At 38.8% G+C, this 207,890-nt stretch overlaps 9 protein-coding genes and 1 long non-coding RNA gene across 25 annotated transcripts in view; 7 read left to right on the forward strand and 3 right to left on the reverse strand.

The window, feature by feature from the left end:
- glb1l (galactosidase, beta 1-like) overlaps window positions 1-11,599 on the forward strand; it is a 13,418-nt gene extending 1,819 nt beyond the window's left edge. Inside the window, exons 3-16 of the mRNA XM_006636711.3 lie at window positions 39-189; window positions 800-860; window positions 1,054-1,148; window positions 1,737-1,917; window positions 2,465-2,523; window positions 2,740-2,861; window positions 4,333-4,373; window positions 4,769-4,887; window positions 5,969-6,043; window positions 6,175-6,264; window positions 6,833-6,946; window positions 7,543-7,674; window positions 9,775-10,002; window positions 10,471-11,599. Of these exons, the coding sequence (XP_006636774.2) occupies window positions 39-189; window positions 800-860; window positions 1,054-1,148; window positions 1,737-1,917; window positions 2,465-2,523; window positions 2,740-2,861; window positions 4,333-4,373; window positions 4,769-4,887; window positions 5,969-6,043; window positions 6,175-6,264; window positions 6,833-6,946; window positions 7,543-7,674; window positions 9,775-10,002; window positions 10,471-10,674 (1,672 nt within the window). The 3' untranslated portion in view covers window positions 10,675-11,599. The remainder of the gene's footprint in view (window positions 1-38; window positions 190-799; window positions 861-1,053; window positions 1,149-1,736; window positions 1,918-2,464; window positions 2,524-2,739; window positions 2,862-4,332; window positions 4,374-4,768; window positions 4,888-5,968; window positions 6,044-6,174; window positions 6,265-6,832; window positions 6,947-7,542; window positions 7,675-9,774; window positions 10,003-10,470) is intronic.
- Window positions 11,600-13,884: 2,285 nt separating this feature from the next.
- ankzf1 (ankyrin repeat and zinc finger peptidyl tRNA hydrolase 1) lies at window positions 13,885-32,111 on the reverse strand. 3 transcript variants are annotated; one of them, XM_015359250.2, is made up of 16 exons: window positions 32,042-32,111; window positions 30,803-30,952; window positions 29,937-30,049; window positions 28,346-28,448; window positions 26,903-27,114; window positions 26,192-26,301; window positions 25,103-25,256; window positions 23,242-23,464; window positions 22,319-22,420; window positions 20,831-20,995; window positions 19,157-19,300; window positions 18,215-18,494; window positions 16,996-17,107; window positions 16,382-16,549; window positions 15,691-15,761; window positions 13,885-14,695 (listed from the first exon to the last, which is right to left on the reverse strand). In XM_015359250.2, exons 2-16 carry the CDS (start codon window positions 30,927-30,929, stop codon window positions 14,569-14,571), a joined length of 2,211 nt encoding a protein of 736 aa, XP_015214736.1. In that variant the 5' UTR covers window positions 30,930-30,952; window positions 32,042-32,111; the 3' UTR covers window positions 13,885-14,568. The 3 variants fall into 3 exon arrangements, with proteins under 3 accessions (XP_015214736.1, XP_015214732.1, XP_015214733.1); XM_015359246.2 differs by having other exon boundaries at window positions 20,831-20,998; XM_015359247.2 differs by lacking the exon at window positions 32,042-32,111 and adding an exon at window positions 31,842-32,020 and having other exon boundaries at window positions 20,831-20,998.
- A 1,684-nt stretch (window positions 32,112-33,795) lies between these two features.
- Window positions 33,796-50,788, forward strand: atg9a (ATG9 autophagy related 9 homolog A (S. cerevisiae)). Of its 6 annotated transcripts, none has more exons than XM_015359219.2 (17): window positions 33,796-33,950; window positions 34,323-34,378; window positions 35,082-35,252; window positions 35,934-36,083; window positions 36,689-36,732; window positions 37,218-37,282; window positions 37,559-37,720; window positions 39,611-39,752; window positions 40,773-41,521; window positions 42,021-42,174; window positions 42,932-43,111; window positions 43,564-43,785; window positions 44,572-44,813; window positions 45,010-45,127; window positions 46,040-46,247; window positions 46,627-46,772; window positions 47,654-50,788. In XM_015359219.2, exons 4-17 carry the CDS (start codon window positions 35,981-35,983, stop codon window positions 47,660-47,662), a joined length of 2,544 nt encoding a protein of 847 aa, XP_015214705.1. In that variant the 5' UTR covers window positions 33,796-33,950; window positions 34,323-34,378; window positions 35,082-35,252; window positions 35,934-35,980; the 3' UTR covers window positions 47,663-50,788. The 6 variants fall into 6 exon arrangements, with proteins under 6 accessions (XP_015214705.1, XP_015214704.1, XP_006636776.1 ...); XM_015359218.2 differs by having other exon boundaries at window positions 33,796-33,932; XM_006636713.3 differs by having other exon boundaries at window positions 33,796-33,932; window positions 46,043-46,247.
- Window positions 50,789-50,905: 117 nt separating this feature from the next.
- On the reverse strand, window positions 50,906-53,741 carry LOC107078814 (uncharacterized). Its single transcript, XR_011191231.1, has 2 exons — window positions 53,685-53,741; window positions 50,906-51,533 (listed from the first exon to the last, which is right to left on the reverse strand). It is a non-coding gene; the product is annotated as an uncharacterized lncRNA (long non-coding RNA).
- Window positions 53,742-56,649: 2,908 nt separating this feature from the next.
- Window positions 56,650-60,664, forward strand: LOC138241966 (uncharacterized). Its single transcript, XM_069196317.1, has 2 exons — window positions 56,650-56,734; window positions 59,788-60,664. The coding sequence occupies exons 1-2, from the start codon at window positions 56,730-56,732 to the stop codon at window positions 60,482-60,484; spliced, it is 702 nt and encodes a 233-aa protein (XP_069052418.1). The 5' UTR covers window positions 56,650-56,729; the 3' UTR covers window positions 60,485-60,664.
- Window positions 60,665-62,637: 1,973 nt separating this feature from the next.
- LOC102696071 (hatching enzyme 1.2-like) lies at window positions 62,638-71,673 on the forward strand. 3 transcript variants are annotated; one of them, XM_015359223.2, is made up of 9 exons: window positions 62,639-62,743; window positions 64,202-64,253; window positions 64,920-64,985; window positions 65,207-65,359; window positions 65,920-66,037; window positions 66,967-67,145; window positions 67,895-67,976; window positions 70,015-70,139; window positions 71,504-71,673. In XM_015359223.2, exons 1-9 carry the CDS (start codon window positions 62,678-62,680, stop codon window positions 71,515-71,517), a joined length of 855 nt encoding a protein of 284 aa, XP_015214709.1. In that variant the 5' UTR covers window positions 62,639-62,677; the 3' UTR covers window positions 71,518-71,673. The 3 variants fall into 3 exon arrangements, with proteins under 3 accessions (XP_069052920.1, XP_015214711.2, XP_015214709.1); XM_069196819.1 differs by lacking the exon at window positions 71,504-71,673 and having other exon boundaries at window positions 62,638-62,743; window positions 70,015-70,156; XM_015359225.2 differs by lacking the exon at window positions 71,504-71,673 and having other exon boundaries at window positions 62,638-62,743; window positions 64,938-64,985; window positions 70,015-70,156.
- A 3,327-nt stretch (window positions 71,674-75,000) lies between these two features.
- On the forward strand, window positions 75,001-81,810 carry LOC102696271 (hatching enzyme 1.2-like). Its single transcript, XM_006636715.3, has 9 exons — window positions 75,001-75,088; window positions 75,442-75,487; window positions 76,576-76,641; window positions 77,313-77,465; window positions 79,806-79,923; window positions 80,134-80,312; window positions 80,412-80,493; window positions 81,205-81,329; window positions 81,652-81,810. The coding sequence occupies exons 1-9, from the start codon at window positions 75,023-75,025 to the stop codon at window positions 81,663-81,665; spliced, it is 849 nt and encodes a 282-aa protein (XP_006636778.2). The 5' UTR covers window positions 75,001-75,022; the 3' UTR covers window positions 81,666-81,810.
- Window positions 81,811-82,062: 252 nt separating this feature from the next.
- Window positions 82,063-154,055, reverse strand: pcnt (pericentrin). Of its 5 annotated transcripts, none has more exons than XM_015359216.2 (55): window positions 153,925-154,055; window positions 146,253-146,432; window positions 144,260-144,310; window positions 143,439-143,615; window positions 142,375-142,524; window positions 141,784-141,936; window positions 139,040-141,295; window positions 138,622-138,717; window positions 138,232-138,396; window positions 137,199-137,454; window positions 136,707-136,786; window positions 133,976-134,147; window positions 133,433-133,566; window positions 131,999-132,110; window positions 131,413-131,659; window positions 128,218-128,296; window positions 127,609-127,825; window positions 126,596-126,837; window positions 125,083-125,549; window positions 123,732-124,269; window positions 121,575-121,808; window positions 118,677-118,829; window positions 117,606-117,752; window positions 115,473-115,624; window positions 115,055-115,254; window positions 114,507-114,724; window positions 113,786-113,948; window positions 113,175-113,366; window positions 110,770-111,002; window positions 110,264-110,383; window positions 108,573-108,593; window positions 106,736-106,972; window positions 106,486-106,653; window positions 105,694-105,846; window positions 105,316-105,486; window positions 104,067-105,077; window positions 102,650-102,820; window positions 101,417-101,941; window positions 100,998-101,097; window positions 100,253-100,422; window positions 97,611-97,805; window positions 97,049-97,216; window positions 96,423-96,618; window positions 94,192-94,414; window positions 93,737-93,887; window positions 92,505-93,224; window positions 91,968-92,215; window positions 91,399-91,504; window positions 89,588-89,758; window positions 88,703-88,855; window positions 87,195-87,430; window positions 86,616-86,704; window positions 84,069-84,216; window positions 83,110-83,240; window positions 82,063-82,490 (listed from the first exon to the last, which is right to left on the reverse strand). In XM_015359216.2, exons 1-55 carry the CDS (start codon window positions 153,970-153,972, stop codon window positions 82,447-82,449), a joined length of 13,338 nt encoding a protein of 4,445 aa, XP_015214702.2. In that variant the 5' UTR covers window positions 153,973-154,055; the 3' UTR covers window positions 82,063-82,446. The 5 variants fall into 5 exon arrangements, with proteins under 5 accessions (XP_015214702.2, XP_015214700.2, XP_015214703.2 ...); XM_015359214.2 differs by having other exon boundaries at window positions 100,253-100,449; XM_015359217.2 differs by lacking the exon at window positions 141,784-141,936 and having other exon boundaries at window positions 100,253-100,449.
- Window positions 154,056-157,053: 2,998 nt separating this feature from the next.
- c12h21orf58 (chromosome 12 C21orf58 homolog) lies at window positions 157,054-170,112 on the forward strand. Its single transcript, XM_006636717.3, has 9 exons — window positions 157,054-157,414; window positions 161,135-161,195; window positions 161,924-161,997; window positions 163,618-163,776; window positions 165,207-165,321; window positions 166,575-166,732; window positions 167,553-167,794; window positions 168,345-168,391; window positions 169,472-170,112. Exons 1-8 carry the CDS (start codon window positions 157,358-157,360, stop codon window positions 168,388-168,390), a joined length of 912 nt encoding a protein of 303 aa, XP_006636780.3. The 5' UTR covers window positions 157,054-157,357; the 3' UTR covers window position 168,391; window positions 169,472-170,112.
- Window positions 170,113-174,151: 4,039 nt separating this feature from the next.
- Window positions 174,152-197,736, forward strand: senp2 (SUMO specific peptidase 2). 3 transcript variants are annotated; one of them, XM_015359312.2, is made up of 18 exons: window positions 174,152-174,663; window positions 175,316-175,371; window positions 175,859-175,974; window positions 181,395-181,479; window positions 182,521-182,599; window positions 183,173-183,332; window positions 183,668-183,774; window positions 187,564-187,601; window positions 187,823-187,880; window positions 189,545-189,626; window positions 189,780-189,866; window positions 191,258-191,410; window positions 191,608-191,739; window positions 194,102-194,305; window positions 195,075-195,154; window positions 195,412-195,496; window positions 195,585-195,680; window positions 195,777-197,736. In XM_015359312.2, the coding sequence occupies exons 1-18, from the start codon at window positions 174,494-174,496 to the stop codon at window positions 195,837-195,839; spliced, it is 1,851 nt and encodes a 616-aa protein (XP_015214798.1). In that variant the 5' UTR covers window positions 174,152-174,493; the 3' UTR covers window positions 195,840-197,736. The 3 variants fall into 3 exon arrangements, with proteins under 3 accessions (XP_015214798.1, XP_015214797.1, XP_015214799.1); XM_015359311.2 differs by having other exon boundaries at window positions 174,156-174,663; window positions 191,255-191,410; XM_015359313.2 differs by having other exon boundaries at window positions 174,163-174,648; window positions 191,255-191,410.
- Window positions 197,737-207,890: the final 10,154 nt, after the last annotated feature.

Genomic DNA, 207,890 nt, shown 5'->3' on the forward strand with positions numbered 1-207,890 from the left:
ATGATAATCGGATGGTTTGGTCTCCTGTGACATCACAGCTATGTGCCCTGGAATTACCACGAGTCTGTGCAGGGGACCTATGACTTCAATGGTGACCGGGATTTGGAGCATTTCCTGCACCTTGCGAACCAAACAGGCCTGCTGGTGATCCTGCGGCCAGGCCCATACATCTGTGCAGAATGGGAGATGGTGAGTTTCACTGGCAGGGCCTTCTCACTGCTGTGTGATAAACCAAAAACGGTTGTGTGTTGGGGTTAGGCTGAGGGACTGTTTGAGCAATTAGTACTCATTAAAAGTAACAAGGTTAAGCACTTAGATTATACAGTAAGAAAAACAGAAAATTCTTACCTTCCATTCATTTATGAGCCTTTAAAATGCACTAATGGGCTGTTGGAGGCCTACATTCTAATCTTTCTGATATGAAAAATGTGCAACGAAACCTGCTTAAACACACTAGTTTAAAGTGCAGATCACATTTATTATAGTTCTTGGTGTGTAGTTTATAGCTAGTTTATAGAGTTACAAGGTTCTCTTTTTTTGAATAGTGTTACATTACATATTTTAGTCACTTTTTCCCCATAGTTAATCCAGTAAAAAGTCATAGTTTACTAGCAGCGTCACAGACAAACCAAGCTAGTGGAAAACTGATATACAGTATATGTAATATTTTTTTTGATGAGTCAGTTTGTAAACATTCTTATCATGGTTTAGAATTTCATTGTCAGTCCTGGTCCAGGTGTACACTATTTACAAATTGACTATTTGTTGTTCCAGTAACCAATGTGCTTACTTTTCCCAGGGTGGCCTTCCTGCCTGGCTGCTCCATAAACCCAACATTATCTTGCGCTCCGCAGACCCAGGTATGACCTTAATGTGTGCTATCAGTTTCAGGGATTTTTTTCAATACTCATTTACAGAAAAGAAAGAAAAGCATATGGACATTATCATGCTCATTTAACTTCCTTTTGAGTAAAATATCTTTTGTAATAAATTAGACTTACAGACTTTTTCCAAAAGATGAGGAGATGCAGTCTCTCTTATTTCTTGTTCTAGATTACCTGCAGGCGGTAGACAGCTGGTTAGCAGTTCTTCTGCCTAAAATAAAGCCCTGGCTTTACAGCAATGGAGGAAACATCATCAGTGTCCAGGTACTACCGTCCTACTCTGAATGCTAATTGACTGTTAGAGCTGGTGTCACTTGCACTGTGAAATGAGATTCTGGAACAAGCTGGTTTATGCCTTTCTGGGAAACTTGGAGTAATACCCTCAGTTTTGAACCTTCAAAGTGTTCTTCAAGGGTGTGATTTCCATTTTAGACAGAGCCCATGTATTTTAAATTGTCAGCACAAATAATGCAGTTGTCTACCTTTACCATAACGCTTCTCTTCTTATGGTATAAATTAAGGTTCCTAAAACAACAAAAGATCTGTGACAAAGGTGTGAAAAAGGTCAAGCTGTTATTACTAAAACAGCTATGGGTCTGACCCTGCTTCATTTCTGTCAACTATTATTTTTTATCCATATACCACAAAATATTAAAAATGATCATTTAGTCTTACGCTGCCCGTTACTAAAAGAATACAAGCTCATGTTAAAATAATTTACAGTAACATGCTTTATCTTAATGGTAGTGTTAAGACTTAACTGGTTCAGCATTGTTAAAACAGTGTTTATGCATCTTTTAAATGAATTCAACTTAGAAAGTAATAATGGTTTGTACTGTATATATGGAAAAGGTGGAGAACGAATATGGAAGCTACTTCGCCTGCGATTACAACTATCTTCGTCACCTGAAAACGATATTCCAGTTCTTTCTGGAGGAAGACACTGTCCTTTTCACCACAGATGGCAACACCAACTTGGAGCTGACTTGTGGGACCCTGGAAGGCCTTTATGCTACTATCGATTTTGGGACAGGTAATAGAGACAGTCCTACAGTGCCACAATATAGCCACTTATTGAAAAGATTCATAAAGCACCACTATGTTGAGAGAATGACCTCATTAGTGTCGTTCAGCTTGTTTCTGAATATATTAGCTTTTCCCCCCATTTAGGTATTTTAATCCGCAAAATCTTTTGAATGAGAAAAGGTTTAAAATAACTTTTCTGTTGAACTTAGTTTAAAAATCTGGAGAATTTCTCATGAATTGCTAAATATAGTACTTGGCATGGCATACAGTTGTTATAAACAAGCCTTCACACATTAGAAATCTGCATAGATCTTGATCTACTACTCCTTGTAGCATAATTTGGTAAAAAAAGCTTCCAGATTGATTCTTATTTGCCAATACTGACAAGTTGGAGAGAAGGTTTTAAGCTTTTTTCAGAATGTTCTATCTGCCATTATAAACATTTTTATGTATTGGTTTTGCAATGCAGTGTCAGTATCCTGCATGATTCCATGCAGATATAGAAAGTTCAGCATGATTTTGCATGAGCTGATTCACAATGATTTCTACCTTAGACACCAACATTACCACAGCTTTCAAAAGACAAAGAAGATTTGAACCAAAGGGTCCTCTGGTGAGTGAACTGCGATCATAATTATTGTTACAAAACATCATCTAGACTGACTTTACATTTTTAACTTGAGTAACCTACTCGGTGTTAAAAATACTCAATTTTACAATTTTATTTTGCAGTCTCTTTGTAAACTCCAGGCAATGCTACTTTTTGAAGAAACAGCTATGCACAGAGGAGTTAGAAAGCTCTCACTGACGGAGGTGTGCTGTGTTGCAGGTCAACTCGGAGTTCTATACAGGCTGGCTAGATCACTGGGGGGACAGTCACGCCCAGGTGGACACACAGAAAGTCAGCCAGATGCTGGGGGACATGCTGGCCTTGGGAGCCAGTGTTAACATGTAAGATACATCTCGCATTGTCGGGGCAATGCCCTCACCCATCCATCAGCAGTTCACATGGCGCTTTGGCTTGATTCTTAACCCAAGTCATGTAGATTCCACTTGGGTTGTGTGTTGTCCTGTTGATTGAAACCTCCATTAATCTAATTAAACGATCTTAATTGTTCTTACTGTACATAACAGAAAATTCTGTCATTTCAAATTGGCATAATTTTTTAATTTTTTCTATTGGAGACTTGATTTTACTATTCACACAAAAAATGCTGTTATTAAAATGCAAAACATCCACGCACATCCCTCCCGCCTCATCACCCCCCACACAGACTGAAAATGTAAATTTCAGACAAAACGAGCAGGCATTGTTATCCTCACATTCAGTAATTGATTACATTAACTATCAAGAGTGTGTTACTGTCAAGAAACCGATTCCATTCTCCTGCACCGGTGTAGGGGTGCCGAGTAAGATCACACCTCCCCCAAAATAGATGCTATATCTTGGGAATGAAAGCAGCTCAGAAGCTACTTTCAACAGCACAAACTAGCACTAAAAAGTGAGATCAGTTTGGTTCTCCAGCACTTCTGTAGAGGGAGGTGAGGGATGTCACATCCTGAAAAAAGCAGCTATATCTCAGGAACGAAAGCAGCTCAGACACTATTGTTAATAGCACAAATCAACGTTAAAGGAGAACTAACGAATGAGACTAGTTTGATTCTTCGGCACATTGTAGGGGGGCTGAATGATGTCACATGATGTCAGGAACAAAAGCAGTACAAGTGCTACTTTCAGTGGCACAAACCAGCACAAATGAAGCAGTAATGAATGTTGTGGGTGTCATTGTTTGTGCTGTTTGTAGGGGGGCCAACTTCACAGAGCTGCCACGGTACTGTCAGTTTTTAAACTGTTGGATGACTACTCATCCTGGTCATGAGTAATGGTCTTGGGAATGTGAGTGTAAAAACATAAACGATTATTCAGTCCGTTACTGCATCATCCTTTATTAGAAATCTTTATTCCTGAAGGGTTGCAGTAAGCTGGAGCCTAAACTGATAGACAATGGGTGCAAGGCATGGTACACCTGAACATGATGCCAGTTCAATTTAGAGACACCAGTTCACCTAGCTAGCATTCATTTGGAAGGTGAAATTAAATTGGAGCAAACCCATATGATCACAGTTTATGCTTTAGAACAGACAAACTGTATTTTACTGAAATAGGTTTATTTATTTGTGACCTGCCAAACAGGATCTTTAAGCTTGAGAATCAGCCTTGATACTCCATTGTTGAGAATTGAGTATAGAAGACTTTGTCTACACACCTAAAGATAAGACTATCGACTCCGACTCTTTTAAAAATCTTTTCTAGAGCTTGTAGACACAACATTGAGAGTTAAAACAGCATGGCTTTTCAAAGATCAGGTCCATTTCCCCTTGTAGATATAGACGCATGACTTAATACAATTTCTCTTTGCAGGTATATGTTTGAGGGAGGAACAAACTTTGGTTACTGGAATGGCAAGTTCTCTTTTTTATGACTTCTTTAAATTAGTCACACCATGACATGCCATGTTTGTTTCTGATTTTGAAGAAACATCCTGCATAGCTTCTGTATATCAGATTCCAAATTAGTGTTCGAAGCTGTCAGGGGGTTTTCTTGATTGAATTTAAGATATTGTATTAATCTTTACTGAACAGTTTATGGAGAAAAGAGGGTTGTGGGCAGTTAAAAGAATAACTCAAATTGCTTTAAGTCCCAGAAAAGAAGAAAAATATTAATGAAATCAATGGAGATAAATCTAGCAATGCCTATCTTTTTTTATTTTTTTACTGTTGAAGAGGAAAAGTTTTGTAATACAGAATAAAGCGCAGGTTTGAGGATATGCACTGATTTTAAACCAATGCTGCTCTAGGTGCTGATCATGACAGCAGATTCAAGCCCGTGGTGACCAGCTATGACTATGATGCCCCGCTCTCTGAGGCTGGAGACCCAACTGACAAACTGCTGGCTATTAGGGATGTGATCAGTAGGGTAAAACTATGTTAAACATTGATCATTTGTATTTCAATACTTGAATGACATTCTAATGATGATGAGACATGTCAAATAAAAAGGGATAGCTTACTTAATATTTTAGTGTTTGGCATTAACTCACCTGGCTGAGGAAAGGACAGTCTTTGCTGTAAGGGTAGGACTCCCTTCATCCCCGAGAAATGAACCAGGGAGTCTGCTGCAAACATGAAGATAGGCTGGAGGGAGAGGTGTTAAAAAACATGTGTGAAGTTGTACAACAGGCAGGTGTTTAACCGCAAGACAGCAGAACTGAGCAATTACACTTTGAAGTCCTACCAGACTTTTGATTAGCACCTCCTTTTCAGTAGTTTGATAAAAAAAAAACAGCAGAATAAAGGAATCCCAAAACGCTAATGCTGATTTCTTTAGTGTGTGAGCTGTGCTTGATCACGTTAACCTGGTTAGGATATGCCAGGTTGGTATGTGATGTGCACTGTAGCTTGATACAGATGATTGAACACAAGTCAATGAACAGGTGACAGTCAAGTCACTGAATCCTAGATCAGTCGGGACTGGAATTCTGTGATGACCTGGAAAGCATAACCTGAGGTCAAGTGCACTGACAGAAAAGTAGAATAAGAACTGATAGTGAGTTTCCACTTGCTGAAGTTTGCTACAACTGGAAGGATGAGGATGGATTACACTCAGAACCCCCAAAAGAAGAATAAATATTGGCTATGAAGCGGCCGCAGTGGTTCCAGAGTTCCAGGGAGGGTTGACAACATCAGGAGAACTGAAAGAAAAAGAGCAGACATCATGGCAATTTCAGGGAGCTCGTTGTTTTCTGTAGAGAGGCTGAGGGTGAAGGGCTGTGTGTTAAAAAAGAGGAAACAAAACAGCTCCTGTCCTGGATGGAGATCACTGTGCGAAAACAGATTGGCAACAACAAGTGTAGAAGACACCAGTCTCTGATGAGACAGATTTATTGTCTAACAAGAATATTTATCTGTAAAAAGTACACTTTGGAAAGGATTTGAAAAACAGGAAACTGCATATCAATAATTATATCAACTGCATAATGACTCTCTTTTTTCCCCAGTTCCGTGAGGTACCTGAGGGACCCATGCCTCCTGCCACACCAAAGTATGCCTATGGATATATAACACTGAAAAAGGTTGGCATCATTTTTCAACATTGTTTAGTTCCAACACATCATTAGAATCAGAAATACATTCATTGTTAGTACACATTTATTTTGTTTTTTGCAGTACAGATGGCCAGTACTCTTGACCTCCTTTTTTTCAGGTTGGCAACATCACAGGACTGCTGGATACGCTGTGCCCACAGGGTCCCCTCCAGTCTCTGTACCCTTTGACCTTTGAGGCAATGAAACAGGTAAGAGTTGCCATGAGAACAGGAAGCTGAATTCCATCTATCCGACGAGGTAAGAATAAACACATCTTAGACAATGCCATATAGTTTAGTCTGGTCTATGGCGCCATAGGGTCCTATACCAGCAAAGCCTCTTACCAAGGTGAAGAATAATACAAATTATAATAATAATGGCTTAATATGCATTTAAGTGCAAAACCTGCAGCCACAGTATCTGTAGACTGACCTTCAGATGAGTATTTTGGCCCTCACAACCTAAAACTGATGGGACATTCTGAAAAACATAGAATGCTGTTTTAAACATAAAGACTAACATTACTGTGGACCATTTTGTTTTTTTTTTCTTATTGTATGTTCCATTTGTTTCTTAAATCAAAATAAGCCTGATTTTTCAGAGCTCCATAAAAACATCTTCGGTCAGTTTAAACTTGAACATACAAAATTAACATCCCAAAAGTTCTTCTAGACAAAAACGTGAAGTAAAAAAGGTGCAAGAATCTGTGTAGCTGGATTAATTGAGATTTTATATGTCCCTGCAGTGCTAACCTCACTTTGCATGATTGCTTTTCAGTATTATGGCTACATGCTTTACCAGACTAAGCTGCCCAGGACACTAGAACAAGCCACGCCACTGATCTCACCTCTGAATGGTGTTCACGACCGTGGATATGTGCTGGTCAATGGGGTAAGAGATCTGAGGAAAATACCCTGGTCCGCAACACTGCCACACAATCATGTCCCCATCAATACCTGAACAGCAGCCCTTCACCAACATAGAAAAAAATGTGAAAGAATCTTACTACAGATTGCAAAACAACAACAACCAAGGAACAGACACACTACACAATTTCCTGTTTTGAAATTTACATTACAGCATTTTGTTACTTCTGTGTAAAACTACAAGTGGCTTAATTGGTTAAAGTTTAAGATATAGAATACTTTCTAAGCTGTGTACCCTGAAGACCAGTGTTAAAATTCCCTGTACCAAAATGAGAATAAATATGGACCATCTCAGGTAGAATTAGTTGAAAAATCCCATTAAACAGAACTTCATGCATATGCATGTTTCCCATTATGTTTTCCATAAGGTTGTTTCTAAGTCGGTAGAGAACATAACACAGAGAACATATTTCCCACAGAAATATGCTCTTACAGCAAGACAATCTCTTAGCCAAAATATTACTAATCACTTGCTTTCAAGTGTAAGAAAATAATCACTCTCCTGTATGCTGTCTTTCTAAAGTTTGTCTGTTTCTCTGTTTTTCCCATCATGTGTTCCAGATGTTCCAGGGTGTGCTGGAAAGAGACACCACTCTGGTGTTAAATGTGACTGGAAAAGAAGGAGATCAGTTAGACATCCTGGTTGAGAACATGGGGAGGGTTAACTTCGGGAGTCACATTAACGACTTCAAGGCAAGAACAACCTCCGAACTGATGAAAAGAACTCAAGTTAAATAAATAAGTGTCATTGCTGGTTTGTTCTAGCTGTTGTTTATGGACAGAAGTACTTCTTAACTGAAGTCATATAGTAGTTTGTTTTATTTATTTATAATTCAGCTTTGGATCAGTCCTTTCTTTTCTTGAGAGCTGATCCATGGTTGTGAAGGGGTTTGCAGTTATTTACTAGTATTGCTCTGAATAAGCATAAAATGCAAGTTTTCATTGAATAATATTGAGACTGTGGGCAACTGAGTAGTTAGCGCTGCTGTTTCAGGGCTCCGTGGACCTGAATTTGATTCTAGCCTTTGGTATTTATATATCTAAAGTTTATCTGGGTTTTTGCTCCAGCTTCTTCCCATCTCCCAAAGACATCCTGGTCCAGAGTGACATAGAGGAGGTTTGTGGACATAACATTGGTGTGTTGCTCTTGTACAAAAGCAGACTTTCTTGAGAACCTCCTCAGTTGAGGAATCCTATATATGTATATATACTGATGGAAAAAGAAATACAACATTTTCTGGAATGAGAATACTGTATTTAAGGCTTATGTACTTTCACAAAAAGTTGTCAAATTGTTTTAAGCCCTCTGCTCCAATACAGCTTGTGCAGTGAGGCATTGCAACATGCCAATCACACGAAAGCTCGTTGGGTGCACTTTTACCCAACAAAGTCTGGGTGGAACAATGCCTGATCAGGTCACCTTTAAAAAGGCCTTAAGTCAAAGCTTAGGTCACTGCAAGAAAAAGGCCACACTCAAATGTCACCAGAAGCAAGGGAGAGGGCTATTGGCATGCTGCAGGCAGGCATGTCATGTGCCAGCGTTGCCAGACACTATGGAGTAAGTTGCTCCACTGTGTCCCGACTGCAGAGGTTTCAGTAGACCAGCAGGACAGATGACCATCCAAGATCTGGTCGCCCTTGAGTGACCACACTAGAGCAGGAGTGACACATCAGACTGGTCCATCTGAGAGATCATTTCAGATCTGCCTCCCGTACTGCTGCTGAAACTGCCAGCAGACACAATGCCCACATTAGTGACAGGACAGTGAGGCTCCATGCTGCTGGCCATAGAGTAAGGCGACCTCTCAGGGGCTCTCTGCTCACACCTCCTAGATGTCACACCCGACTAGCTTGGGCCAGACAGAAGCTGTGATGGACTCGTCAGCAGTGGCATCAGATCCTCTTCACGGATGAGTCACTCTTCAGCTGCAGACGGGAGGGCCAGAGTGTGGAGGAGGAGGTGTTGCGTTTCTTTTTTCCATCAGAGGTCCAAAGAAACTAAACCAATTACTTTTTTTAATAATAATAATTGCTTACACTTATATACAGTAGCGCTTTTCTGGACACTCCTCTCAAAGCGCTTTCACAGGTAATGGGAACTCCCCTCCACCACCACCAATGTGCAGCATCCACCTGGATGATGCAACGGCAGCCATAGTGTGCCAGAACACTCACCACACATCAGCTATCAGTGGGGAGGAGAGCAGAGTGATGAAGCCAATTCATAGATGGGGATTATTAGAAGGCCGTGATTGGTAAGGGCCAATGGGAAATTTGGCCAGGATGCCGGGGTTACACCCCTACTCTTTTAGAGAAACGCTCTGGGATTTTTAATGACCAACGAGAGTCCGGACCTCGGTTTTACATCTCATCCAAAGGACGGCGCCTGTTTACAGTATAGTGTCCCCGTCACTATACTGGGGCATTAGGACCCACATGGACCACGGGGTGAGCGCCCTCTGCTGGCCCCACTAACACCTCTTCCAGCAGCAACCTTAGTTTTTCCCAGGAGGTTTCCCATCCAGGTACTGACCAGGCTCAAACCTGCTTAGCTTCAGTGGGTTGCAACTTGTGAGTTGCAGGGTGATATGACTACTGGCCAATTATTTTTTTTAATTAACTATAATTAAATATTTTTTAAGTTAATTTTGCACTTAAAAATACTTCCTGCTGAGTTATGGGAGTCATAGGCATGGCTATGTATAAAGTTTTAGTGGTCACATCTTACAACTCACATCTTGCAAGAAATTTTATTTCTCAGTGACTGTTTTTTTTCTGCACTGTTCATATTAGGGCCTTGTGAGCAACCTCTATCTGGGAAGAGACGTTCTGTCTAACTGGTTGATCTACTCTCTTGACATTGACGGGGCTATAGCCTATGGTTGGCCACACTCCAAGCTGAAACACTCCAGGCACAAAGGCAGCAGGGAAGATTCCAAAGGACCCACCTTTTACATGGGCATCCTGGAGCCAACAGGCTTGGCCTGGGACACCTTTCTGAGGCTCAGAGGGTGGACTAAGGTAAGTGTCATGAAAGTCATGAAAAGTAAGCACTTAAGGTTTTCCTTCCTGTGATCTATTGCCAGCATGCCAATAAATCTCAGATTAATATTTAAAATCTAAACCAGTCTGTCATATGTGGGTCTGCCACAAATTAAAACTTTATTGCAAATACCTGTATGTGAGTAAGGTTTGAATGATGATGGGATTCATATTCACTTTGTACTCTTAGTTGTTTGTGCTAGAAATGGGTCACTTAAAATTTATTTTAATAGTTACTATTAAATATATTGTTTTAAGTAGTTGCAATGTAAGTAATACCATTCTAAAAATGATTTTTGTACCTTAAGTGAAATGTCATAAAAAGTCCATCTTTTACAAACTGAAGGTGAAAGTGTATTTTAAATACTTTATTTTAAAATGTCTCTCAATACAGCAGGTTTTCTAAAGACCCTGTCCACTAAACATTGTTTGGTTTGACTTTCTCAGGGACAGGTGTGGATTAATGGAGTAAACCTGGGTCGATATTGGCCCCAGAGAGGCCCTCAGCAAACTTTGTATGTTCCTGGACCACTTCTCAGTACCTCCCAGCCCAATAACATTACCATTCTGGAGCTGGAGCAGGCTCCTTCAGACACTCGAGTGCTTTTCATGGACAGGGCTCAGCTCAACAGAACTGTGGGGAGATTGTGACACTGTTGCCATGCAAATCAGACCAAGGAAAGCAAGATCACCACACAAGGTCCGTCTATCAGTGCCCTCAGGTTTCATTCCATACTACTGTCCGATGATGTCCACAGTTCTCTGTCTGTCTCAGTGTCCAGGAAAAGCCACTTTTGTTTACATATCAGGTGTACACACTTCTTATCTAAAGCTATGCAGTTCAATCATGGTGTAGTATGCTTTGGCAATCTGTTTCTGGTTTCTTTCACAGTCTAAAATATCACAGCTTAGTCTTCATATTCACAGTTAGAGTGTTGAGCTGCACCTCAACAGGCCACCTTAGACACTTAAAAAATTACTATCTGTCTTGACTCCGGTTTTTGTGGAATGCTTTTCGAGAATGTTGTTGCTTATATAGACTGACTTCAGACATACACATACATCAGCTCATTAGCGTGCATTTTCAGAGTTGCATTTCAACAGATATGTTCCAAGCATTATAGCCATTTAAAAATTGAATTTTTGTTGGAATTATTTGTAGAAAAATGTGCCTTTAAACCTTGCCTGCCTCAACTGCTAATTCACATCTTGTATGTTTTGAGAGTATTATTTCGTGCTGCGTGATTATTTGCATTAAAATGCTAGGTTTATTTTAACAATCTGGTAGCATTTAAAAGAATGCTGTAAATCATGTTAATTTTTTTATTGGCTTATAAAACAAATCTGTAGTTAGTGTAACAGAGGTCAATCAGACTTTCTCTGTACACCTAAAGCATAAAGTACTGTATATGAACCCTAAAAAAATTCTATATGACTTTGAAATGTGCGATCACTAAAATGAATCATGAATTGCCTAGTGTTACCATAATACTTTACAAGGAGGAAGTTGTTATTGTGGACAATATGTGAGGAAGGTAACTGATAAATAAAATAGTTGCAATTTAATGCTGTACAATTTTGTCTCACTCCATGATTCTGTAACATGTTGCAACAGAAAAAAATATATTCAGGGTAGGTTGGATGAAAAACAGGTGAAACTACATGAACAAAAAAAATAATGAAACTCATAATAGACCCACAAACATCACTCAAAGATTTACTAAGTCTTTCAGTCAGTACCTACAGCGGGAGTAAAGAAAACCACTTAGGATTGCTACCTTTGACTGCCTCTGAAAGTGAGGAAGAACTTAAGTCTAAATGGTAGGTGTAACCTACCAAAGGTTGGTGCAGATCAAGGAAAAGGACTAGTGTCACAAAAATATGTTCTGCCATAACAATTCTTTACTTGACATGCTGAATGTAAATTCAAACTTAATTCTTACAAGTAACAGCCCCCCCATAGACTTAAGCCAAGTGTTCATGGGCAAGTATCAACAGGGCTACAAGGTGGGTTACCTCATTTTTACAATTATTACTTGGCATTTGGCTCAGTCCAAGCAAAGGTTTAAAGCAGAAATAGAATAGGACTGGGTACAAATAGAGCATGATACAGCCTCAGAGCTAGGTATCTCCTTAGAAAGTTTGTATTATAGCAAGGCATGTCCTAAATCTTTAATTGAAACACCAATTGGTTCTTCTTTTAAAATATAAGAAAAAGCTGCAAAACAATTTTATCTTATGACACTTCACTATCTGTACATCAACCATTATTTAGATCACCAAGACTAACTATATTGTATACTATAATTAACTGTCAAGACCAATTAATTTAAATTAATACATTTAATTAATTTAAAATGTAATTAATTAAATTTAAATTACTCAAAACTTACAAGTTTACCGTCTAAAACCTTTCCGTTAAGTAAATTAAAACAAGAACTGGATAATTACAGCAATAAACTATTGCAGACTACTATACAAGTGAAGCCTGGAACATTTTACAACCTTCTTAACACATGGTCAGACACGTCTTTTGATAGGTTTGCATCTCAGTGGACAGCTGATCTCTGTTTGGGCAGAGGACATAGACTGGGATACTGTGTGGCATAATGTTAGTTATCCATTTAGCGCTATACACAACAAACTGCTTCAGTACAAAATTTTAAACAGACTCTATTATACCCCAGAGTAAACTGAAAAAGATTAAGTGGCATAATACAGGAATGTGTTCCAATGTAACACACATAAAGGATCACTATTGCACTTATTATGGTATTGTCAGCACATACAGTCATTCTGGACCTCCACAGTGGGGAAAGCTCTCAGGCGCCTAAATATCCAAATTCCACTTACTCCCATTACATGTATCCTTGGTGATTTATCAAAGGTTAAAGTAGCAATTCAATATAAAAATACTTTTTTGACTGTATTATTGCTAAAAAAATAATATTGCAAAAATGGGTGGACAGTACAGGACTGCTGACAGAATGATTTCTCAACATACAGTAAACACCCATGTGGCCTCTTCTATCTTTTCCATTTTGCACATATTCACATGTTTTGCTACCTGCATGCAAAACCCTATTACGTTTACATTATATGTCATCTGCCAGGTGTCTGCCCAGTCTTAACTTTTGTTCAATAAATGTAGTACAACACTCAACAATGATTTTGTGCATTCGGAGCGCCTTGTTTTGCAGGCAGATGCATAGTGTGCTAGGCAGGACTAGATGGGATGCCAGTCTTCCTCTGAACATAACACGTTGAAATCAGCTATTTTGTCATCTTCTAGTAACTAATTTTGATAATGCAGAATGAAAATGTGAAACCCTTCATGTATCAATTATGCAAAAGAACAGGTTGCTTGTTCTATAAATCACAGATTACTATAAAAATACCTAGCGGTAATGATGTTATAATAAGTCATTTTTGGGGAAGGAGAGGGGAATGTGCACCACAGGAAATCAGATTTCTGACTTTGAATTTTTTTTCATCATTTTTAATATTCATCTAGTATCTCTTAAATTCAAAGAGTCACACTTTTGAAAGCGGGGAAACATGGTGTGATGTTAGCTTTGCAGACTCTTACTGCTGGAACCCTGGGTTCAATTCCAGACCTACAGTAAGATGCTTTCTATGTGGATACGGTTTTTCATGACACCTTCTAGTAATGGAAACGCAGAACAGTGTAAACGTGTTTTATTGTCTAACTCAACTTCTTCACACAAATGTGACATTACTGATAATGAGCCAATAAACAATCTTTCCTTTTTATCACATTTGACATGTCTGATTTATTATTTCCAATGAAAAACTCGGCAGGTTTATCTTGAAACTTTTACTTCAAAGGAAACAAAAAAATAACTTCTGCAGAATCCTTTATTTTCAGTAAAATGTTTTAAAATGTTTAGAAGCTTTTTTAAATTATATTACAAGCATGCCTGTTTAAAACCAGACTCCCCTTTCGCACAATTGCGGGGGAGTTGGATTAAAACACTTGTGATAGATTGTGATAGATAGATTCACAAAAACATTCTGACAAGAATCGGGAGCTTCCAATAGACTTTTGCGGTAAAGAAGATCTTGCAGTGTGTTGGCCAATCACCTGTACATTCTAATTATGAGCTTGCAGCGTTATTGAGATTTAACTCAAACTTCCATTTGATGCTAATTAAAATAATTGCCAAATCTACACTGATGACTAGTGAACATAAAATGGGCATTGGAAAAAAAAATGGTTAGCAGCAAGACAAAATTGCTGATGGAAAAATAGATCAAAGTGGATTTCTTATAAGTTCTGCAAAAAATGTGCAGCATCAGGTTGTTCAGTGCTCATTTCTATTTGTAGTTAATGAGCTCAACCATGGAGATAATAGAGCTTCTTCCTGTCACCAGCGTTAGCTGCTGCTCAGTGATTTGAAGCTGGGTTTGGCCTACAGTGGTCCAGACTCCGTCAGGACTAAGTCTTGGAGATGTGAGCTGTCAGGACAAGCTTCTTGGCCTTGTCCTGGCTGGGGGGCTGGGGGGGGCTAGGCAGCTGCTGCATCAGGGCCTGGCAGTGGGAGCTCGGCTCCTCCGGTGCTCCTGCAGACAGCGTGTGGTGCAGAAGGAGAAGTCCAAGTATTCAAAAGGGATTTTTCCCTGGAGTGATTCCCCACATTGCCAACAGCGTCTGAAACACAGCGCCAAAGGTCTTCAACAACAATACAAGCTCCCCGTTGAGTCACACAGTATGTCAGCTTCTGAAAGTTCAGAAATTCTTCAGCTTAGGAGTTCACAGGTACCAAACTGCAGGACAGAGTAAACTGTTCAAAGAGCAGTAGTATACAGACACACAAGCACATTCATTTGGTTTTGTGTTTTGGACTTGGTATACATGTGAAATCAAAACCACTGTAACTAAAACTCCTTGACAGTTTTCAAACTTGGCCAACCAGTTATGTACTAGTACCACTAGTTTCATCATTGAATAGTAAACAAAAATGGAAAACACAACCACAAATACCAAGTTGAAAGGAAATGTTATCACTTCACATGCTTAATTTACAATAAATATGTATGTAAACCATGTTCCTTGTATTCTAGAATTTGTATCTCTACAAATCACAGTCATAGACATTGGACTGCTCTTTTATTAAAATATTCAGTTCTTAAATACACTATGTTTTTACAGTAAATAGCTGTAGTATGTTACTGCAGTATGGTGATTGTATTGTAATCATGTGAATTATCATGTCTATAACTAGCACACATATTTTAAGAAAGCAGGTAGGGTGAAGGCATAGCAGAGGCCTCAGCTACTAGAAAGAATTATAGTCTGAGTCCAAACAAAGAAAACTCCTCCTATCAAATATTCAATAAATACTAAACATGAAGAATAAAATCAGACACAGAAGGTTCCATTCCTGTTCCAGAAGAGCCCCATTCCAGCTAGTTTTTTAGGTAATAATTAAATAATCAATGAAAAAGCATTGCACAATTTAAAGATTTCGGAGTTTGTTTAGAACAAATATATGAATGATCTTCATCTTTCAAGAACCAGAGTTCCCAAACCTGAAAAAAATAAGTACTGTACTTGATTTATTAAATAACTCACCCATTTTCCTAATCTTTTTCTTCTCCATAGTTTTTATAGGATTGAGGATTGAGTATATAGCCCCACTGTACCTTGCATTAGAAACTGTGCCTCCACTTGTTGCCATCTGGTGTGCCAACCTTCTCTCTGCTGCCACAGCTCTCTGTGGAAGAATTAAAGAATTATTTAATTCTTTATTATTATTACAGGGTTCAGAGTCTGGCTATTAAACATTGTTTTTTAATGTGAATTTAAAATGGCTTCATAGTTTATACACTCTGCTCTGTTTTCAGATTTTCAAACTTCTTAAAGACTATAGTCACATTGGGGTGGGGATTTTACAATGCTAGTATTTTGATGTCGAAGTACTGTCCAATAAAATTAAAATTCAGAGGTCACTGAATATGACAGTATTATAAACTATACATAATTACATTTATTTTCTATTTATGAATAAAAGAGTCATTCTGAAAGTTTGAAAAGGCAATTTTCTACATAGGAAAAACTGATTCTTTCCAGAGATAAAAAAGACAGATATTATTTCTATTATTCTGCTGTGTATAAGACATTATGCCAGACAAATATGCTTTTCTAATAAACAATAGATCTCGATTAGTGGGTTAGCAACTGAAGAATTAACAATCTAGTCACTATATTTGGTATTAGTCATTTTCCCCTTCTCAAGTAAAGGACTAATCTGACTCCCCCCAGTGAGTGAGCACATTAAATTTCTGTTTTCTTGGAGAGATAAGTGAACACAGCAGCTCCACGACTCTGTCTTACCTTCTCTCGATCGCTGAGTGCCGCGTATCTCCTCTTCTCTTCCTCTTCCACTTCCTGTTTCTTCCTCTCCTCTCTCTGTTCCTTCTCCCGCTGCTTCTTTGCGGCTTTCTGTGCCCTTTTCTTCTCCATCTTTTTTGATTCAATCTCCGCCGTCAGTGGTCCTGGGACCTCATACACAGACACAATCAGTTTATTCCACAATCTCAAATCGCCTGTGTATCACAGCAATTATAACTGCCATCAAGCTTTCACAGCACATTTCCTTGAACCCTTTCATGTACTGTATATCACTATTAAGATCTAATCACAGATTACAGGTTAACTGAATTACTTGAGCAGGGCAATATCACCTTGGCTAATGCATGATACAATTTTTAACATTACAACTCTTGATTAGAATTCTATGATTTTAACTATATATTTGAAGCATTTTGTTTGCCTTTAATTTATCTCCTGGCATTGTCTGGAAGATATAAGCAATGTGTCAACATAAACACCCATGTCTTTTTCATACGTAGTTTGGTCTGGTGGAAAGTTAGCAACATAAAAGCTCAGGTACTTAAAGTTGTCTCGCAACACACAAAATGTTTACAGAAGTCATCCAAAAAGCCTACCTGTGCTTTGATATAATCGTATTTGTTAGGGTTCTCAGCCATGTACTTGCGAAATTCATTCCTGGTATCCTTCTCAGCAGCCACTGCGTACGGAGTCTGTCCTTTCTTGTCTCTAAGAACGATAAGAGAAACTCAAAACACAGCTTCTGCTAAGCACTTTTTTTAGGATAGATGAGTTTTTTTTAGATTTCTCTGCAACTTTATTTGTATATTTTACAATGTATTTATTACATATTTATCAAGATAATTATGAATGATTAATAATTTAAAAGGGAACTCCAATTTCTCAGACTAGTTTTTAATTTCGGTTACAAAATAAATTAATTTATGGTATTGCAACATTTTATAAATTCCAAATTAAGCACAAAATAGTGAACGTTTTTACAGTATGTGAAAGTATTGCATAGTTGCCATGTTGTCAAGTTTGAGATGTGAAGTGGCCCTTCCTACTCACTAGTCACTAAAATGACTAATGTAATGTGATGTAAAAGCAAATAATTAAGAGTAGTATACCAGACATTTTCACATCATGATCCGAGAGTTAACAAGTAATATTTGTCAGCAAAAACGGTCTCGAAATCGAGAGCAATATTTTTATTGGATTAAAAGAGATGTATTCACAAGCCTGCTTGTTTACCATGTAATAGGGACACTTCACCTAAGCAGAAGACTGGTTGCCTTGTTCTGAATCGCAGAATATGGCACTGCACATACCTGGAAATGTAATCTATTTTGTGATGTAAATTGGAGGTTTTACATGTTACTGTGTACATTTTACTTTCATTGTGGTTTGAAATGCACTCATCAATGCCAGTTCTTTCTAACCCCAAAATCTAAAAATAGCATTGTAGTTCCCCTTTAACTTTATTCAATTTTTTTAATAAACCAATGACTGCACATCAGTTTCAGCTAATAATTACTTAAAAGAACTGAAATTCTTACCACAGGACAATCAAATCACAATATACTGTATGTTGTTTAAAAATCCTACGGGCCTTCTTTCAAGACCATTACAGAATGACCATAAGAAATTAAACGTTAAACAATTGTACTGTATATTACTATTTAGTATTCATTAAGGAGGCTTAAAGAGGTGCTGTTAGCTCATTTTAATCCTAGACAGGAAAGAGTTAGACAAAATGGAAGTTATGATACTCTTGTTTCTCCTCATAGTTTTAGATGTCTTGTTCATCTGTGCAGATGACTCTGCTTTGTGTACCTGCATGCAGGGTCGCTACCAGCATCCAGCAGGAGCCGGATCACAGCTCTGTGCCCTGCTGCAGCTGCAACATGCAACAGGGTGAATCCTGCGGGGTCAATCTCACTATTCAGCAGGTCAGAGGTCACTGGAGCATGCGTCTCCACAGAAGGACAGGTCCCATCCTCCCTCCCTGGGCCCTGCGGCTGGAGGAGGCTCAGGAGGGTCTCCACATCTCCAGTCTTACAGGCAGTGTATAGGGAGTCCCGCAGGCCGTACTCCGGGTATTCTGCGCCCATGCCTGGAAAGGAGCAGATCAAACTGCGATGTCATTTAAGCACAGCACAGGAATCTTGCAGAGGTTTTCCCTTTCCTGTATGTCCTGTTTCTGTATACTTTTCATGGAACATTTTTGAATAGAATACACTTTGCTTCAATGATTACTCAACTGTCTAATAATACTTCACTGTGTATTGCAAGGAAATGTACTGGGGAAGAAAACTTGTATTATTCAATGTTCTGAGATTCACAGGTAAAACACTGTAAGCCAAAACCAGCACAACACAGAAAGTGAAGATGTGATGTTTACCAGACAGTTGATATGATAGAATGTTTTTCCAGCTTGTAGTTTGTTTATGACAAACTAAACAGAAATCTTTACAAAAATTACTTACTAACATATAATGGGATACTGTGAAATGTAAAAGTGAAACTAAAGGTGTTTGAAGAAGGCTCCACGGCCGAAACTTTGTGCTTTCTTTCTTCTCTTTTCAGCGTGGAATAAAGCTATTACTTGTTCCTTTGCAGCCTACACATGCTGACGCAGCTACCCACCTAAACTAAAAAATGAAAAGGAAGTTTATGTAATTAACAAACTGCTCTTCATTCACTAGGGAGAAATACCCTTACTACAAAACATGTCATAACAAAAGAAGAAAGAAAGCCATTCCCATTCCAGCTCACCCTGCTCTGGAGAATGAGCTTGAGCCTTCCTGTTCCTCCTGGGTTTCCGCTTTGCCACGGACCTCTCTGGTCCCTCCACGCCGTCTGCTGGCTCTGGGTTCTCGGAATACTCTCTCTGCTCAACTGACTCCCTAGACACCAAGTCTAAACACAGACAGCCATCAATCACAATTCAAAACTGCCTGCCTCTGACTGTAAAGTCACAGTTAAAAAAATCTGAAATAGAAAACAATTAGGAATCGAACCAAATGCCTGTTACAACCAGGAAACCTGTAGAATTAAAAAGGTGAAATATACAGCAAACCCCTTCAAGTAAAAGATGTACATGAGATAAATTCTGATTTTAATTCCATTTTTGTGTCACTTATCTCCTTCTACAGTATTGAGGGTTAGCAGAAGCAAACAAGTTGTGTAAATCTAATCCATTGAAACAAAATGTAATAATAATTACATTATTGCACCTGAAAGCAGTGATATAACTTGTCGAATCACACATGTTGAGAGTTTATATTTATTTTTGTTTAAATAGTTCTGACACTTTGCATTTCCAATCTTACACTGTAATGACCTCTGTAAGTAAATGGTAAATATGGCAACTCTGGTGTTTAGTTCATTTTAGGGGTCTCCTAGGGCAAAATTTAAAACTGCTTAAAATATCTCAATAATTGAGACTTATCGCAGGGTAAAAAAAAAAACAAGAGACAAACTGTCCAAAACTGTCACTAGCTGCACACTGTGGAACATACACAGTAACAAATACCAGATAAGAGTTTAGTTCTGCATCTATGTGACTCTCCCCTTTAATTCATTTTCTGTTTTTCTTCTATCCTAAGCCACCAATCAGGGTCCGAGCGAAGCCTTCCTTGTTTTGGAATTCCATTCCCTGGGCTCCCTCTGGGACCTCTGACTGGGACTGTGTTGTTGGATAGGTTCCATTCCCAGCAGATATCTCTGTCAGTCCTGTCCCACAGGCACCGGGGATTCTGGTTCCCTCCATACAGACCACCAGGAGAGGAGTTTCCTGCCCTGCCACTGTGGCTGAACCGCTCTGCTCTCTGAGGCCTACCAGACACAGCACGGTTACTGACCTGAGTGCCTCTCCCCTTACTTTTTCCTTTTCGCCTCCTTTTCCTCGGGAGCTCGGCACAGGACCCGATCACCGGTGGGCTCATCATTCTGAATGATGATTAAGCGCCCGGTCCATCAGAAACAGTGCCAGCTTTCCTATTTTCCAGGCTGTCTGGCCAGTTCTATTTACATTTAATCGCCTTTCTAATTCTTCACTTTCCCTCAGTTGATCCTGAGAGTTAATAACCCTCACACTCGGCTCTTTTCGGGCTTCTCCATATCTCTCCGGTCCCTTGCGCTTGGATTCTGCCCAATCTCACCCACGGCTGTGCCCTGTGTACAGCAGCATTGTAACAATACCACTCATAGCTTGTGGCATACAGAAATACAAAGCATGTTGAACTGGTCATCAACCATCAACCATGGTGAGTATGTCATCAACTTTACATTTGAAGTAAACAAGTGCGAAGTGTGTGGAGAAACTCATATCTGATTTACTCAAACTCTGCTTTAACAGCATGAGATAAGATAGCATGAGATACCTTTAATGCATAACCTCATTTTTCTTGTCACTTTTTGTAACTGTAAGATGTTGACCACCTGTACCTGTTGCTGCTGCAGCCTGCTTCTTCTTTTTCTTGTGCCTCTTCTTGCGTGGACAGATCTCGAACTCCTTCAGCTCCAGCGTGCTCAGGCTCAGCTCCACTGTCTCCAGCTCCACTGCAGGGCTCTCCTCTCCAGAGCAGTCCTTCTCCACCTCCTCCTCCACTGCTGCTGCCAGAGACAAAACACACCGCACCCCTGCTCAGATCTGACAGGTGCCCGACTCCCGCGCCATGGGCCAACAGACACAAGTGGGAGAAACTGTCCTTGGGAAAGCATACACACATACTGTCGTACATTAATCAATGGAATATTTCAAAACTAGCTAGCCTCGCTGTTAGTCTTATGCAATATATCCATCAGTTTTTGCTGGTTGCTTTACATTATCAGCCCTCTGTCACCAAAAGTAAAACAACTAACACAGTAATAACCTGATTGTTAAAAACCTGCAGATCCCAAGGTCCTATACATAATAACGTTCATGCATACTGACTAGTTTTTATTTAAACTTATAAGTGGCTCAAAGCTATGGAAGCCCGTTTCCTCCAGGGAGTAAAAAAAAACGCGCTATGGTATCTTAAATTTCCGACTTAGCAACTCAGAATTGTGACTTAGCAACTCAGAATTATACACGAACTAGGGTGGTAGCGGCGAGGGCACAAGCCCTAGAACCCGAATCCGTTACAATAACAAAAGGACAGACAAGGAAATATGGGCTATTTCGAAGTCGCAATTCTGAGTTGCTAAGTCGCAAATGTGAGATATAAAGTCGGAATTCTGAGTTGCCAAGTCGCAATTCTGAGTTGCCAAGTCGCAATTCTGAGATACCATAGCGCGTTTTTTTTTTACTCCCTGGCGGAAATGAGCTTCCATACAAAGCTTATTTCTGTGTATGAAATGCAATGCAATGAAAAAGCAAGAAAAGATTATCAGTGTACTTGGGGTTAATGAACAGTTTTCTGGAGACACAAAATTCACAGTACTAACAACTTCAGGGAAAACAGAAAAAAAGAAAATCCACAAGTCCAAATCACTGTCCTTGTAAAATGTTAATTCTGTAGTCAATACCAATAAATTCAAAGGAACAAGTAATAGGTTTATTAGTAATAGGTTTATAGGAAGTTTCATTTCACACCTCTCTGCACCCATTCTGACTTCACACCTCTTGATTGGCCTCTCTTTCTGTCCCCTGCTCCCGCCTCTCACTCCTCCTCCCTCCCAACCTTTGTTCAATTCAATTCAAGGTGCTTTATTAGCATGACCGATGGGTACATGTAGTTCTCCCACTACTTTACCTTTGCCTACTGCCCTGTCTCTCTCACACCTGAAGAAGGCTCCATGGCCAAAACATTGTGTTCTCTTTCTTCTTTTTTTCAGCATGGAATAAACCTACTACTTGTGCCTTTGCAGCCTACGCATGCTGACGCAGCTACCCACCTGAACTACTACCAATAAATTCAGCCCATCATGCTTTTAGGACCACTAACTCACCATTTATCTGCAGTACGGAAGTGGCTTTTTGTGATGGTTTCGATGCCTTCTTCCACACCTTCTTTGGAGAACTGATGATGTTGGCAATATCAGTGTCTTTTCCTGCAATGCAAAATCAATACTTATCCTCTTGGTGTAATGTCTTCTCCCATGGACACCACTAGAGGCCACCAAAAATACGGCCACAAAAAATTCTCATCTCTGTGGTTTTTTATCATGGTTCATCGACCCAAACCGAGACAAAAATACAAATTGTATTCATGGGATCAAACAAAGCTCATTATGAATAAGCAAGATTTAGCTTTACATACAATGTTTTATCATTAACACTATAATTTATTGACCACAGTATTAAAAACAAGTCTCTTTTTTATAAATTAGAAATGTCAATTTTTTTATTAGAATCACTGAATTTGGAAGAGTCAACTGATATTTTTCACATCTTGGTTTACACGATGTAAGCCAAGCGATCACACATCGGGAAAAACAAGACTCGCCCACCTTCAAACCCTCACCTTTGTCTTTTAACACATCGAATGGCGGTGCAGTGCCAATCAGAGGATAGGCCCACTAACACCACTAACAGTCACTGAGGGCCGAGAGAACCCAGGCTAATATCACCCTAAACTTGCTAGCGCCCGGGCAATCGTGTGTTGCCGCTTGGGGAATACATGTCATAATCAACTTAACTAGCTTCTCTTGGCAGAAGCGTTAGTGACTCTAGTGGCAGCTATGCAGGCATGGCGTTCCTTTGTCTAAGATACAGCTCCATGCGGAGAATTAAAGATAGCTTAAGCAATAGTGAGAGTGGTTACCATTCATGTCTCTTTTCCTTTCATAGCTAGCATTATATTGATCCACAGATCTCAGCTAAGATTATTTTATGCACCATTTTTTTAATTCTAATGCCAAACATTGTTTACCATAGACATGTAACGTGGAGAGGGCCTCATGTACCCTCTTGACCTCGCGGAAGGTGGGGCGACGGGTTGGAAAGGGCAGTGTGCGGATGCGCTGGTCGTTCCTCTCCAGCGGGGCTGGGCGCCCCCCAAAGAACATGGCCCGGTTATAGGAGGGGGCACGAAGGAATATGGCATTGGCATCACTAAGGTGATTCGCCCAGCTCTCCAGCAGATCCTGGATATCCTGCAACACAGCACATGGTACCTTCATCAATCCTGAGTACTCTACACCACTCTACACCAGTCCCATCTACAGGCTCTTCATGGGAGCCCTAATAACATGGTTAGTTAGAAAGAAATTGTTGCTGCTGATCAATAGGGACCAGGAAGGTACAGCCGCATCCACAAAAATATCCAAGAGAAAAAACACACATAAAAATAAATGAAAACAAACAAGCACGTGGCAAGTGCAATTCATTGTACATTCTGTACTAAATAACGTTCTGCCACTCGCCGAGATTAACATGCAGGCAAGTGATGAGGGTGGCAACATGACAATAGTACAAAGCAGTAGCTGCAGCCAAACACAGTAGTACTGAGGGCCAGAGTAAGCCAGGACCATCCTGCATTGCTTATTCTACATTAATATGAAACGGACAGTAGACAATGCTACAGATGTTGGTGCATGTACCATAATGCCCTTTTTATTCAATCAAGAGACCGAATTCTCTTCAGCAACATGTGTTAAAGTGCAAGTGTCTGTGACAGGTTTATTTTTTGATTAAAATCTTTTTTTCCTGCATTTTATTTGGATGCATTTTTTACAGACAAAACAATGCACTTTGATAATAATAAAGAAAGTCATGCTGGGAAGCTCTTATCAGTTCTTGTCAGTTACTTAAAGAATTAGGCTCTGTACAGTATGAACAATATAAACACCCAAAAATGAACACTGTGGAGTTTTTATAAGGATCTACTTAAAATTCTAATAAAAGATACAAATAGAACATTTAAGCCCTCATATCCTCTCCTATGTATTGATTACTCAAAACAAAAAACATTAACTTTTAACACCATGATAACTCCATGTGCTTTAATTTGCTAATTAGTGTGATGTCGTACAAATGCTAAATTTTATTTTGTTGATTAAGAACACTAAGTTATGTTGAATAAATAACAATTAGTATTATTACAACTATTACTTCAGCATTTTTAACACTGGCCACCACCAAAAAGAAACTAGTGATCTGAAAAATGAGTTTATAATGAAGCTTGACGAGACTCCTGAATCCTTCTCAAAGTGTGTATTTCAAAATTCACAAAAGTTTATATTTGCAGAAGAGGAAGAAAGGCAAGCGACCAAAACCATCAATCACAATAATATAGATGTTTATTAAAACAGCAACAGCTCTTCAAAAGCAGGAATGTGACATCTGCACTCCTCAGGCAAAAGAGAAATGTATGTCTCTCAGTCCAAATAAATTTGACTTATTTGTTCATTCATTTTCTTAACTGCATATAATGTCATAAGATATTGATTACCTAAACCTTTTCTAGCTTTAGAAAAACCCCAATTTAACGGAATCACTTTGAATAACAACATATTAATTATTCTATTATTAAGTAAAAAAATAAAAAACACAACTACAAATGAATAAATCCACCACATATACAATCAAAAGCAGATCCATTACATTATAATGTGGATTTTGCACACTAGTACTGAAAAGCTTCCCTTTGTTTACACTGTAAGATTGGAGCAAGTACATTTGAACAACAGGAGTGTCTGGCCTTGGCAAACAGCTTGAGACTGTTCAGCATAGAAACTGAATGGGAAAGTGGTTGAGTTTAGTAAGAAAGCAGACGGAGGAGATGGCCCTACCTTCAGCAGTGCGGCCTCATTGTACCTGCGCAGGGCTGCGCCAGCAGATTTGGGAGCATGGCTGCGGTTCTGGGAGTCTCTCAGGCCCTGTGCGGTACCACGCTTCGCACGAACTGTATACCGATGGAAGGTCTTGTGCTGCAGAATGTCCCTCCTGGAAAATCAGGAGAAAGAGGTCTGCGCAATTGTTTACGTGCCCCAGCTAACAGAACAGAACTGGAGATGAAAAGTATGTCAACAGGTGTCTCTACCGATGCAGCATAGAGACTATACATATTGTAGATGCCAATATCTCATCTATTAGAGGATTTTGCCTTTCTTTCCTAGCATTAGATCAATGATCTAATAAAACTCAGTTCAAACATCAGAACAAAGAACAGCACAGTATCACAATGAGATCCTTTCTTATTAAGACTGCTTCAACAACCTTTATTTCTATAGCTTTTCCATTTATAACAAAAGGTCCTCAGGTGTGTAATAATTTCACCCAAAGTTAATACATAGTTTTACAATGAAGAGTTATTCCACAGATGATAGGATACACTATACTGTAAAGAGGCGCCGTCCTTTGGATGAGACGTAAAACCGAGGTCCTGACTATCTGTGGTCATTAAAAATCTCAGCGAGTTTCTCTGAAAGAGTATTGCTGTAACTCCGGCATCCTGACCAAAATTCCCATTGGCCTTTACCAATCATGGCCTCCTAATAATTCCCATCTCTGAACTGGCTTCATCACTCTGCTCTCCTCCCCACTGATAGCTGGTGTGTGGTGAGCGTTCTGGCGCACTATGGCTGCCGTCGCATCATCCAGGTGGGGCTTCACATTGGTGGTTGCTGAGGGGAGTCCCCATTACCTGTAAAGCGCTTTGAGTGGAGTGTCCAGAAAAGCGCTATACAAGCGCTAAGCAATTTTTATTATTATTATTTGTTACATTATCTCTGGGTCAGACTCTTGTTTCTGGCTATGTGGTGGTGTAATTATGAATCTAGAAATAACTATGTAGCACCTGCTGAAATAAATGTGTCAACAATGAACAGTGTCAACACTTTCCTGTCATAAAAACTTTTTCAAAAAGGGAGTTGTTGTACCCTTGAAACACTGCTCCAGCAAAATGCCCTCCTCCAGCCATCAGGATGACCCACACAGCCTTTTTACTGAGCTTCTGTAGGGAGGCTGCCAGGTCATTTTCACTCTCCATCTGCAAGACAGCAGGAGAGTTTGACACAATTAAACTTTATCCAAAGGACAATATCATTTGGGACAGTACTGACAGCATTAACATCAAAGAATTCTTAACTCCCTCCTAAAACATACAATAATGCTGTAAAAACAGCTGGACTAGTTAAAAAATAAATTGAATCAGTCACAGTTGCCTAGTTATAAGCAAAAAGCATTAAACAGGGGGGTACAGAACCATAACATTAGACTATCATTTTTTGAGCATTCTGTCTTAATATCAACAGCACCTGGGGATCACATTATAAAGTACCTGCACTGCCAGGTGTTAAATCTGAATTTATAACTGAGAGAGAAGAACTTTAGAAGAACCTCATTTCACTCTGGGGCATGGATGCAAGAGTGGCCGCAGTGTGCCACAATGAAAAAATATTTTTTTGTATTTTTAAAATCATGGCTTTTACACTCAATATTTAAAACTGACACATCTGCCAGAAATGATCCAACCATACAGTCTGTAGACCCAGGCACCCTAAAGTGAGAGAATGTATGGAGAAAGTATAGATGCAGTATACGACAGTGTTTCTGCTCTCGACTGGCTTATCCTCTATCCTTGCTTGTACCTTCTTGCTGCACAGTATGCAGCGGTAGACAGACAGATACTGCCCCTTGGAGTTACTGAAGAGGACTCTGCAGGAAATGCGCCCAGTCGACACCTCGCTGTCAGGAGGACTGTCTGTCCCAGCTGAGCCACTGTCCCGATCACCACGGTAACCCCAGTCACTGTCAGAGCCTTCATCTTCAGAGTCTGACCCAGAGATACTGGACAGGTCACCTGACAGCAAACAGCAAGCACTGTTATTTCTCAAGCATTCAAAACAATAAAATCCTAGGAGCTAGTCTGATATCGCTTTGTTGGTAATGGAGGAGTCCTTCAGATACATCCCAATGCAGGTACTAGATCTAGTGAATAACAAATCCACCCCTGCAAAGTTGTTTTCAAGAGAATATTTTTAAAAGCATCTTTCTGATAAAGGTGCAGTTGACAGAGAAAAAACAGCAGAATTTCCCAACAGCAGACATCTCAAGTGTCAATAATCAATACTATTGATCAATAATCAATATTTCAGACCCATCAAGTAAGAGAAATAAAACATAATACCGAAACGTTTGTGAGGCAGACTGACCTGTAAATGAAAAAAATGTATTTTCTTTTCCTATCACATGGATCGGCATTAAGGTACAGTGTTAGCAAATCAAACAGGAACTTATGAAACAATTAAAAACAGAGGAAGAATAATCTAAGTGAAATACCCAATAATCCTTATCTATTGTGCTGTGCTTCCATGTAGAAAATATAATGCCTAAATCTAAAACAATGTTCATTAAGTATCAAATAAAACTTCTAAAGTCATTTTTACTTTAAAAAAATGGTAAATGCTCTATGTTGTCTGTAATATAAGACGTGGGTTACCTACCACAAACCTACTGGTTTTGAATCCAGTCGACCCTAATTACCTACAGGTAACTAGAGCCTTAACTGAACTAAAAAGTTGCTTAATTGGAATATCCGCAAGTTTGTTTTCTACTCCAAATTTTGGGATTTTATTTTATGCAACAGTTAAAAGGCAACATGTTTCGGAACTGAAATAAACCTATTGCTGAGTCCAAAAAGGGTACAATTGTGTAACTGAGAGTTCAGTTGAAACAAAAACCAGCGGGTGTGTAGGCTTTTAGGACCAGGATTGGGATCAGTAGAAATAAGAAACATTCTTTTAAAAAATCTAAAGAATACCAATTTACCTCTGACTACAGACAACCCACTGTAGCTGAAAGACTCATCAGCTTTCAGGCAGGTCATCTTTGCACTGCTACTTAAACTGCTCCAAACTCTGTGCCAAAACTATACTCATTATTCAGTTCATAAGAACATTTGATAATTTTATGGGGGGACTGTAAGCAACCCGACAGCATGACTGTTTCTGAGGTAGTGTGAAAACCTGTAACTACTTTCCTATAACACTTGGTACCCCTACCAATCTAGACTATGCAGCGCCATGAGGTACCTGCTCCAGTCCGGCTCTCAAACTCCTCTGCAGTGGTGGGCTGTGCCCCCAAAAGCCGCTGCCGCAGGTTAAACCGGTGCCAATCCAGTCTGTAATGTTCTGTCTGAGAGCAAAAGGAAACCAGCACACATCATTGTTTTCAGATTGTCTTAACCAAAGCACATTAAGCATGGGTCATCTCCAAGACTATAAATGCAGCTGAGAGTCACTTACAATAGGACAATAGACAATAGGACAATCAGATTACATCTTACGTTGAATTGATTACTGCCATTCCCCAATCACTGTGGTATCTAAATCCAAACTAAACAAATTTCAACTTCAGTACAGCCAGAATTCTGAACAAGCTGCTTCCAAGCAATCCTGTCCTGGAGTCTTTGCACTGGCTTCCTACCAGGTTTTGTGTCTACATAATAATCCCCATGCTCACCTACAGTATAAGGCTTTATGTGGCTTGGCACCTCAGTACCTCATTATCTTCCTACTCTCCACCTTGCAATTTTTGTTCAACTGATTCTGGTCCCCTGTTTGTCCCCCAGACTAGCTTATACTTTATGGGTGACAGGGCTTTCTCTTGTTATGCCCCAGATCTCTGGAATCCAGTCCCCAAGGATATCATATAATAATAATAGTACAAAATTAGTAGTTTGTCAGTTAAGAATGCATACAGACATTGCTTTCTCTGAAAGTGACATATTGTGTTTGTGAAGAGCAATCAGAAGAGAAATAAGTTATGTGAACCCCACCCTAGCTATCCTGAAGGGAATTTTCAAATATTTAAATGTAAATTTTAAATTAATAGACATACTGAAGACATACTAATTACAATTTTCTTTTTTTATTTACATTCAAGTCTAGGCTGTGTTTTCATTACCTATCACTGACTGGTGACTGCTTTCTATGATATGATTTGATATTATTTAAAGAAAAGTAGTGAGTGAATTATAAGTAAAAATAGCAATTTAAATAGGCCAGGATATATAGTTCAGTATATACTTGAGTATATAATAATTATTTTTTAAAAATGAGAGGAAAATTACAGATGTATTCAATTAACTCAGGTATTTGCCGAGGAAGAAACTGATAATGGGCCTCAGCCTAATGAACTAACATTAGTACAGAAGAGTTAAGTGTCACAGTCACTTAAAATAAAGAAATCTCTTAAGAGAAGGAATTCTCAATGGTATTCTAATGTGAGTCAAATGTGAAATTTCATGTTGTTAGATGACAGACCACCTTGTTTCAAAACTATTTCTAAAAATGAAATCATTTTTTAAGCAAACAAAGTACTTATCATCACACTTCTGAAACTGATTTAAAAGGATTTAAACTCATACATATTCATATAAAAACACCTACAAATAAAAAAGGGAGAAAGGAGAGGAGATTCACAAAAAAATACAAAGAAAGAGTATGCAGCCCTTTCTTTTACAGAAGACTCTCCATTTGTCAAACTTTGGGATTTTGGAGGCTTAACTGTTTCTTCTTTACTAAACTGTTTAGGTTGTCTACAGACTAGGGACTTTAGACTTGGACTTCTGAAATTGTAAATGAACTTAAAAAGCAGTCTTTCGAAGTCTAAGAGGCTCACCTGCTCTTCCCGGCTCTCAAAAGGGCACTGGCAGGCAGAGCAAAACATCCTGTCAGATACCTCGACGATAGTTACAGTCGGACCCTTACTGCTATCTGCTAAAAGTTTTTCATCTGGAAGAAGGAAAGAAGTCTCCATTAGTGACTTACCCACACTGTAGAAAGGTCTTATGCATAGGCAAAGCCCCCTCTTCGATCACCACCACTTCAGCACACATTTGGTCACCTTTAGCTCTTTTGTATATTACAGCAGGAGAACTGTAAGAGCTCCTAATGACTGATGATCGCGATGGAGTTACAGCAGTCTTGCATCAGAAAATTATTTGACACTGTCTAAAGACAGCTGTAAAAATGCTGTGAAAAACACTTACCCAAACTCTAGCATTAGCTCATTAATCAGTATGGGGTGGTAAAATACTACAGAGTATTTTTTAACTATATTTTGCTCTACCATGCAATGAACAATGGAAAACCTTCAATGTAAGCAAAAGAGATAAAACTGATTCATTCACAAGCAACTGGAGGCATAATTTACACTACATTATTTACAGTTTTTTTATAATCCTGTAATTGACATTTTTGCACAGCTAAAAGTTACAAGTAAAAAGGCAAACAAAGCAAAAGAAAGCACAATAGAGACATATACTGTATTGCATTCCATAAATAAATGTTTAAATTGGAAGGCAGCAAATCTCTCAGATAAAACTATATGAAGCTCTAATAACATTTTTGCTAACGCTTAAGCAATGGGTTGACTAGTGTCTTGGCTTTAAGGTGTGTTAACACATTTTATGATCACAGGGGGAAGTTTCTGGAAAAGAGGGTGAAAAGAGGCAGAATGAACGCAGTGCACACATTAAAATGTACCTGTATTAGGAGAGATGGCATTGGTAGGCATGGCAGGTCCTTGGGTGTCAGTGACCTCCTGCAGCCCCTCCAGCAAAGAAGGTTCTTGGTGGCAGTCAAACACTGAATGGGATTCTGGATGTGCCATGGCTGCCAACACGGTGGGATCACCTGCACCACACAAGATCTGACACTCAATAATCACTAAAGACACCTCCTCTGACTCAGTTCACTTCTAATGACTTCAATACAACCATATGGGTGAATGGATCAAACTACCCCGTGACGTGGTTGAACAGTTACAAACGAGAGGCCATTCGGTTCATTCTACATCGTTAATGATCTAGAACGATCTAATCGAGCCGCGCGTCTCATCCACACATTTCTTATAAGAAGCCAGGGTATCTGCAACAAAGAGGCTTTTGTGGTAATATATATATAAATTGAAGTTTAATTACCTAAAGTACCATGACATAATTTAATTTCTAAATTCAAAAGCTTGAACAGCTAAAATAAGAAACTTCTTAAAGACGCCTACTTAGTACTATCTTGTAAAAACTCGTTGTTTACCGCCTCCCAAGATAATGCTTACTCGACTACAACATTTGCTAAACACGGCTGTTGTCACACATTGTGTTTTAATGCAAATGATGTAATACCGGGTTTCTCAGTTCAAAGTTGGCTGTTGCGCTGTATGTAAAGTATGTAACGCAACACCAAACCGAAAGACTCATGAGCAAGTCAAATTTGATATGACTAAGCAACACCCAACTTTGTCTTTAAATGGAAGAAAAAGTACAATATATATATATATAACTGTGAACATGATAAATTCTCAAAATGTTTCGAAAAATTACTAGAAGCACCTCGGACTTTAAGTTTAAACTGATTTTTGCGCTGGTATCGTATTAACAAATTCTTATCTGTGTCAAAGTTCACTATTTAACACGTGTCGCAACAGCACAAGAAGCACCAGAACTTTGTTCTTGCCATATTCCCCCGCAAACATATAGTTTGGAAAATCGGGTATACAGAAATACAAATTGCAGGCTGTACCTACAAGTTAATACTGTAACAGTCCAGAAATGACAATATATTTTGCGTTTTCCCCGTCAGGCTATTTTCGTCTTTATAAGAAAGAATCAAATCGTACATCGATTATATTATACTACTTGTATATTTTCAACGATACGATTATATCAATTCAGAAACTCGTGCTATATAAGCATACCGTACTACCATTTCAAAAACACAACCTACCCGAGGAGGACTTGAATTACTGCATAGTACGGAAGCTGAAGAGGGACAATCAAAATAGATTTTACGACGATTATAGCGGCAGCACATTTCAGTGCATTTTCTGTCCCGTTCAAGCCTTGACTGAAAAGCTTTCTGTGTGGAGTTTGCATGTTATCGTGTCTTCATGTGTTTCGAATTCACCCACCTTCCAGAGACGTACTGACTAGGTTTGATAGTGATACTCTGTTCTATATTGGAATACTAGTAAAGGTTTCTTTTTTAATTACAATTCAACACTCAATAGGTCAGCCATACATAGCATCTACAGTATTACTTGGAAAATTCCATCTTATATAGAAAATTTAAACTTACAGTGTGCCCATTTAGAGCTACGAGTTTGTATTGAATTACTGTAAAATACTTAAATTACAGCACACCTGTAATGAATTTAATTTAATTGATTTGCGCCTCGCCTTGAATAAAATCAACCAGGCTAATTATTGAAATTATTTTACAATGCATGAAATCTTATCTTTTTAAATAGCAGAATAAATTATTGGTCATGAGATATCCGTTTACATTTTTATTTGGAATTAAGAATATTATTAAGAATAAAACAAACAAAGCTGGGACACCTATTTTTAAAAATTGAAGTAGATTTCACTTTCCAGTGAAATTTTAATTTTCCAGGTTGTTTTTTCCCCCCCGAAATCTATAGTGTATTGACAAAAATGATATAGGTCAGACTAAATCCTATAATAATAATAATAATAATAATAATAATAATAATAATAATAGCTTACACTTATATAGCGCTTTTCTGGACACTCCACTCAAAGCGCTTTACAGGTAATAATAATAATAATAATAATAATAGCTTACATTTATATAGCGCTTTTCTGGACACTCCACTCAAAGCGCTTTACAGGCAATGGGGACTCCCCTACACCACCACCAATGTGCAGCATCCACCTGGATGATGCAACGGCAGCCATAGTGCGCCAGAACGCTCACCACACATCAGCTATCAGTGGGGAGGAGAGCAGAGTAATTAAGCCAATTGATAGAGGGGGATTGTTAGGAGGCCATGATTGGTAAGGGCCAATGGGAAATTTGGCCAGGACGCCGGGGTACACCCCTACTCTTTTCGAGAAACACCCTGGGATTTTTAATGACCACAGAGAGTCAGGACCTCGGTTTTACGTCTCATCCGAAGGACGGCGCCTGTTTACAGTATAGTGTCCCCGTCACTATACAGGGGCATTAGGACCCACATGGACTGCAGGGTGAGCGCCCCCTGCTGGCCCCACTAACACCTCTTCCAGCAGCAACCTTAGTTTTTCCCAGGAGGTCTCCCATCCAGGTACTGACCAGTAATTTCATTATGAATTTCATGAAATTTTAACTACTGCACCGTATCAATGATTGACAAATTAAATAATAATGATGATAGATGGACAGGCAATTATGATTCATACTTTATGTATTGCCCGCGTTCAGAAGAAAAAAAACCCGGAAAGGTCCAAAATTATTTGGCAGCTTCGTATCGAGTGTATAAAGGACTCCAATGATTATGTTAATCGGTAACAATCTTTTCAGATTTCAGATTATGACTGGTATGCACATACATAAAGTACATACTCCTGGAGTCTCAGTTTGTAGAAGTGCACACTGCACGATTGTTATGAGACAGAAAAAAACGGAGGGGGATAGTCGACGACTGCTTCGGTCTAAATCGATTGGTTGTTGTTGTACTTTTTCTTAAAGAATCCGTCGTGGATTGGCTGTAGTGGCTGTCGATCACTACATTGACAGGTTCTGGATGTATAGTGAGAAATGAAACCAAAACTGCTTGTCTGTGACTTGCCAGAAACATATGAAAAGATACATTCTCTCAAATACAGGTTTAAAGGTAAGCGAAAATATAGAGGTAAGTACTTGTGAAGGACAACCTGCAAATTACCAACCGCACTGCCGTGTTTATGTAATGGTTTACGGATCTACATTACGTGTACATTCGATTTACCTATGACAGAAATGGATGTCAGTGACTTCACTGTAGGTTTTACATTAAACATAATTTTATCGATATAAGTGTATTGCTCATAACGACATGTAATACAGTTGCCAAGTAAATAATAGATGTGGTCGAATGGACAGGTTATGGTATTTACAATAACACGAACCAAATCATACTGCGATGCACAGCTCTCCAGACCAGTGTGACTTAGTGTGTAAATGATTTGAAGACATTAGATTATCTAAAGGAGATGTAATTCACAGTGTTGTTTTTATTCCACAGACGCAGTTTATGAGGCTAGGACTGGAATTTTAAACAGGTCGATTGAAATGCAAGAGGTAAGAGGTTGGAGTTGTGCTAGGAAAATCTTGTCGGAAAGGAAACTGGACCTTCGTTCGGAAGAAGAGAAAGGATACCGCACTCGTCTGCTTTTCTGTTTTCGTTTTGACGTGACATACAGTAGTGTTGACCCGATTGAGGGTGCTGTGTGTCCACTAATTACTCCAAACGCCTGTCCAAAAGGAGTGTCGCGACTTTGGAGTTTGGCGTCTTTGTTAAATTGATATTTTTAAGAGAGTTCGGCTAATATAATACACCAGGTAATGAGAAAGTGATGATTACAAAACGCAGACGGATTAAGGAGTGCGATCGTTGTGTGGGTGGTGTGCAAAGCAGGCCAATCCGATTCGGCAACCCTGCAGCAGAAACTAACTTAGTTGTTTACCATTGTGGGCTTTGGCTGGTGATAGAGGTATTCAGATAGAATCAGAAAACGGAAAGTATGTTCATGACGTTTGTCGTTTTATATGTTACGGTCTGAAATTTGTATTGGCGTTTAGTGCAAAGATCCATCTGTAGAAGTACCTGCGTAGATTCACCAGTCGATAGCATTGTTACAGCTCTGCACTAGTAGTAGAGACGCAATTTAGTCTTCCGAAAAGTCAGGGCTGTTCTCACCAGTTCGCGAGGAAAAGCTTGCGCTTGCTATCCTATAATGTATTTATCCAAGTTTTCCTTTTCACTTTTGTTCCCTATCTGCAGGGAGAATATTATACAGTTCTATACACAACAGACTTTTGGGGTTACCCGCCTCCTCACCACAAAAATGAATAGTACAGTATGTTTGCAAACCATTAATGTTTCAGTAAAATCTACAAGAATTAATACATTGTGCAGAAAAAATACATTATAAACCAAATACAAATCATGACGGTAAGAATAAAGATAATTTTAAGAAATCATCCTTGTTATACGAAGTGATATTCAGCATGATTAAAGGTTTATTTGTGTCTCCTCCATTTTACATGGTTCAACAAATCCAACTCCTCCCACAAATGTTTGGAACATAGAAGAGGCATTAGCACAAAGTGGTGACTAAAGACTAAAAGATCAAGGATATGTGATATGTGTGTAATAAGTCACCTCCTTGTTTTATACTTCTTTGGTTATAGTTTTAAACTATCACTTGGTTATCTCCTCATTTTGATGGAGGTCCCAGCCTCCTCATCCTACGACCACAGGATCAAATCTTACTATACTTAAATACTCAACAAACATCCTCAAACTTTGAATTGATTTTTTATTGGGTTGGTTATTTTCAGCATGACAAAGATTGAAAGCCCAGTCTCACAGAAGTTGAATCGTTTCAGTTATTTTCTTGTGGACCTAAATGAGTACATCATCACATGCTATACCAAAAACTAGGTGATTGATTCTTTGGCTTCAGAAGAGCTGGCAAAAATGAAATCATTTCTTTTTTGAAGCAAGCAAAGTACTTATCATTACACTTCTGAAACAGATTTAAAAGGGACTTTAGACTGGGACTTCTGAAATTGTAAATGAGCTTAAGATTGCATGCAGAGTTCTGTAGCTGTCCCTGTGTCTCCCACCCAGACGAGTAATGGCTCCAAATGAGGCATGGTGTGGAATGAGACAGTAACATGGCCCACTTTGACACCGAGTACCAGCGTCTGGAGGCGTCTTACAATGACTCGCCACCAGGGGAGGAGGACTTGCTGGTGCATGTCCCAGAGGGCAGCAAGTGTAAGCATCACCTCTTTTCATTCACTTTACCCTGGAGATTGTGTTTTCTTAATCCTTCAGTTTCCTTCCATTTAGCTACCCTGTAGGGCAAAACCTACGGGACTTTGGCACCCTTCCATCACTGGTTCCATTACCTGATTATTGTCACCTCTTTAAAATGTACATTCTTGAAGACACAATGGTGCCAAATTGTTGGAACCTGGGGAAGAAAGCTCAGCCTTTATACATATTTCATTATTGTTAATGTGCAGTGATATGTTTTACTGTTATCATTAGAGTTTTGTGTTTGCTAAAAAGGAATGTTGTGCTTTAAACAGTAAAACAACTGTAAATAACTGTGCTTCATGTAAAAGACCAAACCTAGCTTTAGCGAGAAGTACCATTATATTTAGTCAGTGTGAGTACTGTCCAATAAATCACATGGCAATCTGTGAAAAAAAATATCCTTCTCTTTCTAATGGTTTTAGCTGATAAAGATGGCTTATAAAAGTTAATTCATTTATTGGTCTAATGCGTCTTACTGAATATACAGAGCACACATTGTGCAACATTTTTTGTACTTGTTGATCCTGTTTAATGATGTATGCTTTTTTTCTCGCATGCAGCCCAGTGGCATCATATAGAAAACCTGGACCTCTTTTTTCAGAGAATATCCTTTTTGTGAAGCCCAGAATACACAGTTTACTCAGAACAGTGATCAGTTTTCCTATCTAGACTATTTTATTGTAGCACATGTATAGTCTGTTTGAGAGTTTTAATTCAGCAAAAGTGAATTGAAAGAAATAACAGACACATGCTGAAACTCCAACCAAAACTGTTTCAGTTTCTGTTTCACCACATCATACACAATGTGCACATTGCTGAGGATGTGTTGAGAAACTGGGGGTGTTTTCCTCCTCACTACTCAGTCAAGGCAGAGTCTTCAGTTTTTTTGCCTCTCAGAAGTTTTCACTTTCAAAATTAAGAAAATATATTTTATTTTGTAACAAAATCCTCACAAGCTGTTACTGGCATGGAAACAATATTTGAGGGTTTTTTTTCCAAATTTTACATCACATCAGAATATATTGCATGCTTCTTTTTTTGCACCGTTTATCATTTTACTGAACTATCCCCTTAACTTTGACATTCTACGTCTATAACCTGCACCAGAAAAATGGCTTCACATGTATGCTGCTTGGGGAGATCTTTGAGCTTGTGTAAGTAAATGTTAGATATTTTAGTATGCTTCAGATCTTCAAAATTCACAAATCATTTTTGTCTAAAGCCTTTATTTCCACTTTGATATTATTGATTGTTTTAGCAATGTTGTGCTGGTGATTGGAAGGCTCTAAAACACATTCTCTTATAAAAATACATTCTTCAAAATTAACATTGAACTATATGTTTTTCTTTGTCCAATTGATATTAACTATTTCAACAGGTTATACAACATCTATGATTATTAAATATAATTGTTAATTTCTGTCTCACAGGCAATTGGTATTTGTTGTCACCTTTACCGTGTTCCTGGCAAACTGCATTGATTATGACATTTTGTTTGCTAACAAAATGGTCAACCACACTCACCAGACACAGGAGACTTTTAAAGTCACACTTCCCGATGCATTTCTGCCTATGAATGTCTGCAGTTCCAGGTAAAACCAGCTTTATGCTTTAGAATGTCTCCTTTTGATGGTCTGTTCTAAAAGTAGATCATTTTTTAGGTAATATTACCCTTACAAATGGCTCCAAATGACTCCCTTTTGTTTCATATAATGTCATGACTTGTCAGGGACTATACAGTGCCTTGCGAAAGTATTCGGCCCCCTTGAACTTTTCAACCTTTTGCCACATTTCAGGCTTCAAACATAAAGATATAAATTTTTTATTTTATGTGAAGAATCACCAACAAGTGGGACACAATTGTGAAGTGGAACGAAATCTATTGGATTTTTGAAACTTTTTTAACTAATAAAAAAATGAAAAGTGGGGCGTGCAAAATTATTCGGCCCCTTTACTTTCAGTGCAGCAAACTCACTCCAGAAGTTCAGCGAGGATCTCTGAATGATCCAATGTTGTCCTAAATGACTGATGGTGATAAATAGAATCCACCTGTGTGTAATCAAGTCTCTGTATAAATGCACCTGCTCTGTGATAGTCTCAAGGTTCTGTTGAAAGCGCAGAGAGCATCATGAAGACCAAGGAACACACCAGGCAGGTCCGTAATACTGTTGTGGAGAAGTTTAAAGCCGGATTTGGATACAAAAAGATTTCCCAAGCTTCAAACATCCCAAGGAGCACTGTGCAAGCGATCATCTTGAAATGGAAGGAGTATCAGACCACTGCAAATCTACCAAGACCTGGCCGTCCCTCTAAACTTTCAGCTCAGACAAGGAGAAGACTGATCAGAGATGCAGCCAAGAGGCCCATGATCACTCTGGATGAACTGCAGAGAACTACAGCTGAGGTGGGAGAGTCTGTCCATAGGACAACAATCAGTCTTACACTGCACAAATCTGGCCTTTATGGAAGAGTGGCAAGAAGAAAGCCATTTCTCAAAGATATCCATAAAAAGTCTCGTCTAAAGTTTGCCACAAGCCACCTGGGAGACACCCCAAACATGTGGAAGAAGGTGCTCTGGTCAGATGAAACCAAAATCGAACTTTTTGGCCACAATGCAAAACGATATGTTTGGCGTAAAAGCAACACAGCTCATCACCCTCAACACACCATCCCCACTGTCAAACATGGTGGTGGCAGCATCATGGTTTGGGCCTGCTTTTCTTCAGCAGGGACAGGGAAGATGGTTAAAATTGAGGGGAAGATGGATGCAGCCAAATACAGGACCATTCTGGATGAAAACCTGTTGGAGTCTGCAAAAGACCTGAAACTGGGACAGAGATTTATCTTCCAACAAGACAATGATCCCAAACATACAGCAAAATCTACAAAGGAATGGTTCACAAATAAACGTATCCAGGTGTTTGAATGGCCAAGTCAAAGTCCAGACCTGAATCCAATCGAGAATCTGTGGAAAGAGCTGAAAACTGCTGTTCACAAACGCTCTCCATCCAACCTCACTGAACTCGAGCTGTTTTGCAAGGAAGAATGGGCAAGAATTTCAGTCTCTCGATGTGCAAAACTGATAGAGACATACCCCAAGCGACTTGCAGCTGTAATCGCAGCAAAAGGTGGCTCTACAAAGTATTAACGCAAGGGGGCCGAATAATTTTGCACGCCCCACTTTTCATTTTTTTATTAGTTAAAAAAGTTTCAAAAATCCAATAGATTTCGTTCCACTTCACAATTGTGTCCCACTTGTTGGTGATTCTTCACATAAAATAAAAAATTTATATCTTTATGTTTGAAGCCTGAAATGTGGCAAAAGGTTGAAAAGTTCAAGGGGGCCGAATACTTTCGCAAGGCACTGTATTTAGTGTCATTACTGTTTAAAATTTTATTGAAGTTAATCTTACTTCACAAAATCATTCTTTGTTTTCATTCATAAAAAGATTAAATAATCTTGTGTCTTATCTCTTTTCCAGGATCCGAAACAATGTTTTTGTCATCTTCATTTTGATAATAGCTGGAGTGTTTTGGCTCCATCGCCTGGTTAAATTCATCTACAATATCTGTTGCTATTGGGAAATCCGTTCTTTCTACGTCAATGCTTTGAGGATGTCCATGGTAGGGAATGTCCATTGTATTCCTCAAAAGTTTTTTAACTTACTGCAAATTAATTTCAGCTAAGTCAAAATCATGTTCCTGTCAATAAAACTGCCAGCATATGCTGGAGAGAAAGTAGTAGCATGCTATGACCCATCCCCATCTTACTAGTCTTCTTCTTCTTCTTCTTCTTCTTCTTCTTCAACAGTTATCTGTACATTTGAATTCTATACACTTCCAAGATTGAAAGATGACCTCTGATTTGGGCATCGGTTTACAAAATCTGAGGAACTCTTGAGCTGAATAAGAACTTGGAAATGTACAGTGTATCCTAACACTAGCCATAATTGCATAACATAACAGAACATCTGATCATGCATTCATAGGAATGTGCATGGAAATCACTAAATTATAAATTGAGCTAACTGAAACCAAATTCTTTTTTTTTAGGATTCTTTAAGGATTGCCCTGAAACTTTACAATTTTTTTGCGCACCCTGTCAAAAGTACCATACTCCTGTTTCTTGATTATAGTCCATGCTGAGTAGCTGTTGAAACCTAATTAAATGTGTGAAATTGATGTAAGAAGTGCATTAGGACTGTGCAAAGTTCAGGATTCTTCATCTGTCTACTGTGGATCGATGTCTACAGTGGATAAAAGTACTGTGGAGAACGTTTATTGCAAAATGGCAATATAAACTGAAACACAGATTTTGATTTTTCACAAGGAACATCTCAGTCCTTTTTACTTTGCATTTACAATGCCATCATGAGCCAGCAATCCACCAGTACAGATCTTCATGATATTAGATGTGCAGTATGGTCATCAGCACCCATAAATGTTTCATTCAGTGGCACTGTGACAAAATATATTTGCATTCTACTATCTGTTGTTACATCCAGAGCAAATAATGTACTACAAAGTTTGATGTCTTTAAAATGCGCCTGATCTTGGAGTATTATTAACTTAAAATTTGTTCATTTAATTTATCATTTTTTACAATAGAGAAATATGAATTAGCTCTGATCTTGACCCCCACAGGCTGACCTGCCCTACTTCACATGGCAGGAGGTACAGGCGAGGATCATCGAGATCCAGAAGGAGCACCAGATCTGCATCCACAAGAAGGAGCTGACTGAGTTGGACATCTACCACCGCATCCTGCGCTTCAAGAACTATATGGTCGCCATGGTCAACAAGTCCCTGCTGCCCATCCGATTTCGTGTGCCTGTCCTGGGTGACGCTGTCTTCTACACCCGGGGACTCAAGTACAACTTTGAGCTAATCTTTTTCTGGGGTCCAGGCTCTCTCTTCGAGAATGAGTGGAGTCTGAAGCCTGAGTACAAGCGAGGTGGCAATCGACTGGAGCTGGCAGATAAGCTGAGCAACCGGATCCTATGGATCGGTGTGGCAAACCTACTACTGTGCCCTGTCATCCTGATCTGGCAGATCCTCTATGCTTTCTTTAGCTACACTGAGGTCATCAAGAGGGAACCTGGCAGTCTAGGTGCCCGCTGCTGGTCCCTCTATGGGCGCTGCTACCTGCGCCATTTCAATGAGCTGGATCATGAGCTCATGTCCCGGCTCAGCAAGGGCTACAAGGCTTCCTCCAAGTACATGAACTGCTTTATGTCACCACTGCTCACTGTGGTGGCCAAGAATGTGGCCTTCTTTGCTGGATCTATCCTGGCTGTGCTCATTGCTCTCACCATCTATGATGAGGATGTGCTGGCTGTGGAGCACGTTCTGACCAGCATCACCCTACTGGGCGTCTGTGTCACCATCTGCAGGTGAGTTTTCCCAGCTGTCAGGAAAGTGAGTCTAAACTGAGGTTTAAAAAATTGAGTCTTAGAAATGTTTAAGGGACTATGGACTTTTTTACTCTGGGGGCAGCATAGTGTAGTGCCTATGGCTCGGTATTCATAACTAGAAGGTTTAAGTCCTTGGTGTAGACACTGATGTTGTATCCTTGAGTAAGATCATTTATCATACAAGCATTGCTAGTGGTATCCCAGTAAAGGACTAGCATCCAGTTGAAAACAGGGAAAATCTATTAAAAAAAGACCAGATGAGCATCTAGTCTTGAACATGAGCCTTCTTTCCAGTGATAATGCCTAAATGAAGAGCATGTAATTCTCTTGTGTAATCTTACTGAGTATGGAATACAGGTTTCAACAATAACCTTATTATGAAGAGAAATACTATTCTGAGTCTTCATAAGTTTACTTTTGAGTCTTTTATGAGTTAATTGCTGTTGTACCATAGTCCATTTCTACTGCTTAATTGCAGGTCCTTTATCCCAGACAAGCACATGGTGTTTTGCCCAGAACAGCTACTGAAGGTGATCTTAGCCCATATCCACTACATGCCTGACCACTGGCAGGGAAACGCCCATCGCTATGAGACTCGTGATGAGTTTGCACAGCTCTTCCAATACAAAGCTGTGAGTAAGAGAATGCAGGAAACTGTAGACTTTGTGTTTGGTTAACTTTGGAACCTTTAAGATAATTCAGAACTTTCAAGTGTACCGTGATGCACATTATAAGGTGTTTCCAGATCAAGATGAAATTGGTCTTACAAATCCTAATTTTATAGGCCAAAACATCTATTACTATAATTATATTTTATTTTCAGAAATCTACACCTTACCTCAAATGATTATTAAAAAAACTTGTAACTGGGGATAAGTTACTGAGGTTGAATTATTGTGGTCCTTCTAGTATTCCTGGGTTGAACTGAAAACCTTGCCTTCTCATCAAAAGCAGAGGATTCTAAAAGGATTGAACAGTCCCCTGCCTCTTTTTCCATATTTTTTCGTGAAGGATTCATAAGAACATAAGAAAGGTTACAAAGGAGAGGAGACCATTAGGCCCATATATCCTGTTTGGTAGTTATTAGTTAATTGACCCAGGGATCTGATCCAGCCATTTCTTGAAAATACAACCGTTAGGGTACTGCAAAGTTGATTGATTAAGCATTCTGTAATCTAGATCATTTACACAATTAAAACAAGCAGTGGCTCTAATACAGCCTGCAGTACTCCACTAATTACATCACCCAAATTTCAGTATTTACCCCTTACTTGTGACTACTCAGATATTAAATGTATAAAAATAAAATCAAACAAATTATTCTAATTATCTGTTTAATAACCACATTTTTAACATTTAATTTAATTAACTCTTTCATTTTCCTGTTAGGTGTTCATTCTGGAGGAGCTAGTGAGCCCAGTGATAACTCCTCTCATTCTGATCTTCTGTCTGCGCCGCAAATCCCTGGAGATCATCGACTTCTTCCGCAACTTCACGGTGGAGGTGGTAGGAGTGGGGGACACTTGTTCTTTCGCACAGATGGATGTCCGGCAGCACGGCCACCCGGCAGTAAGAGCTTTGGGCTTTGAAGGACGCTATGTTTGACCAGACTTTTCCGGTCCCAGACTGTTGGAGAGAAGTTGTTTTAGACATTACTGCTGGCTCATTTTGTCCGATTCATTTATCATTATGGTGTTGATATCTTTCATGTGTTTAAAACACAACATCAGACTATGGTCATACAGTACATGCTCCTAGGAATCCAGTGAAATTTACAAAGCATGCTTCATAGACTGTATTGGTTTTGCAGAAAACTATAACATTACAAATAGGCGTCAATGATGAAACCTTCATCTCTGTTTTCAAAGCTATCATTCTTCACTTAGTAGCATGTCATTATATTTTGATTTTTTACACTCCTTATTACATAAAGTTTATGTGTATACTGTATACAGTATTGGTATCATTATTTCATTGCAGTCTGTTATATCTTTGACTGTAACTTACGTGCTGTCCCATAGTGGATGTCCGCTGGGAAGACCGAGGCCTCAATCTACCAGCAGGCGGAGGATGGGAAAACAGAGCTGTCTCTCATGCATTTTGCCATCACCAACCCACACTGGCAGCCTCCTCGCGAGAGCACACACTTCATCAGCCAGCTCAAGGAGAGGGTGCAGCGCGAGGCAGCTAGCGCGCCACTGCCAGAGAACCACCTCTTCAGCTCAATCCAGTCGGAGTCTGAGGTACACAGGCTTACAGTCTTGCTGGCTGTCCTTTTATTTTAAGCTAGTTTGTCTATCACCACATTTGGAACTTATAGGGCAACTTCCCACAGTTACAATACAAGCGATTTATGGTGAAACATTTTTTACTTTGAAAAAGTTTTTTCAAAAGCCACATGTGCTTATGGCTTGAATTTCTTTGAAATGTTAAAAATGAGAGGATGACATTAGATCCATTTGCATCTTATTTGCACCTATTTCTACAGTACCTTACTAGTCCTAGGAACTCATCCAGATATTTCTTGAAGGATCCCAGGCAAATGGCTTAGACAACACTGCTGGGTCATTTGTTCCAGACATACATGACTCCCATAGAACGGGCTTTGTCAGTTCCTTTAAGATTCTTCTTTATGCAGTATTAAAAAAAATGTTTTTCCCTGTGTGCTACTTTGCAGTGCAGGTCCAATTTTCATACACAATATCTGCCCAGTGCATTGTGTAATCTTTACTTCCCTTGATTCCAATTTTACACTTTATATAGGATGCCCAACATTTTGTCAGACATTTCCAGCACTTCTCCGCATGATCTAAAGGAGAACGCTTCCAAGTGTGGTACTAATTTTGCATTTTTAAGTCATTATTAGGTTTAAATAACAGTACTACAAATAACATTTGTAGTGCAAGCATCCCACTACAAGCTGGGTTTGTTTCAGTGGTTAACATATTTCACATTAAGGTGTTCAGCAGAGAACCTCTGTGTTTACCCATGGTTTTCAAAAGACCACATTGCTCGTTTCTGTCTTACAGCCTCACAGTCTGATCGCTAACCTTCTGGTAGGACCCCCATCTCTGCTGTCGCTCCAGATGGGCCGGGAGGGTCCTGTGGCCAATCAAGTCTCAAGCACAGCTGGCAGTGACGTGGCCTCGGCCCTGCGCTCCCTCTCCCCTCTGAGCACCAGCCAGCATCTCCGGGGCAGCTACACCTCCACACGTCTGCCCCGCAGTGACCTGGCCCCTCTCACAGGGACCAGAGCCATGGTGGGCTCTGGGTAAGAGCACACGCCTGACCTCGGGCTCGTTTAACAAAACAGTCATGTGCAGAAGCAATAGTTACATTGAAAAAATGAGATTAATTCTTTTGGATCATGTACTATACTAAAAACCAACTAATACTAAAAGCATATCTTAAATCTAGAAATCCTGTAACATTCAGTAACACAGGTGTTTTCTATTCTGACAATAAAGAACTGATGCCCACACAGCCAGCTCTGGCAGCAGCGCGTGGGAGGGTCAGCTGACCAGCCTGGTCCTCTCTGAGTATGCCTCTACAGAGATGAGCATTCACGCACTCTACATGCATGAGGTATGGTCCTTCAATAGAAAAAAAAATTGACTCTTTTACCTGTGTTCCAACAATGCTTAAAATTGCAGAGCCCACAGATGGCCATTTCCATTGTTTGTGCTCATATAGTAGGTTGCACCATTTAGTGAAAGCATCATACAACAGTTGTATATAAAATTGTGATTTATTTCTTAAAGTACTAGACTTTTCTAGACCTCTGAAAAAGAAATCAATTGGCGGCTTAAATGTAACTATTTTAAGCTTGCACATACAATGTACAGTATACTGTGGAACATTACAGCAACAGTTCCAGAGGTAGGATGCACATGCACTGAGGGTGTAGCCTGTAGCTTCCTCTTTTGGGAGTGTATTGTGATAGAGCATTTTTGAATTTACAGGGTTAATGTGCTGGTGGTTGTCCCTAGTGTGACGATTACACCGAGTCCTAGACTGCTCCTTCTTAATGGAGCTATAATTAAAGAGTTATAATTAGTAGAGAGTTATAATTAATGAGTATTAATCATGTGGGACTGAGGCATGACATCTTGTTTGTGGGTCTAACTTCTGTTGTTAAAATTCTAGGGTTGGGTGAAGGATTGGATACTTTCTGTAGATTTTATTTTTAAAAAGTCCTGCTTTTTGCTAGGACAGCATGGTCTATGCCTTTTCTATGGTCGATGCTCCTGTTTAACTGGTCATTTTCTCCTGTTTTTTTCTTTTCCATGTGAGCTTCCACTCTTGATTATTTTTTCCTATGTATCCTATCCTTTTGTTCTCAAACAAGAAGAGATCTATTTTTTAAAAGTCCAAATGTTCTTTCCCAGTATAAAGAACTGAAAAGGATTCATTTTAGGGACAATGTTACTACTTGATGTTGTTCAGAATATTGCATATCTTGACATCTGAGACCTCCAATTGGTGTTGGTCTTTAAGCAGGTCCACAAGCAGCACTCCAGAGGGGAGGTGTCACGGCACACATGGCACCGGCAGGAGAGCGACGAGAGCAGCGAGAGTGTTCCCGATGAGGGTGAGGCACTGCCCACCCTGCCTCGCTCCAACACCTTTCCCTCTGCTGCCACACACCGACAGGAGGGGGCGCCGCTGCACCCCACTGGGCAACGCCGCTATGGCGGAAACACAGGTACAGGGCATCAGGAGGTAGTGGGACAAGAAAACGGGAAGGACGATTGTGTAAGAAAAGAAGATAGCCTATGGGGGGAAAAACTGAGGGAAAGGATCTCTTTATTCTAGTCTTGGTGATGGTATTTACTTCTTGAATTCTTTGTTTTCCTACAAATATTGAGTAGATGCAGGAAGTGATTTTATGTACCATCTTATAATATAATAAAAGTCCAGATTTAAAAGCCATGCTTTCAATTTTTTTTCAAACTTTATATTAATGTATGCTAAAGGCATCGAGGCCTGTTTGTTGAACTCCCACACCAAGGTCTATGAGATCACTTATAGACGGCCTCAGCAAGGGAAGAGAAGTTGTGATGCAATCTGTTTCATCTCCCTAGATATTCTCACCGGAGGAGCCAGAACCATTGCCAGGGGCCCCCGCCTCCCCATGGGCGGCTGGGCAGACGAGGCCCAAGCAGGACGGCACCATGATACCGTGCCAGAGGAGGGCTCTGAGGATGAGCTGCCCCCACATATCCACAAGGTACCTTGTCAATCACAGGATCACCTATTATTAATTGAGCAGATGCTTGTATCCTAAGTAACTTATGTAGACGTTAATTACCTGTTTTTTTACAAACAAACCCAGTTACCTGTTTATACAGCTAGGTTTGCTGGAGCAATCTGGGTAAAGTATTTTGCTCAAGTGTATGCACAGCATTGTTCCCACCTGGGAGTTAAACACAGTCCTCTGCTCAACAAGTCCAGAGGCCTAACCGCTACTCCACACAGCCACCCCACTAGTCACTGCCTACTCATACAGTCTTTATTGTTTATGGGAAAGCTTAACAAAGAAAAAAGACTCATCTGTTGAATAATGCAGTTGTGTTTTATGATTTTTCTATAGGCTAACAACACAAGAATGTGTTCTGTTTGTCTGACTACAAATAGTGCCTATGTCAAGAGCATTACATTCACCAGCAGTGAATATCGTGTGCCTAATTAGGCTCTAATCAGTTTGAATTGTATATATCTCAAAAGCTTTTTATGGGACTGAGACCTTTTGTATATGAGCTTTTAAATTAATGTGTTCTTCACCTGAACCTTACCCCTGCTACAGTACATCAGAACAGCACCTTAGTAGAGCTACAGTAGACAGGGTAAATTAACCATTCTTGATTCTAATGGGAAATTGGGCAAAAAGTCTATCTTTGGAAGGTGGATGGAAACCCATGTGAACAGATGCGCAAACCTCCCTATATTCACACACTACAGAGCACTAAAACACACTGCTAAAAGTAGGCAACCTCTGGAGGAAGGTGAGTTAATTGTAATTGTGGAGGTTGCAGCAGGGATGCTCATAATACACTGAATTGTACACTGAGCCTTAATAATGTTTCCCGATTGTTTTTGCCTCGGCTTCAGGTGACGTAACTGACATAACCATTCACCGAGAAAGTGATGGCTACACTTCACGAGAACCTCAAGCACCATCAACAGAGACACATCCTCTCTATAGTTATCAACACTGTGGGACTGCAGGAACGTTTCTGAGCAAAACTACTAGCACTCACCATTCTTTCTCCTATCTTTTCTGTTAGAAAAAATCTTTCAATGTTTTGTGTGGGGAGGGTGATGAGACATTATACTAATGAATACTCCTTACAGCCATATGAGACATTGACTGAAGTCAGTGCCAAAGTGGAGACTACCACACGAAGTGACTGTCTGTGTTCTTATGAAATATTTTAGGTAATTGTGCTTTGAATCACTGCAAGAGCCAGGTTCCAGAGAAAATTGACATCCATTCTTAAAGTAAGGAATATGAATAGTTTTTTATGCCGTCCTGCCTCTGTAGGTCTTGGCAACCAAAGGTGACCCAAAGAATTTGAAGTCATACAATAGTCCAAACAATGCAACAAAAACAGATTGTTCTATTGACAAATGGAAAAAAATAATTCTAAAGAGAATATCTCAAATCAGTAGCATGTTGCAACTAAGGATAGATTCTCATGTGAAACTTAATTGCTGTCATGTTTTATACAATTGAAGACAGTCAACCAGAGAAAATTATTAGATTGGGATTATTAGCAGGCCATGATTGGTAAAGGCCAATGGGAAATTTAGCCAGGACGCCTGGGTTACACCCCTACTCTTTTCGAGAAATGCCCTTAGATTTTTAATGATTACAGAGAGTCAGGACCTCAGTTTGACGTCACCTTTTTACAGTATTGTGTCCCCGTCACTAATTTTTGAAAATTACATTAATCAATGAGTCCAGTTTCTTCATTATAAGTGATTAAATCAATTAAGACTGGAGAAATAAACATTTCAAACATCCAGGCTCTCTAGCCTACTTAAACTGCTGTCTTACTTGATGATGGGTTTATATGCAGTATTCCAAGCCACTGTGACTGCTGGTTTTGTACCATATGACCTCCAAAACATCCGTACTAAATGACAACCTTGATTAATTTGTGATGTATAGACACAGGTGGGACTGGTAAAGTGTTAAACAGTCCCACAATGAATATTACTGATTACAAATACCATTTAGCATTTTGACAACTGACAGCAAATTTAAAAATGACCCAAACAGAATATTAAATTAGCTTGTCATTATGTACTCAGCTGGAGCAAAAACCCCAAAAAGCTTAATAATATCTTAACGACCAGTTTAACACCTTCTCCCAGCTCTTCCATTTGTCATTCTTTAAAGAGTTATGGAAAACCTGCAGACACAGGCTCTCCACTTGGCCCTTGAAGACACTGCAGTGCTCTTCCCAGCAGGTGGCAATCCTCAGCAAACAGGAGAACTGATCCTGGGGAAGTGCTGTACATATGTCTTGTGAATTAAGTACATTCAGAAGGTCAATTAAGATATTTTATTTTTGCACTTTATTAATCTGGTATGGATAACTGTTAAGTTCTGGACCTGTGTTTTAGAAGGACGTTTATATACAAACCTATTCCATTTTTATTAGTGATTTTTATATGACATTTCTAAATATGGCATGTTATCCTTGTAAAGACATGACACTGAAACTATCATTTTGCTAGTAGTGACTCTTCAGTATATAGTATATAATAACATAAAGATAATGGTAATCTTAATGGCAAAAAATAGAAATGCAAAGTAATTCTTTGAATATATGTTAATACAAATAAGCAGCTTATATTTTACAGTGTCCATGTGGAAGTACACACAATACACACAGCCTATGCTGTGAGTAACTATAAAGTAAATGTTTTGATTTGGGAAGGATTTAATTTAAAAATTAATAATCAACAGTTAAATGATCAGAAACCTTAAAAGTTTTTTTCAAGAAATTTGTCATGAAATGCCTTCTTTCAAGTTAAAGCAGTCTTTTTGCAGCTGTGCTTTAGTTTAATAAATTGTGCCATATTTAGCAATGCTTAAAATTCCCCTATGCTTTCGAGAATTGTAATTTGTACGTATGTTCCGTTTGTAAAAACTGCTTAGAACCACTAAAAATCATAGCTAGTATCATTGAGTAAAAGTAGCCCTGTGGTTACAGTATGTAGAGTACAAGCACATTCTTGATATTAGGGAATTATGCAGTCAATAGAATGTTGTTGTTTGTCCAAATGTTCTCATCTATTCAAAATGCACTATTGTTTAAAAAATCTTAAGGATGTCTTTTACAGTCAGCATTTTTGGGAGGAACAGTTAGAGGGTTTTCAACTATATCTCCTGTTTTAAAAGTGCTTGATTATTGATTATTGTGAATATAAAAGGGTTCACAGGAACACGTCATAGGGTTTGAGGTATATAGGGCTTGGAGAGTTTACAGTGTTAGAAAATACAAATGAGAAGAGACTAAAAATCTACACTGAAAATAAGAAGGGAATGGAAGGGAAACCATAAACTATAAGATACACTTGAAAGTATGCTTCATTTTATGACTGAAAATCCAACTTGCTGGTCTGACTAACGCTTCTGTACTGAAGGAATTTTTTTACTTCAAACATTGTGAGGCCCAGTTTCTGATTAATCAATTCCATAATCCAAGTTTACAATTCTTAAATTCTAATAAAACCGTTAACGTATAAACAAGTCACAGAAGTAATTGTTTTTTTCATAAGGGAAAGAGAAAATAACGCATAACTAAATGAAGCGTTCCCAGTTGCAAATATGAACAATGGTGCCCATGGCCTTTGCACAACACCAATATGAATTGTTCCAAAGAGCTGTGCAGACTTCAGCATAAAGTTAATTTTCAAAGGGGTGTGATAAAAGAATCCTAATGTAGAAATGTCTACACATTTCCTGCATTAAACTGAGGTTCTTGCTGCAGAAATATGGTTCTGAAATGTATTGCCAGACAGGGCATGACTTGACTCCTTCAGCTGCTGTCATGGATGTGTGATAGTAGATAACATCAATCTGAAATTTACTGTAGGTCAGATTAGTTTTCAAAACTCAAGTGTGACTGTCAATAGTACTGTGCATAAATGTTTCTTTTTTATAGATATAACGTATGTATATTGCATATTTTGTACAGTTAGATAATCCATTAATAAAACATATACAGTATAGTGAGTTTTACCTTTCTTCATTAAATGTGACCCAATGCCTTCAACGCCCTCACTGCCTCCAAATATTTGGATTTAGTACATTAGTCACAAAAAGCTTTAAGCTATTCACTTAAAAACTTACTACTAATATCAGTCTTTAATAAACTTAAAATACACATACAAGGAGGTAAAATATTTTCCTTTAGATTTACATTTTCTTTTGCAGTATAAAACACAACATTTTTAGAAAACAAAAAGCTGGATATTCCTTTTCACTACAACACACAACAAAACTTAATATGTTCTGATTTTCCAACAGAAATGTCAAATTATACTAAATATTACATACATGGATATTGAAAAACTCTGTTACATCTTTACCAGTACTTCCCTATTATAATGTTTATTTAAATCAAAAGTTATTGCAAACACAGTGAGATATTGGCTCCTACGATTCACAAACCCACTCCTTTTGCAGACTCAATTTAATAGGGTAAATTCCAAGATTAAGTGAAAACTATAATCCACGTAGGCTTGCAGAACAGAAAACACCTCTGTCTTCTAAAACTGCATGAGAGGATGTTCTCACGAATGTGTGGATTTCAGACTCACTTGACTGTCTTAGCATTCCTTCGTGCAATGCCAGCTTTTCCTAAAGTTGCAGGGATACCCAGGTTGGCGACATATGCTTCCAACAGCAGGTCCTCCTTTTTCTGGGAATGGTTGGATCCTCTCTTCTGGGTATCACTATTCATTTTCTCCTCCACTGATATACCAAAAGAGACAGAGAGGAAAACAAATACTATTTCCCTTTTGTTTACTTCATTCAAGCCCCAGAGAAATCTTCTAGCAAAAGCAGATTTGCAGTGTGTAGTGGATTTGTTACTAGTCTGTAATAATTCCTTCTACTCTCACTGCTTTCTGGTCAAGTCATCCCAACACGTGCAATGCCTAAAAATGTTTATGAACACCAAGATAAATATGGGGTCATAGTTTTTAATTTAATTAAATTTCGTATGTTTACCATGACAACCTTCTTGAATCAAAATGATATATTATATAAATATCCAATAAAGTTTAGTTACTAATTCCACGTCTCATGAAACAAAATAATGTATGAATTAAAACAATAATGTGTAATTAAGGTACAGTTAAGCCTGTACTTAGCTCAGTTAAGGGAATAATTAGAATCAGATGTTTTAACATTTAGGCAGAGCGTAAACATTACAATTGAAAAGTCCCACCATATATAAAGATCAGAAACCTGAGTTTAGTGCTCCCCATACAGGTATGTATAAACAAGTTATACCATAATCTGAGGAAATCACCAAGGATCTCAGAAAAACGGTTATTGATGGTCACGCGTCCAGAAAGGGTTACAAAACCATTTCTAAGGATTCAGAGTTCCGACAACCCACTGTCAGACAGTCTAAATGGAGAAAGTTCAAGTCACTTTACGGAGTGGTCGTCCTACCAAAACCCCTCCAAGAACAAAGTGGAAAGCATTGAAAGAGTTACAAAGAAACTCAGAGCAAAATCTGACAAACTGCAGGTCACTTTTTGCCTTGGCCGATATCAATGTTCCGGATTCAACCATCAGAAATTGGCCGAACAAGAATGGTGTTCGTGGAAGGATACCAAGGAGAAAATTGCTGGCCTTCCTGTCTGAGGTTTGCAAAAGAGCACACAGATGATCAACAAGGCTTCTGTAATAATGTTCTCTGGACAGACTAGTCAAAGATTGAACTCTTTGACTTCAATGAGAAACATTATGTTTGGTGAAAAGAAGAACTAGTAAGCTCAACCATTAATCACAATGGGGAGCGTGTGATGGTTTGGGGCTGCTTTGTTGCCTCAGGACATGGATGGCTGACATTCACTGACACAACCATGAAGATTCAAGAGTAGAATGTCAGACCATCTGGCTATGACCTGGAGCTAAACCGAAAGCAGGTCTGTAGCAAGACATCCTAAACATACAAGCAGATCTACAAAAGAATGGCTAGATAAGAATAAATTCAGCGTTTTACGTGTTCTGGTCAAAGGTCTAAACCTCAGCAAAATGCTGTGGCACGACCTGAAGCAAGCTGTCCGTGCAAGCAGTTCTGTAAATACGAATGGGTCAAAATTACCCAAAGACAATATGAGAAACTTATCAACCATTACAGGAAACAATTCAGAGGCTGTCATTACTACAAAAGGGGGTGCCACTGATGGAGTTTGTCACACATGGATATTGAATGTTGCATCATTTGAGGATAAATACATTTTGAGAGAGTATCATGTTTTGTGTCACTTGTTTCATCACTTTAGCTTTATCTATTATTAGGCCTTATGTTAGGATCTAATAACATTTTAAATTTAAAATATGTGAAGATCCTAATGGGATCGCAAACTTTTTCTCAGCAATGCGTTTCAAACTTGCTCCTGCTCTGGTAAACTAGTTCTGTGTACACTATCACAAAGCTGTTTTCATATTTTAGAAATACATTTTCATGTTTTTGTACAATAATTGTTAAGCATCTCAAGACTTGGATGAAATAAAGTTACTATACTATTGCAAGGCAATTTCTTTGTTAATCAGTACTGCAGTACTCTGTAGGTAACACAGTATACCTTTACTCTGATTTGGTGTTGTAATACAACTCTGTATACGATAACATATACATTGCTCTTCTTTTCTGTACTCTTTCAATCCCCTCAAGAAGAATGTCTAAACTGTTGAGTGTATTTCTGTAAATGGCCATTGATTCTATGATACCTAGTGAAATTCAATTAAACAGGATAAAATGTCTCGCAGATGCTCTTTTCAAAGATAAGATAAAACTACCATATAAACAATATCCCTTCTTAAATATCTTGCTTCTTGGTTCAATCAAAATAAATTGTTTTCACTGATGTTCTGTTTTGGACTAACCTGCCTGGCACAGGCCCTCTGTCTCTTCAAGAGACTCCCTGATCTTGCTGCACTGGACAGCTTTCTTCTGATCCCACAGGGAGACTTGTCTCTTCTCCAGAACATCCATCTCCCTCCTCATGTCTTTCTCCATTGCCTTCTGCTTCCTCTCCATGCTTTCCAGAGAGCTGCAAAGAGAAAGTTCAGAAATATGCATGCACTAGGTCCATTAAATCAAAGTGTATTGTACTCAATTCATAATAAGGATTGGTTTGCACACATCGTATTCCATGCACTGATGAAGAATACATACAACCTGGCAAAATATCTACAGTACTTGTGTACAGATTAATTGATAATATTGACCAATATGACCTGAGAGCTAATGACTTTAGTTATATTAATTTTCATTGAAGATAAATCCTGCATGAGGATGGAATGATGTTTGACCCCAAATTAAAAAGGTAATTAAAAAAGAGAATATGTGGAAGATGACAATACCTTTCTTCACCATTCCACTTCCATGTGTAATTTTCACTCATCATTGTACAAGCAATACATGCAACTAATTCTGAACTCTGCAGTCATTTTGCAGAAGAACAAAATTAATGAAACATTCAACTTCGTTTACAACAAACAAATCAAGTACAATAATGTTTAAAGTAGAAAGCTTTTGTTACTTCATGTATTATGTATGATCAGAATGCATATCTTGCAAGAATGCCAGGATGGCTTAATCAGAGCTCATATTAACAGATACATATGCTCAGTATGCGATTTTTAAGAGACAGGAGCACAGATAATTATATAAAGAGTATTGTGTTTATGCTTGCACACAAACAACCCACATGTAACATTTTATAGTTTTTGCATGTTGAAATGTTATTTTATCATTCCCTCCTTATGTTCTTGAACATTTCAGTTAATTCTGAGCATTCCCTAACACAGTCTGAATAATTGTTCTAGTGTGTGCTGCTAAAAAGCTTCTCAAAGTGTCTTTTAAATCACAAGACATTAATGTGCTCTGTGCCTTTATCAAAAATGCTTCACAAGGGAATAATAATGAACCCACATCTCAAATGTGATATTAAGTGACTGTTGCAGTTTCATCTGCAACAACTAAGGTTATTTCTTTAAGATTCATATTTGTGTTCTATCCCATTAGCCCTAGACTAAGTACTTTACCCTGTGATCAAAATCTGGCCCATGGCTACCCATCTCAGTGAAAGGAAGCAAAACTAAATACCACTAAATTTAAAAAAGTCTACAATCTATAAGAAGATGAAGAAAACAAAAATCACACGGAAGAAGACCGAATGTTAAGTTGAACTTGTCAGACATTTATTTTGCTAAAACTGGAGTTACCTAATTTTAGTACAATTTTGGTACAATTATAGATTATCTGGTTTTCATGTGTGAAATTATGTGTGAAACATCAGTTGGTCGCCCATGAAGTTTCAAGCAGTGTATTCTAGGTGCGGGGTGTCCGAACAGTAACCAGGAAGATACAGTACCTGTGATTTGCAGCAGTTTGCTCCTTGAGTTGATGGGACAAGTCCGCTTGCTGCTGCCTCACCCTATCCAGTTCTCTCAATGCTGCACCCAGTTCTCCTGTCTCAGTCTGCAGTGGTTGCAGTCGGTCCCGGTGCACAGTGCTGGCAAATGGACAGGGACTGTCACATAGCATGGCACACGTACAAGAGTCCATAGCAAAAATGAATTCACTTTCATTTTCATACCTCAAATTAACCAATTTCTCCAAAACTTGTATTTCACCTAGAATTCTCTTTTCCTAGCCTACTCTGCCCGATGTTGCTCGATGTATATTTCACCTTTAAAGTGCTTAGAAATATGAGTAGCAAATCATATATACTCTGGCACAAAAAGCTTTGAAATGTGTGCAAGAAAGTGTCAGAGACTACAAAATTCGGATTCTTATCTAAGAGAGTAGCAAGTTTTGTTTCCACAGCAACTAAGGACTTGAGAAGGTAGTGTCAAACAGGCACAGGTGTGTGCACAGTGTAAATGTTTAATAAATGTCACATTTCCAGTGCTTTTAATTACTAGTTAGTACCTAGCCTACAATGACAAGATGAAACAGATAAAATATGTTTTTATGGCTTTTTTATGGCTATAGTAACAAGCAAATAAGAAAGATTAATAACACAATAAGAAATAACACTCTCCTTTTGCAAAAAGCTTTTTTTTAAGTTAGTTTCTGGCAGCCTTCCACACAAATAAATGAGTGCCAGTACTGTCTAATCTGTTTATGAAGACACCGGTAAAAAGAAAAAAGGAATTGGGGTACTGTACCTCTGCTCAATATCTTCCTCAGCCTGTTGAATCTCATCTCTGACAGCTCTCAGTTGCTTTTTCGACATTTTGACCGCGTTTCTCAGTTCATTCAACCGTGCCTACATGTTGTGGAGAAACAACATTGCGTAAACTTTTATTTACTAAAGGTGTTTAATATTTCTTTGCTCTACAATTGTCAAACTAAACCTAAACATTCTGCTACGGCAGGGTTGTCCTAACATCCGTCTTTGAAACAATGTTAAGTGTCCCTTGCTGCCACATTTTAGCTATTTTACTTTTCTAGTGTGGTTAAGATAATATTACATACAAATGCCTTACAACATAAAATACAACTAGGAAGGAGACTTTTTCGACACTTACCTCTAGTTCTTCTTTGCTGCAATTAGACTCGTTGTCTTCTGAAATATGTTCATTTTGTAGATGCTTCTTCATCCTGATGCGTCCTGAAGTAGTAATAAGCGGGGAACGTTTATTTTAATGGTATAAGATTAAACAAAGCAACACAGCACTCTTGTGCTGTTAATATTTGTATACTACAGTGCAATTTGCTTCAAAACAGAGTGTTAGAAAAACAAGGCCGGACTCTATTCTCCCTAACCATGTTCCAAATCTACCGCCATCCTTCTAAAATACTTTTCTTTTTCCGGTTTCCTCTCGCACCGCCCATTACGTCTTTGGTCTGCTCGTACATAGACCGTCCAACTCTAAGAAGGTGACAATCAAACAATTCAGTCGAATTAAAGGTGTTTTATGAGGTGGGGGATAGTATTGACACTTATCTTACTGTGCATTAATCGTTTTGGTTAAGTGTTGTACTCTGATATTAAAACTGACAACTTGCTGAATTAAAATGTAACAGCAAAAACTATGTAATTTGTGATGTACAGTATTTAGAAGCTAATGCGTAGTGGTAACAACATGCACCGATCCAATAGTCCGTTTGAAAAGTAGAGGGGTTTATAACTGCGTAGATGGCAATCCGTAGACCATCATGTTAATGACGTGTTATATTATTCTGTTGTTCTGTGGACTTTTAAACAACCGCATCGAAATGTTACTTGTTCCTATATATAGATCTTTTAGCAGCAAAATATTGTTACGTACTGTACTGGGGATTACGAAAATGGTGAATAACAGGCAATAACCGGGCGGCTTAGTCAATAACTAATATAATCATAACTCCCACCTCGTAAGGATATTTCAAAGAATATTCCTGAGCGGCTGGTATAATTAGAGGCACGTGAATTCTTTGTCCTCTAGCACAGTTTTGGTGAAAAGAGTAATATTTCAGGCACACTTGGTTAAACAAATCTTTATCAACAATGACAGTGACACCCACTACACAATATGAACACTCACCATATAGGTTACTGTATTTACTGTACAAGTTTACAAACAAGGAGTTTCAGAGTCTAGATTACCAGGTAAACCTCAGACTGCCACCAGGTATTGTCTATAGAGGGCAAAATAAGAGATTAGCTGCCTTCTAAACTAAATGCAATACAACCTGCAGTTAAATCTCTCTCTCTGCAAACCCACATGCCACAAAATAAATAGGAACCTACCTCCCTATTCTAAAAGTGCTCCCACCAAGCAGGATAGGCTATTTTAACTGAGGTATTATTCACCCAGGAAAGCAAGCTCTCTTTAGCAAGGTTCAGATACTTAGCTCCAAACAGGTTTTCTCTGATGATCTTGAAATAGGGACTCTGGCCTGACTTCTAGTTCCCTCTCCCCCCTTTGTCCTCTCTCTTGTGGTATGTTCTTTTTCTCCATTTTCTTTGTCTTGATCTAATCTTATATGGTGTCTTTCTGGACTGTTGATTGACACTTAATCATTTATCCAGAACTAGATTATCTAAGGTAAACCAGAAGATTCTTTTGATCAGTGTATCTCACACCCAGCACAATTAAATAAAAATCCCTTAATTTAAAGCTCTAACAAGTAGAAATATTGACACTAGTTAGGTATTGCCTCAGAGAGATCTCCATTTAAGTCAGCCACAGGTCATCTAGCTCAGCCTGTAACAATATTACAATCTGCATGTAATCCACCATCAATAGAAATATAATTTCAGGTTTGTTTGAAAACCTTACCACCCTTCTGCAAGGAAGATGGGTGTTATTGTTGGGGAATACCCATTATTTGGCAGTTAAGTTGATTTGATATTGATATTGTATAGTCTGTTCTTGATTGTTTTTGACAGAAAAATAAAGACTTAATTTGCAAAGAACACTAGTCTGTTATGAAACTGTACCAGTGAATATACAAAGATTATGTTTGTATGTATATTAGTTTGTTTTTGTATGAAATTATAATCAAATCTGTTAAGGAATCCTTCAATTTAAGTTTCCTGTTGACACTTTTGTGTCCCATCTTACAACATTAAAAAGTCAAAAGTAAACCCCACTTCAGTTTAACCTGTGAATGGTTGAATGGCTTTACCATTTCAAGATCATACCAGTTTTGGTAACAGTAATTCAGTTTTGATATTGGGAGATAATGTGTAGAAAGTTACTTTAAAATAAAAGGGGAAATGTAACACCATAATAGAAGAATTAATCTATGAGCATATTCGACAACAGAGTATAAGCAATTATCATAGAGAGTATGAGTATCAGCTTGCTGTGAGCATGTCTAAGCTGACTCTCATAAGACAGATATGACTCGAATCATATGCATTAGTCAGTGTTCCACAACCACTGGATCTGCACATCAGGAATTAGTAAACAGGTAGCACAAACATATGGTACAGTAGCAGTCCTGAGCTGAAGTGCTGTTTAGCTAACATGACTTTGCAAAAACTAGCAATCACTTTGGAAAAAAACACTGCAGCAGCAACTACTGTCTAGACAGGCAGATATAAATGTAATTCTTCATAAAAAGTAATAACAATAATGATGGTGGTCAGATTTTCTATAGGCACTCAATATATCAAATCACAGAAAATGGTATTTGGGAAAGGGTGAGCTACAGGATGTAAACAAGCACAGCCCAGTGATGAAATGAAATTACAGGACAAGAAGAAAATCTCTGGACCCTATTTATTTAAACAAATCACAATTTTGTTATTTCTTTAAAGACTTATAGAGGCTTTAGGTGAAGACGAAGAGTTATATATTCAATGTCCAGCTTTAAGAAACTGTTTTACAATGCAATACATTAAAATGAAATTATAGCACCAAATACAAAAACATTTTCATGGATTTATTTGAAGTGTTCTGTAGAAACCAGTGGCTCTCCTGTTGCACTTTAGAGGAGAAAATTATTATTTCATATGGACTACAATAATATATGTGTTTTAATGTATTGTAGCGACTCGGGGGTTCATTTGGGACTTCGCCAGTATCGCCGTGTCGCTGCGCCGCCTCACTGAAAAAGGCTGGCGTTTCCACTGGGACTCGGACTGTGATGTGGCCTTTCGCTCCGGTGGGGGCCTTCCCCGACCCAAAGTTACCGTTTGTGTTGGACATCGATGCTAGTGACTCGGGGGTGGGCGCAGTACTCGCACAGGAGGGGCCGGACATGGAACGGGTTGTCACATTCTTCAGCCCGCCGCTAAGTAAGGCCTGGAGAAATTACTCTGTGACCCAACGAGAGCTGGTGATGGCTGTCCGCCACTTCAGGCCATATTTGTTCAGGACCCGATTCCAGCTGCGGACGGGCCATGCGTCCCTAACCTGGCTGCTTAACTTCAAAGAGCCGGAGGGCCAGATGGCACAGTTGATTGAGATCCTGCAGGAGTACGATTTCACTGTCATGCACCGCACGGGTTCTCGTCACCTCAATGTAGACGTTCTCTTGCAGTGACCCTGCGAGGCAGCGGACTGCCGCTACTGCGCCCAGCGGGAACAGCATAAAGGGGCCTTCCGTGTTGAGGGTGAAGGCGAGTATTGCAGCCACAGCCCTGGAGGGGCTGCTGGGGGTGGATTTCGCTGACCTGGCACAGCAGCAAGAAGTGGACCCCGACATTGGGCCGGTGCTCCGCTGGAAGACAGCTCGCTCCTCACCCCAAGTCCGTTCAGGCTCTCTGCTCATTGTGAGAGACTTTGAAGGTAAAGGACGGGGTGTTGCGCCGGGGATGGTGGGTGACCTCCAGCAGCAAGATACAGTGGCAGCTGGTGGTGCTGTGGGCGCTCTGCGAGCAACATGGTCAGCGGGGCGTGGGGCAATTTGGTTCTGGGACCACCATGCAGGACTCGCGTGGAGGTGGCCGGTACGGAGACCCAGGAAGAGCCCAGGGGAGCCAGGGCCAGGGCCTCCCAGTGGCAGTGGGGCAGAGGATTGCCAGCCATCACCTCGCCAAGGGTGGCGGATGCATAGGGTCCCTCGCCAGCTGGAAGATTATGAGTGCAACCTGCACGGTCTGTTTGACGTTGGCGGGATGCCGGATGCCTCAGGTGGGGGCAGTGTGGCACCCTCGCGGGACGTCTTGGCAGCTGCACACCTAGGTAAAGAATGCGCCGCAGTGCAGGTTGGGAATCACCGCTGGGGGACGGACTGAGGGTCAGCCGACTGTCCGCCAGCTGACCCTGGTCATGTAAATAGTTGTGTAGAGAGATAGTAAGCACAAATGTAAATAGTTGTGTTGTTTCTCCCAAGACCTGTGTCCACCCTAACCTAACCTAGCCTGTTCCCATTGCTGCCCTTGTGTATTCAACCCTTTGTTCAAGACTTTCTATGGTCTCTGTTGCTCTTGCTGGTGGACGGAGGTCCAAAATAAAGTGATGCCTGTGCATCCAAATATAAATGTAGTCCTGTTTATTTCCCACACTAACCCCCTAATTGCTACAGTATTATAAAGTTATACTGTTTAAACAATGTAGTTCAGGTGGGTAGCTGCGTCAGCATGCGTAGGCTGCAAAGGAACAAGTAATAGGTTTATTCCATGCTGAAAAAAGAAGAAAGAGAACACAACGTTTCGGCCGTGGAGCCTTCTTCAGGTGTTCTCCACACCTGAAGAAGGCTCCACGGCCGAAACGTTGTGTTCTCTTTCTTCTTTTTTCAGCATGGAATAAACCTATTACCTGTTTAAACAATGTCAGTTATCAGACACAGAGACTTTTTAACAGCATATTAATTTGTGCTAGCTTATATATCATCACTTTGAATCAATACAACATTAAAGACCTACCCCACTGCCAATACGGTGAGAATAATATTTAATATTATTAGTTAAATCTATAAATATAATCAATATTTTCATGTGCCTAAATGCAAAGCAACTCAAAGTATTCAGAACCAGAGATGTTTTTAAAACACTAGGATTTATCATACATTTAAGGTTGCAGAGACAAGAAAAACATTAGGATCACAACAAATAAATTCAAAGTGTGAGAAAAAACATAATTAAAAAGACAAGAACCCAAACTATAAACAGCAATTACTGAACAATATACAAGAAACTTTAACCATGATAAATCCTAGTGTTTTAAAAACATCTCTGGTTCTGAATACTTTGATTACTCATTCCAGAGCCTAGATACATAATAGCATAATGTCCCATTGAACAAAGCCTTAACCTGGCAATTGGTAACATTTGTGATGAATACAGCAAAAAATTATTCACAGTAATATACAAATATTCCAATATTACTACATGTAATAGTTTAGTGATGTAGCTGGGTGCTATCCCATTAATTAAGGGCCTTATGGGTTAGCAATAATGGCTGAAAATCAGTGCTGCTTTATTTTAATTTTTTATTTTTTCATAGTTGGCTTAACTATTGTAGTTGAAATGTTTTTTATTCTTCAAGGGTAATTTAGTATGTGAGAACCAAGGTGAAGATATAAAGTGCATTTTCTAATGGATGGTTATGTACATTGACTTAAAATACAAAAGGCAGTCAGAAAGCTCATTGACTATCAAGCACATCGCATTCACATTTCCAAGAACAAGATAGGACCATAGTTTTATAAGAGACCACTTTATTGGCCATATACAATTTCTTGTAGTAGGAATTTGTCTTTTTGCATACCCTATCTTGCTCTCCATGGGATACACAGACAGAAATAGAAGCCTGGGGTCAGAGCAAAGGGTCAGCCATTTATACAGCACCCCTAGAGCAGTTGGGAGTTAAGGGCCTTGCTGAGGGGCCCAACAGAGTAGGATTCCTCTGCCAGCCACAGGATACGAACCGGCAACCTTCCAGCCACAGGTGCAGATCCTGAGCCACAGAGCCACCGCACCACCAACAGTGTTGCTGCTGTCATTCAGACTAGAGAAGATCCAATCTATAATTATATGAATTCTGTAATATTTTTGATGGAGGTGTACATGACAGCAAAATAAAACCATACAAGGCACTCTTAAAGCTACTTTAAAATTAGGTAGTCGGTTATAAATGCAGGATGTATCCAACAGGATTGCATCACCAGCTCATGAGAGAAGCAGATGATAGGTGCAGGCAATGACTTCACTCATCCTCACTCAAAGGCCCTGTGTGGATGGTTCAACCCTAAAAGTGTTAGATAGGTCGAGCCAACTACAGGGTGTATAACAGGCAAGGATCATTCATTTTCTGATGACCATTTAAACACAGTGACAGAAGGGCCTCTGCTTATTTGGCACGTGTAGGATAGCCGTGCATCAGCAAATCCCCTGTAAAGCACTCGGGGCAGAGAGGAGTATAAATGGTCAAAGCTGGGACAGACCAAGAGCAGTACAGCTGGAGTCAGACCTATCTGGTGCTCGGCAATGAACTCCACTATGATCTTCATTCTCCTGGGCCTCACTGCATATGCCTGTGCATTTCCGATTCAGGTACAGTACACTTTGTTGCTACTGGTGTTTCAGGAAAAAGAATAAAAATTCCATTGCACAGGAATTTGATCCCGTACCTTTTTTAAGAGAAGAAGGCTCCTGTAAACATTGCATTGACGAAAACATGTTTACGTGTGCTAAATTTAATTTTCATCCATCCATTTTCTAACCTCTTCTTTCAGTTCAAGCCCGCTGCGGTGCGGGATTCTAACCAGGCAAGGAGCAGGTACAAGGCAGGGTACACCCTGGATGGGAAGCCAGTCCATCGCAGGACAGAGACACAAACAGGAGCACTGGCACTCATACCTAGGGCCAATTAACCTACCATGTCTTTGAACTGTGGAAATAAACCAAAGCACCTGGGGGAAACCCATGCAAACATGGGAAAAATATACAAACTGCACACAGAGAGCACCCCAGGTCCAGAACTGAACCCAGGGGCCCAACACTGCGAGGCAGCAATGCTAACCTCTGTGAATAGATTGAAAACTGTGTTAACGTGAAATACCCATCATCGGGTGCTGGATAACATGGGAGAGCCTTCAGCTCAGGTTTACTGAAATGACTGCAATGTCTATACAAGGCAAGTTTTATTTTCATCCATGTGCTTGACATATGGAAATCTTTAAACTGTGCAAACATCTGTTTGATCTGAAGAGTCATTTGAGAGGCTGTTATGTATCTCCCAAGACATAAACTAAACTGCAGGGAAATTAACATCAGCTACAATTTCTTAATGGCTATTGTTTACCAGTGATTACATCTGTTTTTGCAATTTAGCAAATGCAAGCTTAGGAAATACATTTTCAATATTTAACTTGGTTTTGGAATGTCTCCTACCATTTGAATACCTCACAAAACTGTGGGGTATTTTGGAGCACTGCATATTTAAATATATAGAGAGGATCTTCGTAGTACGTATCTGCCAACCAAATGTTTTATATTAATATATACACTTTATATATAGGGTTTTTTTTGCTAACTGTAAGCACACAGCTCTGAATTCTGAGCAGCATGTTACAGAAAAGCTGATTAATGTGTTTTTGGAAAACACAATTGGCAGTTTCTAGTTCTAAAGTAAGACCCTAATAATACATCACAATGCAATATGCATTTAACTCTGCTATGCATGTCAACTATAGTTATATAAACACAACTCTGCATCGCTAAGGTTTAGTTTGTTTATCAGTTATTGCTCCCTGCGCAGGGAGGTAAGCAGATTGTATTCATATCACAACAGGCCATTGGGCCTGGTTTCCATGGCATTAAGTAAACAGAAAGTACGTGACTCCCCCTAGATGGGATGCCAGTACATCACAGAGCCTACTCCCAGGAAACACTAGTCTACATCATAATCATGGGTTGCTTCTGAGCAATCGGGTTAAAGCACCTCACTCTTGGTACGAAAGATGCAGAAGAGTTTTGTATTTTTATGTCTCCGTTCCATTTCTTTTCCAGAATGCATCTGACATAATTGAAGAAACCAAAAGATTTAAAAGAAGCTTTTCGGGTAAGCGGAGCCTATTTACTTTGGTTCAAAGTACATTGTTTATGAACAGCCATCTCAGGATCTAACACGTGATATCTTCTGTGCGTCTATGGAACTGTCTTTTGTTGATGCCAGTTGTGCTTTATGTACTGTATGCTTGTATTTTTCATTTCTCGTGATATTCCCTCATGTTAATTCATGAAGGGTAGCACAGTGGCTCAGTAGTTAGCATTGCTAGCTCACAGTGCTGGGACCCTGAGTTCAGTTCCTAGGGTGCTATCCATGTGGAGTTTGAATGTTCTCCCTGTGTTCATGTTTGGTTTCCTCCTGCAGTCCAAAGACATACTGGTAGGTTAATTGGCTTCTGTAAATTGGCCGTGGCATGAGTGTATGCATTATATAATTTCTGTCTGTGCCCTGCGGTGGACTGGCATCCTGTCCAGGGTATATCCCGCCTTGTGCCCATTACGCATGAGGTTAGGCTTTGGCTCCCATCAGATATAACTGTTTAGGAAATAGATGGGTGAATAAATGGGTGAATAAATGGAATCAGATTTGTCATTAATGTCTGTTGCAGTTGCTTTCTTCTTAAATCATTTTTAATCAAGTGGCAGAATGTGCTGCAGTGTTAGGAAAAGACACAGACTCATGTAATGTGTCACTGTGGTGTTAATACAATTATTTCAGAAGAGCTTTTATCTCAAGATGAGATGACTGCGATGGACAAAATCATGGAGGCAAACGAATATCAAGGTAAATGTCCATCCTGGGCAGAAAAAAAAAGGAGGAAGAGGTGACATTTTTTTATTATGTTTATTCAATGAAACTGCTTGCTTAGTGTTGAAAAATGCCATTATATAAATTGGTTTACAAGAAACCGTCAGCCTATTAGCAGTATAAAAGAAAGGTGATTTTTCTTTGCCTGTTATATATTTTACCCTGATACATATATATGCACTTGGTGTACACTGCAGCAGCTCCACCTATGCCGGGAATGAGCTTCAGAGAAGGTGACATTGCTGTCTCAAAGGGACAAAGATCGATGTCCTGTTTTGCACGTAGCTGTCTGTGGCCCAAGTCTGTAGACGGATATGTCTATGTTCCCTATAACATGTCATCAGACTACAGTAAGTATACTCTCTTGCCTCGATCACTAAAAATGCAAACATTACAATTTCAATGGGTGCTTACTACTGAATTTTATTTTCTGCAAATAAAGCAGGATAAAGCAGCGAAGACACCTGTTTATTCTGTTGTTTGTTTTATTAATCCATTTCTGTATAGAGAAAAACCTTTACAAAATCTTCTCTACAAGCAGGACTTTCAAGTCCATGAGTGACTTGTAATAGTGGAAGCAAAGATCAAAGAGGTTGTTCAGGATATACTGTAGATGTCGAAAAGCAAGAAGCAAATGTAAGATTTATGAAAAGAATCCTCCCTTAAAAAACACAGTTTAAAAGGCCCCCAGAAAGGAGCTAATATTTAATTAACAGACAAAAAAGGAAAACAGTGATTATTTAATTGAATTCAACTCTTCTGTTAAACTAAAGAATCACCCACATTATTTAATCTCTTTACGAAGAGGTCCTCTGTTTTGTAAGGAGCTATATGCTGATAATAATTATTACAAACTGGTGTTAATCAGCACTCTTAAGCACATGCTTCATCAAATGAATCTGTCCTGTAGATGAAATTGACCGAATGATCATTGAAAGTGGGATGGAGAGTATTTCTAACAGCACCTGTATCAGGTTTGTGCCATGGACACACCAGAGGAACTATCTTAACATCCAGCCCATGTCTGGGTGAGTCACGTTTTCTTATTATACCGCTTTAACAACCATGTGAAGAATTGTTTTTTAATTTTATTTATTTTTTTAATTTTCCTTTTCATAATTATTTCAATGGCATCACTTCATCAATATAAAAAATAAGATTGAAAATGTCAGCACTTTAAATTAGAAGAAAATCTAAAAAACAGTTTTACGAGCCCACAGATACAGTACTTATATATATGCAGGACATTTGGAAGAAAAACTGTATGAATCCAATGTGCCAAGTTAATGAATGTAATTGATCACATTACAGATTAAGTAAGTTTTCAGCAGACAGTTTGATTGTGTTTAGCAAGAAGAATTCTAAGAAGGATGTGAAGCCATTAGAAAGTTAAATGATATAAAGCTATTAAAAAGTGTTGTGCTCTAGATTCGGACATCCCTGGTTCTCTTCATCTTCATCGTTTTTTAAGGCAGAAAACAGGCTTAGTGGAGCTTATCAATAACTGGGCAAGTTATAACTGGGGTTGCATTTTTACATTCATACTTCAAACATTCATATTCCATGAATTTACCAAGTATTTTGTGTAGATTGAGCAGTGGTTGTATAAATTCCACACCAACTATATCAATTTGGCATCTCAAAGAACAAGGTTAAAATGTTGCAGTTTAAAAATGGAAGATTCTGTTGCATTAGTGTCAACATCCATTAGGTGAATTTGACACTCGAAATGAGCAATCCAACATGTTTGTGAAGCTCCAGAACACAAAAGCAAATCAGTTGATATCAAGTTAGCACTAATTTGCCTTTGTTGAAAGTCATCATTGTGATAACAGTTAAGGGAGAGATTCGGAAATAAAACAAAGGCACTGGCCGCATCTGTCCCTCTGAGTGATGTTGGGGAATCCTCCTACAGTTTGTCAGCTGCCTCCTTCAGGTGCCTCTGTGTGTTTTGCAGCTGTTGGTCCTTCCTTGGTGTCCACGGTGGAGCACAGACACTGTCCCTCCAGAATCCTGGCTGCATGTGGGCTGGCGTCGCCACTCATGAGCTCATGCATGCCCTGGGCTTTCTCCACGAACAATCGCGTGCTGACCGCGACAAGTACATCACCATCCTGTGGGGTAACATCTGGAAAGGTAGGGAAGATGGCACAAAAGACATAAATCACCATACTGTATACTGGTATCCACACAGTGAACATACAAGCCTTTTATTGAGCTCTACTTTTTATGGACCTCTGTTATGACACTGGCCTATGTTATTATCTAACTCTGAACTGATTTCTTGTGCTATCCTTGTATGTGGAGTCGGCTATGGCTATACTTTCCAAATTCGCAATTCCAAAAAAGAAGAAAAATACCTTAATAAGAAAATACTGATTTTATTTAATAAAGAGCAATGGTTAAAAGCTGAAAAATCAGTGTCAAAACCACTGTGCTTGCCAAAGTTTATTTTTGTATTTCCTTTCTAGGGAATTTTTGGTGCATCAATTTACTACGAGAGTTAGTTTTGAGAATACATTGTTGTTGTGTCTCTTACATATCTGTGCATGTCATGCAGAAATGGTTAGGATCAATTCTATTTGGATGGGGAATGAGAGCTACACGCCAGGACAGTGGGGATTTACTTTTGGATCCCCTTTGATGGTAGAATAACAAATCATGACTATTCTTTCCTTAAACCCTTCCTAAAAATAACATTCAAATAATGTGCTCTTTTGCAATTTTGCCTGACAGAAGTCAGGGCTCTACTGGGATTTTGGTTTCCCTTTATTTGAAATCCATAAACCCAAAAAAATCCATAAATCCAAGGCCGGGAAACTGCTTTTTTCTTCTTTGCTTAACTTTCATTAATTATTTAAATCTTACTTCTCTTTCCCTAACAGACCGCGTGAGTAACTTTGAGAGATACAAGACTAACAATATGGACTCTCCCTACGACTATAGTTCCATCATGCACTTTGGAAAGTGAGTACTTGCAGTATAAACAAGGCATTTTTTGAAAAGCAGACTCTGTATACATCCTAAATTCAATACAATAAACACTTAACATAAATAATGTTCAGGTGGGTAGGTGCGTCAGCATGCGTAGGCTGCAAAGGAACAAGTAATAGGTTTATTCCACGCTGAAAAAAGAAGAAAACACAATGTTTCAGCCGTGGAGCCTTCTTCAGCTGTGTGTAATTATATAAATTATATATATTTTCTTTTAGTTCCTACTTTATCGGCTTCTTCTTTACACACTTAAGGAAGGTTTCACAGCTAAAACTTGTGTAGTATATTTTCCTTAACTTCTGAATATAAACTTTACTTGTTCCCTTGCAGTTCCCACATTGATACCACTCCCTACTCTTACTATTAACTTTTCACCTGATATAAAACTCAGACTGCTATAAAGCTTCATTTTTTCAGTACAAATGAAAGATAGTAATTTCATGAATGCTTAATATATTTTATCACACATCACTTTTCACTTTCAGTTAATGTAAGATTGCTGAAACCTACTATTGGCCTTTTATTTCATTTACCCCACTAAGAGATGTTAAGGTTTTTTTTTAAAATGGTAGTGACAAAGCTCTGTGGAGAAAGGATGGATGGCAAATATGTAAAACTAGAAGGTGTGTGTTTGTGTGTATGTGAGAATTCAACAAAATTTGCTCCATTTTCACTTTTGTTTTTTTTTTTACTTTTAAACATTAACAATATATACAAATTTGCAGCATACCCACTTTCAAAATAACATAATATTCCATCTATGCAAATGGAAATAAAAAATACACAATAACATGTTAGAGAGAGAACTGTGGAGAGTTCACTAATACAATGAATTCAATGGATCGGGTGGAGACCTTCAGATTGACTAAATCAAAAATCTGAAAATGCTCGAATCTCAAATAGAGATTGTATGTCAGCTGTTCTAGTGGTAAAACTACAGCTACCTGTGAGAGACACATTTCAATAGTCAGACCCTTGAAAAAAGACCACAGCAACAAAATACATTTCTTTGCAAAGTGAACAAACAGAGAAAATAAACACTCTGAATCTGGGTCCAAATTGACTGTATAGTCACTTTGTTGGAGGTAAAAGTCTGCAGACATAGTAAAATGTTTACCTTACGTTTTTTCAATGATACAATGCAATGTAACATTTAATTTTATCACATAAACATAATAAGTGAATGAAGGTACCTATCTGAGAGCAGCATTTAAAACACTGGTTAGTCTATATGGGTGCATATTTTGTAAGCAGGCTGGAGTAAGAAAGAATGTGTTGATAAATTTTAAATTAAACTTTTGTATTACAATAGAGGTGCACTTTGGACCAGTCTAAAAGAAAGCATAAAATCTCCCTCCCATATAGACTTCAGGGTTGTACAGTATAATATTTACAGTTATTTACCAATATGCTATGTAATTTTGATCACCAGGAGGTACCAATCTTATTTTGATCTCTGTGAGCACAAAATGTCAATCTATAATCTTTAATTAAGAGACAAAATGTAATTGGAGAAATTTGTAAAACTCTGATCAAAAGAAAAATGTCCTGATCTTTCTGATCAAAAGGAACAATTCCTGATTTCTTGTGAAAAGACACAGGAAAATTATCTTTCTGGTGCTATGCAGTGGTATTATATACTCCAAATTTATCTGACAAACTCCAGAACTGATTAAAGTTATAAATAAAGGGGAGGGATTGCATGGGTAATGGATAACATGCTATTGATTCTGTACTAACTCAAAGAGTTAGTAAGACCTATCATGTGCCAACAAACCATGTGCTTTAACTGGGCAGACCAATAATATAACTGAAAAATTAGAACACTAGATCCTCTCTTGTTAGTTTGTTTTTCTTATAGTTAAATTTGAAATATGTTTTCAAACCTACAAATTGAAAAGTGTGCTGGGATTTTAAAGGAATAAGTTGCATTTCACCAAACTTTTCCGCTTCAAGCTGTCAGGATGCAATGGGCTACTGCAGAGTGAATAATTTTTCTATTCTGATGCAGGTATGCTTACTCTGAGGATGGCGACCCAACTATTCTTGCAAAATCCAATCCAGCCATTCAAATCGGCCAGAGGTTTGGCCCAAGTGCTGTTGATATAATGAAGATCAACAAGCTCTACAAATGCGGTGGGTACACAGAGTAACAAAACACTCCCTTGCTTCTGCAAGTCTAGTCCTAAATACACAAAACTGCTATGAAAACTGATTTCACATTGACGAAAAAGAGGTCTTACCAGTCAAAAGCCAGCCAGCAGCTATATCACCCTGTAACTCACAACTAGCAACCCACTGAAGCTCAGCAGGTGTGAGCCTGGCCAGTACCTCGATGGGAGACCTCTTGGGAAAAACTAAGGTTGCTGCTGTAAGAGGTGTTAGTGGGGCCAGCAGGAGGAGCTCACTCTGCAGTCTGTGTGGGTCCTAATGCAGCTATAAGACATTTTAGTGTAAAAGGCACTGCCCTTCAGCTGAGACATAAAACCAAGGTCCTGACTTTCTGTGGCCATTAAAAATCACAGAGCACTTCTCGGAAAGAGTAAGGGAGTTAACCCTGCTGTCCTGGTTAATCACAACCCCCTAAAAATTCTAATCTAAGAACTGGCTTCATTACTCTGTTCTCCTCTCCACTGATATCTGATGTGGTGTCAGCACACATTGGTGCTCTTACATCATCAGGAGGGTGCTACTAAATTGGTGGTGGAAGGGAGTCCCCACCCCTAGTTAAGTACTCTGAGTGGAGTGCTGGATACACAGCACTGTAAAAAGTACTATATAAGTTTAAGGATTTGTTTATATTTCAGGACAGTCTTCAAAACAGTCTGATTCCATTTTTGTAAAAATAAACTTAGAACAACGATTTCTGTGATGATAAGTAAAAAATGTTATTTTCAAAATAGTTTAACTTTGTTTTGTTAGTTTAATCTGGCTAGCTATGTCTCTGATTCAGGTGTTAAGATTTCACCCTATCATGAAAAAATTCAGAAAACAAATTAACTAAAAAGTTTATTTTTAACGTGAAGTTTAGGTGAAAAAGAGCATTCTCATGCTGTTCAGTCAGACAGCATTATTAATTAATGTGCAAATATGCTTATGTGTTTTTGTGGATTCACCTGTTCATTTGGCTGCTTCTTGACACTATTGGAAAGATTCTATAGTATTCACTGGTATTTTTGTGTATCAAGACACAGTTTTTAAAAAGGCTCCTAAGTGCAAAACTCCTCCTTCTCTTTGAACAGTATCCAACTTCTTCTTCTTAAAGGGTGTTTGGAGTAGAAGGTCTGACATTTGAGTATGCAGTCTGATTGCCTGTGTTGCCTTTATATAGTATAGAAGTCCTAACATCCATAGGTTTTCCAGATTTGCCATTACTGTAGTTCTGAATGCTGTTTTTCCTTTTAAATGAGTGTGAAGTCAAAGACCTGAGTTAAAAGTAGCAGTAAGGTTGAAAATATTCTTTTGATTCATAATACTGCTACTTTCCCTTTCTTTTACAGATAAAGACTTGTAACAGGACAAAGCAGCAAGACAGAATCTAACCCGAGGCCCACCCATGAGACCTTAAAGAAGAGCTAGTAGCAGAAAAACACTATCTTATTTAGAACAGAGTTATTAGAACAGTGCTAAATTATCAACTAGTCAATAAAGATTTTCATGCCTCATCTCAGATCATGTCTGTTGTTTTATTTTCATTTCGAATCTCAAGTTGTTTTTGTTATGCCCGCTACTTGTGTATTTTTCATGTCTTTGCTAACAGCTACAAACTCCATGACCACACACATGGAGATTGAGGAACAGTAGGCACACTCCACCAGCCCACCTACACGTGTTTTCATAGGTAATGGTTGGAAAACACTAAAATAAGGGCCCAGCTGAGCTAAGCAGTACCACACTGTTATCACAAACACATTTTGACCCACACCCAATGTCTGTCTTATAGCACAAAATAGCACACATTACTGCAAATATTACACATAACATTGGAAAAAACTGTTACAAAGCTAGTGGATTTATTTTATAAGCGAATAATAATGGGGTAGTGTAATGAACTGCTTATTCTCACAGACAGCTACTAAAGGTGTTTGTGCACAGCAATTTTATAGCATGTCTACAATCCTCAAAGTGAGTGCAGAAATGAGGTTCATGGAAAACATACAACCACAAGTCCTTCATCTTTGTTGTCATGTTATTTAATAAGCACATTTGTGATAAAAAACAGTGGTTGTTCATGGTTTAGTATTCTTAAATGGCACATGTAATATGTTGGTTTCAATAACCTTTGAAAGCTTTAGATCAAAAACTTGCTTTATGGATCAGTGTGATATTAAGGATAAAAGTTCTAGGTGTTCTGAAGATCCTGCTGTCTTCAGAAAGAGTCAAACCTCAAGCTTATGTACAGTAACCTTCACTATTTAGCTGGAGTCCACCCAGTAGTTCTTTTTTATAGTACAGGTTATACAACACTGTTCAGTCACCAAATCTTTAGGACAGAAACAGGCACCAGAAAAAGACATGATCATAGAGAAAATAAAAGGATGTATGTTTTTTTAATAAAGGACTAGTTTAGACACCAAAAATTATATTAATCCCATGAATTCCTCAGGGATTCCACTGTGAACAAGAATGGTGATAGACAAGAATCATGATTGGAAAAACCTGAACTTGCGTATCGTAACAAAGATTGATTACAATCCTGAAATCTTTGTCTAATAGACATATTGCCACTTGATTTCCAGTAATTTCTATAAGTTAAATAACACCTCATCACCATTCATCAGAGAATATCAAGGTATCTTGGGGGGGGTTGTTCTGAGATAAAGGGGCACAAATCAATAAAGGCATTTGTAAGATCTCCAGCACACAACACAGTATTGGGTTTCCACTACCTTGGCAGAAAGCCTTATAAATCAACCAAGTGCCACCAAATACCATTTTAAACATACAGCTCTTAAAGATTTTTTTCCCCAAATTCTCTACTTAGAAATTCTATTTCCAGTTTCAAAGTTTATTGCACACATACACAAAACATTTATTGCACATATACACAAAACAGCAACCAAAAGCCCCCTTTTATATAAAATTATTTTGAAGACATTGGCCCCAGTTATTTTTGAAATGGTGTTCTACTGACTTCTCCCCAGTCAGTTTGTTACTTTATGTTCATTTCCATTATTAAAATGACCGTAGGCTCCCCCAACTAACATTGTTTCCAGGGCAGCAACAACCCAATAATAATTATAGCTCACTGTCTTGGGCACCAATGTATAGAAGTCCCATTTTTTCCAAGCTCAGGCACATCCTGCTGAGATTAACTCAGGAGCAGCTGCTGCGCATGAAAGACAGGAGGAAACAATTTACTCTGATGTGGGCAGCTCCTTCAATAGGTCACCATCACCATCATCAACATCACCTGCTTCTTTCTTTCACTGTAAGCACAATGATTTCATGGGGCGTTACTAAAGGCAAATGTCAGTAATAAAGTAAAATTTTGAAAGGTTAGATGATTTTGAAACATTATAAAAGGGTATGTAGACTTTCAGAGTGCCTTACCTAATCAGTTTTCAGTCTATAAAATACTGTATTCAGCAATGCTATACAAAACCTAAGTATGACTTAACTACAAAGCCACATTAAGGTGTAGAATAATCTTGCCATCCATGGAAAGTGTGCAGCAAGTCCACGTGAATTATTCCAGCACTAGTCTTGGTAGACAGATTTGTGGAAGAACCAACCCTTGTCTTGGAATTACATTGGGAAGGGACATAGAGAAGAGATAACACACAGACTGGGGGACATTTAAAAAGAAAGCAGCAGGGTTCCAGTTATACAAAGTTGTTCATCACCATGTATCTTTACTGCAGTTATATTACCTATCTACAGTATACATTTTCTTTCCTTATTTAAAATCTTGGCAACATGTTAACAGTAAAAGCAGAAGTATGGTAACCTTTGTCCCCATCCAGTCTTGGCTGGTTGTCTATCGTGTCCGATGATGACTGAGACCTGTGTGGGAACTTATTTTAAGTGGGAAAGCTGTTGCACTGGGGCTGTCTCACTCTCTTGACCTTAGGAGCCTGGGTCCAGTAGTATGGGGAACTGTCATGACTGGAGACTTCTTTGGTTGCAGAACCTTGTGCCCAACACAGGACATGAACCCACTACCCTGAGATTATGAGTCTCATGCTCTACCAACAGAGCTAGTTGGGGGCACCCCCACCCAGTAAAATAATTTAAAAATTCAGGAATTGTAATTTACTGCTTATGGTATGGGACATGTTACCATAAAAAGGACTCACAGAATCAAAGTTCTGTTGCCATGTGTGGGAGAACTATATTTTTCAGAACCACAGTGTTTGATCATTAAATTGAAATGGTCATGATAAGAAGGAGATAAGAACGTGAAAACATGAGTACAATTCTAACAGGAGGCCATTTTATCTGAAGATCTTTTGCAGTTTCTGTAAAGAACCCCTGTTGTACTCATTCAGGCAATGATAAATAAGGAGATCAGACTGATCCTGTATATTTTTTTCCAAATGGTATAAAACTAACTTTTAGAACAAATCTATGTATAGTGGAAAAGCAGATCAACTAGAAAGATAAATGAAAAATAATGTTTATATGAAGCAAATGGAACATTGCATAAGCAGCAAGTTAGTAGTATAAGACCACGTCACACTAATCGGAGAAGATGGATCACAAAATCCACCCAATTCCCATTTTAAAAAATGCTTATTCTACAGGGTGTGGTATAATCCCAAAGCCCCTTTCTCAAGGTGAGTTTTGACTCACAGCAGTTGTAATTAGGGCCTATGTTAATATCAGCATGACTTCATGATCTGTAGGTGACAATTGGAGGATAGGTGCAATGCAAGTCACTTGTCTGAAACTTGTAGGAAAGTCGCGCATCAGCAAATCCCCTGTAAAGCACTTAGGGTTGAGAGGAGTATATATGGCCATAGCTGGGACAGACCCAGAGCAGTACAGCTGGAGTTGGACCTGTTTGGTGCTGTGCAATGAACTCCACCATGATCTTCATCCTCCTGGGCCTCGTGGCATCCATTTATGCATTTCCTATTCAGGTAAAGTACACTTTATTATCACTGCTGTTTCATGGATGAGAATAAAACTTCCAATTCATAGAAGGTTTGTTCCATTTTAGGTTTTAAGAGACACTGGCTGCTGTGCAAATTGTGTTGAATAAATTAATGCACTTAATTGATATACATTCTATATATATGGAATTGTCTTCACATTTCTTTGGTATGATATTTCTATGAAAGGCAGTTATATGAAAATAATCTCACAAGATACAGTATTGGGTGAACCACAAGGTAGTTAATGTCAACTAATAAAAGCCATGCCTGTATCTTCTTTAATCAAAACCTCATTCGACATTGCCCTGTTTGTAAATTGTCTCATGTTTCCTTCACAGAATTCGTCTGTTACAGAAAATCACAGGTTTAAAAGAGGATATTCAGGTAACTGCTTGTCTTCAAATTTAGTTTTGATTGACAATTTTCAAAGTCAAGGTGGAAGGGTATTTTTTTTAAGTATTTGTTGGTCCAGCCAAACTAATACCAGCCTTATTAATCTATCACATATCAGACAAGCAAACTCCATACAGCATAGACTAGTCAGAAACAGAGAAGATTGGGAAAAACTCATACAGATTAACAGAAAAAGGGAAAACAAAGAACAAATCTGTAAATTACACAAATACTTTAAAAACACACAGGGTGAACAACAAAGTGGGTGTTTTTTTTTGGAGCTTTACTTTTCTGCAACATTTCTCAAGAATTGTTTTTCTGAGTAGGAACAGGGACCCTAAATGTTTTTCCCAGTATGTTTGGTGATTCCCAGGTAGAAACACACTATGAACAGCAGTTTTGTTTATAGACCTACAGTATAGCGAGCACAAAACACACAGGTACTGTAATTCCTTGTTGATACAGAGAAAGATATCATGCTGGCTGGCTTTGTTCATCTCATTGTGTCAGAAAAATACCACCTAAGCAGGAACCAGCATTGTCAAGTGAAGGGAGTTTAGTTAAATCAGAGGGAAAATGTCAATATTTATACTTACTGTACATGTGAGTCATTGTTCGGGTCCAGCATCATTTCTATACATACAGTTCTCAGCAGTTCCATTCTGGAAAAAGTAAATTAGGTACTCCTTCACTGACACTGCAGGAGAGACACCACCTTCCACTGATGTCTGTCGCTGCTGATGAGCATTATAAGTCCTTCAGAACTTTAACTAAGACACAACAGCACAACAGGACAAGCACACACGTGGGAGTGAATTTTAGCAAGTGACACACTCATTGAGCCAAACATAATGACAGTAATGTCACTAGCTAAACAATGACTTGAGATTATTCTGTCCCTTTATGCAACATATTTTGCATGTGAAGTGACAATTGAACTGATCGTGATAGGTGGATGAAAACAATTGTCATAACTGCTACTATATAAGAGTGGAATTTTTAAAGAGTTATAACAAGTAGCATCAGAGACTGTGCTAGCAGAAAAAAAAGCTGTAAGAAAACCTTTTTTTCTCACACAGGAGAGCGCGTGGCTGAAAATGACATGAATGCAATGGACAAAATCCTGGAGACAAATGAATATCATCGTAAGTGAAATACTTACATAGAATCAAACTCTTACATTGTTGGAGAAAAAGCATACTGTAGTTGTAGCATCAGAATACACAAAAATGACCAGAGAAAGGCAGCACTGCAGTGAAAGACAGAAAATTTAAAAAGTACCAATGAATGATACAAGCAAATAATGGAATACACTGACTTAGCCAGCAAAGGTCTTCTGGCAGACAGCAGGTTGGGTTTAATGGTCTAGAGGTGTTCAGATCAAGGCTACTGTATATCATAAGACAACTTTGGCTGGTGTTCCTCTAAGGGTAGTCTGGAGCTGGCCAAGAGCTGCCTGGATCAGGAGAGTCAAGCAGGGTGTCCTGTACAGCAGCTGGTCAAATGGTAGTAGAGTAAGAGGTTTCAGAAAAAACAGACACGAAAAATAGCACATTGTTTTCTTGGTAATATTTATTGTTTTGCAAAGTGGAATACAGCAACAGGAAAGAGGTCTTGAGAGCTCTAACATTGTTTTCAGAAAGTCATGAGCACAAATGGCACTATAAAAAAAAAAAACAACTTGGGAAATGTGAATATTTCAGGCAATGAAATGACCAAATCACCATACAGGCCAAGAGATGCTCTGTGAAGATTTTCCAGGTGCTCCCAACTATGATGCAATCCATGCAATTTTTTACTCTCTGTGTGCATGCAGTGTCCTCGAAACATGCAGGCTTAACCTTTAAAGAAGGAGACATCGCCGTGCCCAGTAAACGCAGCGCAATTATCTGCGAGGGGAATAGTTGTCTCTGGCCGAAGTCTGTAGATGGCTATGTGTACGTGCCTTACATCATATCTCCGGATTACAGTAAGTATATCAACTCGCTTTCCCCATAGCTGTTCCTCCAAGGTGCTTTAACTTCCGAGTGAATTTAGAGCACAGAAATAATCACAGTGCTGGCCTAAGAGCCAGGGTGTGTCCTGCCTTGTACCCTCTGCTTGCCCGGATAGGCTCTGGCTCCCCCACGACCCTCTATTAGATAAAGTGGTTTAGAAAATGGATGGATGGAAGTCATTTGGCAGATATTTTTACCCCATCCAGCAGACATGCTGCAGATTGTGAGCTATGCTTTAAAAACTGCTGCTGTTGTTCAGCTACATTTGGAAAGCATTTGCTAAGTGGAGAAAAATCCTACAGGAGTCAGCTTGAGCAAACTAACATGTAGTGAGTCTGCGCAAAGCCAAAGTTCAAACCAGAATCTTCCAGGTATCAAGCCTCAGGCCTCCTTAACTACATCATTTTATTTAATATTTGCACATAAACAAGATCATTTTTACATTTCTTTGCTTTAGCTGGGTTATCACTGAAAGTATTTTTGGCAATAGTTTTATCTTCATCCCATGCAAGTTATTGTTTTTACAGAGTAGTTTATTTATATAGTAGTTATTATTATTTAGTAGTAGATTAGTATATATTTCATGGTATAATTAAGTAGTTTCATTACATAGAGAAAAGAGAAAAAAACTATGAAACACGTGTGAAGACACCTATCGCAGGTTCCCTAGACAAAACTTGGTATTTTCTTGCTTCATTTCAGCATACAATTTACCTCTATTTCTTCCTTTGCAGCTAACCTACACTGATGCAGCTTCCCATTCAAACTACTACAGCTTCCATTTCTCTGCTCTGGAAAAAAATAGATACATAAGCTTTGTTTTTATGAGCATGAAGTAAACTGAGCACCAAGAGAAGGTTATTGCCCTATAAACAGTATGCATGTTTTTGGAAACATACACAGATTTTGGATAATGTTTTCTGATTGATTTTGATTAAGAAATTATTCATGATAGGGTGCCACTGTAGCAGAGTGGTTAGAATTGCTGCCTCACAGCACTGGCATACTGGGTTTAGTTCAAGGCCTGGGGTGAGGTTTCTGTGGAGTGTTTATGTTATCTCCATGTCCCTGATGGTTTCCATCCACAGTCCAAAAACATACTGGCAGGTTAATTGGCCCTGGTATAAGTCTTTGCATCTCTGTGTGTTTACCCTGTGATAGACTGGCATCCTCTCCAGGGTGTACTACTGTATGTTCTGCACCCATTGCTTGCCAATATCCAGCTCAACCCTCAATTTGAGGAAATGATTAGAAAATGAATTGATGGATCATCCATGACTGACCATGATACCCTTGATCAAGAGTGTATCACTAAATCATCTCATGAACCATCCAAACTCACCAGCAGTAGCCCTCTTTAGCAATGAATTAAGGCTTTGTGTAAACTAAGCAGATGGACATCAAGGAATTTGTCACAGATATAATGAATGATATACTAATTGATGGGGAAGTTTCAATTCCCCAGTTCAAGTTCAAGTGAGATGGTCTGGGTTTCTAAATGCTAAAGAACGCTACATTGCTCATGTCCTTGGACCTCAATTTCTGTCCTTCCCATGGGCTGATCCTCACCCTACAGCATTCCTGTAGAACAGCACGCATCCTCTTGCTGCACATGTAACAGCATTGACAGATAAAAATGTGACTATGACATAGACCGCCTAGTCCTAGACCTGAGCCCCATTTACTTGTTGGAGGAGCTGGGACATTGTGTAGTCATAGCGCTCAGTGACCAGCTCATGCGTTCTCAAATCTCCCAGAGGAATGGAACAGAATCCGACAAGACAGTATCTGCACCCTGCATTGTATGGATGTGGTTTGGCAATGAACACTAATAGCCTGTGAATTAAAACATTAGAATAGTTACAAATGAGAAAAGGTAATTGGTTCAGCTATTCTATTTGGTAGCCAGGAGCTTATTGATAAAAGAATTTCATTTTACCATTTACTTTAAGAAGCTCAAGTATTCCTCTAATACCTATAAGCTTCAACAGTATGGCTGTCTAGTTTATTTCATATTCCCACAACCCTTTACTTTAAAAATTGCCTCCTGTGCTCAGTATTTAATGCACTTACATATAATTACTAATGCTTACTTTCACAGCAGTATCTCTGGTTATGAATAATTGTCATTTTTATAATGACCTTACCTATGACTGTTCAATAAAATAGTGCATCTGCTTCAAAAAAACATTTTCTGAAAACTGAATTCTTTGCCATTATAAGCACTTAAGTTTCTTCTCATGCTCAGAGTATATTTGAAGCATTCAGCTGTACAGAGAGTGGCCTATCAGTCTGCTATTCTAATCTCACAGACGACATGGACAGAATAACCGTTGAGATGGGAATGCAGGACATCTCCAGTGGCACCTGCGTGAAGTTTGTTCCACGCAGCCATGAGACCAACTATCTGGACATTAAGCCTAAATTCGGGTGAGCCCTTTCTTAAAACGAGTTTTACTGGTCAGTGGGAAAGAATTATAGAGAAAAATATATCCATTTAAAATAAAACCATTCAAAATGTTTGTCATAGGGGTAACTACCATCTAATTCGAAATCTTCACAATTAACTTTAGCATTTATAAATAACCGCAGCAGTTGAAACAGTTGTAAAGTCCATGGTGTTTATATCCTATCATGCAGCTGTTGGTCCTTCCTTGGTGTCAATGGTGGAGCCCAGCCACTTTCACTGCAGGCACCAGGCTGCATGTGGTCCGGAATTGCCTCCCACGAGCTCATGCACGCTCTGGGCTTCGTCCATGAACAGTCTCGCTCCGACAGAGACAACCATGTTACCATCATGTGGGAAAACATCATGAAAGGTCAGAACAGCATAATCCTCTGTCAGTTTCACAGAACCCAGAAAATATTTTCAGAATAAAAAAAACTAACAGCTGTCATCTTGTATTTTGTCCCCACAGACAGGAATTATAATTTTGAGAAGTACAACACAAACAATCTGAATACTCCCTATGACTATGGATCTATCATGCATTATGGAAAGTAAGTATCGCCATAAAAGGAAATGTGGATTCCTGGTAAAGAAAGAGTGAATTAGAAGGATTAAGTTGCAGAAAAACAGTAAACTGTTTACTGAAGGCAACTAACCATTAAGCACATCTTTTTCTAAAAGATTGTAAAGACAGGAGGAGATGAAGTAGCAAGAGTTTATTATGGTTTTAGGTTTAAAACTGTCAAAAGTCATTATAGTTTATAGTGACATCCTGACATAAATAGAAATTGCAGCACTGGAACTAAGCTTCCAGTGCTTGTAACAGTAAAGAAATGGCTTAGTTTTAATAAAATGTCTTGAATAAAATATTCTACATAAAATTGAATATACTTGTTAACTTATAAATGAATCATAGCAAAGGAATTTTCAAGATAGCAAGATTCAGTTTTACTTCAATGGAGCCTTGGATTTACAGATTACGATCCAATAATACCCCCCCCCCCCCAGTGACACAGCAAAACTAGTCAGTGGATAAAATGCATAAAAATCAACACTGTTGAGTGAATTATGGGAATTCTGATACATTCACAGCATTCCTCAGGTCACCATGACGAGCTAGGTGAATGTAGGAGCATATGAAGTGTCTAAGAGCTGGACAATTGTCATTATACTTGTCATACAGGTCATCATTGCTATTGGTGTAGATTCAGCACTGATAATTGCTGAACATCTCAACTTTACACTGAAATGTTTTTATGCAGATACGCTTTCTCAGAGGATGGTGATCCTACAATTGTCCCCAAACCGAACCCTAATGTTCCAATTGGACAGAGAGAAGGCCCCAGTTCCATTGACCTACTGAAAATAAATACCCTCTACAAATGTGGTAAGAAACGCATCTAGACTTCCCTTCCTCTCTCGTAATGCCATTTGTAACCTGAACTACTAGTTATTTTGGACAAGTTCCACAGATGACCACCTCTGACAGCCATCAAGACCATGACCATACAACTTTTAATTAGATGCTTTTCAACTGCTTAAGACCTCTAAGGAAGTAAATTAGTTTGTGGTTTGAAATCCCCTAGACTGCATACACCCTCAGGAAGAGTTTAGAATATACTTGCCCAATGCCTTTTAGTCAAGTGAGATTTAAATACTGAAGCACCTTAATTGGATTAACTTTTTTTTATTTGCATTTCCTCCATAAGGTGGCCTTGTGTAAGAAATGGAAAAATCAAGATGGATTTGGTTACGAGACTTACCCGCAACAAACAGAAGAACTTACCCCTCAACCCCTGTCAAATTCCTCAGGATCTCTGAACTTCAATAAAAAATGTCACTTCAGAAATGGATCGTTTCTCGATTTTGTGCAGAGAACATTTAAGCAATCTTAGGGCACAGGGCAGGCAATTTATCTACCAGAACCATGTAGCCACAGTAGGGAAAATACTAGGTTTCTCAGATATGCTTCACCTCCCGTGCAGTTTTTTTAGAAATCAGTACATGGATAAAAAGGATAGAATACTATTAAAGTATAAGGGTATTTTCATTACTGATGTATGAAAAATACTTTGTCAAAGGTTCTGAACAAATACACTTATTACTCAATGACAATACCACCAGTTTCAAGATTTATTGTCTTTAAAATATTTATTTAGTAGAAATGCCAACATAAAAAATAATTTTAAAAAATAAAACCTTTGTGCTAAACATTGTGCATTCAAACAGTGATCAACCTATTTGGCTTCATTTACAAAATTATAGAACATGTGCAATAAGTGTAGTAAACAGGCATTAAGAAAACAGGTAAATATTTACAGAACAAAAACAGGTTTCAAACCTTTCATATCAACCCCTCAAAGTGATTCAATTTTCTTGGGCAAGTTCAGATTCAGCAATTTAAAAGATACAACTAAAAAAAGTTATTAAAAATCTGCTGTTCATTACATATACAGTGATAAAGAAGCTTCTACAGACTAAACCGAGGGCACTTCAACATTCCTTCATCGGTTAGATTTCCTGGAGTAGGGAAGCCCAGCAGGAGAGCCTGCAGAAGATGATGGCAATGTATTAAAGTAAAAAAAGGTTACCACACTTACAAAAACTGCCAAAATGATCAAGGATTTAGACTGACTCTTGTATAAACCATTATAGTCCAGATAAGCAAATGTTCACACAAATTTGGTCTTTTGAAACATGTAATTTCTTAGCAATCCTGCAAAACTGGGAGTGATTCAAAAGATATTCACCTGAGTTGAACTGGAAAAAGGGTAGCAGACACTCTATAGTTCTTAAACAACCAATCCCATAACAGCCAATCATACCAATGACACTACCTGACGCATAGTAACGCATTAAAAATCTGCAAAGGGGAACTCGGAATTCAAAAATACTTTTACCTGGAAAAAAGAAAACTAAAATGCTTTGATTTTTAGATAAAACATCACCGAACAACTAATATTTGGTAATTTCACAAATTATTCAACTTAATATTTTGAAAGGTCAAAGTACAATGTATTAAAGATTACAATAGTAATTTTCACAGAAAGCAGATAATCATAAGGAAAAAGTAACCTTCATGTCATAATTCGCACCCCATGTGATTATTAGGTTGAAAATCTATTCAATTTTATCTCTTTGGGTTTATTTTGGTTCCCTCTCCTCACCTGGCTGCAGACCCCCGAGACGCTGCTGTATGGCCTCCAGGTGATGAATGTACTCTGTCAGGGAGTGCTCTGGGTCATGGGATGGACTGTGGGACTGATCGGCTTTCAGCAGGATAGAACTAGGGCAAGACCTGAGGTAAAGAGTTCACATGGATTTATAGCACAGGTCTTTAAAATCTAAGGAAAGACCAAAACTGGACCAGAATTAAGAATTATATACTCCAAGGCATTTCTTTTGCCTAACTTTAACATTTCAAGTCAGTCCTGTGGGTATAGACTGTTGCTTAAAGGTAAACTAAAGCAAATGAAAGAGGCCACATGTAAATTGTTTTCTGCAAGACATCTGCCAGGTCAGATGTGTAAGCACTAATTTTACACATTATGCATTTGTACATAAATTGTAGATTATAAAACCCATCATTTCAGTCAAACCACTTAATGTTTATAGCATATTCTGAATTAGATGTTTATTCTTAGCTTAAATGAAAGTGTAGAAGAGCCAAGCTTTCTATTAAGCAGATGCTACATGGAGCATTTAAATAGCTAACACCAACAGTTACAGGGTGAGGGGTGCTCCTTCAGAGAAACTAAGAAAATAGAGGCCATGTCTTCAGTAACCATGGGATTACATGGGATCCAAATGGCTCCATGAGCTATTGATGAACTTCAGCAGGTATTGTGCCCTTTGAATATTGAAATCAAATAGGACTGTGCTGACATGCACTTCAATAATGTGAATCCCCATAAATGTTACCTACACAAACTACTGTACTATACCCTGAGGTAATTACAAAATTCATAAATTCTTCCAAAGCACTGCCTTACAAATTCAAATGTCCATAAGTCACAAGTACATGATCCCTTATTGTAACAGTTAAAAGATAAAGGTAAAAGCACAAAGGGAAAGAAAAAATCAGAAGGACCAGAGTCTCTAACTTGCGACTTTGCAGATTTCTTACCGGTTATGAAGCCTGAAAGGTGATTTGGGTGAAGAGACCACCTGTGAAACAAGACTCCTCTGGTGAACTCCGAAGTCTCGAGTGGGCGGAGAGTTGAAGACGAGGCCAGAGTGATGCGGTCTCAGCACTTCAGTTCTGATGCCAGGGACTGCAAAAATGAAGTTATGATTTTTAATGCAGATGTTATACTGTTATACTACAGTTTCCTCATGCACTGAGAAAAGCTGTAAACATAAGATTGAGACATATGCTTATCTTATTACATTTCTTTGGGAAATTTCATGACAGACTAATGAGTGAAGCGACAGCTTCTGACCACATCTGAACAGATGATGCATGATAAACCAAAGATTTCTATCTCACGTTAATATTTCCCATATTGAGCTGTTGTACTGCCAGAGTCCACGATGCCCAATGTAGGATGTGCATTTCATCCTACAGAGTCCATGTAAGAGCTGGCATAAAATCTGGCAAGAAACACTACAAATCCTAGATAAAACACCACTACAACACCAAGAAGACAAAGACATAAATACAATCACAAGCTACAAGAACAAAACAAGCCCTGTAAAGTTAATGACCCCTCTCTTCCAAACAAGCTTAACACCTTCTACGCACGCGTCGAAGCTCATAACCCTGAACCAACCACCTGGACCACTGACTCCCCTGCCACCCCACCCCCACACTAGCCAAGCTACATGTGTGGAAATCACTAAGTAGAGTGAACACACAAAAAGCTGCTGGACCTGATGGTATCCCTGGCCTAGTACTCAGAACATGTGCCTGGCAGATAGCTGATGTCTGTACTGACGTCTTCAACATATCCTTGGCCCAGGCTACTGTACCTAGCTGCTTCAAGATGACCACCATCGTGCCAGTACCTAAATAATCAGCCCCCACATGCCTGAAAGACTACCGGCCTATTGCACTCACCCCCATCATAATGAAGTGCTTTGAAAAACTACTTACTCCACACATTAAAGCCATCAGTCCAAATCCTCTTGATCCTCTCCAGTTTTCCTATCGCACAAACCACTCCACAGAGGATGCAATTTCTATACCTTTACACACCACACTAACCCATCTGGATAAAAGGAACACCTATACAAGAATGCTGTTCATTGACTTTAGCTCAGCATTTAACACCATCATACCCATACAACTTGCTACCAAACTCAGGGCTCTATGTCTAGAAACCACCCTCTGTAGCTGGATCCTTGACTTCCTCACCAGCAGACCCCAGACTGTCAGGATTGGCAACCTCACCTCCAACACACTCACCCTTAACACTGGTGCCCCTAAAGGCTGTGTGCTCAGCCAACTGCTTTACTCCCTGTTCACCCACAACTGTACTGCCAAGTTCAGCACAAATACCATCATCAAGTATGCTGATGATACCACAGTCGTGGGCCTGTAGGATGAGACTGTCTGCAGGGAGGAGGAGATAAAACAACTTGCAGACTGGTGCTGAACCAACAACCTATGTCTCAACATCAGCACAACCAAAGAGCTGATCGCTGACTTCAGGAGACAAGGAAAAGCCCACTCCCCTATCTACATCGAAGGGTCTGCGGTGGAGATGGTGAATAACTTCAAATTCCTAGGTGTTCACATCTCTAAGGACCTCACATGGGCACTCAACACCTCCAGTCACATCAAGAAGGCACAACAGCGGCTGTACTTCCTGAGAAGGCTGAAGAAAATTTGCTGCATCCACAGATCCTCACCAACTTCTACAGATGTACGGTGAAGAGCATACTGACCAGCTGCATCACGGTCTAGTACGGCAACTGCACCGACCGTAAAGCACTGCAGCGGGTGGTTAAAATTGCCCAACACATCATTGGCAGTGCCTTACCATCCATCCAGGAAATCTACACCACCAGAAGTTTGAAAAAATCCACCAAAATTATGTCTGACCCCCCTCATAACTTGTTAGTCCCCCTACCATCTGGCAGAAGGTTCCAGATGCTCCAGTCGCACACAACAAGACTCCAAAATAGCTTCTTCCCCAGAGCTGTCAAGCTAGTGACGCCCCGACTCCCTCCCATCATACTATGATCTCTCCTCACTTCTTCCTATACCCACAATGACTGTACTCCAACACCACTATATACACAACAACTGAATGTAAGCCGAAATTGTAACAGTTGTAATATTTATTAAGCACGGTATTATTTTTGCACTATTTCACAAATTACTCTTGCACCGTTTTTGTCCATTGTATACTTTTCTGTTTGCACTGTTTTTGATTACACTGTTATTGTGTTACTTTCTATTGTCTTGTCTTCTGTTCTATTTATATACCGCACCTGAGAGACTAATGAGAAACACTTTTCCCTATGCACCCGTATAAGTATAAAAAGTTGAGTTGAATTGAATTGGATGTATTGAGGTCTATAACTTTATAAAAACCTTAAAGAGTAATGTTTATAAAATTCCTAGAATGCACTCGTTACAATGAAAAATGATAATCGTAGGGACTTGGATATACACTTAACATTCACCTCTTATTTTTCATACTACCATAACTGGTTAGCCACTTACCCTTGCTGTGTTCAGCTCCATTTACAACAGCTGTAGGCAGCTGACCTTTTCTGGTGGCCTTCTGCCACTTTTTAACCAAAAACCTCAATCTGTGCAAGAGAAGACAGAGAAACAGTTGACAATTGCTAGTCGGCAAAATGGCCAAAGACATTTCTGGTAACCCCTAGCTCTAAGAGTGGCTTTAAATTACACGATTGAAAAGCTGTAAAAGGCTTTATATTTTAGCTACACATCACTGGCTTACCACACAACACAATTTGGGGGATACCAAGGCTACACATGTTGGGTTCCTCATAAAATTGCTGGCTCTCACCTAACTTCCAAACCAATATTGAAGTCACTGCAATAAACAATTCACACAAGGCGGAAAACGCTGATGAGCTGTTACTAGTCTTTCAGTTCTAATCTATTCAACTTCCCTTAAAGTTTATTCTACCAAGCCAACAAGTGAGACTCAGCACTATTTTCATGTTGTCAATTTCAAGTGCCACTATTTACTGCATTCTTCCCACTATTCAGTTTAGCTTTCAACAGTAATGGAGCCAGTTGTGCAACAGAGTCTGGCCTGGCCATACTTACCGGGATATGGCAATGACGACGCGGACTGCAGATCTGAACCTGCTGATCGGTTGTGAACGTATTGCCTCCTGGAGGTCGCCTGGAGAGGGATAGACATCCATTCTGGCAATCAGGGACAAGGTGGCCTGCTCACAGTCCTGAAACCCTCCCAGCAAAAGCAGCAGGTACTTCTTCTGATACACCAGTGCCTTCCTGAAGCTCTCTGCCCTCAGGTACTTCCCATAGAGTCGCTGTAGCTGTTTAAACACAAACAAAAAAGGTTACTAGCAGTTATGCCAGTATTTTGCTCATCCTTTGAACTTGCTACCAAATTGCCCTTCATATTTTTATTTATTGTTGAATGAAAATGGATAAAGTGCGTTCCATTGTACATTATCAATGAATATACATCAGGTACATATTATAGTTATTAAAATGGGATTTACTAGCTTAACCTTAATTTAAATGACCCTACAAATATAGAGATTGTACAGCATAAATTGGAGTTGTAATTAGTAAAGTTGAATTTACACTAAGACTGAGGGACAGTGTGCAAAATGCCTCTGAGTAAATTTGAGTAATTCTGTGGAGCACTGCAGTGTACAATCAGGTCACTATTACCCTCTACAAGTGAAGATCTATAGCAACTAGACATCGTTGATCGAATATTTACCTTCATATCAATTTGTTAATTGTACAGAACAATTAGTGCATCGTTCCGCATGCTTGTGCTACACTCATTGATTCATTAGGATGGTCTACAGAAAATCTTCATTCAGTATAGTAGATAGAGGCTGCTCCAGTTCCTAGGTGAAGTGACAATCTAGTCTCCAAGATACCAAAGGAATGAAAGTGTCGATGTCTTGAGAAGCAAGGTATATTGGTTTGTTTTTTTAATTTATCAGGCCAAAACATTTAACAGGTTTAATTCTTACTCATGAGGCGATTACAAACAACCAAGCAGCAAGTCCCCAATTCTGATGACCGGGTTTCTGCACAACTTAATTTTACAGCTCAAAGGCAATAAATAAAAATTACCTCAATGCTCAGGTTTAATTCAAAAACACAGAAAGCCTCTATGTTCCTTTTATTCAACAAGACTGTTAGACTTACAGGATTCTAGTTCCCATTCTCTATGCTTGTTTGCATTTGTTAGCCGAGAATATCGCAATCTACAATTGATCTTTACTGGTTAAAAGTGAAATACCATGCAATTTATCACTTTGGTTTACCTGCTATAATTTTTTTTAAATTAGCTGTGATTCTCAAGACAGTCAGAATTGACCAATTAATCAAATTGCAAATTAATCAACCCCCACCAAAAACATGAAATCAACATTACAAGTTTTTCAAATCAAGTTTCTTTTAATGTTCAGTATATGGAGAATGTTCTAAAAACGCTAATAGTGCACACAACTGCAAACAACAACAAACTAAAAAACAGTGGTGCCCCTTAGTTTTGTTTATTGACCTATCTCTTTAAACTGCAAAAGAAGAAACGCACTGAAGTATAATCTGGAGATGGTTACCTTGCTGGAGCTCTCAGGAACTGGTCTGTTCTCGATCTCTGCAGTAACATGGGAAAGCTCGGATTCTGCTTTCTTTAGGGCCATCTGTAGGGCTGCCTTTTCCTTCTGCCAAGCTAGCTTCTCAGACAGTGGGACAATATCAGCTGGCTCCAGCTTTGGAATACAAAGATAATGAAGTGCAACTGACTGCTCTTAATGATTTATACATTTAACTCAGACTTGTATAAATGCTTTTACCCCATTTCACTCAGTATCTGATGTTCCAAATCACATTTAATGGGAAAGGTACAAAAACATTGGCAAAGTTTAAGAAGCATACAAAGTTATCATAAACCATTTTGCTTATGAATAATGGCTGATTAATTCCAATTTAAAATAAATTGTCCAGGCTTTAGAGATACTAATCAATTATGTATGAGAGAATATTTTAAATCTACCATATGTTTGGACACATATTGCACTATTGATGATCACATGCAAACACGCCATTTCAATCATGGAGTAGTTGATTTAAATTAATTTTGACTAGTAAACATGACGGAGATGACCACAGATCTATGCTTACTTCAGAATACCACAAGACTTCAATAAGATCTAATTGTAAGTTATACTATAGCAATACGTGCTGATTAATGGCTATAAATAATACCTGACATACAACTCAATTTTCTCATTCTACAGATCCACACTATACAGTGCTCAAGTACATCATCAAAACAGATTACCTAGTCAGCTTCATCTGTACACAACCCACAAACTCAATGCTCAAATATTTCTAAAATCTGATGTATATCTACAGCAAACGTATTAACAGAGCACTGCTGAGGTATGCCAGTTTGAAGGGAACTAGAATGAAGACTGAAGAGCCAGTGAACCTCCAGTTACCTGGTCTCTAGCTTTCCTTTGCTCCGTGTACATCAACAGTTCCTTCTCCAAGCGGGTTACAGAGCGTTGCAGCTCCAGTTTGTCGACAGTCAGTGTTGTCAAACGGCAGGTTAAATCTGAATTCTCTCTCAGCAATCGGTCAGCTAGGCTTGAAGTGGTTTGTGCTGGTCTCTGCAGTAGAAAAATTGAGGTGCTTTTATTCTTTCTGGAAACATTATATAAACTAGACAAACTATGGCAGTATTGCTTCTTGATTAGAAAAGACCCGTGTATTGTTTGTATTTTCACATACTAGCAGGGATGTCAAGACAATCTAGTTTTATATTCATAAACATTGAAGCTTGCCACCCCAATTGTCTTTACTTGAAACTGCATGAAACAAGTTTAAATTAAAATGATCAAAGACTAATTTAGAGAAAGTAATTTAAAATAAGTAACTTTACTAAATTTACTAAAACGTTCTTTTGATTTCACCTATTGAGCTCTTCGTTAATTATATCAAATATACTTGCTGTTTAAAGAGGGTTTCTCTACATATCATATTCAGGCCTATACGAGAAGAGGAGTTTTTGCCGAGTGATAGAGCCACATCTTAAACCAATCTGCAATTCCAAAATGTATGGCTTTGAAACCAAAGAGCTTGTCAGGCAGATATATTGATTACATAATTGACAATCTGCAAAAACCTGAAACCAAAACAATTCAACAAAAACTGTTTACATACTACAGTGGAGAAATATACAGTATTAAGATATCATGGTTAACTAGTGCAATTGTAACTGTAAATTAAATTAAACTAAAATCTTACTTGTGGCTGTATTTGTACATTGAAGAATTCTAGGAGATTTTTATATCCATCTAATTACTGTTACTCAAACTGCCTATCCAATCACACCTTATTCATAAGATTACCTTAACAAGCATTTCGTTCAGTGCAGTCTTTCACAGCAGTAATTTGTTTTGGTTCTTTACAGGACCATCCAATTTTCAGGTTTAAGAGCAATCTTCACATCTTTCTTTTAGCCATATTTCAAATAAATTGAGATCCCATCTACTTTTAGTCAATGTGCTAGCTGAAAACTGTTCATGACCAAAAACAAAGCTTCATTTGTAAGTGGTTGAACAAAATGCAAACCAAGCGGTCTTTACTTAAAAACAGAATGTTTTGAATCCAAGAAACTCATCACAACACTGGCTCAGAATCACAATACAAACTATCATTTTGATTCACAAGATCAACAGACCAGTTTAGTTTCACTCACCTGTGTAACAATGAACAACTACCAGCTTAAAACACTAGTTTATTTGCTCAACTAATTGTGCTACCATTCTTTAACCAGTTTTCTGTTAAAAACATTTAGACTTTATTTAGAATGAAACTGCAGGTCCATCACTATATGCAACGTAAAGATCAAAGTGTGATGTTACAAAGTTTTATGGCACTCAAAAGCCTAAAATTGTTTTGGCAATTCAACATTTCCCATGGTTTATCCTTAGGGCCCAAAGCAAAGGAAATGACCAACTACATATTTGATCACTAGGTAAAATGTAGTACATTACTGCAGTCACTAGTATTCTAAAAGTAAAAATGATCCCAATGCAAACCATCTTGGAACAACAGTGCTTGGAAAAAAATACAATCCCCAAACATATTCCTCAGATAATGCAGCAAAACCTGACAGGTGATTTGCCGAGAAACTTTCATTCCATTTAGAGGGCACAAAAAGCCAACACGAAGAACCTGTATATATTCAATCCTTTGTCAACCTGTCACTTCATTGCAAAATGCCAGACATCTGCATCCCACTCACCTGAATGCTGGAGCACAGCGTCTTTAAGTCATTGTCCAGGCTGCTCAGGGTACTTAACAAGTACTGCAGATCCTCTTCTTCAGACTGACTCTGGCCAGGTCCACCCCTAATAAACATTTCAATAGAAATAAAAGATCTGTCCACTATTGTCACAAAGGATTGTTGAGGTCTGGAAGAGGCTGCTTTTTGAAGCTAGTATTCCGACTTCTTTCAAGAATTGACTGAAGATTAGATCCTAGGGAACCTAGGATCAATTCGCTATTAGCAACCCAACAAGTTACACTATAGTTGCCCATATTACTTTCGGTTCTTTCGGTTGTTATAAACAATGCCTGTTTTTATAAGTATGCAAAGAAATGGTTAAGGGGTAAAACCAATACATTTTCAATGCAGAAAACTCCTGTTTTAAATATGGACATTCCATACTTAAAATATTTTTAAATCCATTCTCTTACACTGTATAAAATGCATTTGCAAAACATTTTTACCAAGGCAAAAGCTTCCTTACAAAGTTAAGGTTTACCTACACAGAGGTGACTTGGCTCTTTTTAAAGTCACCACTCCATTACCTGTCTTGGGAACTCTGTATGAAGTCCTTCAGTCGGAGCGTGGCCAGCTGAAGCTGCTGCTGCATGAACTGCAGTTGGTGGTGCCGCAGGAGAGCGTCTGAGTCCCGAGCTGGACGGAGGTTGGGTGTGTGAGCTTGTTGCAGTCTATGTGAAGTCAGTTCCCTCTCCTGTTCTTCCAGCTCTGCCAGAGTCTGCTGGAGCTGCTTCATGCGCTGCTGGTCCCTCTGTTTCTGCAGCTCCATCTCACGCTGTGGAAAAGTAAAGCACAAGAGTGCTCAGCGACACCTCATAACCCAATTAGCATGTGCCCAGGGAGGAAAACTGTCAGAAACAAGAAACAAAAACGGTCAGAAAACAACTTTTATATTCAAATTTTTCAAAAAGGTTAATCAAATCTTAATGCTAAACTTGAACACTGGGATGTTAATATTGCTGTGCATAGTACTTTATACTGTATGTGTTATTTTGCTGTTTCACCTAAAAAAGCTCTAGAACTAGAGCTTAAATGGTGAGATTCATGGAAGCCAAAATCCTCACCAGTCTTTCAACAGTCCTCGCATGTTTGCGCTCTTTGTCTGCCAGTTCTTGCTGCTCTTGTTTTCTTATTCTTTCCCTCTGCTCCTCCTGGGTCCTCTCCTTCTCCTTCATAGCCCTGATTTTCTCCTGCAGTGCTTCAAGGTCAGCCTGCAGTTGGGAAATTCTCTGCTTCTCTGTGTCCAGGCTACATGCCAGCTCCTGTTTCTGGATCTGCAGGTTCTCTAGAGCAATGCGCAGTTTGACACTGACCTCCTGCTCTTGTAGCAGGCCTTCACGGGTCTGCTGGGTGTCTGCCTCCAGCTGTCGTTTGGTTTGTATGGCCTGCTGCTGGGTCTTCTCCATCATGGCAGCCAGCTCCACGCTGCGTGCCCTCTCCTGCTCCAGGTGGGCCTGCAGCTCTTGAATGAAGGTTCTGTCCTGGCTAGCTGCTCCTTCCCTGCGCAGAGATTCCTCCTTCATCCTCTGCCGGTACTCCTCCACCAGCTGCTGCTGTTCATGGCCGAGGCTGTCCCGAAGCTTGTCACAACGGGCCCGCTCTTCCTCGAGCTGGTGCTGCACCTCGCTGAGCTTGCTCCTCTCCTGCGAGAGGAGAGCCTCACAGCGGGACTGCTCAATCTGAAGTTCCTTGCGCAGATTACTGGAAACGATGCGCTCTTGTTCTAGAGCACTACACAGCTGGCTGTTCTGGAGGTTGCGTTCTTCCAGTGATGCCCGCAGCACCTGAAGAATTTTGTAGGAGGGAAGGGCGAAGTGTAAAGCAGAAAAGGCTTAGAGCATTTTCTGTCAAAGCACGTTCTCAACCTTTTTAATCAATACACATGTATATAAAATGAGTGAGCCATACATTTTACAGATACTAATAATAGGTAAAGTAAAAGCATGATTTAAGGGAAAGAAAAAGATAAGTTGAATTTATCTCTGACACAAGTTGAGGACAATGATAAAATTATTAATTGAACAAATGTTATTTAAAAGAGGAAAAATGGAAAGGAAAATAAACTCAGGAATTATGAACAGCTGACCTTTAGATCAAAGACTCCACTAAATGAAAACCTAGATACAGAAATGTATTAATAGAAAATAAGCTTCACCACTGAGTAATTGATTCTAGGGATTACTCTAATGTCATTATTAGTTATTGCCCATTCTGTTAAGAGAATGTAACACGTTTGTATAAACTGAAATCACTAGGCTGTTTAAACATATTTAAACAAATGTAAAGTGTTGTGTACCTCATGTGTCTTTCCCTCTTGGTCAAGTCTTTGTTGAGATTCTAGTCTCTCCTGGTCCAGGTCATGCTGCAATTCCCAAATTTTCTGTTTCTCCTTCTCCAGTGCTTCCAAGCTTGTCTGCTGCCTAGCTTCCTCATTCTCCAGCTTAGATCTACAAAGCGTCAGATCATTCTGAAATTAAATCTTTATATTCATTCGCTAAAAATTCTTAACATTTTAAGAATGCCGGAAGCTCAAAGTACATATATGACTATCTTCCAACCTGCCCAATAATGCTAATGAAATACATTTATTAGGCCTTGTGGGCCTCAATTCTGTTCTCTGCACATCACAACTATAAGTGGCCACAATAAACAACAGAAGAACACAGAACGTTGAACTATGTAAGGCGTAACTTTCAAAAAAGAAATGATAGACCAAAAGTATATGTAAGCTTCCTTAAATCTAAACTGTACCTGAGCCTCTGGATCTCATTCTGAAGCTCCTGCTGGGCCTTGGTAGCTGTATGCAGCTCCTGGCTGGAGCTAGAGAGCTCCTTCTTCAGCTCACACACAGCCTCCTGCTCTGTCCTGAGGTGAGCACGCAGTTCAGCTGACCTGGTCTGCTCCGCTCTCAAGGAATTCTGCAGATCGCTCACCAGTGTCTGCTCCTGCTGCAGCTTGTACTCCAGCAACTCCACTACAAAGAGACATTGTTACTATTGATGGAGCCTGCTAGCAGCTTTCACATGCTGAACTCTGACCAGCCCTCTTGCTTAAGCACAGATACTTCCCCCTCCTGTTCTAAACCCCAAATGGTGAATGTTTACACTCAACTCCTGATGAGAAAAGGAAGGTTTAAGTGCTGTCTGAGTCCTGGAGTATCATGAGAAAGTTACCTCAAAGACAGGAGGGGGAAGGTGTAGAGAAACGTATATATAAGCAGTGTAGAGTCATATCCCCTTTGAGCTACAATAGGTAATATAACTACTATGGTCCTTATTGTGGTTCTTCGCATGCATTCAATAAAGCTTGGCTGGACGAATGAACGCTTCAGGTTCGAATTTCTTGGTTTCTACACTATGTTAAAATGTCAACATGTATTGAATGCATATTAAAAACTAAAGAAGCATCTTGCTGATCCCATGCTACAGACTAGACAGACTGAAAAGAGTTATTAACACAAAACCTTGAAAAAAGTCAACTTTAAAACATTAATATTTCAGGTAGAATAAAAAATTAAAACAATAAATCTTTAACAATCAAGACTCAGTGCTAGATGACATCAGGAGATAACTTCTCCGGGTGTGAAGTCTCATAAGCAAGGGCCCTTACAAGCATGTGTCGTAATGATACACCTCTTCAGCAGCAATGAAGACCATATTTCTGCTGATCACAAATCCTTTAAAAACCAACCTGGGACATCAATTTTTCCCCAAAATTGGCATAAAATGCAATGCATTAAACCTAATGCAGCCCCAACCACATACACATAACTAAAATTGGTAGCAATGTCACAAAAAATGTAATTAGTTCCCTGTATAACTGTACCAGTATATAGTACAATACAAAGATTACCAGGATGATAAAACTATAAAATAGTTTATTAAATTTTTGTGTTATTTGTTTTTAATCATATATATATATACACACACACACACTACTAAGGAACATCTCACTTTGGAACACTCTTACCCTAAACTTTCAGAGTTGGCACAAAAAATTGCCATCTACTGGTGTAGAAAGTAGTGGAGAGTAACCAGGCAGTCCCCAATGGATGTCAGGATAAGGGACTGAAAAGTAGCAACTTAAAGCAATGCATAGTGGAGAATTTGCCCCACAAGAAAACTTGTAAATACTGAGGGTCAAAGACTGCAAAACCATTTTCTTGTATAAGAATAGGTAGAGATGTATAACATCTCCTTAAAATTTTCTTAATATAATGGAAATGATACTTATTTAACCTTAAGGTACCTTAGATGCTTTTAAGCTGTTTGCTTGATAATTTTTCTCATACTGCAACAGGTTATGTTACTATCATAATTATATTTATGATATTTATATCCTCATCATAATTATACAGTTAATTTTTCTGAAAACCATGAAACCATTCATGCGTAGTCTCGAATGGTCTTTCCTGTACTAGCTCCTTCTATAGGTATTGTAAAAGCTTATGGCTAAGTACTGAAAGAGGGCTAAACTAATACGAGATCTTCAATCCACAATATCATCAATTGTACCATTTCTTCATGGTACCATTATCCCACTCCTGTACCATGCATTTTTATACCTCTGAATGCTTTAAACTATCCTTAGCTTTATTTTCTATTTCAGCAGCAGCAAATAACTACTATAATGTATGTAGTGATCTTGGTGGCAAACAGAACATGGCCAATGTCCACTGCACATTAACCTTATTTACTACATTCACATTGAATTTAACATCCAGTGTAATACTACATTGAGAACCGTGCTAGTGTAGTCTGTACATTAAAAAAAACACATTGTTACATGATTGAGAAGATAACACAAAGCATCACATCATCGCAATGCGAGAGAACATAATAGGACCTAGAAGCAGGTGAACATTCTGGTACAGAAGTTGAATATTTGTGAAGCTCCTCAGTTCAGACTCAAGTGTGAATTATAACCACCTGTACTCATATACAATGTGAAGAGGTAAGCTCACATGAACAGAACAGACTCACCCTGACGGCGCAGCTGGTGCTGGCGCTGGTTGCCCTGCTCCTCGACAGAACTCAGGGTGCTCTGCAGCTGCTGCAGCTGCTCCTGGCTCTGTAGGCTGGAGATGCGAAGCTGAGCCTGCAGGGCCTGCACTTCGGCTAGTAGGCTGCTGCGGTCTGCCGTAAGAAGTCGCTCCAGAGACACTTTCCGCTGCTCGTCCTGAACACAAATCGGAGGTGGTAAAGTTTTCAGGATCTAAACAGCCACAATACACAACCCCAAGCGAAGCCAGTGCAACACAATTAAGGGGATGGCAGGTGATATACAGGAAAAGGTGTAACTTGTTCAAAAACATAACTTGGGTCAATCCACTTAACCTAGAGAAATTACAGCGAGTTTACTGAACTGACTAACTGGATTGTTTTACATAACATTAGTAATTTTTAAATTCAGTATGTGAGATGACTTCACTGCAAAAACACTATCTCATCATTAAAAGGTTTCTTGATTGGCCCATAACTTATATAAATACAGATGAACATCTCCTAAACTTAATTTATAACAACTGGACACTGATTGTCTACCTGAACTGCCCACAGCTCATTCAAAAGCAGAGACCACATCTAACATGAAGAGTTGGTGCCATTACCTGTTCTTTTAGGAGTCGCTCCAGTCTGTCTAAGAGGGGGCTAATGTCTGCAGGGCCCTGTGAGCTGATGGAGTGGAGCTCAGATCGGAGCCAGTCCCTCTCTCTGTCAAACACACTGTGCACAGCCTGTAGCAGCTCCCCCCGCCAGTCTGCTCCATCATTACACTCCTGCTTGCACAGTGAGACAAGAGTTATGAACCGGAGGCTTACTGAACTGCTAAAAATCATAAAACTTGACAAGCAAATGTCAATGGATGATTCACTGAGATTTTAGTCTTTAATTTGCAATTCCCTAAACCTAAGGAAAATAATGGCAAAAAATCATGGCAAACAACATTTTTTAAACTTTTGCACTATTTTGCAGTTTCTCAAAATCTTGGTTAAGAATTCTATAGTTTCCAGATCTTGCATCTAGTTTTGCACAGGAATAATTTAACAGTAAAAATGTGCAAGTTATTTTGCTACACTAACATCTAATTGCCATAAAAAGTTTTAAAACAAATTGTGCTGTGATTCAGTTTAAGAGGAGAAATGAGTTGCAGTGTATTCAAACCATACTGACCTTTTCTTTATCAACCAGTTTGGAAAGGAGATCTTTGAGTGATTGGATGACTTCTTGCAGAGCTACCGTCTCTCTGTGCCAGCTCTCAGGCATAACACCAGTTGGAAGCTCAGTCGGCATAACAGAGACGGGGACAGACCGTTCGGAAAGCAAAAGCACCCGGCAAGCCTCATCATACACCTTCTTCAACAAACCCTGGTAGAACACACAACAAAAAAAATGAGATTTTCATCTTCCAGTCTAAAGCTTTTTCCACAAGAGAACTATGTACTCGATTGTTAATTCTACTAATGTCCTCACACATCCTGCCCTGTCTTTGTATCTGAACTGCTGACAACATTAAGGACTATGACTTGTCCAGTCTTTATGCTTGGTGATTTTTACATTCATGTTGACTCCTTAAACAGTTTCAGTTTTTATATCCACCCTGGAATGCTTTGATCTGTCTCAATTGGATAACTTTCCCACCCATGTCTGTGGTCACATTCTTGATCTTGTTTGTGCTTTTGGCCAGAATGCCTCTAAATTTTGCCACAACATTTTACCACACATTTCTGATCACAAAGGTATATTTGATGTCTGTATCAATCTTTCTTCAGCACAATTGTTTGTGGAAATCTGAAATCTCCAAACCACTCTGATTTCTCTACTGCTGTATTTAGTTCTCCCCCTTTAAAAAACTGGTCATTTACAACAGCTGAACTGTCGATATTCTAAACACTATATTGACTAGTGCTTTGGATAAACTCACACCCCTTAAAACTCACTTGGTTTCCTTCAAGCACTCATCATAGCACACATAGCACACATCCGAACTTCAGAATCTGAAGCTAGCTGGACGGCTTTTAGAACGCTTAAGCAAAACAATCCGGCCTAGTGGTTCACACTCTTATAACAGGCTTATAAACAACACCTACAAATTTACAGAGCTGCTCTAGCTTCTGCCAGATCCTCCTGTATCTCTGATACAAATAGCTCAGGACTAGGAAATCGTAAAGCACTCTTCTCCATCATCAATAAGCTCACTTAAACCCCCTCACAAATCTGCTCTCTACCCCCAACCTCTACATTTCTGCAATTTTTTCAATCAAAGATTGATGCTATACAATTACAGTTATCTTGAACTAATACTCAGCCTTGCAATGAATTCAGACAACTACTTGACTCCTAGTTTTTACACTGACTTTCAGTGCCCGATTATTCTGAATCTAGCTTAGGTAACACCACTCAACGTACAAAAATTACCACCACCTAAAAAACAACTTCCTGCTGCCTAGATCCTATCTCTGCCTCTTTATTGAAAGCTTGCCTCCCAGACGTCTGCCAGTTAATTGTCAACGTCATCAACAGTTGCCTTTCCCTGGGTGTGGTCCCTAAAGACTGCATCTATCACTCCTATACTGAAGAAACCCGGCTCGGACCCCGATATAATGAACTGCAGAACAACCTCTATCGAAAGTTTTAGAACGTGTGTTTGCACGTCAACTATGGGCACATATGATGGCTAATGACTTGTTTGAGCCATTTCAGTCTGGCTTCTGCTCAAATCACAGCACTGAGATTGCTCTTATCAGGGTTGTGAATGATTTACTTATTGTCTCTGACTCAGGGGCTATAAGCATCCTTTTTGCTCCTCTATCTTAGTGCTGCTTTTGATACAGTAAATCATTTAGTGTTGCTCAGTTGCCTGCAGACATTCTTGTCTCAGTGGAAATTGACAGGTAGCATTTTGTCTACCTCTCGGCCAAATTCTACACAAACATGGTCTTCAGTTTTACTATTATCCAGATGATACTCAGATTCATGTTAAAACGTCTTCCCCCTCTGTCACTTCTCTTTGCGTGACATCAAACCACAGACTTTTGGTGACCGTGGCTTCTCTGCGGCTGCTTGTGTTGTGGAATGAGCTTCCTCAGACAACTTAACTCTTTAAGCCTAAACGTAAAACTACCTTTACCTCTACCAAGGTCTATGTTTGATTGCCTACAGTCAATTTGCAAAAACCTGTAGGCTCTTTTTTCCCCTTCATTTTATATTTATTTTCTTGTCTTTTTCTTTGTTCATGATGTACAACATCCTTGGGTTTAGAAGTTGTTTTATAATTACATGGCAGATAACCAGTAAAGCCCTTAGAATCTGTCCTCAACTCAGTAGGTTAGGTACTGTATCATTTCCTTATTGATGTTCACCATTTTAGCTTTAATCTAAGAGATTTCAAAAACTTCAGGAAAGACTGGGGACCATCTTACCTAAGAAACTAATTTGAACAAAACGAAACTTGCAAGATCCAATGTTACTGTTTCATACATCAAAAAACATGTTAATTTGTATCTTGTTAATGGTTTCCTTCATAGTAGAGTACCATGTACCATGAGCAATATTCTGAAAAATTCTGACTTACAATGACTTGACCTACATTCAGTGCAATATAAATTCAAACTTAAGAGCACCTTAAGATTAAATTGACTAAAAGGAAAATTAGCTTCAGCTACTGTTCTGGCTGTAATGCACCCTAATTATGTGGAAGAGAACACCCAATTAATGCACTGAAACTGCTACAAAATATGACAAAGTTCACTAAGGTTTCTGCCACTAACATCTTTATGAAAACAGAAATTATGTCAAGTCATGCTGCTCTGTACCTGCAGCTCAGGAGAAATATCTTCCTCTGGTTTGACTGCACTCTGTGAAATGCTGTTGTCATCTGGTAGGGTCATGCCACGCTGACGGAGGTACTCCACAAAATTGGCATCAAGGCGTTCTGTTGTCTCCAGCTCCAACTTCAGTCGAGCCCCTACTTCTGAACTTCCATCTGGAAATGTATTGCACCCTAATGAATCTGAGATCAAAGGCAAATGAACAACGGATAGCACCTACATACATGTATGAAATTCACAGCCATTTTACTAGCTCTATTTTAAATAAGGGTCAAGTTTTTTTACATTGCTTACTTTTCAATTATGTATTTAGTACGAGGAACAGGAGATTGTTTCTTGGTCTAAACAGCAGTATTGATGAAATTGTACAGCCTGGTACTGGTACAAGTTTATGTACTGCCAGTATTTGGTCAGAATGGTGTGTTAAAATGCTGAGAGCTCTATAGCAACTCAATCTCACCACTATTGCAGACAGTATGCTATTGCTTAATAGCTACAGTAAATTATCACATATTCTGTGTATATTAAATTACTTCTTGAGCTCACTCCATGTTCCAGATGGTATTTCTATACACTATGTAAAAATAGGGAATATACTAAGTGAAGAACCAGTTCATAGTTTAACAGAATCAAGAATTAAGCTGCACACAAACACTACAAAATATTTTAACATTCATCTCACAGCAAAATACATAAACGCATCGGACGTGTAATGACAACTGTTACTTACTGCTTCCATATCCATCACTGACCCACTCATGAACAGAAACTGTAGAAGCAGTACACTCAGGGGAAGGAGACTGAAATTCAAGGTTGTCAAGATCCTTTGCCTAAATGTAAGGAAGTATTTTCATTTAAATAATTACTATTCATGTAATTTTAATGATAAAAGAGCACAAATGTTGGAATTTAAAACGGGTGTTATTTCACCTATAGCAAAGAGAAATTCCCTTATGATTTGGAAATGCAGAGAAAAAGATTTCAATCTTTAAGTTTACGGTTTCTACAAAACCACAAAAACAGTTTTAAAAAAGTTCAAGATCTCAGTTGGGATCAATGGCATTAAGATTTTTATATTTCAACCATTAAAGAAAAGCCAAACAAAAAAACACTAGATTAAAATTTATGCAACGCATGCAAATGACAAACCTTCTCCAGATCAATGGAGTGCAGGAGGGAGAAGTTCCCCTCAGAATCCAAATGGGAGCCCAGGGAGTGGGTGCTAGGATGCTCGGAGTCAGTGGGGATATGGTCTGGAGGCTGGGAGCAGTTCCTCTCCAGAGTGGAAGCCTTGCTGTGCAAGAGGTCCAGGCCTGTGCTGTGGAGAGTGCTGAGCTCCAGGAGGTTTGACGACTGGAAGTCAGGACCACGCTCCATACCAGAATCATACTTCCGCAGAACCTCTGGTGAACACGGGGAGCTCTCTCCCGACAGGCTGATGAGGTACCCCCTGTATTTCTCTGGAGACTTCTCATCTGGACCACAGGGCTTCACATATGCATCTCTGACAACTGAAGGAGCCCGGAAGCTGTATCGCTCTCTCATCTGCTCCAGTTCCCTTTGCTGGTAGGCCAGCTCCTCTTCCTGCATTACCAGGTCTGCCTGCAGGCCTTCTAGCTCCGATTTCAGCTTCTGGTTGTGGATCTTCAAGTCAACCAGAGCTTTGTCTTTTGTCTAATAAGACAAATAGAGGCCATCAGAAAAGGCTTGATATAAAGAAAAATATTAGTTTTATAATTGTATAAGAATCCTAAAATTATCAACTTACATCTGACAGCTGACTAAGAAAGAGAACATGAAATCAAGTAAATAACCAAATGTAAATTTGAAATGGTCTACAGTAAAGTATGAAACAAAAGGTCATGAAAAAGCTGCAAAACTATTAACCTAAATGTAAGCTCCAATTACTATTGGAAAACTAAGCTAGCAGTATTCCACAGCCATTGAGGCCATCACATGTAACAGGATCATATGATGCTTTTAATATTACCTGGGCCAGACGAGAGGCTAAACAAACCGACCAGTTCAAATACAAAAGACAGTACTTTCACACTAACCTCAAGTGGTTTTAAAAAGTAAATGCGAATCACATTAAAGGAGCATGGCATATACAAAACAAAGGAACAAGTAATAGGTTTATTCCATGCTGAAAAAAAGAAGAAAGAGAACACAACGTTTCGGCCGTGGAGCCTTCTTCAGGTGTGCACCTGAAGAAGGTGTGCACCTTGACACCTGAAGAAGGCTCCACGGCCGAAACGTTGTGTTCTCTTCTTTTTTTTAGCATGGAATAAACCTATTACTTGTTCCTTTGCAGCCTACGCATGCTGACGCAGCTACCCACCTGAACATATACAAAACAATGCAGCTTGTCTATCACATTACCTGCCCCTCCTCCAGCAGTTTTTCTGCTCTCTCTGTACTGGAACTCAACCCCTCCTTCACAGCTGCTAGCTCTGCCCTTAGAGTGTCGTGCTCCACCTTCAGCTCAGCCAGCTGCTCCTCCTTCTCTCTAAGGGCACACTCGGCTTTTCCCAATGTCTCCTCCGCTCCCCTCTGATGAAGAAAATTAAAACATTTACTCATCTAGTAAACCTCAAGACTGAGTATTTTTAACTGAGTGACAAGCACAACATTCCTGTCACTGTCCATGTTCGCATATACTGTCTGATACAAGCTCACGCTTTGTTAAAGAAAGAACCAAGGCAGCTTTTAAGCAGGAGGAATATCACAAGTTTCCACTGTTTAATTTCAAAACTAGGTCAAGCACCTTTAAAAGAATGAAAAGAATAGCTTGTTTAACCCATATAAACAGTTTGAGATAGATTAAAAACCAAAGTAGTAGATAAGCCTCCTTAAAAAAAAAGCAGTTGTAAATACCATAAAACCGTACAGATGTACTCCCTTCCAACCATTAGCTCTTCCTCTTTCCCCGTGCGCACACTTCCTTTTCCTGCTAGTGGCCAGCTCAAGATCAGATGTAAAAGCAGCCAGCTCACTAACAGCTAAATTAATCCAATATGTCTTTAAATGAGGGTATACACACTTTTTCCACACAGCCTTAGGGCCTTAGTACAGTTTAGTTCTAAGAATACAACATTATTCAGTTTCTTCCTCTTCCATTTTGTAACTATCTGAATCTAAATAGCATATAATGCAGATTATAAATGCTGAAAAATAAGATGAACAATGATGTAAACAAACTAATGCTAAACAGGCAAAACCACTGGCAAACTGCCCACCAAAACTTTATCCCTGAAATATTTGGAAAAAAACATAAGTTTTTCAGATGGCAGCTTTTGTTTCTAGTAGTGGAACAAGAGAGCAATTTCTTACTCTCCAGAGTAATAAAAACCAAGCAGGATAATTACAAAATTGAAATGGATGTACCTATGTTATTTTTTATGTGTCAACATGATTTGAACATCTGTACCCAAAAATATATTGTATATATTGTTTCTTCTTGGACAACTAGGGACTACCCCTGCAATCCACTATACCACGCCCAGTTATCTGCATTAATCAGCTGTATAATAAGGATAGCCATTGCTACAAAATGGTCAATAGCTTAGAAACAATTTGAACCAGCATCCTCCAGGCAATAAGACTGTTTCTGCAACAACAGAACATCAGGTGAGATTTTACAGTTCCACTTTTAAAAAAAGTTCCTATGTTTTACACTGTAATGCAAACTAAGGTGAAGTATTTTCCTTTTAGGCTTTGATGTCACCACTGACTTCACAAACAGAAAATACTATTTAAACCCAATTATAAAAGTCTGAATTGCACTGCAAGCACTTACCAGCACTTCTTTCTGTTCCTCCAAGTTCCTTGCTATCTTCTCCTCTAGCTGAAGGTTCAGCTCCTGAATCTGAGTGTTTTTAAAGGTAACTTCATTCTTCAGTCTTTCGATCTCCTCCTGAAGATGGCCCTCTCTTTGTCGCAGAGCCTGACACTCAGTGTATAGTTCAGTTTTCACAGTTGCCAGATGAAGAATTTCTGCCAAGCCATCCTGAACCTTTGTTTCTAATTTTTTTACCTTGGCATCTTCCCTGTTCTTCAACTCTTGGTCCTGCAATTTCAGTAGCTCCAAATCCACTGCAGATGTTTCTCTTTGCAGCCTAAGAAGCTCCTCAGTCTCAGACTTCTTCAACTGCAGCTCCTTCTCGAGTTCCATTACTTTCCCTGGCAGGTGCCCCAAATTAGCAAGTGCTGCATCTCTTTGCTCTTCAGAAGTCTTTACCTGCAGCTCAGTCTCTACCAACTGGGCCTCCCGCTGTCTCAAGATGTCCTCCAGCTCCTGGACACGGGCAGCCAATAGGTCAACTTCTGCCTGCCGCTGGGAAAGATGTGCTCTAAGCAGACTAGATTCCTCCTGAAGGGTCTCCAGTTGCTTCCTCTCATCCTGCAGACTCTTTCCCAGATTCTCAACCTGATTCCGAAATGTCTCCTCCTGAGTCTGGAGTAGGTGCTGAATGGCCTCTTTCTCTGTAGAGGCCAAATCCAGTTGAGCTTCCAGCTTCTTTAGATGGGCTCTGGATGACTGAAGGCTTTGGCTGGCCAACTCATGGCCTAGACTGTCTTCCTGGCTGGGGTGCTGCCAGAAGTCCTGGAGCTCCAAGCTGTCCTGGGAGTCACTAACCTCATGGCGGTTGGGTCCAAGCTGGGCAAGCTCCTCCTGCAGCTTCTCAATTACCTCATGCAACTGCTCCACCTCCTCCTCTTTGTTCCGGCGCATTCGCTCCTGATCTACTAGAAGATGTTCAACCTGAGACCTCAGCTCTTCGACTTCAGCTTGCTTCTCTTCCAGCACCTAAAAAATAGAGAAAATTGCACTCGAATCTTTACAGAACAATATACTGTTATTAATAAGCATAAAGCAATCTAGTTTAAAAGCACTTTGCTGTAACTTAATTCAAACATGTTTTGTAATTTACAAGGAACAAAATCTTGCAGGGTACTTCTGGACCCTATTTTCTAAAGAAAATTGCATTCAAACTACATTTCACCTGGTAATGAAAAAGGCAAAACAGCTCTTCCATTCTTGCTACCTTGTTATCCCTGATGTTGTCCATATCCTGCTGCAGTCTCATAATCTGCTCATTCAGGTGGTCAATTTCCTGGTTCTTCTCCTCCAGCAGAGCCTGAGGGAACAGCAGCATAGAAGACGCGCTGTCCTCAGTGTCCTCTCCCTGATGTCTGCAGAGACTGGACACCGTCTCCTAATGATACATAATACAAACAGAAAAAGAAAATCGATTGCACTCAAGATGACTTCAAGATGAACACATTAAGCAACTAAACTTGAAAGAAAATGCCATATATATTCAGTTTTCTTCACCAAAAGCTTTCTATTTTGGAGATGCTAAGAACTCTGTGGTCTTGAATTAAAACAGGACATATGTGAATGACTATCAGCTTTACACTACCTTCAGTTGAATAATTTCTTCCTGCAATTGGTCAACACAGGCAGAGCTCTGCTTCATCTGTACCTCCAGCTGCATCTTAAGCTGAAGAACCTCATCTGATTTTGTGTCCAGATCCCTTTGGATGTGCTCCAACTGAATGTTGAGAGCCTCAATCTGGGCAATAAAAATATTTTCACTCAGAAACCACATTCCACTTAAGTAGGAAGTCTTAAAAGTTGACAAAAAAAATGCACGTTAAAAGATCTTTTACTCCAAGGTTTCAGAAAGTTAAAATTCTGTTATATGATTTTATATACCTTCACCTAAAACCCATCAAACACTTAAATGATTTTATTATTCATTAATAAAGTTTGGGAGATTTGGGAAATTTTGGGTGACTGCTTTTGGTTGTCTGTACTATCAGCAATTTCAGTGCTTTGATAAATAAATATATATATATATCTTTGCCATCTTCGTTTTTCAACCTTCATAAACGACCCATCTCCAAGAAAACGGACTCAGCTCGACTAGTGAAAATCTTTTCTTTAAAAACACTTGTAAACTGTGCTATATGACCACTAGATGGCAATGCAACTTGAGAAATATGAATCTTTCAGATCCAAATTATGCAATAAACAAAACAGCAAACTCAACAATCTTCTGTTTGAGCACTATATAAAAGATATATTTCCTGGACAGTTTTCTTACATAAACTGAAAGCCTTCAAAAAGACTCAAAACATAGTGGTCTACCTTGTTAATTACATTTTAAATGGCCCGTGACATTCATGCCAATTAACTGGGTATAGCACACCTGTTTCTCTTTGCCAATCAGAGCCTCCTGTCCAGCTTCCAGCTGTTCCTTTAAGACTTGGTCCACGTTACTCTCTGGGAATCTGTGGCGAGTTTCATCTAGTTTAGACTGCAGAGCTGAGATTTGCATTCGGTTTGTATATTGCTGCTGTTGAAGAGCATCTTTATCCTGGAATAAAAAGTAAAAAGTGCATCAGATCACAAGCACTCACAAGATCTGCCTCAAACACTTGGACCTTGTCTGTCTATACCTGAAGAAGATCCTGCTCGATTTTCTTCATCTTCTGCAGCTCCTGCTCAAGATGGCTTATTCTCTTAGCTTCTACAGCATTATTAAGCGCGGTCTGTTCCAACTCACGCATCCTTGCTGCCATTTTATCATTCTCTTCGGTGAGTTCCGTGGCCTCCTGCTGGTACTGTTCTTTGGCCAGCAGGAGGACATTGTAATCTTCAATCTTGTCTTTCAGGTTGGTCTGCAGTGTCTCCACCTTCCAACAATAAAATGTCAGTCACATCAAGCATCTTAGAGACTAGAATATTTATTCACACTTTGCCACAATTTGGAACGTATTTTAGCATTTCAAACAAGACTTCAGATTTTGCAAAGAACATCAACATTTCATAATGATGGTTTTTCACTTTGTTTTTTTAAACTCATTTTTAGACACATCCATCTGTTTTGTAGCTGAGTGTTACAAGAAAGATTTCTACCACGGCATGAATCAGTCAATTACAGAGACTAAAGACGAGTTAAAATTTAGTGCACCCACTCCCAGGGTCATGCAAGACTTAAATTTGAAAGCCTACCATGGGTTTAAATGTTAACAGTAAAGTTAATCTGTGAAAACAATAGCAACCATCATCAGCATCCACCTGCATTACACCCTCTACCTACTACATGATTAGCATACACAACTTACAACCCGTCCTTTCCTTCGTCATAGGCCAACACCACTAGGGAAAATAAATGAGGACAGCTGCCATATCAATGTTAATTCTCTGTTCATCATTACACAACAGCTAAGAAAAGGTAGCTTCCGACTATAAAATGAGTTACACAAAGACTTTCAGAATGGAACCCTTACATAACCCAGGGAGTGTGTCATTCAATTGTTTGTGCTTTCCCATTTTGCATCCATGCATTTCAGTAGTCCCATTCATTCAAAAGTAAATAAGTTTAGAAAAGCATACTACAGTGAGGGAGTATTTAACATAATAAGCGCTATAGGAGCCATTCAGATTACCTGCAGTTACAAAGAAGAAGCAGCTTTTGCAGGAAAGTGTGTTATTAGCGAAAGTCAGTAAAGCAAAGAAGCCACACTAAGATTTTACTAAACCTAAATATATAGTATATTTTTTACACCATCTTATGTATTGAGCACAGGATCATATGTAAAATATCCACAGGGCCAGGACCAAGGGCAATTAAGGTTAAACATCAGAATTTAAGTGTTGTGGTAATGTAGCAAAAAAGCCTTTTTCCTCCAAATATATTGTAAGTGAAGCATTACAAAGTACTATGGTACAAAACTAATATGAACTCTACAGGAAACATGCCTTTAATTTCACATTAAAAGGTAACTTTCCAATAAATGTTGATTTGCCCTCATTATAGAATTAACAGGAGCAATACATTTACTGAATAAAGTCTTCTTTAAAAGCCTACAATGATCTACCAAGATACCTTTTTAAGGCACCGTACAACAGGTTAGAGTACTGTTTTATCACAAAAAAGATTTGATAAAACAAAAATCTTGGAAATACTACAGTGTTGAATGAACAGAAAAGTCCACTATTTCTAAGACTAAGTGAGAGAAATCTATAAAATCTTAGTGTTTCTTTACATCAACATTCCTGCTCACTGACTTGACACAACCCATTTTTAAACCGTCTGTATTGAACAGACAAAAGCGGCCATTAAACTGAAAGGAATTACACCAAGCCAGTGACTGCTACTGTAAAGATCTTCAAAGCACAAGGCAGTATGAGAAGCAGCAGTATTCATCAAGCTATGCAGAAGTCCACATACACAATTCCATCATGCAAAAACAAATGACTAGATACTAAGCAACACTAAAACTGTCATACCTGGAGAACCAAGTCCTCAATCTATAAACACATTAAGAAAAGAAAATCATTACAACAATGGCATGATGATCAAAAATTCACTTTTGAACAAAGTTTTCAAAATAGGTCCATATCTCAAATCAGTATAATCTTTGGATGGGGGGGGAAGTGAACAAAAACAATAGAAGCAAACTAGTTTTATCATTAAACAAGTAAAATCAATCATAACCGTATTAATGGATGCTTGCCCGTTATGCCTTCCAGCATGTTGCTGTTTCCATAAGTTTTTTTTTTTTTTGATGGGACAGGGTTGTTAGCCTTGTGCCCAACCTCCAACATGGAGGACCTCACACCAGATGTAGGACACTAACCCACTACCCTCAGATTATGAGTCTCGCGCTCTACCAACAGAGCTAGTCGGGGCCCTAGTGTATCAGGACATGCGTATTTAAAGTATTATGAAAACTGTAAGGCAGCAAATAGAAAACTGTACATTAGACAAAAAAACAGATTTAATACAACTTAAAATGCAGGGAACATAGCAGATGCATAGCTCTCATGAATAGCCTTCCGTCTCCAATTGCACGAATTGAAGATTCATTCTTGGCATGCATACAGGCCAAACTGGTTATGGTCATCTCAACCCCTTAACTTGAGTGATACAGATTATGAACTCTGAATTAGACACTTTTGTCTTGCTTTGCCTTTCCCCTTTGTAATTGTTTTTGATTTACAAACCATTCTGAGGGTGATGCTGCACAAAGAAAGCTTCGGCATGCTATAGGCTCTGTAACTAGTTCCCAAAGCGTAGCTCAAGTCTCATGCCAGATCTGAATTTGTAAAATTCGTCACCAACCACATATGCACAAATTTGCATACATTTTTTCACACAAAACAAGTCTACTGTATTCTCTCCAAACTACTTGAAATTACCCCTAGTAACTTGTAGGTCAGATTTCTTCTAGAGGAAAGATTGAAATTTCTTCAGGGAGAATAATAGGTTTCAATCCCTATCTGTACTGTACATCCCAGTTTCATGTCAGACACTTAAATCAGAGCTAATATCTTTCTTAAATAAAGCCCGGAACAAACATTTTTAAATAAAGCCCTAGAACACTTAAGAAGTGTTCTAGGTCTTCTTTTAGAGAGCTACTGGAATAAATACTGCTCTTCAAGAAAAATGTTTTGTGCATTTAAGGTTCCTTTCATGTCATCATCAATTCCTAGATACCCGTTATTTTTCTGTACACCAACTTTTCTTCCTAAAAGCTACACTTTTGTACAGTTCCTATTCTATACAGAAGACCTGTTTGAATTCTTATGGGCGATTTTTTTCTAATCCCTCACATGGAGTCCTGAAGAACAATTTGTTAACTTTGAACAGGGCATTGATACTTTCTTGTACATATATGTTTGTATTTTATTCTAACAAACTTGTGTAAAATTAATTCTCACATCTATCACCATAACTGTTAAATTAAGACCACATTCTACATTATGGCTCACTTTTAAGTCTTCTTTCACAGTACGTCAGTAAAATAAATTTGGAGCACAGGACCTGACCTCAAGAATCCGTTTCAGAGACTGCAGCTCACATAGCTACTCAATATGCCAATTTATGTACAGCAATCAGTTAGTATTGTGCTTTTCATAGCCTGTTCAGAGTAAACTGAACACAATCAGCATGGTGTTTCTCAGATAAGCAAGACTACCTTCTGGCTTCCATTGTCCCCTCCAGCATGTGATTTCACAGGGAATCTCAATTGGGCTTCCAGTTTCTGGATCTCTTGTTGAAACTCATCCCTTTCATGCTCTCGCTCCACTGCTTGTTCCTAAAGAAAAAATGTATTTTGGTTTTTAGCCACTAAAAAACAAAACAAAAACTAGTTTCAACTTCTGGCTACGAGCTTCAGTGCAGAACAATGATTAGACAAGTTCTTACATCTAACAAGCTTTAAAAACGAAGTGTACCTTTTGAGTCTTTGATTTCATCATGTTACCAAATGTCACAAGTGTAAACTGACCCATTTCACTTATTTACACAAACACAACCATACAGTGTCCTAAATTTTCCAAGCCAATTCTTTTCTACTTGAAATCAGAAGTAACAAGCATCCACTTTCAAAATACAGTTTACAGAAATTCTAACAAGAAACTTCACAGATCATGTCCTTCCATCTGTAATGTCAAAGAGCACAGCAGTGATGGTGCTACTTGCATCAATGAAGTGGCGGTTGTTGCGCAGCTGCTTCTCCAGTGCCTGGATCTGCTGCTGCAAGTCCTCAGTCTGAACACGCCGCCTCTCCTCCAGCTCTTGGTTGTGGCTCATCTGTTCCTCCAGCTCGCTCTCCAAGAGCTTGAGCCGAGCAGTCAGGCCCGAGCGGTCCTTTTCTGCCTGGCGCTGCAGGTCCAGTTTTTCCCGAGCCAGACGCTCTGCTTCCTCCAGCAGACCTGTCAAATTAAATGCTGGTATTTGCCAGTGCCTGCTCTGCTGCTCCCAACATGCAGCTGATGGACCTTTCGTCATCTTAAGACAAGTCCTCATGGAAGGTCATTTCATTGCTCCACGTTACAGTTAAATAACACTTGTCAAACCTTACAAGAACCCCTAACTAAGCTGCTGAAAGATCTAACCTGTGTTGCCATGAAATAAGAACCTTAATTCAATGACAGTCACTAAAATGTTATATCCACAGAAGGACACCATAGCAAGAATAAGGCAACTAAAAGGTTTGAACAGAGGCAAATTACAAATGAACAATCCTATTTTACAAGGATGTACTGTAAAAAGCTACTTCTGCCTCAAAGGATAATCAATGTAGGTGTTAATCCCTATGCCTTTTGACCATGCTATTTCAAAACACGTTCTCAAAGCTGTGGATGTTGACAGTGCTCTTTGTTCGTGATTTTGAGAATATATTTAAAAGACTGATAAGTGTCACAGGAAATGTCTTCCTACAAAGGTTTTATGAAAAGAAAAAAAAACTCATCTACACAACACAGTTTACAGTTTACAATGTGACAAATAGGGGAAGTAATTCACAGCATGATTCAGAAAATTCTATCCTATACATTGTACATATCCTACACAAATTTCACACCTCTTTGCAGTCTTATTTCCAATCCAAAACAGCATTCTTGTACTATAGCATTTTGGCTTTGGCACCAGTCCTTACCACAGTTGTAAATTTTAGTTATCGAATTAAATGTGTAAGATCCCAAAATGTTCAAACTTTCAAAAGTTCAAAATTAAGCTCTAGGTGGATTACTATGAAATCAAGACCAAAACCCAGCACATCTTATTTTCAAAGGGTTAATTTCATTCACTGAAAGGGAAGACACTTCAACAGGCTGTGAGATCATCGTAATGTACAAGTACACAGAAGAAGTAGTGTGAACACTTGTCAAAGGCTGAGCTCCCTGCTGAGTGAGAAAATGCAGCTGAACTATTTATCTTGGGTAGCTGGAAAGGAGTGGGATACATTCTGGACTTTAAGAAGAAACTTTGCCTTCTGCATCAAAAGAATAATTTCCCACACTTTCTCCACCTCACTCAATTTCTCACAAACTGCATCTGTTTCAAGACCTACAACTACTGGCTTCCCTACAGTAACAGTGGGAGCAATCTATGCTCTCAACTGCAAAGTCTAAACTTAAATCCAACAGAAGTGACATTCGGTTTAAAGTTTCTTGTTGCAATTTTGCCTAGTTTAGAGCTTTTTAAAAAGGTTATAATTTGTGTCCCCATAATTTGGAAAAGAAACAGAAAATGGAAAAGTAGAACCGAATGATTAACAATAAAAAAAATGTATAAAGATTAAAACTAAACGACATCGTAAAAAAGTGACTCACTTCTGCCATTGAATACCTTTCAATAACCCCACTAATAACTGTTTTTCCTCTGTCATGGTTCCTTTAAAGCAAGCATAAACTAAAAATCACAGTAAAACAGGTATGCTGAACATAGTGAATTTCTATTAAGTAAGCTGCATATCACCAGCTCAACTAAAGTATGAAATAGCCCCTGTTCTCATCAGTTAAGACCATTTGTCTATGACCATTTCAACTAGGTAAAAAAATATCCTTTTAGATTAAATACTTCTTAGACAGAGCCCTGCAAAGCTGACGCGATAGGATATACAATCCTAAAAAACACAAAATAAAAGTACTTAGCCATATTCACCTTTGAGGCAAAAGCATATGCTGGGTTTTCTTTGCCAAGCAAGATAAGAATGAAATGAAATAAAGGCATTTTCAAATGACATCCTGGGTTTGGTATAATCAAAATACTGACCCTATTTTCCCCCATCGCAATCCATAAACCCAGAACTTTATTGCTTTCACAGAGTCTCCAAGTCACTTAGTGAGTCCAATGGGATTTCAACAGTAAAAAGCATACTAGAATGAAATGGAACTCAAGACTAGAAAGAGGAGAGAATTCTTTATGCACAGGGTTGCAGGAGTATGCAACAACATCCAGGCATTGTTGAAGCTGATATCAAGGCTTCCTTAAGAAAAACAGCTATCAAGACCCCTAAAATGAACCAATCACTTACGAGCAAACAAAACATCTAGATAATAATGGCAGCCTCTCATTTGTAATCGTAAGTTCGGGCCTCCTACCCTTTTGGTTGTCATCCATGCTGCCAGTCAAAGCATCTCTCTGGCGTAGCAGCAGGCTGTGCGCCTCGCTCAGCTCTGCCAGCCGCCCCCTCAAAACCTCCAGCTCCTCCACCAGCCGCTGCTCCTCTCCTTCCTTCTGCTGCACAGCCTCCTCCAGGGCTGCCTTTTCCACCACATAGCCCTCGAGCAGACCTGCCGGACAAGAGAGAGGCGAAGAGGGATGAGATCACGTCCACATTCAAATAAAGCCTAATGCTCAATTTATATACATTCAAATTGAAGTACCAAACTGGAAATATTTGTAGCCTCACAATTGACTTACTCAGAGAAGACTGGTTTGAAGAACAGAACATATTGTCATATACAAAACAGCTGTTCTGCAGCATTCCACAAAACATCTTTAACCCAAAAAAAATTCTCGTCTATCAGCAATTAAACCTGATTCAACTACTTCGATGTTAAATTGTCTCCTACAGAACCACAGTTTGATTAAAATCAAAAGCAACCTCTTACACAGCAGGTCTGAGAAATCACACATGCAAACAGAACTGAGATGAAGCTTCTGTTTTGACAGTGAGAAAACAGGTGAAAGGCCCTTTCAGATCCCTCACCTTCTGCTTTATGCAGCTCTAGCTCCAGTTGGTTCTTGAGTGCAGCCTCCTGCTGCAGCTCCTGCAGCACTCTCTGATGATGGGTGACTAGCTGGGCAGTGTCCTCCTGGCCTTGACTGAACTCCTGCTCCAGGTGGGCCTGAACACCCTGGGTCTGCTCCAGCTGCAAAGCACAGCACACAACTCCCATCAAGACACAAAGCCCAGCCCCATCGCTGCACCTGGGCTACTGCAGAATAGCTCTTCAGGCAAATATTTGAAGGAGAGTGGCAAAGTCTATGCTTCTGTTTCTTTGGTTTAAATTTAAAAGTTAAGATTTACATGTGAAGAGGTAATGATGCAACTCATTAATAAATTTAAAATCCCAATTAAAAAAAATACAGTATGAACGTAATGAAATTAGGAAGGGAAATTAACCTAGAAAAACAGTTTGGGAGTTTGACGCTATATTTACATTCACCTTGGGTTGTAGACAATTTTAAGTGAAACCAAGTAAGGCATGAAAAGCAAAGAGTGCAGAGAAAAAAACATGCTAACTACCAATATCTCACTGCTTACAATCAACTCAGACAAAATAAGCTAGAAAAACTCTATGTGAAGTCTTAGATTTAACATATTTCCCTCCAGCAAGTGCTAAAATAACATGAAGCACTGAACATACACATACACTGAATGAATCCTTGAAATATAACATGTTATAAGTGATATTCCATGGTTGTACCTGTCTGTGGGACTCGGCAACTAAGTCCAAGAGTTTTTCTACTGCCGAGTGTATACGATGACATACTTCCAGGACCACTTCTTCGTTCTCCCGATCAAGTTCTGGGCCAGTAAAGATGCTCTCAGACAAGCGCTGAGACAGCTCACAGCCCTCATCTGTCAGTGCTGACCACAGGCTTGAATTAGCCCCCATCTCACCAACAACACTCTCCGCTTCACCTAAGGAAGGATCAGGACAATGCTGAGCAACAGTATCACAATCAATCCTTTGTTCAGTCTCATGTCACCAGGTAACAACTGGTCTAAAATCCGATAACTAGGTCACTGTCAGGATTAAAGTGTCTCCTGAATTTCAACTGGGCTTACAAATTCCAGCTCACTGTAGCTATGCCCTTAGAAATAGCTGTACAGAACTTTATTCATGCAACTGAGACTAAAAAAAACTAAAACAGCAGTATTATAGACAATACAATTATTACGTTAATGTAATTACAGTATATCAGGTTTTAATCAGGTTTGTATTCTGGTTTAATCTCAAGCAAACCAAACCTTTCTCTTGCATGTCTCTGGTCCCCCACTGAGACCAGGCGGCTCCTGCTTTCTCAGCCTGACTTTCCTCTGCCAGCTCGTCACCGTGGCCCATGCACATTGCAATCTTTCTGCTGATGAGGTCTTCAGTGGCAATAGCGTTCTTCACTACTTCCAGCAACAGCTTCAATACTCGCTCATTGGCATCTTGTAGGTTATTCCTTAAATGGAGATAAACATCCAAGCCTTTAGCATACCAAAACACTAACTTTATACCCTTCACTCACAGCAATATCTTTCTATACATCTCCAAGTATTTTTCATTAATGTAAAACTTCCAAAAAACAAGCCTTTTGCCTTCATGGGTAACCATTAGCAGCAGGCCACACTTCAGCAATCAGGTTGTAGGCCCTCCACGTGGCATCTCCCTGTCCTTTACCGTTGCTCTGTGACGCAGCTCAGGTCAGCCCTCAGCATGGCCACCAGGTTATCCCCCTCCTCGTTTTCCCGCTCCCGCCGCTGCAAGAGGGTCTCCAGCTCCGAGTCTTTCGCCTCCATCTCCTTCTGCAGCACAGCCACCTCTTCTTGCAGCTGGGGCAGAGATAAAAGAGAGGCCAAGGACAAGAAGCCCGTCATCACACCTTTACCGCTGATTTCTGGTATCAGAGTCCCGTGGCAAAATATTACAAGTTGCCATTTTTAAGCTGCGCAACCGACATTGTGTCCTTATTCAAGGCATCAGTCTAGTGAAGCTCGGTCTACCCCAGTAGACCCATTTTCTAGGGATTAAACAGGCTGGCGAACTCGGCATAGCACGTTACGATTTCCATCTGTCTCTTTCAGTTTCAAGCACAAAAATAAAGCTCCTGCAATCTGCGTCAAAGTTATGTGGGCGTCTTTCCGCGAAGGAATACAACAATTTCTGAAAACCCTCGGACAACCATTGCAGCAGTAAGAAAAACAGCAGTTCTTTTTTCAAAAAGAGCCTGGAAAAAAAGCAGCTCCCAGAGGAATATTCCGTTCATGGCATTCGTAAGATCCTTGCCAACAATGTCTGTCCGGAACTGGCATGACCATTGCTTTGAATTTTAGCAAAGTTTTTGAAAAACAAAAAACAGTTTTAAATTCTGGTAACCACCCTGTCTGACAAATCACACCTGACCAACTTGCTGTGTATTGCCACAATGTTGCCATGACAATGGAGAGGGGGGAACAAGCTTCCCGGCTGGCACTAGATTACACTAGAGAGAAGGCGGTACAGTCAGCCAAACAATCTCCTGCTATTCTTTGCACAGTTCTGCTTTTTGAGTTGACAGCATTAAGGAAAAACCTATTTACAAATGCTGTGACATACTCCGCAACAAATTAAAACACAGGGCTGAGGGCACAGACTCTGGATTATTTCTTTTCAATATGAAGCATAGGGAACAAAAGATTTTAGCTTGCCTTGGGAATTTAGTCAAGCATTACCTGCTACAGATTACCCATATTAAGCAGATCAGGTGGGCAGCTGCGTCAGCATGCGCAGTCTGCAAAGGAAGAAGTAATAGTTTTATTCCATGCTTAAAAGAGAAGAGAAAACACGTTTCCCTTGTGATGCTTTCTTCAGATGTAAGGTCACCTGAAGAAGGCTTCACAGCCAAAACGTTGCGTTCTCTCTCTTCTCTTTTCAGCATGGAATAAACCTATCACATTCTTCCTTTGCATATTAAGCAGATGTCATGTTAATAAGACCTGAGTGTAAAGATGATAAATTGCATTGTCAGTGGATAAATCTTTAGTAAAAGGATTAGCACATTCACAGTTCTCTGAAAAGAAAGTGTAAGCAACAGTACAAACAAGGATATCTTTTTATTTGCTTAACATCTAGCAACTATTAGTATACAGCTATGATAGTATAGCAACTATTTCTAAATGATGTGAAACGTTTATACATTTGGTCTACCAAAACAAAGTTACTATATGCTCTATTTCAGTCCTTGTCCACAGCCCATAAACCTTCCATGCCAAGCACGAGTGCACATCTGACAATTACTGTACGTCTCTCCAAAAAGCATGTCTGGACTTGTCTGAGGAACCAGAGAGTGAAACAAAGATGCTCTCAAAACCAAGAAAAAAAACACTTATAAAACTGGGACATATTCCTTATTAATATTACTATGAAGCTGCTAGTGCCTTTCACTGTTTTTAACTAAATGTGACTTGGGCTACATACAGCAGCTACAGTTACGTACAATATCATGTAGAAGCTAGTAGTGTTAGAAAATGTCAGTATACCTTTTAAAAGTAAACAGCAATTCTATCATTCAAATTTGAAAAGAAATAAGAGGATTTATAAAGCACATCCATTATTTATTGAACTGCCCTAATCTTTGTGCTACATTTATGCTACAGAATCACTGCTCTTTCCAACAGTGAAAGAACAGGTCTCCGGTATCGTCATACGAGAAGGTTCCACTGTGCATGCACCTGTGGCCTACAACTGAACAACAAAAGACTGGCAAAAGATGACTAATGCCTCAAAACCACGTAACTGTTAAAAGAAGCCATTAAGATTTATTTCACCCATTACTTGTATAATCACAGCGGCCTGCTTCTGGAGCTTAGTTGTGAGCTGGTCCCTTTCCCCTCTGTGATCCTCGCCTCTCTGCTCATACGCTTCGAGCAATTTCACACTCTGCTGTTCAAGAGCAGCTCTCTTCTCATCTTCAAACTCCTCCTGTGAATTCAATAAGAATGAAAATTAAACAATGTGAATTCTAAGAAAACACTCAACCCTGAAGTTCTTTTGAGTGTAGCTGAAACCGTATACAAAAACGATCATCATAAACACCCATAAAGATGATCGCAGTTTTATTTTTCACATATGAATCATGAAATTATCAAAAGGGGGCTAGGCTGCCAAAGACCCTTCCAACTATAGCCAAAGATGTCAATTCCATGAATGAATTTATATGCTGGAACAAAACTACATCTGATAAACCTTGTGGAGCTCTACTTAAACTTTTACAAGGTCAGAAAACTTTTAAATTTGAGATTCTTTTGCTTGTATTATCAATTTCTATTTAAAACAGTTCACACACTGACAAAGAGCTTCAGAATACATTAGCTTTGGTTGTTTTTTTTAACAAGACAAAAATTACATTTCCTTTAACCTTGTTGCTTGTCAAGTACAAAAAAACTGCTGAATTTTCCACTTATGGCAAAAAAATTAGTGCTTACACACTTACACTTACAAAGTTAAGGTAAACGCAACAGGTAATCGGTTTTAATTATACTGCATGGTGCCAAGACTAAGCACACAAAAAAGATGGAGCAAGCTCTAAGAACATTAGCAAGAACAGCACAAAATGAAATTATTAAGGCCTATCCCACATAATGTTGCTATTTCAGCAGTACCACCAACAGGAAACAACTGTGACCTAGACAACTGACACCAAAGGCTTTCTGAAGGATTTCTGTCCAGTAACATCTGCTACTACCAAGCGGCAGGTATACAGTTTAATTGGCTGTAGTACAATGGTTGTGGAAAAGAAATTTCCCATTTAACATTCACCTACACAAAATAAATTGGCCTCCTACTGCTACCGTGGTACAAATGTAATTAAGTGATATATTCCTCTCTACATGTTGCTTGGCAGACCTTGATCTGGGTGATCTGTTGCTCCAACAGTACTTCTGACTGGCACTTGAGCAGCTCCATCTCCTCCTGGAACTGCTGTTGCTGTCTTGTCATCTCCTCCTCCAGCTGCCTTTTCACCCTCTCTAGTTCCCCTGCCGAGGTACTGGAGAGCTCCTGAAAAAAAAAAAACTCATGAGTTTCTAAACCCCCAACTGCTACACTGGAACATGTCTAAAGAGCAAGCAGAGCGGTCCTGGAGCTGAAAGGAAAGAAAGGATTGTAAAATATTGTTACAGGCGGAGGTAGGTCTTTCTAGGCATCTATTCCCAACAGGCAATGCCTAACTACTAACTAGTCTAATACCTAACTAGGGACAATATTTCCACTTTCTAGAGCTTCAATTCAAGGGATGTTTACTTAGTTTTGATGGGTGAGACACACTGATCAAAAGAATCTTCTGGTTTATCTTAGTTCATTAAATTCTGGGTAAATGATTAAGAGTTAATTAGCATTCCAGAAACCATATAAGATCAAGACAAAGAAAGAGAGGAGACAGACAGATGAAACTTGAAGCTAGTGCCTGGTGAGAGTCCCTTCTTTATAATCATCCAAAAATTATTGGAGCCAAAGTATTAGAATCTTTCTAAGAGAGCTAGCCATTCTGTAGCTTTTAGTGAAGAATCCCATGGTTTAAAACAGTCTCTCGGTAAATTTCAGAATAGGGAAATAGGCTTCCATTTATTTTATATTATCTGGGTTAGAGAAAGATTTAATTATAGATTGTATTCTACTTAATTTAGAAGGCCTCTGTAGGCATTGTTTAGGAGCCAAATACTTGGTAGGGGTTTTATGGGTGACCTAGACATAGGTCTCTGAAATGCCTTGTCTTTAAAACTTGAAAAATAACACTGTGTTGTATGTTAAGTGCCACCGTCATTGTTAATATTTGTTTAACCAAGTGTGCCTGAATTATTATTTTCACCAAAGCTGTGCCAGAGCAACACTTTGCGTGACTATCTTTCTTTTTTTCAGCATGGAATAAACCTATTACTTGTTCCTTTGTAACTATACTATGCTCAGGTATATTCCTTGCAGAATTCTTTACAAGCTGGAGGTTATGATCAATTTTACTTATTGATTTATCCACTCGGTCAAGTCATTTTTGTAGCTTTTAGTGTAACATTTTAGTGTAAAGTAACTACCATCCTGGGGTTTTGAATTCCTTAAAACACTTTTTCCTAGAGTTTTACACCAATCTCTAGCACAAAATAGTCACAAGCTACAAACAAAAGCACCTATACATGGATGTTTTTTAAAACTAACAAGAATGTGTTAAGCATGACTTGATCATTCATGACTGAACACAACACTCAAGTGACTGTTGTATAAATACTGAAATATGATTGGATGCATAGTTAACTTGATTAAATCAAACCCGATCAGACCTAACCTGATGAAAATCAAAAATGAAAAGCCACAGAAAAAATCACTACGCTGCCCAATGAGAAATGCCTTCATTGGGTTGGAGGTTAGACTATTTGCACAGTATCACTCAATGCAGAACCAAGTCCTCTTTAGCAGTGAGTCAAAGAGTTTTGGAATGATAGGAGATGGGCAGAACAATTTGGTAAATGTGTAAAACTGACCAGTCAATGAGGAGGTCAAAGTGTGCTGGTACAGGTAGGAATATCAAGTAACTATGATAATCTGACTCCACAGCACTAAACTGATCCAAGTACCTGGATCACACTTGCTGCCCTTCCTGTGGGCTGGTCCCATTGTAACAATCCAGCGGGCTCCAGGAGAGCAATGGAACAAGACATCTGCACCCTGGTGCAAAGCAGTTCACAATGTAGAGCTCGTATTGCTTCCAGTGGTGCACACACTATTAGACAATATTAATTGTAAACCCCTTGCAGATGTCAAATGTTAATCAGTGCAATTAATTTTAATTGAACAAATGACTTACAAATGTCTGTGCAACTGTTAGAAAAGATTGCTATTTTTCCTGATGATTGAAATTTGCTGCAGTTATAATTTGATATTACATTTGATGCTCGTGAAATAATTACAATTACACACCAAGTATCAAAAACACCACTGTCTTGTAATTTTAAAAAATGTATTAAAACAACCAATTGAGCCATTTTAACAACTTACATGATTTTTACATAGTAAAAACACTCAACAGACACCAGATGTGGTCAGTCAGTAATGTCACCGTTGCTGAGTTTAGATAAAATAATTATTTTTGAGTGCTATGACATTACAGGACCAAAATTGTATAGTACACAACAGACCAAGTCTTGCTACACTGTGACCAGCCTTTGCCAACAAATGTCCTTAGTTTGCACAGCTATGACTCCTTTAACTTACCAAGGGCACTTGGTACAGCGTATACAATTAGTTACAGCTGCATACATTTTTCCATTATGTACTTATTCTGCTACAGATACAGGGGAGGGGGTCTTGCAATGTGAAAAAAAGGAAAATAATCAAATAACCCTTTTGGGAGAATGAACTGTCCCTCTCCTTTTTATGCTGGATCAAGAAAATAAAATGGATGTGGGGAAAAACAATCTTGTGATTTCAACATTTCCCAGCTAGTGTTTCCTGGATATACTGTACTATATAATGCAAGAACACCAGAGAAAGATTCAAAAGTCTTTGAAAATCTATAAAAATTAACAGAAAATCAGAATTAAGAACTTAATTCACCTTATTAGTAATGGGACTCTAACCCCAGTAACTTACTTTGCAGTCACATTAAAATAACATTAAAACTATAGTTTGAAGCACTTCAAATTATGCATCATATTAAGCGATGTAGCAGTTTATGGTTCCCTACAAAATGCATCTTGGAAAGCAGTCTACTGAATGGCCCCCAACCTCCCAAGCCCACACTCCACCCCAAGTGACCTGGAGCTGCAGCTCATGGTGAGCCTTCAGCGTGTCGATGTCTTGAGCTAGCTGCTGTGCAAGATGCTGCTCATGGCGGCGTCTCTCCAGGCTGTGCAGCTCACTGAGCTCCTGCAGGGCCTTGCTGTGCTGCTCCTCCAATGCCTGCACCTCCTCTCGCAGTGCCTCCAGAGTTTGGCCCCTCTCTGCCTCCAGGCACTGCTGCTGATCGCTCAGGGCTGTGGCCAGCTCTGCCTGCACAAACACAGAAGACCTGGATAAGGGTCCAACACCTGGCAACACATGTAGTCAAGGAAGAGATCGAATTCTTACAGGACTATTTTAGGGTTTTGCATTCACAGTTAAGAATATCTAACTCTAAAGTAATGGGCATCACAACCTCTTAAGTCTAACGTCTTTGCATTACGGGCTAGACTAAATAACAGTCCACTAGAAATTGGAAAAATGTGTCATCGCAGCAAAAAATCTTACAACTTCAAAAGGTCTACAAGACCCAGTCTGGTCAACCATCACAGCTGTAGGCCACACAAATCTATAAGGGGTGTAATGGGGTCATATTGTATCATTGGCCTTGGCCAAAAGCAAGCCCAGAAATCAGGACATATCACATAAAATTAAAAAAAGAAAAATAAAGCTATCCATTAGCATAAAATCAGTACAAACTTTAAATCGTGTAAACTGATTTGTTAATTAGTATGTTTGGAGAGTTACCATTTAACGTCTGTACCTACAAATTTGATGAGCTTGCTTAGGCACACTAAACAAAATTGACCTCAATTCCAAAAAGCATCATAAAGGCTTTAGTAAGCTGTTCTTGAACCTTAAACACTCTTTTCAAGCTTCTGACTAGGTTAATGTTTTATTCAATTATTTCATAATTGAATTGGAAATAACCATGTTAAGAGCTTTAGATATAGGCTGACATCTAATCTTCTTAATCCACCTTCTAATTAAAAAAGGAGCAAATATTCTGAAGGCAGAGCTACTGTACTAATGGGGTTGAAACATTACCATACTGAAAACCTGACTGTGAAAAGAAAACCTCACTCTATCAGAAAAAAATTGAGTTAACTTATCAAGGAACAGTTACTTTTTAAACGATATGTTAAATAGAAAAATATCTTGAAAGCCATCTGTATGGTAACAGAACATTAGTTAAAAACATTTTCTAGAAAGACGAATACACGTATGAAAGTGCTGAATAACATTTCCTCATCTTTCAGAAGACTTAAAAGCACTATTTCATAAAACATATTGCATCAAGTTTAAATGGGATACTTTTACCAGTCAATTAAGACATGTTTAGAGAGCTGTTCAACATAGCATCTGGCACTGCAAAAAAAAAACCTCTAGTAATCAGATTTCAACTAAATCTAAAAATGTATATTTTAAGTCAAACCTGGGCTATTAACACTTTTCCCTGAGCAACTAGCTTATATTTGTAGTGCTTGTTATATTAGAGATTTTCAAGTAACTAGATACTGTATAGTACAAACTGTTCCACTGTTATGTTAGTACAAAAAACAAAGTGATTATGCCTCAACAAAATATTGAATATGTGGTCTTAGTGCTTTTTTGTATGGCTAAAAGTGCTTATTTTACATAGAATAGTGAGAGGCTTTCGGTCATGTCCTCCTATTGTGTATTAATACTATATTAACACAGTAAAACAAATTCATAGCACTTGCACCGATTTTCCAACTTGGGTAATGGTGCCATTATGCAAATCTTGTAATCAACTCTGAAACAACCTGTTCTTAGCTATTGCATAAAATCAAATATGCAATATAGCATTCTTAAATTTACAGAAAATAAATTAAACATAGGAGACCCAACACTGTACTGAGCAGTAATTAAACTGATCAAAACCTGCACAATTTGTGCAAAAAAGTGCAAGATATTCAGAGGATGCAGGAGGTGAAGTTTACTCAACCATGGAAAGAGTTCACACTACAGTATGTTATTTACATATCAAACACAAGCATTGTATAACGCCAATTCTATTACAGAACCTAAGTGAGATTTTATGTACAAGACATCTTGCATTAGTTAGTAGGAGAGAGAAATTAATTTACATATTCCTCTCCTGAAAAAAATCACAAAGACGGTTTGAGATGTATATAGTGTAATAAATGTACAGTTAATGAAAAAAGTTACCTTGTGAGCTTCTTTCAGCTCAGCCGCCATAGCTTTGAATTTGTCTATGTGAACCTGAGCCAGCTCCTTCCTCAGCTCTTCTGTGGCAGATGTCATCTGCACCTGGTGTTCTGCTCTCAGCCTCTCCAGCTCTACAGTGTGGTCCTTCTCTCTCTCCCGCTCACTCTCGGCAAAGTGAGTCTTCAGGTCCTGGAGAGCCTGCTCTTTTTCATTCCGGATGCACTGAATCTCTGCCAAGTAAGTGGACTCCAAAGTGTCCATGTTGGACAACATCCTGGCCTCCAGCTCGTCCTTCTCAGCCTTGTGTTTGGCCAGCAGCTCTGCCTCTAAAGCCTCAAGCTCTGCCTGATGCCTCTCTTTCAAGTCCTTCTGAAGCTGATGTGCATTCTTTAGCTCCTCTAACTGGTTACAAAAATGTTCTTGCAGTGATGACTTTTGTGCTTCTAGGTCTTGTACATGCTTAACCTTCAGCTCATTAAGAACAGCCTCCTGTTTAAGGGCAAACTCTTCTCTCAACTGATTTTCCTTTTCCTGGAACCTACAGACAAGAATATGAAAACAGTACTAAAAAAGATACTCTGCAAAGGCAAGTCACAGGTGAAAACCAGCCTAATAATAATAATTCCTTCCACTTACACAGGTAATGGGGAACCCCCTCCACCACCAATGTGCAGCCCCCATCTGGATGATGCAATGGCAGCCATATAGTGCCAGAACGCTCACAACACATCAGTGATCAGTGGGGAGGAGAAGAGTGATGCAGCCAATTCATAGATGGGGATTTTTAGGAAGCCATGACTGGTAAAGGCCAATGGGAAATTTAACCAGGACGCCAGGGTAACATCCCTACACTTTTAAAGAAAAACTCTGACTATACAGAGTCAGGACGTTGCCTTTACAGTGTCCCCGTCACTATACTGGGGCATTAGGACCCACACAGACCCCAGGGTTAGCGCTCCCTGCTGGTCCCACTAATACCTCTTCCAGCGGCAACCTTAGCTTTTCCCAGGAGGTCTCCCATCCAGGTACTGACCAGGCTCACACCTGCTTAGCTTCAGTGGGTTGCCAGATGTGAGGTGCAGGGTGATATGGCTATTGGCTAGTCTATAGTCTATAGTACATCAGATTGTTTGACTGCTGTACCAGACAGTTCTTATTTTGGTTAACTGTTAAATTTCATATTAAAGAATTTGTTCTCCAACAAAAATACAACAAAGGCATTTAGGGAAACCTGTTGGATCTGAAACAGAAATTTAAATCTACTTTATGGTTTAGACAATAAAAACTTAGCAGGTCAAATACTACCATACTATAAAAACACCACGGAGCAGTGGGTCTGCCATGATCTTACTTGCTCTGTGCCTCCTGCAACTTGGCTTCTGTCTGCTCTTGCAGGGCAGCATTCAGTTCTCTGAGCTCCTCTGCCATCGTCGCTCTGGCAGTGCTGAGCTCACTGTCATACTGTGCTTGGATCTTGTGTCGGACAGCAAGGATATGGGGATTCTGCTCAGTCTCCAGGCTGTGATGGAGATGCTGCAGTTGCCTGTGCTCTTCCTCAAGCTGCTCTTCCAAGCGGTTCACCTCTTCCTCTCTGGTCTGAAGCTCCTTCCTCAAGGCCTCTCTCTCTTCCTTCCACAGGCATTCCAACTCTTCTCCGAGAGCAACGAGACGCTCCTCCGCCTGAGCCTGCAGCTCCTCCCTCTGGCGCTGCAGCTCTTCCTCCTTCTGCCCCAAGAACTGCCTCGTCACCATCTCACCTTCCTCTCTCCTGGCCTCTTCCACCTTGCGCTGGAGCTCCTCCAGAGAATCCTGCTTAACCTTTTTAATTAAAAAACATTAACCACAGTAAACAATTTATATCCATGAACACCAGCTCACTACCACAGAGCAGCATTTCTCAACTGGTGTGCTATAGCACAAAGAAGGGCCATCAGTGTGCCAAGCTGATGGTGTGCCACAGCGTTTTGGAGAAAAGTTACACATGAGAAGAATAATAAATTATACATATTAGTTTGGCAGAGTAATCTAGGTCTCAAAGTGCACATCTGGTATAAAAACAAGACAGAATCCATGCTCTTAAACTCTAGAAGTAGGAATAGTGTAGTACGAGTGTATTTTCCATCTGAAACCAAATTAGCAAGAGCTCCATGTTTCGTGGTTATCAGTTCCCAACAGAGTAAGGTGACAATGACAATTAGTGGGAAATTCAAATAAAATATTATAGGTTGTTCTTAATAATGTGCTTGTGATGGCGATTTGTGTAAGGGGAGGGGACAGTGTGCCGCAAATTTGAGAAAAAAAGAGAACTACCATCCCCATCCCCACAAAGCATTGTTGCTCTGAAAGCTGTCCCCATTGACTAGTAGCTCCTACATAGAGCATACTTAATAGCATTAATCTGAAACATTCTTCATTTTACACTTAAAATGTAACATACAAATCCACACAGATAAGCAAATGAGGTTCTCATACCAGCATTTGAAAGTTGCAATAGGCCATGATACAATGTTTGCTTTGATCATTCAAGCCAGCTTCAAGATCATAAAAGAAATTGAAGTTAAACAATGATGTGTTTTTGGAATTTGCTCATGACTGAAAAGTGACTTGCATAAATACTTCATCACCTTCTTAATGAGAGTTGATTGGCACAAGTAATGAAGCAACAGTTTCAAGATTGGTGAAAATCAAGAACAAAAGAAATGCATTTTTGCAACATGTTGGAGGCTGGACTGAGCATGTATATTGGTCGGTGAACATCCAACAAAATGTTACAGATCTGAGAGAGTGTCATGAAACCTCGTTAAGATCAATGGGGAGGTCCAAGTGTGACAGCTGGGACACTCAATAATGCTCCATACAATTACCTGCTCTACAGCTTGTTTTTGAAGTTCCTTATATTTTTCACCAACACTCTTCAGGTTTTCAGCATGTTCTTCCTTCAGAAGGGCAATCTGCCTTTCCAGCTGCTGAACTTGCTCCCTCTCCAAATTAAGGTGTGCAAGGCTGAGAGAGTGTTCTTCATTAAGAGCACGAACCCGCTGTGCCACCTCTGCCTCTACCTGCCGAGCTACATCCTGGGCACTCTGAAGACGCAGCTTTGTTATTTCTGCAGGGAAAACACCAACGGTCAATGGAAATGTACCTCTGTGCATGCAAACCAATAATACTGAAACACCAGATTCAAGATAAACATTTAAAGAGTATTAAGTAAAGTTTATTATGTACCAACCCAATGTATCCTTTTTAAAATTTATGAATTTACAGAAGATCTAAGGTCATGTTTGATGCCAATTGTATGATGTATTCAAGTCAGGTAATTCATCAAGCGATTAAACAGCTATTGTGTTCACCAATATGTTGAGTACACACATACAAACAGCTACCACAGGTTTGTGGTGATGGACTGTGAAGTTATTCAATTGGTTTTTCAGATTCAGTTAATTTATTGGACAATGCAGACTGCAAAACAAATGTGCACCAACATGCATCCCTAAAGACAGGTCAACCTCTCATAAGATGGTACACTGTTCAATTAACTGTGTATTGACTAATCTTTAAGTTTTCAAAACGTTAGCTCTCAACACAAGCAGATAGTTTAGTTTTAGGAGTCGGTTATATTTTGATGGTGAAACAGGAAAGTTTTTGCAAACCAAATGCACTAATAAAAAAAAAATCAACAAACACAAAACACTGTTAAACAGAATCACAAAGAACAATAAATGTTCACTAAACTTAAAAACAGCAAGGCATTAAAAGAAAGTTCTGTGATTTTTCTTTCAGATACAATTTAATAGCTGGAAGTCACCACAAAATTACGTTAGGTTTCCGATTGAGAGACTTAAAACCAACCATAACAAATTAAAAGTCGATGACTAACCTTTGATGTGGTTGTCAGACAATTTAGCCCGCAACTGCTCCAGATCCAGAATGTGTTTTGTTTTTAAATCTTCAATCTCCGAGAAATAACGGTCAGCAAGGTCAGTTTTCACTTGTAATAAGTCCTCCTTGTACTGAAGTAACAAGTAAGACTTCACATTTTCAAGCTCTTGCTTGTGTTTATCTTCCAGCTGCAGACGAAGGGAGTCCAGCTCCTCCTGTTCGAGGGAATAAACCACAACTGAGCCTGATAATGCATCATTTATTTATTTTGTGTAACTATTTTGTGTAGCTGGATGATTTAGCCCTAAAATGTACAGGTTTGTGAAACTTTGTATCCTCTTCTGCTGTACAAAAAAAAACTAAGTACAGAATTTCTAGGTTTGTCAAATTTAACATTAAAACCCTTCTACATTAAGGAATGGGAATAAAGCCATGGCAATAAAGTATCACTGCTCACTAACATTGTTCATCCTTACAAAATACTACTGTGAGCTTTCCATATTGCAGGATAACATGTATTACCTATCATTTATGTTACGTCAATTCATCCATGAAAGCACTGACAACCGCAACAGGTCTTGATAAGGTTTCCAAAAAAAATCCTTACTTTATGCTTTTCCAGTTTTTGAGTAATTTCCCCTAAGAGGTCACTTCTCTCTTCATCCACTATTCCTTCAGACAGGCAACTGCAGCAACATGAAACATTCAAAGTCAACCAAAAAGATTCAGTAGAGCAAGGAAAAAATGGTCAATCTTGACAGATTTCAAATTAGAATGGCTAAAACCTCTCATTTTATTAAACAGCATTTCAAATGTTTCTGTAACAAGGCAGACTATCAGAATTAACTTACAAGATATGGACTTGAATGTACAGTAGTTTAAAAAAACAGCTTTGCTGAAAATGGGGTGTGTAACAATGTAATCCCTGATCCTTAAGAGTCACAACCTGTAATGTTCAAATATAAAATATTTTTTCAACTGCATAAAGACAGGGGATTGAGTCCATAAAGGAGATTTAGATATCATTTGTAATCAAAATACATACAGTCCTGTGAATCTCAAGGATCCAAACTGGCCATTTACAATTTAACTAAACCAATTATCTTCCTCAACAAAACTCACATGTGGCTGGTTAAAGTAGAGCCCTTCAGGAGAATAACCCTGCAATAGCCACTTATACACTGTCTTGTAAAATACCAATATACTGTACAAAAATCTTAGTTGGCATTTCCCCATACTATGAAAAGTGGCAGATTATACAGTATATATACACACACACAGATCACAACATTGAAAGATAAGCTATATGGATTACTATATAGCCACAGAACCACATATTAACCTTTACTCATTTATAGGTTGTTTTTAATTCAGGCCTACACAGAAGTTAAAGATGGTACAGAAGGTTGCATATACTGTATGTAACCTAAACCATTCTTCAGGAGGAGGGCAAGAACAGGCAATAGTGTTCTTGAAATCACAAGCAATCTACAAGCTGTTACTCAATATATCAGACATATAGCCAATATTGCACCAGGATGGGACCTAGCTATGCCAATATGTTCATCAGCTGGGTAGAAGAATGCTTCTAGGCTTCCTATACTGGGCTTTGTCCCTGACCTCTACAAGCGATACATGGATGACTGCATCGGTGCTGCTGCATGCTCTAATGACCAGCTAGAGCACTTCCTGCATCAATTCACAATTCACTAGTCAGCAGCCATATCTACAACTCACAACTGGCAACCCACTGAAGCTAAGCAGGTGTGAGCCTGGTCAGTACCTGACTAGGAGACCTCCTGAGAAAAACTAAGGTTGCTGCTGGAAGAGGTGTTAGTGGGGCCAGCAGGGGGCGCTCACCCTGCAGTCCATGTGGGCCTTAATGCCCCAGTATAGCGACAGGGACACTATACTGTAAACGGGGCCCGGCCTTCGGATGAGACGTAAAACCGAGGTCTTGACTCTCTGTGGTCATTAAAAATCCCAGGGTGTTTCTCGAAAAGAGTAGGGGTGTAACTCCGGCATCCTGGCCAAATTTCCCTTTGGCCCTTAAAAATCATGGCCTCCTAATCCCCCTCTATGAATTGGCTTCATTACTCTGCTCTCCTCCCCACTGATAGCTGATGTGTGGTGAGTGTTCTGGCTCACTATAGCTGCTGTCACATCATCCAGGATGCTGCACATTGGTGGTGGTGGAGGGGAGTCCCCATTACCTGTAAAGCACCTTGAGTGGAGTGTCCAGAAAAGCGCTACATAAGTGTAAGCAATTATTATTACTAATTCTGACCCATCCCTCAAATATACAGTTAACATATCTTCCACCACTCTTCCGTTTCTAGACGTATATTTATGTATTAACCATCCACAACTCTCTACCTCGGTCTATTACAAACCCATAGATTCACACAGCTATCTGCTATACAGCTCTTTTCATCCCTTTTTCACAGTTCCTCAGGCTACGTCGACTCTGCAGTGACGGTATAGATTTCTAGAACCAAGCATTTAAAATGCATTCTCCCCCCCATCAACCGGGGATAACCCACCCAGGTTATCGAGAGAGCCCTCTCCTGGGCCAAAAACAGCCCTCGGATCATCAACTCGATCAGGAACTCATTGTCTCACAACCACATTCCCTTGGTGCTTCCCCACCACCATAACACCCTTTCTATCCCCAAGACCATCATTAACAACTACTCCATTTTACAGGACGATCCCTCCATCGGTCCCCTTTTTTCCCCATGACCACCCAATCTATATAAACTTCTTGTTCACAGCTCCCTTGACCACACTCAGCAACCATCCCCACCAGGCACCTTCCCCTGCAACAGAACTCCCTGCATCACCTGCAAATACATATCTAACAACACGCTCATTCAGGGCCCCTCAGGTCAATTCCAGATCACCCAGATGACACCCTGTATCTCCAGCAACCTCATTTACTGCATCTCTTGAAAAAAACACTGGGCTATCTATGTTGGGGAAACAGGAAGGAGACTAGGAGACTGCTTCAGAGAACATGTTAGGGGTGGGAAGATAAAAGATTTCTCCAAGCCCACAGTTTCTCATTTCACCTCAGATGGCCATGATCACACTGATCTCTCCATCTCTGTTCTCAAAGAAGGGTTTCTCAACTCCCATAGCAGAAAGACGACAAAAACTAAACTCATCCTGAAACTAGGTTCACACCCTCCCCCTTCTCTCAATGATATTTATTTTCATGTAATCTCGTCTTTTCTCATGCAGGTTTTGGACTTCACACCTTTCTCCAACCCTCTCCACTTTGCACTTCCCATGTGGCCTCTCTGCCTCTCCCCCCTCCACTTTTCCAGCTTTTGTTCTCAGGTGCTATTTAACCTTTGCCGGCTACCCTGTCTTTCTCACACCTGAAGAAGGCTCCACGGCCAAAACATTGTATTTCCTTTCTTTTCAGCATGGAATAAACCCATTACCTATCCTAAATTGGGCTCTTTTGTTCACTACTGAAATGTTTATTAAGGAGACACTCAAGACATTTTTTAACCTATCAGTTACCTGTTTTTGTTCCAATACTATGCCATGCCAGGAATAAGCAAACCAAGTGACCATGATCAGCATTCCCTGGCTAGTGAAATTTTATTTAGAGAGATGCTCTGAACTCTGCTGAAGAGTGTGACAATACTACCCTAAAACATTGCCACATTCATCGCTGAAAAATGTTTTCTGAGTGTTTATAATAGATAAACCTTCAAATGGCAACCTAAGCAAAAAAAGCTGAAGTGCACATACAGCTTTCAGATACTGTTTAAGCAGAAACCCAACCTACCTGACATCCCCAGTTTCTAGGAAAGATTCCTCCTTGGCTCCTTTCTCCAACCTGAGCTGCAGTATTGTTATTTCTTCCCTGTAGCTCTCCTCCGCGTAGCGGAGTCTTTGCTCAAAGTATGTCCGCAGGTTCTCTAGCTCAAGCTCATTGTGTGCCTGGAGGTCCCGGCGCTGCTGGTTGAACTCCTGCTTGAGTCGCTCAAGATCTTCCACATGGGATGAACGTGCTAACAGCTGCTCTTTAAGCTCTGGGGGGTGTACAAAATCAATACCTAATGAATTTAGCCCATTTCACATTGGTTTTAACTTCCATTTCTGCATGCCTTCTATGCAATTCAGTTTTGGTTTAACCTTTCACCATAAGGTAAAGTTTATGGTGAAAACAGCAAAGCTTCCAAAATAAGACATTAACACGGCACAAAAAAATCTATCAACTGTCATCACATTGTTGGGGGGGGACGACGGAGGTGGTGATAGTGTCATTTTACCTTAAAACATGTCTCTAGAAAAATATTGTTCAACTCAGGAAAGGGAAGAGGGAATATTTTCCCCAAGTTGGAGACCATCACAAATTCGGAAGCACCTACCACCCAGTTCCTGCCGGCTGGTACGCATGCTCTCTAGCTGAGACCACAGGTTGGCCACTTCTTGCTCCGAGCGGGACTTCAGCTCATCGTATTCTACCTGGATCTTCTCCATCTGTTAATCCATGCCGAAGAAAGAAAGGTTTAACAGCAACTTATGCACTGGGAGAACAGCATCTTCAAAATCAAGCTACCTTATCCAAGAATTATTTAAATATTCGCCTAAAAGAAAGAAAGGCAATCAAGCAAATTGTTTAAATCGGGAATGTCCAACTCATTGTAATGATGGGCCTGATTTGATTTGAATACTAGGCAAAACCATTACATAGTGTTTTGCACTTTTGCAAATCAACTTTGAAATGCAGTAAGCAGTCATTGTATCTTCACTAAATGTCAGTTTGGCAAACTACATAAATCTACCACTCGCTATAACACTTGATTTTGGAGTTTTAGCTAAAATGAAGCGTGAATGTTAATAGCATACTTCTTTTTCACCATTTTTGCTACAAAAAGCATTTCCCTTCAAAGGATTTTATTGCCTTATTTAATATATCAGCAAAACATTCCTGGTGCTTCAGGCGTTACGTACACAAATAAGGAAAACAATTCCCTAGGCTATAAAACTAAGTTAAAGGAATGAAAGACTAGCAGTCAAAAACATTTGCATTGCCTTAAATTTTGTACACTAGTACCACATGACATAATACGTAAAAGTACAGTTAAATGCACTAAAAATCATAGTGTTCTTATTTTGACAATTTAGCGTTCTTGATTTTCTTATCAAGTAATAGAAGTTGACTTTCATTATGCAAAATGTTCCATTCTCTGGGGGAAAGAAGATGGGTGTATGTTACAATAACTGCAGGTAAAACAGATGAAATGCAAGTATATGGGCTTTGGGATTAGTGATCACCTGTAAACTTCACCTGAGGGACCAACAACACTAGCATGAAAATTGAGGCAATCTACCTTTTGATTTCATGTTGTTAAATGGGGAAACCAAATTCACAAAGGGCAAGGTTATAAAGGACACTGAACAACAAACAGAAAAGGCAGAACAATATTTTTTAAGCAATACAAAATTATTATAGCTACTGTTCTTTACCAACATGTACCTGTCAAAATCAAGTATGCTAGCTTTCCATTCGCTTCTACAAAAATATTTAAATTTCACTTCTCATAGACACTATTTTTATTCAATGACACAATAAGGCTCTCACTACTAGGTTTAAAATGCTCCTTCTGAAACCACAAATACTTGGTTCGCGAGACAGATCTGGCATAATGTTTGCCACCCCTGATTTAAATTAAATTCTATGGATAATTTTACAACTCATGTTAATCAGCTCTAGTCACACTAAAAAGACAAGTTATGAGAACAGGCTACTCCTGTTTCAATGGGACAGAACTATGAAGTTCTAAATAAGCTGCCCTTGCCTGCTGCTGCAGCTGTCCTTTCTCCGAGTTTCTGGTGGTCAGCTCCTGCAAAAGGGATGCATGCTCCTCCTGCTGCCTCGTCTCCAGCTCCCGCAGAGCGGCACCATGCTTCTTCTCCAAGTCCTCCAGTGCACCTGGACACAGCAACACTTTGGGTACAGTGTGATACTAACAGTATCGGAAACCCATGGAAAAACTGAAGAACATACTATATATATACACACAAGCAAATGTCTGTGGTCCCTTTTCGAAAAAGGGAAAGTTCACCCCCATCCAGAAAAAAAGGCTTTTAGATACGTTTAATTTGTTGTTCCATGGACTGAAATGGACAAATGTGCTGTAACGTGAAAATAGTCTCTAGACCAGTATATCAGGCAAATCACTGTACTTTCCAACAGGTACACCAACAAGAGGTTAAAGGTTAAAGCAACTAGTCTTTTGACTTCCGATATTTTTTATGCATTATTGCCATCCTTCTGCGAGATCTATGAATTATGATAATGTGATAATTTTATGCATTATGCATAAGGAAGAGGTACTCACGGGTAGTGCTGTCTCTTTCTGAACAAGTGCAGCTCAGCAGCTCCTCCAGCCTGTGGATCTCCTGGTGACTTCGGCTTTGCAGCTCTTCCAGCTGAGCCTGTTTCTCATTCAGTCTCTGCTGCAGCTCTCCAAGGCTCTTCTCTGACTCCTCCTTCCATTCCAGTTTCAGAGCCTACACATAAACCAGCAATGCAAGCACTGATTCCAGTGTTTCATCGGATATTTGGAAACTTTTCGAAAAGCTTGTTTGTACTCAGTAGAATCTAGTACTAGATTCTGGCTATTAATCAGATGTATGCTGTCAAGTACAGTTTCATTAACTGACCTGTAAACACAAACACCTTAAACCCTTTCCATTAAAAATGAGCACAAAGTGTCCAAAAACATTTACAAATCAAATTATAGAAAACAAGAAGCACGATCTCTGTAGGAAAAATCCAAATTACCAGCACGCAGCAATCACTAGTGACAAAACCAATGTGTAAGTTTTAACCTTTGAGAGTTCATAACCAAATAAGTAATTTGAATGTAGAATCGATTACTTTAATTTCAGATATTGCCTTATCTGATTGTTAATAAATAATTCACTGAATTTTAATATTCCAATATTAACATTCATAAGTTGTTGCTTGGGAAAAACCAAGCACGCCAATTTTTGCTAGAGCTCATAACATTTTATACATGGGTAGTGGCCGGAAAATTGAAATGACAATATAAAAATCACTTTATGGGGCAATGGGTCACCTTCACTTGTTTTAGAAAGCTTAGTCTACCAATGTCTAGAATTCTGCAAGACGGATGCGTTAATTAACTCAAGCCTGGAGGGTGGAAAACTTTCAGAAATCAATCCAAATATCCCATAAATGCACAGTTGGGCTCATATCTGCTGACTAAGAAGGCCACGACATATGGATGAAAGTGCCATGCTATTCAACCCATTGGGTGACACCACATGCTCTGTAGATGGGGGGGGAGAATAAAGCATTTCTCCTAAAAAAAGAAATGCTTCAACATGGCATGAAAATGATCATTCAGTACTATTAAGTAATAATTAGCACTGATCTTGACTTCTAACGGAATGAGTGCCCCTTAATATTACAGAACCCTTCACTGTCAGAACCAGGGGTTGCACAGCTGTAGAGTTCTATAGGTTGGCACCACACATGCACTCGTCTGTTTTTTTTCCCCAAGCAAAGGAGGGATCATTCACCTGAACACATTTCTTCAATGCTTGATAGGCATTACCTGTGCTTTTGCACCACTGGACTCAAGCATGCATTTCCATTTGTGATGAGCAGTCTGTGCACTGCAACCCAATTACAATCTGCGGAGTTCTTAGCAGACCGTTGACTAAACTGGATTCTAACCCCTTGTTAAAATTTGCATTCAATTGATTTTTAGCTTCCTGCCCATTTTGCCTTGCACTTCAAATTAAAGCATACTGTAGATAGCATGATCTTAGTGGACAGAAGTGCGTGCTCAGTTACCCTATGCCGATCTCCTTCCCTCAGACCTTCATGTATCTGTCGCTTATAAAATTATTGTAAAATGTAACTAAAACTGCTTTCCAGTCACTTCACATTAATTACATTTATCAAAACATGCTATTAATAAGTGTCATTTACTAATAATGACTCTTAATGCCTAGTCTTCTTATTAGAAACAGTATTACAGCTAATGCATATAGAGACTGCAGTATGTGATGGAGAATATTCAGATATCTGTGGGAGTAATGAGAACTGAAATTAAATACATATTTAAACTGAGTGTAAGTCTTAAATGTTTGTCACATCTGAGTGTCATTTGAATGGATTTGCTGTTTTTTTTATGTGGTGGGACTAAACTTACAGTTCCCAGGAAAAGCAGGTTTATTGAGAAAATGGGGGTGCAGAGAATACGTTATGTAGGCAAACATAAGGGTACACTGAAAAACACTCATGGAAGAAGTGCAACAAGTTATGCACTTTCACAGGCTACTTTATAGTATTGCAGACAAATGTAGCCTATACATAAGATCTAAAGGGTGATGTTTGCTTATATTTCTGAAGGATCTCCTATGAATAATTTATCAATGGAAATAAAAGCCGCTTTATTACAATTGCAAATTCAAAACCAGAGCTGCTGTATTCGTTTGTTTCATGACTGCTTGCAATTGAGTACCACATTAACAGTTACATACCATCATCTGGTATTTCTAAGCATAAATGCAGTTCTTAACTTTAAATTACAATCAGGGACATTGGTATATACAAAGATGAAAGACAAAGGAAAAATTAAATATTAACATTTGAATCTGTTCAGTAAATTCTGATTCACAGCCCCCTTCAGTTCTTGCCAATTAGAACAATGCTAACCCCTTAGCACAGGTTCAGCTGGTCTCCAACTTTGTCTCGCACGTTTGTGGTTGCAATTGAACTCAGAGCTGGAGATCTTCACATAGTACTGGATTAAATAGTCCGCAAAATAGTACACAGCTGCATGCTAAATCTAGAAGTTCTTTCCCTAAAGCTCCTGCCAAACACACCTCAACAATCACACCTCTTTCCAAGTCACTAAGGTCTCCTCTTGCGGTCACGCTAATCTAAATTATAGACAAACAGGTCTCATTTACCTTGGCGGTTCAATTTATGGCTACTATTAGCCTACTCTGTTATGATCCTGGCTGTGTGTATTATAGAGCCATAAGAACAAGGTCGGAAAACCTTTAATGTGAACAAAGCAATCCCACTACCTCTATTTTATTGGCGTGATTTTCCTCCATTTGGGTTTTCAGTTCCGATATCTCAGTCTCCCATGCATTCTTCATTTCATCTGGGGGAAAAGAGAATCAAGGAACAATTTGCCATTGAACATGTACCTCCATGGAAACTTTTGTTTTGAAAATGTATCTGAATGTGGAATCAAATGGGGTTTTAAAATCATTGTATTTTCATGTAGACAATATGATTTAAATATTCACTGGCCCACTATTTATACACAAAGTTATAACAGAGGCTCAAGGGATATGAAGAAAACACTGAAACTAACACTGAATAATTACTACAGACAACCCACTTGTGCTTTAAATAGGTGAGGTGAACATGGAATAAAGAATAAATGGGAATAAACCTTTCCTTTTAAGCTTAAAGTACTCAAAGAATTAATGAAAGAGGAAATAATTATCAAATATATTCCAGGAAATTAATACAACACCTTAAAACTGATGGTTTCCCATTCAACTCACCAATCTCCTGCTGATACTGCCGAGCGACACACTGGCTCTGCTCCCGGTGCTGCTCCCGGAGGCGCTCTAGCTCAAACTGCATGCGAGTCTGCAGCATGGCACTCTCCTGCGACCTCTTGGCATTAAGACTCTCCTGAAGCTCACTCAGGGCCGCCTCCTTGTCGCGCTGCAGGTTGTTCTGAGACAGCTCCAGCTGAGCTGTGTGCAAGTTGGTCAGACTCAGCCTCAACGCCTCTATCTCCAGGTGCTTCTCCATCTGGAAGCAAGGGGACTTCGTTGGGGGGAGTTCAACTGCTTTGCCATAATCACCAAAGAAAAACCCTGCTTCCAATATTCACTTGGATATCAATTTCATTTATCTATTCATCTTCAAAATTGGGGTTAGCCTACCATATCAAGGAGCAACAGCACAAGTCTTCTAGGTCCTGAATCATTATAAGCTGACTTAATGACCGATTTGAAATTTAGTAAGTTGCTTGGCTCAACCAAGTCTTGTAGCTTCCAGAAGAGGTGCTTTGAGGCTCCATTGTTTTTATTTTTATTAGAACATCTGTAAATCACTTCACTTGAACAAGTTGAGAGCTTTCCTATACATAATTATTCCACATAATAAGAAATTATGATCAACTGTATAAACATGTTGAACTAGGGTTCTCTAGGACCAGAGTTGAAGAACATTAGATCCTTACAAATTGAATTTAAAATTCCCTTCAAACTGTGAGAAATGATGCGCCCTATTATTCCTATATATTCCTGCGCCCTATATTAACCAGTACCATTTACACTACCCCCTGTATATGGTTTCCTAATCTGTGTAATGAATCATAGGACTTTTTATATAAAAGTAAACCAGCAAAGAACCAGGAAGACAAAAATATAAAATGCAAATTATGAGCTAAATGTGAAATGTTTTTTCTATTACACCCTTACAAAAAGCATTCCTTAGCAACCATTTTTAGCAGGATGGAACTGTTTAAGGAAAATGGAATAAATGAATGCATACAAAGGGTTATGGGATGTGCACTGATCTCACCTGAACTTGGTGAAGCTCAGCCTGGTAAGCTGCTTCCATGCGCTCTTTCAGCTCATCAGACAGCTCCTGCTGTTCACTGTTCAGCTCTGCGCGCAGACACCTGAGTTCTTCCTTCTGTTTTGTGAGGAGCTCAGCAATCTCTCGTTCATGCTCACGCTCGTGGATCTGACCAAATCAGTATGGGCAATAAAACAATTTTGGTTAGCAGTCCTTGGTAAACTGTCGAGCACTTACTAAATACTAAGGTCCTGAATTGAAAACTCAACTAATTATTTAATATATTCTCAATTTAAAAGATCTAAATAATTCATAACATTATGCAAAACAAACTCTGGCCTCAGGCAGTAGAACTGAACACCACTAAGAGCAGAGAACAAGGCACACCCATACCTGTTTAACCAACCCAATCTGCTTCTTCTGCTCCTCCTCCAAACCTGATTTTTGCTCAGACAGTCTCTTCTCCATCTCTGCATTCAGCTCTTTGATCTAGAAATACAAGCAGAGCAAACACTTCTAAAGCACAGGTCAAATAACTCTTCTGGCGAAGTATTTTACCTCAGGTAGACACTCATTTCCTACAAACTGACTTCAGTATAAAGAACAATATCAAAAATAAATATTAACATACAACAGTAGAAGTACAAGTCTTCACAATCAATTTTCACAACCCATTATAACCCACTTACACATTTCTGTGTTAGCCCCTTTGCGTTGTACTGAGATAGATTTGTGCCCAAAATATTTGAATATAAAACTCACAAGAGAATGGGAGTACTGTTGCCAAATGTTTTGCAACTTCACCCCTTACCTCCATTTGGTGGTGCTCTTCAACCTTGCATTTTTCTTCTTCAAACAGGCTTTTGAGCTGAGCCTCAGCCTGTTTCACAGCCTTCTCCAGCTTTTCTGCTTCTTCTAGTGCAAGAGATTCCAATGCCTCTACATGCACCCTTTCCTGTTCCACCATGGACTCTTTGAGCTTAGAAAGTTCCAGCTCCAAAACGCTTTCTTTATGGAGGTGCAAAATATTAGTTTGTTTTATCTGCATCTCAAGCTCCAGAATATCCTGGCATTTAATCTTTAATTGACTGCTGAAGTCCTCGCGTTCAGACTCCAGGACACTTCCTAAGTTCTTGACCTTGATCTCTAATTCAGCAAGTCTCTGCTCCAGATCAGTCTTCTCTCTGTTGCTCTGACTGAGTGCTTCATCTGCATTCACAAGATTTTGCTCAATGCATATCAACCTTGATTCCAAGTTGTTTTTTTCTTCAACAATCTTCTTCAGGTTCTGCTCCTTCTCTTCAAGCTCCGTCTTAAGTAGTTGAAGTTCTCTATGCAAGGAATCCTCCTTTAATGTCTTCTGCCCAAGAAGCTCAGAGGTCGTTTGGTGTTTAGCTTTCTGGGTTTCAAGCTGAGCCTGCAGCTGGTCTCGCTGTGCTTGCAGGGCCAACAGCTGACGACCAAAGAGTGCCTGGACCTCACTTGTCACTGAGTCACCAGCCAACTTCTGTTCTTGAACATCCTTGACTAACCTCTCCTGTTCTCGCAGTTGGGTCAAGAGAAACTCCTTTTCCTCTTTTAGTTCCTTAATTACATAATCCATACTAACAGTAAAAGAGGCTTCTTTAACCATGGGATTGGTTTCCTGATTTTTTGCATGATGGTCCTGTGGATTTCCAAAAAGGTTCAATTTATCATTTAAGTTCTCTTGAGATTTCTTACAATTTATATCTTCATTAATTTTCTGCTGTTTTGCTACCTCCAACCGCATAACTTCAAGTTCTTCACTTGCCTTCTTCCACTTCTCCGAGATCTCTTTTACCTCAGCTTGGAGTATTTCCAAATGCTTCTCTTTGGCATTAAGTTGTTCATTCAAATCTGCACACTGTTGCATTACAAGAGCTTTTTCCACATCTATGTCATTACCACTTCCATCCAGCTCCTGCAAGGCAGATGTATACTTCTGCCACTGCACTGAAGATAAAGACTCTCCACCTAATTCAGGCTCAAGATTGTTTTGAGGTAAAAGTCCAGTTAAATCCTCGGTCAATTCAAGCTCATCTTGAACTGAACCTACTGTATCTGAGTGAAACAAATGCTCACTGTCAAGCTCAAACCTGTGATTCTCAGAATCCTCATTGAGGCTTTGTTCAACACATTCATCTACCCATGAGCTATCTTTTGGCTTTGTGGAAGTCAAGTACTTCTCCATTAACTGGCCATCATCTTGAGAAAAGGAGCAATCAAAAACTTCTTGGGACTCGCTAGCAGTTTCTTTGTTTGCCTGATCTTTTCTAGCTTTGATTTCGTTCAGGTTCTTCCTTAGATCCTCAATGCTCTGTCTGTAAATATCCATGCTTTGGCCATGCTGAGTTTCTAGATGCTGCTGAAGTTGCTGGACTTCCAGCCTGTGCTCATCACGCAAAAGTCTTAGAGCACCATCACTAGACTCAGCCAGCTGAGCCAAAGCAGTCTCCTTCTCCCGCTCTAGCTTCTGTAGTTGTAAATTGCAATTCGAGATATCAGCTTCATATTTCTCCCTGAGCTGTCTTATAGCCTCCTCTCCCTCTTGAAGTTTTACTTCCAGTTTCTGAACAGTAGCACCTAGTTTTAGGATCTCTTCATTCATCTTCTCCTTTTCTTCTTTGTACCGCAAGGCTTCTTTTGCCTGCTCTCTTGCAAGTCTCAAATCTTCCTGAAAACGCACAAGCTGATCTTCCATGTCTTTCCTCTCTTTCTCCATCTCTTTGATCTGATCTTCCAAAAGGGAGGAACGCTTTTTTTCATCTTCGTTTACTTTATTCGCTTTCTCCAGCTCATTCTTCAGCCTCTGGAGCTGAGCGTGAATACTGTTCTCATTGATCCAGACATCCTCAATAGACATCTGCTGCTCCTGACTTGCAGACAACACAAGCACCTCATTTCGGAGCTCCAGCACTTCCTTGTCCCTGAGCAAAAGTATATGTTGTAACTCAGATATAGTACTCTCTGTACAACTCAGTCTTTGCTGCAGCTGTGTAATTACATCATCCTTCTTCGTAAGCAGAGTCTGCTGATCTCCGGTATTCTATCAAGCACATAAAAAGAAAGGTTGTATAAGAGTATTAAGCATTTCCATGCAAAAACCATTGATGTATGTTTATTTTATAATATAGTACCTCCATACAACAAAGAAAATCCCTTCAGCATTATTTCGTCAAGCTATTGTGATGAATCTGGGGGGAATTTGAAGACTATAAAAAGGACATTTAGATTAAGTGTTTAAACTATAAAAATGTATACACGAGTGCATGTGTAGTTAAAGTAATAGATTTCTTGGTTGCGTGAAGTAATATTAGTACCATTTTGTAAATAGTAACTAATGAAAACCAATAAATCCCAAAACAAATATGTAAACCAACTTTACTACCACATAAAGCTTTAAACCAACACGGTTATGCTTCCAAAGGACATCACAGTTCCAATCTAATTTACTTAATATAACCAAGACAATCATGTATTTAATGAAGTCTTTGTTTTCTTGCTTTCTCAAATCTTGTCATGTCAAAGACTAACCTGCTGCAACTCTTCAACTTTCTGCTCTAGTTTCAGAGCCTCTTTCTGTAATGAATCCAGTTGTGAGCTCTGATCCTTCAGATTGTGTATCTGCTGCTGCGACTGGACTATCTCTACACACCCAAGGCTTTTTGACCTCAAGAAATCACTTGCCTGCAATTTAAGAAATGTTTATAACATACCATCTTAATACATTATACATGATTACACAATCCCACTGCCTCAATGTAAGCAACAGGTAAAGAGGGATTCTGTGCATTCTAGTGCTGGATAAATGAGGTAGCTGGGTATTCGTCATTCTTTTCATATATCGATCTGTAAAATTTAAGTATTGAAACGATACATGCATCATATTTCAAACTCTTACGTCTTAAGCACTGCTATATACTTATGCATTGCCAATGGTGTGGTGGGCTTAGTCGCCCAACTCACTGGGGTGAAGCAAAAAGAAGAGTTTAAAAAAAAATTAGATGAGTGTGCAGGCAATAGTATTCAGATCAGCTTAAACACATGGTCAAGGACCTAAATGACATGCCTTATCGGGGCATGTACAAATTATTGTAACGCTCCTGATAGATCCATCTTACTCACGTCTTGCAGCTGCAGCTGAAGTGCTTGGATTTGATCAGTGAGCTGTAAGGCTTCTAATTGAACCTCCTCCCTGTTCTGATAGGCCTGCTGCAGGTTGGTGCTGAGCTGGGAAATGACTTCATCGCGGTTGCGTACAGCTGTTTCAAGTTCCTTAGAGGTTGAAATAGAAAAGGTATTTGGAATTAAGATCTACCTGTTGATTGCAAAAGGTTATCATTTGTGATTTAAGATAAATGCACCAAATTAAATCATGTAGCTTGTATATAAAAGCTATATATAGATTGTCTGGGCAAAAACAAATGTCTGCATGTTTCACTTAATGATCTCTTGCTGGTTTATAGTTCTAACATTAAAAATACCTATAATTAACATTAAAAAAAGAGGTTATGGTTTTACATAAAAAGGAAATTAGTTGCTTAGAAAAAGTTGCTTTGTTTGCCTGGGTAATTACTGCAAGAAATATGAAGCAACACTAATACACGCAGTACTTTGGTCTGTGAATGCTTTAAAGAAAAAGCAGGAACAAAATTCATTTCAAATCATGACGTGATGTTTCAGGTTATAAAACTCAGAGACTTTATCACTTTCAAAAGTACAGAAGTGCACATTGCTAACCCTTCAACCTTAAAGCCTTCATTGCCCTTAATGTTTTCCTGAACTTTCAGTTAATAGTTATACCACTGTCACTTGCCATTCCTGGTGCTCGGAGAAAAAGACGGTTAATTTTGAATTGACAATTTTCCCCAACATACAGCAATTGAAGATTGCTTTGAGTAATTAAACTGAAAGCAATTTATTAAAAATGAACAGGATGTATAGTAGCAAGCAGTAGTTTTCCAGACCTCTGGGGTTTTAATATTGCAGATATCTGCAGAAGTTCATTCCAGCTCTGCAATTTATTATCTTAATTAGCTTATTATTGGCCTAACTGGATTAATGTTACCACTTCTCCCAGTGATTCAGTCATTCAGGCACTGCTGCTTCAACAAGATCTAGAAAACATGCAAACATACCAGCACTCTGGACCAGGACTGGCCATCCCTAAATGAAACAATCTCAATTACCTGAAGCTGCTCGGCACCAGTCTGCAAAGCCAATTTCTCTTTAAGGTGCTCCACCTCAATGCTCAGCTGATCAACCGCAGTTTGCTTTCCCAGTAGTCTCTCTTCCAGGTCCACTATTCGTGCCTTATAAACCTCAACATCCAGTCGGGCCTGATCTATGCTGGAATTCAGCTCTTCCTAAAAATAAAGCCAATATGTATTATCATCCTCTTATGAAGGATTAGTTGTGTCACTGTCTCTTTACAGCAGCTCCAAAGATGGCCTATTTCCACACTGCAGGAGAATGTGTCTTCCCTCAGTTGCTTGCATAAAATTGAGACTAGGGAAACATCACAAATGCCAATACACTAACCATAATTCTCAGATCTACTCTATTATTGATCTAAAATACTTTTTTCTGATCATAAGCCTTGAATGAATGAGCCAGATTTTTGCATTTTTATTTTACATGATAAAAACAATTACATTTATCTTCATTTCAAAGCAATGTAACTGAAAGAGGAAAAAATATAATCTTTTTTTAAAATAGTTGATCATCAACAGCATGAACATAGTACTTTAGTAGTTTTATTGCATTTATGTTAACATATTCCACAGAACTGGTTTTGCCCAAAATGTTAACCGTTTGCTACTAGGAAGGATAGTTCTGAAAACCTGGCCAGCAAGGAACAAATACCATGCAACCTTAACTACTTTTAAAGAAAAAGTAAGTGTAATAATTTAAATGTATAATTTACTGAAGTATAAGCCTACACTACAGCAAGAAGTCAAATGTGGATATTTTTTACAATGCTTCCGGAAAAAAAAAAACCTTTACTTACTTCTGTATGAGAGTCTCCTATAGTGCTACTGCTTGATAATTCACCATCAGTCTAAAGAAAAAAAAATATTAAAAATTCTGTGCACCTTCAAAAACAAACAGAAGCTATGTAAGTTAGCTGGCATGTCTTGCATGCGCCAACGTTCTCAAAATCATATTTTGCACACATCTAGTCACATTAATGTTCTGACACAGGCTGAAGCCTTGCATTTAGATAGAATAAACCAGTATAAAACTGTACCAGAATGTGGCTTTTAGTGAGGAAATAATGAAATGTTGATCTCAACTTTTCAGGTGCCCAGTCATTTTAAATTTGATGGCTTAATACAGATTTAGCATTCTGACCTACATTTTCTGGAACAGTATTCAATTGAAAGCTGTACTACTGCTAAGCTGTTAGACTAACTACCTCATCTCACATACGACAAAAGTAAACTCTAGTTTTCAATAGTACAGCTATTGAATCAGATGAGGCAGAAGCCTTTCAGACATGGGCAGTATTTGCAGGGTATAGCAGAATGGTTTTGGTGACTGAGTAATGAAGCACCTGTTTCACAATACATTGAACAGATTTTCAACTACTGCTACATAGAAATAAAGTTTCTCAGACAAAAAACAAGCAAGAAAAGGCAAACCAAATTCTAGTTTATCAATGGACAAAACTTTAGTTCAATATTCTCATCAGCCATGAGAAATTAAAAAAAACAAATCCCTCGGCCAGAAATCAAATTTAAGTTACAGCTAATGATATATAATCCACAGGTAAGTATTGCTGGATTTGTAGCTGCTATTAATATTTGATTAATCTCATCTACAGCACATCGATTCTCAAACATGTATAGACAATACGCAGCCATATAGTATTTTTAAGCAAATGGGAACATAAAGGTAGAGTACAAAAAATGAAACCCCAATGGATAATCACTGGCCCACCACATGTGTCCAGTGCAGCTGGCAGACTATGCCATGATGCAGAAAGGTGCCTGGAAAACTGCAGATGTGGCACCATTTTACAAAAACGTCAATCGGCTAATACCTGGTGTTGTTCCAGCATATCCCATAAATGCTCAATTAGGACCAGATATGGTGACTGAGAAAGCCATGACATACGTATAACATCAGGGTCAGGCTCATCACACCATTGAACGACCACGTGCTCCAAGAAGGGGGGGGTTGTCACATGGGAAAACCTCTCGAATCCAGAAAGAAATGTTATAGCTAGTAGAATAGACATGCCTTCTAAGGAAATGGCACATGCAGAGTTGCAGAGTTCTTTAAGTTACTCTTATAACTTAAGAGCTACACGCACTCATCCATTTGTTGAGAACATGGTTAGATTAATCAGTCTGAACCATATTTCTCCACTGCCTCTGCTCTTTGCACCATTAGACATGCAAAATGTGATTGCCAGTTGTGACCGATTGCAAACTACAACCTGACTATGCTATCCTGATCTGGGATGTTCAGCAAACCATTCTTAAAGCTGGCATAATTTGCAGTCAATTGATCTGCAGTTGCTCGTCTAACTTGACTTTCACTTCGAATTCATGCACGGACCCTGGAATGATTCCATGTTGACATCACCTAAGAAACTTCAAACATCAGCAAGCTGAGCCATTTTGGTCACTGAAGCCCCAGCAAAATGCACCCCAACAATCACTCGTCTCTCAACGTCACCAAGGTCTCCTCTCAATGCCATTTTAGCCATTATTATAGGCAACCAAGCTTGTCCAGCATTTTTAGACAAGCCCCGAAGCTGGGATGTTATATTCTTATTTAACATGAGCCACACCTATGCGGAAGCCCTTACTCTTAATGCCCTTTTGTCCCTCATTTTATTTCCATTTTTTGTCCACTACACATAAGAGCAAATACAAAATACAGTAAAGACATACCCTTGCTCACAGATTTCAATAGCTAAAATAAAAGCACAAGCTTTCCATAAGCTAGTGTAAATTAGTAATTCAAAATAATGAGTAGCTTGTATGAGTCACCTCTTTGGCTGTCCTGTTGCTTTGTTTTAGTGCACTGTCAGTCAAATGTTCTTCGGTTCCTAGTGGGCGCTCTTGCGCTGAAAGGTCATGCGAGTGGACAGCCGCGCCCTTCCTCTTCGACGTCTTTTTCGGCGGATGCGTGCCGTCACCTTTTGCTTTTCGCTGTCGGAAGTGAGCAAGCTGCGAAGGAAGGTAAAGGAAAGATACAGGGAGAGGTAAGTGAGGAAGAGGTAGCAGGACCACAGGATCAGCATGCTCTCACTGGAGGAAGATTGATCGCTGGTCAGAGAGACTCAGCTTTAGGAGACTCACGGGTTGTCCTTTCAATGATCATGAAACACTTATGATTTAAGCCTTAAAAAAAACAGAACCCTACAGAAAAAGAACAAGGAACACAAAAGTTAAATGACAGCATTTAATCCCCAAACAGAGTTCAATGGTGCTGCCAAATTACTGACTCAATCCATTAATTGTGCTATTAGCAAAGCAAGTTAAAGAAAAAAGCCTCTGAAATTTGTCCTTTTGTGAGAAAGAGTCCGTTTTGATGGCTTCTCATCACAAAAGAGAATCCATCTTAAAAAAGGAATAAAAATAATTTTGCAACAGGTCATCATGCCAGTTTAAGTCCATACAGCAAGTATCTGAACTTCTTAATTTCCAACATGTTCATTACTTAAATCCAGATAGATTGCAGGTTCTCTAACAGCAGTTGAATAAAAACCACACTCTGCTGCAAGCCTTCTGCAAATGTTACCGTGTCCAGCAGTAACACTACAATACCGGCGTCCCATTTAATTCCGCTGCCCATCTCTCTATTTCTCCTTAAGCAGCTTATGATAGATTAGAGCATCTGAAACAGAGACACTTACGTACAGCCAGCACTGCTCATGACTGCCTCCCTTGACAAATAGGACTTGATCACCTTCCAAAAGGGAAGCTCTTCACCAAGGTTAATAACAGTAAGTGACAATTATGGATTCAAATAATGCACATTGGTGGACAAATTTTAAACCGTAGAGTTAAATTCACCTCTAATGTTCCAAAATTGAGAAACAACAAAATGTCACTTCAAAAGGCTTAAAACTGTCAATTTAGTTTTCGTTGTAAAGGCTCCTGCTGAAGAAGAAAAAACATCTTCAATCAGACAAAGTACCGCCTTTTGTCACAATGATTTAATCAGAGCAGAAACTCTAGAACTATGCATAAGGGGACTGTGATTGCGACCTACTTCTGCATCCATGTGTGAATTGGAGAAATCAGAAATGCATGAAGTTACATTAGCATTGCTTGTTCTGTATAATATTCATCAACCCAAACCCTTGATTTACTCCTGCCCAACTCAATTGAGAGTAAAATAGGCTTCCAAATTGTTTAACACTATTGTTTTTCAATCATTTCTACATCTTGAAAAACGGCAAAGGCACACAGCACAGAAAAACCACGTGGAGACCACTGATCACTCCCCTACTTAACACAAGCACCTGAGAAAGGCTTCGCAAAATAATCAGACAGATGATCATTTGCAAGCTTATCACCCAATCTGTGGTGCAATCTGCTGTTCTTTGCATTTCATCCATAACACTGGTTTTGAAATCTTACTGTACACTTGAATTTGGTAAGACAACTTGAGACCAAAACCTTCACGAGCAACTACACTCAGCAATGAGGGCAATCTTTAGAACACCAAGACCTACTGTAGAGGGGCCACTCTGGTTACCACTCCTTTCAAACATGGCCCCAGCCTCCATTTATCAAGACGCACCAAAACAAATAATCAAGACCTCCCCATTCACAGTGATCTTTGGACCCTCACAAATCACCTCCTGCAGAACCCTTTCTGAACATGAATTGAGCACTTCCAACTCCATATTAGTTATGGAGCCTAGAGGAAAGGATTTTCTGCCCAAACCTTTCCAGGCATACTTAGATTCAGACCCAACATCTCACTTACAAGAGGTCAATCTCCCTCAAAAACTGACTAGGCACAGCTGATGTAGCCACTTGATCTTCGAGTAGCACCTCAAAACTTCACTTGATTGTAACTGGATATCCTAATCAAACCATGGAGAACAGACCTGCATATTGGGGTTCTGTTTTGAGGGCAGCATGCAGGAGTTACACTCCAGCAGGACACTAGATTTGTTGGGAAATTGAACACTATTGATATTCTACTGCTAAAGCCAGACAAAAAAAAAACTTAAGATTTTGCCTTGCACCTGTTGCCTGGTGGGATAGGCTCCAGCTCCAGCTGACTCCACCGCCACACAACCTGAATTGAAAGAAGTGGTCAGAAAATGGAAAGCTGAATGAAATTCACTCCTAATTGTACTATTAATATGTTCCCCTTCATCAAATACTAAAACTGCTTTGTCACAACTCTTGACACAAAACCTGAGTTGAAGGTACTTTTTTTTGGCTCCAACTGTATTTTGCAATAAAGGTTTGGATGACTTGTCGGACCACTAATAATCACACCAGACCCACTGCTAACAACCCTAACCCTGTTATTCAATCAGTAACCACAACTACATGCTACAGGAGGCAATCGGTGCCAGTTGTCAGACTGATTCCTTCCAGTATTTACAATCCACCTTCTCATGTGCTGTGCTAAGCCTTCTCTTCTAGTCATGGTAGTCCTCTCCAGCAACTTGCTAGTCTTCTTAACCTGTTCCTGAGTTACCCCTATACTGTGACTGACTTCACTGCTGTTTCTATGCTGCTTCCGTACTATCCCTTTGGTACTTTATTCCAAGTTTTCCTGGACTTTGACCTACACCTGTTCCGGGAAACAATTTGGATTACCTTTTTGCTTCTTTGCCCATTACCTGAACCTGCACCTGAATCTAGCCTCCTGCCTCAGACTGCTTCACCATTCCTGCAAGTACACTAACATCACACTTTTCCATCTTAATCGCAATAAGCCTGAGGTCATGTTATAAGATCACTTTATTGGCTAAATACAATTTCTTGTATTAGGAATTTGTCTTTTCACATACCCCAACTTGCTCTCCATGAGAAACACAAACAGGGAGAGAAGCTTGGCTTCAGAGCGCAGGGTCAGCCATTTATACAGCACCCCTGGAGCAGTTGGGGTTAAGGGCCTTGCTCAGGGGCTCAATGGAGTAGGATACCTCTGCCGGCTGTGGGATACGAACCGGCAACCTTTGAGCCAGAGGCGCAGATCTGGTTCTTTCCAAGAGTTATGGGACAATCTTATAACCTGGACAAATGACAGTATTATGCTTGACTTTTGATCTAAAACCAGAGACATTATGGGTGATCTTTGACTTCAGGTTTGGCTCCTGACACTCATCTGTAAACCTTTGTAAAGACATTTTCCATCCGAGAAATATCACCAGGAGAGACAGGAATCTCAAACTATACTTATACCACAATATACACAAAACATTACTCCTGCCATGGAGTAATATTTGGAATGGATTTAAGCTGATTTTGAAATCCACCTGTTTACAAGATTCTACAAGGCTTAACTCCCCAGAGTCTAGATGTTATATACAGTAGCTGCACCATAAAGATGCTTTAGAAAAACATCATGTATGCAGTACCCAGCAAATGAGATGCTGAGAAACCGTAAATATCAGTAAAAGCTATAATTAGTAAATATTACAAATGTACATGTAAAGTTAAATGCTGCATTTTTTAGAAATGGTCCGTTTTACCTATATTACACCAGTTTTAACTATATTAATAGCAATGGCCAACTTCCGACTAATGCTACAGAAGGTAGAGTCTTCACTTTTAAAAAAGTGCACTGAACAACTAGATAAGAATTTGTTAGTATGGATGCAAGAGGATAATCAGAGAAAACCTATTAAGGTCAAAAGGCTGTTAAAACATCTAAAACATGTCAAAACAAGACCCTATCCAGCGTTAGTTCTAGTAGGTAGCTGCGTCAGCATGCATAGGCTACAAAGCAACCAGTAAAGGCTTATTCCATGCTGAAAAGGGAAGAAAAGAAACAACGTTTTGGCTGTGGAGCCTTCTTCAGGTGTCATCAGGTGAATGTGCATCACACTCGAAAAAGGCTCCACAGCTGAAATGTTGTTTCTTTTCTTCTGTATTCAGCATGGAATAAACTCTACTTGCTCCTTAATCAGCATTAGACAAAATTCTAATTCTTGAAAATTCTGTTGGATTATGCTATAACCGCTAAGAAAAAAAAGACTATTGAACCAATGAAAGGTTCTAATCCTCTGCTAATACTTCAATACTGCAACTGGTTAATTATCTTCTACGTGACCTGAATGTTACATATTCAAATAGATCACAGTTAATTTACAAGATTCTCACAATATTTTATATACAAACACATTTTCTGTTTTCAACCACTTGCTGCCAAGATCAAGCAGACAAGAGAATGTTTGTCTAATTTCAGAGCATCACTTCCCCAGGGTATTCCAGTGTGAACATAGGTTCTGCGATTTCATCATTCCAGAAGATATTTTATGTTTTACTTTCTATGAAAAAACTACATTTATCATGTAGTTTGACCATACAAGCATTAGTAAACAAGTTGTATTCATAAATATTAAGATGCATAAACACAATGTAATTGGCAAACTATTTGAACCCTAATTGTCAAAAGGGATTATTTTTATAAAAACTTTTTAAATATTGGTTCAAAGAGTCCACAGAACCGATGGGAACAAACATCTACTTAGATCACCTTACTAGACATAAAATATTACAATTTCGTAATGTAACAATACATATAATATATAACAATAGTATACATTAAAATCTAGTTTTTAAAATAAGAAAGCTTCAGGGATGACAACTGTTTTGCCAGCTTACATTCTACTTTCCTCTGGTCATATATCCTCCAAACCAGGCCCTTGTGCACCACCTACAGCATCTGCCCTGTAATAACACCACACTGAGGAGAGCTGAAGCGTGGTACTTCAAAACGACCTGCTTAACAAAGGAACTGATATCCAGAAGATATCACTTCAATACGTTTCCAGTAGTACAAAGAACCTGTAAAGCTCACGTTAGTTACTTAAGCTTGCCTATCCTGGCAGGCATCAGGCACAAGGGAGGATATACATGTAGCCTACGTGGGACACCAGCCAATCACAGGACACAGAAACAAATAATAATAATTGCTTATACTTACGTATATAGAACTTTTTTATGGAGACTCCACTCAGAGCACTCTACAGGTAATGGGGACTCCCCTCCACCACCACCAACGCGCAGCATCCACCTGAATAATGTGACGGCAGCCATAGTGCACCAGAAAGCTCACCACACAGCTCACCACACATTGGCTATCAATGAGGAGGAGGAGAGCAGAGTAATGAAGCCAATTCACAGATCGAGGAGACCATGAATGGTAAAAGCCAATGGGAAATTTGGCCAGGACACCAGGGTAACACCCCTACTCTTTTCGAGAAACGCCCTGGTATTTCTAATGACCACAGAGAGTCAGGACCTGTTTACAGTATAGTGTCCCTGTCACTATATTAAGGCATTAGGACCTACATGGACCGCAGGGTGAGCGCACCCTGCTGGCCCCACTAACACCTCTTCCAGCAGCAACATTAGCTTTTCCCAGGAGCTCTCCCATCCAGGTACAGGCCAGGCTCACACCTGTGTAGCTTCAGTTGTTGGGCTGCCAGTTGTGAATCGCAACAAACTCACACCAAGGCCAAGTTTCCAGAAACCAATTAACCTACCAGTATGTCTTTGGAGCACTGGAGGAAATTTACACAAGCACGCAGATTATACAAACTCCACATAGATGGCACCCCAGGTCCCAGAAATGAACCCAGGTTTCCAACTCAAAGAACCAACAATAATCACCACACCACCGTGCTGCCCATTTCCTTCATCCAAGAAGTGAAAACCTAAAATTACTACCTAATGCCACAAGAGTGACAATACATCAAAGGTATGTACAGTATGCACACCCCACTCTTAACCCCAAACTACTGTGCTACAAAGCCAGAGCTTCCAAAGTCTTGCAACACACTCATTCATATACTAAATTAATATTAACCTCTTCAGTTTCACAATCTAAAATTGCTATAATGGCAGGAAAAAATGACAATAACCCATTCATTTTTAGACGTTTTTCTAAAAATGTATTTAGTACGGTAAACATCGAGGAAAACCTTCACATACTAAAATGCAAACCGTATCACAGGTTCAGCACTTTCACTGAGCTATCGGGTCTGCGTTGTTAATAACTGCTTTCTTTATTCGGATTTTGTTTTCTCCCAGACAACTCAAGAGTCCAGTCAAGACAGGCGGATTCCGTCTACCGCTCAGACCCTGACTGCTCGTCAGCTGTGCTGCATTTACTAAATTTAACTGCCACCTGCGGGACAAGCTAGTCTTACGCAGAAAGAGCAGTGTCAAATTCCTCTAAGAGACACCCTACATTTCGTTAACTTTAGGGAACACTTCAGACTTGAAACAGTTTCCACTAAGGGCATGTTCCTATCTGGGGGTTACTGCAGGACTGACTATATTATCTCGTCTCTTTGACATAATCTACGTGCAATGCGCTCACAAATACGTGCTTAATCGAAGTTAACATTACACAGTAGCTAACTGCAGAAAACTGTTCTAGTTTAATGTTAGTGCCTGCCTTTCCCAGGTCTAACTGTAGCTATTGACTTTCTGTACAGAAAGAACCAGGACATGTGCTGGATAGTTTATGAAGGGTTTGTGGCAGCTTGCCGGCCACCGAGTTATTTCCATCGTAACCAGTAATAACCAGCTTGGTTCACATTTATTCAAGGGGTCGTGTAGGACGCGACCTAAATGCAAAGTATTCAAAACAGAGGCCAAAGGAAAAAAAACAGATGTGCCAGTCGCTGTCTGGCAGAAGCCCATTCTGTAAAGCCCGGGCAACGATCAGAAACGAAACTTGAGGAGACAAAAAGAAAGTCGATCGGAAACGCATGATTGCATTTAAGAGAAAGTCAGGTAATCGGCTGCAGACAGTAAGTATGATGCACAAGCACGTGAAATCATGAGTGGTGCAAATGCAAAACTCATTTATTTTAGCAGGTCTTTCAGCAAAGGTAATACAAAATTTCCCCGACAGGATAACTCACTAAGTCAATCTCCGCCCCCCCAAAACAATCGCCCCAACAAGTGCACCCCTCAGACTTTAACAGTTTGTAATAAGAGTTCTTATCTTGGACAATGGATAAAGGCAAAAATTATTGGAAAAGGCAAAGATCAAAAGATAAAGATTTATTAAACATCGAACTTTGTAACTTTAACCAAGAAAAAATAGCTACATGATCTCAGAAGCAAAACAAGGTTGTAACTACTCCTGAACGCAAATGCAGCTCCATAATATCTCAAAGTTTAATACAAAAGAAGAAACTAGGCTGAATACGAAATAGCAACCGATACAAATGTTAGCTTTTAAATATCTGTACAAATAAGACTGTTCTAAAAATCGTTCAACGTTACTTTTATGTTAGATGGTTGACTTTGCGAATTTAATTATTTCAAACTGAAGATATTCATAAATTTAAACCATACAAACTGGCCTTTCTTAACTATACCCAGAACAGAGGAACATACAAAAGCATATTTTACCCAAATTTCACTTGTGAAAAAAATAAGATGCTTCAGTAACGTAGCTAAACTTTCTTTGTATTTTTGCATACGTATCTAAAGAACTTACCTTGGCTCTGCCAGCCTCTACTTTCTTCTGTCGCTCCTCTGGGTCCATTGTTGAAGAAAAAAAAATCTAACAACAAATCTTTTCTTCTCTGTTCTCTGACTGCAAACTCTTCCGAATAACTGTCAGTAACAATTTCAACATGGCCGCCTTGCACTGTTAGCTCCGCCCTTATCGGGTTCTCGCAGTTGATTAACCAATCACATCTCTGAAATGCCATTTGCTAGCCAATTACAGTAGAGATCCGGGTCCTTTCTCCTGGGTACTGTAGTCGGAAATCATTCCTCCGTAATTCCTGAGCTCGAAGGGTATGAAATCAACCAATAAGCGGTGGTCTTTAAAAAACGAAGTTTTCAAGACTTTGTTACAGGACAGCTGTTAGGACCTATCAGTGGCACCTTAAAAGTATAGAAAACAACGGTAACAACCCGCCCACTTTTATTTTCCGAAGCTGTGCGTTATGCTTTTTGGTCAGAGCTTTTGTGATGGGGTAATTCAGAAAGGTTTAGGACGTCCTCTTTGAACATTTACCAATCGACATAGGTGAATCCTGGACCCGGTTAGATTAAGTGAGCCAGTTAAAATAACGAACGTTTTTTTTCCAGCCCACAATAACCACGTAAGGTGTTTTAGGGATTTGCAATTACCCGCCTAAAGCACCGCCACAGGGGTAGACTGTAAAGTACACGAAGGTTATCCATAGTATACTGAACTTCTTGTTTTTACCCCCCAACGGCTTCTCAGTATAAACTGAAATACATAATTCACACGTGAAATTAGCACACGAGGAAACATTTTCGTTTTACTTTTTTCACTTTTACACACTTAACTGTATTGAGTTAATTTAATTTGTTTTTGAAACAGTGGTTCTCACCGCTGTTATTTTGAACAAACACGTTTCTGTTTTTCTTAGATATTTAATGTAGAATAAATTAGCTTTCTTAGTCGTGACAGGTGGATTTAACTGGATATAGTTTTATTTTGGTAATTGGGTAGGACTACTCAACTATATACAGCATGTCGCATATATTTCAGGTCAGCAATTGAGGATAATAAAATTGATTATCAAACAGTCAACAAGTTTTACTTTTGAAATATGTGCTTAACAGGATGGTGCAGTGGAAAGTGGTGCACCTCAATTGCTTATATTGAGATGGAGAATAATAAGCTGGAAGAGACTTCAGGTTCACTGATGCTTCTTTATTGCCCTCTTATTTACAGTGGGAAGTGCTAATCACTAGGAAGACAGTGAAGACCATGGAGAGAGAAAGGCAGATGCACACAGTTGGAAGAACACAAGGCTAAAGAGAAAGAAGGGATTCCTCACAATTTGTAGTGAGAAAAGGCAGGACAGGATTAACCTATATTAATATGAACTGTTCAATTGTTACTGCTATTTAAACATCTTGCAGGTTAACTTTGAACTATTGCACTTCATAAGTAACATAAAATTCAAAACTTTGGAGCAGAAAGAAAAACTCACAAATCTTCCAATTGAGCAACTTATTAGTCTAAAAGGCTTCAATTAATTACTGTACTATATGTAAGCTCAGACGGAATGAAAACCAGCAGCTGTTTGGGCCTCCAGGATCAGGATTTCAGAACATACAGCCTATCGGCCCAATTAAACAATTCCTCCATTACATGGTGACACTTTGGAATAACCTAGAAAAAATGCAGATGCACGGGCCCCTCAGGACCAGAACTGGACCAACCTCTTCTACACAATACCAAGTTTCAAAATAGAATCCTAACCTCATGCATAAGCATATTTCAACTCCAATATAAAGTTGAAATGTATATATTGTATATTTCTTCATATGTACAAACCGTACATCTACAATGTTGACATTTATGTGTGTGAACTAAGTACTGATACTGTACAGTCTTCACACATCTTTAAGACATTGTAATAAACATATATTTCTATTTATATATTTAAAATTGGACCTCATATTTCAACAAACTATTCTATCTTTCTATACCAGGCTCCACATTTGTATTCCATATAGTATAATTAGACATTAATATTAACATAATTCCTAATTAGCCCTGGCTGTTTCACAATGCAGAACAATTTAAAGCAGGAGTGCACAACTCAGCTCCTGTAGAGCTGGAGTCCTGCAAGTTTGCGTTGCAGTCCACCTCCTACTTGCGCTGTTGAAATAATGAGTGGTAACAACTGGAGCCCTTAAACAGATTTCCCCATCGCTTCTGATGCCCCCTTCAGTATCAGCTTGCTTGCTCTTAAAAAAGCATCATAACATTGAAAAGTGTTCTGTACAATATTAGACATTTTTGTTCTATTAATGTTACACGTATCTTCTTTATGCGATATTTAAAGCTTGATTGCTTTTTAAGTGAAGAAAAATAAGTTTGAGGCCGTATTAATTTAATATGAATTATGTCATTAATAAAAATAAATTCATGGATCTCTTACCATAAAACAAGGTCTCCAACCCTACTTTCAGGGAGTCCCACATCCAGCAAGTTTTATGTATCAGCATTAAGTCACCAGTTTCTGAAAACCTGGAAAAGTTTGATTTTGTTTAATTAAGCAAGCAGTTTGTAAAATTCAGAGATCATTTTGGATTGAACTATGATTACCCTTCTGCCCTTAAGAACCAGAGCTCTCTTAATTTAACAAATTGATTGCTTAACACTAGAACTACTATTAGGGTCAAATTGACCCCTACACCACAGAAATAATCCTACATTTTAGTTTTCATTTACATTACGTAAATGTATTTTTATTACTTTTCCTAAAATTGCATGTCACTCTATAAACCTTGATCTCATTCTGCCAAATCTGGAACAAAATAAACATCCCCACCCCACAAACCACTATAAGGGGTCAAATTGACCCCTGTATTATGTTGTACTTATTTATTTTACCTATGATTAATAAACAGTTTTGAAAATCAAGACCTCTTATATAAGATCATCAGATAATCATCAATGTCCACTTCCCAGTCCATGTCCAGACATTCAGTTAAGGCTGTAAAGTCACTCCCTGGGTGTGTGTGTCTTTTCATGTTTATATCGCATGGTTGCACTTGCTTGGAGATGGAATTGTTTGGGAGCAAGGCCAGGCTTAGCAACCAGCAAGCTGGGCTGGTCAGAGTGCAGCAGACAGTGTCTAGCAACCAGGTTGAAGGCTAAGGCTTGGCATGGAGATATAGAGGGAAACACTGGATAATACTTGATTCAGGCCACTGGCACAGGGAAACAGGGCTTCTGGAGTTGCTAGAATGATCCAATTTGGGAGTACACATAAAAGGCACCTGCACTTGCAGATTTAGTAGATAAGGAAAGTAAGTTGTGAATGTTTAATCAGTGAAATCAACAGGTCAAAAATCTACTGCGCCTTAGAAGGAGTTTGTCAAAAACCAGCACTCCAGTTGTTTTTACTGGCCTGTCTCATCCTTCATTTGCCATGACAGACCCTATGGTTGACCAGATGACTAGGCTTAAGCTCAAACTTTTAGAAAAGGTAAGTGTTTTCTGTGTTTTAATAGTAATATCACACAGACTCTGGAATCTTTCTGAAACAACAAGACTTATCAGAAGTCCACTTTAGCATAGCTTGCTTATAGAACACCATGGGGAATTTCAGTTGGTGTAGGCACTGAATTTTCTGAAAATAAAATTAATAATAATAATCCAGCAATCCATCCATTTTCACTTCACTTCTCCTGGTGAGGGTCGCGGTTAATAATAATAATAAGCTTTATTTTATATAGCGCCTTTAAAGGTGGCTTCTCAAAGCACTTTACGAAATGACAACAGCAATTACAACAATTAAAAATACACAAGATAAAGAGAATACACAGAGGAGACAGTACATGGTGGTGCTAAGTACAGTAGGAGCAGAAGGGTTAAGAATGGAACCAGTAAAGTAAAGGCTCTTCTAAAGAAGAAGGTTTTGAGTCTGGATTTGAAGGAGTTTAGAGAAGGTGACTCTCTGATATCCTTAAAGAGATAGTTCCAGAGCTTAGGGGTATAACAGGAGAAGGCCCTGTCACCCATAGAGTGTAGATGGGCTGTGGGGACAGTTAGGAGACCAGAGGAGTGAAGGTTGCGAGATGGGGAGTAGGGCAATAATAGTTAAGACAAAATTACAGTAATTATTTCCCTTTACTGTAGTGGATGGTAACAAAACACAGACAGATTGTGAATTTCAGTTAGCAATAACTTTTTGTGCATTATAAGTGAAAATTATGTTTTGTTTTCAATTGTCCTGTCATTTATCAGCACTTGTAATTTGCTCTGTTTTTTGCTGTACTTAAATTAGACTTTAAATTTACCATTGGAAGTTATGTAAGATCTTAAATGTACTTGCTTCATATCTACTGTAATTCTGTTCAATATCCATTATTGCTTGTAGTTCATACTATGACTTAGGTTCAGTTGTGATACAAAATCATATGAGTATAGGCACATGACAAAGATGTGATAGATATGGGTGATTGTATCTACTGAACTTAAAAGGCAGAATTTTGAACTTGGGTTTTAACAGTTCTTGTTACCATTTTTTTATTTTTAAATATTGTCATGGAGGAGAAGTTCCTTTTTACAGGAGAGAATTAAAATACCCATGCAAAAGAAAGGCAAGAAATGAAATTCCTTTAGTGACATACAGTATACTGAACTTTACTGTGTTATTTACATGAGATAATTCATTATTATTATTTGTATTTATTTACATTTCTAACACATAACCAAAGCAGGGCCGTCAATCATAAATGAGACTATTACTATTCCATGACTAGTAAGTAAGAAGAAGACATTGACTTCTTACTCATGGACATTATGCCTGTACATTTAGGTAGTAATTTTGGAATAAGTCTCGTATTTAGAGTATGTGATTCCCTGTTGGGTGAAGCTCTTTTTTATTTCCTATATGTGCAGCCAGAGAAGGAAATGGCAGCACTTTTCCATTTTGCAGACAGAAATGTCTTTTTAAGAAACAAGTAAAACACAACTCAACTCAATTTTCCATTCTGCAATTTTAGTTATAATTAACATTTCAAAAATCCTACAGCATTTTCATGTTTGTTAAAATTACAATGTACATAATTGATTTCACTGAATTCTATTTACTAAATTAGGCCCTTTGAGTTTCATGTTAAATAAGCTACACTGTGGCTGCTATTTTAATGTAGTATTATGGAACTTATTTTACAATTTATTATGTAATACATTTTCATACCTCCCAGAGACGCTATCATTTCGGTAAATAAAATTAGTTTAAAAAATGGCATGTATTTTCAGACATCTTGATTCATTAATATGCTCTTATACAGTATATTAAAAATCAGAGCTATATTTCAACTTTTTCTCGTTAGCAGGTGTGTTTTGTTTTTGAGCAAGGTGTGATAACCTTTTGCAGTGCTTTTACAATTGTTCCAGGGGAGATATGTTGGCTAACACAATTGATTCTGATTATCTTAGCAGGTGTACAGGGTGTTCAATCAAATCGCAGAGCAACCTGATTGCAGGCAAGCAATCAATGGTGATTTCAGCAATATAATGAATAAATATGGAGTAAATAATATGTCCTGCTTTGTAATCAGTAGGAGCCTTATTCAAAGCAATGTCTACATATAGCCACGGCAAGAATAATATTCCTCACTATCACCTAATAATTCACTCTTCAGTAGAGAGGTACTGTAGATTCCATTCAATACATGAAACATAGTTTGAAGTATTATCCATCAAATAATAATCAGCCTTGAAATCTTATGGAACCCACGTACCATATGTTATCCTGTGTTATCCTCAAATTGTGATTTTATCCCCATAGCCAGGGAGTTTCTTTAAACATCTGATCCAGTTTACTGAAGTAAATTACTGATAGTATTCAGCCAAAAAGGTTTACAGACCCTTATTTAATAAATCCTTGTGCTAAATTGAGCATTTCACATTTGTTGATGTCTATTTTCTTCCAGCAAATACTGTACTCCAGTATTCTTCAGTTGTTTTTAGCACCACTGGGAAGAATGACTTTAACAGACAAATGTTCCTCAGTTTGTTTTGCTCTGCATGCAATGTCATTCTTTGTTATCAGCTTGTGAATCCGTTTTAACCTGCAACCTGACAAGAGGATCAACGCTAATAGTGTTGATGCTATTGCAGTTCATTATTCCAAATACTGAGTGTGTCCACTAAAACAACAAACAAAATTATCCATACTAATCTCCTCCAGTCCATCAATGACAGAAGCCCAATTTTTGAGAAATTGGCCCTGAGCAAGGCCCAACTGCTCCAGGGGCACTGTACAATGTCTGACCCTGTGCTCTGACCCCAAGCTTCTCTCTGTCTGTGTGTCTTATGGAGAACAAGTTGGGGTATTCCTTATGCAAGAAATTGTATATCGCAAATAAAGTAACCTTACCTTACCTTACTGGCCATGACATAAGGTGCAATATGTATTGAATCTAGTCATTAATGGCACTAATCCGTAACAACAGAACCAACAAATGCAATATACTTCAGTACAAAAACATGGAATACATCTTAATCAAATTCCTACAACTACAATGTATTTTCAGATTATATTCCTAATCAAAGCAAGACCATCTTTCTACTTAGCAGCTCTAAGTAATAAAACCCAGTAAGTTTATTTTGCATAAGACAAAATAAGTTGCTACAAAGATTTTATCTAATTGTTTTTTAATCCAGAATTGAAGTTGGATTACTGTACCATCCAGGGAGCATTCTCAGTCTTCCTAATGCAGCAGGAACTGGGATAAACCCAGACCTAAGTTAAAAGTACTTGCAACCTGGTGATTCCCTTGAAAACTGGTGTTAATGAAGCATGCTTCATGGGGACCATCAGGCAGCAGCTGTCATATTGTAAACAAAAACTACACTTACTGTATACTACATATGTTATAACTGTGTTTTTCTATCACCTTTCATCAAATAGTTATAATGTCATGTTTGAATCACTTTTGGACAGTGTTTGTACTCTTCTTTTCTATTGTCACAAAATGAAAGTAACTCTTTGGAATCAAGAATTGATGAGCGTGCCCACATGGGCCAAACCAAATCGTCTAATGTTGTTTTACCTGTTTGGTTTCATGAGTTAATAATACTGTCAGTTCATAGTTTTGGTCTATGCATGGTTATATGCAGAGCAGAAGCCAGCTAATCCCTGTGAGTACTTTAAAACCACAACCAAGCATGACAGTATTATTCTTTTCTCCAGAGACTGGAGAATGAACGGGACAACTTGGATGAAAGATTGGAAACAGCTTTTTCCACAGCAAGTAGGTGTTTTTCTGTCTTACTGAATTTAACCAGGATAGAGTCAATCCGAATGTGTGGGAGACTTTAATCGGACTTTTGGGAACCTGTGTTTTATTTTCCCATTTAATAACAGTGATAACTTCCACCTACCCACCACCTGTCAGCTACAGATTCCTTGTAAGGGTCACAACACTCTGTAGCCTGTCCCAGAAGGACAAGATACAAGGTGTGACTACCCCTGGCCAGGATGCAAGTCCATCGCACCAATTAACCTAGCAATCATAACAGAATAACTGGAGAAAACCTATGTAGACATAGGGAGAACATTCAAAGTCCACATGTAAGTCCCCCTGTCTAAATCAAACCCACAACCACAGAGCTGTGAAGCAGCAGTGCTAAGTGTCAGGCCAGCCTGTCTCCCACTGTGACTAACACCTGATAGATCGGTTGCATTTTCATAGAATTGACCAGTTTGAATTCCTTTTAGCAGGCCATATCCAACCACTCCAGAACAGAAATTCGGGCTCCTATTTATATTTGGTGATAGGAAGAATTTCATGCAGGACTTGAACCTTCCAGACCCACAAAAATTGTACTTTGGTGCACTCATGTGGCCTGAACTGGAAATGTTTTTTAAATCAGATTTAATTGAGGGAGTTCCAGGTTGCAAAGGGGTTTGTAAGGTTGTGGCATAATAAGCAGGTTGGAAAAAACTGAAAAAAGCTTCTAATTACTTGTTTTGGCACAGGAAGCATTGGTGGACATGAGGATGCACTGCACAGCGCCCTCCGAAGAAAGAAGGACCTGCTGCAGAAACTCAGGGTACCATTCACAGTATTAATTATATTAGGACAGGTCTGACGTAAAATAACAAAATACCAAGATTCATCTCTGAACAGTCACCTTACTAATGGCAAGAATACGCTAACACAGAATGGTTTAGCCATTAGGTTTTCATCATCAACCACTAACAAGACAAGCATAACTGACCATACTTTTTTGGTCACTAGTGTCACCACTGTAATACACAAGCACAGGTTGTTATGCACCCACACCCACCTCACAGTTGGTCTTGTCCATGACACTTCTGATAAGTATACTTCCCTGTTTAGGAAAATTTCCCCAAAAGCTTACAGAGATGTATTGAATGGTGCATATAAACACAGCAATGCTAATTTAATAAATCACAAATCTTGTGAAGGGGAAAACAAGCCTGGCTGTAACATTTTTCCTTTGGCTGTGAGTAATGATGCAGAGATCTGGCATTATGCCAGCAGCCATATCACTCACAACTGGCAACCCACTGAAGCTAAGCAGGTGTGAGCCTGGTCAGTACCTGGATGGAAGACCTCCTGGGAAAAACTAAGGTTGCTGCTGGAAGAGGTGTTAGTGGGGCCAGCAGGGGGTGCTCACCCTGTGGTCTGCGTGGGTCCTAATGCCCCAGTATAGTGACGGGGACACTATACTGTAAACAGGTGCAATCCTTCGGATGAGACGTAAAACTGGTCCTGACTTTCTGTGGTCATTAAAAATCCCAGGGTGTTTCTCGAAAAGAGTAGGGATGTAACCCCGGCGTCCTGGCCAAATTTCTCATTGGCCCTTACCTATCATGGCCTCCTAATAATCCCCCTCTATGAATTGGCTTCATTACTCTGCTCTCCTCCCCACTGATAGCTGGTGTGTGGTGAGCGTTCTGGCGCACTATGGCTGCCGTCGCATCATCCAGGGAGTCCCTGTTACCTGTAAAGCGCTTTGAGTGGATTGTCCAGAAAAGCGCAATATAAGTATAAGCAAGTATTATAATAATAATCATTATTATTCATAAACCTGCTGTCAATTATGAAAGCAAATTGCACTACTTATCTTGACGTAACATTTAAATATTTGAAGCATTCCCTTAAACCTCTCTGTGAAACCAGTTGAAGACTTCGTAAAGAGTTGAAAAGAGATTCATGCCCATTGTTGCTTAGCAACTTAACCAACACAACGTTCATTTATGCTAAGCTTTCTGAGGGCTGAAAGTTAAGCTTCCAGCACCTTCACAACTGAAATTGCAAGTAAATTCTAAACTTGAAGAAACCAAAAAAGCAATACTTTGAGAAAATATTAGTATTTTTTTTATCAGTCTTGACTTTATAGCCTTGGAGGGAAACTTGTATTATCAGTTATTAACAAAAATACAGGGGAATTTGTTTAGTAATGTTTAGAAGAGGAATGCTTTTTTAACAGACTGTTACTATTTGGAGTACATTAATGTGAAGCATGTTCATGTTTTAGACCTTACTTTTGACTTACTTTTTAAGTTTACAGGTTTGCAGGTCAATGCTCTTTTACAATCATAGGGCTGGCTCTGCCCTCATTTATTAATTAAGACTTTATCAGCTTTAGAAAAGCAGGACTCAGGTGCTCCTCTTTGTGTGTGTCTTGTGTACTTTGCCATAGGAGCAGCACATGCTGGAGGAGCTGAACCGTCCACACACCTGGGGAGGGACGAAGACCAGGTACCGACAGGGCACTGACCCCCAACAGCAGCCTATTCACAACTACCAGCAGCCCCCACCCCTCCCTCAGCCACACCCCCCACGCATCATCCAGCAGATGGTGAGAGGCGACTGACTGGCCTACCCCCTTGCATGCTTGAACTTAAATACCCTTTCAAAGTGACATTAGAATAGCTTTAAAACTTAAGGTACAACTGTTCAAAGAATTATGCACATCATTCTTGGAAAAAGATTTAAATGAAGAGAGTGTAGAATTTTAAATAATGGAATATTATAAGTAGAAATTGCACTGGTTAGAAAGCAATGTGGAGAAGCGGGTGGAGTGTTGGCATTATAGTTTTGCAAAAGGTAATTCATCCAGATTGCTTCAGTTAAATTCATAGCAATATGAATAATTGCACATGCAGGCCACTTTGGATAAAAGTGTTACCTACTGTAGTTAACATTTTGGACCACTGTGATCAGTTTTGCTCACCACACTACAAGAAAGACAATGCAGTTCATAAGAGAGCAACCTGATCTTTGGTGCATTTCATACACGGGACAGATCTGGTTTTTAGCCTGGATCAAAGAATATTATGTGTGAATTTGATCCAGGTATTCACCAGTCCAGTGGACGTTAAATTTAGATGTGTTTGTGGTAGAAAACAGGGGATGCATCTTCTCACAAGTCATAGAAGTCTAAAGCAATCTTACTAGACTGTAGAAGATGACTCTGTGGGGTTCTTTTGTAATAGGCTCTCTTTGCCCTTAAACTACTAGTGAACCACATGACTATCCTGGACGTCTCCGTTAACTTTCTTAATTTTTTAGGAAACACCATTATCTACACTGTTATTCTACTCTGTATCCATTAAGGTAACACAGTTTTAGGTTTTACTTTCAGTATTGACTATGTAACCATCTGATTCATTAAATAACGTCATATGTCACCACTGTATACTGTCACCTGTCCCTTTCCTTGCCTTGAAGAGAAATGAAACAGCTTTTGAACTGTAGGTAAAACACACCATGTGGAATTTGCATGCAGGTGAAAATAAGGTTGCAATGTAGCCTCAGACTGTTGTTACATATTGAAATGTGTTCAAGTAGGTAGCTGCATCAGCATGCGTAGGCTGCTAAGGAACAAGTAAAGGTTTATTCCATGCTGAAAATAGAAGAAAAGAAACACAACGTTTTGGCTGTGGAGCCTACTTCGGGTGTCATCACATATTGAAATGTGGACAGTTTTAATTTATGCAATATTATAATTGATATACAGTATAATCCTAGAGGTCAAAGCTAGCTATTAAAAAAAAATCACAGTAGCAAACTGTTCTTCATTCTTTTATATACCAATATATAGGATTGTAATGAGGATTTAGAATGAAGCCTGCTTCTCAGTTTGCTAATGAAATCCCTGTAATGAAAGAACAGATTATAATAAACACTGCTAGATTACAGTATACTAATGCGTACTGAGGTTATGCTCTTCTTAGGAACACTTCATAATCTGGAAGCTGTTTTTCCATACGTGTTTCTGTGCTCCAGATCGCACAGCAGCCTGCAACAATTATCCAACAGTTGCCACAGCAACAACCACTGATCACACAGATCCCACCTCCACAACCTTTACCACCAATCAAATCCGGGAGCATAAAAGAAGGTGGGTTGTTGTTTTTGATATGGTGTTCATCTAAATCAGAGCACAATTAATGGATTGCAATGTAATGCAAACTACATTGAGTTTAGCGATTCTGTATATGTTATTTTTTTAAAAAGAATGAATTTTAAAATGTTGGGAATAACATTTGCTTTAAAATGTTTAATAACAATAATTCCTTACACTTCTATAGCTTTTTTCTGGACATTCCACTCAAAGTGCTTTACAGGTAATGGGGACTCCACCACCGCCAGTTGTGAGTTGTAGAGTGGCTGCTTGCTAAGTATAACAGACAGAGGATATTTGCTTATTGAAAATGGCTGCCTTCTAGAATAGACTTATTGACATACAGTTCTCAGTGTCTTCAATGGGGATGTCTTAAAAAGCTGTGAATTCTAATTGAATGAAAGCAGTTCAATCTCTTCGAGCAATGAAATATCAGTTTATTTTCACAAAGTTCTCTATAAAGCATAATAACATAAGATTTGAAATTGAAATATATTTGAAATTTGTTTGTTCCAGTTTTGAAACACATACTTTGAAACATTGGTGGCCAACCACAGAAGAAACTGGGTAGATGAAAGGCCATGAAAAATCAGTCTGATTCGTCAAATTCTTAGTCCTGCCTGGAGGTCTTGTGCTTCTACTGAGCCCAGCTGTGTTCATAACTAGCCTTATACTCATTATTGGATACTTAGACCAGTTTTATCTAACTTTTATCCTGGAGTTCTTCAGCTAGCACTTTAAAGAGACTAGAAGACCTGCAGGTACAGTAGATTGACCCTCTAGGACCATGAGTAGGGACCAACCATGCATTAGACACATAAACCGGTTGTCCCATACTCTGACTTTTGCACAAAAACAAAATGTCTGAATGAGGACAGCATGTTACTGATAATACCAACAAATTGTTGCAAGCCCAGCACAGTTTGGGGGACCAATTTTGTATTTAAAGGATACATGATACAACAATTATGATATCTTTATATTTTAATAAAGGTATACACCTTAATGGGATCCCTTCTATATGCAAACTACTTTGGGAGGAAAATCACTTTGCATCTGCAATTATTAATAATACTGAAGTAATATATATGCAATACATAAGGAAAATGTGAATTTTTCAATAAATAATGTTTTTAAGACTTTATTGACATGTTAAATTCACTAAAAAAACTTGTACATTGCAGTATTGCTATCCATGAAAATGTTACATACTTTACAAAAAGAAAATCCCACTGCCTTTTGTTTCTTAGATATGGTAGAGTTAATGTTGATGCAGAATGCCCAGATGCACCAGATTATCATGCACAACATGATGCTGAAGGCTATTCCCCCCATGGCATTTTCTCCCACTGGAGGTGGTAGACACCCTGGACCTGCTCCCAATCAGCAGTTCTCTCAGCCCAACCAGGTTGGTGACACCAGCTCTCCATCCCTGAAACTTTAAAGTCAAACCAATTGGTTGGTAAACTATGGGGCCACAGATCTTCTTGAATCGCTGTACAGTCGCAAACTATCAATATATCATATTGTAGGGATGCAAGAAGTCACAGCTCAGCTCAGTGAAAGAGAGAGGGAAAGTGTTCTATAAATGTTAAAAACAAGAATATTAGCATATTCAGGGCCTGTTTATTTACAGTAACTAGACTTCAGCAGTGCTGACAACATATAGAAACCGCTTGTTTATCATCCCAGTGCCAGTAAAGTCACTAGGGACTTGTGAGAAAAGGTGGTCAGACCCTATGCAGTGCTAAGAGAGTAGGTGTCCAAAATCCTAGGAGCGAAAGGCAGTATTACGAGGTCGGGGTAGGCAGGCTTGGTCGGGTTTCCGGAGAGTCTGGTCAAGAGTAAACAAATCCAAAAGACGCTAGGCAGAGACGAAGTCAAAGTCGGAGACAGAGCTGGGTCAGGTATCCAGAAGTCAGGTCAGAAAAGTATCTAAATCCAAACGCTGCTAGACAGAAACGAAGATGAAGCCGGAGAAAGAGCTGGGTCGGGTATTCAGAAGTCAGCTCAGTAAGGTACGCGCACAAGAGAAAGACTAAAGTTGATCTCAACAGTGAGCGAGGACTGAGAAGAGCGAGAGGGTATAATCCTGGCAGATCTGTAATGGACTGGTATCCTGTCCATGTTACGTGGACTGCAAATTGAAGAAATCTATTAGATTTAATTACCAGCTGCTATCCTATGTATGCATTTTTCAATTTTTTATTATCTTCATCATCTTCTAGGACAGTTATTTGGGCTCGCCCATCATCCTGAAGTCAGAAAAGCCCCGCGGAAGTTCAGTTCATCATCACCACCACTACACCCCTCCTCCCCTCCAATTCCCACCTTTTCCTGGACAGCTTCCACCTGTCAGCTTCCCCATGTGGCCACCTATGGTGGCCTCTAATTCCATGGGCCAGGGAGGTGGTTACCAACCATCAGTGCATCACCTGACGGGCCCCACTACACTCCCACCTCTTAACACGTAAGAATCTGCACAGCATCTGTGAGGTACAGAAACTGAAACAAGGATGTGAAGTATTGCACTAAAGGTTTCATCAATGTCCTTCTGAGCCACGTGCATTCTCAAGTTGCTTCCCTAACACACTCTTTCACAATTGATGTTGGAAGGTACTGTAAACATTTATTGGGGGTATACTTACAGTATTTAACCTAGCAAATCTCCACTGAAGCAACATTTGGAAGCAACAAATAAGGAATGAAATTATAGTGAATGCTATGGCCCATAAACTGGACTGCTGTAACACATCAATTTCCCTACGGGATTAATAAAGTATTATCTATCTATCTAAACAGCCCTTTAAGTATGACTATCCTCACAATAAATCCACTTAGACTACAACAAGAATGTAAGTTTGTGTGAAACACTAAAAATATTAGTCATGGTAAAATAAATGCAATTATTTTTATAATAAACAGTACATTGGTTCTAGAACTGAACTAAGACTGGATCCTGATATGTTTAAAGTTTTCTTTCATGAAAATTGAAAATAAAAAAATGTTGTCTTTATAAGGGTAACAATGGATGGGTTCCACAACAGAGTCCCACTGGGCCTTTGAGGTGAGCTTACCTACTTAATTACTTTTTAAAAACAGTAGCTTAAGAACTAGATAGGTACTATTTTAAAATGTCTCATTATGCTGGCTAAACCATATTTGTATTCAATGCAGCCTAGGCCAACAACTATTTTTTACGGTCTGAGAGTTCATTTGTCTTACACTTCATTACATATTCTGCACTGTGTAAATTTTAATGTGAATGTATGAATTTTTCTTAATGTAACATAATGGTTTTGCGAGCTGCATGTCTCAGACATCGGTCAAATAATTGAATAAAAAACATATCTGATGAACATTTGTCAGACAAACACATTAAAGCCACCTGCCCTATGTTTTCTGTCAAAGTAATGCTGAAGGGTATCTAATCCTTTCTTAAAAGGCTGAAACTTTTTAACCAAAATTCACCACAATTTATTCTCCTTTGTTACCCATATGGGCATGCTTCCTAAAAATCTCTGCACATAATGACAAAAAGTTGCCTTTTATCTATTGAAGTGTCCGGTGAAGTGATTATTTTAAGAGAAATGTATTTCTCTTACACTCCGAAATACTTCGGATGGTATTTCTCCTCCTTTTGTTACAGCATGTTTCTTGTGCAGATCATTTTCTTGAAAGAAAGTCTACAAATTGCTGATTCAATTCAATTTTATCTTTGTGTTGCACCCTTCAAATCAATTGGTCACATAGTGTTTTTACTGCATTAAACACAAATTATACAGATGGGGATATACAGTTAAATATGTCAAAAGGAAATTAGTGTAAGTGGATGTAAAGTAGTTTAATGTATTGTAGAGTAACAGTGTAACCATCGAGGAAGGATCAGAGAAAAACAAAAAAATAAATCTCTGGGGTTCCATGTCTCGATGGTTTTCTCCTTTCCAGAAAAAGCTGTGTGTAGCAAGAAATTATTTTAATGACAGTATACTGTATATGTGATCCATAATGGGAGAGGTTGTGCTTGAGTTTAGTGTCTGTAAACAGATATTTACTGTGAGTGGCAGTGGATGTATCGCAGTTCACTTGGCTGATCAATCTAGGATCTCTGATCTACGTTTATAGCACTTCCTTCTTATTTTGACAGGCATTTAGGTGACTATCCATTTTATCTTCACAAAGAAGTTGCATCCATCTTCAGGCAGTACCTTAAGCAATCTGACTGGGAGTGTATAGGTTGGACATTGCTGACATCCATACAGAAGGAAGGGACCAGACTGTTTGAGATCCTTGCAGATTGTTGCTACATCTTCTTTCCTGTGCAAGGCTGCAAAGGAGTGTTTCAGTATTCAAATGACTGTCCATTTTAAACTCAGTCGCTGATTATATCACTTTGAGCAAACCATGGAATGTTGATGCAGATGTATAAAAATATATGTAGTTAGAAGTTGAAATAGATTTTACGTTAAATATTCTTCATGATTCTGAATACAAATCTTCTCTTAAAAGGGGTTATTGAAAGAAAAAGCCATATTATTATATGTTATCTTAATAATGCTATATTTAGCCTGAAACGTTTGCTTCTTTTCAGTAAAGCTTTAATATATCATGTTATTTTAAAGGACTGTTTTCTCCTTAATTTAGTGCATCTATCCATATGGAATGACCTTTCCAATAGTTTCACCTACTGTTGTCACAAACTATATCTATTTCTTTCTTTTCTTTGTAAGCTATGTATTTTTGTATTTATGATTTTTTGCAAAGTGCTTGAAATTTTAATAAATGTCGATTCTAACAACATATGTTTCTTTTTGTGAAACAGTAACTGTTTATGTTTGGAACAAAATCACTATAAGACTGAATAAAAAGAAAATGAAGTAGATTATTTTACCAATTTAAAAGCCTTTTATAAACAGTCTTTTGTTTTCTGTTTGTATTCTCTAAACCAGGAAACAACTTAGTGTTTATTGTATTAAGCTCTTTGTTGGTAAATAATTGGGTTTCCAGCTGCCCTGTATTAAATTTTGAACTAGACAGACTCTATCACAATGACATAGAGATTCCTGGTTCTGGAGAGCCACCCATATATACTTCATAGCAAACATAATCAATTTATATTTAATGTGTTTTACCGGAACACATACAGTATATTTGCAAAAAGTTTTTGTCACAGAGCGTGATCCCTAAATGCAGGATAATGTTAGCTTTTGTTGCTAGCTACTCCACCTAGCAACATTAAGAGTACTAGGACCGTTTTTGCTCCACAACAGGTTCCTCTATCCTACCAGAACCATCAGTACACCCAAAGATCTGCACAGAACAGGTGTCATACATAATTACACTTTTTAATACTTTATTATCAATCTATTCATCACACAGGACCTGCGATGCGACAGATTCTATAACTGCCTACCCAATACACAGAATACATAACACAACTTAATCAAAAGAGGCACATACTCACAGAACAGTAAAAGATCCCCATGCATCCCACTTACCAAAACCCAAATTTCCCAGAGGAGCAGTCCAACATCTCTGCTCTCTAAAACCAACTCCAGTTGGTGAGCTGGCATGCTTTCTTCCACCACAGACAGAAGAAACTATTTGTAGTTTTTGATATCTCCTCAGTCTTGGCCATACTGGACAATGTGGTCTCTTATGTGCCTTCCCACCCTGTTTTGCTCTGAATCTAGCTTCGGTAGGGGAGAGGAAGATGATGCTGGAGCCTTCCTCTAATTCTCTACTAGAATCCTTAGTGTCTGAGTCCTTACCTGTGTGCTGTGGTACGAACGGTTTTACTTTAGTTTCTTCTGTCTGTGTGCCCCATGAGTCCTAATGACTGGGGTGTTTGAAGCTCCTCCTACCAGGTCACATTCTCAGGCAAGTGGAAGTCTCCCTTTGATGTCTTGGAAGTGGGCAGAGCTAACTGCTTGGGGATCATTGATCAAGTCATGCAGATGACCACGATTAATGCTGCAGTGCGTATTTATCTCAGTCTAAAGTCCAGTTAGACCTGTCTCACAATCACACGTCACCTTGAACTGTCAGGTAACTGCACAAGGAGGACCTTTGATCTATGGGAAGCCCCAGAACAAGGAAAGACACGGAATGTACCATCCTTACAGAGACACTAGCCATTCTATGCAAACTTCGTGTCAGTATAGCCCTCACACCTCCGGCCCGACACCAGTTTTTTTACACTTTCTCCTACCTTTTCACAGCTGATGCATTCCTGCTTTTAATGTTGAATGCTTGTAAGGTCTGCTAGCCCAACACTGAAAACTATGCTGTGTATGGCAGTAAAATTCAATGCAGATAAAGCTGGCATTGTGAGTATCATGTTTGTATGGGACAATTAAATTAACAGTGATGGTAGGTATAGTAGTAACTAGTGACTAGTTTCCATGGGAATGTATTGGATTGGACACCACTGATGTTAGGGTATCAATGTCTTGTGCATACAATTTTTTGCTCAAGTTTTATGATAGCTGTTAGAGTATGCCAATGTTGCTTTATAAGTGCCACTATATGGCTTTGTAACAGCTTATTTTACTTAGTACTAAATTGACATTTTGCTAAGGTGGCTGACATAAGCAAAGAGGAGACTGGATATGTGGTTGATGAAAATGTATTTATCCCATTAGCTATCCTTTTCCCATTGTAATGGGGTTTCCATCTGTTTAGGGGCTATTCACCCAGCGGATGAACAGAATAAAATCCTGCAACTGACAACTGGTAACCCACTGAAGCTAAGTAGGTGTGAGCCTGGTCAGTACCTGGATGAGAGACCACCTGGGAAAAACTAAGGTTGCTGCTGGAAGAGGTGTCTTGCAGTCTGTTTTGGTTCTAATGCCCCATTATAGTGACGGAGACACTATACTGTAAACGGGCACCGTCCTTCGGATGAGACTTAAAACCGAGGTCCTAACTCTCTGTGGTCATTAAAAAACCCAGTGTGTTTCTTGAAAAGAGTAGGGGTGTTACTCTGGCATCCTGGCCAAAGTTCACATTGGCCTTTACCAATCATGGCCTCCTAATAATCCCCATTTATGAATTGGCTTCAGAACTCTGTTCTCCTCCCTGCTGATAGCTGGTGTGTGGTGAGCATTCTGGCGTACTATGGCTGACGTTGCATCATCCAGGTGGGGCTGCACATTGGTGGTGGTTGAGGGGAGTCCCCGTTACCTGTAAAGTGCTTTGAGTAGTGTGTCCAGAAAAGTGCTGTATAAGGTTAAGGAATTAATTAGTTAACAAAATAATGAGGTGTACCTAAAGGCACTAGCATGATCTGTGAGAAGTGTGTTGTCCTGAGAGATAGCTAACTGGCAGTTGTTCAACTTAACATTTTCCACATTTTTACCTTTCTGTTCATGTATTGTAGTGTGGGCTACATTAAGTGTTTTAATAGAAACATAAGCAACGTTCATGAAATAAAGAAAATAATGGAGTGTATATGACTGTATAAATGTTTTGCATCGCATAGTACTGTAATACGTCGCAAATTAGTTTTTAGTGTGAAGAACACAATTACGAGTGATTGAACCTGTTAAGGCTAGCTTGATGCAGACGCAAAAAGAGCGTGATATGCTGTTAATGAGGGTACGACTGAAAAACTATATAACAAATCCTTAAGCCTGGTCTTTAAACTAAATTGACTTTAAATTGTTTTAAACAAATTCGACTTTGTGGCAAAAAGGGTTTCCTGTTCTGTCCCCCCAAAGCTTCTCATCACAGAAATACAGCATGAGGAGGTGAGAAGAAGTCGAGAGGCAGAAAATAAAAAGTCTCTTGGTATTACTTAAAAAAAGGATTGATAAACATTAGTGAACTTCATTAATTAAAAAGTATATACATTCCTTTTTAGTTCCCTGGAGAAGAATATCAAAACAGATCAGTTTTGAAAACTGTAACAAGCTGTATAAGTATATAGCTGTAAGTTCTAATCATGTGTGATAATGAAAATTGTAAAAAAAAAACTTGACATGACAATTTGCGAATATTATTTAATTTGCGAATATTAATTAACAAATTATACAGGGCTATTTATAAAAATGAAGTGTTTATGTGAAAAACACACCACAAAATAAACCTACTTCATTGAGTGTTCAAAATAAACACCTACCTACTTCATTGTATTCGCGCAACTGTATCGACTCTGTTATCTAAAAAGTTTACGTTTTGACAGTTGACCGCAGAAGAAAATCCGAGATTTTACCCATATAATGTAATGGTATATCAGCCTGACATGTAACTGTCCAATACGTAATATACCGTTTATGTACAAATACACTACGTATACGCGGAGAGGACTGATAAGTCTGTTTTTCATGGTTCTGCTTTCTGCTGTTGTTTTGCTTTCTTAATTATAAAGTGTAATGTATTAACTGTAAACACAGTTCAGTTTATAATTGGTGTAATTGTAATTATTAATGTAATTGTAGGACTAGACTGAAGTTGTATGAACTTGGTGTGTACGATTGTTTTATATAATAAGCTAAAACGTTAAATATAATTGTTATTTGATTAAAAGTTTATATTATTAAACAGGAAATAATATTCGCAAAAACAGATTTCTCTGACAGCTCCGAAACGGAATAATTGGTGGGTAAATAAAACACACAGTGCGATGCAAATTAGCTTCAGCCTCGTTGAAAGCTTGAATAAAACACACGTTGTGAGTTTTACCTGCAACACTATAAAACATCACTCACAGTGTTTGTAGAACTACATATAATTAAATGTCAAAACACATCTGTACCCTTGCAGTGCATTTTCACAAACTGGATACTTCCCGCGGTGCGGATGTCCACCCTTGCATTGCTATGCTCGGTCACTCGCTTGCTGGTACGCATGCGCATCAACGAGGTTCGGCCTTATTGTGTTTTGGTCCGTGCTGAACTGAGAAGGCTGGGTTTAGTACTGCAAATTGAGAAGTGCGTGTTTGACGTATTGTTGTCGTTCAGTTAGCCAATGAAACCCCAGGATGTAAAATCTTAATGTTTTGTTTAACCAACCAGGTAGTTTATTTCAGTTTTTCAGACGTATTACTATGAGACGGTCGTGACGCGAATTGGTGTCCCTGTTCGGAGGCTGGTCAACCCAGCACCCTTCAGACCTGGCCCTGACAGTGACAGACGGACAGGCGGCCTTGTTGTCGCGGTTTTCTGATATGTATGAATGGATAGTTAACGGCATCACGTCGTTCTTTGTTCCACGTTCCCGGCAAAGGACGCGGAGTCCTCCCGGCACCGAGACCCCGCCGAGTTCCGCCGCCGCTCCTCGGCTGCAGAGCCGCGTCAGCCCCGCTAAGAGAAATTACCAGAGGTCGGTGTGTTGCAGGTTTGAGCGACGGGGGACGGGTGTGCAGACCAGTGCCTCGTTAACTTTTTCTTTATTGACATGTTTTGTTTCGAAGTCAAGTGGCAGTTTGATAAGAATAACGAGAAACAATAATGGTTAATGAAATGAAATAGTGTGTCGAACACGTATTTGTTCGAGTCATGCCAAGTTTGTTTCGGCGTTTTAAAAACCGTAACTTAGACAGTGTCGTGGAGTTTACTTCAAGACGTTTTGCTTTCCAATTGTCTTTGCTAGTGAAGTTAAATTGCAACTTTACGCATTGATAGCTCGTTACCCGTAGTTTTATCGGTGCTAGAATTTGTTTGGCAGAGAATACAATTTTTAACTATTGTATTAATTCCGTTTGTCAAATAGCTGAATCACGAATAAACGTTTGAAAAAATAAACTTGACATTTTAGCCTGCCTCTCTTAGGGTCGTAATGTATCCACCTAAAACCTTTTAAGGTTTTCCCATAAAAGCTGTTTTCATCTGGCTGTCTGGCACAGTGTTCTTGCTGTTGCAGGACATGTATTTGTACTGGTGAAATGTACAGGTATGGCACCTTACTTAGTTTGCCACAGCATCGAGTTTAGTGAGGAATAACTTTTATTCCAGGTTTTAAAATGGCCTCTGTGTTTTCCCCCTCCCAGCATCCAGACATCAGACACCCAGACTGAATGTTCGGGGATCAAAAGACCCAGAAGAGGTATTTTTCAGGCTTGTCTCTCCCTGGTGAAATTGTCAGTGCAGCTCTGATCTCTAGATTTGTTTTCTTTTTTTGCTTGTTGGGGAAATTAATTCATATGCTAAAAACGAATTTAGTTGGGCCCAGTAACGCCTGTAATTAAATCTGATCACCCTATTTATTTACTTGTGCCCAGAAACAATTTTCTACCCTATATAAAAAAAGTATCTTTGCATTAACGTTTCAGCAACATGTTTTGTTCAGTTACGATTATAATAAATCAACTTGTCTATTTGGAATGTAAATCATTAAACTCCCTAAACCTGAATAATAAAATGGATGGATGCAAAGGTTTGCTCTTTTCTATTAAGCAGTTAATGCATATTGAACAACTTATTCTAAACAGAATGTTCTCTTTTTTTTGTGCCTAACAAATCTCACAAGTAAAAGTGAGTATGCTCCAGTTTTGACATGTGGTGTCTTGTAATGTTTAATCCTTTCTGCCTAGATGGAGCTGTCAGTATTGTCAAAAAAACACTGACGGGAGTCACCGGGTTTTTCAGATTTCAGAATCCTTTTACTGCTTCTCACTGTGAAACCCTAAAGGTGAACAGCACTTCTCAGGTAGGTACTCTGTTTTAATTAAATACCATTTCAAAGAGTAGATTTTCTTTACAGATTCTCTAGTCCAAAACTGTTTTTACAGCAATACCATATTTAAGAAAGGACAATTGGAGGTTTAAGGAGTATTATTAGATTCTGAAGTGTTTCTCTAAAGTGCCATACAAAAGTATTCAGACCCTTGTTGTTTTAAAGCTTGCACTTTGTGTAACATTTATTTTTGCTATATCAACAAAGTTCTCCACACAAAGCAGGAAACAAAAATGAGTCAATTGAAAATTCATATGAAAGAAAAATGGAAACATCATGATTTCATAAGTATTTAATAATAATAATAATAAACTTTATTTTATATAGCGCCTTTAAAGGTAGCGTCTCAAAGCGCTTTAAAGGATGACAATAACAATAAATAAGAAGACTGCAACAATAAATAAGAAGAATACACAAGATAAGATACAATTACAATTACAACAATAACAATAGAGGAGACCATGGAAGGTGGTACTTAGAAGAACAGGAGTGAAGAATGGAACCAGTTAAATAAAGGCTTTTCTGAAGAAGAAGGTTTTGAGTCTGGATTTGAAGGTGTTTAGAGAATGTGACTCTCTGATATCCTTGGGCAAAGAGTTCCAGAGCTTGGGGGCATAGCAGGAGAAGGCCCTGTCACCCATACAATGTAGACGGGCTTGGGGGACAGTAAGGAGGGCAGAATTTGAAGAGCGGAGGTTGCGAGGTGGGGAGTAGGGCAATAATAGTTCAGACAGGTATTGAGGTGCCAAGCCATGTAGAGCCTTATAGGTGAGCATGAGGATTTTAACGTCTACGAGGAATTTGACGGGAAGCCAGTGCAAGGACTCCAGGTTAGGAGTAATGTGAACACTTGCACTAGACCTGGTCAGGATTCTGGCTGCTGAATTGTGGACATACTGCAGTTTGTTCAGAGTAGATTTAGATACCCCAGAGAGTAGAGCATTGCAGTAGTCAATTTGAGAGAATACAAATATGTTGATCAGCTTTTCAGCCACAGTTAATGATAGCATAAGGCGTAGTCTTGCGATATTTCTAAGGTGAAAAAAAGATGTTTTGACAGTATGCTGTACATGTGGGTCGAATGTTAAGCTAGAATCAAACATAACCCCAAGGTTTTTCAATTTTGATTAAAGTACAGAGCCATCTACAGATGGGTTAAAGGACTGGCTTTACGAAGTTGATGGGGGTACCAATAAGCATGACATCAGTCTTGTCACAGTTAAGATGAAGGAAGTTTTGAGTCATCCAAATTTTTATGTCAGAGATGCAATTAGATAGAATAGAGACAGCCACATCAGTGTCAGGTTTGGTATGGATGTATATTTGAGTATTGTCAGCGTAAAAATTAAAGCTGAGGCTTTGTGATCTTAAAAGCCGACCAAGTGGGAACATGTAAATGCTGAAGAGCAAGGGGCCCAGTATTGAGCCCTGGGGGACACCAGACTTGACAAGACCAATTTCAGACCTGTACCCATTGAGAGAGACAAAGTGACAGCGATCAGTGAGGTAAGATTTAAACCATTTTAGGGCAGTGTCAGAAACTCCAAACACAGTCTCAAGATGAGAAAGTAAGATGTTATGGTCAACGGTGTCAAAGGCAGCACTGATATCGAGAAGGATGAGTATGGAAAGAGAACCAGAATCAGAAGTTATTAGGAGATCGTTGGTGACTTTGACCAGGGCGGTTTCTGTGCTGTGAAGTTGACGGAAGCCAGATTGGAGGGGTTCGAAAAGGTTGTTTGTCATGAGGTGGTTATGTAACTGAAGTGTGACAGCACGTTCTAGAATTTTTGAGAGAAAGGGTAAGCTGGAGATGGGGCGAAAGTTGTTAAAATTGTCGAGAGCCATGTTAGGCTTCTTTGGCATGGGGGTAATGGCAGTAGTTTTGAGGACCGTTGGTACAATGCCAGTGCTCAAGGATTCGTGTATAATATTGAGGACAATGGGACAGAGAGAAGAGAAACAGGACTGGAATAAAGTGGTGGGAATGGGATCTAAAATAGATGTGGTGGGTTTCATGCCCGTAACTAGTTTGTTTAGGGATGCTGAGTCAAGAAGAGAGAAGCTGGAGAGACGGGAACCAGAGAAGTTGGATGAGGAGGTATGGAAATGATATCCGTAGTGGAGAGAATGTGATGCCGGATGTTGTCAGTCTTAGAACTAAAGAAATCTAAGAATGTGTTGCAAAGTTGTGATGAGGCAGGTAATGTGGTAGGGCAGTTTGGCTTGAGCAGTCTCCACCTACACCACCTACGCTCAAGTTTGCGAGAGGCTGCCTTCATGAATCGCAGATGGTCATTGTACCAGGGGGCAGGGCGAGAGAAGGAGATGGTTCTAGTTTTTAAAGGAGCAAAGGTGTCGAGGGTAGATAAAAGAGCATTGTCAAGTAACTGTATTTTGTCCTCTAGAGGGTCAGAGGAAGAGAAACAGGATAAGGAGGACAGAACATAATTTGCAAACCTTGGGTGATCAATTGGTTGCCAGTTGCAGAAATTTACAGAGCGTGGGGAGGAGGTGTTAGAAACGGGTAATTCCAGATTAAAGAGAATGGCTAAGTGGTCCAGGAGGCCTAGATCAAGGGGAGAGCAGTGGGAGACAAAGGAGTCATTTGCAATAATAAGATCTAAGGTGTGTCCTTTATGTGTAGGGGTACAAACAAACTGAGTAAGGTCAAAGCATACCAAAAGAGAAAGGAAGTCTTTAGCCAGACTGGAAGAGGTTGAATCAATGTGTATATTAAAGTCCCCTAGAATAAGGATCCTTTTAAACTTAAGGGATAAGAATGAGACAAAAAATCAGCAAGCTCACCTAAGAAGACTCTACTGGGTTTGGGTGGTCTGTAAACTGTGGCAATAATAGTAGATTGGGGGATAGAAACATTTAAAACAAGACACTCAAAAGAAGAGGGAGGAGGTATAGTTATAGGACTTAGACTGTAAAAAAGGTTGTAAATAACAATGATGCCCCTGCCTCTGCCTGAAAGACGCGGAAGGTCAAACAAACCATATCCAGGAGGAACTAGTTGGTTGAACAGGAGTCCATCGTTTTGTTTATGCCATGTTTCGGTTAAACACAGAAGGTCCAGTTGTTTTTCTTTGATAATGTCACATAAAAGAAGAGCCTTGCAGTTAATGGAGCGGGTGTTGGGTAGCGCTGATCTGGCCAGTCTCGGGGATGCAGGGGGAAGCGGAGTGCGGTCTAGGTCCGGTAGCGAGAGGAGATTTTTTAGATCGGCGCTGGTACGTGATGGACTTACAGATGTGCGCCGAAAGGCAGGGATAGAGACTCCGCAGGCAGACGAATGGAAAAAAAAACGGCGTCCTGTGCTGCGATGGATGTAGCGAGTCGGTCGTAAAATCCCAGTAAAACGGCAGTAATCTAATGTGTCTTTAACCAGGAAGTAGCTTTGTTTTAGTTGAAGAAGTTGCAGTGCAGTGTACCTCAGAGACATGATAGATGAATCGAAGACGAGAAGGCGGTAGCAAGTGGTGAAGGTCTTCAGTTGAGTAAATTCACGATGCAGTGGAAGTCGCATTTGTGAATTTGTAACGTGGAGCGGATAGCGTGAAGCGGATGAAAATAGGTAAACTAGAAATCAGTGTAATCGAGGAGAAAAAGGAAAAAAAACATAAGTAGATAAAAATGAAAAACTGGTGAGACCCTTTAGACCCTTTGGTCAGGCAAATCTAATGTAGGTGCACAAAATTATCTTAATGAACCACACAGCTGAGTGGCTTTTGTCGGTGTGCAATAATACTGTCCTGTGTGATTTCACAATAAATACACCTGTTTCTATAAGGTCTTTTATTCAAGTTATGAATTTCAAGCAAAGATTAAACTATAAAGACCAAGGAGGTTTGAAAACATCTATAAAGTTGTGGAAAAGCACCTATCAAATGAAAGCTATACAAAATTCAAGTGCACTGAATATCCATTTTAGCACTATGAAGTTGGTCATTAAGAAGTTATTTATGGTGCTGGAATAATAAATCTGAACATCTGCACAGTGCATCACTCAGCTATCTTCATACCTGCAATCAAGCAGGGAGCAGGAAACTTGTCAAGACTGATGGGAACATAGATGAAACAAACTACTGAAGAATCTTAGACCTCATTTAGACCTAAAACAGGGGCAGAAATTCACCTGGATAATGATCCATAGCTTCATTGGAGTGGCTTACAAAAGAAAGTGACTGTCCTTGTGCAGGCCAGTCACCGTCCTGACTCAAATCCTATTGAGAATCTGTAGCAAGATTTGAAAACTGCTGTTCATAAGTCTTCTTGACTGCTGTCAAGAAGAATCACAAAAGTGGCAGTGGCAGAGACTTAACCCAAAAAGACTTGAAGTTGTTATTGTTGTCAAAAGTTTTAGTTCACGTTTGAATATATGCGCAATCAACATTGTTTTTTTTCTATTTTTGTGACTTACTGTTAGAATATTTAATTGTGAACATTAAGTTTTTTAATAAAATACTGAGTTTAAAAACAGGATGTATAACAATTTTACCAATTGGGACGCTATAGGAAGGGTCTGAATAGTTTTCTAAGGCACTATAAACCCTGGCAAATCTTTTCATCTGCTTTTTTAGTCTGTGAAAGGAATTTTGTACACTAGACATTTACAAGGGATGTGTATCAATTACGGATTTAAATGTCTAAAAAAAACATCTGTGTAAAAGCTAAATTAAATGCCACTTTTCTTTCTTGGACACAATGATTAAGATGATGTTTTTTAAATTGTGTGCTTTGAACCAGAGCAATTTTAAAATATTCATACATAATAAAAAGCTTTGCTTTACAATGATAAAAGACTTAAGTAGATAACTCAAAGGTGAAGTAATTAACCTGGTTAAAAATAAAACAAGTTTCTATAGTACATAGTAGTTCAAGTACAGTAGGTAGCTGCATCAGCATTCATAGGCTGCAAAGGAACAGGTAACGGGTTTGTTCCATGCTGAAAAGAAAGGAAACGCCACATTTAGGCCATGGAGCCTTCTCAGACCTGAAGAAGGCTCCACGGCCGAAATGTTGTTTCCTTTCAGCATGGAATAAACCCGTTATCTGTTCCACAGTAGATTATAGTCTGTTATACAAACCACGAGTCACAGAGGCACAAAATGCAGCATACAAAACATGATTCTGGATATTTTATTTACTTGACTACTCGCTTACAAATAAGTTCACAATTGTCTCTCGTTTTTGTGAACTGTCCGAGAACTCTGTAAACTAGGTTTTGGTATTGTACGGGTATAAAGAAAAAGATCAATGAAATGAGAATGCCCTTTAGGCCAACTTTTCCTGTGACTTTCCACATGTTTGAAATCAATTCTTATTATTTTATTAATAATCGATATACATGATAGTATAAAATGTTAACTGTTACTTTATTCAAGGCTCTTCCAGCTACGTTGTCTGGGGATAATAACATTCAGAAGAAAAGTCCAAATAAGTGCATTAAAAGAATGGAGTTAAATTTGGGTAAGAACTGCATTTAAATATTTCTGCAGTGATCTAGCCCACTTATTAATATATTTCATGAAGAAACTTTTGTGAATTCTCTTATTAAAATGGAATATCAATTTAATGTTTTATGTCCAGTTCAACCCCTTAAAGTGCATTAGATAATTTTTTTAAGTTTAAAAAATATTTTAATGTAGCACCAGCTTATTTGGGGTTTACATTTGCTATGCAGTTAGGATGCAACCTGCAATAAAATACTTTGTCACATTGTATTACTTTACTGATTGTACAAAATGTCCTTTCGATTTTGTATTACATGATGCTTTGATGGGGGGGTGGGTCTAACCTGTCACTGATCACTTACAGTATACAGTACCATAATGTTCATATTTTATTTTTCTATTTACCTCATGTGTGGTAGGCTTTCTTTGTATTGTTTTATCTTTGCACTTATTTTTTCACCACCAATCGAATGAGATCTGCTACTTTAGTGTGAAATATCCATAGGCATATAAGCCATTTGAAAATCAGTAATGTAGCATATGAAGTTTTAAATTTGTATGTAGCATAGAAAATCCAAGCAGTGCCATATACTTACATTTAGTGCAGATCCTATTTATAACAAATTAGTAAAGTGTTTAAAATTCTTTGCTAACTGAAATAAATAGATTTCTTGCTTTTAATTACTTGCTACATCAGCATTCTTGTTTCACTAGTAATAGAGGATTGTCACACTTGGGACATTTAATCTTGCACGCTTGTGCTAACTTTGCTACAGAATATGTACTGTGGTATTCATGTCCCTGACATTCAAATTCAAATATGCTGTACATTAGTTCTCCACTAGACAGTATAGTGCAACATGCATGCACTTTTACCAGAATTTTAATTGAAACGGTTTCTTTGGATGGAATTTACTGCTATATGTGGCAGACATGTAATTATGATTAATAATTTTCATTATTGAATGTAGTGCTTTTAAAATTAATTGATTATAAATGAGGAATTATAATTTTTACATTTGGTATTGACCAGAGTGTAAACATGCTTTATATCCAGATAATCCAGGCGTCAGTAAGAAAGAGAAAGCTTGGAAGAATTTTCAACCTAAAATTGTACCGATGATTACAAAACACAAGTAAGTATTTTATGCCATACGTACTATATAAAGATTCCCTTTACAGTCAAAGCAGCCAGTAAATAAATAAAAAGTCTCCCAAGTGTCAAGTGTTACTGTAGTAGACAAATGCTGAGTATGTTTGTTTCTCATTTTATGCCACTCTAGTAATTTTCTCCAGTTTCTGTTTTAATCCTCTTTCACACTCATTCTCTAGCTTTGTGTGTCTGATTTATCCAATCTACCTCTTTAGTCTTGAACGGTTTTTCAATTCCTGAAAAAAATTGAAAAAAGTCAGCCAGGAACATTACTTCAGAGTCTAAATACCCAGGTGAAAATGAATTGGGAACCGATTTAAGACTGTAAAAAGGATTGCACAAAGTGCTGTGGAGGTTTTGTACAAAATATCCAATCATTATTGGAAGCAGATTCCCTGGGAGTCTTCGAAATGATTTGGATGTGATCCTTAGATTACTCAGGAATTATCCTCTTAATGTGCAATATAAATGGAATGGTTTCCATTCATTAGTAACGTTTATGTTCTTATTTACTTTTTCTGTCTTGCACCAAGGTGTCTCCTCTTTTCTGTTGCAGTGGTGCAGCCTTATGCACATACAGTGCAGAAAAGTCAAAAGGCAGGAATCCATGGAGACCCCTTCAGCTTTTGCCCTCTCCGCTGCATCTTAACCACACGATGATGTCTTCTGCTGCGGCCCCCAGCCGAAGCCACAGGCCCAGCCTAGCAGTGGAAGAGGTGTGCCAAGAGGATTGCTTCTTTCTTCTGTGTTAGGTAGCAGTGAGTGGGAGCAGCTTGTTTGAGCTTTCCTGAGGTACATTACCTGGGCAGAATGAAAGAGAGCATTGTAAAAGGAATGAACAGCTTTACCAAGTAGTAATAAAGCTTCCTCATGTTGAAAAGACAGGTTGTAAACATTTACTATGTTCAAGTACTGAAACTTTTGTTGGAAGACCTGATTGCCAAGGCTCTAAACATGTCCAGTCAGGTAATGTATGTGGTGTGACAGTGCAGTTGTTTTTTTGGACTACTAACAGGCGCGAATATATGATTAACCAAGTTCTCTTTTTTAGGCTCTTAAAGAAAATGACAAAAAACATTACAGAGTGTTAGTAGAGATGGTATCCAGCAAATACACAAAGAACCACCCATTGCCTTTCAGCAGGGCCAAGCAGTACATGTAAGTATTCCATTGTTCTGAAGGTTTTATTTATTCATTCATCCAAGAACAAATGAGTTAGTGATCATCTGAATGGCATAAGAGCTGCATAGAGTTATTTATGCATATGTCCAAAACTAATCTTATATACTTTAATTTTATTTCTCTGATAAAAACAATTGAGAGATTTATTGACTTTGAATCAGACCAACCAAAGAGTTGTTGTTGAGCAAATAGGTTTTGTAGCTTTCACCAAAACAATTGTACACGTAGATGTGTGCTTTTAAAACTATTTAAATACACGTAATATGTCAATGTGTGGCCTAGAAATTTTTAGATATGAATCACTTGGTTGAGCTAAGTGTGCAACACATAAAACTCAGCAAGTTTGTTACTTTGAATATTAAGTTGTGCTCTTGTTTTACAGACCTCTAAGATATAAAAAAATAAGAATATAAGAAATATCAGCAAAAGAGAGGAGGCTGTTTTGCCCATCTTGCATGTTTGTTAGTTTAGTAGTAAGTGAATCCAACATTTTGTTTCTTAAGTCTAATGCTTAGTTGTGCCATTGCTTTGAGGAATTAAAGCCTATCAACAGCCAGGCTTCTCAATCTTGCATTTTGAAAGACTTTTCCTGGAGGTAGGGCAGCATTCACAGTCTTGGATTAGATGACAAGGGCAAGTATTTTCAACCTTGTTTGACTTGCCATGAAAAAGATGGCTGAGATTTATAACTCCTAACATCAAAGGTAATCAAAGTAAAACATTTTTACTTTACAAATACGTGGAGCTAAATAGCTTTTAAGGGTGACAATAATTGCTGCAATATCTACATCAATCGCCTCTTCAAACTCTAAAAACCTTACAATAGAAGTTATCCCCCTTCCATCATCCATCATTGCTGCTGCATTATGCTGGTTGACGGCCACCGTAGCACACCTGATATACGCATGGATGTGTAGGATTTCCTGTGATGTGCATATAGATAACTACATTCATTTTTCTTTCATATACTAGTCAAATACCAGAACAACCAGTGTCGTCCCTGCGTCACACCTACAATACGTAATTCCTTGCACCATGGGTATTCAAAGCATTTTAATATACTGTAGGTGATGTTCCAATTAGGTCATCTTGGACCTTATTCAATATACCAGAAAAAACATCAAGTTTTCCAGATGTCGCTTGAGTAAATGACAAACCCCACTGACTAATGGAGTTGGCAGAATGTTTACTAAAACTGAAAGAAAGCTTTTCAGAGAAGTTGCAGTGGAGCATTCTAGGGGAGACATGTAATGCATGCTGTGCAATTTTTAAAAATATTTAGTATTTGTAAACCTGCATGTGTGAAATTGACACCTGTTTGTTTTGGTGTCAAGACATGTTGCATCTGATTGTTGAACATTGTGGTGCTAATTGCATTGAACCCATCATTTGGCAGCACTCTGGAAAATGTAGCTGAGCCATGCATTTTTAATAACATCATAATATCTTTCAAAGAGATGTACTGTAAAACACACCAATATTAAGTTTGCTAAAGCTAATTCAATTTTCCATATTTTTTTCTCCTTAGATCAATTCCCAAGTGTCTAGATCAAAAAGGTGTAATATTATGCTAAGCTTTGAGGAACTGCATTTAGATCATTTTTATACTATTAGAGAAGCACGCCCGACTCACCCGAAGAAGGCTCCACAGCTGAAACGTTGTTTCCTTTCTTCTTTTTTCAGCATGGAATAAACCTTTACTTGTTCCTATGCATGCTGATACAGCTACCTACTTGAACTAAATTTTCTAAATATTTTTACAAAGAAAGAATGTAAATGTTTTTAAAGTTATTTACACTTCATTAGTGTGTGAAATTTGTTTTGGCTTGGTGTCCGATAGTACAGACTAGGTCCTCTGGAATCTGTGGCCAGTACATGCAGTATTGTCATGCCTTTCCTGACCTTAATGTCATTCCCTAAGTATAGATTGGTGAATCACACATACACGATTGACATTTGTAGGATTCCAGATCTGAGCTGCCCATTTATAATAAGAAGTCATGTTTGTCAACCTTTTCACTAACTGTAAACATAGCCACATGTGATTTAAGTTGGTCAACCTACACATCTGCGTTTGTCATGTTCAGTGGGCCTTTGATTACTCTGCTGAATCAAAATTTAAATTACATTATGCACCTATGGGAAATCGGTGATTATTAGATTATTGCTTTGCTGAACGGCTTAAAGCTTGAGTTGGAACACAGTTTATCAGTGGTTCTCAAACTGGTATGGATACCAGGAGTGGTACGCGGAGCGCCACCAGCTGGTACGCCATATGACCCTGGAACTTTGTTGTGTGCATTGAAAAATCAAGATGGGTTTTCATATTTTCTATTTTAATGCATGTCGAATACGCAGCCTACATGCTACGATACAGCGCGCGCTAATACTTGATTGGACACAGAGCTACAATGTAATTCTCTACCACTCTATAGGAATGCACGCTATGAACGTAAGTGACCAATTGTATTTTAAAAAACTTATCTCCAGCAAATAGAGAGGTAGGAGTAATGTGTGTGATTTTGGAACAATGCCAATGTTGTAAACATAGGAATGCATAGAAATGCGTGCTAGGAATGCTGGTAATCTTGTGAGCACAGGAAAGCGTGGTGAATAACTGAAAAATATTTAAGAACTGTTCTAGGTTAATTTGTGAAAAATACACCGAGCGTCTCTTGTGTTTCGCTCCCATGCGCATGAAATAAAAACTTTTTAACTTATGAGACAGATTTCTGAAATGGAAACGGGGAAAAATGCAAGCTTGCATTTTGCTAAAGCAGGTAAGCTCCACACTGTTTTTGAAGAACCTTATTTACTGTTGGCAAAAAAGCTGACACGTATTGTGTGGAGAAAAAGCTGCTAAACAGCTCGTCTTGCTGCCCCTTCTGAAAGACACAGTTACTCATAGAATTATTGAAATGGCGGATGATATCAAAAGTACGCTGGTAGAGCGTGTTAAGATGAGCAGATGCTTTTCACTGCAATTAGATGAGTCTGTGGTCGATTTGGCCAATTTGTTCGTTTACGTTAGATATGAGTTTGAGGGCATGTCCCATGAGGACTTTCTATTCTGTAAGCCGCTACCAACAGGAACTACAGGAGAGCACTTATTTCACCTTCTGAATGAATTTATCGAAGAGAATGGCATCAACTGGATAAAATGCGTCGGAGTTTGTACAGACGGTGATAGAGGAATGACAAGCCGACACAGTGGTGTAGTTGCACGAATTAGAGAGGTTGCTGCGGATATGAATGGATGCATTGCAACATCCACCGCGAGATCTTTGCCATCACGAAAATGCCTGACGATTTAAAATCTGTTAGACTCTGTTGTGAATTGTATCAAGGCTCCAAAAATAAATTCACATCTGCTTTGCTCGACTGAACAGGCTCACCCCTCTCACTGGAATGGTGCTTTTTTATTGTTTATATTTTTTGTTTCTTGTTTTTATATCATTCTCTCAAGTTTATATTGTGAAAAGGTCATTGAAAAAGTGATAGTACTAGGACTGGTACTGACACTACTTTTTTGATAATTTAATTTGAAATATAAAGTGAATTAAATGTGTGTAAGTTAGGTTTAACTAAATTACAGTGTTATGGAGTATATAGGATAAGAGGGGAAAACTACAGTTTATTAGCATCATATCTGCTCAGTTTGTATCGGAGCAGGATGTTGCTCGGGGAAAAAAAGTTCTAATAAATAGTTTTCAGCCAATTGTGTAATCATTTTTACTTTAAAAAATGTTTTTTTGTTTTTTGTAGGACCTCTGATGCTTCAACCAAACTCCCACCGATAGCAGGTAAAGCTTAATCAGTCTAATTGTGAATTAGAGAGATAAGAATAGTTATTTATGTAAAGAGTCCCCCAAGCATGAGAGAGACCCTAAAGGAAAATATTTTATACTTTTGAAAATAGATATTTGGATAGATTATTCTTCAAACAGCTGGTCTTTTTCCAAAAAAGTAAGAGCATTAGTGGCTTTTAATGCAGCCCATAAGCATTTATGTCATTTCCCTGCAGCTAGCCCCTGTACTCCATTGTGGACAGATGGATGCTTGACAAGAGGTGGTCAAGAAGGGTAAGATTTTTCTTGTCTGGTTCATTTCAGAAACATATTTCCTGAAATCGTTTTTTTAACTGAAGTCTCCCGTTCTCCTGAATTTATCTTGTGATTTAAAATTGAACAACAACCATTCTTGTGTGCAAAAACTGCCAAGTTATACAGTACATGGAGAACAGTGAAGATGATGCCAATTACAAAAAATACCAAGTTATAAAAAATCATTATTTAATGAATGTATTAAACTTTCTAGTTAAACAGGATCAGTTTTGGGTTGTCTTGTTCTATTTTCCTATAAATTACAGACTTTGAATGTCTATAAGTGATCACAAGGTTTGTAATCAACAGGAACCAGATTAGCCTGAAATGCCCTAAATAATCTCCCTGTAAATAACAAATCATTTTTTCCCCTATTGTTTTAGACTGGTATCACATATGTATACTAATCCCTATGCCTACATTTGTATTTCTACATGGGGGAATGGTTTTGATAAAAGAATATTACATTCACAGAAGTAGTGGTTTTAAGTGTTTCATTATAAAAGTGAAACTTTGAAAAATTGTAATCTCGTTTAATCTCCCAAGGATGTTTAATGTGTAACTGTCTTCAACTTTGACGGCACTGTTTGACTGTACAGCTTTTTAATAGATTACTTTTGAATCACCTGTGGTGATCATGGGATCTCTGTGTCGAAAGATGAAGAAAGAACAAGTTTAGATATAACAGTATATTATGAGGGACATGGTTTAAAAGGAGAAAAGGTAAAGACACTCACTTGAAGTACTGTTTGGCTCAGACATTTTGCATTTGAGCCAGAGCCATTTTTAACCACCTGTTAACGGCAGTTCCTAAGGGGTGGAAAGCAATTGACCTGATATGTTAAAGATTAGGTGGCCAGTTGTCTCATCAAAATGTTGAAGATAAACGACTCCTGCGTCTTTTCAGGAACATCCAGAGTTGTCGTGACAACTGTGTTAGATGCTGTTCCTCCAGTCAGAAAAGCACTTCTGTTGGGTACTGTGAAGCTTGCGGAATGCCTCAAATAGGTGCATATATGGACTATATGACTTCCCTCATTCTCCCTGTGTAGTGCAGAAGTCAATGCTGTGAGCTGAGACCTTAAGGACAAATTTTGAATCTTAATTCGGTGTGTATGAATTGAAAAATACAAAATGTTAAGAAAGACGTGAAAACAAAATTAATACCTTTGACTGCCTCTCTTGGAAATATGGAATTGCTTTTATATTTGATGAGACAGGTAAGAAAAGCATTTAGACAAATTGTGGACTACCTCATATTTGACCAGAAGAGTGTATACAGAAACCTGCAAAGTTTTTACAGTTTTACCTTGGCTTTAGTCACTGCATAGTAGAGCTTTGGAGTTCAAGAACGATTCAGTCTTTTTTTATTCAGTGTGATTCATTTTTCTGTGATGATTCGTTCATTTGATTTTGTCTCGCAGAGACCAAACGGAGGATGTAGCTAAGTGAATCCACACGGGCAAATAGCTCCAAGTATGTAGAAATTGATTATTTTATGGTTAACTCCAAAACCTGCTGGTTTATTTTTGGAGCTTTCCAGAACCAGGGTTGACAAATCCCCCTGTAGATAAGGGGAATACATTAAAGAAACTGGACATGTTTTTAAATGGCACACTTTTGGTAAACTTTTGTGTTTACAGATGGCTTGAAAGCGGCTTTCACAATTCGTTTAAAGATTATGAAGAAAGAAAAGTGGATAATCTACTGGAAGTAAAAGAAGTGGTAAGGAGTTTGAGTCATTTTGTGCTCCAAATACCTGGTGTGTAAAATACATATTTAGTGGGTTTGTTTTGACTTGATTTAGAGTTTCTGGGGTGAAAGTCACTGTTGACTAATACTTTTACTTTGTGTTCATTTTTGTCACAATATGTATAGGTTGGAAGGCTACAGACGAAGTACAGCGAGAGAATGGACACTTCTGCATCACTGCGAGTCAAGGCCAATCTAGACAATCTTGCACCGGTTTGTAAAACTGTTTTGATCTTGTTTTGAGGTTCAGTGATGGTTCTTGTTACTATGTGGAAAAGGTGTGGCAGTTCTATGCAGGCATACGTATACTATATGGCTAATACAAATTGGGAATTTTGAATGTAATGGCGTGGTGACTTAAAAAATGAAACTGAAAAAACATCAGATTCATTGTTTAGCTGATTAAATATGTTAAAGCTTGATCTACGTATAACACTCCAGATGTTTGTAGTAGTCTGAAATCTATGAGAAGTGTGAATTTTTGTAACATCAGTAAGCTTTTGCAATAAAAGTAAAAAGCTTAAAAGTTAAAAACAGAAGTCATCATTATTTATCTTTTCAGTATTATAGAACTCTAAACTTCTAAAGTTTACGTGGATGTTTAATTTCGGGGGTTGAAAATTGTTGGACCTCTTAGTACCTGAACTAAAATGATCTTTTGCTGCAGGCACATCCGTCTGTAAAGAAGCATCTCAGGTGCCAAAGAATTGGCACAATTGTTACATTCGATGCAACCATTTGGATTAGGTGAAACAAAGAAACGATACTCAAATACCCAAATCAATGATTCAGTGACTCTGTGGAAGAAGAATGAAATACGAACAAATGTAAATAGCGTAAACAACTTGAAAGTGTTGTTTTTTAATGTATAAAATAATGCGTATGAAATGCGTTTCTCTTACAGGCCAACATACACAGTAAATGGCACTGACATTGCTGTAAGCATCACATTTAACACTTAGCTGAACAAAGACATTTAGCAGGTACAAAAAAAATTAAAATGCACAGATCTGGTACTCCTTTAAGGAAGAGTTTTGTTAATCTTGAGATTTTTTTTTAATGCTGTTAATTTTGTGACCTTTGCAATGGTGTTTTCACTGACAGTAAATATTTCAAATCAAATGTTAAAAACTAACATTAGGGTGAAGTGCTGTACACAGTTATTGCTTGCAACCTGCATTAACCTTTTTTCCAGTGATTTTGTGGTAGGTTTAGAGAAAATACATTCTTGTTTTTTATACTACTGCTAAAGTTGGGACCTGTTAAATGTATTTTGGGATGCATAAGTCATTTGTTCAGTTTGTAATTAAAACAGTATTCCCCCTATATGGTGCACTGGCATAACCGTGGTCCTATAATGTTAGAAAAGTGCAATTAATCTAATTTATCCTTTGTGGTAAAGAAAATAATTCTTATATTTAAGTGTGCTTAAGTACTGGCAGTGTAATGTTGTCCTGCTGTCACTAAGATTAATTTGAAAAATTAGAGGATTTGAAAGTTGCTCTTTAGATGAAAATGGATCACAAACATTTGGATAAACTTCATTGCTTGCCCTTGTTTAATTTTTTTTTAAACCACTGTAATGGTTTCCTTTTTGTCAGAAGCAGCCTGTGGACTTGGATCTGTCAGACGAAGTTGCTACCAGGTTGAATTTGATGGACTGTGAATCTGCTGTTTTTATACAACCGGAAGGTGCACGTGCTCATCAAACACTGGAGAATATGAAGGATGCAGAGGAATTCCCTAGGCTGACACGAGTTAGTAAAGATCTTGAACATCCAACCAGTGACTCATAATGCACAGTTATGTACTCCATATAGCTTTGTACTCTGCATTTCTGTGTGTTTTTTTTTAACTTTGTAGCTTCATTGTTTTCTTGGTATCAAAACAGATTTCCTAAAATCTGGCATTTGTGCTATAATTAATATTATTCATGTTCCTTTTGTCCTTAAAGGAAATGAATGAAGACATCATCAAAGCACTGGGTCATGGTGACCCTGATAAGGTGCTCTGCAGTGCTTTCAAACTGAGAATAACCCAGAGAGACCTAAGCACACTGAGAGAACACAACTGGCTCAATGATGAGGTATGCAAGCATGGAGTGGGTAGCTTGTCTAGTTCTATGGTTTTGTATTAAACAGTTGTGTGTGTCATAGCACTGCTTTACAGAAGATTGCTATAGACCAGTACCAAAAAAAAAAATTTCAGGGCTCAATCTGTGTTATTAATATTAATAAGAATTGTTCTGTGAGTTTTCTAAGTTCTGTTTTATAATGTTTGACACTGACAGGTGTCCATTAAAAAGGAAGTTGAATGGGGAAAAAAAAAGTTATTGCTCTCCACCTTGGATGTAGTCAGATTGTGCCCAGTAACAGCATTGATAGTGTGATTATGGGAGTGATCTACTTTGGGAAGGTGGTGATGTTTCTAGGTCAAGGTGCCCTAGACTATTTTGCTCAATAACTTTTTCCCAGTTTACTAAATCACAATAAATGAACAGATTACATGCAAAATTGGGAGAAACATTCTTGTTTACAGGACTTGCTTATTTAGGCTCCCTTTCCTTCTACCCTTCTTTTTACTGTGTATTTAGCATGACTTCTTATATTGTCCTTTAATGTTTGTTGGAAAACTTAACATATCTTCAGAAAAAGAGTTAATTGCGAGATCAGATGCTTTTCCAATTCATGCCCCGTGATCTAGATAGAGCTGTTAAGCCTGAATTACTTACTGTGATAATTGTGACACATTTGTTAAAAATGCACAAAGAGTGCACTGTCTTGTTTTTTAATCATGGCTGTTACCACAGTTTCATGTAGAGTTGATAGTAATTTCCCACTTATAGAATGGCTCTGTATTAGTGTAACTGTATGACATAAATATCCCTTTAGAAGCCAGGATAGAGTTTCCCTTACAGAAAAATTATTTTAACGTTCAAGTATATCTGCTGTCAACACATCTACACATCTTTTCCAAAGTAACATAGTTTGTGGCCTAGCAGCCTGCAATCAAGATGCATTAAATCAGAATTATTTATGCATTGTAACTCACAACCTCCAAGTGGAAAAAGTAATTATAAATGGAAATCTAGAAAATGGGTTGGATAAGTCTAGAAAAATGGGTTGGATCACCCCCATAGTCAGAGCAATTGTAAATTAGCTCTGCTGTAGCCCATTGCCTTCCAAATCGCACAACAAGCTAATTATCCACCTCCTGTGTTCAACCTTAGTGATTCTGATTTTAGAAGAAAATCAGTTGTTCTTGTAGGTTTCCTCTACTAGGTAATGTATCTCAAAGTAAGGAGGCATCTAGACAAGAGCTGTCAGATGATCTCTGTGATAAAGTAGAGGAAAGGCACAGAGCAGGGAATGGATATAAAAAGATTTCTAGGCCATAAACATTCATTGGAACACAGTCAAGATCATCTTTAAGAAGTAGAAGGCGAATGGTACCACCAAGACTTGAAGGTTGTCCCTCATAAATGGATGACCTAATAAAGAGAAGACTGATCAGAGAGGTCACCAAGAATCCAATTGCAACTTTTAAGGACTTGCAGGCCTTTATCTCAGAGACTTCTTAGTGTATATATGTTACAACAGTCGTGCAGGCTCTGCAAGTCTGGGTTTTACGAGAAGGTGGTAAGAAGAAAGCCACTACTCAAAAAAAGCCCACATCAAATCTCATTTGAGGTACACAGAACAAGAGTGGAAGTTTTGTTGTCTGATGAAAGCGGGACAGCACTTTTTGACCTAAATGCCAAACGTTACATTTGGTGAATACCCAATACAGCACATGATTTGAATTAGATGCGTTATAAGAAAGTTGGTGTTGATTGAGCTTTAACCCTAAAAATAATCCTAACTGAAAAGGAAAAACATGTCTGGCAATTAACACATTTTAAGAGATCCATGTTGGTCTCCAACTTTTTAAAGGACAATTCTGGAAACAATATTTGAGAAAATAGTAAACTCTTTACTTGGAGTCCTGCATTTTGCCATTCGTACTATACACTGTATAAACTACACATACATAGGGCATTCAACAGTTATTCTTAACATGATTGTTATTCTGTACTTTAAAGCTGTTATAACACTACTTATACATTTAATCAGTGTACTGTATATTATAATGATGGAAAAGAGCAACTGATTCACTTCATATCAGATTTGTTTTTTGCTTTGCCATTGATATACAGGGGATATAACATTTCTTTCTGTGAAACAGTGCCTCGAAAATCACTAAGCTGATGAAAGGAGCAATAAAAAAATGATCGTATGCCAAAATTAAGCAACTGCTACCATTGAAAGTAGGATAAAGAGCTACTGTATTGTCTTGTGTGTGTTGCATTTAATCCCTTACTCTGGAGTTTAAAGAACCTTTAAAAGTAATGTTGACTAAAGGTGAACACCCCCACTCACATTGTATTAAGTAATAGTGCATTTTTTCAGGTAATCAATTTCTACATGAACCTTGTGATGGCACGCAGTGACCGAGAAGGTCCCTTGAAAGTCTATGCCTTCAGTACCTTCTTTTTCCCCAAACTGTACACTGGAGGACACGAGGCAGTGCGCCGCTGGACCAAAACAGTTGACTTGTTTCAGAAGGACATTGTGTTGGTGCCTTTGCATTTGGGAGTTCATTGGTCTTTAGCTGTAAGTTTAGTCTTTATTATGTATTGATATTGTTAACAGTATAATCCAACATCTTAGCACATTTCATCCATTTCCATCCATTCAACCAGTATCAGAAAGCTGCTTTTCCTATTAAGTGTTTTTTGGGATCTAGGGACAATACTAGAAACATACGGTGCAAAATGGGACTAAGCACATGACCGCTTATGGCTAGAATTGCACACAAGTCCATCACAGGGGCACAGAGAAAGCCATACTGGCATTCTAAACTGTGCCTTTGGAGAGTGGAAGGATATTGGAGCAGGTAGTCAAAAGCCCACACAACCGCAGGAAGAACATGTAACCTCTGTGCAGAAGGTGCCACTGTCATGTGTCAAAACTCAGGGAACCAAGAACTTTAAGGCAGCAGCATGAACCACCATGTCACTGCTGCTCAGCCAGTTCTTTCATAAATATTAGTAGTTTTGTCCCTAGTTTTCAGTTCAAAGCTCTAAATGGTCTTCATGCAGTTGTTTAGTTTTAAAATTCTTTGAATGTTTAGGTAATAGTTGGACCAAATGGATCTTTTACTTAATTTTGAATGTTTTCTGAGATGTGTTTACTGAAGAAAACATGAAGACATTTTGTTTATATTTGCAGTGAGATGGAGTTTTTTTTTTGTATTGTTAGACTTTTGTATTCCAAACTCAGGGCAGACATGAAAGGCATGAAATTTTAATACAAAGCTGAAACTGAAGTGTATTATCTTGTAACAGTCAAAATATTTATCCTTTTGTATTCAATTTTTAAGGTTATAGACTTCAGAGTGAAGACTGTGAAATACTATGACTCAGTGGGCCAAAGTAATGAAGACATTTGCCATATTCTACTGTAAGTGCAGCATCATCTTGAGTTGGTTTCACAGTAGTTATTACTGTAATAATACATTTTCAGTAATGTAGCCATGACATTGTCTTCCTTTATTATGTGTAACCTTGCAATGTTCACTTTTTGGGGGGTTGATTAAAGATTCTTTCACTTGGCAGTATGCTATTGGGTGTGCTGAAAGTAATTCTGAGGTGTATTTTTGTGTGCAATATGTTCTCAATGGAGCATTGTCCATAAAAATTGTGTATGCTTCTTTGTAGGCATTACCTAAAGGAAGAGTACAAAAGCAAGAAAAACAAAGATCTCAGTGTTTCCAAGTGGACAGTGACCAGTGCTAGGACAAGTGTGAGTATGATGTGGAGAAGGGGTTATGTATCTGGTTGCTACACCTGTCTGGCTTCCAATTAAATTCATATCTCTTTCACTCTGCTAGGAGATTCCCCTGCAGCACAATAACAGTGACTGTGGAGTCTTTGCATGTAAATATGCTGATTACATTGCCAAGGGCAGGCCTATCACATTTACACAGGTACTTGGGGGTTTTCTCAAGTGGTGTTTGGCTTTGGGACAGTTATTTTTCCGTTTTGTTGTAAACTAACTCCTTCTACTATATTGTATCTTACAGCGTCACATGCCATATTTCAGAAAGAGGATGATGTGGGAGATCTTGAACAAGACATTGCTGTGAAAGTCCACACTAGAGGATACATTGTTCATTATAGTACTGCCATTGATAGAACATATACCTCTTTTTGTTGTGCACTTGTTAGTACCGGTACAATATGCTGCTAGACCAAAGCACAGAACTGTGAAAGGCAGCTCATTCTCTGTTCTGTGGTTTAAATTGCACTTCCTATTAACTGTTCATGATTTGTTGTTGTTTGAGGCACAATAAAACCATTTTTAAAGATTTAATTAGCCTAGCAATAAATATTGCTTGCTAAAGTATAACCCGTGGAAATTTAGAAATGTCTTTGTTTTTCCATGAGCCCTTACTATTGGATCTCTGTGTTAAACTCTGTTCATGAGACCTAGGTTCTGTACTAACATCTAAACCTCACATTTTAACTAACAAGATCAAAATAGATTTGGTCCTTGCTGAAGGTGTTTGTGTTATTGCTGTGAATAACAGAAGATGAAAATGTGAGTAGCAGTGCCATATGCCTATCAGATTTTTTTTTCTCCCACTGTTTTGGCATTTTATTTTAGAATTTGGCTTCTCTTCCTGCCCACATCTAAACAGACTTAAAATCAAACAGATTGTTGAGGTGAAAAATAAAGATGTGCTTGAAGGAGTTATGTAACTAAAACAAACGGTTCATACCTGCTTCAGCCACTTTTGCTTATCAAGAGTTCGAGTTTTTGGAAGAAAATCCCATCCGAGCTGTGCTTCAGTGTTTTTTTTAAGAGAATGTGTGTCCTTATTGTCAGAACAAGTGGTGTGAACCGAATGAAAAGCTGATGATAATTGAGGTACTGCAATATGAAGCCACTGCTTTGTACAATGTAACCTCCATACGTTTCTCACAATCATTTGTGCATCCATTTGGATCAGTAGGTAATTACATTAAGACATATCAAGAACCCCTTTCACTGAATATGAGGTCGAGAAATGGATGCAAGATAGTGATATTCGATCAACCATTCTGGATGTAACAGTTTCAAAAAAATTTAAACCAGAACTTTTCTTTAATTATTTCTCATTTTGGTTACAAACACTAATATTTATTGGCCATAAATATTTTATAACATTCTAAGGAACCATGGATTCTGATGACTTGGAAAAACTTATCTTCTGCTCAGCTCTTATCTCCTTAGAGCTTGAGCTCAAACTCTTGTAGGCAGGTGAGAGATTGATTTTGTGTTTGTATATTTATTCCTTAATATAAAATGAAAGTGCCTTAACTTTAAGTCTTAAGGTCATGCACATAGAAAACCATTTGCCATCTGTGCATTTAGATTAGGCAGCACTACTTTGACATGTGCAACTACTGTAAAAAGGGGTTACCCAACATCAGTCATCTCGTTGCAAGCCTTGTGCAGGTTGGGGTCTATTTTTTTTAATAATGCCTTCTCTTATGTGTACTTATGTTGGATAGCAGAGGTCGGCATTCTTGTTTCAGTGGGGTTTTTTTTTAAATAGTCTGTGAGTTCAGATTGGAAAATATTTCACAAATTCAGGAAATAATTTATGATTAACTTATTCAGAGTTTGGATTGAATGAAAACTGGAGACAGCAAATCAGGGCTGTGTATCCTGACTTTAGACAATGCCGGAGAATGTAGCTTTTGTTAAAGTTATTCCAACTGATTTATAATGAAATCACTTTCTTACTTTTAAAATATGTAAAAGTTATCAAGTATTTATTTGCAGTTAGAGTCTGTATTACCCATGTGCTGTATAAATACTGGTTTGACTCTTATTCTATGTCTGTAAACAAATTCTAGTTTTGTTGGTTTAAATTTGTGAGCTTTTGGAAATGGATGACCTTAAAATTGTAAGGGAGACTGTAAAAACTAAACAGTATATTCATCCATACAACATTGTGTACAGTTTATATATATTAAAGGAGAAGAAAAAGACAACATTTGAATTCTTTATCTGTATCTGATGCATTAAAAAGGTTCTACTGATGGGTTAATTTCCATTGTCAAAACTTTGATCATACTGAATTATCATCTGTGACTCATGTGGAGTCATTGGAAGCTGACACAATGAGTTTCTCATACTTTTCCAACCATATATATTAGTCATTAGGGTAAACAATATCAAAACAAAATGACTCAATTTTTGATTCAAGAATGTTACTTAATACAGAGCTTTGCAATTATTGATACAATTGTAATACAAAGAACATAATCATTATTGTTTCAGTATCAAATGAAGCATCCTTTGTGTGCCAAAGTGTTTTGGTGCTTCTTTTTTTATTATAATTCATAATTCCTTTCCCACATACTGAAAATACCTTCCTCTTCCAATATTGTTTAACGGTTTTCATGAACTTATTGTTCATTTAATATTGTATGAATACTTGATATACTGTAATATGATTTTGATTGTATAGAGTAACCTTCATATTCATGCATAGCTTTAAACTTCCAGAACAATGTTCTAATAAACAAGGAAGGTGTACATCGATATTTTTAAAAGATAACCTAATTACATTTAGGATATAAGTTGTAGTTTATTTGCTGAGCACTTAATTATCCAGTATTTTTTTACATTGGACATTTAGTGGTAGTTTCTCAAAGCCTTGGTTTATAGGTGCTTTTGGATGTTCATGTCATTACCACTGTGTTGACTGAACATAGATGTAAAATCCTACATTTAGAAATATGTAACCGTTTTTGACATTTTCTGTTATACTGTACATACACTTTTGAAAGCTAATACAAGTCTAAATTTATTTTTTCTGAAAATACTGACTGCACACCTGCATTTTCATGTTAAATTTCTTTTTACATTTTTTCTAATAGTGCTAATAAACTTCAGGCAGAATACTACAAAGCAGTAGAAAACAAAAACACTGGTAAAGATCTGTTTGGTGATGTTTATAGTTATGGATAATTTCCATGTTGTTGAATAAACATTTAACCTGTAGAGCATTAAAACTGATAGCTGACCCATGCTTTATTAATGCAGTATGAATATTTGATTCTTTAACAGGTTAAACAAAGGAAGCATCTTACATATCTTAACTTAGTACTGGACAGTATAAATTAAACTTAAGTATTTATCACATTATTGGCAGATGCAGAACCAAGCTGAGCAAACATTACACAGTAAAATAAGACTAACTGTCCCTTCTGCTTGGAAACCTTGCACAGCTGCTGACTGGTGCGGTTTTCAATAAGACCAGCAGGGGATGCTGTTGATGAGTCCATACAATTAACAAAATGTGCTTTCTGCTCTAATGCACGCACTTTGTCATCATTTAATTTTTCAATACGGAGAATCATTTACCGATCTTGGCTGTTACAGTTAGAGTAGATCGTTCTTACTGTATATGCAATATGATGTAATGACTCTCCTATGGTCTCATCTGTATTTATACCAGATTTCATCAGTCCACAATTTCCCCTTTTCATTCATAAGTTGTTTGAATATGTCAGCTAACTTTTAAACTGCCCACTAATAATATTTGAGAATTTTCAGTTGGTAATCTGTTGATCTTTTAAGATCCTTCAAGGCCTCTGACAACTGCTTCACAGAAAAGAAATGAGTGGACGTGCTTTTCCAAAGAGAAGCTACTGAGCAATTTGTAAAAAGAGGGATTTATAATTTACAGATAATTATAATAATAACACCACTTTATTAACCCTTTACAATTTCTTGCATTAGGAATGATCTTTTCACCTACCCCAGCTTGCTCTCCATGCGACACACAGACACACAGATAGGGAGAGAGCCTGGGGTCAGAGCGCAGGGTCTGCCATTGTACGGCACCCCTGGAGTTGGGGTTAAGGGCCTTGCACAGGGGCCCAACAGGGTAGGATTCCTCTACTGGCTGCGGGATTTGAACCAACAACCTTCCAGCCATAGAGCCACCCCTCCACCCCATATTCCCTCATGAACAGCCTTATGTTGAAGCCATGCATGATATCACTGAGAACAGTAAAATATGAATTTGTAGAGTAAACACAGTTGTCTGGAAAAAAAGCCCATTGTTTATAAATGGCTGAATGAACATGCAAAGATAGTGCTAGGTGCATTTTTCTAAATAGCACCATGGGTGGAATTCCAGCTGTGTCAGCCGGAGGAAACCTCTTCTGAATCACTTGGCTCCTGAGCATTTGACAACAGATCTATTCTTCACCAGCATTCTGTACAAGGTGCGAACAAAGTAAAAACAAGTTTTGTTTTTTAGATATTTCCCTAATTCCATTTCAGTGTGTAATGCGGTCGTCTACAACAATAATATTGAGGAGGTATTTTGTACAGATTTTCCATTACAGACTAACATTTGACAGCAATGCTGTTTTGTGTGAATTTGTTACGAGGTTCATAACAGTAACCACTATAAGATAATTGACCCACATTATTTACTGTAGTACCCAGTACTCTTTGAACCTTCTTGTTAAGTCTGAATTCACTTGCAAAGTTTGTTCCCATCCATTGCTTTCTGGTATGTATCACTTTTGGTGTTTCTCTCCAAAACACAGCTATAACTGTTCCTTCCTTGAAGCCACATTTTAAGGTTTTGATTTAGGCCTGCAAATGGTCTCCCATGTACTGGCATTTGTATCTGTGCTAAATTTAATTGATCCATAGTTTTTATACAGTTTTGATGATACAGTTGCCACAATTGGCTAACTAATCTTCTAAGCAACAAGTTCTTACATAGTGAGTTTCCACTGTTTTTGCATCGTGTCACCTGTGAATATTAGTGATTTATGATCATTTATAAATATTCAAGTGTCTATCAGCATATTTGTCAGGATGCATTTGTACTTAAATTCTATTGAAATAATTTCTAGAGCACAACATTTTGCAAAGATGATACCAGATTTAAAAACAAATGACATTTTTTCAGTAAAAGAGAAAATAATTCAATTTTATTTCCTTCTGTTCCTATCCGCTACACGAGGGAATGCAATCTGCCTCCTCTTCCTGATTGGACAGGACAGCTGAGGGGTGTGAAGAGGCCTGACAGCAGAGTGAGTGCTGTTGTAGACTGGTGCAGGAGAAGCCCATGAGGGCTCAGCTGGGCCGGGCCACTGAGAGCTGCAGAGCAGCCAGGAGCAGGCTGTGTGCTGACAGAGGGTCTCAGAGTGGTGAGATGATGGGGCTCCCACAGCTTGTCATGTCTTGTAATCTGGGAACAGCCTAATGCCTTCATGGCTTTGTTCCAATGGAGTGCCATGGAAAAAGACCTCAGGCATGCTTCCTTCACCCACCCTTTTTAAACCTACTTTGTCAGTGATAAAAAAAATCTGTCTGGGCTGCTGATAAAAGGTGCTTCAGGGCTGCTATTTGAAAGAGGTGGATAACTACCTCTATTTCCTGAACAACCGAGTCCTTAACAACAACAGGCCGGGCCCAGCTGAGTTGTGCAGGATCACCCTGCAGGTTTTGGCTAGTCTGAACAGCCAGTTGAAGCTAATTCCTGAGAAACCCAAAGAGCAAGGTGTGATATTAATTTTCAACATACTGTACATACAGTTTTGTCATAATTACTTTAAAAGGATTTCATATAAAGTACTCTCTCCATATCTTCCAACATACAATACCTTTGGGGTGTAATGGAGAGCACATTAACTGGTTATATAACAACATTTCCATGCTTTGCATAGCTAGACGCTTCATCTATTAAAAGTGTTTAATATTTTTAAAAATTAATAATAAAAATTCCAGCAACCTCCCTTTGAACTTGTTGCATTTTAAAATGCCACACACAAGTAAGCTTAGAGAAAATCAATGATTTTTAATACTTGCATCTCAGTACAGATTCAGTCATAAGTGTATTGCAGTTTTTGTGAGAATATTTATTACAAAGTCCAAAATAGACATCAGCATTTTGTTAATGTGGTATATTTGTTGGGTCAGGTGAGCTTTGATATGGTTCAATAAAACTTCCCACTAATGAGATTAAAAGCTTCTTTGAGCTGGAGTCAACTTCTTGAAGGCGTTAAGCACTGGAATGCTCTTCTGGTCAACCCCAGTGGGAAAGCAAGCGTTTCCAGGGAACTGGGAAGGGAAGATCCCTGCAGTGCTGTGGGCGTCAGTGTCACACGAGGTACAGCTCTCAGCATGTTCCACGCTGGTTGAAAATTGCTGGGTTTGAAATTCATAAAACCAATCATGGTGGTCTGCCAAACGGGGCTTGCCAGAGATGACCTCAGAATAAAAGTGTACAAAAATCTCTTCTCAGTCTGATTCGCAGCCTTGGAGGAGTCCTAATTAGAGAGGAACCAGGCCTGGCTAGGAGAGCATTGTTTTTGTGTGTGTGTGCATGTGTATTGTTAATGTTCATAAATCCCTCTTGCTCCATGACTCCTCAAAGAGGATACACATTGCTGGTCACAGTCAATGAAGGTGTTCCTGTTCTAGACAAATGCTGCACAGAAAGGTTTTATAGAGGGGATCTGCTCTCCTGCTTGCTCTGTTGCCTCAGAGCATTTGTGATGTGTTCCCCTGTTCTTTGTACCAGAGATCATGAAGCTTAGTGCTGCCCCCCTAGGTACTTCCAACTTCTCTTCCTGTGGGGTGCATCACAGCTGGAATGGAACTCCCAAACCTTCATTGAGGTCTACAGTACTACCTCACACCCTCAGTCCCATAGCTGTCAGACCTCAGCAGAGCAATTCTGCAAAATTTTGAAGAAGATTTAGAGTATCTTTTCAGAGTTGTCATAGTAGTGTGACACTCTAAAGTTTTCTCCCCAATTAATTATGTTTGCCTTTAAAAAGACAGACCTGCAGAAAGGAAGTAAGTTAAAACTGCATAAAGCTGTAAAAAATAACGTTTGGAGCCTATCATGCTGTGATAATTCTGATAAACATGGTTTCAGTAGCATGAGCAGTTCCGATTTTTTTTAAATCAATCAGCGCAGTTCTCACCGGTGGTGCTGGGGGTCGTTTCGAAAACCAGGACAAGCAGATATACTTTGCTCTGGAAAGTTACTGAGAACCATACAAAATAGAATACAGTTAGCACAGCATACAGTGCCTTCCAACAATGTTTCATTTTGTTGAATTACAAATTATGTACAGTATACATAGCTCGTTTTAAGTGGATATTTTTAATCCCAATCTTAATGCTCAAATTTAGCGTACGCACATTTCACAATTTTGTGTTCAATGTGCACAAAACAACTATAAAGTAAAATCAAAAACTAAAATGTGTTGATTGCATAAGTATTCACCCCCTTTGTTATGATAAATCTAAATCAGTTCAAGTGCACACGTTATTTTGATAATTAGTTGAATGGTTTTCTGTTTGTGTTCAATAATAGTTGATTGCATCATTTCATAATGAATACACCTTTCCGTAAGGTCTCTTGGCCACATAGTGAATGAATACTACTTAATTCCAAACATTTATAGAATCTGTAGATCATCAAACACCAAACCCTCTGGGCACTCTGTAGTGACCAAAGCCCTAGTGACCTTTCATCAAATATACTGTAGCTATCTATGCAATTGACAAAGTCCTGCAGGGAGATAGGTGCAGATTTCTACCATGTATTTGATGTTACAGTATGCCTAGCTGAAGAGGATATACTGTACAGTATATCTAGAATCAAAGCAGAATTGAGATGGGGACAGAAGATTTTTCACTCCATTTCGGTAATACTTGCAACAGCTCTGGTCACCTCCATTTCCAATAGTTTTTTGCCATTTTATGATGGCATCTCAACAGCAAAAAAAAAGATTCTACAAACATTTCTGTTCTTGATATTTACAGGGTCTAATTCTGCCTTTCAACTGGCAAAGAAAAAGTTTCAGAAGCAGTATGTTGAGTTGAAACATGTGCCAACTTGACAGTCCAACAGGAAGTACTGTACAAACCTGCAGTGCAAATATATTGGGAGAGGTGTGGCACTGCAGAAAGTCTTACATCTGTCCCTAGCATGATTAAATGTTCATCAAAAGGAAATAAAAACATCAACACAATCAGGGTGCTGGCTGTTTTTAAAGGACCTGGCAGCAATAATACCTAAATGTCATAAAAAATTACAACATCATAAACTAGCTACCATAAATCACAATAAAATAGAACATTAATAAGATTACTGAGTTAGTAATGACATATGCTTGGGATACAAAAATTGTAGTTTTGTCTTGTTTTGCTGGTTTGCATAGAACCATTTTAATACTCTTCTATTTTCTTTCTTTCTCAGTATCTTCTAGTTATTGCTGAAGAGCCGAATGATTTAACCAGATTTATGTCTTCTGTTTGTCCTAATTAGCTGGAGTGAATAATAACCTGAGGAATTCCCAGAAGAAACAATAGACATTTACCAGGAAGTCATGAAAGAAAGCTTTACATCTCGGATAGCATGGAGACTGTGATATCATCATTGTCATGTGTCACCTCAGTTGTCTAGCTCGAACTCTGAATCATTCAGTCTGATTATTTATTTATGCCCTACAATATCAGACTTAATTAACTCTGCATGTGGCAGTATTATTTTATTAATCACCCTCATCATAAGAATGTTCCTTCTTTAGGAGCTTTTTATAAGTCTCCATTGTACAGTGGATGAACTGAGTAGTCGAGCATAAACTTCAGTTTGTCTAGGGTAGGGGAAAAGTGCGAGACACTGGTGCTGATTCCAGAGACAGAAAGACGCTCCTGTCTCTCAAAAGAATATTGGCCAATTTAAAAAATGTGTTGGCAACAAATAACAAAAAGCAAAGCTTAATGACAAATTCCAGCTTTAAGCTTTATTTTATAACTAGATTGAAGGTCTAATTTGGCTGTAGAACATGCATTTTATTTGATTTCTTTAACTTTGGGATTATGAACTGTGAAAAAATTTCTAAGGACACATTTTTCTGTGTGGGATGCTTCCAAAAGGAGGCCAGGATAGGTATGGCAAGCTTTTTGATTACTTTGAAGGTTTTATTTTAACTAGTTCATCATTCATTGGTCTTAAAAAAGCATTTTTGTTATTCCAAAAGTTATCAGTCATTTCTAGAACTAGATTGCAATCTTGGGCATCATTGTAGCACAGTGTTTAGAATTGCTGGCTCACAGTGTTGGGGCCCTGGGTTCAATTACAGACCTGGGATGTTATCTGTGTGGAGTTTGTATGTTCTCCCCATGTTTACGTGAGTTTCCTGCAGGTGCTCTTATTTCCTCCCACACTTTTAAAGACATGGACTAGACATTAAAAACTGGTTAGCTGGCTTCTAGAAAAACTGGCCCTGGAGTGAGTGTGTGCATGTTTGTCTCAGAATGTGCTCTGCGATGAGTTTATCCTGTCTTGCACCTATCAAACTTGCAATGACGTGAATTAGGAGTGCCGACGTGAGTGCAGTGGTTTAGGTGTGGACATTTGGTTTGTAAAATGTACTGTAATTTTAACTATAAATTTAATTTGCAGCTGAAGATTGTAATAGGCTTCATTTACTTGAACTGCAGCAGTCTGAAGCTGAATCCTGGATCCAGTAGCAGTAGTAAGTAGCTGGCAGATGAAATAGTAAACAATCTGTTAGAAGTTGAGTCAGGAAATAGGCAGTGGTAAAAGCTGAGAAAACTCAAAAGCAAAGTACCATAGGGAATCTGGTAAACAAAACCATGGAAAGAAAGAAATAATCCAAAAGACACAAGAGAACAAGTCACAGGGTAAACTGAAAAACAAAGTAAAAAACAACAACAGTTGATATTAAAGCAGATCGCAGGATAAAACACCAAAACCAGGTGAGAACAAACTAAAATTGAACACTGTAGTGTCTCAAAGGTTGGTCTTAAAAAGCCTGGTATTAAGTAGGCACAGGTGGGATTGATTTTCTTCTTGATCTTGTTGTCACAGCAATGGCCTGACAGACAGATCTGTAAATGATTGTGGTATTACCAGTGCTGTCAATTATACTACAGTGAGAGTAGGCATGATAAAGTTTTCATTTTCTCCTCTTGATTGGTGAGGTACATCACATTCAGACTCAATGTGAACAGATATACACTGTTCTTCCTGTATGTGACTAACAACCTGGTATAGCAGGCACAAGGGAAATGAGAGAGTAATTAAACCTTCCTGCCCACTCATCTTAGATCTCTTGTTGCACTGCATTACAACCTCTTTTGGAAGCTTAGGGACAAATCCCAGTCAGAGCTAGAGGGTTTAATTGCTCTAGCTTCAGTCTCCATGGACAGTGAGTAAAAAACAAAAAAAAAACAATAGTAATCTTTGCATTTGGAGACCATGGGGAATTTTGTTATACAGACAGCTTCCCACTAGAAAGTAAACTAAGACAAAAAATATCACAATCTTTTTTATAACCTCCTGACTAAAATCTAAAGTTGTATGTTTTTCTCATCGCAGATCAGAGCTACGAACCCTACTACCGCACACAGGGAGAGTGAGGAAGTGTCCCCATTCACCTTCAAGCCACTACACTTTTAAGATGGCACAGGTTATGCAGCCTCATATAGGATGTACAGCACTGATTGAGCTCTGCAAGCTCCCAGGAAGCTGCAGAAGTCGCTGTTTCAGAGAAAGCAAACTAATACCCACCCTACTGTCACTGATGAGCAGCCAGTCAATAATGGCTAATGTCATTACCCAGGCTCAAACCTGCAAAGCTTGGAACATAGAACTCAAACCCTAATGTGCATTTATGTGAGTGTTCTACTGGTTATCTGTACTTGACACTTTTTGGGATATCGTTTTTTTTAATGATTTTATAGACAAAAACATGTCGCACACAGTTCTCACCACTGGGAGTGTAGTTGGGAATGGTCAGCCAGTATTTGATTTGACTGCCCAGATGCCTGCAGGCTTGCAGTGACATTAGTAACAGATACACCATTCCTTCCAGTCTTCTCTTAGACTCCAATGAGCTTGTAGCATGTCAGCGGATTATCACTTTCAATGGGCATGTCAGAGGAGCATGTCTATTCATCTTCACTTTGCCCATGCAGTAACCTGGTGTAAACCATGGTAAAAAGGAAAAAAATGGTGATTCCAGATTGGGTGGATGTAAAATAAGAAAGACAGTGATGCAACGTATATTTCATGTTAGCCATTTAATCTGCCCTAAAGTCTCTTGTAATTAGATTATATGAAGTTAAATGTGATAAAGGAACAGGTACAGAAGACTCCACTGTATTGTTCAGCAGTTCCTATAGCAGAGGGACAAAATGCTTTTGCAAGCTTCTGTCGGATTTTGTCAATGATGTCACCACTTTCTCACACTAACACAACCTTGAAACCTTGAAATGCGAGTCTTCTTCTCTCAGAAGGTTCTTTAAATCTGTGTGAATACTAAGCAGGCCTGCCTCATTTCACATCCCCCCGCTCTGAAAGCCCACATGTCGGCAAATATTGTCCACAAAAAACAAGGACCAACACATACAGTAAAAACAGCACCAGATGGACAAATGAGGAAGCTTATAGGATCACCAACCACTAACAGTAGATTCTGTAACCTTTGTCGAACACAATAACAACGTATGTGTAGCTTGTGCTTTGTGCTCAGGGTGGAATGCAGCAGCTGTTAAGTGGCATAACACCATATAATATCTTCAAAACTGGAACGACTTCAAGGGTTCATTTTTCTGGGATCTTCAGGATGATACTGTGTGGGATTCTGGGATCCCATCTTAGATAATGGTAACCAGATAAACAAAAGGGCTGAAATTGACTCTTGTCTTGATTGTGAGCATTCTTATGTTCTTATTACACCTGGAAATGTACTTTTAAATGAAAATAGTAGGTCATATTTTAATTTGCAGTTTAAAAGAAGATGTACAGTAAATAGGACACAATGTATATAACATGATAAATATTATAATAGAACTGGTTCAACGCCATTATAAAATGTAGGGATCTATGTAATGGTATCTACTCAGTGTAATTACACCAACCATTTAACACATTTTCATACACTTTTGGATCATTGCAACCATCATACCTAGTGGCACTTAACCTAGATGAACCCTAATACTAATGTCAAACAAATAAGGAGAGTAAAGGTTGTTAACTGTAAAATGGATGTACCATGGCAATAACCATCAGTCACCCCTAATGCTCTGGGAGTCTTACACATATGGATGACTGCAACCTACATGT

The sequence above is a fragment of the Lepisosteus oculatus genome, chromosome 12 (genome assembly GCF_040954835.1).
Source record: "Lepisosteus oculatus isolate fLepOcu1 chromosome 12, fLepOcu1.hap2, whole genome shotgun sequence".
Lineage (NCBI taxonomy): Eukaryota > Metazoa > Chordata > Actinopteri > Semionotiformes > Lepisosteidae > Lepisosteus > Lepisosteus oculatus.

Excerpts from the sequence above, each read along its gene's own strand:
- ankzf1 (XM_015359246.2), bottom strand. The coding sequence starts at position 30,929 with ATGGCACATCCAGAATCCCATTCAGTGTTTGACTGCCACCAAGAACCT. Across the intron at positions 20,999-22,318 it reads TTCCGTACTGCAGATAAATG|CAGCAGTGGAGGAGGAGGTG; the intron begins GTGAGTTAGTGG and ends TGTCTCTGGCAG. Across the intron at positions 16,550-16,995 it reads ACGATTATATCAAAGCACAG|GTCCCAGGACCACTGACGGC; the intron begins GTAGGCTTTTTG and ends TCTGTGTATGAG.
- atg9a (XM_015359219.2), top strand. The coding sequence starts at position 35,981 with ATGGCCCACTTTGACACCGAGTACCAGCGTCTGGAGGCGTCTTACAAT. Across the intron at positions 42,175-42,931 it reads AGCTCTTCCAATACAAAGCT|GTGTTCATTCTGGAGGAGCT; the intron begins GTGAGTAAGAGA and ends TTTTCCTGTTAG. Across the intron at positions 46,248-46,626 it reads CCGCTATGGCGGAAACACAG|ATATTCTCACCGGAGGAGCC; the intron begins GTACAGGGCATC and ends TCATCTCCCTAG.
- LOC102696071 (XM_069196819.1), top strand. The coding sequence starts at position 62,678 with ATGAACTCCACTATGATCTTCATTCTCCTGGGCCTCACTGCATATGCC. Across the intron at positions 67,146-67,894 it reads GTGGGGTAACATCTGGAAAG|ACCGCGTGAGTAACTTTGAG; the intron begins GTAGGGAAGATG and ends TTTCCCTAACAG. Across the intron at positions 67,977-70,014 it reads TCCATCATGCACTTTGGAAA|GTATGCTTACTCTGAGGATG; the intron begins GTGAGTACTTGC and ends ATTCTGATGCAG.
- LOC102696271 (XM_006636715.3), top strand. The coding sequence starts at position 75,023 with ATGAACTCCACCATGATCTTCATCCTCCTGGGCCTCGTGGCATCCATT. Across the intron at positions 75,488-76,575 it reads GTTTAAAAGAGGATATTCAG|GAGAGCGCGTGGCTGAAAAT; the intron begins GTAACTGCTTGT and ends TTTCTCACACAG. Across the intron at positions 80,313-80,411 it reads GTGGGAAAACATCATGAAAG|ACAGGAATTATAATTTTGAG; the intron begins GTCAGAACAGCA and ends TTGTCCCCACAG.
- pcnt (XM_015359214.2), bottom strand. The coding sequence starts at position 153,972 with ATGGACCCAGAGGAGCGACAGAAGAAAGTAGAGGCTGGCAGAGCCAAG. Across the intron at positions 118,830-121,574 it reads ACCATGAGCTGCAGCTCCAG|GAGCTCTCCAGTACCTCGGC; the intron begins GTCACTTGGGGT and ends TTTTTTTTTCAG. Across the intron at positions 83,241-84,068 it reads CCTTTCAGGCTTCATAACCG|GTCTTGCCCTAGTTCTATCC; the intron begins GTAAGAAATCTG and ends TCTTTACCTCAG.
- c12h21orf58 (XM_006636717.3), top strand. The coding sequence starts at position 157,358 with ATGACAGACCCTATGGTTGACCAGATGACTAGGCTTAAGCTCAAACTT. Across the intron at positions 166,733-167,552 it reads AGTTCTCTCAGCCCAACCAG|GACAGTTATTTGGGCTCGCC; the intron begins GTTGGTGACACC and ends ATCATCTTCTAG. Across the intron at positions 167,795-168,344 it reads ACACTCCCACCTCTTAACAC|GGTAACAATGGATGGGTTCC; the intron begins GTAAGAATCTGC and ends TGTCTTTATAAG.
- senp2 (XM_015359311.2), top strand. The coding sequence starts at position 174,494 with ATGTATGAATGGATAGTTAACGGCATCACGTCGTTCTTTGTTCCACGT. Across the intron at positions 174,664-175,315 it reads CAGAGGTCGGTGTGTTGCAG|CATCCAGACATCAGACACCC; the intron begins GTTTGAGCGACG and ends TCCCCCTCCCAG. Across the intron at positions 183,333-183,667 it reads CCAGCCTAGCAGTGGAAGAG|GCTCTTAAAGAAAATGACAA; the intron begins GTGTGCCAAGAG and ends TCTCTTTTTTAG.